A 259,130-nucleotide genomic window follows, 5' to 3' on the forward strand; every position below is an offset into this window, starting at 1 on the left:
CTTAAACACACAAGCATCCATTTTGGGGTTCCTAACGTTGGAACATGTCAGTAACTCATAATTATATGACAAATATCCTCGTTCATTAATGCCCCGGAAATCAATACGAAGTATGTCATCCACTCTAAAAAGAATATCCAAAGGGACATAACTCCTAACATATTAATGTGAATGCCACAGATACGGTTACGACAGCTTGTAAATGTAATACTAGGTTACGGCTCCAAAACGGCGGGGTGAGGCGATAAGTCCGTATTGAAAACGTTTTTTTTTTTTATTATTATTTTTTTTTATTCCCCCCTACCTTCTGCAAAAGAATATTGGCATTAATCATTATCATTTTGATGCGCGGTCGGTTTGGGATCGATATTAATCAGTGGACTCATTGAGCTATTTCTCATTCCAGCCACGTGCACCATGACTGGTATATCAAAGGCCGTGGTATGTGCTATCCTGTCTGAGGGATGGTGCATAAAAAAGATCGTTTGCTACTAATGAAAACAATGTAGCAGGTTGTCGCTCTAAGACTATATATATATATATATATATATATATCAAATCAAATCATTTATTTATATATGAATCATATAAACATGGCATGGTATACATTGGACAGCATACATAATTAGAATATAAAATACATAATTAGAATATATATATATGACAAAATTAGCAAGGCAAATTAATAAATCAATGTGCTCCAGTGGTTTCATTGAAGAAAACTAACTTTTATTCAGTTTGACGTCATATTCATGCATTGTCCCAACGAAATGAGATGACTGATGTTGATGCCGGCCCGTAGGAACAATATTTGGAGGGGGGGGGGGGTCACAATATATAACTGGGAGGTTACAGCCTCTGGTGGGGGAGGGAGCACAAGTCATATTTTTTACCTTTATGTATGTAGAGTAGGACAAAAAATAACGTACGTTTGTTCTCAAGTGGAGCCCCCTCCCCCCCCCCCCACCCCACCCCGATTCCTACGGGCCTGTGATGAGCATGAGGATGAAAGTCCGCCGTCGTGTAGGAGTGGCGGAGAGAACGCAAACCGATTAGCAGCTAGACGTCCAGACGCGTGTGTAGGGAGAGGCTTTTGGGAGTCGACCCACCATGTTCAAGCATTTTTTTTTTTCAATACATTTTTCAGAAGAGCATGTCCTGATCCCCCTATAAACTTAGCAGGCCAGAATCTAGACACCTCGCCTCCCCCTACTTCTAAAATTCCCGCATACGCGCCTGACATCCCAAGGCTCTCCAACTTCCGTGAAGATTGGTAGTCATATCAGGCCACAGAGCACAATTAATTTCGCTATATGTTTCTATATAGCCTTAGTGGCTATAACATTTTTGTATGTACCTTTGCCTGCCTGGGGGAAACATACCCTGAAAAGGATAACCTCTGTTGTCCAGCTCTTTCTCCCAGCATATTGGTTTAAACAAACACACATAAAAGTACATAAAAGGCAAACCTAGGCCGTCATTCATCCCGAGGACCGGCCAGACCCCAATACCAGGTTAATTAACAGAAAAGAAAATGAAACTTATAAAAGAACATCCTTAATTAAAAGAGCATTTACTTAACATATTGTTAATAAAATGTAAACAAACATTTATTACGTAAGTAACTAAAACTCATATACTAAAAATAAAGAAAATTATGTACAACACATAATACAATAGAATTGAAAGAACATATTAGAATAGAAACATATATTAAAAATAGACATCATTAGGTGCAGACAGAGCATGAAGTAGGGTCTAGAATATCGACACTGACGTTAAGTCTGCTACCAAAGGCCGTGGTATGTGCTCTCCTGTCTGTGTATATAATTTAAAAGATCCCATGCTACTAAGGGAAAATGTAGCGGGTTTTCTTTCTAAGACTACATGTCAAAATTACCAAACGTTTGACACCAATAGCCGATGATTAATAAATCAATGTTGGCGTCTTGACAGGCCAATAATTTCATAATATATTTTGCCACGTAACTCGTCATTGAGCCTAAGATGGCTTTTCAAATTTCAGTCGGTACTTCATGGTTAAGATAAAAAGCAAGTCTGTTCTTGGCTAAATTAGGCTGGACAACGATCAGTTAAAGGAAGGGGCAATTAAGGGATTTGGCCTGGTATGCATATGCACATTATTGCTTAATATCAACAAGTATAATCGTATAGTTAATTAACAAAACGGTTAAATGTGACGGCTAGTATATATAACTGGCGCAGCCATTTCGTACCATCCCACTGAATACGCCCTCTGGCGAGCCGGTGGTTACGTAATACTTAACGTGTCACGTCAGGAATTAGTCTTAGAACTGAAGAAACAAAACATACCTGATTTTTGCGGATGCATCGTAATGTTCTGTAATAATATCCATCCCAGTAAGCCAGCAATAAGTATATATTATTTTTCAATACAAAATAAACCATCATTGTCAAAGTGTCGAAATAACTGTATTATGTTTTGTACCTACATTAACCCACTTACTGAAATGATAATCGGAGTGTGTTCTTAGTTAATTGGTCTTTTCTCTCCGTGGCCTGTACCTGTGGTTCCTGATTGGCAGGTGTATATTTTGGACGGTCATTAAGTCAAGGTGTCTAGACACACACAAAAATACGTGCACGTTTTATAAAGATCACAGAGTATTGTGGGGTAGCCGCGCGGCCACCCCTAAAATGATAACGGACATTATTAGCCGTCCTTTATTACTGTAAATAATTCAGTGAAGCCCTTGATTAAGTAGACTTTCCCATCGAAAATCACAAAACTGACCAATTACGTAGTCCCAAAGAAAAGAAAAGTATCACTTGGGTATCGTGAGTGGTCGTTTTTCCCCCAATGCACCCTACCAATGGTTTTTTTAAGAGAGAAAAATACTATAACCCCATTTCGTTCTATTAATGCAAATTGAAGTATATTTAGTTAAATAGTTTATTATATTATAAAGTAATTTATGTTGTTTTACAAGTCAGGTTGATAAAAGCGAAGCGTCTTGTCGTAAATGACTGCCTTTGTTTACACTGTGCATACTGGAATTGATCGAAGCTGACGTCACTTCGCCCCAAACTAGAATTCCTGACGCACCGGAAACAAAAGAAAATGGCCGCCCCCAGTTAGCAGGAATAATCACGGTTTTTTTTATTAACTCTAAAATTACGCGTTTTTCATTTCTTAAAGTGTCAGTATGTGTTAGTCGTCCGGGTATGCATCTTTTCAACACATCAGGCTCATATTTGAGTTGACCCTCCCTTTAAATTAGACGACAGCTGTAGTAGTTAAGCAACCGGACTTAAGACGATTAGGTACTGGGCTCGCATCCTATTACCTGTACCCACACAGAGTGAGTTTAATGACTCAATGGGTAGGTATAAGACCACTACACCGATGTCTCTCTCACCAACCACTAACAACTAACCCACTGTCCGGGACAAGCAGCCCAGATAGCTGAGGTGTGTGCCCAGGACAGCGTGTTTGAACCTCAATTGGATATAAACACAAACATGAGTATAAACAAACAAACAAACAAACGTTGTCCATCCATCTGAGCCAGTTTCTGTGACACACTTGCATATTGAGTGTCTTAATCGTGAAGAATCGACTGAACTGCCATATACTACGACACGACTGGCCTGTAAGCAACGTATACAGTCTTTAACATAACAGAGTGTTGCATTTTTAAGGCTGTGACAGTTTTGCAATTAACCGCTAGTTGTGGTTTCCGTAGATAATGGGTGGAGGTGTGTGTGTGTGTGTGTGTGTAGGGGGAGTGGGGGGGGGGGGGCACAACGATCGATGAAGTAACCATGCAATGAAATGCCGTCTAAATAAGTTAGAAGGCATTAAGACGTACGTTTTAATGACCGCCTTCTAACCAATAGACGACAAAATGTAGGCTTATTTGACGCAGTGGGCGCAGTGAACCCAAAGTGGAGTATAGGGCTTCATATATACCAAACAGAAATTGGTCGTCTACTATTTCAAAAGCAAACTATATTTTTACGTTTTGATATATTTAACCCGCAAATCAGTGTTGGATGGACAACACAAAATAAAGTGAAATTCATCTTCAGTCAGGTTACTGTTACAAAGACTACAGATTCTCTGGCCACGTTGTATTTGTTGGTGAAATCCATCTTCAGTCAGTTACAAAGACCACAGATTCTCTGGCCACGTTGTATTTGTTGGTGAAATTCATCTTCAGTCAGTTACAAAGACTACAGATTCTCTGGCCACGTTGTATTTGTTGATGAAATTCATCTTCAGTCAGGTTACTGTTACAAAAACTACAGATTCTCTGGCCACGTTGTAGTTGTTGGTGAAATCCATCTTCAGTCAGGTTACTGTTACAAAGACTACAGATTCTCTGGCCACGTTGTATTTGTTGGTAACGACCAGTTTCTATAAAAAGTAAATGTGCTGAACATCTACATTTACAAATGAAACTTCTAATTCTGTAAAATAAATTTTGTGACAAATAATACTGTAGACAATGATTATCAATTAAAAACTTATAAATGAAACATTTAGAGGAAGCTGAAAATGTTGCATGCATATCTTGCAAATATATATCTTTAAGGCTTGCAGATACATCGGCAATAAATAGACTTTCACTGGTAAAATTCTGACACAACCAAACATACGACTACCAACACTGTCCAACACTTGTGTAGCCCAATTAATACGAGATTCACAATCTTTAAACATTTCTTTGTTATATTCTTTTAATATACAGTTATCATTTTGTGTATGTTTTAACCAGTATTTTAATATTGCTCTATATCTAGATATCTGAAATGGATAACGACCTAATTCATTGTACACCATATGAGTTGTGGTTTTACGATTCACACCAAGTATTTGTTTACAGAATGGAAGATGAACCTTTTCAATATCTGGAGACTTAGTCCACGCAGCCGCAGCGAAAATGGCTAATATTGTAATTACTGTGGTGAAGAACGTTTACGTTGCACGTATGACACCTGGCGTCAGGCCTGCCAAGCTGTAAATATAAAACATTTTGCGGCAATCAGATATCCTTTTAACAGCCATTAGCAAACACCATTTGCATATCATACGTTTAGACAAGAAAACACGGAAACTAAATACACTAATCTATTCTACATGTTTTTCTGCGTTATCTTTTAATTTTTTAAAAATGTATTTGTTTTTAGCATTTTGTATTTAACTCTCTTTTTTTAACACAGATTTGAACTTCAAAGCAATTATAGTCAACTTAGCGTCTCTTACTAAATTCTGCAATTCTGTTGTTTTGTGGCGTTAATGTATCATTCCTGTTTAACAATTTTTTCCGTGTCTGGAATTTTTAATTTATTTTTTATTTTAATTTGTTTCCTTCTAATTCTGTAGTGAGTCAGAAACTCATGACTCACGTGACTGGAAATGCCAGGATGTGTCAATATGACCGCTAGGAACGTAAACACACACTTTATTTAGTTTTTACTGTTTCAAGAGTATAGGAGGAACATGATTATCTGTAAGGGCAGGCCCGTTACTGATAAGGGGAGGGCATGAAGGGTGTCGCCACTCCTAAAAACAATTGCCCCCGTAGAATCTGCTGAAAACTATCATCGTTTGCGTGCCTTAATTGAGTATCCCCCCACCTCCGAAAAGAGAATGGGCCACCCTAAGTGACACCAGCTATACAAAGATGGGGAATGGGGCGCCACCTGAGACCAGAGCCTTACCTAGAAACAAGGCATGGATTATCTAATTATTGTATTTCACATAATTTTTTTTTTTTAAATTTGTGTGTTTAACTACACCACTAGAGCACATTGATTTATTAATCATCGGCTATTGGATGTCAAACATTAGAGAGGAAACCCGCTACCTTTATTCATTAGTAGCAAGGGATCTTTTATATGTACCATCCCACACAGGATAGCACATACCACGGCCTTTGATATACAAGTCGTAGTACACTGTCTGGAACGAGAAATAGCCCAATAGGCCCTCTGACGGGAATCGATCCCAAACCGATCGCGCATGAGACGATCGCGTTACCACTGAGCTACGTCCCGCCCCTTCGCATAATAAAATGATATAAAATAATGTTGTATTAAACAGATGCAGACACGACTCCCGTAAGAAAGCAAAAAACACCACCACCACCACCACCACCAACAACAACAAAACCTTCCCCATACCCACATAAAACCCCAACACAAACAACAACACATACACAAAAAACAAACACTCCCATCAACACCACAACATCCACCCCAGCCCCGCCTAACATGAAGAAATTAACTCATCTGGTAACCGTTGGTGCAATAATTATTATTATTTTTTAAATTTTGATTATCAAAATAAATATATATCAGAAATATATGTATCCTATGCGTCACGGAAAGTACTGTCTGTGATCCCCCCATGATCCCCCGCCTTCCACGGGGATTGAACACGGTTAAACATTACAGTGATCAAACTAACGATTCGCTCATGATTCTACATTGCTTTTCAAAGTACATGTATTCCCGTGACCATATTACATACGTATGCAAATTCGCGTAACACATTTGTCCAAGCTTGCATTTAACAAATCAAACCATATCTGTATTTCAGTACAAGACAGAGCCTACCTCTGTCCTATCATGTGTAGGCTACAGAGCTGTGGACGTATTCCGCTTCATCAGTGGTGTAACCCCGGTATAGCAGTGATCATTCACATGTTACTGTTCACTTACCTGTATTGATAGTAGATTGATACCGTCCTGCCTCAGCCTGTTGGCAGACTTGTGTAGGCAGTTATAGGCGTACGGGCTTCCATTTTTTTTAGGGGGAGTGGGGGGGGGGGGGGGGGGGGGGGGGGGCAGGCTAGTTTTGCCCGAATTAAACGAAAATGGCCGAATCTGGACAAAATCATAAGGCCCACAACACACCGGGTCTGGGTCTGTGTGTGGGTCTGGCAAGTGAAGCACAGACACTATGTCTGGTGTATTTTGACGTCTGGGTCTGTACCTGAAGCGTGCTATCAACATATATTAATGCGTTCATATCTTTAGATAAATTTATTTCTATATGAAAATAAACAATAAGTATGAGAAATCCACATTGATTAATATGTACCTTTCCTATTAGTTATTAAGAACAATTAATGAGTAAGGTTCAAACATGGTGCATCTGCCCGTCTGGCAGTGTGAAAATATAGCGCATGTTCTATGACGTCTGTAGCCATATCTGTAGTTCACGTCAGCACAGACGCGGTGTGTTTTGTCACATTCGATTTAATGCGTTTTATTTTAGTCTGGCACCGTATGAATCAAACGAATCACTACTCATTTGCGAAGGTAGAATGACAGAAATACATAGTAAAAAGGTCTCAGCTAAGCACATTTTGACCGAATATCTGTTTAATGTTTGCCAGAATTTGAAGTTTTGCTTCAGCACTGGCGGGGGGGGGGGGGGGGGGGGGGGGGTTGCCCCCCTCACCACCCCGTCTCTTACGGTTATGTAGACAGTGTTTTAATGGTCGAATGGGAGGTCATCTGCAAACGGAATACCGTTAGTTTTTCTGAGACAACGTGGCGTGCACCGGACGATCTTATTTCAATCAAACTGGGTATACCTATAATACAAGTTATGTTTTCCTTCAATTCCTACCGGCCTCGGTGGCGTCGTGGCAGGCCATCGGTCTACAGGCTGGTAGGTACTGGGTTCGGATCCCAGTCGAGGCATGGGATTTTTAATCCAGATACCGACTCCAAACCCTGAGTGAGTGCTCCGCAAGGCTCAATGGGTGTAAACCACTTGCACCGACCAGTGATCCATAACTGGTTCAACAAAGGCCATGGTTTGTGCTATCCTGCCTGTGGGAAGCGCAAATAAAAGATCCCTTGCTGCTAATCGGAAGAGTAGCCCATGTAGTGGCGATAGCGGGTTTCCTCTCAAAATCTGTGTGGTCCTTAACCATATGTCTGACGCCATATAACCGTAAATAAAATGTGTTGAGTGCGTCGTTAAATAAAACACTTCGTTTCTTTCCTTCAATTCCTAATCTCACTCCTCCTTCTTCTTTCTACTCCTTATTTTCCCGTACCTCCTCCTTTCTCTTTCTTGTTATCTTCCTGTACCTCCTTTTTTCTCCTTCTTTTTCTTCTTTTTTCCTCATGCTCCTCTTCTTTTTCGTCTACCTCCTACCTCTTTCTTCTCCCTCCTCATCTTCTTCTGTCTCCTTCTTTCTACTCTTTATCTTCTTCTATCACCTCCTTGTTCTTTCTACTCAAGCTCCTCCTCCTCCTCTAGTTCTTGTTTCTCCATATTTGGGATATTGACCGAAAGGATTTGGAAACAATTAACATACAAAAGACTCCTCTGATGTAGTCGGGATTTTATATTTGTGGGTAAGTGCTAAAGTAATAGTGGAGGGTTTAACATATGATAATTAGTATAGTCGTCACTCACTGGATGGGAGCCTTTAGCCTCCGGTTTTCGGTATTGGCGCCATTTTCTAACCTACAAAAAGACAGACAGACAGTCAGACAGTCAAACAGTCAGTCAGTCAGTTAGACAGACAGACAGACAGACAGATAGATAGATAAACAAATAAATAAATAAGTTATTTACATGTTCCTTGTGTACAAATAAAAATTAGTGTGTTATGTGACAACAATGTAACCGAATTTCAAGCCGGTTTAAAACTGCGTGTGAGGTGAGTCATCAACATTTATGACCAGGCACTGCTGACGGACAGAATTACCCAATAAACCAAATGGATTCTTTCGCCACCCCTCGTTAAACCGTCAGCAATAGATCCATTCATGTGGACCATTCATTATTTTTGTAGACAAATAATACTGCATAATGTATATGTCCACAAGTGTACTTTGTAAAGCCAAAACATCATGAACAAATGAAAAGCAAGAAAGAACTATTTGTGTTTAACGACACCTTCAACACATATTTCAAATTAACGGCTTAAAATAGATATTCGTCATGCGGAAATGGCGATGCTAGGTTTAGAATAGAAGAAAATATCTTCTACCACCACATATGTTATTTTCTAAATGAACAGCAAGTTGTTTTATATGTGCGACAGATATGACAGCAAACAGCATGGTCTCTAGTATGCCATAAAGCAACGATACTATGGGTTCATCGCGGGTTTCGATCCTACGACTCCTATAGCATTAGTAGCGTGTTCTCTACAACCGCGCCACATCTCGATCCGCCTCCCCTACCATCCCCTCTACGCAGTTCACAAGAGGTGGTATAACATTAACCCCCTACCATCCCCTCCACGCAGTTCACAAGAGGTGGTATAACATTAACCCTCTACCACCCCTCCACAAGAGGTGGTATAACATTAACCCCCTACCATCCCCTCCACGCAGTTCACAAGAGGTGGTATAACATTAACCCTCTACCACCCCTCCACAAGAGGTGGTATAACATTAACCCCCTACCATCCCCTCCACGCAGTTCACAAGAGGTGGTATAACATTAACCCTCTACCACCCCCTCCACAAGAGGTGGTATAACATTAACCCCCTACCATCCCCTCCACGCAATTCACAAGAGATGGTATAACATTAACCCCCTACCATCCCCTGCACGCAGTTCACAAGAGGTGGTATAACATTAACCCCCTACCATCCCCTCCACGCAGTTCACAAGAGGTGGTATAACATTAACCCTCTACCACCCCTCCACAAGAGGTGGTATAACATTAACCCCCTACCATCCCCTCCACGCAATTCACAAGAGATGGTATAACATTAACCCCCTACCATCCCCTGCACGCAGTTCACAAGAGGTGGTATAACATTAACCCCCTACCATCCCCTCCACGCAGTTCACAACAGGTGGTATAACATTAACTCATTTGCTGTATTTGGTCTTATATCTCTCTTCCCCCTTCCCCCCATCTCAGTTGAAGGAATGCAATTCACACGAGTGGGCTGTTGCCAGGTGCGGATCAAGGGTTTGTGAAGGAAGGGGACGCCGGACATGGTAAGAAGTATTTGAACAGACTTTTTATTATTTTAAAAAACTTTTTGACGTCAGCCAAAAAAGGGTAGCATGCGCCCTTCGCCGCCTCTGAATCCGCGCCTGGTTGTGTGCGGCATAATTGTGTTTTATGTAACGAGTTCATCATACATGTCGTTGTAGCCAGTGCACCACAACTGATATATCAAAGGCCATTGTATGTGCTATCCTGTCTGTGGTATGGTGCATATATAAAAAAAACACCCACAACTTGCTATTAATTGTAAAATATAGCGGGTTTCCTCTCTAAGACTAAATTATATGCCAAAATTACCAAATGGTTGACATCCAATAGGCGATGATTAATAAAGCAATATGCTCTATTGGTATCGTTAAACAATACAAACTAACTTTTTCATTATGCACGAACACGGCACCGCTCATTGGTGTTCTACTGTACGCTGTTTATTTGCTCGAACCTTTATAACTGGTATAGACACGTCAGTTACTGCAGCATGAACTACATGTATATAAAAAATATATTGTTTACTAACTTTATTATATAAAAATAATACAAAGCTTTGAAGAGGGCATATTTTGCAACATATGTGCATAGGTAAATATGGATGTTTATACCTAGTCATAGACACGTGTGAATAAACACGTGCTTTTTGTGTGGGTTTTTTTTTTTTTTTTTTTTTTTTGATTTGTTTGTTGTTGTGTGTGTTTTTGTTTGTTTTGTTTTTTTTGTGGGTTTTTTTTTTTGGGGGGGGGTACTACAGACATAAGGTTATACACATTTTAATAATGGCTAATGCTAGAATACTCAATGAAGATTTAAATGTTTATGTAGTGTCCATTTTACTGAACTGAGACCCTTTAATTGTTTTATAAAGCATTTTGTAAATGCCTTAGCCATAACCAGTTAATTTTTAGACGAAGAATAGCGCTGATATATCATATTTTCCACAACCCGTAATGCACTGACGTAGCCAGGATTTTTTATTGGGTGGGTAACATTGTTTTAGTCTACGAGTAATGTTATGGGAGAAAATATAGGCCTATAACGTGGTGTGTTTTGGGGTGGGACATTGCCATCATGGGCCTCATGGCTTTCCCCCTGGCTACGCCAGTGCTGCTATGTAATTTTAAAAGACGATAATTTATTTATTTTTTTAAATATTAATTTATAATTTTATTTATTAATTCATTTAATACGTTTTTATGTATGCCCTATAGAGTTTATATATATATAATTCAGTGGCGTAGGAAGGTGCCAAAAAGTGGTGGTGGGGGGGGGGGGAGCACACTTTTATATTTACACACTTTTACATTGTTATAAAGCAAAATATCTGAAAAGTGTGGTGGGGGGGGGGGGGGGCATATGCCCCCTTGCCCCCCCCCCCACACTTCCTACGCCAGTGTTTAATTATATATTTCATTATAGTCTTTCACAGCTTATAAAATTTGTTTGTATATTTTAATGACCCACATTTGATGATGCGTGCGTACATGAATTTACGATATAGTAGCTCAATATGTGACTGTAAGATAGCACTAGTGAGACTCCAGCAGGTCTGTGGTAATAATAATAACGGCCGGTGTATAGCAGTACGTGTCTTACAGCACGACGCCGCGTCGATCAATACCTAGAGAGAAAACACGGTGTGCGGCTCTTGTCAGGGACAGTGGACACGGACTAGACCGCGATCGAGTGGTGTTTTTATATACACTACATTCAGATCAACAAGTCGTTCATACAGTCGTGATTTCTTTCATGTGTATTGACAATGTTATCTATAGCATAGCTCAAACATAGGGCACTATTATTACCTTTTCTCTGTTTTTTTAATGTTTTAACCACTGATAATTATTATGCGGAAAAAGCAACAAGACTATAGATTATGTATTATCATAGAGCTGTCGATAGCTTTATGCTAATGTATCAGGTCACGAATATATATATATTTTTAAAACTTAGTTTGAGGAAGAGTAATTCAAAAAGTCGAAATGCGCAGATATACAAAATTAGGTCTACGACAACTTTCTTAAACATTTATATAATGAATGCAATGTTGTATCGTTCCAGCCAGTGCACCACGACTGGTATATCAAAGGCCGTGGTATATGCTACCCTGTCTGTGGGATGGTGCATATTAATTTTAGTGCAATATCTTCCTTTGGAAAAACAAAAGAGTTTATGATACAATTGACTAGTTCATTAAAACCCCCACAAACCCTTTCAAACATTCCTGGTGATACCCAAATGTTAAGTTATTAGGTGCATACCATTCGCAATGTAGAATGTTTATATGTAATAACGTCTATCTACATTCTTGCTTGGCTATTTTAGCATGTTTTGTTAAAAATTATGAACTATTATACATCAAACTGCAAAGAAATGTGTTGGTAACATTTATATAAATGACACCTCTCGTACTTAATACAAGCATTTTGAGAGTACTGCTAAAGCAATACTTGTCCTTTACCGGGGACAAACAAATTCCGTATCTCCTAAGTTCAAGGGCCATACTGAGTGTGTGGGGGTGGGTGGGTACATCGTCCATGTAAGTCAACCTTGATCTATAGCAGTACATGTCATGATAAAGCTAAACGCAAAATTTCAGCTCAATATATTGAGGCATTACGAAAACAAAAGTCCGGATTGGGGGGGGGGGGGGGGGGGGCAATCTCCTAAGTTCAAGGGCCATATCTCTGTAGAAAACATGGGTAAATAAACATGAAAGTCAAACTTGGTCTGTAACAATACATGATAAAGCTATATACAAAGATGTCTTGGGGTATTGCAAACAAAAAGAAAGTCCGTAAAACTATATGTGGGACATACGAACGAACAGACGGATAGAAGGGGAGTAACGAACAGCTGTGAGTGCTCTTCAACAGATACACATCGCACTGGTAGGTACGAGGATCGCAGACCGGTAGGGAATTTTAACCGTTCAGGCCCCATACCAGGCCTCTAGGCGGGGCAATCTGTAGAAGGGGGAGGGGGCGCACAAGCTAGATGTTTATCTGTATATACAGGAAAAAACTAAAACCCTGTACATTTCCCTGGACACCTATGTGGATAGCCTAATAGTTTTTAGCATCAGTGTGTGTGTGTGTGTGTGTGGGTGATGGTGGTGGGGAGGGGGTGTTCATTCGAAACCCCAACCTACCTACACCCTTGTAGAGTAGGACAACAAAAAAAAAACATACACTAAACTATTGTACGGTCATGTAAGAAAAATCTATTAACACAGTCTTGGACAAACAGCCCAGACATGGCAGACAAATGAGGTGTCCAGGAGAGCAAGCTTGAACCTTAGTTTGATATACACACAAAAATAAGTTAAAAGTCAATTTATATGTATGATTGAAAAAAATGAACCCACATAGACGCCATTTACATTGTAATAAGAATATATTTTTTTTTAATTTAACACATTTTAAAGTTTGTTTTGTTTAACGATACCACTAGAGCACATTGATTTATTAATCATTTGGTAATTTTGAAATAATCTAAGAATGGAAACCTGCTACATTTCCATTAGTAGTATGGGATATTTTATATGCATCATCCCATAGACAGGATAGCACATACCACAACCTTTGATATACCGCTTGTGGCGCACAACACATTTTAATTATGGTTATACATGTATTGCTTCCGACCTATGATTAATATGTCTGACGCCATATAACCATAAATAAAATATGTTGAGTGTGTTGTTAAATAAAACCTTTCTTTCTTTCCTTCTTTCTGACCTATGGTTAAGGATCACAGAGATGAGAGGAAACCTGCTCCTTTCATGCAATGGACTGCATGTGCGTTTTTAAAAACATGAGAAATGTATTTTGTAATAATAAAACCACCATAATGACCAGAAACACTTCAAATGTATGAAAATGGATAATCTAAACAATAAAATGTAAGTAAATTTTGATTACAGTGAACAAAAACGGCTCCAATATTGGAAAATATGCTTATAGTGTTTAAAAACTAGGGCATGTCCCTTTAAGTTTTAATTATAATCCATCATCAGAATACCACTAGCACACACAGGAAATAATAAAGAGATGTTTAATTAAAGAAACGAGGTTTATTTGGTATACAGTACATACACCGACTTGGCTCACAAGCAACAATGCACATCATTCAGCCAGTGGGAAGGTAAGGTAGTCATGTTTTAAAACTAACGGTATAAAACTACAGAGAAAAGATAATTAATCAGCAGTAAACAAAAATAGCAACATACGACAATTGTAGTATCCAACACCGTGTACGCCAATCTGATTAAAAATAGCTCCACTATTACATGTCACTATTACATGTGGATCTAAAGACAGCCAGTTGGAGCTCATGTCCACCAATCAAAACCTTACTTGCAGAATCCTGCCAGTGATTTAAAAATAATTTGAAAACATTCCAAATTATCCTGAGGGTATACAACATGTTTCGTGTGAATTACGAATGCCTTAAAACATGTTTTATTTTATAAAATAAATAATTTGTAATGTAAAACTGAAGACTGATTTAGGTTTTTTTAATTTTATAAATAAATAATTTTTTTATGTAAAATTGAAGACTGATAACCCACCCCGTACGTATTGGTATGGTTCGCTGTACTGCAGCCACTAAAATAGACTCGCCCGATATTTTTAAAATTTGTATTATCCCAAATAACGTTGTAAAAGGCGAAGTGTGATTGGTCAATATTTAAATTATTATTTACAGACGAAATGTTACCTGGACATTGGGGACTACGCAGTGTTGTTAGTTATAAATCACTGGCAGGATTCTGCAAGTAAGGTTTTGATTGGTGGACATGAGCTCCAACTGGCTGTCTTTAGATCCACATGTAATAGTGGAGCTAATTTTAATTAGATTGCTTGTACGCCCACCACAGTAAATACCAACCTAATAATTGTACTGCTCCATAAAGCATCATCCAGTAACATTGCCTGCTACTAGTATGTTAATATGCTATTACTAGTTCATCAAACAAAAAACATGGAGTCGGTCAACTAACAAAAACATAGGTTTTACTATTTTTTTTATAGACATAACCAATATACATTTTCATAAATTGTTAGATAGCCTCCCTTTATCCCCACATATTACCCAGAAATAAAGAATGGTGTAACGAAACCAATACTAATTGCTATGGGTCATCTTTTGCCATCAACAGGGGTCGACCTATTCCAAGTATTGGAACCAATTTATGTGAAGACATTTAAAAAAAAACTAATTTCAACAGTAGTTTTCAAATTTGGGAATGGGTGGGTGCTAAAGTCACTGCAACCTTTGTTTTAAATTTAATATCATGTTGACCGACTGACGGACAACACACATACAACTAAAATGGCAATAATCAATCATGTATAATTAACAAATGTAACTTAAATCGCATATATAATGATATACATCTCAGAATTAAGATAATCATATAAACTGCAAACAACCATATATTTTTGGTTATGATAAAAAAAAAGCATGATTAAATAATTATTTAAAATGTGGTGGATAATTATATCAGCACGTGGTTAAATTAGTTTTATTGTTATAATTACATAATTAACAGGTATTCTGCTGCTTTCACGTTCATTTTCATTCCACTAGTCTGTACATATTCCAAAAGCAACACACTAAAAGTTTTTATTCATTGCTTTACGATTACAATTTTAATTCGGCAATTTTTTTTTTTTTTTTGCAATTTGGCGAGTTAGATCACAAATCTGTATCCAAATTAAAATGTAAAAAATGAGTCAAACAAAATATAGCAAAATTAAAGCTTGTTAAAGAATGGTATTAACTTGATTCTTGAAGCAGCTTCCTGCTGCAGGCAGCTAATGCTGCTCCAAATGCACAATATGCTTTCTGATAATTCACTTTACAAGCAAATATTTGCTTCCCATCATATTTTTAACAGTATTTCAGATATATATCAAGAATTCTTGATTTTCAAAAGCCACAATACAAATCTTATGCTTTTATCATCATTTGTCGTCTTCGACATTGCTGTTAAAAATGTTACGCTGCAAGTTTAATTTTGATAGTAATTTCTTGAACTGTTTCACAAATTCTACGATTTGCTTCAATCTACAAATCTGTGAAGCAAAGATTGCTTCCGGGTTCCCATTCCACAAAATGAATTGTAAACCTTGTAAACAAATTTGCCAAATTCAGCTTTACTTTGCAACCAATATTTGGTGAATAACAGCTAAACCATGTCGCTATAAAATGTGAAATACAACCAAAATACACCTATTTAAACATATTTAAAAACAATAGCAACACAAAACATCCCAAACCAAACATATCCATTCCAGGTACTCATCTTTTTGTAATAAGTTCTTATAGAAAACATACACAGAAGTCATATAATAAACCCAATATATGTATAGTGACATATTTGAAACAACTTTTCCAAAACAATAGTTACATCAATATTTTTAAATGAAAAATGTCCACAAGCTGAACTACGAAGGGAGCTAAAAATGTCCACTACAATGTAAATCTTTTAGTCTTACTGCTACAGTTCTGTACCACCAAACAGTTCTGTACCATCGAACAACAGTTTTGTACTTTCAGACCACTCACTACACACTTTACATTCGTGTACGCACACGAGGTAACTACAACAAACCGAATGTGCAAGTAGCTGCCTTTAAAAGCCGTTGTATCGGTGCGACGTGGTGAGCACGTCACATGGACTCTATATCATGCGCACACACGTGGCACCGATGTTCATACAAAATATGGTCCGCAAGCTGTCCAAGACGAGACACGAGATGAGATGAAGATAGCACGTTTAAATGATGAACATGGTGAGTTGCATTGTCTTCAGGACTAGGAGAGGCAGGCTAGAGTCAGTAACATATAGGTTTTACGATGAACGTTTCCCCCAGAGAGCGGATGAAGTGGTAGTCGTTGGCATTGCAGTACGGACATATAATCATCTGGCTGTACTGGCTGAAGAAGTTGAGGCCGGATGTGACGTCCACAACGGCGCGGCGACAGTACTTGCACGTCAGTCGCTTCTGGCAACACGGCATGGCCGCAAAGATGTCGTAAGTGTACATCGTTCCGAGCACGAACGAACTGCCATCCCACTTCTGCTTACAGGCACAACACTTTATGTCCGTTCGACCTTCTAGACAGCCCACACAAATGGAGTTTAGAAACTGGATTCTGCCTTCCCAGATGACTTGGACAACACATTCGTCGTATGCGCGTGGTGAGAGGAAGAATGTTCCATCAATCAAAGGGTAGTGGTCGAACACCGGCAGGTGGCACTTGCATATTATGCATTTTAGTGACGTCATCTTGTATGAACTGAGCGTTGACAACACAAAAGACCTAGTGTCGTCGTTGCCATGTGGACCCTCATCCTCCATTTTAATGTTGTACGGATTCTGTTTGAAGCGAGGTAGAATGTCAAATGCAGAATAATCGAGTCGACGTTTGAAAATGTTGCCCGCGGCTGAAGTGGAATCTGCCAGGTATTCCAGCTTCTTCACCTGCTTGAAGAAACAGTTGCCATTCACTGGGGAGGTGGAGAGCGGCGAACCTGACGTGGCTGAGTTTGGTGGACTGCTTCCTGTGCTGCTGTGACTGCTGGCGCTGCCCGTTCTCTGCCGCTGAGGGTTGCCGTTCTGGGTGGTCAGCAACATGGACACACTGCTGTCAGTGCTGTTGCCATTGTCGTCACGGACTGTGTGGTTTCCGTTGTCATCTCTGGTGGTGGTGTTTATCGACAATGTGCTGCCACTTTTACTACCGTCAGGGCTAGTCTTCGTGGTTGTGTTAACATTGGCGTTGTAAACGTTGTTGTTGATGTAGTTGTAGTTAACGGTGCCAGTGGTGTGCGCCGTGGTTAACATGTGGGCTGTTGAGTTGGGCGTCTTCTGTGACGTGCTCATCACAGGCATGGGTTTGTCGTTCTTCTTCTTGTGCTTCTTCTGCTTCTTCACATCCTCCACTCGCGCTGCCAGTTTCGGGATGTAATCCAGATCCTTTCGCAAATGTCCTTTGCCACACTTGCAGTCGCATGCTTTGAAGGCCAAATCGTACCCCTTTTTCGTCCACAGGTTCTGAAGCCTCTGTTTTTCGCTCCAACTTCTGGCCCGACCGCACGAACGCAAGTACGCAAGAACCGACAGTTCCCACTCCTCGAAACAATCCTTGTGCATCCACTTCCCCACGCTGCAGTTCTCGTTATTACAGAAAACTTTAACCGCATCGTACGGGTCGTTGCTGTCAATGGCCTCCTCCGAAGTCTTGCACCCCGTTGGAATACAACATTCGTAGAAGTGTTGGCCACCGTTAGCCTCGGCGGCTTCACGAGGTGGCGCATGGCCGTTTTCAGCGACGTTACAGTTCCGATTGTTTATCACAATATTATCCACGTCCCTGCCTCGGGATTTGTGGTGTTTGTGGTTAGGCATCTTCCACACTATACTGCTAACACAAAACTCACGTCTTTTTCGACTGTCAGTGAAATACACGCCTCAAAAACGTATGCAGAAAGTGCACATAACCGGCCGGTTCTTTAACTCAACGCTGCAGTATGTTATGATTTTTGGAAGGCGTGTATTTGGAATAAAGCATTGAGTCTATTGGCGCTTCTGATTGGTTAACAATTACGTAGGTATTTCTCACAACTGTTTTCATTGGTTACATGGAGAACATATTTAGCCTTGACCCTCGACAAACCGATATGTTAATGCATGTGGCTGTTTACATCGGAGAAAAATAGGTCGAGGTCACGATATCACGACGAGTATTTTTGTATTGACAATTTTAGTGTTGTTTTTGCCTTCGCGATTTCCATTTAGCCGAGTAGATCGAAATACTCGTTCATTACAGTTATTTATTCTTCATACGGAAAACTGGGCTTTACATAAACGCAGACCGAGCGATCTTTTGGTCAGTTATTTGCGGCTCAGCATTTATTGTCTAACACAGTAACAGATAAAAAGAAGAAACAACGCGGTCTTATTTATATTCCTAGCTCAATATAGCGTCGACGTCCTTTGGGAAAAACAGTGGGAAAGAAAATTAAATCAGGCGGATTGAATTACGTGCATACGCTCACATATAACGTGTATACTAGTTGGCGCCTACTAAGAAATATGGGCTACATGTTATACTTCACGACAAGACAGACAAAACACGCATTTATAGATTAAAAACTTTAAAGGGACTACTCCGAGTTTTAAGCCTTAGCATGGGCGTACATAGGATTTTGAAAAGGGGGGTTCCAAAATAGATTGCAGAGATATTGGGATTATATTTCTATGCTGAGTTTTGAAAAGGGGGGGGGGGGGGGGGGTGTTCCAAAATAGATTGCAGAGATATTGGGCATATATTTCTATGTTGAGTAAATATAATAATGTCAGATATATTAAATTATAAAAAAAGCGATTTTGGGGGGTGGGTGTGGGGGGGGGGGGTTCGGTCGAACTGTAAAATAAACACATACTGATTTTTCAATTTAAAATATAATAATAAATAATAATAAATAAAAAACCGCGATTTTCCCGTAACTATATCATTTAGTAGGCCTACGAACAAATATTTTAAATTAAAAAAAATTCATTAAGTACGGACAAATTTACTCATTTGGAATGATCTTTGGCCAAATTATTTCAATTTTCATTTGGCTGTTGGAAGAACTTGATAATAAATTCGTAGGTTATGTTCGAAATTATTTAAAACAAACATCGATATTGATATACTACCAAACATCGATATTGATATACTACAAAACATTATGATGTCCAATAGATATATTCATATTCTAAGCTAGATAATGTAAGTAAATGTTTAATTAGATACAAATATTTTATTAGCTGAAAACGTTTTAAACTAGCTACAAACTCGGGAGGTCCCTTTAGTGTGGTGTGTAAAAACGTCACCCTAGTCATTAAAATGTCATGCAGTTATGTACAAATTATTATTAGGCCTACTATAAAAGGATAAAATAACGGAGTATAAAATGTTCACATAAATATACATAATTTTTAATATGTTTAATTATTTCCTTACTATGCTGTTGGACTTCCCATAATGTTTTAAATGATCAGTTTCAGTATCCATACCTATAGTTCAAATATGCGTAGGCTACTAAGTGGCGCTATTTTGGCCATAATGTAGCCTACATTTGCAAGCCTTTAGGTTATATGAAATCACCTTTCTCTCGAGGGTAATTTTCACTTTGAGTAGGTTACTTTTTTTAAAGAGTGATAAATGTACTCCATACACCTTAAAACAACAACAAATAACAAGAAACACAACTCCTAACATGAGGGGTGGGGAACAAAACAAAAAGAAGAAACAAAGAATATAAATTGAAAATCAACAAACTTCATTAATAATTAAAGTTCCTGGTGCAGTTACAACAATGTGCAGATCATACATTATCTAAATTATAAGATTTAAAAGTAATCAAATTTTATTTATTTTTTTAATGAAAAACAAAAATAAAATGATAAATGACAGATATTTTTTTATTATTAAAAATAGTTTGTGTACATTGACTGTATCCAGTGTGTTTATGATTGTTCTAATGTTTCTAATAGCTGAAACTTCTTTTTATTTCCTAATATATAATATATTTATTCGTACATACGAAATTATTGGGATATAAAATATTGGATTACTATAAACATAACAACGACCAAAAACACAATAGATATTACAAGACACCAATATTTTAAAGACGACAATACATCGCATTTAGATAAAAAGGTCCTACTAGTCGAAAACATGTTATAATTGCAGCAAAAATTCTTCAAACAATAAACAAACCTTTCTTTTTCTTGGATAATAATATCGCGGGCACGGAGCTGGGCGACGCGATAAAATGTAATCAATTCTATTTTCAAATGTCTTCTCCAGTCTGCAATAGAATAGAATAGATGTTTAACGACCTCCAGTCTGCAATAGAATAGAATAGATGTTTAACGACCTCCAATCTGCAAATAACAGAGATAACAAGTACAATCATTAGGTTTTTGTTCAAAGCGAATTGTCTTTACCCCCCCCCCCCCTCCCCCCAAAAAACAACAACAACAAAAAAACAAAACAAAAACAATCCGAGGGAGCATGGCACGATACCCACTGGTAACTAGGTCTCATCCGTCTGGACAACAGCGGTGTAACAATACTGCGATCAAATATCGCGATAGTCCAAGATACGATACACCGATTGATGGCTGCTGTATAGCTATACGTACTATTCCCAAAATACGTATTTTCTGTTTAGCATAAAATGTGTGGTTTTTTTTTGCCACTACAAATATCAGAACATCCACAAACACATTGGACTTGCTAAAATTGAAATGTTATTTAATGGTAACAAAGCTGTAAATTCCAAAAATAATTTACACTGTCTACAAATTAGGGTCAGTGTCTTCATAAGCGTTTTAAACAGTGGGGGGGGGGGGGGGGGTGAGCTGGCCTGAACACTTTTCACCAAGTATTTCCATCATTCTACCCACAATATTAGGTCTAATCCATGTAAAAAATGTGTGGCGATACGTTTGCAACCATATATAGCTAGCTGTCTGGCAGTAATGCTAATATGAATAAACGTTGTAATCTAGATTCAGGCACTTTTGATTAATTCGGACCAAAAAATCAGCCTGCCCCACTACAAACATGGGAGCCCGTACGCCTATGAGTGCCTTTGAGCTTCGCGATACTTTCCTGCACATCAGGTCCATTAGGAACCGGGGAGGGGATGGGGGATGAATAGGCACATGTCTCCCCCTAGTCAAGGACGAAAATGTACGTCTCTATTTATATAGAATAAGACAAAACAAATTTACATTTTCGTCCACAGATTGGGGGGTCACCCCCCGTCACCATCAACACTGGTTCCTACACAGGCGCGGATGCAGGATTTTTGAAAGGGGGTCCAAATCTGAATGGGGGGGGGGGGGTCAAATGTGATATTATTTTATTATTTAAGCATTTAGAACAGTTAATATAATCACGTTTCTCCTTAAAGGTTATAGGCGGTTTTCATAAAAAGGGGGGGGGGGTCCGGACGTCTGGATCCCCCTGGATCAGCTACTGCTACGGTCCTGAAACCAGCAGTTGTAGTCCTTTTTACTAGTACCTTTCAATACCGTGGTCTTTACTTCTTATTGATACGATAAGTAAACCCACTGCGTTGTGTAACGAACTGGTGATAACAGACGTATGTTCGCAGATAGCGGTGTCGTGCAGTCGCGGTGGAACAAACGCGACCTTGACCCCCAACAGAACAGTCGACTCTTTGTTGTCTGTACTTTCTAACCTTCAAGAAATATTAAAGAATGCTTTTATGGATAGATGAATGAATAAATTGATGGATAGATGGATAGGTGAATGGATGAATGAATGAATAAATGATTGAATGAATGATTGAATTAATGAATGAATGAGGGTATACCATATGTGTATATGTAGACGTGTGGGTGAGAGGTGGTCGGACTTACAGTACCTTAGGCGCACTAACCTCCCACCAAAAACCCAAAACAAAACAAAACAATCAAAACAACTAACCTCACCCCCACCCATCCACAAAAAGACACCCTCACACCCCCACCAAACAAACCAAGTATAAACCTATGTTATGCAGCCACCATTGAGGGCATCAAACAGCGGCTGCTTAATACAGGTTAATTTGCAGTATGCTAGGTAATCTAAGAGAATTAAAAAGAAATGACATCTTAAGACAGGTGACCTCTTAAGCCAGGTGGTTGCTGATTACAGGTGGCCGCTTGAGCAAGGTGCACGGTATGTACGCACTGCCGGTTCTTTGTAGCGGTACTGGTGATTTTGTTCCGGGCATGTCGAACCTGCAGTATCTGCTGAAAACGAAAGCCATGTGATAGCGAACGAGGAATGTTGTTTACACGATCCGTGTTACAATGGTAACGTACAGCTTGTAACACTGAACACACGTGTACACAGGAACTGAAAGCATACAAAGTATAGCGGACCACGTGGGGGTTTGGTAACGTACAGCTTGTAACACTGAACACACGTGTACACAGGAACTGAATGCATACAAAGTATAGCGGACCACGTGGGGGTTTGGTAACGTACAGCTTGTAACACTGAACACACGTGTACACAGGAACTGAATGCATACAAAGTATAGCGGACCACGTGGGGGTTTGGTAACGTACAGCTTGTAACACTGAACACACGTGTACACAGGAACTGAATGCATACAAAGTATAGCGGACCACGTGGGGGTTTGGTAACGTACAGCTTGTAACACTGAACACACGTGTACACAGGAACTGAATGCATACAAAGTATAGCAGACCACGTGGGGGTTTGGTAACGTACAGCTTGTAACACTGAACACACGTGTACACAGGAACTGAATGCATACAAAGTATAGCGGACCACGTGGGGGTTTGGTAACGTACAGCTTGTAACACTGAACACACGTGTACACAGGAACTGAATGCATACAAAGTATAGCGGACCACGTGTACACAGGAAGTGAATGCATACAAAGTATAGCACCCAATAGCCGATATGTATTTTTGTGCTGGGGTGTCGTTAAACAAACAAAGTATAGCGGACCACGTGTACACAGGAAGTGAATGCATACAAAGTATAGCGGACCACGTGTACACAGGAAGTGAATGCATACAAAGTATAGCGGACCACGTGTACACAGGAAGTGAATGCATACAAAGTATAGCGGACCACGTGTACACAGGAACTGAATGCATACAAAGTATAGCGGACCACGTGTACACAGGAACTGAATGCATACAAAGTATAGCGGACCACGTGTACACAGGACGTGAATGCATACAAAGTATAGCGGACCACGTGGGGGTTTGGAAGGCAATTACTTTTACTTTACCGCCACTCACAAAATAAATACTTCATTTAAACCAAAGACACCGAGAAAAAAACAAATAAAACGGTTGTATAATAATTACGGTGCCCATCCCCCACTCTGATCAAAGAAAGAAAAAAGGTTTTATTTAACGACGCACTCAACACATTTTATTTACGGTTATATGGCGTCAGACATATGGTTAAGGATCACACAGATATTGAAAGACGAAACCCGCTGTCGCCACTTCATGGGCTACTCTTTTCGATTAACAGCACGAGATCTTTTATATGCACCACCCCACAGACAGGGTAGTACATACCACGGCCTTTGATATACCAGTCGTGGTGTACTGGCTGGAAGGAGAACTTGCCCAATGGGCCCACCGACGGGGATCGATCCCACACCGACCGTGCATCGAGTGAGCGCTGTACCACTGGGCTACGTCCCGCCCCACACTGATCAATTCTGACTGCTAATTTACCGTTAAATATTGGCGTAGCCAGCATTTTGTGTGGGGGAGAGAGGTGTACCCACACTATGGGTCACAAGCAAATATGAAAGGTGGTGAAAAGAAAAGAGACAAGGTACCATAGCTCCTATGGCTTGGGATGAGAGAGGTAAATTAACACCTTTTTTAATAGATCCCTAAGGTTTTCTCATTCCGACCAGTGATCCACCGCTGGTATATCACAAGCCAATCAGTGGGAACTAGTGATCCGCCGCTGGTATATCACAAGCCACTCAGTGGGAACTAGTGATCCGCCGCTGGTATATCACAAGTCACTTAGTGGGAACCAGTGATCCGCCGCTGGTATATCACAAGTCACTCAGTGGGAACCAGTGATCCGCCGCTGGTATATCACAAGCCACTCAGTGGGAACCAGTGATCAGCCGCTGGTATATCACAAGTCACTCAGTGGGAACCAGTGATCCGCCGCTTGTATATCACAAGCCACTCAGTGGGAACTAGTGATCCGCCGCTGGTATATCACGTCATTGAGTGGGAACCAGTGATCCGCCGCTGGTATATCACGTCATTGAGTGGGAACCAGTGATCCGCCGCTGGTATATCACGTCATTGAGTGATCCGCCGCTGGTATATCACGTCATTGAGTGGGAACCAGTGATCCGCCGCTGGTATATCACAAGTCACTCAGTGGGAACCAGTGATCCGCCGCTGGTATATCACAAGCCACTCAGTGGGAACCAGTGATCAGCCGCTGGTATATCACAAGTCACTCAGTGGGAACCAGTGATCCGCCGCTGGTATATCACAAGCCACTCAGTGGGAACTAGTGATCCGCCGCTGGTATATCACGTCATTGAGTGGGAACCAGTGATCCGCCGCTGGTATATCACGTCATTGAGTGGGAACCAGTGATCCGCCGCTGGTATATCACGTCATTGAGTGATCCGCCGCTGGTATATCACGTCATTGAGTGGGAACCAGTGATCCGCCGCTGGTATATCACGTCATTGAGTGATCCGCCGCTGGTGTATCACGTCATTGAGTGGGAACCAGTGATCCGCCACTGGTATATCACAAGCCATTCAGTGGGAACCAGTGATCCGCCGCTGGTATATCACGTCATTAAGTGGGAACCAGTGATCCACCGCTGGTATATCACAAGCCACTCAGTGAAAACCAGTGATCCGCCGCTGGTATATCACGTCATTAAGGGAACCAGTAATCCACCGCTGGTATACCACGTCACTGAGCGGGAACCAGTGATCCGCCACTGGTATATCACGTCACTGAGTGGGAACTAGTGATCCGCCGCTAGTATATCACGTCACTGAGTAGGAACCAGTGATCCGCCACTGGTATATCACGTAATTGAGTGGGAACCAGTGATCCACCGCTGGTATATCACGTCACTGAGTGGGAACCAGTGATCCACCGCTAGTATATCACGTCACTGAGTGGGAACCAGTGATCCACCGCTAGTATATCACGTCACTGAGTAGGAACCAGTGATCCGCCACTGCTAGTATATCACGTCACTGAGTGGGAACCAGTGATCCGCCGCTGGTATATCACGTCACTGAGTGGGAACCAGTGATCCGCCGCTGGTATATCACGTCACTGAGTGGGAACCAGTGATCCGCCGCTGGTATATCACGTCACTGAGTGGGAACCAGTGATCCGCCGCTGGTATATCACGTCACTGAGTGGGAACCAGTGATCCGCCGCTGGTATATCACGTCAATGAGTGGGAACCAGTGATCCGCCGCTGGTATATCACGTCACTGAGTGGGAACCAGTGATCCGCCGCTGGTATATCACGCCATTGAGTGGAAACCAGTGATCCACCGCTGGTATATCACGCAATTGAGTGGGAACCAGAGATCCACCACTGGAATATCACAAGCCACTCAGTGAGAACCAGAGACCCACCGCTGGTATATCACAAGCCACTCAGTGAGAACCAGAGATCCACCGCTGAAATATCACAAGCCATTGAGTGGGCGGTTCTACATGTAAGAATAAAATGCGCATAGAAGAAAGTTCTAGTAGCCTATATGATTGTAGCTCAAGTGCATTGACTTGTTGCTTGTCCAGCAGTCTTGAAAACCGTGATATATATCATATATAACTAAATCCAATTCATAGTAAACTAAATCCAATTTATTACAGTAATTGTTTGTCTACTGTTCACTTTGACCGAATACTCCTGTCTCTAAAACTACATTGCATATCCTGTTTTTATTATTTCATTATTTGTACATGTATTTTTTGTCTGTTGGCTTTTACAGAAAGACAACCCCCTCCATCTAGCGGTGGTATGTGCATCCCTGTATATGTGAAATCGCATATAAAATATCCCTTGTTACTAAAAGAAAAATGTAGCGGGTTTTCTCTAAAACTACACGTGTAAACAATGACCAACTGTTTGACATCCAGTAGCCGATGTTTAGTTAAATTGTTCTCTAGTGGTGTCGTTAAACAAGACTAATTTTACGAAAAGATAAAACAATGCAAATACGTATAAGGACATACATAATGACTGCAGTGGTTGTCACCTCACCTGTTACAGCATGATGATTTTTGTTCCATATTCATTTTCACTTGCAAAGAAAACTATCTACGATTACCGTTCGTCTTGTTCGCAGGTACTGTTAAAATCAGATAAACCAAACAGAAGTCCCGATTAATCTTTTTGAAGAAATTACCCCCCCCCCCCCCCCCCCGAAAATGTTATGACTTTTTTCTCTGCATCCCACAGAGCGTCTCGTAAAATTTACTGAACGGCCTCCATAGGCGTACGGCTCCCATTTTTGTAGGGGGGCAGGCCGATTATTGCCCGAATTAATCAAAAGTGCCCGAATGTGGATCACAACGTTTATTCGTATTATTCAAATTGGGGCATTGTTAAATAAACAGACCCTAGTTTTTAAACACTATAAGCATACTTTTCACTATTAGAGCCGTTTTTGTTCACTGTAATCAAAATTTACTTATATTTTATTGTTTAGATTATCCATTTCCGTACAACCGAAGTTTTTGTGGCCATCTTGGTGTTTCTAATACCACAAAATGCATTTTTTAATATTTAAAAAAACGCACATCCTTCTGAGAAGTAACAGTTATGGAGTCGAGTTTTAGTCTATTTTTAACGGTATTTCACCGTTTCCACTTCACACTCTTGTTTCACTCTCTTGTAACGTTATCGAAATGTATTACAGTTTTGTAAAATAACCAAACTTAGTGTCAATTTTTACGGGTTGAATCTATACTAGGGTCTGCGCCTTTACAAATTTTGTTGGACAAACTGCTTATAGATAGCCGGAGTGTGTGCCCAGGTCCGCGTGCTTGAATCTTAATTAGTTATAAATCAACTGGGACTGGAAATATGTCAAAATGAGGACAAAAAGCAACCCGAAAATTAATGACAACTAGAAAATAATTATTTAATAGGCTACGGTTTCGACACTCCCAGTTGTAGCAGCAATGTAGCCTACGTAAGAGTTCGGTTTTAGCAAACACTATTTATAGAGTTAATAAACGACGGTAACGATTAAAATAACGACGTGCCGCTCGAATCGTTTGACATTTGCTTTAGGCCTATTTTACTACAAGGTCAGCGTAAAATCGACAGCTTCTTCTTGTTGTTGAGATTCATTCAGATCGGGTTTAGTCACGTGACCTCTAGTCGGCACGCGTTGGGTGACAGTACGGTCAAGACTTCTGTTGGACAACAAAGGAACTTTCTGGAATTGTAGGAACTGTAACTCTGGAACACTGGAATGCACCAACAAGATAATTATGACTGGCCTCGGTGGCGCAGTGGTTAAGCCATCGGACTACAGGCTGGTGGGTACTGGTTCGCAGCCCGGTACCGGTTCCAACCCAGAGCGAGTTCTTAAGGGCTCAATGGATAGGCGTACGGCCACTACACCCTATTCTCTCTCACTAATCACTAACCACTAACCAACTACAGGGGCGGCACAGTGTAAAAAAAAATAGTGGTACGGCTCGTGGTTGCCAGACTCGCCTTTTAAATTAATTACTTGTAAGAATTTTTTTACAGATACAACAAATATAACCCACACGCACACACAAAAGCGGTAAAAGTGGTACCGTACCGTTTGCACCGCTCCTGAACTAACAACTAACCCACTGTCCTGGACAGAAAGCCCAGATAGCTGAGGTGTGTGCCCAGGACAGCGTGCTTGAACCTTAATTGGATATAAGCACGAAAACAAGTTGAAATGAAATGATAATTATGTCAGGATATAGCTCAGTGCATGAGGTGTGATGGGTCATAGGATCAATCGCGCTTTATGGACTGTCCCATCCCCTTTTAGGCTGCCCACGATAGATAGGCTACATCAAAGGCCGTGGAATGTACTGACTTTTTTAATAGGCGAATGGGGGCAAAAAGCAAAACAAAACCAAAACTTATGTTCTGTAAATTATTTAAATAGCCTACAATCATACCAAGAAATAAAATAAAAATTAAAAAAGAATCTAACATATTTTAATAAATATTATAATTTTTTTCTTTTGTTCCTCGCTTTCAAAGCGCGTATGCAGGAATTTTAGCGAGGTGGGTGAGTTAGACTGTGGGGAACTTTATTACGGGGGAGGGGGAGGGTCGAGACATGCTCCCCAGGAAAATGTATTGAAAAAAGAGAAACTATGCTTGAGTAGGGAGGGGTTTCGACTACCATACCAAACACACGTGCCTGCTTTTTGTATTAATAATTTAACATATTCACAAACCAAACACAAGCGCCTGTTTTTTGTTTTAATAATTTAACATATTCACAAACCAAACACACGCGCCTGCTTTTTGTATTAATAATTTAACATATTCACAAACCAAACACACGCGCCTGCTTTTTGTATTAATAATTTAACATATTCACAAACCAAACACACGCGCCTGCTTTTTGTATTAATAATTTAACATATTCACAAACAGACTTCTGCGTTTACTTCACATGCTACTTAAAAAAAAGAGAAAAAAAAGAGAAAAAAGTAAAGAATAAAATAAATTAATAAAAATAATAAAGATAGTGAGTCTGAAGTGAAATACATGTGCCATATTTATCTATATGATTAAATTTAGTATGCATATTTGTTAACTTACTAAACACACTGGCGTAGGAAACGGGGGGGGGGGGGCAAGGGGACATGTGCCCCCACTTTTCAGATATTTTGCTTTATATTTGCTTTATAATAGTGTAAAAATGTGTAAATATAAAAGTGTGCTTCCCCCCCCACACACACACTTTTTGGAACCTTCCTACGCCACTGTTCAAAATCTTTCCAAATGTAGAATTACATATACCTAATGTTTGACATCCAATAGCCGATTATTAATAAATCAATGTGCTTTAATGGTGTCGGTAAACAAAACAAACCTTTCCAAATGCCTTTTAAATATTGCAGGTTTTTTTTTTAAAAACCGCATCACGCCAACAGTGCCACCAGAATAGTGCAGGTTTGCCAAATTGGGATAGGCCTATATATTATATATATTAATTATATACATGTATTTACCCCACCCTGCTTTCCCCGTCTGTCTTCGCTGCTAGTTCAAAACTGTGTTCGACTGGTTTGCGCCTCAGTTTTTTTAAACGATTTTCTTTCGTTTATAGACAGCGACTAGGTTTACCGTGCGAGTGAAAGGCCGAGTTCATAGAGAAATAACAAACACTTCAATGTGAAGGTCGCCATTGTTTGTCGAGTTCCTGTTAGTATTCATAATTTGACATCACGCGAATACATGTAAAACTCATGCACGATACCCTGTGGTTTAAAAATAATAATATATATAAATAAATAAATAAACATTACCTACATAGTAGTTTTACACTCTCTCTCTCTCTCTCTCTCTCTCTCTCTCTCTCTCTCTCTCTCTCTCTCTCTCTCTCTGACACCAAACAGCCATAATATAAAACGTCCTAATTTAATACGACGTTTTGCGGCCGTTTTTCGTCCGATATGAAAGACTACTTAAGTAATTTGTTTTAAAAGTTAAAACTAAGAAAGAAATATAATTATAATATACATACATGTACATATAATTGTGTTTTGTTTTGTTTAGTTTAAGAAAGTCACCAAGTACAGCTGAGAGCGCTAAGTACAGAAGTTGGTGTAATCCATGTAAGTTATACTCCACACAGCTCTGTATAATATGCGCAAGTCACGACATATGCCAAATACTTTTGTTTGGCGAGTTGAACAAATATTGATTTAATCCTACCTCCTCCCTTCACCATCACCCTCATGCTATGAATGGTTACTGCAACACGCCACTCACTACAAAATTCATAAACTTGAATTAAGATAGGGGCGAGAAAAATGTAGTAGACGCGGCAGTACATACAAAGTTATTGTAAGATTATTTTAATACCGGCTTCGGTGGTGTCGAGGTTAAGCCATCGGACACAGGCTGGTAGGTACAGGGTTCATAGCCCGGTACCGGCTCCAACCCAGAGCGAGTTTTAACGACTCATTGGGTAGGTGTAAAGCCACTACACCCTATTGTCTCTCGCTAACCACTAACCCACTGTCCTGGATAGACAGCCCATACGTGTGTGCCCCTTGGTAAACTAAAATATGTTTACAGTGGGAGGCAGCGTGTCCTGATTCTGTATACAAACTGTCTACAATACAGAATAACATTATACCACGTTGTGGCAAGAACAGAGGTTGTGTTTTCTTAACTTTCCATCCGTGTCATTTATACAGCCGGACTCACAATGAGTGACGGTTTCTCTGACTTACTTTCGACGACAGGCATGTGTGCAGGAGAATACACAGGGGGTGGTGGTGGTGTGTGTGTGTGGGGGGGGGGGGGGCAGACTGGCAGCCTAGCAAGCGAAGTTTTTTTTTGGGTGGGGGTCAAATGATGCTTCGCAACACATATAAAAAAACCCCCAAAAAACAACAACAAACAAACAAGAAGAAGTAAGAACAAGAAAATTTACTTTGAGCAGAGGGGGAGAAGGATTTGACCCCCGATTCCCATCCCTGCGTACACAACCAGACAGTGTTGAAATAACCATAATAATTATAACGTTAGACACCAAATAGCCGTAATTTAGAACGTGCTGAGGTGTCGTTAAACAATTTTTTCTTTCATTTCTTTGAATGTTCAGTTACACCAAGTTGCAGAGCTCTCAAACATTTTACCACGTTCGTGACCAGCCCATCCCCTCGCCCACCCATTGTACCATTTTAATTTAAAAGCTCGATTTATGTTTAGCCGGTGAAGACCTAGATATCACGTATAATAGGCCTACTATTATTGCATTGAAAAACAACATGATTCCGTGTATACGTATTAAACACACGGCATTAAAACATTTCCAAATTATACGTCTCCCTGCCTGACCACCCGCCGCGTACGTACGCTCGCCTCAATCTAAACCCCGATTCTACTCTGTGGTTTATTTTCGTAGGCTACGTGCAGCTTGGTTTATAGTGCATTTTTATTCATGTTTATAAAATATTATCTACTTAATATTCAAGCACGATTTCCTGGCCACTCATCTCAACTGACAACTGCTGTCTGGGCTGTCGGTTCAGAACGGGAGTTATCAAGCATGGCGAAGCATCAGGGTGGGGGGGGGGGGGGGTGAGGTGGGGGTGGGCTCGGGCTCTAGGCCCCCAAAATAATTCTGAATAAAAAATATTATTTGTAGTAGAGATAAATTTTACTTGTAGAATGCAAGAAATTGCATTTCAGGATAATAATAATAACTTTATTTAATGAGGGTGACAGGTTTAGCACAAGCTAATTTTCCACTTGGCCCTCAACAATACATTGAAATACTGGAAAAGAAAATACATATATACTAAGTACTATACTATTATAATAATGCATACATACATATTGACTAGAGAAATCTTACATTTAACAGACATCTATTAGTAGTGTAATATTGACACTAAAGTCTCTGGAGCATACCCCGGAACACCCATGAAACTTTGCGCCCTCGATCGTAGTCAGCTCCCCTCCCAATGTCTACTTGCTTCCGCCGTGCCTGTTAATGGCTGTTTGTTGATGGCTAGGGTGGTGGTGGGGGAGAGTCAGTGTAGTGATCCTACATCTATACCCACTAAGCCATTAAAAGCCCTTCGGTGGGAACCGGTATTGGGATGCGAACGCAGTACCCATCGATGGCTTAATCATCATGTAACAGGAGGCCAATTATTTGTTTTGCTTGTTGTGTTAATGTGGACGGCGAATCGCCGGATCCGGCGTATGCGTGAGTCACACATGATTCATACGCTAATCAATAATAATATAGCATGTTGCAGCGACAGTTGGCAGGCATACTCATCACCTGTGCAAAGTTTATATTTAACATAGTATATTCTGCTGTTTATGTTAGTACTATTACTAGTAGTACTAGGCCCCTACTACTTATTTAACATAGTATACCTTGCTGTTTATGTTAGTACTACTAGGCCCTTACCACTTATCTAACATAGTATATCCTGCTGTTTATGTTAGTACTACTAGGTCCTACTACTTACCAAAATAGTATATCCTGCTGTTTATGTTAATACTACTAGGTCCCTACTACTTATTTAACATAGTATATTCTGCTGTTTATGTTAGTACTATTACTAGTAGTACTAGGCCCCTACTACTTATTTAACATAGTATACCTTGCTGTTTATGTTAGTACTACTAGGCCCTTACCACTTATCTAACATAGTATATCCTGCTGTTTATGTTAGTACTACTAGGTCCTACTACTTACCAAAATAGTATATCCTGCTGTTTATGTTAATACTACTAGGTCCCTACTACTTATTTAACATAGTATATCCTGCTGTTTATGTTAGTACTACTAGGCCCCTAAAACTTATCTAACATAGTATATCCTGCTGTTTATGTTAGTACTACTAGGCCCCTACTACTAATCTAACAGTATATCCTGCTGTTTATGTTAGTACTACTACTAGTAGTACTAGGCCCCTACTACTTATCTAACATAGTATATCCTGCTGTTTATGTTAGTACTACTAGGCCCGACTACTTATCTAACATAGTATATCCTGCTGTTTATGTTAATACTACTAGGTCCCTACTACTTATCTAACATAGTATATCCTGCTGTTTATATTAATACTACTAGGCCCCTACTACTTATCTAACAGTATATCCTGCTGTTTATGTTAGTACTACTAGGCCCTACTACTTATCTAACATAGTATATCCTGCTGTTTAAGTTAGTACTACTAGGCCCCTGCTACTTATCTAACATAGTATATCCTGCTGTTTATGTTAGTACTACTAGGCCTCTGCTACTTATCTAATATAGTATATCCTGCTGTTTATGTTAGTACTACTAGGCCCCTAAAACTTATCTAACATAGTATATCCTGCTGTTTATGTTAGTACTACTAGGCCCCTACTACTAATCTAACAGTATATCCTGCTGTTTATGTTAGTACTACTACTAGTAGTACTAGGCCCCTACTACTTATCTAACATAGTATATCCTGCTGTTTATGTTAGTATTACTAGGCCCCTACTACTTATCTAACATAGTATATCCTGCTGTTTATGTTAGTACTACTAGGCCCCTACTACTTATCTAACATAGTATATCCTGCTGTTTATGTTAGTACTACAGCCAAACAGCCATAAGTTGCGAACTTTAAATCCAGCCTGAAACAATATCTCATGGATGTTTATTTGGCTGATTAATTTTTATTCTATATAATAATTATGTTTTGAGACTTTAGTGTCAATATTACACAACTAACAGATGTCTGTTAAATGTAAGATTTCTCTAGTCAATATGTATGTATGCATTATTATAATAGTATAGTACTTGGTGTATATGTATTTTCTTTTCCGGTATTTCAATGTATTGTTGAGGGCCAAGTGGAAGATTAGCTTGTGCTAAACCTGTCACCCTCATTAAATAAAGTTATTATTATTATTAATAATAATATAAAACGTTTTATTTTGTTTGTAAAACTAGAATAACGAAGTAAATAAAAACTGGCAAGTTCTTCTGCACCAACTGGAGAAACTATTCCACGTAAGATGGCGAATTGTTTTACAGAAAAGCCCGGTTAATCGTCGGTTCTCTCATTATGGCACACGGCTCCGACACAAAGGCCGGTCTCATTATTTTTGTGAGAATGACCCACGCTGAAGTGTCGGGCCAGGGTCGTAGTGGTCCGAACAGGTCCAAGCCGCCTGGCTGGTGCTCAGTAAACAAGTTGTTTTGCCGACCTATTCCAGCCCTTACTAATCCGGCCACTGCGCCAGCACGCTATAAATCTGTACCGATCATTGTATGTATGTTTGGCAAGCAACCGTTATTTTTAAATGTAATCTATTAAAGGTAAACACAGTGTACGTTGCTAAAAATATATATAAGCATGTGCGGTCTCACAAACATGTAATGGAACCATATAATATATTTCCGAGCTTCTGTACACACGTTCACTTTCGTTATTTAGAACACCCAGACAATTGTAATTTAACGGGTGCAAAACACCTTTCAGGAAGGATATCTGGAGTTGGGAGTGGGGCAGTTGTGAGGAGGGGGACAGTTCGGAAGGGGGGGGGGGGATATCTAGTGCCTCTTATGGGGTTGGGGTACAAGCCACATTTTTATCTTTATGTATTAGAGTATAGAAAAAACAACCCCGCATAGGTCCCCGCTTCCACGCCCCCAGTTTGCCTTTTGGAAAACAAAAACAAAACGTTCATGCGACTCATTTACTCACTTTCCCCAACTTAGCCATTTTAATTTATCATTGTAATGATCCCTCCTGTAGTGCGAGTACCTCCTGAAGTGCGAGTACCTCCTGTAGTGCGAGTACCTCCTGTAGTGAAATTACGTCATGTATTGCGAGTATCTTCTTTAGTTCGATTACCTCTTGAAGTCCGAGTACCTCCCCCCCCCCACCCCCAAAAAAAAGAAGAAGTAAAAAAAAAGACCCTACATTATTGTACTCTGATTTCTTTTGTTTTTATTGCCACCACCCCAGTTTAGTTCATTTTACAAATTGGATCCTAACATATACAGTGAAACCCCTCTAAATCGGACATCCACGGGATCAAATAACAAGTCCGCTTATTCGGTTTACCGAGGTTTTGTTCTGTACTGTTATTTAAAAAGGGACCGTGAAAAACGTTTTTTTTTTTTTTGGGGGGGGGGGGGGGGGGGGTCCGCTTTACACCTAGACGCCAATAGCAACCGCAGTGACACTTTTACATATTGTAGCCATGATATGCAAGCATCCGCTAAAACAGGTTTCTTACACACCCGTTGATGAGAACATCGTTATTTTTGATAACTGTGAGGGAGACAGCCGTCTGCACATTAAGTTTTGACCGGGGTCGGAAACAACTGGAGTAGCATTTTAATAGTCAAAAGCCATTGTATGGAATAATTAACCCAAGAAGGTTCCCCATATTAGTTAGATGGTATCGGTATTGTGGGTAGTTTAAGAGAATTATTGTGGCCATTATTTTGCCGCTCGTCCATAAATAACAGAACTTCCAAAGATAAGGGACCCAGTTAGAGCTGGGCGGTATTGGAATTTGAGGTTCTGTATCGATATCGGTATTTTTGGGGTGATTTACCTCGGTATCGGTACAGTATTCGGTATTGACACGATACCGATATCGAGCGCTATTTTCGGTATAATCGGCTTTAAATGCATGCCTCTTTTATGGCTCGCCCGCTAATTTCATCTAAATAGGCCTACAATTAAATTTCATACACAAGGCTCTCGTCTGATTTATACCAACCCATTTTGCGTTCGTCAGATATATTATTAGTGCTTTCATGGAAATATTTTTCAATAATGAAATTTCGTTTTTTTAAAATTTGCTCGGTACGGTAAATCGGTATTGACATAATACCGATACCGAACGGTATATACGGTATACCGCCCAGCTCTAGACCCAGCTGCAAAACCAAAATGAGGGGATAAAAGCTGGGAGTTCTTTCTGTATAGTGATTTGGGTGGCAACCACGTACAGGGTGGAGGGAGAAACGCTGTCAGCTGGGCGAACTATATTAGTCCAGCTGACATGGGTAACTGTTTTACTGCTCTGTGGTAACTGCAAGGTATTTTGTTGTGGCATTCAAGTATTATAATTATGTGTATTCTTGTTATGCTTAGTGTGGGAAGGACAGCTGATAATCTAAGTATCGATAACTGGTAATCCTAGTCCCATGACTTGGTAGTGTAGGTTATTTGAATATAAAAGGTGTTGGAAAGACAGCTGGTAATCTAAAGTCAGAACGACTAAAGTAAACTGTAGGCGTCTCTTACCCACAAGTTACAAATAATTATAACATCTGTAACTGTTAATTCTAGTATCATGACCTGGTAAATTGTAGGTCCTCTGAATATTAGATGTAGGGAAGACTAAGAATATTAATTAATTATTCTAAGGTTGGTTACTGTTTTAACTGTGAGGGGTAACTGTATTCCTAATTGCCAAGTGATGAAGTTTACGTGTGGTGTTCAGCCTAGAAGTGGGGTGACACCGGTTGTAACAGGCCATGTAAGTGCTGTAACCCTTACCTGGTATTCTATAGGCCTAATACATATTTGAAGCTAAACTTGTGTTGTTGTCTTTCTAGTGAATTTAATGTTGGTTAATAGTAAATATATATACGATCTTATTCCCTGAATACCCTAGAGCCAAGCCACCCGGGGAGAAAACTACCCGATACAGGGATATCTTTAGGGCCTATGTAGAGGTTGGGATATTTGGAGAAATATGATTAAACTCGTTGCAGGTTTCCGATTCTTTTGCCGGTGAGCGGAGTGGTGGAGCAGTTGCCGGTAACGGCGTTGGAAGCTCCGTGACAATAACATATACTAATAACACGCATACGTGTGATAACAGGTTAAAGGCATAGGACTGCTGCTCTTAGGTCATGACATACCATCCAATGGGGGGGGGGGGGGGGGTTGAAATAGATTACTCTGTGACGTATAAGTTGACCTAAAATGATTTGTCTGTAAGGCGTTAAATTTATTTTAAAACTTTTTTTTAAGGATTTGTAAAAACTAGAATACTACATTCGTGTCTGTTAAATATCATTTATCTTACAACTCGTTGTTTAAAACGTATTCAACTCACTTTCACTCGTTAAATACGTTTTAAAATTACGTGTTGTAAGATAAAATTTAATGGTATCTAACAGCCACTCATGTTCTATTCTATATTTATGCATTATTTTACGCAGAAGAATTAACATGCAAAATACATGTACTAAATATAATAATAATGTAGTTGTTGATGATGATGATAATGACGATGATGATGAAAGTTAAGTTTGTTTTGTTTAACAATATCGCATGAGTACATTAATTAATCAAACATGTCGTAATTCTGACACGTGGTTGGAAACTCTTCATTATTACTGTTATTTAGGAATTTGTTTTAAATCTAATGAGATTTTTTCTAATGCAAAGCACTTTTTTGCCATATATATAAAAAATACGGAATAGCATACCACTTCATATACAATTAAAACTTTTGATTCAATGGTTGAACCGATTTTATTATATGGATCAGAAATTTGGGGTTATGAAAATTTACAAACAGAAAAATTCATCTCCAGTTTTGTAAACGGATTTTGAAGGTAAAAAAAATGTAGGCCCCTACTCCAAATTTCATGGTATATGGACAATTAGGAAGGTTCCCTTTAGAAATACAAGTAAAGTTACGAACGGTGCCATTCTGGAGTAAACTGGTTAAAGATGAAAATAAAGTTAGTAGTATTTTATATAAATTAATGTTTACTTTTAAACAGTAGTAAAAGAAACCATTTAAATGGTTGAAATTCATAAAAAGTATTTTCGATAACACGGGAATGGCGTACATCTATAACAATCAAAATAATGATTTCAAATTCTATAAACAAGAATTAAAACAAAACCTCTTCGATCAGTTTATACAACAGTGGTTCTCGGACATTACGAACTCTTCTAGAGGTCAATTTAATACATTATTTAAAACAGAATTTTACTTCAAAACCTATTTGTCGACATTATTGTACCAAAATAGATGCTGGATAACTAAATTGCGTACGTCAAATGTAAGATTACCAATCGAAACTAGAGAACGTTCCTAGAGAAAATAGAATATGCAAACTTTGTAGTACTGATATTGGAGATGAATATCATTATTTATTCAATTGTAAAAATGAGAACATTAGAAGACAATATATAAAACAATATTATAGAATTAAACCTAGCATTTTAAAAATGAAAGGTATGTTGTCATTATGTAATGCACCATTATTAAAAAACACTATCTGTATTTATTAAAAGATCATCTAGTCTTGTGAATTGACGTTTTTCCGCATATTTTAGCTATTTTAATTGCGTATCGTGTGTTCTGTGTTAACTATAGATACTTCTATGTTGACGCCTGTTCTTTTAATGTATTTTAATTATGTATCGTGTTACACATTTTAATGTGTCCGAGTGTTTTAACTTGTTTAATAAATCTTTAAAATATAGTCATCAGAGGAAACCTGCTACATTTTCCCTAGTGCATCAAGGGATCTTTTATATGCACTTTCCCACAGACCAGTTGTGGTTTGAACAAGAAAAAACCCAATCTGTTGAATGGATCCACCGAGGTGGTTCGATCCTGTGACGTAAGCACCTCAGGCAAGCACTCAACCGACTGAACTAAATCCCGCCCCTGATACTGGTGGTGATGATATGAAAATATGCAAGTTTTAAACCAAATTTTCAACGGCAATATAGGACCTACCATGACAGTTAGATAAACAACGACGACGACAAAAACATCATCTTGTGAGCGTTGTGTCCTTAGCGATTATTGTGACCAAATCCGATTCTCATTTAGTGGCACATAAAACCGGTCTTTTCGTTAACAATGCTTCGTCATTAACCCAGTTCCCTGGTTGGCGTTTCCTTTGTTAAATCATCCAGTGAAAGGGGATCAAAGAAAAGAAGCCTTTCGATAATGACACCGGTAAAGTGATACACGCAATCTTGGCGTCACAGACAGGTGCTTATGTTGTCAATAAACAAACCCGTGCCAACCTTACCACCAGGAAATCGCTTTGGAGGCCAACTATATCACCTTTCAGCACACAACGGATCCCACAGGGACAACACGACACGATTTTATCCATTACAAGTCCCCCGTACCAACCAATGCCCCGCAATTGGTATATCAAAGGCCGTGGTATGTACGGTCTAGTGTGGGAAAGTTCATATAGAAAAAGCCCTTCATATGACAAAAAGTAAAAAAAAAAAAAGCATCTACCTTCCTCCGAAGAGTGTGTCAGTATTATCAAATGTTTGACACCCAATCGCCAAGTCATTTTTAACCCATTGAATAGACTTGGCCTTATTTACATTTATCAAGCGTTAGATAGCGTTTATCTTACAGTTGTTTAAAAATGTATCCAACGAGCGAAATTTTATTCTATTTGTTACAAGTTTTAACATAAATTTAAATGCCTTTTCCATCTGAAACCCATGTACAGCCCTAGCACTTAAACTCGTGCGTCACAGACAAGTCAATTTCAGGTTAATATGAACGTCAGAGTGATCGATTCGACAGTGCTTTTTTTTTCGTCATTGGATGGTATGTCGTTGGTGACCTGGTCATCACCTAGGAGCAGCCAGTTTAAGTCTTTTAAATGTTATCGCACGTATGTGTGTTAACACTATATGTGTTAATGAATGATGTTCTCACCAACGGGTGTGCAAGAAAAAGCGGTATTTCAGGCTGAAAAGGAATAAGGCCCTACGTAATATAACTTTTTTTTATTTGGTCGGCGGGGTGAGGTGAGGTAGATGTAATTTCTTTTAACTAAAGTATCAAAAGGTTCCCTTTTTATCTTAAAAATGCTATTTTCGCATAGCCGAAAGCCTTTCTGTCTAGGTGCTTGTTTTGAATAAATTTGGTGGTAGCCCCTACGTAGACCAGTACATACCACTCTTCTTTCCGTTATATATTTCCTATAAAAAAAGCCCGATATTTATTTAACGTTTAAATTAACCCAGTTAATTTCTTTTTCTTTTTTAACATTTCACTGTAAAAAAAAAATCAACCCTAGCGGGGTGGTTGGCCCTAACCCACCGAGCCTAACCAGTTGACAAGAAATAAAACCATCAATTCTGAGGGCCTACTTCTTTTCTCAACTCGTTAAATATAGGCTAGGCTAAAATGACCTTGGATATTAAAAGATTCAGTAATTCTTAATACGGATGTCACCGTGATCTAAATGTTTTGTGATGTCGGCAGTAAAAAGCTCCAGTTATTAATACAACAGAATGATGTATTTTCACCAGAAAAGGCTCGAAGGACGGGCAGATCTATAATCGTAGCTAAAGACCGATTAGCAATTTGTCAATAAATAGAGCGCCGTCACAGTAAACCGTGAACCAGTGCATTTACCGTGCATCCTCTATTCTGTAGGCTAACTTTGCTGAGACGGATTCAGGAAATATTTTGCGGGAGGGGTGGGGATGGTGTGTGTGTTATTGACGAAGAGAAAAAAGGCACATCGACAAGCTTTTATATTTACACACTTTGACACTATTATAAAGCAAATATAAAGCAAAATATCTGAAAGGGGGGGGGGCGGCGGGCGGCGCTCGTGCCCCCCCCCCCCCCCTCGCTTCCTACGCCAATGTCTAGGGACAGGCCGATTGTTTTCAAAATTAAATAAACATGTCAGAATCTGGATAACAATGTTTATTTATATTTGCATTACTATCAAAAAGCTATATAGGGTTGCAAACGAACCACTACACATTTTTACATTACATGGATTACAACTAATATTGTGAGTAGAATGATGGACATACATGAAAAGGTTTCAAATCTGATCTAGCAATGCCCCCCCCCACCCATCTCATACACTTATACCACAACCATTGGACAAGTAATATGTTTATCTCACCTTTTCCTTTATTTTAAAGCGAGAATAAGCTGAAATGACCTCTAAACAGCTGAAACCTCCACAACAAACTTTAATAGGGTTTTTTCCTTCTGCATTTCAGATCAAATCCTATGTACTTTTGAAAATTATCTGATGCAAAAATGCAGAAATTGGACAAAGAGCTGGAAAATCTTATCGCCCTGTGTTCGAGAGGTCGATGGATTTTTTGCACTCTTATCTATTTAAATACTCTGACAGATCAATAGTCACCAGATTGAATACACATTTTGCACACAATATTGAGTGGTGTATTAAATCTTGTACCTCCTAATAATTATGAATGATTAATTAAGTTCACTACTTGTTATAACAAAAGTGGCTGAAGTTGTTTTCTCAAACATGGAACGCATCTTGGAAAAATACTGGAAAAGTGTAATTTTGTCTAAAGCTAAAACAAAAATAAAAAATAACATATGTTCCACATAATTTTATTATTGCCATCTCTATATACATATATATTTATAGACATCATTTACCTGTCTCAACAGACAGGGAAACAAACAAATAATAAACACCAAAAACCTACAATCAATCAATCTATCATTCAGTCAGTCATCTATCTATCTATCTATCTATCTCTCTCTCTCTCTCTCTCTCTCTCTCTCTTTCTTCTTGGTCTGTGGTATTGTCCAATACTTAGTTACAGCTAGAGTCCCAATTGGTTTCTTGGACTGTGGTATTGTCCAATACTTAGTGACAGCTAGTCCGAACAATTAGTTTCTTGGACTGTGGTATTGTCCAATACTTGGTGACAGCCAGAGTCCCAACAATTGGTTTCTTGGACTGTGCTATTGTCCAACACTTAGCTGTACTGATTCACGCATCAGGCCCCGGAAGGTGGGATAAACACTTCAAAATCTCATATCAGTCCACACAAATACACATTAGGAGTAATTAACACCTTCCATATAATACTGTATACTTTCAGTTTGGGCTCTGGATCCAGGGCCGTAACCCGGATTTTGAGTGTGTGTGTGGTGATGGGGGGCAGAAGAATTGGAACCAACGAGTCTGGAAGGCACAAGAAACTAGGGGTCTGGAGGCATGCCCCCCAGAGAATTTTGAAATCTAAAGGCTCTGAAATACCATTTTGCTGCCATTTCAGGGAGGTTACATACTAAAAATGTCATTATCAATAACCAGTTGCCCCCACCCCACCCCGCTAGCTACGGCCCTGGGTATTGTGTAGGCACTAGACTAATATGGAACACTCTAAGACTTCTATAAACACTTCTACTTTTACTTCTCATTACTAGGAATAACGAGTTGAAATAATTAGGTCATTTTACATTCTTCCATGGGATTTCAATTAATGACATTTTTGCAAGTAACAATTGCATCACAATTTCTATTTTCAAAAAGTTATAAACATGAACACCATTTTAAAACAAAACATATAAATGAATAACATTTGAAAAACAAAACATTTTACAATGTTTACCAACTATGGTATGTACAGATTCACCATTAAATAACATCTATTCACATATGTACAAATAAACTATTCAAGTGCAAGTACAGCTATTGTATGCAGTATCAACAAGCAAGCTAAACAACACAACGCAACCTTGGATGTATGAAGTGGGGGAATATCTGTAGTTTTACTGGAGTGCCAGAACTATGTAAAGCAGAAGTCCACACTGTCCACAAACAGTTCAATAATGATGAATACTGAGTACTCCATTTAGTATGTAACAGCAGCAACATAACCTTAAAGTGTTCAAGAAAATCTCTGATGATAATTCATGTACTGTTAAATGCATAAATTTAAACTTAGCTTTGGTTAACCAGACTGTTTTTATTTCGACAAAGCTGATGGGGAAATGGGCAGTGTGGCATGAGAGACGAGCACCTGTTGCAGTTGGAGAGACAAGCACTGAGATGTGGAGGTGGACAGTGAAAGAAGTTGAAAGACAGGAGGAGTTGCCAGATCGGAAAGAAATTAGAGGGAATTCAAAGGAGAGAAAGGAAGGGGGGCAGCAGGATAAAACAAAAAATGTAATAAAATGAGTAAAGATTGACAAAGATTTCACCAATGTACCCTGCAGTCATACATCCAAGGTTTGATTCATATAAACATGGACAGGAGTAGTTGTGAGTGAGAAGACTGGAAGGTGTGATATATAAACACATCACACATTTGACAACTGCTACAATGACATCACGGCTGGGATAAAAAAAAATCACGTTAAAGGATATTTCAATGACATTTCTACAAACCATTCCTTATCTCAATCATTAATAGAGTTTGTACACGTTTTTCAGAAACATAAACAAAATTTCACCCATGATAATAACAAAATGGCCATAAAAAGATGGTTATGTATAAATAAATACTTTAAAGAGCCCTCTCTAAGGCCGACGACAGTCACTCTTCGCACCCTGGTTTTGGCTTCATACACAATAAATACAGCATATCTCACCATAATTTCACTTGAAATCCATATTTTATAAAAGGTACAATTTATTTTTATCATAAAATTTTCTTCAAACATATTCATGTACATTAGTAATGTTCCAAAAAAAAAAATTCTTGAATTTTTCCAGCATTCATTAAAATGGAATCGTCATGCATCCAGTTTATGGTTATTTAAGGCGAAGCAAATCTTTGGAATACTGACATCATTCAAATTCAAAATCAGCTATATTATTAAAATGCTTTGCTACATTAAAATAAAAACTAATCTTGACCCCTGTTTAAATTCTATAACAAGCAGACAACGCTGTTTACAGGTCGGTATATTTTTATTTTTCATAATTCTGGACAAAATATTAATTTTAAGTTGAAAGAAGATGAAAGAAATAAAAAGTACCTTCTGTCAAATATATCATATCAAATAATTACTGTTGGATATGATTTATTTATTGTGTACGAAGCAAAAACAAGGGTGCGAAAAGTGACTGTCAGGGACCTTAGCATAATAATCAGGTCCGAAATTGCATTTCAATTTAGTTTAATGCTTATCTTCCAATACCCAATTTGTGTGAGGTCATTCTGTTGTTGTGTTTATTATTCTAACCTGTGATGCAAGCGTTTTCTTGTCACGGAGTCAGTTGGTCACAACACCTGCACAAACAGCGGAAATCATTAACACTAGGCTGGGATTCGAACCCACTGCACTTTGGACAACAGGACTGCTTCTCTTTCCACGAGACTGGGCAATCACATTTAATTCAGCATGATTTTAAACCTTTTATAGCCGATTCAGAAGAACTTCTTACCAAATATAAAGCACATTGTAGGCTACTTAATTCAGAAATTTATGAATGCTTACAATATTATACAATTTTCAATTCTTGGACATGGAAATGAATAAATCAGTAAAAACAGAACATTTTGGTGGACTAGATGGAATTATTGTATAAAGAGGAACATGTGCCGTAACAGTGTATTTTAAAGGTATCCTACTTACATGTACACACCTATCTCTTCATCACCATGGGAGCATTGATCCCATCCTTATCATATATTATCCAGTTAATTATTTTTGAATTTTATTTTAAAAGTAGTATTTTCATCAGTTTAAATATTTTAAAAAATCCTATTTTATTTCAGCTACCTCCTGACTACATGTACTTTACCCCCTCCCCCATGTCAGGTACAATGCTTCAACACTAATCAGACCATCCTAATATTACACTTAATCCAGCTAGTAATTATTATGTCCGTTTCACAACAAATTATACCCGAAAGCATGTATATTTCCATTCATTCTCACCATATTAGTATTACTATGAAACAAAGCTTTAACAGAAACAAAACGTGAAAACCAAAACTTGTAAGCACTAACATTAATTAAAATCTTTAAAATAGTAACAGAAAACTCAATAACACTGGTCAACAAATAATGATTTTCTCTCACAGAGTCTCACCGTGGATCCTCATTTTCAACTTCCTGTCTATTCCAAACCATTGTAATTAGTTTTCAGTGCTATAATTGTAAGTGGAGCAGGGGGCCGCATATGCTTCTAATTAGGTTATTACCTGTACCTGATAGTATATTACAGCTGGTTTTGTTAAAGACAATGCCAGTTCTATACTATATAAATCACTGCCGCTGGTGAAAGTTAACCCTTTGATAGATACATTCCTCATGTTGTGCTTTTCTCCACATTATATCTATGGCCATTAAATGGTTGTTTGCAAATCAGAACTCGTGCCCAGGATGGACGTGTCTGAACCTTCAGTGGGTATGGGCACGTTAATCGAATTTTCCTCCTTCCTTCTATTGGGGTGGTTGGGGGTAAGGCTTGAGAAATGTATTTTTAACAACCAGCACATGTGTAACACTGGAGAAACTGGGGTCGACATATTTTTGTGGTGATACAGAAGGTCTGTGTGATAAATGATATGTCATCTCTGGTTAGTCCTCAGCCATTAGGTGCTGTGTATGTTAGCTGTGACATGTTTCGTACAACAGGGAAGCAATATGTGTGTGGTTTTTTAATAAATCACACCAGTCTCAAAACATCATGTACTTGAGCAGAAAACCCAGAGTTTCTTCGAGTTAACAGTAAAAATAGCAGCATACAGGACTAAATGTTCAATACATAAAATGACAAAGTGCATCAACATGGCAGGGAAAACTACACAGGTTTTTAAAAAAAAACGTTTTCTTCATACAAAATGCCAAGTTGATAATACATAATAAATGCCTGGGCCAGAGTAACAGATTAATAATCAGCTCTTTGACCATTTCTACTAATTCTAAACAAAGTGTCCTTAGATAGCTTATATATTAATGTTAAAACAATTCATGCAGGCAAGAAATACCAATAATTCTTTTCCTCATTAATATTTATATCTCGGTTGTTTACACAACATCTAGCAAACACCAGATGAAAAATCTGACAATGACAAATGCCTGACATCTTGCAAACTGACTAATACTTTGTTTCAAGGTTCACACAATAAGAGTATATAAGACTGACTAATATTAGATATACAATAAGAGTAATTCACAGACCGGCCTCAGTGGCCTGGTAATTCATTCATGGACCATAAGACTGGTATATACCGGGTTCACGTCCTGGAAGCGGCTTCCTCCCAGAGTGAGTTTTAAGGGCTCTATGTGGAGGTGTAAGTCCTCGACACCCTCCCAGAGTGAGTTTTAAGGGCTCTATGTGGAGGTGTAAGTCCTCGACACCCTCCCAGAGTGAGTTTTAAGGGCTCTATGTGGAGGTGTAAGTCCTCGACACCCTCCCAGAGTGAGTTTTAAGGGCTCTATGTGGAGGTGTAAGTCCTCGACACCCTCCCAGAGTGAGTTTTAAGGGCTCTATGTGGAGGTGTAAGTCCTCGACACACACTCCCAGAGTGAGTTTTAAGGGCTCTATGTGGAGGTGTAAGTCCTCGACACACTCCCAGAGTGAGTTTTAAGGGCTCTATGTGGAGGTGTAAGTCCTCGACACCCTCCCAGAGTGAGTTTTAAGGGCTCTATGTGGAGGTGTAAGTCCTCGACACACTCCCAGAGTGAGTTTTAAGGGCTCTATGTGGAGGTGTAAGTCCTCGACACTGACTTCACCAGGTCTCTGGATTTCACGCAGTGTCTCAGAAACATGTAGAGAGCATGTGGGCAAAATCACAGAACTGAAAGTTTGTTACCCATTATTATGTAACATAATCTACCATTATCATGATTACCAAAGAACAGTTTGTGATGGGTTCTGAAGAGTACAGAGCATGTAACTGACAGTACATGTATTTCCAATAAACGCTGAGGCCTGTTCTCTCTAACTACAAACAACTCACCCTTACCCTCCATCCTGGAGAGACAGCCCAGACTGCTGAGATGTGGGTCCAGGACAGAGAATGCTTGAAAGGTAACTGCACATAAGCATGAAACTGAAGTTAAAATGAAATACAAATGTCACATACAGGATGATTTCATCATCAAGATGTTGGTAATCAGTAACACTGGATAATGGATGACACATCTATTACTCACATAACTGCGTTCAGTATCACTCTGGACAAACAACACATTTCTTTTGCAATATCTTGGTTTGTGTGCTTCATTCAAAATACCATGTAAATCTGTACTTGTTTTTTTTAGAGTGTATGTAGTATGTGTCAAGATGAACACCACCCACTAACATCATCCTGGAACACACCCACACACACACACACACTGATCAGCCAATGCACTTAGAATGCACACACTACCTCTACCAGTAGACCCGTGTTAAACAGCCACATGTTAGCATCAGTGTAGCTTCTTAAAGACAGGTACTGCATAATGCAGGCAGCCTGTACCATTGTTATCTATAGGGTTTGGGAAGTGCATTTTCATTTCATTTCAACTTATTTCCGTGCTTAGATCCAATGCACACTGTCTTGGGAAAACACCTCAGCTATTTGGGCTATCTATCCAGGACAGTGGGTTAGTTGTTAGTTGATTAGTGGTTAGTGAGAGAGAAGAGGGTGTAGTGGCCTTACACCTACCCACTGAGCCCTTAAGAACTCGCTCTGGATTGGAGCCAGTACTGGGCTATGAACCCTGCACCTACCAGCCTGGAAGTGTATTAAGACAGATGGTGCCTAATACAGGCCTGTTTGTACCATTGTTATCTGTAGGGTTTGAGAAGTGTATTAAGACAGATGGTGCCTAATACAGGCCTGTTTGTACCATTGTTATCTGTAGGGTTTGAGAAGTGTATTAAGACAGATGGTGCCTGATACAGGCCTGTTTGTACCATTGTTATCTGTAGGGTTTGAGAAGTGTATTAAGACAGATGGTGCCTCATACAGGCCTGTTTGTACCATTGTTATCTGTAGGGTTTGAGAAGTGTATTAAGACAGATGGTGCCTAATACAGGCCAGCTCGTACCATTGTTATCTGTAGGGTTTGAGAAGTATTAAGACAGATGGTGCCTAATACAGGTCAGCTCGTACCATTATTATCTGTAGGGTTTGTATGCTCATGAATAATGTTGATAACCGCATATGACCCCGTAATAGACATAGCTACCTAATCGCTCTTTACAAGACATGATAGCATTTTGCAGATGGCTGTTAGAGCAAATATCAATTGATACATAGAAAACACTAGCAATGCAACAACACATCTTTCTCCAACTCCCTCACTTGAACAGATACATCTTAAAAACATAACAAGTATTAACAAAATCTATCTTTATAGCATGGTCCGATAATGAAACACAATAAACCTCTTTCTAACCAGTTAAACTCAATTAGCTAACACAGGTAACCGTACAACCATAAGGACCCAAGCATGACCACTGTACATTTCAATGTCATCAATATGTTGTATCCATGAACATCAGATTTATAAAGACTTGTATGTGGTTATCCACGAAACATCAAACTCATAAATACAATATATTATGGTTAAGGTCATATGTATAAACCAGTAGAAAGGTTCACCCACACGTACTGAAGATAGATAGGAGAGACGGACACAAGCGCAAAATGTAAAACCCACAGATGTTGCTATGACAACGATGCCTCGTCCTCTATCTGCTGCAGGATCTCTCGCTCCAGGTCATCGTCATTGACGTCCACGCCCTCGCAGACCATCTCGTATTCCTGCAGCTCCTGCTGGAGGTCCTTCTCCCACTGAGCAACATCATCAAGGGCAACATCGCCTGAAAACACAAACACAAAGCTAATCTCTACATACACTTAACATTATTTCACACCCAACAGCTGATTTATTTTGTATACTGGGGTGTCATTAAAATTCATTCATTCTTTGGTTAACTGACCTCAAGACATGAACATATTTAAAATATAAATAAAACACCATCTAACACTATGGCATAACTACATACACAACACCTAATATCATAGCACCAAATGTGGCCAACTGGTCACACATACCAGACTAAATGTGCAAGCGATGTATATACAAAGACATAAATACATTTAGCTCAACCATAATTGGTAGCTTTATTCCACACATCACATTTTAACAATGAAATTTCAAATCCAATCCCGTCTAGAGCTGTCCAAGTACATGTACCAGGGTTGCCACTCACATGAGATTTCAAATCCAATCCAGTCTAGAGCTGTCCAAGTACATGTACCAGGGTTGCCACTCACATGCGATTTCAAATCAAATCCAGTCTAGAGCTGTCCAAGTACATGTACCAGGGTTGCCACTCACATGAGATTTCAAATCAAATCCAGTCTAAAGCTGTCCAAGTACATGTACCAGGGTTGCCACTCACATGAGATTTCAAAATCAAATCCAGTCTAGAGCTGTCCAAGTACATGTACCAGGGTTGCCACTCACATGAGATTTCAAAATCAAATCCAGTCTAGAGCTGTCCAAGTACATGTACCAGGGTTGCCACTCACATGAGATTTCAAAATCCCCTGACTTTTCCCTGACTCATCTTCAGTTTTCCCTGACCGAATAATTGTGCTAAAATTAAAACAATTTTATAAAATGTATCTAGATTAAGTTTATATATTGTTATTTAAAGTAAAACAATTGACTTTTTATGTGTTCATAGTAACATTGGGTGTTATAACATGTACAACAGTTTTTACAGATGAACTTCATCATGAAGGTGTCATCATATAAAATTCTTAAATTTGCTCACTCAGGTAGCCCGATACTCAACGTCTATGGTAAAACGATAATGTACACTAGATATGGTTACAATGCATTGTATCAAGCAAGAGTTTGTACAATATTTCAATGTCTTGTACTGTTAATAAATTATAAAATACACTTACATACTTGACTGTTTAGAGCTTAAGGTCTTAGTAGTGCAAATAACCTGTGAAGCCATCGAAGGTGTATACAATAAGTAGTTCCTAACACGGTAAGCTGGATTTGTAGGGATACAGAAACAGTTTGCTTGCAGATGGTTATCTATTTGTATTTCATGTCACCTAAGACACATGTTGGGTGTATACTACCAAATCAAATCCCATAGACGACAATAGTAACACATGTGGCTAAAACTCCTACCTGCAGCGTATCAATTGACATAAACGCCACGGATATAAATACTACCACCCCTCACACTTAAAGTGAATAAAAAAAAATTGGGGGTCAAGCTGCTCGTTTCTGAGATAACGAGTAGCGTCTATGACTACCCTAGTTCTGCACAAAATTCGAGTACTTTTTTTTACAGGTACCCCATACATGTTTCAAGCACAAGGCTACTTGACACATTAGTACTAGATGAAATAAAATTGCATATTTTTTTTACCCAGATGAAACTATTATTGTTTACAACCAACACACTCACATTTATAACCAATCACAGGACTTGTGGTGTTCACTTCTCTATCAAAAGTTGGGTGCACCTCGAACTTTGACCCAGCCGGAAGTTATTTGGTTTAGTACTACCTATACTGATAACATACATTTTCAAAAAGTGTCCAGCTATGTCTTTATGACAAACAGGATCTGGTGTATTCTGACATAAACTGACAACCTCACTGAAACTGTTGTTTCTACAGTGCAGCCTAATATAATGTACACCTCAAAAGGCATATATATTGCTTATAGTTTTGTACAAGTGCAATATGTCATATTAAACAACAAAATGTTTTAAAATAAAACTCCTGAAGATATTTACTTTCAGTTGGGTGTGTGTACTCGGGTATATATGTAGAGACAACAAAGATAGTCAGAGTACCTCTACCCCTTTAAAGAATTCCATTAAAACACATGCACTTGATTGACCCCTAGATTATGAAGACCTTAACAGGCACATCAAAGAAATATCAGTATTAAAACAATACACTGTCTGAGGAAGGAAACACAAACATGACTGTACCTGTATGAAGTAATGACTTAATGTCCTGAACATTAGTGTTGGGAAGAAATCCTGTATGCTGGGTGTGGGTGTCTTCAAGTTACCAGGTGTGGGAATTTCAAATCCATCGGCCATGCTGATTTTCATAATGAACCATCAAAACCATTGGCAGCCACCAATATTCCTGACTATATTTTATTTATAGCCTACTGTAGTAGGAGATTTTAATAGTTGTCATATCTGGAATTATCATGCATTTTTCACACATATATTTTTGATTAATTACTGAAAAAAGCTATTTTTAAATGACAAAATCACCTGAACATCTATTTTCTTGCATTATTTTCTAATCCGGATGAATACAGTATGTATATTGGATGTATTCCTACAATCTGTAGTCCAGCATTTTATTTAGCTAGTAACATTAGGTAATACAGCTTTAACAATAAAATAAATTATCAACTTAATCCAAGGCAGATAATCAAATCTGAAAAAATTGGTTCTGAATCTAGTATAAACTCAAAATGCTCTTCATGAGAGCTAACTAAGTGATTATTAAGAAACAAAAATGCTCTGGAGATCTAAGTATATGTTTAACAACCTTATTGTTATGTATAAATAAGAACAGAAGGCACAATAGTGACAACAAATTTAATTATTTTTTTGGTAAAGTTTTCTTCAAATTTACTTTAAATTTTGCATAAAACTACAAATTTGTCTAAAATATAACTTAGCACCCTATACATATGTCAAAATGACAATAAAAATCAAGTTCTTTACAAATTTGAGTTTTCAGAATTTCATACATGAAAAATTAACAATGTTAATGGGAACTAAAGACATTAACCCACTATTGGCACATGCTATTTTTAATATAAAAATAAATTGCTATTAAAATCTTAGTTCAGGTTGCCTATATATAATACCATATTTAAGAGCAGTTGTATATGGCAAGTCAAATACCATGTAAAAAGAAATTATTGAAATCTTTACAGTATGAATTATAGGCCAAAACCAACTTTTCTTCAGTGCTAACTTTGATTCAAACTCCATTCAGAGCCATGTACAGAGATTTTGTCAAGGTCAAGGTCATTGTGAACTTGCATGGTCGAGTGATGGCTAATTAATCAACCAGTATAGTTTAATTAAATAAAATGACAAAATCATAACATTTTTTATTATGCACTGAATATGTGCTCTAGGGTGTATACTACCAAATCAAATCCCATAGACGACAATAGTAACACATGTGGCTAAAACTCCTACCTGCAGCGTATCAATCGACATAAACACCACGGATATAAATACTACCACCCCTCACACTTAAAGTGAATCAGAAAAAATTGGGGGTCAAGCTGCTCGTTTCTGAGATAACGGGTAGCGTCTATGACTACCCTAGTTCCGCACAAAATTCGAGTACTTTTTTTACAGGTACCCCATACATGTTTCAAGCACAAGGCTACTTGACACATTGGTACTAGATGAAATAAAATTGCATATTTTTTTTACCCAGATGAAACTATTATTGTTTACAACCAACACACTCACATTTATAACCAATCACAGGACTTGTGGTGTTCACTTCTCTATCAAAAGTTGGGTGCACCTCGAACTTTGACCCAGCCGGAAGTTATTTGGTTTAGTACTACCTGTTGAGGTTAGTTTGACACCATTTCCTACCAGATTTTAGTTATTGGACAAATAAAAAAATAAAAATCCCTAATTTTTCTTAGGAGTAAGTGAACCTATGATTATTTTGTTGAAATTCCACTGCAGACATTGTTGCAGATTATGGGTAAGTAGGTGGTGCAGGATCCTAATATTTATTGAATGTGGCAGAGACTGTCAATATTTGGTATTTTTGGTTAAATTATATAGCAAAACGATTTAGTGTTGTAACACCTTAAGCATGTGCTTACAGAATACCCCTCAAAATGAATTTTGACAGACTAGCAGCAGGTCTGTGGCCTTGATGACAGAAATATCGGGGTGGAATGGTTTAAAGTCAGCCAAATGTATCACAAAAATATGAACTTCAAGAACATTCAATGCAGCTAATCATAGGGATAAAGGTGTATACACAATTTACCACAAAGGCTGGAATGGTGTCCATATTTATGGATACATGGACAGACAATCTGACTGCAGTTAACTTCTTGTCATGGTATAACAACTGACATGAATAACTCCCTGGGTACTTACTACTATGCATAATGTGTAAGAGAAATGGAATGAAATGTTAATATACTACTCAAAAGAATTTAAGGGTCAAAAATTTATAACCAAATAAGTTTCAGAGTGTATTAGATTGATGATGTAAACTACACCAAAAATTTAATTTATTGTTCCATATTTACAAAAAAACCCAAATAAACGTCACTGTGTACAAGAAAGTCACATGACATGCTGTCAAAGTTGAAGGTTGTCAAACATGGATTTTACACATTAGAACATTCGTTTAATAGTGTGTGAATCCACCCCTGGCGTGAATACACTCGACACATCGTTGCCTCATGCTGTTGATCAGACGTCTGAAGAACTCTTGGGGAATGGCCTGCCACTCTGCCATAAGAAGTTGACCCAGATCATGAAGGTTGGCCGGAGGGGCATGGTTATCCCGAACTCTCCTGCCTAATTCGTCCCAGGCGTGCTCTATTGGGGCCAAGTCAGGCGAATATGCTGGCCAATCCATCCTGGCGATACCTTGTTGTCTGAGAAAGTCCATTACCACCCTGGCGCGGTGAGGTCTGGCATTGTCATCCTGCAGAACTGCCCCGCCGCCAATCTGTTGAAGACCTGGGAGAACCAACGGCTCTCAGACGATTGCGTATGGTTTGATCAGACACTCGAGTTCCAGTCGCAGTCCGCAGATTGTCACGTAATCGGCGTGCAGTGGTTGTGCGTTGACGTAGAGCCATATTGGTGATGTAGCGGTCCTCTCTATTTGTAGTGCTTCGGGGTCTTCTCGAACGTGGACGATTTCGAACAGAATTTGTTGCTTGGTACCGTTGCCACAGTCGGCCAACGACACTCTGACTGACACCAAGTCTCAGAGCAACATTTCTTTGCGTATTGCCATCCTGAAGCCAAGCAATAGCCCTTCCTCGATCTTCGATAGTCAGTTGACGTCGTACCATTGTCGAATTTGGAGTGTGCACCGTACACGAACGCAAGCTCCAATTATACGGAAATTCAGCATTGGGAACATGGAATACACATGCAAAGCGTGCAAATGAAGCGCTTTGTGAAAAAGCTAGTTATGGGCACTTAGCAGACCTTTCGCTTTCGCCCTAATTTACGTGCAAATGTAAGCATGTTTTCGCCATTAGAACTAGTCGACAGTGTCAATGACAGTGGATTTTAATTCATTTATGGGTTGCTTAGACCCACTTTCGTCAAAATGGAACAATACCATGCGTGACATTATGGTCTAGCTAATATAATTGACATTCAGAAAATAATGTCGAAAATATCGTCTGACCCTTAAATTCTTTTGAGTAGTATAGAATGTGCAGTGAAAAATTACTAGACATTCTCCATTACCACTGAATATCAGGCTTCATCATCGTGGGCTACCATTTACAAGATTTATTTTATTAGAAAGAACATGAACACGGGCACTACATTGGTTGACAATCATTCTTTGTTGGTTTATCTGTTACAATGATAGTCACAACTAGATTTATCAGTAAGCAAGTGCTTATGGAATACCCCCGCAATGGCCGTGACCCAGAATGAACTACGCATATGTGAAATATCATGACATACCTTCAAAGGAAAGTTATTCGAAATTTACGAGACTTTTTATTAATCAACCCTAAATGTTGGAACATTCTATGTCTGTGACCTTGATCTCGCTGTAAACAAGGGTCGTAGATTAATTACAGAATAATGGATGATTGCCATACAAATGCACGTGTGGAATTCCGTCAAAGAAAATACAAGTTATCCAAAATTTACGAAACTAAGTTTTGTGATGGAAGACAAATGGACAACCTCATTCCAGTATACATGTACCCGCAACTCATTGTGGGGGTATAAAATACAATATCGTAAAATTTCCCAGCCAACAGCACATATTAACAGGCCTTTTCACAGCCATTTATAGCACTGTGGTATCCCAGCGCTTTAATTTAAAAAACATGGTACCATAGCGCTTTAAATTTCAAACTGAATGTTTTAAATTATCATTTTGAATAGTTTTATCCCCTTTTGTCTATTGGTTAGCAGATCGGCTAATATTATTAAATAAGGCACAATTTCAAAGATAAGCTGTTGCATAATAATAATACAGAAGATTGCCATAGCCATCTAACACAGTGGGACAGTAGCATATATGATTGGACCAAGTGACAATTGTCAGTCTATCATATTTTCACATCATTTCACTCATAAAACATTGTTAAAAAATTCCAAATTTCATTGACCAAGGTTGGATTTCCCTGACTTTTAAAAAATTTCCAAATTTCCCTGTCCAGCTGTAAAATTCCCTGATTTTCACAGAAATTTCCAAATTTCCCTGTCCAGCTGTAAAATTCCCTGACTTTCCCTGACCTTGAATTTCCCTGACTTTTCCCTGACCTGTGGCAACCCTGTGTACAAGTGACTTCTCACTTTCCAGGGGAAGGGAGAGAAGTTTGATAAAAATGGGCAAAGGGAACATTTATTGGTATATTTTGAGATGATTCCATGTTCATTCGGAATAGTCCTGAATTATACACTGTCTGAATCATAATATTTAGTTATCGTATAAAATTTAAGCAAAACAATTGAATATTTTCATTAAAAACACAACAGGGGCGGGACGTAGCCCAGTGATAAGGCGTTTGCTCGATGCACGGTCAGTGTGGGATCGATCCCTGTCGATGGGCCCATTGGGCTATTTCTCGTTCCAGCCAGTGCACCACGACTGGTATATCAAAGGTCGTGGTATGTACTACCCTGTCTGTGGGATGGTGCATATAAAAGATCCCTTGCTGCTAATCGAAAATAGTAGTCCATGAAGTGGTGACAGCGGATTTCCTCTCTCAATATATTTGTGGTCCTTAACCATATGTCTGATGCCATATAATCGTAAATAAAATGTGTTGAGTGCCTCATTAAATAAAACATTTCTTTCTTTAAAAACACAACAGCACATATATTAAGTAACTTACTGCTGTGAAATAAATCTGGGCGGGAACAAGGTTTAACCAAGTTTCAAAAATATCCTGACAAAACACTATTTCAAGATAAACTTTTAAATTTTGAATGTTAAATTTTTATTGAAATCTTTTAAATTTGAAAATCTACAAGATAGACTTTGTGAACATAAGACTGCCACTGAATCATTGTATTGAGATTTGGCATAATCCTATCAAAACTCTATAAGGTAGACTTTCAAAAGTTCAATGTTAAATTGGAAGTTACCGGTAACATTTTAACTTTAAATTTTCAATTTAAATAATACATTTTTAAATTCAAAATTTCCTAAATATCTCTCTATTAATTTGTGGAGTGTCTCAGAAGATCATTGTAACAAGTTTTAGAACAATCCAATCAAAACTGTAGAAGATGGACTTCAAAAGAAATGTTGGACAGTCACTGGATAAATCGGTATGAGAGAAACTGTGTTGATGAACAACATAGTAGAGCTAAAAGGTTAGGCAAGAGAACGTGCAATTCAATCCACACCCACCAAGAACATTTCTGGCAGGGTTTTATTTAAAATTATATTCTAAGATGAAAAGGGAATTGTAAGTTAATGTATGTCAGCTGGATGTTCTACAAGTAGGTCTCCATGTGGAGCTAAACAATCATGACATTAATTGATTAATTCTGGCTTTATGCAGCCATTGGAATGCAAACAGAAATACGATGCCTTGCTGTCAATGTGAACATATGCATAGGATAACTAGGTTTTGAATATCATCATTGTAATTAAGTGAATAAAAGCTTTGGCTCTAAACAGTGATGACGTGAGTGTGAGAGGTACGAGTTACTGTACTGCATGATAGTACAGCTGCATCTAGCAGGCATTCTACCGCTATCACGGAACACAGTGCAAGCCTCGATTATCATGGATGGTGATGGTTTCAGCTTCACTGTGAATTAATCCCATGATATGCTCATAAGCTGTAAATATTTGCTGCTGTCAAAATTAATTGTTATCAAGCCATAAATTCATGAGTTATTTAGAAGCAAAAGTGGTTTTCTTCCCAAAGGACTTAAGTTAACAACAAAATCATGAACAGAATTTTAAATTGAGTTGTACATTTTCTGTAATACTTGGCAATGCCTGTGAAATGAAAAAAAACCCCAACTAATATAATGAGAATGACTTTATTTATACCATACTCAATAAAAGTTGCAAAAATATCAGTTGCAAATATGGGGAAAAGAATGAAATATGTCTTGCATTATTACATTGTTGTCTCACATGCTAAAAGGAAGCAAACAGAAAACTAAAGGTCACCGTCATGGAATCCTCTCGATGATCATTTCAGTGCTTATACAATTAACTGAGATATATGTCTTGCATTATTACATTGTCGTCTCACATGCTAAAAGGAAGCAAAGAGAAAACTAAAGGTCACCGTCATGGAATCTTCTCGATGATCATTTCAGTGCTTATACAATTAACTGAGATATATGTCTTGCATTATTACATTCTTGTCTCACATGCTAAAAGGAAGCAAAGAGAAAACTAAAGGTCACCGTCATGGAATCCTCTCGATGATCATTTCAGTGCTTATACAATTAACTGAGATATATGTCTTGCATTATTACATTGTTGTCTCACATGCTAAAAGGAAGCAAAGAGAAAACTAAAGGTCACCGTCATGGAATCCTCTCGATGATCATTTCAGTGCTTATACAATTAACTGAGAAATATGTCTTGCATTATTACATTGTTGTCTCACATGCTAAAAGGAAGCAAACAGAAAACTAAAGGTCACCGTCATGGAATCCTCTCGATGATCATTTCAGTGCTTATACAATTAACTGAGATATATGTCTTGCATTATTACATTCTTGTCTGACATGCTAAAAGGAAGCAAAGAGAAAACTAAAGGTCACCGTCATGGAATCCTCTCGATGATCATTTCAGTTCTTATACAATTAACTGAGATATATCTCTTGCATTATTACACTGTTGTCTCACATGCTAAAAGGAAGCAAAGAGAAAACTAAAGGTCACCATCATGGAATCCTCTCGATGATCATTTCAGTGCTTATACAATTAACTGAGATATATATCTTGCATTATTACATTCTTGTCTGACATGCTAAAAGGAAGCAAAGAGAAAACTAAAGGTCACCGTCATGGAATCCTCTCGATGATCATTTCAGTGCTTATACAATTAACTGAGATGAAAGCAGGTTGAAAAAACAAAGAATCATAAATTTTAATATTGGTGGTGAGTACTGAGACTGGCCCTATGGTTACAGTTGCACCATGGTCCAAAATGCCCCCCTCCCCCAGTGAGAATGTATGCAAAGCACCAGCCGAAACCATATCACAAGTTTTGGACGATGAATATAAATAAATTTTTACAAAATAGGAGGGAAACCCAGAAACACTGTACAAACAATTAAAAAATCTGGAAACTGTTCATCTCTGAATGAATAGCTGCTGTCTGGTCTGCAAATGGAATGTAAGTCTAAAAATGCCAAACACTTTGACAATTTTCACACCTATACAACCTTCTAGCATTCCAACAACTTTGGAAAGAAATGTTTATTAAATATCACCCGCCATTCTGTCCAGTGTTTAAACATTTAAAGTCTTCACTGTACAAACCAATTGTCCACCTTTCTCAAAAATTTATTTTCCAGAGTAATGATATAAAATATCTCATGGATATACAGACATACTGAGGGAAGAGGAAATATGAAAACAGATCTAAGAACCAGTTGAAATAAATCCTCTTAACAAACAGAATGCATCATAATGTGTTTTGTATGAAAAAGTACAGATGGAGATCAACATGGATTCATTTACATTCATACATCACTGGTACCTCAGTTCTGAAAATAGACAATGACAGAGAAAAAACCGTTTGACAAAACCTAGGTGTGCACTTCAAGCATGAAGACATTATTTAAATTTTCAACAAGATATTATCATAATAAATTTGAATGTTTGATTTTTGTAGACTACTGCATGTCATACAGGCACAAATATTGTTAGGGAAGTGATGATGGTGGCAATGGTTGTCATGGTTGTCATGGTGGTGGTGAAAGAGGTGGGGGTCACAATATACCACACAAAAATTACACAAGAAAATGTTTGGGATACTAAAAAAGAAAGCAAGCAAAATTTATAAAAATATGAAAAATAAAAAATTGTATTGGACCCCTCCACCCCCCCCCCCTGCAAAAAAAGGAAGTATTCTTTGCAATAGTAAATATAACACATCCATGTAAACACTGAAATAACTAAATACATTTAATTTTATTATTCCTACAGTATTTTCTTTACTTGCACAAGTTTGCAAACAATTACATTTGTTGATACTTAAATACACCATAAAAAGTGGTAACAATAGTTTGTTTCACATTACCTTTATTCAAGAAAGCCCTGAAAACCAAAAACTAACATTTCAAAGCACTCAAATATTATGTTTATCAGCATTTGTAAAACATAAAAATATTACCAAAAAAGCCAGCTATGTCCCACATGCACTGACGACTGAACTAAGATCCTACTAGGAGCACTAAACCAGGTTTGCCTTCCCACAATTCTACTCACATCACCTAATTCTCCATTTCTACTAGCTCATCCATCAACGCTTTCTCCCACTCCTCACTTCCAGAGTCTGCATGGTCAAATCAAACAACAAAACCATCATCATGGACAAAATGTGTATCATGGCAAGTAAATGTTTACCAGTCTTGCAGTAAAGATTATGTGACAAGATATTTGAAATATGTACAAATCCTGCACTATTTTATGCATGAACATTGACTAAGCTACATTCAGGGGTTTCTGACTCTATCCGTGTATTCGAGACTGCATTCATGCACAGATGGAAACACATTCTTGTCACAACACCATGCGAGATAGTGTGGAACTTGACAATGGAAACCCATTCTTGTCACAATACCATGCGAGATAGTGTGGGACTTGACAATGGAAACCCATTCTTGTCACAACACCATGCGAGATAGTGTGGGACTTGACAATGGAAACACATTTAGGAATACATTCCCTGCACTAGAACAGTTTTGATTACACAGTATAAGTCAGGGATCAGGTGATATATAAAATTCACTTTCAAGTTTCACATCTTCATTGTAATCACAATGCTATTTAACTATGATACCTGTATATGTCAGTCATTTAGATTTATATTATAAAGCGCTATTGAAAGAGAAGATTTTGTTTATCAAAGTATGTCTTTGAATTGTAGTGGTAAAATGTGTCATTTGCAGGATAAGCATTGCAGCGGGCTGTTTGTTCAAACTGCACAGGTAAGCTGAATGAACGGTGTCCCTAGAAATGAAGGGAGAACACATGACTGTCAATGGTAGTGGGTGCAGATTGAACTTAGAGATTAAAAACACCAGTTGCTAGCATGTTCTGCCAAACCTGGATTTGTAATGTTAAAAATCAACTGCTCTATCACCCCCTCCCCCACAATTAACAACACTGCAAAACAAGAGAAAAGAAAAGTACTTTCTGCCCTCACTGTCACGGAATAGCTCTTGTCTTATTCCAGACATTTACCTTCATTACTGGACTGTTTTTGTCTTATTCCAGACATTTACCTTCATTACTGGACAGTTTTTGTCTTATTCCAGACATTTATCTTCATTACTGGACAGTTTTTGTCTTATTCCAGACATTTATCTTCATTACTGGACTGTTTTTGTCTTATTCCAGACATTTACCTTCATTACTGGACAGTTTTTGTCTTATTCCAGACATTTACCTTCATTACTGGACAGTTTTTGTCTTATTCCAGACATTTACCTTCATTATTGGACTGTTTTTGTCTTATTCCAGACATTTACCTTCATTACTGGACAGTTTTTTGTCTTAATCCAGACATTTATCTTTATTACTGGACTGTTTTTGTCTTATTCCAGACATTTACCTTCATTACTGGACAGTTTTTGTCTTATTCCAGACATTTACCTTTATTACTGGACTGTTTTTGTCTTATTCCAGACATTTACCTTCATTACTGGACAGTTTTTGTCTTATTCCAGACATTTACCTTCATTACTGGACTGTTTTTGTCTTATTCCAGACATTTACCTTCATTACTGGACAGTTTTTGTCTTATTCCAGACATTTACCTTCATTACTGGACTATTCTAATCTGATTCCAGACATTTACCTTCATTACCGAATAGTTCTTATCTGATTGCAGACATTTACCTTCATTACTGGACAGTTCTTATCTTATTCCTGGCATTTAACTTCATTATTGGACAGTTCTCGTCTCTGATGCCAGACATGAAGAAAGATGTCCGATTCCAGACATGAAGAAAGATGTCCGATTCTAGATATGAACAAAGATGTCCAATTCCTGACATGAACAAAGATGTCCGATGCCAAACATGAACAAAGATGTCTGATGCCAGACACTTAACTTGGTTATTGGCCAGTTCTTGTCTGATTCCAGACTGTTACCTTCGTTATTGGCCAGTTCTTGTCTGATGCCAGACATTTAACTTAGTTATTGGCCAGTTCTTGTTTGATTCCAGACTGTTACCTTTGTTATTGGCCAGTTTTTGTCTGATTCCAGACTGTTACCTTAGTTATTGGCCAGTTCTTGTCTGATTCCAGACTGTTACCTTCGTTATTGGCCAGTTCTTGTCTGATTCCAGACTGTTACCTTCGTTAGAGTCTTTGTTGTCCCCCGTGACCCGCAGCTGCTCTATTTCCTTGCGGATGTCGTCCTCACTGATAGCGCTTCCTGCGAATGTGTCACTGATGAACTCGTTGTCCTGGGGTGGACTCCCCACAGCAAGTTCATCCTCCTTGCTGGATTTCTCGATCTTCTGGGCATTTGTGGTGTCTGCTGCAAAACAACAAGTAAACCAAGACATGGAACAAGACTCACAACACAAAACACAGTTATCAGCCTAACATCAAACTCCAATAATAATGCCCATTCCATGTCATATTTTTAACTTTTAGCATTGAAAATTACAATATTCAAACACACTATGTAACTATTGTTATTCACTATTGTATTACAACACAGAATCGCTTTGTCTGTTCATCAAATATACTGTATGGTCCTAATCCAAAATGTCTAACACTTTAGGGCCCATATTGTCAAAGCTATCTTAGCACTATGAAATTGCAAGACCATCATAAGCTATGTCACTATGGTGTGTGCTATAGTGATGTGATAGCCTAAAATGGTTTTATGATTTTGTAGCTCTAAGATTGCTTTGAAAATACAGGCCCAGGCCTGTAGGTCTTTTTAGTCCTACTCTATATAAATAAAGATAAACCTTTGCACACCACCCCACTAAAGATTGTGCCCCACTTCAGCTGTTGGGACTTCATGACTGTACTATTCTCATGTCCTGTACAGATGATAATAAATGAGTTACCAGTTATTATCAAATTTATGTTTCGAGTGAAACAATTTTCCCATGTCATGAGTTTTGCAAGTGACAAATGAAAATTATTTCACGAAGGACATAAACTTTATAATATCTGGTACTGAATTTGTTATTCTATTTATGACCTCAGCTATTTTTTTCTAATTGCCTTGTAGCTTCGATATCCATACATGCACATAGAATTAGAAATGATATAAACCACTGTACACACTGTTCTGAGTACACGTAGGCCTATATATAGAATTAGAAATGATATAAACCACTGTACACACTGTTCTGAGTACATGTAGGCCTATATAGAATTAGAAATGATATAAACCATTCTACACACTGTTCTGAGTACATGTAGGCCTATATAGAATTAGAAATGATATAAACCACTGTACACACTGTTCTGAGTACATGTAGGCCTATATAGAATTAGAAATGATATAAACCACTCTACACACTGTTCTGAGTACATGTAGGCCTATATAGAATTAGAAATGATATAAACCATTCTACACACTGTTCTGAGTACATGTAGGCCTATATAGAATTAGAAATGATATAAACCATTCTACACAATGTTTTGAGTACAAGTTGGCCTATATAGAATTAGAAATGATATAAACCATTCTACACAATGTTCTGAGTACATGTAGGCCTATATAGAATTAGAAATGATATAAACCACTCTACACACTGTTCTGAGTACATGTAGGCCTATATAGAATTAGAAATGATATAAACCACTGTACACACTGTTCTGAGTACATGCATAATATTGCTATAACACTGCATTTTATTCATTGTTTAGAGATAATTTTCAGAAACCAACCTTCTGTTTAATCTGTTAAAAAAGGTTTTGTAGAGTTTATAATATACTGATACCCCCACAGTGCGGGTATACTAGGCGGCTGTAAACGAGGCCATCCAAGGTAATAAACAATTTTTTTGTTTTTGATGAAATCTTCATATTGAGAGATAACCTTGTGAAAGCACTTATAAAAGTTCAAAGTTGTGGGTGGGAATTTGTGCACCACTTTGTAAACAAAGCTCATCACTTCAGTGTATAAATATGTTGTATAAGTAGGTGTATACAGTCCAGGACACACGTACAGTACATGTATCTTATGTAAAGCTGTGTGACATAATCTTTATTTTCAAAAGGGATTAACTCTAACACTGCCAAATTTCCAGTGCCAACAAAGTTTATAAATACACTGTTGACTATAATATCTCTGTATGCATACACCTGCAGTGTGTTTTGTAGATGCATAATAAGGCCTTTCTTTAAGATAGTAATATTATCTTACAAGTGTCTGTCTGATCACTGTGTGGAGGTATTGGGGACAATGAGGTGTTAGCGATCTCGGCAGAATGACCTGCAGTTAGACACCAGACCGACCTGCACCTAGACAACTACAGACATGCACACAAGATGTTTATGAATAGCTGCAGCCCGCAGCCTGGCCTTGGCACAATTCAAACTGGGACCTCAAGCCACGAGTGCACCCATTTTCAATTTAATTTCTAAATATAAATCACAATCAAGAACATGGCGGGCTTAGTTTGCTGGTGCCAAATTCAATTCTCTCACAAAGCTAGATCCCAGTGTACTGACTGGCCACAAGGAAACAAACCATCATTTAGCGATGCAGTGGTCGCCCTAACAACATTAGGCAGGATGTAGCCCAACAGTAGAGTGCTCACTTGAGGTGGGGCACTGTGGAGAATTCAAGTAATTAAATCAGTATCTGACTACACATAAAACAACACAAACTATCGACACCACAGATCAAACGATATAAAAGAACAACACTTATACAGAGTGAAACCTCTTAAAAAAGGACCTTCTCAAAACTGGATGTTTTATAGAGTATCTTTTTAAAAATTAGAGATCATATTAACCTCTCTAAATGAGATTCCTCTTATAACTGGACAATTTTCTTGGCCCCAAGGGTGTCCGTTTTAGAGGGGTTTCATTGTAGCAGGCATCTTTTTAATAATGTTGGTCCATTCCTCTTAGCAAAAACGTTTTCCGTCATCTGCTGTCGTGATTTATTTAAACTGCAATCGTAATAACAGATTGCTAAACGACGGCTGAAATCCACGAGAATGATATTTCCGACTAATAACGGACATTTACAGAAATTACAGACAGCAATACGTATTATTTGCCTTTCAAATCATAATATATTGTTTACAGATAATACAGTGCATCTCTACTATATTGAATAGAAAATATCACAAATCAAGGTTTATAGAACTTTAAAAAAACTTCCAAGAGCTACTGGTGACTGTGTGCCACCCACGTACCACGGTGAGGAACAGAACTGAGTGGCTGCACAACAAATACACGTAAAACCAGTACCAGTTTAACAAAAATAAGGATGAGGTAAAATAAAATCACTTATACATACATTTAGTGTCATCTATACACACTTTCTGAACTAAAACGTACCTCCCCCCCACCCCCCCGCAAAGTTTAAGTATAATGAATTTCTTTCTTTTTATGTAGGGTGTGTATGGGGATATAGAGAATAACCACTTACTGCCTTGAGGACTTTCAACCTAAGCAGATTAAAGCCGTTATTTTAAGGCAGCAACTGGTTATTTTATTTATCCTGCAATCCAAAAAGTGTAGTCAGAAAATCATATTTATTCAATTTTTCCCATGAAAACTGTATACCATCAGTGTATCAAGTCATTTGCAAGCTACATTTTTCACATCAAAATTAAAAAAAAAATAATTCATAAAAAAAAAAAAAAAAAAAAAAAATTCATCTTTATCAGGTCTAAAACCTTTATTTATATATAATGTAACAATATAAAAGAGTATGTAATAAAACATTTACGAGTCCATTAAAGACTTATGTCACTTGACCTATATGTTGTGTTAAGTACTATACAGATGTTATCTAATTATCGTATCTTGTCAATGCATTTCTGGGGAAGACTGCCTGGATATAAATGATACGTGTTAATATACTTTGAATTGTTGGTACTGCAGGTGCCTATTTTACAGCTGCACTGCCTCCCTAAAAAAATCCCAAGTCCGTTCCCGCTGTCTTTGAAGAATATCAGAAATACTAAATCACTTAGTCTAACATCAATAATGAACAAGGGTGAGTCTGTACTGTTTCAATGTGTGAAACTCTAAATTTCTCAGCTATGGTGTGACAAGTAGTTTAATTCCATCATGGGCCCTCAGACAGCCGGGAGCTGGTCACAGTGACTGGGAGTGGAGGGAAATAAAAATACACATGATTGTTATTGATTGAAAATCTCTGTCTGGCAACTCGCCAGATACAGCTCTTGCAGTGAGGGGAAAGGAAGGTTTGTTTAATCAGCACCTACTGGTTTTAGTATTACAAGTAGGACTAAAAAACATGTTGCCATCACAAAGGCTCTGCTGTCCATTTATTTTCATTTGTAATTTATATTTGTGCTGATATCCATATTAAAGGTTCCAACATGCTGTCCTGGAACACACCTCAGCTATCTGGGCTGTCTGTTAGAAAGGTCAGGGTTAGTGGTCAATGTGTGGCCTCTCTCACCCCCAGACTCCAGACAGTTTTAGGACACAAAGTGAGCACATACCAGCCTTAAAGCCAATTAGTAAACTGACCTGCCTTCTTTCTTTTCTTTTTTGCTTTTATAGCTATTTTTGTGCTTATATCCAATTAAAGTTCAGGCACAGGTTCCACAGTGGGTTAGTTGTTAGTTGTTAGTGAGAGAGAAGTCAGTGTAGTAGCACTACACCTACCATTCAGTTTCATGACTGACTGTGAACTGCCCTAGTGATGCTAACAAACAACCTTGACCAAGGGAGAAACATCACTTTGGAGGAGGGTATAAAAAGACTACCATTTTACAAACACATACATATTTGAAAAATAACAGATACACTATTTTAAAAGTAGAACCCCCCCCCCCCCCGATTTAGACACTTTAACGTAACTTCAACCATAAATGGCCTTGAACTGAATTTGAACCGTACATTAATATATTCAATGGAATGAAATCTACAAATTCATCTAAAGCTGCAAAAGATTGTATCTTGAAAAACAACAGTCAAAAAACAAGCAGGACTTCAACAATCATAATTGAACTTTTAACTCAACAATAGCCAGATAGAAAAACCAGATCGACAGTTGATGGAAGCACACAATTGATTCACAGCTATTATTATGCATTGCATGCCAGCCAAACCACAGATCAACGATGGCACAAACGGATGAATAAGGTTATAGTGTCATTGAAAACGGAATATGAATCCATGAGCGGGAAAACAGCTAAGTTCATCTTGAGTACATGCACATTAATTCAGGCTATGTCTTGATAAACAGGCTGTGCATGCCTGAAGGGATAAAACCTGAGTGGAAACACAACATATTATATCACTTTGCAATAATAACAGGTCATAAATATTCAGATATTTATCTCTGTGGTGGGTAAATGATTATATCAACATAAACAACAGTACAAAATGGTGGTCGATTTTTATCGAGCATGGATAAAAAGTTTGATCAAGCGGAAACTACACACTACTTTTGTTTGAGGATAACCTTATGAATAACCCAGATTGCTGTATGTTCTGTAATAATACACCAGTACTTTAATTATAGCCTCAGCAGTAATATGGGTCATACACTATTGTTTATTGTCTCAAAGTTTACACTATATTCTTGTTACATGAACATGACATCAGATCAAACCTACATTGGGAGTGTCAAAATGACATGAAATATGAAGGGTGCTTATTGTGTCATAATATACTGAATTCCATTTAAAATGCACCAGCCAGATTTGTAGTTGTAAAAAGGATACGAGAAGAAATAGTAATTTATTTTACTGACTTTGTTTAACTAGATGTGTTCTGGTAGGCAATAAACAATACAAAATTGTATACAAAAGTTAGAGCTATTGTGCGTTTTATAGCACCCTAACACATGCTATAGCAATAACATTAACAGATGAAAATTGGGTTGTGTGTTTTCAATGGAGTTAAGTATACTATGAAATGCTATATCATAATAGTCATTAATATTTAAACAAACATCCAACACTATAAATAAACAAGTGATTGAGCAATAGATGATGGTAAAAGTACATGGAGATATATAAACTGACAACACTTTGTGAAAAGAACAAAATAACCAAAAACAAACAAATCCACCAACCACCACCATCACCAACCAAAATGCCAAAAGATGGTGAAAGATAAATAAAACTTTAAACTGTGGATGAAGTGGGCATGGAAGATGGATCTCCAGGACTTTTTAACTTAATTTTCAACAGAACATCATTTTACTTTCATTTCAATCATCACTAAATACAGACATTCTGGTTTTAAATCTCCTTCAGATGACCAAGATTTGAAATATAGTGATACCCTGGATAGGTCTAAAATATGAACATTACTCATTGTGCCAGCCAAGATTAGTTCAATATATAGCATTACTGATACCTTTGTCTTTTGATGGGTCTGAGATACTGACATCACTGGTAGTACCCAGAATAATCACAGATTGTCAACATCATTGGTACTCAGGATGGGTCATATTCAGGTCTACAATATGAACATTACTAACATCACTGGTACTCAGGATGGGTCATATTCAGGTCTACAATATGAACATTACTAACATCATTGGTACTCAGGATGGGTCATATTCATGTCTACAATTTGAACATTACTAGCATCACTGGTACTCAGGATGGGTCATATTCAGGTTTACAATATGAACATTACTAACATTACTGGTACTCAGGATGGGTCATATTCAGGTCTACAATATGAACATTACTAACATCACTGGTACTCAGGATAGGTCATATTCATTGGTACCCAGGAATGGTCTGAGATATAAAAGTAACTTGATTTTGTTATATTGATCTAGGGAAATACATTTAACCCCCCCCCCAAACAAAACCAAAACAACATCACTGGTACTCAAGATGGGTTATAATCAGGTCTAATATATGGCTATACACACAATAAATATAAAATCTCCAATGGCAATTTGTTTGATATATTTGATGAATGGATACTTTTTGTTTCTTTCATCTTTTAAAATTAAAACTTAATATTTTGTCTATAATTATGAGAAAAAACCCATACTGACATGTAAACAGTTCAAAATAGAACTGGGAACTATTTTGACAGGGGTCAAAGAAAAGTAGACCAGTTTTTATTTTAATGTTGCTAAGTATTGCAATAATGTAGCTAATTTTAATTTGAATGATGTCAGTATTCCATTGATATCACTTTGCATCTCCTTACAATAACAATAAACCGGGAACAACATGTTTGCGTTTTCAGAATGCTGGAAATATTCCAATGCAAGATTGCTATTGAAATGTTTTTGGTATGAAAATTAATGACGTACCTGACTGTGTTTGAAAAAAAACTCTTGCAATAAAAGAAGTGTACTATTTATAAAATATGGATTTGAAGTAAATTTATAGCAAGATATCTTATATGTATTGTGTATGAAGTCAAAACATTGGTGCGAAAAGTGAGCATCATTGACTTTAGTCCTCAGGATGGGTCAACAATCAGGTGGTCTACAATATGAACATTACTAACATCACTGGTACTCAGGATGGGTCACAATCAGGTGGTCTACAATATGAACATTACTAACATCACTGGTACTCAGGATGGGTCATAATCAGGTCTACAATTTGAACTTTACTATCATCATTGTTACTCATGATGGGTCATATTCAGGAGATCTATAATATGAACATTACTAACATCACTGGTACTCAGGGTGGGTCACGATCAGGTCTAAATTATGAACATTACTAACATCACATGATCACTGGTACTCAGGATGGGTCATAATCAAGTCTATAATTTGAACGTTACTATCATCGTTACTCAGGATGGGTCATATTCAGGTCTACAATATGAACATTACTAACATCACTGGTACTCAGGATGGGTCATAATCAGGTCTATAATTTGAACGTTACTATCATCGTTACTCAGGATGGGTCATATTCAGGTCGTCTACAATATGAACATTACTAACATCACTGGTACTCAGGATGGGTCACAATCAGGTCTACAATTTGAACATTACTAACATCACTGGTACTCAGGATGGGTCATATTCAGGAGATCTACAATTTGAACATTGCTAATATCACTGGATGGGTCGTATTCAGGAGGTCTACAATTTGAACATTACTAGCATCACTGGTACTCAGGATGGGCTAATCATATGTACATTATTAACATGTACTAAGGATGGGTTATAATCAGAAAGTCTACAATAACAACATTAGTGACATCAGTGGTACTAGGGAATGGTCTGAGATATAAAAGTTACTGGTAACGTGGATTGATCTTAGATATGAACATTAAAAGGAGCCAGATGACTGTCAGTTTGAAGTACTCATGTGAACTGTCTATAATTTGCTCAATTGATTTTTGTCACCATAAATAAAAAGATGTGTTTTAAAAAAAAAAGCATTTGCATGTTTATGCAAAACATTTTCTGTCTGTTTAATTGACATTGCATGGGCATAGGAAGGTGCTTCTGTTTTTACCCTTAATTGTAAGGCTTAATAGTAAACAACTGTCTTTACCGTTATGTCTTTACCATTAATTTATTAATAGCACAGAAAATTAATAATGGTAAATACTTTTATAAATGTACATAGATATCTATAAGTGTTACTATTACAGGCATATATGTAAGATATAATGCTAGATTGAATGATTGTGAAAAAGGGTCAAATTGGTCTTTTCCATTATTCAACAGATAACAATAAAGATAAAAATTATAATGGTAAAGACACATGACATGGTATTTGTGCCATCTTCAATGTACTTCAGCACTGCAATTATGCAAATGGATTTTAAAAACAGATTTACTGAATGAAAAAATATAAATGATGGGTTTCTCATGCTTCTACAATACTAACGGTAAAGACAGACAATAAGTGTGGCATTGAAAAAAGTGTTCATATACTTAACATGTTTATCTAAGCTTGACCTAGATGTGACAGTGCCATCTAGTGGACAACTTTCAAAGTAATAAAATGGTTGGTCCTTTTTGTAGATAATATAACGGTAAAGACAATACAATGAAAAATAAAAGATGCAACTTAAAGTTGTATGCAGTGTAGTTTTATTTTACTATTTTAAATTGAAATTAAAGAAACTTATGTATTTATGAGTGGTTTATTTAAATTTTGCAGTTTAAAGGCAAACAGGTAATACTTTAGGGAGTTTTGCTATTCCGTAATTATAACGTGTTTTTCTACACGATAATGGAGTGGACATATTGGGTATATAATTTTAAAGGGACATTCCTGAGTTTGCTGCATTTTTAAAGATGTTATCGACTAACAGAGTCTTTTTAACGATTGTAATCACATATCAAAACATATTTTTCTGCATAAAATATTAGTGGCTATATATTAAACATGTTTCTGATGGTTTTAATACTTGTACTAGGTTAAATTTCATTTTATTTCCTAAAATATATTTGTTTGTACGTACGAAATTAATTGAAGACAAAATCCAGTTTGGGCTTCTTACAAATATTAAGACGACCAGAAACACATTGAATATACAAACACTGATATTCTAAACCAAAAAATATATTTAATATAAAAGTTCAATCGTAGAAATATTTTATGAGTTGGAAATATCTTACAATGCAGCAAACTCAGGAACGTCCCTTTAACCACAAGCTTGTCTAATGCATCTAAATGACCAAATGTCATATCCAGTGTATCAAGTAATGATGCTTTTTATGTGCATCCCTGTTTATTAACATTATATGTTGTTTTGTGAAAAATATTGGAGCTGCAATGTCTTTACCATTATTTGCCCCTTTTTGTGAAAATAGCCCAACTAAATGTGCCCCCACTTCTTACGCCAGTGCATGGCAATGCATTCAAACACTGACAAAACGTACTGGTTGGCATTTACTAACAAACAATTCCAGTCTGCTTAGATCACTACAGACCTCTGAAAACTGTGTGATGTTAATGCATGTGAAGGTTTGCATAACCAAATTATTTTTCATGTATTGAAATGTAATCTAAAATACAATTTATACGGTCTTAATAGGTACCTGCGGTTACACAAATGTTTAACTCTCAGTGGCGTGAACTGGATACTGTGATGTGACATCGTGTTTTAGCATCACGTACCACATCGGAACTTGTATTATAATTTGTGACATAATATATTCTCTACTGAATAAAATGTTGACTAAAATGTAGATACGTTGTTGTGAAAATAAAATAAATGAAGCTAGAACAATGCAGGTATTAGTAACTAATTAAATTTAGTGCAGGCAATGTCATGAAGAATACCACCAGACCTAAAATAATTTTTAAAAACCACACACAACCTCCAACAAAACAACAACACTGGTAAACACCATGCAGCTAATAAACTGGCAGATGTGTAAAAATATCAATCTGTCACAATAAATGTGTATTTTTCACCCCCAGCTATTTCTTGTATGAAGCTGCATATAATTATTATAAATTTTAATAGCACTGTATATTTTGTAAGTTAAAAAAGTTTGTTATTATTAATGACACCACTAGAGCTCACTGACTGATTAATTATTGGCTATTGGATATGAAACATTTGGTACTTCCGACAGTCTTAGAGAGAAAACCTGCTATATTTTCTATTAGTAAAGGTAGCAAGGGATCTTTTATATGAGCACTTCAGCCATGCCTGATTAAACCCTCCTTGCCCACAGGCAGTAGAGAACATCCCTCAGCCTTTAATAATCCAGTTGTGGTGCAGTGGCTGGAACAAGAATAGCCCAATGTGCCCACTGACGGGGATCAATCCTAAACTGACTGTGCATCAGGTGAGTGCTTTACCTCTGGGCTACGTCCCAGTACTCAGATTTTTTGCTGTTGTTCAAACCAGCAGATGCCCCAGGACTGGTATGTCAAAAGCCATGGTATGTGCTGCACTAGTAAAAGTGTTTAAAAGTGCATATAAAAGATCTATTGCTGATAATGGAGGTACAAGATACACCCATCAGGACTTTGAATGAATTATATGAATTGATAAGAAAGATACGACCCTGTCAAAGATTTCCTTTAATGTGCAGTAATGCTTAAAAAGTAGATCACATTGACCTAATTATAGTATGTGATACACCACCATCCCAAACTGTACATGCATATAAGGTTTAATGATCCTATATGAAATGATAAAAAAGATATTTCCTGGATACTGAAAGTTTATGAACAGACATATGTATGTATGACGAAACAGACAATGCCATACCATAATACAACATGTCAAAGACAGGTATATAAAATGTAATGGGTTTCATCAAAGTCCAATAAGACCAACAGTTGATGATTAGTAAATCAATGTGCTCCAGTGGTGTCGTCATACAAAATATATTTAACCTTTTTTTCCTCTTTTTTTTCAAAAAGATTTTCAAGGCTTTTTCTGCAGTCATCAACATACAAAGCTTTGATGTCAATTGGTACTGATCTTGCATTCTTTTAAATGGGGAAAAATAGTTTGCAACCAGTTTTCATTTTTCAGACACAGAAAATGACATTACAAATTGAAGAATATTCCAGATTTTCCATCACCGACACGAACAGTGTGTTAATAAGCTCAATATAAAGATGAAGATTAGTGAGAAGCCAAATGCACGTCTGTTTCAACATGCTTTGTCCAGCGCAGAGCTAAAATATTACAATACCTTTTTTGTTGTCATTTTCACTGTCGTTACTTTCTCCTGCAATGAATACCATAGTGTTCTAATTCTGCACTAATTTCAAATCATAATACAATCAGACCTCATTGATCAGCAGCCACCAATGGTAGTAGTCGAAAGTGGCCGCTTAAGACTAATGGTTGGCAAAATCCTAATTCCAGCCAATCGATTACAAACGAACATACACATACCGTATGCTATGAAGTGACCCGAATGGCATCTATAAAAACGGTAACAACAAATTATTTGCAGATTGATCTGTGAAATGTAATGTTTATACAGCGTTAACATTTTGCATAGTTAAATCAATTTTGTGTTAATTTATCTTAAATTTATCTGACGAATGATAAAGTCAAGTTGGATAATTTAGCATTCTAGTTTCAACTTGCGAGATCCATGTGTTTCACCAATAATCTTTGTTTTATAACAACCGGTTGTTCTAGACGCTTTATGGTGTCAATAAGCAAACAAACTTACATATTTTTAATCTTGAGTACAAACAGGTTTAAAATGTTGACAACCGATTATAATCGATGATTGGTTGGTTCAACTAACCAATCATCAAACATGAAAATCCAAACAATTCCCACCACTACTTAAGACAGGTGGCCACTGAATAGAGGCTGCTACTTTTCGTCTTTTAAACAAAATTACTGTTTGTACTATTAATTAATTAATTAATTAATTAATGTGTGCTCTATCGTTTAATATAAATCAACTTTTGACATGTTTCAGTGTTAAAAAATAATAAAATGTAAGTGGAAGTATTAATCTGACTGTTTGAAATTCCTTCTTTCACCAGTTAATTTCCTCTGTTCACGTTACTATATCATATGAGGGGCATGTATTGGCGTGACAGATGAAGCTGTACATGTTGGTGCATATGTAGCTTTCTCTGAGGCAATTAGATCCATTCCAAAGTCACAAATCCTTAACTGATACACAATAGATATGTCAGACAGAATGGGTACTAGTATTCATGAAAATATGATGACTGCTTATTTCCAGTACTTTGTTGCTGTTGACAGTGTTATATAAATGATGTAACAACTTACTGTGGCACTTAACACAGGTATTTTAATAATTTGGGATCCATTTAGGTGGCCAGTAGCTCCAATAGACAAGTAGTTGGTTAATACAGGCCATTTAACAGTGAACATCATTTGGGAGGAAATTAAGTGGACATGTAGCTGCAGAATATAGATGGCCACTTGATCAAGTTTGACTGTGTACCCATTTATTTTCTATAGCAATTTCACACAAAATGTAATGCCAATATCATTTCCAATTACACAAATTTCAAATAATGTAAACAACATATCAGTTAGCAAGATAAATGCACAATTTGTTTTGCAGACTAAAAACAAACATCCAAAATAAAACAAAAGCATAGCGTTGGTTCTAGTTTCAGTGTTTATGTAGACGAGTACTACCAGTACCATCCAAAAACATTGCTTTGTAAGTCTGGAGTACCTTACAAGGAAATCAATTGGTTAAGCAATGAAAAGTTACACAACAAAATTATTCTTACATGCAATCGAGACCCCCCAAAATACCAATTTATTAAAAAACAATTCATGTTTGTATCTAATTAAAAGTCCAAGCACACTGTCCTGGGTATCCCAATAACACACAAAGTCAAATGTGACAAAACACACTGCATCTGTGCTGGAGCAAACTACAGATCTGGCAAACAGACAACATAGAACATTCGCTTAGTTTTCACAGTGCCAGACTGGCAGCTGCACAATATTCAAATTTTCAACTTTTTTAACAAACAACCAGAAAGGCAATTATTAATCAGTGTTGATTTCTCATACTTATTGTTGATGTTTATATAAATAAATTTATGTAAAGATAACTCATTAATACATATTGGTAACACGTATCAGTTACAGACCCAGACGTCAAAATATACCAGACCTTTGCCATACTCGCCAGACCCAGACCCAGCGTTGGTGTGTTTTTAGGCCTTAGAAGGAGTTCCTTGTTAATAACTATACAGTATGCAGAATTCAGAGTAGTTTATTAATAACAAAAACACTTGTTCTTGCAAATGCTGTAAAATAAAATAAACCAATATTTCTTTGTCAGTATTTCATCCCATAATTTTCGAGAACTGTGTTGATGAATAACAAGGAAATAGCCTAACGAGAAAGCTAATCTTCCATGTGGAGTGAGAAGTGATGTATGGACTTCAGGTGTAAACTAACAAGTAGTACTCATATATAAACCTGTAGAAGATGTCTGCTTAAAACATGGCTTCCAGTTTCTAAACCTAATTCCATCTATTACATTGTAACATATAACACTTGAAGATCACATTCTATCTATTGTTTATGCTTGAAACATCGATTTCATCTCTGCTTTCTCGTCATCACATTTTGTGAAAAACCATACATGTCCTTTTTTGCTCTAAGCATTGCAACTGTCGGCATTCCCAGAGAACACTAATTGGTTTGTTTTATTATCATGGACATTCTTGTTGACGGCATACTTTTTAAAACCCATTGCATTACATGTGGATTAACTTGTATTGCCATAATTATCCACACTATGTGTCAATTATTATAAAAGGTTCCATGCCCGTAGCTAACCAAATTTCAACACTTTTATTAAAATATTCTACGCTATGAATTTTTTAAAATTATTATTATTAATATTATTAATATTAATAATATTAAAGAAGTCCTGTTAATACTCTGGTGAAATTGATGTTCGATAATCAACTATCCAGCTAAGAATTGTTTCTAAAGTGATCAGATACATCCGACAGTGAACCATTTTACAAAAACAACAACAATATAGCATAGAAGATTTTAGACCATTACAAATTCATGTTCATCAGGAAAGATTATTATACATCTGTGTGATACACTTAATGTGGCTACATGATACCAAACTGCTAACAACTGGTCCAACTTATTAGCCTTGCCAGCTTACAACATACAAAGATATAAAGTAAAAACTGTATTGTTAGAATTTGACAAATCGATTCACTCTTGGCGAACATACAGATATATAAATTAAAAACTGTGTATTTACAATTTGATATATTGATTCACTTTTGATATTACTGTAGGTAGGTGTTTCTAACAGCCCAATCTGATTAGTACATTTCTCCAACTCAGCCTGAATAAACTATTTATTTAGAGGTTCTAAAAACTACCAATCAAGGGGACATAATTTGTTTTCTTAACTATTTTGGAAGTCGCAGACACTTTTTTTTACATGTATCTCATCTAGATATGAAAGGTATAAAAATGTATTAACTAGGAATCTACATTTTCATACAAAAAGCATTACACTATTAAAATCAAATATTAAACCAAAATGAGACACACGGAAACCATTTGACTTTCAAATGTGTATGTCTGTTTATTTCTAGGTATTTATAGTTGTTATCACATGCTATGTTTTTGTTTATGACATTTTTTGAAAATTCACGAATTAAACCGGAACCTAAATATAATGAACTGTGATATGCTGAACTAACCTTTGTTTTCACTTCCTGTTGATGACCGACGAGAGCTGCCACTAGACCGGTTCTCCCCTGTAGAACCTGGAATTTACAGTCACAAATAGTGAATATAACACAAATATATTCAACCAAATTTACAATGCCTGTTTTTCTCAAACACAGGTGTTTAAGCACTATAAATATATGTAGTAACATATGAGTAAGACAACAATAGTCTTTGTAAATTTGGCCCATTATAAGTATATCAGTTAACTAGAACTGTGCAAACAGTGTACTAACAATGAGCAACTATGTTGGTTAAATAGTGACATATGTTTCAGGTTAGCAGTGTGCAATTTCTGTTTTTACAGTTTTCAAAACAAAGTCCATGATCTTGACTTCACTTAGTATTGTCAAAACTCAAACATATCAAACGTGATGATTTCATTTACACCTCTGTCTAAAATATGTGAATCAATTTAGTATTATATTATTTCAAGTTAATCTAATCTAATTAAAGCTTAACATTTCAGTGGATTTGAAGTGAAATGCTTTAAGGTCAGCAAGTTTGTAATTAATTTGGGCATGATTAACCTTAACATTTGCACAATCAAAAGCTATGCTTAATGTATGCAAATATACCTGTAGTTTGTGCTAGAGATGTTAGCTGTGTGGACTGTTTAATGAGGGAAACTCGATAAAAGTAGTTTTTCCAAAACACATCTTCTTTGACCCTGCAACAAGTAAATAAAAAATACATTTAGTAATGACGAAGAACATGATTTATTATATTCACTAAACATCACTTACTATGTGTATAGGAAGGTGCTCTTGTAAAAAATGTAGTTAGTCTAATGAAGAACAAGAAAAGAACAATAATACTGATATATTATACAAAAATTAACAATTTAGCAGTTTGGGTAAAGGTTAATTATAGTTTATTTGGTGATAGTAACAACTGATGTACAAGCAAAATCTAAATTACTAAGAGATCAAGATGTTCTTATGTATATATTACTACAAGAAAACAACAAGGAACAAATGTCTGATATACAAATATCTTACTGTTTTGGTACTAATTCGAATCTCATTTTCTGCAAATTTGGATCTTCTTGTAATGTTGCCATAGCAACAGGTTCAAGAGCATTGAAATCAAACTGGAACTGAACACCAGAAGGAGGATTTCTCACAAAGTTTCGTTTGTCCTGCAACAAAGTAAGTTCACATCGTTTTACCAACACTAAAATTTACATAACACATGATATTCCACATTGCATAATTATCATGAATTTGTGTCATGAACCACTGATATCAAGATTAACAAAGTGTGACTGTAATTATTAATGAAGTCAAATCAAGCATGATCTTCTTGGTCATGTACACGTGTATTTTATCAAGATGTTTGATGTGCTAACCTGAGACAGTGCGAGTATCTGTGACTTCATCACCTCCTCCTCATTGTAGCCCACCCATGGTGGGACGGCCGCTTCCTGGTGTTTGGTCTTCTCCTGGTGTTCTGCCACAAACTTGTCCTGCTCCTTCGCAAAATGACCCAACAATGTCTACAAAATAAACGTTCTTCAGATAAACATTCTTCTAAATATTACTTTGACAAACTATAATGGGGGTGAGATGGAGCCCAGTGGTAAAGCGTTAGTTAGGCCTGGTTCTTATAAAACTTTTAGAGTCTAGACTCGAGACTCTATTAGAGTCTGAGACAGTAACGTCATAGTAACGTCATGGCAACGCCATACAAATTGTATGTGTGTGACGTCATTAGAGATTGAGTCTGGACTGTAGAAGTTTCATAAACACGGGCCCTAATGTGCTGTCGGCCTAGGATTGATCCCCGTCGATGGGCCCAATGGGCTATTTCTCATTCCAACCAGTGCACCATGACTAGTATATCAAAGGCTGTGGTATGTGCTGTCCTGTCTGTGGAATTGATGCATATAAAATATCCCTTGCTAGTAATGGAAAAATGTAGCGGGTTTCCTTTTTAAGGTTATATGTCAGAATTACCAAATGTTTGACATGCAATAGCCGATGATTAATAAATCAATGTGTTTTAATCAATATGTTTTAATTCAGATATTTCACAACTGAAAACAAGAATACAACCATACATTGTATTGAGAGATTAAATTAATTCTCATTCATCAGAGCTCACCCTCCCTGCTAATTGCCAAATTAGCCCATTGCTAATTTTTATACAAATGGCTACAATTTTTAGTCTTTGGCCAATAAATTTTTCTTTAAATTAACCAATTTCAACAATTTGCAAGGAAATACTCTACATATCTCAAAATTGGCTCAAACTAAAAAATTTCCAGTGTGTGTCCTGTATCACCCATCACCAGGTTTATTAATGACAACTTAGCTACAAGATGACCAAGAACACCATATACTGTACATAATAATACAAAATGATGCAGATCTACAATAACACACAAACCTTTTCTTCAACAGATGTCTTCAGTTGTTTTGCTGTGTCTGCAACTGTCTTCCCGGCAGCTTTTCCAAAACTGTACAAAAAACCTGAAAAAAAGTGAGAAAAAACCCCAGCAATGAAAAGGAACCGATTACTTTTTGCATATTGGAAAAGGCATACCAGGTATTTTAAACCCTGATAAAATTGCAAAAATATTTATACCACCCTTTGTCATTAATAAACTATCTTGGCTTTATAGACAAGGTTTTCCGATTATCGCCCAGTAGTTTATGACATTGCCGATAAATGGTGTAACCGTACAGCCGCCATTAAGGGAGTGAAATTTACGCAACAATAACATGTGACGGCTTTGCATCTGGGCGCAATTTCATTATTTATGACTTTGTTGGAATGTTTTATAAAAGCAAAACCAGTCTATCGGATAATTCAACCTCATTTAAAGATTGTATATTCATATCAATGTCGGTAGAAATCTGTGAATGATTAAAAACATAAATAATAATGCACCTATACATGCCAATACAAAAGCATAGCAAATAAATTAAACATGCGCAAGTAAATAAGTTTGATGGTTATTTGGTGAAACTTTACTGAATACATCCTAAAATACAGAAAAATATTTCAGTTATGTACGTTTACCATTCTAAAAAAGAAAGACTGACAGATCTAGACGTCAATATTTAGCTGTTGCTACTATTAGCTCTGGGATATTCTAGATGTGATCACATGGTGTTGAAGTAGGACGCAGTTCACAGTTCCAAATATTAACTCTCTTATTTTTAATTTATTATTATTATTTTTTTTAATATGAGTTATTATGGTGTTAAATGTGTGCAAAATAAACAAACAATTTACTGACGTAATACGCATGCACTCCACACCAAACATCGCACCCCTACCCACTTCGTCAAATTTTATTTTTTTAATTATTATTTATATTTATATTTTTATTATTAATTTATTAATTAATTAATTCATTTGTTATTTTATTGTTATAAATATTTTTTAAATAATAATTTTTTTGTTTCTAGGAAAACAAATTAAATTAAATTAATCATCCACAATATTCAACACTAAATTACCCTGAAAACGCGCTTCTGATTAGTCATTAAATGTTCTATATACTAGATAATTACAAAACAAAGCCCTTTGACACTTACTGGTGAAGCCCAAGACAAGTATAAATAAAACAGAAGCATAGGCATGGGTGTGTGTGTGTGTGTCATCTGATGCCACCGTCCGCTGAGGCTAAAATACTGTTTTAAAGTTCAATATATTAGGCTATACAGGTGTCCAGGGAAATTATATGTGCTTGCATAAGTTTAAATTATTCGTTATGCTTTTGTATTCACATGTATATACATGCTTTATTATTTACGTTTTTAATTATTAACACACTTCCACTAGCTTTGATATGAACACACAATCTTTAAATGAGGTTGAATTATCCGACATACTGGTTTTGCTTTAAGAAAATGTACTGAGAAGGTAATAAATACAGAAAATGCAACCAGATGCAATGCCATCACAGGTTATTATTGTGTAAGTTTTACTCCCTTAATGGCGGACCAATCACGTGATTCTAAACATGTCCGCGCACAGTACTTTGACGTCACTGGCCAATAAACCCGTCTATAAATCTGTAATTAAACACCAGTGATTTGAAAACGGGTTTCTACATGTAGCTTATAATATGTATGAAAGAGTTCATTTATTTTTAAAAAGCAATTTCACTATATGACAGATCAATGTTCAATCTAGGGCAATCTGACTTTCACTTTGAGATTATTTAGGTAATTTGATGAACCTGTCTTTACTTCTAAAAGCCAGTTTGTGTTTAGAATGTGACATTGTTTACGAGTTTATGTACTGAAAGCCAGTTTATATTGAAAATGTATCAGTCTTTGTTTTAAACTTTATCTACTGCAAACCAGTTTGTGTTGAGAATGTGAAATTGTTTATAACTTTGTCTACAGAAAGCCATTTGTGTTGACAATGTAACATTGTTTACAACTTTACTTAATGAATGCCAGTTTGTGTTGAGAATGCGACATTGTTTACAACTTTATGTACATACTGAAAACCAGCATGTGTTGAGAATGTGACATTGTTTACAACTTTACATACTGTTTACAACTTTACGTACAGAAAACTAGTTTGTGCTGAGAATAAAACATAAATATGATTCTGACGTCAAACTCAGTTGACGGTAGACCTTTCGAACTAGCTCAGAGGTAATCAGAGTACTGTGACGGTGAGAGTTAGATGGACATTTGGACAGTTATAATGCTTTCCAACTGTCAGAGACCAATCTACATAAATTCTATGCAACTGCTGCCTACCAAACAGTAGTAAAAGATTCCTGCTTTAATACAACAACAATCCTATATTTAATGTTACATCAGGGTTTGAATTTCACTACGGCCAGGTGCCGTCCTTACTTGCTGTTATGTCCATAAAATCTTATGGTGTCAACAACAAAAATGCTGCGCTGCCGCACCTGGTTTGACACCATGCCCTTCGGATTTTTTTTTTTTTTTAAACCCAGCATTTTACTATTTAGACATAACACAAAATGTAACATGAAAAATCACATCTAGCGAATTTGGGTTGCTTGTTGACTGTTGAGACACGAAGTGACAGGTCAGTTATACCAGGATGTAAAACAAAACGTGCTAAAATGCCCATAACAATAACATTATTTACAGCAGTTTAAGTTGATGACATTTATAAATATATTCTTTGTGACTTACACATTAGTAATTTTAAATATCATATTAACCAATATATATCTTTTCGACTTGGCAAGATGATTGGGACGTTGCGGTCATGAACAAGCTTCATTCTGTCAAGTCAGTTCTGAGTGGCAGTCTTCCTACTGACGGTGCAGGATGGATGAAGTAGTCTTGTGCCCGCATATATGACACATTCATTTATTTTAACCCTCTATAGTGCCCAAGTACTCAAAATAAATTTAAAAAATTATCATATTTATTCAACTTACGGGTGTTAGCATACATTGAACACTTCCATGTTGATTGTTGAGTTTTCATCAATTTGAATATACTTTTAATATCTGCTATATTGGGCATATAGGAAAAATGTCGCTTTTGTGCTAAATATTATTAACCTGGTAAAATACATTATTATGGCATATATATGTATCAAAGAGTCCAAGATCATAAGGTGAAATATTTTTTATCTCAGAAACTTGATAAGTCTGCCTTAATTTCGTGACCCTCCAATTTGCGTTGGTTCCCTAATTTTTGTTATTAAACCAAAGGCAACACTTGCCGTGCCCCCCAGATTGAAATTTGACCCCTTTTATATACGTTTACATCAATAATTTGTTTAGTTCCTTGATATAAAATCACATATGAATCACTAATACACACACTACAGGAAGAAACCCGTCAGCAACTACGTATTTAACCTGGACATTATTGAAAGAGAGTGCTGTCTGGTTTCTCCCTGTGGTGTGTGTATTAGTGATTAATATGTGAAGTGTTTTTTTATGAAGGAACTAAAAAATTATTGATGTAAAGGTATTTAATGTCACATAGGATTGTTGTTGTCTGCGGAAATCTTTGACTACCGTTTGGTAGGCAGAGATTGTTCAGAAATTATATAGATTGGTCTCTGACGGTTCGAGTATGATAAAGTCTGTCTGTCTAGCTCTTACAGTCAGAGTACATGGGCTAGTTAGGAGTGTGAATTTTCTTCTTGTAGTGTTGTACTAGTCAATGACAAATAAGTTTATAATGTCATGAGCAGTGTTCAAGATTAACGGTATTCCAATATCCCGAGGATATCAGAATTTAATTTTGGATACCAGATTTCAAGAACCCAGTATCCCACCTGGATATGAATATTTTTTATTTTTTTATTTTTTTAATTCTGCGTTTTTATTTTTCGCTAAACAATGAAAGTCGTCATTTACTGGTGAAGTTAAGTGACAGTATTTTAGAACTCATACCCAGTCTAATGCCATTAGCGCCCTTCCGAGCAGTTTTGCTCGGAACGGAATTTAGAGGCACTGATTTTCCGCAATTGCTATCTGAAACGGAATTCCCGTTTTTTTTCCAAAACATTATTTAACTTTAAATAGCGCATTTGATTAATTAACATTTATTTTTCGAACTAGAAACTATGGACACCGACATCTGCCTGTGCTACGCTACGACACTAGTACCTTTGTATGTTACGCCAAATGTTTAATGTAGAGTATCTAGACGTTTTACCAGACTTGTTTTCTTCGCTTATTCCTGGCGATTTAAAGGGAAAAACCGAACATTGTGAGCTAAAATTGTCCAATATTTACTCAAGTGAAAGATATATTATGTTATGTTTACTTACTAGTATTCATTTTTAACATTTGCGGCATTGCCATATTTCCGATCTCACAAAGGAATGCAGTAATTGCATATTGTATGCCAGGCTTTGTTCAAAATAAATTATACAAGGGAAGTGGTTTATAGTATGATCGTTTGTAATTATTTTCCCGATCATATCGTAAAGAAAACCGAAAATGTCCGAAGTCTGTCTCGTGGCGTATTCGTGTTTAAATTTAAACCAAAAATAAATACAAACTACTGACATGGTTTGCCTCATTGCATATTTATTTATTTTATACCAGCAATTAATTGCGGTGTGTGTGTGTGTGTGAAACAAAAACAGAATTTGTTTAATACTGAAACGGTAAAAAACCTGAATTTGTAACATTATGAAACGGAAAAGGAAAAAATCTGAAACAGAAAATCAGTGCCTCTAGGAATTCAATCTGAATTGCAGTCAAACTAAAAGAAAAACGACTGTCATCACGTTTTTCCACCCAAATCGTGTACTGTGATCTATTTCGAGCATATGGACACTAAGAAATACTTACTTTGAAACAATCTTCACTTTGAATTAAAGGAAAAACGACTGACTGTATGACTTGTGTTTAAAACGCGAGGTGAATTATGCAAGGAAAATGAAACTCGGAGCAATCTTGTATGTGAAAAAGGATTGGGGGGGGGGTGTGTGTGTGTGTGTGGCAATGAAACATTATCTCTCGTTTGCCAGTACGTAAAATTTTTACTGTTGCCCCTTGCTCGCCACGACGAGGAAGCCAGAGAGTTGAACAAGATAAACCAAATTTGATGTGTGCCTTGTTCAGGATTTTACGTAAGTCAAACAAAAATGATTCCTCATTAAAAGGTTCGAGCTGCGCTGTCCTAACAGGATGGCAACATTCCTTCAGCTTATTGTTGGTGCACATAATAAAATCGCGTGTAGTATCGGTCACATGTTTGGAGATTTGGTACCCACTTCCAGGTAATCAAACGTCACAGTTCACTCTGGTTCTGCACTCAATATGGTATACACATTTGTTAATAACATGCCGATTCCAGTGAATGGCACAGAGTTGCGAGGCAATCCTCAACAACTAATTGCCTGGTTATATCTAAAAGTCGCAGTTTCGTGGAGTTCGCAGTACTGTGTGTGTGTGTGTGTAAATCATAATTTTTATTTCATTTCTATTAATTAATTAATGTTATTTTATTTTTTGTATTAACTTTAATTTCATTTCTTTTCTTTTATTTCATTTTATTTGATTTACTTTAATTTATTTTTACTTTTAAGTTATTTTATTAACTTTAATTAATTTTTAGTTTTATGGTTTTTGTTTTATTCATTATAGAACGAGAAATGACTTCACCGATCCTTTTCCACATACAAGATTGCTCCGAGTTTCATTTTCCTCCCATAATTCACCTCGCGTTTTAAACACGTCACACAGTCAGTTGTTTTTCCTTTAATTCAAAGTGAAGATTGTTTCAATGTAAGTATTTCTTAGTGTCCATATGCTCGTAATAGATCACAGTACACGATTTGGGTGGAAAAACGTGATGACAGTCGTTTTTCTTTTAGTTTGACCGCAATTCGGATTGAATTCCGTTCCGAGCAAAACTGCTTGGAAGGGCACTAATGGTGTTGTTCGTCCCCAGGATTAACTTTGGTATTGCTTGCACTTGTAGACAAAGTTAATCTTGATGAACTACACTGTCATTCTGCACCTTCAGCTAAATACGTGCAGGACTACACAAACAATGTTTGGACTGGTCCAATGAACATGAAATAACACTATCTTTAGTTAGATCCAATGACAAAGACCCACACAATAAAGCTGGAGTGGCCAGTAAGAATGGATTTTAATAAAACTAAAACTGCAATGTTCAGTGTTCTTACTTCCCCATTCTTTAGCAGTACTCAGTGCTTTAGCCGACACATCTTCCAATGCTTGCTTGGCTGAAATATCATTTTCGTTTTCTGCTGTCACTTTTTCATCTGTGTCAGTGACAGTGTGAGTGTCCGTGTCACTCTTGATCTCACTGTTGTCCGTTTCAGGATTCGGAACTTCTTTTCCTTCGTTTTTCTCAACTTGCTTGTTTTCTTTAGCATCGTCTGGTGGCATGTCTAGGTCACCCTTTTCCCCAACACCAAGCCAGCTTGTCACCGTACTAAACATTGCGTAAATAATAACACAAAAATCTGGAAATTTAAAAATGCAGGAGTCTGGATTATTTATGGATTACTAATTGCTGACAACATACACCTGGCGAAAAATATAAACACTTATCACGTGATAAATTAACTAAAACATTGTGCTTAAATTAATTTATTTTTTAAACTAACAATGATTAATCCTGTTACAAATTAACTGAATATATGTTTAATTATTATTATTATTATTTAAAATAATAAAACGCATCCTTACGAGACTGAGTATACGAGACTAAAACAAACATGGCGACCTTCTTTGGTGAGATTTTGCCAGTCACATCACGAGCTTTTGAAGACGACGATGATGAGGAGGAGGACGACACATTTGTTGGAAGGTCAATATTCTAAACACACTTATGTGACCAGCATTAATAAAACTGTCACAATTGCTTTTATGTCTTATTACACCTAAGTTGAATGTGTTAGCAATGTATTTCCGATGGTGTCCTATAATCATGTGGTCGGACACAAACCATTAACGGGATGCTAAAGCAAGGCTTTTGGACTGGTATGCATATTCAACGATATATAATGCACATTATTGCAATGTTCTGTAATAATATCCATCCTCTTAAGCCAGCAATAAGTATATATTTTTCAGTGCAAAATAAACCACCACTGTCAAAATGTTGAAATAACTGTATTATAATTATGTTTCATCCATACATTAACCCAGTACTGACATGATAATCAGAGTGTTTTCTTAGTTAATTGGTCCTTTTTTTTTTTCGTGGCCTGCACATGTGATTCCTGATTGGCGGGTGTATGTTACATGGTATCCAGTCAAGATAAGTAATTACCACTGTCTAGATACACATACAAAAATACTTGCCCGTTTTTTTAAAGGAGGGGACAATTAAGGCATTTGGCCAGGTATGCATATTCAATGATATATAATGCACATTATTGCTTAATATCAACAAGTATAATCGTATAGTTAATTAATAAAACGGTTAAATGTGACGGCTATTATATATAACGGGCGCAGCCATTTTGTACCATCCCAGTGAATACGCCTTCTGGCGAGCTGGTGGTTACGTAACACCTAACGTGTCACGTCAGGAATTAGTCTTTGAAATGAAGAAACAAAACATACCTGATTTTTGCAGATGCATCGCAGTGTTCTGTAATTATATCCATCTTAGTAAGCCAGCACCAGTTATATACTATTTTTCAATACAAAATAAACCACCATTGTCAAAGTGTTGAAATAACTGTATTATTTTTTTTCGTACATAAATTAACCCACGTACTGAAACAAAATCAGAGTGTTTTCTTGGTTAATTGGTCTTTTCTTTCCATGGCCTTTCTGTGGTTCCTGATTGGCAGGTGTATATTCAGAAGGTCCCCAGACACTGTGTTTAGACACACTAAAAAGACGTGCCTCTTTTATGAAGATCACAGGGTATTGTGTGATAACAGCATGGATACACCTCAAATCGTAATGGACATTACCGACTGCCCTGCTTTATTACTGTAAGTAATTCTGTAAAACCCTTGATTAAGTAGACTTTCCCATCTAAAATCACAAAACTGACCAATTACGTCGTCCCAAAGAAAAGAAAAGTATCACTTTGGTATCGTGAGTGGTAGTTTTTGCTCGAACGCGCCCTACCAATAAGCCTAATAGTATGCATTTTTTTCTATGGATTTAAAAAAAAAGGAAAATACTATAACTATAACCTGAAATATATTTAGTTAAATAGTTTATTATACTATCAAGTCATTTATGTTGGTTTACAAGTCAGTTTGATGAAAGCGAAGCGCCTTGTCGTAAATTAGAGCATTTGTTTACACTGTGCATAGAGAAGATGGACAGAGCTGATGTCACTTCGCCCCAAGCTATACCACCGGACGTCACAAAAACAAAACAAAATGGCTGCCCCCAGTTAGCAGGAATAATCATGTTTTTTTATTAACTCTAAATTTTTCATTTGTTAAAGTGTCAGTATGTGTTGGTGGTCCGGGTATGCATCTTTCCAACACATACGGCTCTTGTTTGAGTTGACCCTACCTTTAAGATCACAGGGTATTGTGGGATAACCTACTGCCCCAACAATATTAATGGACATTATCAGCCGTCGTGCTTTATTACTGTAAACAGGGCTAGCTCTGGGTGAGCAAAACATTTCGCCTAATTGTCTAATAAACTTCAAAAATTGCAGAAATCAACTTGTATTTTATAAAAAATGTCCATTATTACATGAAATGTTTTCGGCAAATTAAAATAAAATTCACCAACCGCTTTCAAAATTTGCAGTTGGCGAATTTGGCGAGTGCGAGAGCTAGCCTTGGTAAATAATTCTGTAAAACCCTTGATTAAGTAGACTCCCATCTAAAATTACAAAACTGACAATTACATAGTCCCAAAGAAAAGAAAATTATCACTTGGGTATCGTGAGTGGTCGTTTTTGCTCCAACGTACTCTACCAATAGGCCTAATAATATGCATTTTTTCTATATAAACAGATATCCGAAAAGATATTTATGTTAAAACATATGAGGACCATATATTTTTGGCAAACCCTGGCACTGTCTAATGGTCTGGGGACAATAATTAAAAAAAAGAAGAAGAAAAAAAATAAAAAAGTCTGCAAAGGGAATGATGTATTATGGTATTTGGCAAGTATTTGTAAAGAGAGTTTTAGCAGCAGATACCATGACAATCATGTAACTTCAATAACCAGATACCAGTACAGCTGAGAACAGACAGAAATAGCTTTTAAAATTAAGTTTTCTTTCAAATTACAGTCTTTGATTTCATAGAAAAAAGGTATTAAGAAATGTGCCGTGTTTATGAGAGGGTAAATTTTAATCTTGCTTTCATTTCTTTAATATGACCGACATTTGTTTACTTTCCCCATGCAAAAGTCAAATTTGTTAAAAATATTCAAATGTATGTTCTGTTGTGCACAAACAATGCAATCACTGAAACAGGAACCTCACCGAAACAGGGAAATGGACGATACAATAACATTAAACTGGCTACATGGCATTTCCCTTTCCAGAATGATGAAAAATTGCTGTTGAAAAATTGTTGTTTAAGAGTTACTAATGCATCTTCTGTGTTTGAAGAGAACCTTGTGATAAAAAAATTGGTACTATTTATGAAAAATGGATTTCATGTGAAATTATGGCGAGATATGTTATATTTATTGTGTACGAAGCCAAAACAAGGATGTGAAAAGTGATTTGTCGACCTTAGTATCAAGCTTATAAAAGCTCTGATGTTCAGGCAAACTAACTATGCAGAATGAGTTCCTATTTGATGCGGTTGAAAAATGTAATTTTGTGTAGCAAAAAAGAATTTATGTGTAAATGATGCCAAACCAGCTCTGATGTTCAGGCAAACTAACTATGCAGAATGAGTTCCTATTTGATGCGGTTGAAAAATGTTGTAATTTTGTGTAGCAAAAAAGAATTTATGTGTAAATGACGCCAAACCAGTATTTTAACTTTAGTTTTGAGTATTGACTAAGAACCCAGTCTCCTGCTGGGGTACAATGTTTTTTGTTCCTTAATCCTGAGTTTGAACTTTTTGTTAAAAGAGTCAAAATTTACCAGTGAAGATAATTAGCAGTATTTCCAAACTCAATCCCCATGGGTGGGCCCACTGGGCTATTTCTCGTTCCATTCAGTGCTCCACAACTGGTGTAACAAAGACCATGGTATGTACTATCCAATCTGTGGGATGCTGCATAAAACACATAACATCCCTTAATTTGAAAGAGTAGTCCATTGCATGGCAGGGTTATGCATTATTTTATTTTCTATTTCAGTTCCTCCATTGTTTTCTGGTCAAAAGCAGTTCAAGCTGAAAAGGCCAAAGATCCCAAAGGCAGGCTATCTAAATTACACACACTGATCATAGCGCAGGGTCCAGCAGCCAGTGGTGAGTGCTGTCACATCCTCTGTTAATACTGTAACAGTGTTGTATAGTTTGAGTAATAAGTTCTGTATAGTGTGAGTTGTGAGTTAATCTTCTAGTCGACAGATCTATTTGAGTGTTTTTCATTGTAATCAGTGCTCAATAACTGGTATATATATCAAAGAACATGTATGTGCTGTCACCGGCCTCGGTGGTGGCGTCGTTAAGCCATCAGACATAAGGATGGTAGGTACTGGGTTAACAGCCCGGTACCAGCTCCAAACCAGAGCGAGTTTTAACGACTCATTGGGTAGGTGTAAGACCACTAAACCCTCTTCTTTCTCACTAACCACTAACAACTAACCCACTGTCCTGGACAGACAGACCAGATAGCTGAGGTGTGTGCCCAGGACAGTGTGCTTGAACCTTAATTGGATATAAGCATGAAAATAAGTTGAAATAAAATGAATGAATGTGTGCTGTCCTGTCTGTAGAAAATTGCGTGTATATAAAATCCCATGGCACTAATTGTTAAAAAGTAGCGACCTTCGTATCCATTGCATTTTTTTCCATTCCATCCTATGCTTATACAGGCCTTAGTATGTACTGTCCTGGTTTTGAGGAATTGCAAATACAATATATTTTTCTATTTAGCAATAAGTAGTTTTATGTAATATCCTCTCACAAACTAATGGTACAATACTTGTCTGATCGATTTCCAGTTGATGTTCATTTTCTGTACTATTATATTGTGTTCTAGTTGATAAACAAAACAATCTTTAATTTAACTTCATCTCAATAAGTTTGTTCTAGAGAATTTCATACCATAGTTTATTTGTTACAGTTTATGGTCATTTCATACCATTGTTTTTTGCTCCTTTTGTCATTTGATGCCTGTGTTTTACTATTCCATACCAAATTACCATATTATTAGTCCAACCAGAGGAGTAATTCTGTCTGTCTGTCCCATATACAGTTTTAAGGACTTTCTTTTTTGCAATGCCTTAAGCTACTGAGCTTAACAAATTGTGTATAGCTTTATCATATACAGTTACAGATTGAGTTTGACTTTCATAGTGATTTACTGATATATTTTTTTTTACAGAGTTATGGCCCTTGGACTTAGGAGATACAAAAATGTGTTGGGCCTGGTAGGGGGACATACACTGCTTAAGCAGTACTCTCAGAATGCCTGTTAATATTAATTTTCTCTATAGTAAAATACGATAATAACTATACACCTGCTAAACCGCTCAAGCAGCCATGTTGTAACTAGGATTGTATGCATGAATCGTCATGATGACCTTGTAGATTTTCCTGTACATTAAATGACTGCACTATTAGCAAATGTGACAGCATTTTAGTGTGCAAAAGCAATTCTTGCCGTTTTTGTTTATTGTAGGTTTCATACAGACATATGTTATGGAAGACAAAACGTTTGAAAGAGTGGCTGGTGTTTTCAGTGGAATTTCAGACGAGGCAGTCCAGACACTTGAACAGCTTGGAAAATCAGACGAAACATGTTACCTGCATCGGAGCACGAGTACAACAGGTCTGATGGTGTGTCAGTGTAAAACAGAGGTGAAACCCGACCAGAGCTTCTCGTGGGTCACTCAGGTGAGGCCAATTAATCATGCATGTTTATTTTAGTAAAAGTAATTTAGTGATTACTATGAAACACGGTATTTTTGTCTCACCTTTCTTTACAAAGTAAAAAGCTCAGATAAAGGCAGTGGCAGTGGTTTCAATGTTTACATTAAAATTTAATGTTAGTTTCGTATTTAACTTAGTTTTTCACAAACTATAAGTAATAGGTCAATAAAATGTGTGGTTTATAGTTGCACCTATGGCAGTATAGGGTGAGTGGAGGGTTTGAGACAGTGTATGGAAAATTGGACTCGGGGATGTATTTTAGAGCATTATAAAATTAAAATATAACAGAATAACGAGCTCAGCCTCCACTAAATTCAAGATGAGATGATCGTACATACCGTACTGTCATACAATTTTGATTGACATATGTTTGTTTGTTTGTAACTGCATGTATCGTGAGATTATGCAAGATATTACATCACTATCAGCCTGAACATAAACAAGGAAGTATGTTTTTTCTCTCAATATTAAAAATGCTTCAAGTCAAGCTGCCAACTTTGTTTTAATTATAATACCATAAATAGTGTGCATGTTATCAGTTTTTTGTAATGCAAAATTTTGGTACTAATGAAATGCCTCACATAGTGAAATCCAGGTATCACAAATCCCTGCAAAGTTATCGTCTGCAACGCCGACATCTGACCTTCCAAAGTTAGACGATATACCACATGTTCATTACACTGAATAATAAAATTTATGGAAGGCTGGTTGGTTCTTTTCGGTAATTCTGGTGGGGGCACGTTTACATGAGCATTTACATTTTCTACAAATAAAGGTGGTTTGGTGGAATTAGATTTTTTGAAAATATATAGTTCTGTATCACTGTCAGAGTACTTACGGTGACAATATCAATTTTGGTGCCATTGATACGTATAACAAGATGATTAGACATTAACCTATGACGAAAACCTAATGTAAATATGTTTTCAGTGAACACTTGTCTATTGGTCTGAAAATTATTCAATATTTTTTATGAGTTACAAACATTTTATGATTTTATTTTCAAAAGAAGATTTTGATGTAAATTATTGCATGGAGTATAGACCCTACACTACATTAATAAGGACAAAAATAGACAACCAATGAAACTATCAAAAACATATGATGTTTGTGAAAATATAGCGGAAACACCTGTACGACGTAGCAGCTAGTTTTTTTGGAGGTAAACTTGGCGTTCATGGGAAATTATCATTGTTTTTCCACAATAAACTAATGTGACTTGAGAAAGGTAAAGTATTATTGTATGTACGAAGTATTGTTTTTATTATATTTAAATTTTTTGCATATCGTATCGAAAACATATGACGCCAGGATACATTTCTCTTGAAAGATGACCTGCAATTTTTAAAATGTTTTAGCAGGTTAGTTTTTTTTCACCTGCTAGGTCTAAAAAAAAAGACTGCTTTTTGCAGGCCGCTATTTCTAGCCCAAATATGTGTTTACTCTGCAAATATTCTTTTTTTAGATATCACAACTAAAATATTTTTTATATGCACAGGTTTGCTATATGTGATAATATATTTTTTTAAAATCTTAACCTTGTTGCTCTGTATATAACTGAAATTCTGAATGCATTAAAAAAAATTGGGATGTGAATGTTTCTTACAAATCTAAAAGATTAATGTGAAAATAACTATGAATCTTTAACAATTTTGTCTTCTTTGCATATACCGCAAATTAGACGATAGCTGAATTTAAAAAAAAAAGAATTAAATATTGGAAAATATACAGACTTGTTGCATATCTTTGATACTATTAACAAATAATCATTACTTAAGTTTTTAAATAGTTTTTTATTTAATGAATATATTTATTTGATTGACCACTGAATTTTGTGTGTGTGTGAAGTTATTTTCAGGTTTAGACCTATCCGAGTGTTATGTGTGTGTTCTGGCGTCGACACCTAGCAGTGATTACAAGAGTGACGTCCCCATCTCAGAGCTGCAGACTCCCTTTCTACGAGCTCTCAAGACTGCCAGGTTCGGAGGCACCCCAGTCTGTCCGATTCTCGAACAGCCAAACATGGTGACAGGGTTACAGGCTCAGAGTATGTATAGATGTTTTCCTCGTCCCATCATTCTAAAAAGTTTTAAAGACATGGTAAAGTTTTATGCTTATATAAGTAGGACAAGATGTAGGTCAGTTGTAGAGCTTGTACTTGAGGTGAAGTGGGTTATATAGTCAGTTGTTCTTGGTGGGTGGACGGATGTTTTCTCTCACCCATCCTGTGTCCCATTATTAGCAAGTGAAACCCCTCAAGACCGGACCCTCTCTAAACCGGACATTTTCCATGGTCCCATGATTTACACAACTTTTAACACTAAAGTTTACCTCTTTAAACTGGAAACCTCACTAAACTGTACCTCTGAAAATCAGACAATCACACTTATTGTTGTGTTTATTGTCACTTTGTTGTCTTTGGCTGGATTACCCGACTGCGAACATAGCTAGTGTAATATACACATGCTCAGGTTAGCCATTAGATGTGTAATCACTGTTAAGCTAAGATTCCATTAACGCGGTAAGCGGATGCGGCAAAAATTTAACTGCGGATGCGATTTGTCACACGCCTGCGAATGCGGAAAACTAAATTGCTCCATGTAGCGATTCGTGCGGCAACTGAACGCATCACGCATGCCGCATCCGCTTAACATGTTAATGGAATCTTAGCTTTACATTTGACTGGGTACAATTGGCAAATAACAATTAAGCAATTAATGATCAAGTGGCAGCTTTGATATTCTTCACAAACATGTTTATAGTTTGCTTCAAGGATGAACAAAACAATAATGAATGTAATCCACTGTCTTCTTTTGATTTAAACCCCCCTCCACGAAAAAACCCACGTTTATTTGGCAAACTGTGGTGTCAAAAACATGTCAGTAGCATCTCATTACCTTATTGATGTTCAACATGGAACGTCCGGCTAAATGTTGCCGTATTGAACTATGCCTCGATGATAAATTTACAATCATTAAATGTACATAAGCAAACATTAAAATATCTAAGTGAAAGCTTCTTTATTGGATTATTATATGTTGCATACATTTTCAATACATTATGGCCGAATATGAATAGGACACCAGCAGAAACAAACAACAGAGTACAACAGAAGCTTTTGTATCAATACAAACCCCTGAAAACCAGACACCTCTGAACACCGAACAAAAAACTTGGTCCCGTGGAGGGTTTCACTGTATATCAAAGGTCATCGTATATATTGTCCTGTCTATGGCAAAGTGGGTATGTGCATATAAACAGATCTGTTTCTTTACTTGGTAGGAGTAGCCTATGTGGTGATAATGTTTCCTTTGTTAAAATGATCCATTTGTTAAATACCAAACAGCCATAATTTCATATATGTTAAAGTATTGTTAACTTTGTTTTTACAATTTATTAACAAGTGACTTGATATACCAAAAATAATGAATAAGACAGCCCAGAAAAATACTTGACTGTTGAGTGTATAATTATAGACTGAAATTATGACCCTTTTGTTTTTCATTAATGCGAGAAACCTTATGACTGTTGCTTCTCTTTGTTTTCAGTTCTAACCTACTGTCAAGTACACAGCATTCGAGCAGTGTTGTACCTCTGTTACACAGAGTCCATGTTTATAGACATCCACACCATAACGGCCTTCAAACCACTGTTGAAAGCAACCCCAATCAAAGACTTTCCCATTCAGGTAAATCCATAACTGGTCATAACATCACTATTCAAATGGGTCATTTACATCTTTTATTGACATATTTCTTTGACAGTTGTTTATATATTCATAACTAAGTTCCACCCAAAAAAGGTAAGTTAAAAATGTAGACAATATGCATTACAGGCAATTCAGTTCTTTTATCATTTATTCTAACCAGTATAACATGTTTTTAATTTCTTTTCTTTCCCCCCCCAGAATAACCCTAAAGCTGAGAAGATGCTTTTGCAGATTGTTAAGCATCACCAGAATCAAAATCTGTTGTATATATAGCAGAGGCTTGGACACCATTCATCAGTTACCCAAACGACATGTCTACATACTACGAGATCTGTTTACGAGTGGATCAACACAACTTTGACAACATCAAAGTATGTTATCTATAGAGCACTGACTTGTGCAACAGCTTAACATTTAGCATGAATCAACTGACATGTCCGCATGTGAGAAATCCATTCATACCAGGCTGGATAGCTAAAACATGCTAGTGGTTCTGTAAAACAACAGACAGTATTGGGGTTACAGAGTTAACAAGCTGAATACCTGCTTTCATTCAGTTTACATGGAAAAACTGTAAGAGGTGCTTAGACTAGATACGTTGGTATCTACACAATAAACCAATCTAAAAGCTAAATATTGTGGTCTTTGTTCTGTGAAGGGAAACACACGAATGTTTAAAGTGACAGACCCTAGTTTTTAAACACTTCAACATATAGGGCCTAATTTACGAAGCCTGTTTATGACTTGCATGCATATACCTATGTACATTTACAATGCTTATACACCTGTGTTTTAGAAAAACAGGCTTTGTAAATTCAGCCCAGTGAGTCATCGTCACAGACCCTCATTTCACGCTGTCGTAATTTTATCCAGATGTGTTACAGGTTTGCAGATTAACCAAACTGTGTCCATAGTCATGGGCTGAAACTAGGATCTATGACTTTAATGAAATCTTAAAACATTGATCGATCAGTAGTTACTAATGTCTACATCAGAACATTGTGGCACTATCGATTGATAATTAGGTATGTATCCGACAGTGTTTAAAAATTACCACTATGTAGGACCGACACCGAATATTAGTACCGATATAACAATAAATCTTGTTAGCACAAGTAGAGAAAATAATTAATAATTAAAGTTTTGTCTTGTATTGATGACTTACTGTTTGGGTCATTTATAATTATTCATAGTTCATACAAGTTCATATAACTTTTAACATTGTAGAACAAATTACGCATAACACATTTCTTTCATTAAAAATTTAAAATGCGACTGTACAGCGAACTGCTACACCAGTTATTTTTACAATTTCAAACGTTTAAATTTATTACTCAGAATTAACTGTTAGCATATTTGTTAGCTAAAAATCTTAAACATAATATAATTCCTTTATTATTCAGTTATAACTACGTTATACATAAAACAGTCTTATTCCCATAGTTCAGTCGAGGTGCCAAGTTATGTAGCAAGATTATAGCTGTTACAGTATCAATATCTAGCGTCAGTCCTACAGTGATTACAGCTGTTTTAATAATCTATATGCTGAAACTAGTAAAATCAGGAACAAATGGAAAATAGCACATTTTGTTTAGTAGAGATTTATTTGTGTAAACATTTAAATGTCAAAAATATGGTGAATACAAAAAACAAATGCTTAGATGAGAATAATTAATATAATCCTCTAATCCAAATGAGACCCACGAGAAATGAACACAAAGAAAGAAGTGATCCATTAGTAACCTGAACCAGTATTAAAAGTAGCATCACGACTACATAATCTATACAGAACATGTTGATGTTATGTACAGATGTTAAGTGATGTGTAGTACGAAGTTATTTGAGAAAGACAATTTTATGAATATCCACACGACAGATATTTCAACCTCTATTTAGGAGATTCGAACTGTGGTTCCAGTGTTTCAACTGATCTACTGGGGAAATTCCCACTAGCTAGGCTACCACCAGCCAAATCGTGATAAGTTATAATTAATGATATTCCAATCATGTTTGTCAGTCCTTGCTTGATTGAACTATTGACCAAACGGATTACAAATCTTATAACCGTATAATTATACTGAGGTAGTTCTTTTCTATTTCCTCGCTTCTTGATGCAGTAATCAATGTTTACTGTTGCATTCATTTTACATTTACTCTAACCAAAGGTTAGCAAAGATTATATTTACATGTATAATGGATAATAATTCAAAATATTACCATAAATGAGTATTTACATAAGAAATAAAACACTCTTAGTAAAGTTGTAATTTTGTTCAAAAAAGCTAAAAAAAAACTAAATTGTTTTTATCTTTATTATTTAATAGTTTAATATACAAAAACCCCACTCATCCATCCAACATACGTGACATAAAAGTAGAATTAAAAACAAAATTTCTCATAGTACTACCAAAATGTCTATATGGTGATACAGGAGACTATATTGTGATTGATATATAGAGGAAACAAATTCTAAGCAGATTCTCAATTATTAGAATTTATAAAGTTCTATAATTTCATGTGCAACTTAATAAAATGATACACTAGTCAATCAAAAATGTAATTGTTTTATGTTGTGTAAAGAACAAATATAGAGTGAAATAACTTGGCACAAATCTTGTGTTGTACCAAATGAGTAAATTACCAAATAGTTAAAAACCATATTCAGTAAGCATTATCAATTATCATTGGGAAGTATTATTAAATCTCCAAATAGTTATACATTAGTCTGTATATGGTGTATAATAAAATTCATACAACACGTATAATATCAAAATAAGACTCATCTTCATAAATCAAGGCTAATATTCGTTCCTCGTATTCAGCCTTGATACATGTAGTCAAGATTACTGATATCCACTACTAGCGCCCTCTATTGGAAGAAAATTTGTAACACCGATTATGTCCCTTACACGATGACATCGTTGACCAATCGCAGCATCGGTAACATGTGACAATCTTGAAAGCAATATCAAAAATTAACCGCCGGACGCTGATGCTGCCATCTTTGTTTACAATAACAAGGGAACCTATAAGGAGCGTTGCGAGACTGAGTAAAGTACATTCTTTACCACTTAGTAGATGTTTTTTTTGGACCATTTCGGTGATCTTGTTACGGATACGGTACATAAGTGTGAGGTTTGTTAAACTGGTAGTTTTGTTTGAAAATATTATAATATGAGACTAGTACATATACAAAATATATAAATATAAAAATATTGCAATACATACTGTTCAAAATTTATATTTTGTTAAACCATTAATACTGTGCATCATTAATTTGCAAAAACATGATGTATATTTTAATCCTTTATTATTTGATCACTGATCATCTTGTTGAAACTGATGACTGCTCATAACGTTTGGTCAGATTCCTAATGCTAGTTACAACTGTTTTCTTGTGCCAAAATACACGTAGTCCATAATTTGGATCCAAATGCAACAGATAAATCAATGTACACTAGCTACACTGAAGGGATTTGAACCACATACACGCCAGTGATCTACCAACTGGGCTGGTTGGAACATTTCCACAGGCTGTTTCCACTATATACCAACACTATTACCGTATTTTCCCATGTATTATGCACACCGGTGTATAATGTGCACCCCCCACTTTGAACGTTTATTCCAAGAAAAATTTATAATAGATTTCTAAATTTATAATAGTGTGGTATATTTCCGGTTTGCCGGAAATGGACGAATTAAATCTCATGGAAATTAAAAATATTTACGGTCCAGTTTTGTAATTTTTGTGCACTTTTTGGCGAGGTATGGATACTTTTGTAGATTTATTTTGCATTTATTACAACCATCACAAGTGAAAAGCGATTTTTAAGGGTGTTTTGGCGTTTTGTTGTGATGAACACTGTCAATAACCTGTAAACTACTGATCAACGAGTTTTCATGGGTGATCGCTGGACATTTTTAAAAGATATTTTTTCTATTGCTATGTATAGTGCGCTCCCCCATTTTTAACCTGTATTTTCTGGGGAAAAAGTGTGCATAATACACGGGGAAAATACGGTACATAAATATGAAACAAGATACCCTTGAAATACCTTTCTAAAACATACAGTGGGCAATCTTTAAAATGTTTGATTATTAGCAGTAATAGAGTGTACAGAGTTGCAGAACGTGAAATATTGTTTTGCCTATTCGGTTTTCTCTAAAGCTTTCAGCCTTTCTAAGAGAGGTGGATGTGAGTAATGCCATGTTGAAAAAAGCCAGTCGGAGAGCGGGAATCCCAGATTGTCTTTGTTTAGTTTGATCAGTGACGACTTGAGGGCCTCTGCACGGTGCATAGACTTGGCAAACGTGTCCGCTTGAAACTCAAACATTCGGCTCAGTCTCGTCATGAAAAATGACAAAATCTGAAAGAAACAGAATTATTGTAAAATAATGTGTCACAAGAAGTATTTATTGACCTAAAACCATCTCCAGGGAACATTTTGTTCATTACTAAGGTGTGATTCCCTATGTAAGCTTCTTAAACATTAAATGGTAGTTGCTAATTTATTTTAAAACTGAACAACTAGTAGAGGCATTTTAACACAGATCTGTGACCAATTTATGGGGACAAAGGTTTGAAGGTGTATATAAACTGTGTGTGTAATGTGAGACTAACCTCGTTATAGGGTGAGAAGATGAACTGTATGTGACCTGTGTGTAATGTGAGACTAACCTCGTTATAGGGTGAGAAGATGAACTGTATGTGACCTGTGTGTAATGTGAGACTAACCTCGTTATAGGGTGAGAAGATGAACTGTATGTGACCTGTGTGTAATGTGAGACTAACCTCATTATAGGGTGAGAAGATGAACTGTATGTGACCTGTGTGTAATGTGAGACTAACCTCATTATAGGGTGAGAAGATGAACTGTATGTAACCTGTGTGTAATGTTAGGACTAACCTCGTTATAGGGTGAGAAGATGAACTGTATGTGACCTGTGTGTAATGTGAGACTAACCTCATTATAGGGTGAGAAGATGAACTGTATGTGACCTGTGTGTAATGTCAGACTAACCTCATTATAGGATGAGAAGATGAACTGTATGTAACCTGTGTGTAATGTGAGACTAACCTCGTTATAGGGTGAGAAGATGAACTGTATGTGACCTGTGTGTAATGTGAGACTAACCTCGTTATAGGGTGAGAAGATGAACTGTATGTAACCTGTGTGTAATGTGAGACTAACCTCATTATAGGGTGAGAAGATGAACTGTATGTGACCTGTGTGTAATGTTAGGACTAACCTCGTTATAGGGTGAGAAGATGAACTGTATGTGACCTGTGTGTAATGTCAGACTAACCTCATTATAGGATGAGAAGATGAACTGTATGTAACCTGTGTAATGTGAGACTAACCTCGTTATAGGGTGAGAAGATGAACTGTATGTAACCTGTGTAATGTGAGACTAACCTCGTTATAGGGTGAGAAGATGAACTGTATGTAACCTGTGTGTAATGTTAGACTAACCTCGTTATAGGGTGAGAAGATGAACTGTATGTAATCTGTGTGCGGAATGTTAGACTAACCTCGTTATAGGGTGAGAAGATGAACTGTATGTAATCTCTGTGTCATGTTAGACTAACCTCGTTATAGGGTGAGAAGATGAACTGTATGTAACCTGTGTGTAATGTGAGACTAACCTCGTTATAGGGTGAGAAGATGAACTGTATGTGACCTGTGTGTAATGTGAGACTAACCTCATTATAGGGTGAGAAAATGAACTGTATGTAACCTGTGTGTAATGTCAGACTAACCTCGTTATAGGGTGAGAAGATGAACTGTATGTAACCTGTGTGTAATGTGAGACTAACCTCGTTATAGGGTGAGAAGATGAACTGTATGTAACCTGTGTGTAATGTGAGACTAACCTCGTTATAGGGTGAGAATATGAACTGTATGTAACCTGTGTGTAATGTGAGACTAACCTCGTTATAGGGTGAGAATATGAACTGTATGTAACCTGTGTGTAATGTGAGACTAACCTCTGTGTAATGTGAGACTAACCTCATTATAGGGTGAGAAGATGAACTGTATGTGACCTGTGTGTAATGTTAGGACTAACCTCGTTATAGGGTGAGAAGATGAACTGTACGTCACCTGTGTGTGGAATGTTAGACTAACCTCGTTATAGGGTGAGAAGATGAACTGTATGTAACCTGTGTGTAATGTGAGACTAACCTCGTTATAGGGTGAGAAGATGAACTGTATGTAATCTGTGTGCGGAATGTTAGACTAACCTCGTTATAGGGTGAGAAGATGAACTGTATGTAACCTCTGTGTAATGTTAGACTAACCTCGGTATAGGGTGAGAAGATGAACTGTATGTAACCTCTGTGTAATGTCAGACTAACCTCATTATAGGGTGAGAAGATGAACTGTATGTAACCTTTGTGTAATGTGAGACTAACCTCATTATAGGGTGAGAAGATGAACTGTATGTGACCTTTGTGTAATGTCAGACTAACCTCATTATAGGGTGAGAAGATGAACTGTATGTAACCTTTGTGTAATGTGAGACTAACCTCGTTATAGGGTGAGAAGATGAACTGTATGTAATCTGTGTGCGGAATGTTAGACTAACCTCGTTATAGGGTGAGAAGATGAACTGTGTAATGTGAGACTAACCTCGTTATAGGGTGAAAAGATGAACTGTATGTAACCTGTGTAATATTAGACTAACCTCATTATAGGGTGAGAAGATGAACTGTATGTGACCTGTGTGTAATGTCAGACTAACCTCATTATAGGGTGAGAAGATGAACTGTATGTAACCTGTGTGTAATGTCAGACTAACCTCATTATAGGGCGAGAAGATGAACTGTATGTGACCTGTGTGTAATGTGAGACTAACCTCGTTATAGGGTGAGAAGATGAACTGTATGTGACCTGTGTGTAATGTGAGACTAACCTCATTATAGGGTGAGAAGATGAACTGTATGTAACCTGTGTGTAATGTGAGACTAACCTCGTTATAGGGTGAGAAGATGAACTGTATGTAATCTCTGTGTCATGTTAGACTAACCTCGTTATAGGGTGAGAAGATGAACTGTATGTAACCTGTGTGTAATGTAAGACTAACCTCGTTATAGGGTGAGAAGATGAACTGTATGTGACCTGTGTGTAATGTGAGACTAACCTCATTATAGGGTGAGAAGATGAACTGTATGTAACCTGTGTGTAATGTCAGACTAACCTCGTTATAGGGTGAGAAGATGAACTGTATGTAACCTGTGTGTAATGTGAGACTAACCTCGTTATAGGGTGAGAATATGAACTGTATGTAACCTGTGTGTAATGTGAGACTAACCTCTGTGTAATGTGAGACTAACCTCATAGGGTGAGAAGATGTGTATGTGACCTGTGTGTAATGTTAGGACTAACCTCGTTATAGGGTGAGAAGATGAACTGTATGTAACCTGTGTGTGGAATGTTAGACTAACCTCGTTATAGGGTGAGAAGATGAACTGTATGTAACCTGTGTGTAATGTGAGACTAACCTCGTTATAGGGTGAGAAGATGAACTGTATGTAATCTCTGTGTCATGTTAGACTAACCTCGTTATAGGGTGAGAAGATGAACTGTATGTAACCTGTGTGTAATGTGAGACTAACCTCGTTATAGGGTGAGAAGATGAACTGTATGTAACCTGTGTGTAATGTGAGACTAACCTCGTTATAGGGTGAGAAGATGAACTGTATGTAACCTGTGTGTAATGTGAGACTAACCTCGTTATAGGGTGAGAATATGAACTGTATGTAACCTGTGTGTAATGTGAGACTAACCTCTGTGTAATGTGAGACTAACCTCATTATAGGGTGAGAAGATGAACTGTATGTGACCTGTGTGTAATGTTAGGACTAACCTCGTTATAGGGTGAGAAGATGAACTGTACGTCACCTGTGTGTGGAATGTTAGACTAACCTCGTTATAGGGTGAGAAGATGAACTGTATGTAACCTGTGTGTAATGTGAGACTAACCTCGTTATAGGGTGAGAAGATGAACTGTATGTAATCTGTGTGCGGAATGTTAGACTAACCTCGTTATAGGGTGAGAAGATGAACTGTATGTAATCTGTGTGTAATGTTAGACTAACCTCGTTATAGGGTGAGAAGATGAACTGTGTGTAATGTGAGACTAACCTCGTTATAGGGTGAAAAGATGAACTGTATGTAACCTGTGTGAAAGATGATGTAGACTAACCTCATTATAGGGTGAGAAGATGAACTGTATGTAACCTGTGTGTGTAATGTTAGACTAACCTAGTTATAGGGTGAGAAGATGAACTGTATGTAACCTGTGTGTAATGTTAGACTAACCTCGTTATAGGGTGAGAAGATGAACTGTATGTAACCTGTGTGTAATGTTAGACTAACCTCGTTATAGGGTGAGAAGATGAACTGTATGTAACCTGTGTGTAATGTTAGACTAACCTCGTATAGGGTGAGAAGATGAACTGTATGTAACCTGTGTAATGTTAGACTAACCTCGTTATAGGGTGAGAAGATGAACTGTATGTAACCTGTGTGTAATGTGAGACTAACCTCGTTATAGGGTGAGAAGATGAACTGTATGTAACCTGTGTGTAATGTGAGACTAACCTCGTTATAGGGTGAGAAGATGAACTGTATGTAACCTGTGTGTAATGTGAGACTAACCTCATTATAGGGTGAGAAGATGAACTGTATGTAACCTGTGTGTAATGTGAGACTAACCTCGTTATAGGGTGAGAAGATGAACTGTATGTAACCTGTGTGTAATGTGAGACTAACCTCGTTATAGGGTGAGAAGATGAACTGTATGTAACCTGTGTGTAATGTGAGACTAACCTCGTTATAGGGTGAGAAGATGAACTGTATGTGACCTGTGTGTAATGTCAGACTAACCTCATTATAGGGTGAGAAGATGAACTGTATGTAACCTGTGTGTAATGTCAGACTAACCTCATTATAGGGTGAGAAGATGAACTGTATGTAACCTGTGTGTAATGTGAGACTAACCTCGTTATAGGGTGAGAAGATGAACTGTATGTAACCTGTGTGTAATGTGAGACTAACCTCGTTATAGGGTGAGAAGATGAACTGTATGTAACCTGTGTGTAATGTGAGACTAACCTCGTTATAGGGTGAGAAGATGAACTGTATGTAACCTGTGTGTAATGTGAGACTAACCTCGTTATAGGGTGAGAAGATGAACTGTATGTAACCTGTGTGTAATGTGAGACTAACCTCGTTATAGGGTGAGAAGATGAACTGTATGTGACCTGTGTGTAATGTGAGACTAACCTCGTTATAGGGTGAGAAGATGAACTGTATGTGACCTGTGTGTAATGTGAGACTAACCTCATTATAGGGTGAGAAGATGAACTGTATGTGACCTGTGTGTAATGTGAGACTAACCTCATTATAGGGTGAGAAGATGAACTGTATGTAACCTGTGTGTAATGTTAGGACTAACCTCGTTATAGGGTGAGAAGATGAACTGTATGTGACCTGTGTGTAATGTGAGACTAACCTCATTATAGGGTGAGAAGATGAACTGTATGTGACCTGTGTGTAATGTCAGACTAACCTCATTATAGGATGAGAAGATGAACTGTATGTAACCTGTGTGTAATGTGAGACTAACCTCGTTATAGGGTGAGAAGATGAACTGTATGTGACCTGTGTGTAATGTGAGACTAACCTCGTTATAGGGTGAGAAGATGAACTGTATGTAACCTGTGTGTAATGTGAGACTAACCTCATTATAGGGTGAGAAGATGAACTGTATGTAACCTGTGTGTAATGTTAGACTAACCTCGTTATAGGGTGAGAAGATGAACTGTATGTGACCTGTGTGTAATGTCAGACTAACCTCATTATAGGGTGAGAAGATGAACTGTATGTAACCTGTGTAATGTGAGACTAACCTCGTTATAGGGTGAGAAGATGAACTGTATGTAACCTGTGTAATGTGAGACTAACCTCGTTATAGGGTGAGAAGATGAACTGTATGTAACCTGTGTGTAATGTTAGACTAACCTCGTTATAGGGTGAGAAGATGAACTGTATGTAATCTGTGTGCGGAATGTTAGACTAACCTCGTTATAGGGTGAGAAGATGAACTGTATGTAATCTCTGTGTCATGTTAGACTAACCTCGTTATAGGGTGAGAAGATGAACTGTATGTAACCTGTGTGTAATGTGAGACTAACCTCGTTATAGGGTGAGAAGATGAACTGTATGTGACCTGTGTGTAATGTGAGACTAACCTCATTATAGGGTGAGAAAATGAACTGTATGTAACCTGTGTGTAATGTCAGACTAACCTCGTTATAGGGTGAGAAGATGAACTGTATGTAACCTGTGTGTAATGTGAGACTAACCTCGTTATAGGGTGAGAAGATGAACTGTATGTAACCTGTGTGTAATGTGAGACTAACCTCGTTATAGGGTGAGAATATGAACTGTATGTAACCTGTGTGTAATGTGAGACTAACCTCGTTATAGGGTGAGAATATGAACTGTATGTAACCTGTGTGTAATGTGAGACTAACCTCTGTGTAATGTGAGACTAACCTCATTATAGGGTGAGAAGATGAACTGTATGTGACCTGTGTGTAATGTTAGGACTAACCTCGTTATAGGGTGAGAAGATGAACTGTACGTCACCTGTGTGTGGAATGTTAGACTAACCTCGTTATAGGGTGAGAAGATGAACTGTATGTAACCTGTGTGTAATGTGAGACTAACCTCGTTATAGGGTGAGAAGATGAACTGTATGTAATCTGTGTGCGGAATGTTAGACTAACCTCGTTATAGGGTGAGAAGATGAACTGTATGTAACCTCTGTGTAATGTTAGACTAACCTCGGTATAGGGTGAGAAGATGAACTGTATGTAACCTCTGTGTAATGTCAGACTAACCTCATTATAGGGTGAGAAGATGAACTGTATGTAACCTTTGTGTAATGTGAGACTAACCTCATTATAGGGTGAGAAGATGAACTGTATGTGACCTTTGTGTAATGTCAGACTAACCTCATTATAGGGTGAGAAGATGAACTGTATGTAACCTTTGTGTAATGTGAGACTAACCTCGTTATAGGGTGAGAAGATGAACTGTATGTAATCTGTGTGCGGAATGTTAGACTAACCTCGTTATAGGGTGAGAAGATGAACTGTGTAATGTGAGACTAACCTCGTTATAGGGTGAAAAGATGAACTGTATGTAACCTGTGTAATATTAGACTAACCTCATTATAGGGTGAGAAGATGAACTGTATGTGACCTGTGTGTAATGTCAGACTAACCTCATTATAGGGTGAGAAGATGAACTGTATGTAACCTGTGTGTAATGTCAGACTAACCTCATTATAGGGCGAGAAGATGAACTGTATGTGACCTGTGTGTAATGTGAGACTAACCTCGTTATAGGGTGAGAAGATGAACTGTATGTGACCTGTGTGTAATGTGAGACTAACCTCATTATAGGGTGAGAAGATGAACTGTATGTAACCTGTGTGTAATGTGAGACTAACCTCGTTATAGGGTGAGAAGATGAACTGTATGTAATCTCTGTGTCATGTTAGACTAACCTCGTTATAGGGTGAGAAGATGAACTGTATGTAACCTGTGTGTAATGTAAGACTAACCTCGTTATAGGGTGAGAAGATGAACTGTATGTGACCTGTGTGTAATGTGAGACTAACCTCATTATAGGGTGAGAAGATGAACTGTATGTAACCTGTGTGTAATGTCAGACTAACCTTGTTATAGGGTGAGAAGATGAACTGTATGTAACCTGTGTGTAATGTGAGACTAACCTCGTTATAGGGTGAGAATATGAACTGTATGTAACCTGTGTGTAATGTGAGACTAACCTCTGTGTAATGTGAGACTAACCTCATAGGGTGAGAAGATGAACTGTATGTGACCTGTGTGTAATGTTAGGACTAACCTCGTTATAGGGTGAGAAGATGAACTGTACGTCACCTGTGTGTGGAATGTTAGACTAACCTCGTTATAGGGTGAGAAGATGAACTGTATGTAACCTGTGTGTAATGTGAGACTAACCTCGTTATAGGGTGAGAAGATGAACTGTATGTAATCTCTGTGTCATGTTAGACTAACCTCGTTATAGGGTGAGAAGATGAACTGTATGTAACCTGTGTGTAATGTGAGACTAACCTCGTTATAGGGTGAGAAGATGAACTGTATGTGACCTGTGTGTAATGTGAGACTAACCTCATTATAGGGTGAGAAGATGAACTGTATGTAACCTGTGTGTAATGTGAGACTAACCTCGTTATAGGGTGAGAATATGAACTGTATGTAACCTGTGTGTAATGTGAGACTAACCTCTGTGTAATGTGAGACTAACCTCATTATAGGGTGAGAAGATGAACTGTATGTGACCTGTGTGTAATGTTAGGACTAACCTCGTTATAGGGTGAGAAGATGAACTGTACGTCACCTGTGTGTGGAATGTTAGACTAACCTCGTTATAGGGTGAGAAGATGAACTGTATGTAACCTGTGTGTAATGTGAGACTAACCTCGTTATAGGGTGAGAAGATGAACTGTATGTAATCTGTGTGCGGAATGTTAGACTAACCTCGTTATAGGGTGAGAAGATGAACTGTATGTAATCTGTGTGTAATGTTAGACTAACCTCGTTATAAGGTGAGAAGATGAACTGTGTGTAATGTGAGACTAACCTCGTTATAGGGTGAAAAGATGAACTGTATGTAACCTGTGTAATATTAGACTAACCTCATTATAGGGTGAGAAGATGAACTGTATGTAACCTGTGTGTGTAATGTTAGACTAACCTAGTTATAGGGTGAGAAGATGAACTGTATGTAACCTCTGTGTAATGTTAGACTAACCTAGTTATAGGGTGAGAAGATGAACTGTATGTAACCTGTGTGTAATGTTAGACCAACCTCGTTATAGGGTGAGAATATGAACTGTATGTAACCTCTGTGTAATGTTAGACTAACCTCGGTATAGGGTGAGAAGATGAACTGTATGTAACCTCTGTGTAATGTTAGACTAACCTCGGTATAGGGTGAGAAGATGAACTGTATGTAACCTGTGTGTAATGTGAGACTAACCTCGTTGTAGGGTGAGAATATGAACTGTATGTAACCTGTGTGTAATGTGAGACTAACCTCGTTATAGGGTGAGAAGATGAACTGTATGTAACCTGTGTGTAATGTGAGACTAACCTCATTATAGGGTGAGAATATGAACTGTATGTAACCTGTGTGTAATGTGAGACTAACCTCGGTATAGGGTGAGAATATGAACTGTATGTAACCTGTGTGTAATGTGAGACTAACCTCGTTATAGGGTGAGAAGATGAACTGTATGTAACCTGTGTGTAATGTGAGACTAACCTCGTTATAGGGTGAGAAGATGAACTGTATGTGACCTGTGTGTAATGTGAGACTAACCTCATTATAGGGTGAGAAGATGAACTGTATGTAACCTGTGTGTAATGTGAGACTAACCTCATTATAGGGTGAGAAGATGAACTGTATGTACCTGTGTGTAATGTGAGACTAACCTCGTTATAGGGTGAGAAGATGAACTGTATGTGACCTGTGTGTAATGTGAGACTAACCTCATTATAGGGTGAGAAGATGAACTGTATGTAACCTGTGTGTAATGTGAGACTAACCTCGTTATAGGGTGAGAAGATGAACTGTATGTAACCTGTGTGTAATGTGAGACTAACCTCGTTATAGGGTGAGAAGATGAACTGTATGTAACCTGTGTGTAATGTGAGACTAACCTCGTTATAGGGTGAGAAGATGAACTGTATGTGACCTGTGTGTAATGTGAGACTAACCTCGTTATAGGGTGAGAAGATGAACTGGAAGATGATGAGCAGACCAATGAGAACTGGCTGGGTGGTGAAACCGAACGCCGTGAAGAGTTCTCTCCGGTTGATCAGGAATGCAAACACCATGAAACACAGGAACGTGTTCACCTGGAACAAACAACGTGTATTAGAAACACACTATACACAAACAACGTGTATTAGAAACTCACAATATACACAAACAACGTGTATTAGAAACTCACACCATACACAAACAACGTATATTAGAAACTCACACTATACACAAACAACGTGTATTAGAAACTCACACCATACACAAACAATGTGTATTAGAAACTCACACCATATACAAACATGTATTAGAAACTGACACCACATACAAACATGTATTAGAAACTGACACCACATACAAACATGTATTAGAAACTGACACCACATACAAACATGTATTAGAAACACACATCACATACAAACATGTATTAGAAACACACCATATACAAACATGTATTAGAAACACACATCACATACAAACATGTATTAGAAACACACATCACATACAAACATGTATTAGAAACACACCATATACAAAAATGTATTTGAAACTCACATCACATGCAAACATGTATTAGAAACATACCATATACAAACATGTATTAGAAACACACATCACATACAAACATGTATTAGAAACACACCATATACAAACATGTATTAGAAACTAACACCAGATACAAACAACATGTATTAGAAACTCACATCACATACAAACATGTATTAGAAACTGACACCACATACAAACATGTATTAGAAACTGACACCACATACAAACATGTATTAGAAACACACCACATACAAACATGTATTAGAAACTGACACCACATACAAACATGTATTAGAAACACACCACATACAAACATGTATTAGAAACTCACATCACATACAAACATGTATTAGAAACTCACATCACATACAAACATGTATTAGAAACTCACATCACATACAAACATGTATTAGAAAGACCATATACAAACATGTATTAGAAACTCACATCACATACAAACATGTATTAGAAACTCACATCACATACAAACATGTATTAGAAAGACACCATATACAAACATGTATTAGAAACTCACATCACATACAAACATGTATTAGAAACTCCCATCACATACAAACATATATTAGAAACACACCATATACAAACATGTATTAGAAACTTGACACCACATACAAACATGTATTAGAAACTGACACCACATACAAACATGTATTAGAAACTGACACCACATACAAACATGTATTAGAAACTGACACCACATACAAACATGTATTAGAAATACACCATATACAAACATGTATTAGAAACACACATCACATACAAACATGTATTAGAAACACACATCACATACAAACATGTATTAGAAACACACCATATACAAAAATGTATTAGAAACTCACATCACATACAAACATGTATTAGAAACATACCATATACAAACATGTATTAGAAACACACATCACATACAAACATGTATTAGAAACACACCATATACAAACATGTATTAGAAACTGACACCAGATACAAACAACATGTATTAGAAACTCACATCACATACAAACATGTATTAGAAACTGACACCACATACAAACATGTATTAGAAACTGACACCACATACAAACATGTATTAGAAACTGACACCACATACAAACATGTATTAGAAACACATCACATACAAACATGTATTAGAAACTGACACCACATACAAACATGTATTAGAAACTGACACCACATACAAACATGTATTAGAAACTGACACCACATACAAACATGTATTAGAAACACACCACATACAAACATGTATTAGAAACTGACACCACATACAAACATGTATTTGAAACTGACACCACATACAAACATGTATTAGAAACTGACACCACATACAAACATGTATTAGAAACACACCACATACAAACATGTATTAGAAACTGACACCACATACAAACATGTATTAGAAACTCACATCACATACAAACATGTATTAGAAACTCACATCACATACAAACATGTATTAGAAACTCACATCACATACAAACATGTATTAGAAAGACCATATACAAACATGTATTAGAAACTCACATCACATACAAACATGTATTAGAAACACACCATATACAAACATGTATTAGAAACACACCATATACAAACATGTATTAGAAACTGACACCACATACAAACATGTATTAGAAACTGACACCACATACAAACAACATGTATTAGAAACTCACATCACATACAAACATGTTTATCTGCCACACTCTGACAAAGTTACTAACCAAACTTAGCTGTATATATTAAATACATAATCTTATTGCCCCTGAACCTTACAAAGATCATTATTGCTACATGTTAAAGAAAGTCAAAAGCACAATTATTAATAAATACAAGTTGTATCTGATTTATCATATGTCTGTTATTTCGCGTATTTGGTTCATTTTTGGTATTTACCTTCAGACCACATGTACATGGGGGTTAAGATGGGAATAAATAAAAATCCTTTTGGGATATGTTTTATGGTATGATGTACCATCTTTTTGAAGGGGGTTTTAAATTTTGTTAGATTATCCCCCTCCCCTATTAAGACAGAGCCCTAAGTAATGATGGCTCATGATGTAGAACATTCACCAGAGGTACTGTGAGTCATTGGACTGATTCCCCCTTGGCAGACTCATCAAGGTTTTTCCTATTCCAACCCGAGCACCGTGAATGGTATATTTAAGGCTGTGGCATTTGCTGTCAGGCCTATAAAAGATCCCATATGTAGCAGATGAGGGTTTTGTTTCCAACTGTCTAGACCAGGCCCTGTGCTTATAAACCTTAAAGTCTAGACTTTAATAAAGTCCAGACTTTAATGTCATGGCAATGCCATTGAAACAGCATTACGTTTAAGTCTGGACTTTATTAAAGTCTAGACTTTTAAGTTTTATAAGCACAGGCCCAGGTGATACAGTTACTATACATTAGACGTTAAATAGCCACAGTTCTTTACCTCTCCAAAATAACAAATTATCTTCTGCCAAGAAACAATATATAAAGAAATCCCTAGAGGAGGATAACATATTAACGTGCCTATATCAAATTAAGGTTCAGAAACGTCTTTCCCAGGCACAATCTCTGACTTCGCCAGTGACTGAGTCCTGGGGGTGGGGTGGGGTGGGGGGGTGGGGTGGGAGAGAGAGAGAGAGAGAGAGAGAGAGAGAGAGAGAGAGAGAGAGAGAGAAAGAGCGGGGGAGGGGGCAGAGGCCTGAGTTAGAAATGGGCAGAATTTGGAATAGCAATTAGTGAAAAAGTTAATAGAATTTACCTGGGCAATAAACATATTCTTGAGGTTGTGACTGAGAAACCAGTGTCCCAGCTCGTGACACAAGACGGCCAGCACCTCCTGGTCATTACATCCCGTCTTTCTCTTCTCTTCTTTCTTCTCTTTACTGTCTCCAGACACTTCACTGTCACCAGATATTTTATTACTGTCACCAGTTGCCTGTAATGGAAAAGAGGAGATACATGTAAAAAAAAAACCTGGTATATTAACCTTCATGTCTTGAGTTTATACATCGTAAAATGTTTGTCCAAGACAGATTATGACAGCTGAAAATGTGATGGCTCAGGTTCAGTGTGGCAACAGTGGAGCCAGGAAACTGAGCAGTATAAATGTGATACCTCAGGTTCCACATTGTAACCAACATTTGATACCTCAGATTCAGCACAACAAAACAGTGGTAAAGCACTGGTTTGATGCACGGTCAGTCTAGGGTTGAACCCTATCGGTGGGTCCACTGAGCTATTTCTTGTTCTAGCCAGTGCACCACAACTGGTATATCAAAGGCCAAAGTATGTGCTATCCTGTCTGTGGGATGGTGCATAAAAAAAGATCCCTTGCTACTAATGGAAAAATGCAGAAGGTTTCCTCTCTAAGACTAAACCAAATGTTTGACATCCAATAGTCAATGAATAATAAATCAATGTGTTCTAGTGATGTCGTTAAACTAAACAAACAAAATGTTGCTACAGAAGTGACAGACTGGGCTCTGTAAATGTAATACCTCTGATTCAGTTTTCTTAGATTCAGTTTGTTCTTTGTTCTGTTCAGTTTCTTTCTTCTCTTCTTCTTCCAGAGCTGTCTTCTTCTTTTCTTCTTCTTCCAGGGCTGTCTTCTTCTTTTCTTCTTCTTCCAGGGCTGTCTTCTTCTTTTTTTCTTCTTCCAGAGCTGCCTTCTTCTCCTCCTCAGACATGTACCCTTCCAGCAGTGTGTCGAACAACACAATCCGCTTGTTCTTGAAGAACCCATAGAAGTAGGCATTACTGTGAGATGATCGTTTAGAACCTGCAATAAACAAGTCATTTCAAGTTCACCTTATTTTCGTGCTTATATTCAATTAAGATTCATACATGCTGTCCTGGGCACACAAATCAGCTATCTGGGTTGTCTGTCAAGAACAGTGGATTAGTTGTTAGTGAGAGAAAAAAGGTTGTGGTGGTTTTACATTTACCCACTGAGTCATTGAAAATTGCTCTGGTTGGGAACCAGTACAGGGCTGCGAACCCAGTACAAACAAGTGAAAATAACCTCAATCTATTTCTCGTCCAGAAAATAACATGAACCAATTTCTAAAACAACGAACTACTCTATGAAACAATACAAGTTCTAAAGTTGTCTTCAGGGTTATCACAGTGTGTAAATAAAGTCCTGAGGCCAGATGTTCAACTGTTAGTTAACTTAACCAGTGGCTGACAGAAGTCTTCAAATCCAAGGACTGAATCAATACAAATAATGATTGAAAATATAATGTTTATCTTGTATCTATCCAAAATGATTAAAAAGAAAATATTAAGACTAACCTAGGGTTAATTTAAGCATGCTTTGAACAACTAGGCCCAGGTTTCATGTACTTCCCTTACAGTTGCAAAGTCCTTGCTGAATTAATCAACACGTTAACTGTTCAATCTAATTTACATTTACCTCAAAGATGGCAAAACTATATTATGTATTTTGTATATAACTAATACATGTTACTTAATTAGTACAAATGTATTTGATGCAAAAATTACCCCCATTTAGAAATATAAAAACTTATTTTCTTACGGTATCAGTTATCTTTAATGATTATTTAATAGTGTTAACACAGAAAAATGACACCTCAAAAGTACATAGTAAGAAGCAGCTAGAGAACAGATGTATGTTCCCGAAAGCATAATGAATATTTAATTGATTATTAATAGAGTATATATGTCAGTTGGTGCAAGTGGTGATCAATCATAAAATAGGAGCAGACTGTTTTAAATTAACATGAGAGAATGACCTAGATTTGCTCACCTTAACAATCTGTAAAAACTTACTTTATTATCTGCAGCAAGAGGGAGTCTATATATTCTTTACCTGTGACATGACAGCACACACCACACTGTGTTATTTCAATCAAGAAACACTGGTATTGTTCATAACACTCAGAAGATCAGCCATTACAGTATCAACCAAGCCAAACATTGCTTAACTTAGTATTAATGAGAACAGGTGTGTCAATGTACTATCATTTTTTTCATGAGGTGTACTGGTATCTATCACTTGTAGTTATAAACTAAACTTTCAGGAGAATCAATATGTTAAGTCTAACATGCATCTATTGAAATTAAGAGACAAATACTGAACTATTCTAAAATAATCTAATTTATCATTCATTAAAGGCTTTTGTAGGAGATATCTCGGACACTATAAGTTGCAATATCTCCTGCGATATTCTCCTAGGAGATATCGCTTTTTTTATTTATGTCACAGTGTATGCTTCAGTGCTAAACCTATCATTAGTGACATCACGTCACTGTCGTTCTGCTAGTTAATGAGCCTACTGCTGCCAAATATAGTGACATTCAACCAACATTACAATTATCGCAAATGAAAAGAATACGCCCTTGTGTCTTGTGATATCATAATTTATCACCACTCATTGATAAAAGTATAAAAATCCTCGGCGAGCCTCGGATTTCATACTTTTATCAACTTGTGCTGATAAATTATAATATCACAAGCAACTCTATGTATGAACTGTGCAACCATCTTATGATAATATGACAGAAACATGTGAAAAACATTACTGTCAAAGAAACCCTTGTACCTTCAACAACGTACAACTTCTTAAGTGGAAAATTGATGCTTGCCGAGAGTTTCTCAATCTCTTGTCGCAGATCTCCATCGGGCAGAGGTGTAAACTTGTCAAATAATGGGGCAATGTAGTCAGCATAAATAGTGATAAGAAGCTGAAAGCACAAAACAAATAACAATCATTGTGAGAGTATTGCTGAAGCAATACATGTCCTCTACTGGGCCCCAACACATTTTCACATCTCCTTAGTTAAAGGCCATAAGGCAAATCTCGGTGAAAGTAAAACTTGATCTGTAACTCTACGTGATAAAGTTATACATAAAATTTCACCTGAATATCCAGAAAAATTATGTGGGACAGACAGACGGATAAACATACACAGACAAAATCTATAATTCTCTCCAGTTGACTTTTATTATTCACTTGGATACTTAAAGTGCAATTCACAATTAAATGACATCAAGTGGAGATTATAAGGTACACACTTATAGATTGCATTTAATCAGTATACTAGCTCTGCACGGACAGGGCCCTACTCCCGGAGGCAGCGCTGATGGGATCTTACTTTAGACACACCCTCAGGACAGATAAGGAACTAATAACAATGTGTATGTGGAACATGATAATCGTTATTTAAAAAATCATGAAATAATATTTCTTTTACAGTCATCGGGGTATGAACAAAAACACACAAACATCTTCAAAGTATGTGAATTGGCGAAGCCATTCACACACAAATTTGCAGATGATTAAATTTAAAAAATAATTACATTTGAAACATATTGATAATAACACCAACAGTTGTTCTTTGTTCTAAACAATATGGCCCAATAAGACAAAATACCAATGTAAAGTGACGTGATCAGATATGACGTTCCCTGGCAGTGTTATTTTTAACTTCATTGAAAAATGAACAAACTCATGTTCCTACAGCTAGATGAATGGGATAATGTAATCATTGTAATGAATGTAAGGGAAATGTATTTATTTATCAGTGAACAAACTGAGCCGAGGTGTGATTAAACAATCATTCCTTTCAGCAACATACTGCCCAACTCACCAGTGACATGATCAGGGTGAAGAGCCACGCATAGACAAAGAAGTAGTCTCCACCCACTTGGATGATGTAGATAAGCGAGGCTATTATAGGAAGGGCAATCAGCTGCATCACAAAAAACTTCTTTACCTGATCTTTGAAAAAAAAACTTAACGTCTGAAAATAAAGAGAATAAATTAATTATTACAAACAATTGTGCAATAAGTCTTGTTTGTTACATGACCATGAACTCTGATAATACACTTTACAATTATATACAATCTGTTACTCAAATACAATTTATTCGAATCGGGCAAAACGTTTATATTGGGATTGGTAAATAACAGTATGCGTAAATCTTACACCAGCAATAAAGACATTAAACATTATTACAGAATAAATTAAATATGCACCACAAACCTGCTTGTTAAATCCATGTTTTTCTTCTATAACAAATGTACTGTATAAGGTCCAAGGTAGAGATAATGCTGTTGAAATTAACATGGCTACCACAGTGAAAACCAGCGACTGTAAAATCTTAAAATAAAAAAAGAAAGAATGTTGAAAAATAAATGGTAGATATTCGATAAGCAAGCAGCCACATACTTATGGGTATGTTCTTCAACTAATACTATTACTACAAAAAATTACTATCTACTACATTTCCAAATAACTTTGTCAAATATCTAATTCTTGAAGCAAATGTCCAATAAGCTAATTAATATATTTAAAACTTAATTTATAATAAAACTCTTGCTTTTTAAAAGAATATAAAAAAAGTATAAGATAACAGTAAAAATGCAGGGCTTGGTGTTAATGTTAGCCCCGGGTGTTTTGACTACCAAAATGTAGTTCAGGCTATCAGATTCCCAGAGCCAGGCTATACTTTTGGACATGTCAACTAGCTCTACAGTCAAAACGGATGCTAAACTGGAGGGCTAGCTACCATTAAAAAACAATATGGTCAAGGCATGAAGTGTAAACAAAAACACACAAAAAGTAGATTCTTTGTCACGGTAACATACTGTTACTCAGCATGCTTATGGTTTCATTAGGAAGTTGTATCATCCAGGATATAATTCAAGTCAATCAATCACCAGCCACCAATATTTTTTTAGTATTGTGAAAATTATTATATGTTGATACTCACTTCATATTCAAAACCATATCCAAATCTCAGCAGTATGCGCCCAGCCAATGTCCAAAGAAAGGGGAGACCACCACACACTAAAATTAACTAAAAAACAAACATATTGTCTTAATGGAGAATAAAGTCACAATTTAAATGTAAATATGATTACAGACAACGATAAAGTAGTAGAGAGGAATGAACAGAGATATAAGGAAACTGTAATGATTTGTCTAATATAATACTGGGTTATCAACTATATTCTGGAGCTTGTTCGAACTAAAGCATGGGGGACCAATAACTTTTTTTTTTTTTTTTTTTTTTTACATCAAACACAAAAAGCACAAACCGTGGACTCCACTTGAGAATACAAATCAGACCAAAATCCAAAGTTGCTTTTATCCAGCTGATAAAGGCGAGCTTTCTCAAAGGTTTCTTTATCCAAAACATCTTGGAGTACATCAGGCACTTTGGTTGATGTCTTGTAGACATTTCTCTTTAAAATAAACAAAGTTTTAATTACATTACAAAGTAAAATGTTACATATATAGACAGGGCATTTCAGTAGTCCAAAGAATACTCAAATAACAGAAACAGTATCAATACTTCAATAGAACTACCAATACAGCGTTCAAAATAAAGACTTGTCCGTTTGTCCTGACAAGTAAAAATTTACTTGGACAAGCAAAATGCACCTCGGTGATTGTACAGTGGACAAGTAAATATGTTCCATGTAGTTTCATTTTGAGCAATCAAAAACAACTGTTCTTCTATTTGAATAAATAAACCATTTATTTGGACGTTAAAATACTGGCGGCCTAGCAGATTTCTAGATGAGTTTGTCTGGTCGACTAGTGAAAAATGTTGCTAATTTCTATCACTACAATAATGATACTAAATGAGTGAGTGAGTCTCTCTCTGTGTGTGTGTACGTGCATGCGTGTGTGTGTACGTGCATGCGTGTGTGTGTACGTGCATGCGTGTGTGTGTACGTGAATGTGTGTGTGTACGTGCATGTGTGTGTACGTGCATGCGTGTGTGTGTACGTGCATGCGTGTGTGTGTACGTGCATGCGTGTGTGTGTGTACGCGTGCGTGTACGTGCATGCGCGTGTGTGTATGTGCATGTGTGTGTGTACGTGCATGCGTGTGTGTGTGTATATGCATGCGTGTGTGTACGTGCATGCGTGTGTACGTGCATGTGTGTGTGTACGTGTGTGTACGTGCATGCGTGTGTGTGTGCATGCGTGTACGTGCATGCGTGTGTGTGTGTATGTGCATGCGTGTGTGTTACCTTTCGATTATCGTACTAGCCAGTGCACCATGACTGATATATCAGTGTGATCTAGTGGTGTACTAGCCAGTGAACCATGACTGATATATCAGTGCGATCTAGGTGTACTAGCCAGTGCACCATGACTGATATATCAGTGTGATCTAGGTGTACTAGCCAGTGCACCATGACTGATATATCAGTGTGATATAGTGGTGTACTAGCCAGTGCACCATGACTGATATATCAGTGTGATCTAGGTGTACTAGCCAGTGCACCATGACTGATATATCAGTGTGATATAGTGGTGTACTAGCCAGTGCACCATGACTGATATATCAGTGTGATCTAGTGGTGTACTAGCCAGTGCACCATGACTGATATATCAGTGTGATCTAGCCTAGCCAGTGCACCATGACTGATATATCAGTGTGATCTAGTGGTGTACTAGCCAGTGCACCATGACTGATATATCAGTGTGATCTAGGTGTACTAGCCAGTGCACCATGACTGATATATCAGTGTGATCTAGTGGTGTACTAGCCAGTGCACCATGACTGATATATCAGTGTGATCTAGGTGTACTAGCCAGTGCACCATGACTGATATATCAGTGTGAGCTAGGTGTACTAGCCAGTGCACCATGACTGATATATCAGTGTGAGCTAGTGGTGTACTAGCCAGTGCACCATGACTGATATATCAGTGTGATCTAGTGGTGTACTAGCCAGTGCTCCATGACTGATATATCAGTGTGATCTAGTGGTGTACTAGCCAGTGCACCATGACTGATATATCAGTGTGATCTAGCTGTACTAGCCAGTGCACCATGACTGATATATCAGTGTGATCTAGGTGTACTAGCCAGTGCACCATGACTGATATATCAGTGTGATCTAGTGGTGTACTAGCCAGTGCACCATGACTGATATATCAGTGTGATCTAGGTGTACTAGCCAGTGCACCATGACTGATATATCAGTGTGATATAGTGGTGTACTAGCCAGTGCACCATGACTGATATATCAGTGTGATCTAGTGGTGTACTAGCCAGTGAACCATGACTGATATATCAGTGTGATATAGTGGTGTACTAGCCAGTGCACCATGACTGATATATCAGTGTGATCTAGTGGTGTACTAGCCAGTGCACCATGACTGATATATCAGTGTGATCTAGGTGTACTAGCCAGTGCACCATGACTGATATATCAGTGTGATCTAGGTGTACTAGCCAGTGCACCATGACTGATATATCAGTGTGATCTAGTGGTGTACTAGCCAGTGCACCATGACTGATATATCAGTGTGATCTAGGTGTACTAGCCAGTGAACCATGACTGATATATCAGTGTGATCTAGGTGTACTAGCCAGTGCACCATGACTGATATATCAGTGTGATCTAGGTGTACTAGCCAGTGCACCATGACTGATATATCAGTGTGATCTAGTGGTGTACTAGCCAGTGCACCATGACTGATATATCAGTGTGATCTAGGTGTACTAGCCAGTGCACCATGACTGATATATCAGTGTGATCTAGGTGTACTAGCCAGTGCACCATGACTGATATATCAGTGTGATCTAGTGGTGTACTAGCCAGTGAACCATGACTGATATATCAGTGTGATCTAGGTGTACTAGCCAGTGAACCATGACTGATATATCAGTATGATCTAGGTGTACTAGCCAGTGCACCATGACTGATATATCAGTGTGATCTAGTGGCGTACTAGCCAGTGCACCATGACTGATATATCAGTGTGATCTAGTGGTGTACTAGCCAGTGCACCATGACTGATATATCAGTGTGATCTAGGTGTTAAAGAAAACAAACTTTAACTTTCACCTGCAGTCTGGAACTAGTGGTTTTGGCGGTTACATATACACCCATGGGACAAATTGGGCCCAAAGTAAAACATCTGGTTTTCAGGAGTATTCACTATTCACAGGGTTCATACACTTAAAACATTGTAATTTTCCAGGACTTTTAAGCACCATTTTGGTTCATTTTCCAGGACTTTGTTTTAAAATTTTCCAGGAGTCTGAATACATTACCTGGAAAGGATTTTTTTAACGACACCCCAGTAAACTTTTTATTCATTGGTTATGTCTCAAACATAAGCTACACCTAATCTAGATATATCACATGGATGCTAAAGTTGTACAAATACATACATAAAAAAATATTGTAGTGTGCAGATTTTTTTTTACTGTGTGTTTGCGGGTATGCATGCATCTGTGTCAATATATAAAAATAAATAAATAAATAAATAAAATTTTATGTTTAATTTATATTACCCAAAACTATATGTATATGAAGAAAAAAAAAGAAGAGAGTAATGTTTAAATACCAGTATCATCCAGATCTATTATTTAAAAAAAAAAAGATTAATAAAAAATGTATAAGTCTAAACATTAATTAATACATTTATGGTATTACGTTTATAGGTCAGTGCTTATAGATAACATGTACATGTACTTTAAATCATTATTTATTTGTGGTTTTTAAAAAGTACCTAATGACAAAATTACATAAATCATATAAACATGTTTTATTTTCATTAATAATTATTTTAAACTCATTAGTGACATCGTGTTTCAAATAAAAAAATTACCGGAATTATACCCATTTTCGTGAGTAACTAAATGTCAATGTGAATTTCAGAGTACAGGTAAAAATCTTTGTTGTATTCTATTCAATACTAAATAAGGAAACAGTAATAAAACTGTCAAATAACAACTACAATCAAATGTGTATAAACAATTGGTGGGGGTGATATGGACAAAAAATTACTTGAAATATGCTTCAACACAGACATACTTCATTTTGTAATATTAAAGTTACACTCTCTGGTTACCATATTATAACATCATGTACAAATGTGAAATACAAGCTCAAATGCACTTTTAAAAAAGTTGTGTGTGTTCGCTATGAACGGATATCGTCAAACGTATACACTCGATTTGTCGCCTTTACCGCCATAGCTCGGCAAAGCACAAACGACAGCCTGTTGTCAGTTTCAGTTAACACGTGCGTTTGCCAATTTCAAATTGTAGGGTTCGTCTCAAAAATTAAAAGAGAAATCTTGTGCTGTACGAAGAACGTTCGGTTGAAGATATGGTACTAGAGTCTTTAGTTAAAACCGGTTTGATCTTGACAACATATTATCGACAGTCGTACCTTCCTATTTCAGAAGTGATATTTTATAAAGTGTTAGTAGAACTTTCAAAGTTTAGTTTGTATACTAGTAACACATTAATCATGTATATATTTTTAAAATAAAATATACTAAAGTAGACAATGAACGTTTTCACTTCTTAATTTTATGTTAAAATTTACAAATTCAAATAAATATTATTTCGTTTGGAAAGGGTAAAGTTGTGGGGGGTTGTTTAACGACATCAAAGATAAAGCATATTGATTTAATAATCATCCGACCCCATACAACCGTAAAAAAATGTGTTGAGTGCGTCGTTAAATAAAACATATCCTATCCTTCCTTCCATCTGCTGTTGGATGTCTAACATTTGGTAATTTTGACATATAATCTTAGAGAGGAATTGGGTGCATGTGCAGGGGGTTGAAACCCTTACTTGCCCAACCTTAAAAAAAATTGAAATGTATTTTTTGGGGGAGCATGGCCCCATATACACTTTGCTCAACACAGTCTATAACCCTAACCCCGCTGAAATCCCTGCACACGCGCCTTGGAAACCCGCTACATTTTTTTTAGCAAGGGATTGTTTATATGTACCATCCCACAGACAGGATATCACATACCATGGTCTTTTTGTATACCCGTCGATGGGGATCGATCCTAGACTGACCGCGCATTTCCAAAAAACACCTTTTTAGGTCTAAGTAATGAATAAAAATAACATATAGTCTTGAAAAATGTTACGTAAATCGAACTCAGTACCCTCTTCCTCTACTCCTAGAGTGTTACGTAATTAGTAACACCCCCTTACATGTAACGCGTATGCCAACAGCTGGCCACTGTCAAAATTTCAAGGCAAATCCCCCACTCACCGACCCCTGGAAAGGCGTTGTACCATACCTCTATGGATATAAATATGTTTTGGAGATATGAGACGACCCCTCAATGAAGACAGTTAAATTTGTTCAAAAATTGCGAAATCTCACGTGCTCTCTTGTTGGGGAATTCTATACTTGTGATAAGCCAATGAAAACCGAGATCGGTACGAGCCCGTCAAAAGTGTTCCACTTTCAAAATCATGGCTTTGTTTTTGACCTGGATAAGCCAGTGTATTGAAACCAATGGGAGTTCTGCGTCATATATGCACCAAAAATGTAATTGGATTTTCTGTTCTATATGCTTAAATAATAAAAAATATTCCAGGGAATGTAGTTTTAAGTTTGTGGCTGTCAAAGCTTGACAGATGACAATGTGTACCTGTCCAACAACATCCGTGACCAGACAGGCCCATAAGAACGATATGTGGAGGGAAGGGAGGTAGGAGGAGGTCCCAGCCCCTACAGCAGGGGGGGATAACCCATATTATATTTTTAAATAACCTTTATTTATATATTATATACCAAGAAACCCGAACCCTGCACATTTTTGTCCCCACCGCCTGGTTCCTACAGGTCTAGTATTTCCAGACTTGTTCCAGATGATAAGAAATCACTTGATCAGCATTATCCTGTCTTTTCACTAGGTGTAAGTTCAGCTAGTTGTTTGTGTCTAACGTTCACTAGACTGGTTTTTACGCTACAATTTAAAACAAATAACTGTTGTCAAATAGTTTCCAAATGTTTGCAAAAAATATCATGTCTGTGTTTTGTTGGATCGATCGTAGTTCACACCAAATTATTTTTAAGTAAAGTATTTGATAAAATTCACTACAAAGAAATATATAAATATAATTCATACTTAAATAATAAAGTAATAAATGTTAAATCTTAAGACAGGTTTTCGTTTTCTCCCATTGCCGATGATGTAATCAGTATTTCCCCAAAATCAAAGAAAATACGAATGGTGTTGATCAAATAAATAATGTTGGCCGAGGCGTTCCAAGAAAGACATTCGGAACACCTCAATATTCCAAATATTCATGAGCTACGGTAATTATGGTATCAAGACTATGTTTATTTAACTTGCAATCCATGCTGATTTTTATTTTTATTGAAGTTATTGCTAAAAATTAGGCCCTATAATATTGCTCTATATTATAATTTTTTTTTTTTTTTTTTACTTGTTCACCGGATAACCACCGCTGTACATTATGCTTGTCCAAGTAAATTTTCACTTGTCAGGACAAACAGACAACTTACAAGTGCTTATTTCAAATGCTTTTGAGCTCTATTGTGTGATGACTGATTATGAAATGACATTTATAATCGACTGTTGCGGAAAATATTAACTATAACTGTTTCTCCAGGTTTGGGGTTTGGGTTTGTCCGACATGTAAGTAAAGAAAACAAATATTGAATAGGTATTACAGATAAAAATAGCAATACATAAAATATATATCCAGGCAAGCGTAACCTCAAATCCATATTCTAGCGGTATTGGTTTTGAAGTGTGTAAGCAACGATCTTGCACTGTGCAGTTCTAAATAACGATGAGTGTCTAGTTATTATTTGCAGAGACATAGTAATAGTATTACCGTTAGTCCGGAGTCTTGACTTAACGTGCTCCGTGCACCATATCACCTAGTTCACCAAGGTAAACATCTACGGTCCGGTTTTTTTTACATTTTTAAATTTATTGGACCTCCACACCTTACGGCACAGCAATAAATTGAATAATAAATATCGTGCCGGAGACGTTTATCTTGATGAACTATAGTATATATCACCATTACATAGCCTCTTTTTAAAATCATATAATTCTAACCGATTGTATATTCAAAAGTTGATGGGTTAATGGAACCCGATTATAACCAATGATGACATTCCAACTCATCCCTACAGGTTGCACTATACCAATTAATTTCCGGCTGGGTCGAAGTTCGAGGTGTACCGAACTTTTGATAGAGAAGTTAACACCACAAGTCCTGTGATTGGTTATAAATGTGAGTGTGTTGGTTGTAAAAAAAATTAGTTTCATCTGGGCTAAAAATGTATGCAATTTTATTTGATGTAGTACCACCGTGTCAAGTAGCCTTGTGCTTGGAACATGTATGGGGTACCTGTAAAAAAAAGTACTAAAATTTTGTGCGAAACTAGGGGTGTTGCAGAAACATCTGGTTATGCCGAAAATGAGCCATGAAAGGTACCATTTTCTGCAGTTAATACTTTGAGGTAGGGGTTGTAGTACTGATATTTATGGGTCAGTTTGGTTGATATATTGCATATAGTGTTTTTAAACACAAACGTTAACATGGTCGCCTATGGGATTTGAATTGGTATAGTCCAACCTACACTATGCTGACTGAGTCGTAACAGAATAAGGCAAGAGCTCCACCCGTTCCCCCCATCATTTATAATAGTTTAGGGTTAGGGTTAGGGTTAGGGATAGAGTTAGGGTTAGGGTTAGGGATAGAGTTAGGGTTAGGGCCCCATGCCCCACTTTTCTATATATACCCCATCAAAAAATCCCTCTTTAGATCGATAACTAATGGGGGGAACGGGCGGTACACTTTCCCAGAATAAATAAAAATAAAAAAACAACAAGAAAAAACGACTCAAGGGACGGCTGGTATTCGGAACACAGCATGTGAACTAAAAATAACAACTCAAATACATCACAAAATATACCTGACGCCAAGATAGGTACGTTTCCCACAGGTACATCACCCACATAAACCCCACCACAGCCCGAAAAATATAAACATCTTCGATTTCCATTTTTTAAAGGCTGTAATAAAACATGCAGTCCTCTAAGATTAAGAAAGAGAGTAATTTCCCTTGAATAAAAACAGGAAGTTGTTGTCTGCTAAGCAATCCGATCAGGTACGGAGCCGGAGTAAGATTGGGGGTGGAAGTAGCTTGCGGCCTTTTATTTTGATAGTATTTATATTATTCTACAGGAACTTAATGTGAGAATACATTTATTATAAAAAATATGCATAGTACACATAGCAAAGAAAAACAAAGAACATTAAGCGAGCACATTGACTGATTTAATCAGTGGTAACTTTTGACATACAGTGCTGTATCGTCTCAGAAAGGAAACCCGCTACAGTTTTCCATTAGTACATGTAGCAAGGGATCTTTTATATGCGTCATCACACAAACAGGATAGCACATACCACGGCATGGTGCACTGGCTAAAGCGAGAAATAGCCCATTGGGTCCACCGACGGGGATCAACCGCGCATCAGGTGAGCGTATTACCTCTTGATTACGTCTTGCCCACAAAAAAAATTAATTTGTCGGAAAACCTGTTAATAATAATTCCCACCAGAGTGATTTCGGAGTTTACGCAAGGACGCCCACTTTTTAACAGATGGGTGTTATCTCGCAAAGCATATATTATATATGGTGTTATCTCGCAAAGCATATATTATATATAATATAGTATATACGTATTTTGTATGCTTACCACTGGCAAATTAAAGGTCGTGGCATGTATTATTATGTCTGTTGGATGATGCATATAAAAGATCCGTAGCAGATTTCCTTTCTAAGACAATATGTAAAAATTATCAAATGTTTGACACCCAGTATAGTAGCCGCTGATTAATAAGTCAATGTGCTGTTGTCCTCTTGTGGTGTCAAACAAAACAAACGTTTTCTTTTTCTTTTGTGTATTTTGACAATTGGTTCACAAAACATAACCAGCTCTGTATTTAGAATAGGGCTGTCGGGCATCTTGTAGCGTGTACAGGCCTATTTGTCACCTTGTAGTGTTTACAGGGCCTATTTGTCACCAACATGTAGGCCTGCACGTGAAAATTATCAAACTGAAGGTTTGTGGCATTAGCTTCAGAATATATGCAGTATTTAGAAAAAGTTTTGTTGTTGAAATATACCATTTTTCAACTCTAGCCCTTGTATAGGTCCTATACTACCCTAATAATTATTATAAACAAGATAGGGCTACAGGCTACTAGAGCTAGTTACCATGGTAATCGACAAAACGTATGTGAGAACCCACAAATTGCTGAAAATTCTAATTTCTTAATGGCTATTGTATAAACTGATGATATGATTTATTTAAAATAACATAATAATTAAGATATATGATTTATTTTCAAAGCTGTTACCCCCCCCCCCCCCCCGCCCCCCACCCATCCTAATAGGCCTACTTCCGCTGATCCAAAACTGTAGAAATTTAAGTTGTTATGTGTGACGAGTTAATCTGGATGAAGTGGTATAAATGAGTTTAACATTAATTAAATAGATCTTCCATCTGTCTGTCCATAGTTGAGCAATGAGAACTGGATGCAGCTTCGTGGTAATTTTCTGGAGTTGTGATGAGTCGTAGACTTACTGACTGACCTCCCCCAGTAGTCATTGGTTTTCAGGGAGAGGGCACAACCCCCCACCCCGCTTTACTGTGCTAGTATACGTGATGTGTGCTGACTTGCATGTACCAAAACGCTTCAAAGATCCAAACTGAGGTACTTGGGTCGTTGGATCGAATCCCTTTGGTGGACCCATTCTCTGTATTTTTCCTGTCCCAATCAGTGACCCACGACTGGTATATCAAAGACTGTGGCATGTGCTGTCCTATCTGTGACAAACTGCATATAAAAGATCCCTTGCTGCTAATCGAACCGTTTACCAGTTTTCCTCTAAGACGATATATATATATATTAGAATTGTCAAATGTTTGACATCCAATTGCCGATTATTAATAAACCAACGAGCTCTAGTGGTCATTAAACAAAACAACCTTTACATTTACAAAATATTCATTGCTTGTATTTCCTCTCATACTTTAGACCAAGTGTCAAAATAGCCGTCTGCTAGATACGAAATGGCAAGGTTTAAACTATGCTGAGATGTCCTTATGCAATAATTCCTCTTTCTACCAGACAGTTTTATCATGCCCCTTCGTTTTTGTTGGACGATTGCCTGAACTTCCTGTATAATCATGTCCAAGCATGTTCTAATTAAATAATAAATACGCAGCGTTAACAGTAGCTTGTCCGTGTGTTGTTTGTTCAAAATGTATGGAGTAATTTAATAATTTATGGGATCAGTCAGTATAGCAGACAATGTGAGTGTTTGGACATGATACGTCTGTTATAACAGCTTCAGGTAATGCATTACGAAACATACGTTCGTCCGTTTAATATACCAGTAGGACATATATAGGCAGAGGTCAGTCGGCCAATTTTAAATGTAAGGGCTATGTAGTGTGAACGCATATGTGTATGGGTGCATACGCCTGTGTGTGTGTGTGTGTGTGTGTGTGTGAGAGAGAGAGAGAGAGAGAGAGAGAGAGAGAGGTGTGCGACTGTGTGTGTGTGTTTGTGTGTGTGTGTGTGTGTGTGTGTGGGGGGGGGGGGGGTGGTGGTGGTGTAAATGCCAAATTTCGCTAACTTTATGTATTTTGGATATTTTTATGTCAATGCTTCACAGTCTTATGACTCGGAAATTATTAAAGGTGACAAAATGTTTCCTCCAAGAGCCTCTTTTTATTTTCGGAATCTATATTTTATGTCCGTTGTGAATGAATGACTGAATGAATGAATGAACGAATGTTGTTCAAACGACTACCCAACATTGTTCGTAGTGATAACACGCGCCATGTGTTACCTTTCGTCCCTATCTCTGGGTTTTTATTTTAAAGTTGTTTTCCACTGAAAGCTGTTGACCACAATAGGCACACTCTGGACATCTTTGTAACATCATATGCTGTCTTATTGTAACTAACGAAATTCACCTTTAGTTGTTTTCCGCATACGGGGTTGATGCTATTTTTGTTTTTGTTGCCTTTGCTTTACTTCACCCGTGTCAAATACATGGTGTTCATTGTTTGTACTGGAAACGCAAACGAGTTGAAACTGGATCCCTTCCACTTTGATAATGATGATACCAGGCCCGTACGCAGAAAGTTATATTGGGGGCGGGGGTGGGTGGGAGGGTGGGTGTGCGTAATCGACGGCCCAAAGGGCCGGAGTTGCTAAGGGGTCCGGGGACTTTTTTTTTTCTTTTTTTTTACACATCCACAGATGGACCTCGGCAGACTATGCACCCCCCCCCCCCACCCCCGCGTACGGGCCTGGATACTCCCAATAACGGACTAAGTTCAATGAAGAGAAAATATTATTAATACTATTGACATTACGTGCGCGCGCTCACTCGTGTGTGTGTTTAATTTATTTTCAACTTACAAATGTTTGTAAGAACAATTAAATGATACTAATTATTTCTAATGTTTAGCAGTCATATTTTAATTTCCAATTGTATATGCACAATAAATAATAACGTATTCTGTGAACCATACTACAAGAGAAGCGCCAACGTTGGATAATGCACTGTAACGGCTCGAAACAACTAACTGCCATTAAAATGATTTTTATACCATTATTAATTAAGTACCAATCTAAAGTGAATGTTTGTTTTGGTCTTGTTTGTTATGTTTGAAGACAAGTTTATTACTTGAACAACTTCCGTTAATTATGTATAATACATTGGAACAGGCGAAGTTGACGATTCAAGGGTCTACAGTTAGATTGTAGCCAGGTATTTTTTTTCAAGAAATGCCAAATATACAGTTAGTTCTGTAGAAAAACGATTCAGTTTACAATGGACATAGCCATATGGAGTTTTTAGATTTGCGGGTGTTATTGTCTATTTGATGCCCGCATATGTTTCGTTTTTTGTGGGATCAAATAAACAATAACACCCGCAAATCTAAAAACTTCATATGGTTATCTCCTAAATTGGTGATATACATAGGAATATTTTGTTTTATTTTTCAGAATTATAAAGTGTCTGTCATAGTGTAATGGAAAAGTGTCCACAGTTAATCTCAGATGTTCTGTCTTCCATTGAGCGACACGATGACAGTTCGGACCTACACGCCTGTCTGGAGAGATGCAAGACGGAAGAGATCACGTCCTGGTATGATGACAATGGTTTGGACATCATGCACCACGCCGTCCTCTCACACAATGCCATATCAGTTGGGTGTCTGTTGTCGCGAGGTCTGTTCAAACCACCACACGAACCGGCTAGTTTCCCATATATTCACCTAGCCTGTAAGACTGGGCAGAAATCCGTTGTGGTGCTTCTGCTCCAAGAGAGACCGTTTGACAACAGACCAGCATTGTTCAGCTACGGCGAGCAAGAATCCAGTACCAAGTTGAATGGTCAAAGCCACCAGACACAGGAAAAACTCCAAACGCCGATAGATGTCGCTGCAGATGCAGGTCATATAGAGTGCGTTAAAACCATTTTAGACTTTCAGCAGGTAAAAGCGTTATTTCAAACGACTTTACTGGGATACCGAGACAAGCAGTGTAAAGTTTCTCGCCACGAATCATATATAGACATGGCCTGTAGGTGTAATTCACCAAAGGCTCTCAGACTGCTGTTAACAGAAAATCCTTCAAAGGCTGACGTGGAAAGAGCTGTCGACTTTGTAGTTAAAAACGGAAGACCCGAGTGCCTCGATATACTATTGAGATGCAACATTGACCCGAAGTCAGTGTTTGGAGGGATGAATTTCTTTCACGTCCTGTTCACATATGGCATCTTGTTCGACCCCAGCCGGTACGAATCTCTCACTCTGATGACGACAGTGTTATTACGCCATGGCCACAAACCTCTTGCTTTTCGCCCATCCCGGACATACCCGCTATACAGCCTCCTGAGTCACGCGTATTCTAACGAAGATTACTTGAAAGAATCTGCGCCGTACCTCATATCGTGTATCCTCCTGCTTCTCCAGGCTGGCGCAGACCCAAACTTTGACGAAATAAAGGTCGAGGAGTTGGCTTGCGATGAGGAATGTGAAACGGCTTTTGGCAGAGAAGCATTTTCCTCTGCGCTGCATTGCCTCTATAACATTGTCGCAATCGGGGCATTTCAAGAATCCAAGGAAGTCTTAGATCTTGTTTCAAAGTATGTTTTAAAATGCTCAGAAATATTACTGCACCACAGCGCCGATCCTGACTACATTGGCAGACTGAGTAATTCAAGCTATGGAAATAGTCTTCATGCGTTTGGACTCGCAAGCCGGTATCTAAGTTCTGTCAAACCCACAATAAAATTATTGTTACGCTTCGGGGCTAACCCGGATGCCGAAGTTTGCAATTCGTTTCCACTAAACACATTCTGTGAATCGATAATTACAAATGTCACAGACATGTTGCCACCAACGCAAGATTTAGTCGTTGATAACGCAAAGGTATTAAATCTGAGCTGTCTGATGACGTCTATGTCTCGTAAATCACTCGTTGCTTCTGGAGAACGTTTGAAACATTCTCTCAAAAGTGTCACTGAAACAAGGAGAAAACATATATTGGTGAAAGTTCTTTCTAAGATCGAAGCTACAACCAGATGTGTGTGGAGTCTGAAAAAGACCTGCCAGCGACGCGTATGGATACTGTGTGGACGAGATTACAGATCAGTCCACACACTGCCACTACCAGTATCAGTCAAAACGGAAATTACTAACATGGTTTAGAGTCGGTCCACACACTGCCACTACCAGTATCAGTCAAAACGGAAATTACTAACATGGTTTAGTCATTAAATTTTGTCATCCAATCTATTATTGTACTCTATTTTCATTGCTCTTGATTTTATGTCCCTATTACAGTATAATGTGACATAAATAGGATTGAATATTATTATGTCGAACATTGCTGGCAATTATTGCGTTTAGTAATTAGGCCTAATAGTCATGTATTTTGTGTGTGACAGACGGGCGGTACAGTACAGGAGGCTACTGGGAGCGACTCCAGCAGCACAACGTAAGGACAACTTGCAGTTGACTGTTTTAGTGAACAGTTTCAAGACATCTATGTGTAGTGCTCCACAATATAATCATAACGCTTTTATCCTTTAGGTATTTGCGTAGTACAGCTAAACGTTATTATGAAACATATTTGACACAGAATACACGAGCGTCGTAAGATGCTGGCAAGCAACCGATATATGTATTCCTTTTGCTAGAACAAATGTGTTAAAAATGCCATTTATGTATTCAACAATTGATCTTTGGAATAGTCTGAAATAAAATAAAAAAGCAGTAGCACAGGATGTTTACAAAGTACCTTCATTCCATTTATTTCGAAAAGAAAATGTTTTACACACCCGATTAAAACATGCCTGTAGTACATTAAATGCAGATCTATATCGTTGTGTTCTTACTATGGATCACTCATGTTATAATTATTGTGGACATCACTCTGAAAGCACTCTCGATGCGGGACGTAGACCAGTGGTAAAGCGCTCGCTTGATGCGCGGTCGGTTTGAGATCGATCCCCATCGGTTGGCCCATTTGATTATTTCTCGTTCCAGCCAGTGGATCACAACTGGTATAAAGACCGTGGTATGTGCTATCCTGTCTGTGGGATAATACATATTAATTAAAGATCCCTTGCTACTAATGAAAAAAAAAATGTAGCGGGTTTCCTCTAAGACGACATGTCAAAATTACCAAATGTTTGATATTCAATAGCTGATGATTAATAAATCAATGTGCTCTAGTGGTGTCGTTAAACAAAACAAACTGAAAGCACTCATCATTATTTCTTTGAATGTCCATTTTATAACCAGCAAAGACAAATTCTTTTAACATCTGTAAACAGTTTTGAACCAATTAATCTCAAAATGATATTAAACGGTCGAGACCAGTTTAATGATGATAACAATAAACAAATATTTGAGCATGCTCACAAATACATTAAATAGACATGACGCTTTGACTAAGAAAACGTTATCTCGTGGTGTGGAAGCATTCACTTATATATTTATTTGTTGTTACTTTTTACTGTTATATTGTTATTACTTACAGTTGGGCTGTCTGAGAAGATCAAATGTTAATAATGAATACTGTTAAATCATTGATTACTTCTATTTCTTTTCTTTTCCTTATCTGTCCTTTCAGTTTATTCAGTCGTTTTACACAAACTTTTACTTTAATTAATGAGGGAATTAATTAATTTATTTATTGAAAACTGCAGTCGCCATTATTGTACAATTTAATGTTTGTCATTTGGAGAAGGCCTCGTAAGTTGGATATATAACTTGTACCCAATCCTTTTGTATATACATTTATATATAGTATATGCAATAAATATGTTTAAAAAGTAAAAACCGGAGGGGCCAGTAATATAAATATTAATTCAATTTCCAACTGGGTGTGAGGGGAGGGGGAGAGGAGAGGAATTTTCTTCAGCGTTGAGGGTGGCAGACACTACAAAACTGACACCTAATTCGGTATGTTTACCAAACAAATTTATTATTTAAATTTCTTTACAGAGGTACTTGAAGTATGTTCAGACCCCGTCAAGGTTATTAACACTACATGCTATGAATCATTACCCATGTGAAGTAAAGTAACACAATCACGGGGTCGATTTAATTCCATGCGTTTAGTTTGTCTTACACCTAATAGCCGATGTGTTTTGTGTGTTTGGTGTCATTAAACATTCATTCCTTTATTTCTTGTTAATCAGTAGGAATTCAACGAACAGATCCTTTATGGAATACTCATGTTATACGACTGTGACAGTGCTGTTAAAATATCCACATTAGGAATACACTTGTCGCCGAGATTGTACTCTTACAGATGCAAACGACATCATTTTCATTGATGGTTCTCAGATTATAAATATGTTTTCTTGATGATTTGTAAACAAGTCGCCTTTGCCACGTATTGTCCAAAAACAATTAGCACTCTTCGTGGAAACTAGTAACACATATTATTTTCATTGAGCAATCGTTCTATCTATGAGGGAATTGCATTTTGTGTCCAAATTCATCGTTGCCATTTGAATACTATTCGTGATGTGATTGGTCGAATGACGATGCACAGTAACATTAGCTTTGGTCAGATCTATTAACAAAGACTTCAAATGCAGATGACAGTTCAGTTTGCTTTCATCTAGATTGAATGTTGGTAGAGGGACTTTTTTATTATAAATTTTGTGACATCTTGCATTATTTTGTTGTTTGATAGGATCAACCTTATTGTTTTTATTTATTATTATTCCACCAAAGTAATGTGAGTATCGTTAAAACCTTTCATATACATCTTATTTTCAGTAATCGATATGTAAAGGCTTAGTAATTTTTAAAAATAATCTTACGATTTAAATTTATAATTTGTTTGCTTAATTTTAGCCAAAATCGAGTTCTATTACTGACTTACACGCGCATACGAGCTGGAAGTCGCGAGTTTTTATTTGAAAGTAATAATCATCAGCCCGGTCATCACCAGTGACACAACTGAAAAAAAGACCACGAAACATATCTTATCCATAGCCCTGCTAACTCTGTTCCACGTCACGCGACTGTCACCTCTATCCTGGTCGATGTCGTCATCGAGAATGCTTGACGGCATCGGCGACACTTGTTTGTGTGTGTTGCGTCGAGGACCAGTCTGGCCTTTCATGTGCAGGAGTTTCTCAGCAAAAATAACACACTTCGCCAGGCGTTCCGAGACAGGAAAAACTTCATCGATTCGTGTAGACAGATTGACGCTGGTGATGCTCAGAATTGTGTAGACCGAGGACAGGACCACACAGAGAGTCAAGAAGATGGTGAAAGCTGACAATCCGCTGTTGATAGGTGTTATGGAAATTAAGAAGCCCATGTACACACCATACGACAGGCAAATGGTTATAGCATACGACAGTTTTTCTCCAGAGGTGGCTGGTATCAAAAACACGAATGTACCCAGAATAGCTAGGTTTACCACCGGTAAGATGAACGTAAAGGTAAAGAAATATGCAATACGGAACACAGAAAATGAAATCTGGATTGCCGAGTGATTGTCTTCAAATAAACTGACTGTAATGGCAGTCATTTCTACGTTGGAGATACTTTAACAAGATGTGTGACGGAAATAAAAGAACTTCGTTCTCATTGTATGTCAACAGCGCAAGATATGACGCACACAGCAGTCCTTCATACGGGTACTTCAGCATGTCGGTCTCGCAGAACATTTGAAGAACCATAGATGAAGTCCACTTGATTTCTCCGGAATAATTCAACCTCAAGGAGACGAATTCGTCGCTTAGTGGTTGGGGTCCGATTAGCATGTCTGCTACGACTAGTGGAGGTCTCCAAACCTTGTTGGGCGGCGGTGTTACCACAGTAACACCATAAGAGCCCGGATTCCACGCCAATGCTGGGTCCGTCCACACAACAGAAAACAACCCATTGCATCCAATGACTTGAATCGATTTATCAAAGCTAACCAGAGCTCGGACGTCAAATGTCGGTCTCATTGAACACGGGTCTCCTGTGAGGATTGTTGTTCCAGATTTTATCAGCAAACAGCTTGTCAACTTCGGTTCCATTTAAAGCAAAACTCAAAGGACACCCCGAAAGCGTTGTCCATATAAGCGTTAGCTTCGTTGGCAACATGGCGTCGTTCAGAAATCTGCTCTGTGACTACGTGTGGACTTGTAGGCAGCGAAACTGGTAGCTAGATATATATAGATAACAATAAAAGAAAGTAAACAACAACACCATTGGGATGTTTTAGTGGCCAAACAGCCTTCTATTACAGTTTTGAAAGACATTATTGACCACACAACAAAAATTCAATGGTTGTGCCAAACTAATTATTCTAAATTATTAAGTATATGGAGCATGGACACACACACGTTCAGGCCCATATCAATATTTAGCATCCCGCGGGAACCTTTCTCGTCACAAAATTAATGAAACGCTCGCGCTGTTTTTGTACATAATTATTTACTACAAGCATGTACATACTGAGCTGATTGAACTCGCCGTCACAAATGATAATAAAACATCTATAATGTAGGTACTTCGATAAACATGATCTCCTAACACTGGCAAATGAGCTGTCCTGGTTTTGCAAAGACTTCTTCTGTTTTGGTCATGGAGCATGCATACAGCTAAAGATTGTTACATCCGAATACCTCTGTAATCCACTTTTGCTTCATTTTAATGTTAATAGAGATTTCACATTTAACATCCATTAACACGAACACTCGTTAACAGTAATAGCACCTTCATTAATAATAACACTCGTTAAATGTAATAACACATTCATTAACATATACGACTTATTCACAGTCGTTAAGAATAATAACACCTGCCTTGACATTAACTGGTAACACCTTCATTCACACAGCATTCTGTAACTATAGTAACACCATGAATATAACACTTGTTCACAATGGTCACACATTAACAGAAATAAATACTTATTAACAATAACACATTCAGTATAGGTAACACTAGTTAACAATAACACATTCAGGAACGGTAACACTAGTTAACAATAACACATTCAAGAACGGTAACACTGGTTAACAATAACACGATCAGTAACGGCAACACTAGTTAACAGTAACATCTTCATCAACAATTGACACCTTCATTAATGATGGCACTAACCTTCAATATCGATACAACTCGTTCACGTAAGAGGCCGTTTACGTTAGGCTACATGTACAACTTGTATGTTTTAGTCACAATCGCTCGCTGTCGCTCGTGACGTACTACTGTAAACGCACTCGTGATATAATACATAATTATGATCATAATTAGCGAAAGTTCTAAAGCAATCCAATAAATTCGTAACACGTTTAACAACTATTATGATGTCCATGTTATTATAATTCTTATGTCGGTACCAGGCGTGGATTCACGACTTAATGGGGGTGGGGGGGGGGGGGGGCGACATAATATTCCTGTAACTAGTAGTTCTGAGGTGTTGATAACCAAGACGGGTCCCCTCACCTTACACAAAGTAAAATTTAATTCATCACCAAACTAGAGGGTGGGGTGGGGGTGTTCCGGATCCCTTGCGCCTGGTTATTGTTGTTGTTTATATTGTGTATGTTTCATGATTGAGACCTTTTAACAAAACGGATTTTGTATGGCAGTGGGGTTCTAGTAACTCCAAGGACTCCCTCCATCTTTGGCAGTTCGCCAGTTTCAGGTGGCAGAATCAAGTAACGTTTGATCATAGAGGCAAAAAATATAAACAGTTCCATTTTCGCTACATTCTTCCCCAAACACTCTCTGGGACCTGGAATAATAATAATAATAATAATAATAATAATAATAATAAAAGCAACAATACTAAAACTACAACAACTACTACTACTACTACTACTACTACTAAATAAATATAAATAAATAAATAACTAAACATTTAAAAACGAAATAAATGAAATATATGAAGAAAGGACATGTTTTATTCAACGACGCACTCAACATATTGTATTTACGGTTATATGGCGTCGGATGAAATATATGAAGAAAGGACATGTTTTATTCAACGACGCACTCAACATATTGTATTTACGGTTATATGGCGTCGGATGAAATATATGAAAGAAACAGTAAAGGGAATGGAAATGTAAGTAAGCAGTATTTATTTAATCTTTTATGCTCGGACAGTTCAACACTGCGATTGTATATTAGTACATGTATTGTCAGTTCGTGCTGTTTACCGTTTAATAGTAACTGAAAATTAACTGCTTCGGAATTGTTTAAGGAGGTTAAAAGAACCTGTTAGAACCTGTGTGACGTCAAATATGTGCCAGTTGTTACATATGGCGTCAGCGAACAAGCCCCGGTCAGTAAAATCCATTATTTTAGATATTAAAGCAGCAATGGATACTGTTATATTATGACGCAAATGGTCCAAAATAACACACTAGCCCTACTCCCACCCCCGGCTCCCACAGCCTTGTATTCGTTATCACCTGGCAACAATACAGGTTTCTTTGAAATGGCATAAGGTGTGCAGGGTTGACGGAGTTCAGTAATAATGCCGAAAGCTGTTGACAAAAACGATCATGTTTCATCTTTAAACAAAAGGAAATGAAAAGCATGTGGGGAACGTGTGTGTGGAGATCTTTACGCACATGCTGTAATTATTGTAAAAGCACCAAACACAGTACGAACATTACTAAAGCCAAAGGCGCGGGGCATGGCTCAGTGGTCAAGCGCTCGCCTGATGGACTATTTCTCGTTCCAGCCAAAAAATACCCCAAACTTGTACTACTTCCAAAGTGTTTCACTGCAGCTTAACAACAATACAGACACAAACTATCTTGTTTTGTTAGGGACACTCTAGAGCACATTTATTTATTAATCATCATTTGGTAATTTTGACATATAGTCTTAGAGGAAATCCATTAGTAGCAAGGGATCTTTAAACTTTTATATGCACTATGCCACAGACAGGATAGGCCATACCACGGCCTTTGATATACAAGTCGTGGTGCAATGGCTGGAACTAGAAATAGTTCAATGACAACCCAGACAGACACACGAACACATGAACACAAACAAGCGACAAAAAAGAAGTTTGTTTAGTTTAACGACACCACTAGAGCACATTGATGTATTAATCATCGGCTGTTGGGAGTTGGACGGACATTTGGACAGTTATGTCAGCGAGTACAACTGTCCAATAATTGTCCGTCCAGCTCTCATAAGGCAGAGTACTTAGAGTAGCATATATGTAATACGTAACACTACACGAAACATACACGCATGCACACATGGAGGTTTTTAAAAAGTATTTTTTAAATATTCACTTACCCAGTGAGAATGGAATAAATTCACGAGGCACGTTCACCTTCCCTTGTTCGTTTATAAATCTGTCCGGCTGGAACTTGTTTGGGTTCTTGAAGATCTGCGGGTCGAAGTGCACGGAGTGGATGTTGGGTATAACGAGGGCGTCCTGGGGGATGAAGAACTGCCCAATCTGCCCGTCCCGGGATAAGCCGTGCGCCACGGACAGCGGCGCGATGTCCGCGAATCGCTGAATTTCGAAAATAGTGGCCCACGTGAACGGCATGCTGTTCTTATCTTCCATCATAACGATGTCGGCGTCGTCGTTTACGTCGACGTCTGGGCCGGCGTTCGCATCGATCTCGTCACGCACCTTCTGCTGCACGTCCTGGTGCCGCACGAGGAAGATAAGCCCCCACCTGAGCGTCGTCGACGTGGTCTCCGTGCCGCCCACAAAGAGGTCGCCCACCAACTTCAACAACTGGTCGTCTGCAAACATAACACTCGCATCCGTTACAACCAATCACCACACTTATCAGGTAAACTATTTTCGACTACAACGTGTTTTTTGTTTTTTTGTTTTTTGTGTGTTTATTTGTACTTGTTTTGTTTTTGTTATTTTGTTTTGGCGGGGGTGAGGGAGGGTGCCAATAACCTATACCTACTTGCATTTTTTAGTTAAATTTTTTAATTTTGTAAATCCATTGTTTCTAGTTGTTTTGATGGTTATAGTATATACATTGTTTCTAGTCGTTTTGATGTTTACAGTATATATATATATATACTGACACACAATGAAAACGCAAAACAGATATTTTTCAATATTTTGTTGTGATTAATGAAAAAAATATTTATTGGACTTAAAATAACAATTTATGAGAGGAAGCCATTGATTGGTACTTTTGTCTGGGTTTTAATCATGGTTTTGTTCTCGTTACACATACAATAGAAGAAACACACACAATGGTGTGAAATGCGTTCACTACATGCTCAATCATGCTGCATGCAATGCACGTGAAATGCCAGTATGTGGACACATAATAGTCACGTAACGGTGTCATATTCCTCGTCACATTAAGAATGCCACGACTCCGAGAAGAACAAAGGGAGCGAGCGTTGGGCATGGTTCAAGGGGGGACTTCGCAAAGCCAAGTTGCTAGGACCTTCAGAGTCCATCCATCAACTATTGGACGACTTGCTGAACGTCATCAACAGACCGGGAGTATTCGTGATCAAGCTCGCCCTGGTCAACGTCCCGTTACGACCCCACGCCAAGATCGGCAGATTCGACGACACCACCTCCGTGACCGGTTCAGAACTGCGACGATGACAGCAAGCAACACGATATGACGTCATGGAAGGCCTATCCATCCGATGACGGTCATCCGTCGACTCAGAACGGCTGGACTCAGATGCAGACGCCCGTACAACGGTAACATCATGACACCGCGACATCATGCTGTGAGACTACAGTTTGCTCTCCGGAATGGTAATCATCCACCAGCCTTTTACCGGAGCATTGTTTTCTCAGATGAGTCCCATTTCTCTGTCTCCTTTGCCGATGGAAGAGCACGTGTGTACAGGAGACTCCATGAACGGTACGCTGACGGATGTGTGAGGGAACATGATCGGTTTGGTGGCGGTTGTCTGATGGTATGGGGGGCAATCAACTGTGATTTCAGGAGTGATCTCATCATTGTCCACGATGCCCTTACAGCCCAGCGTTATGTTGACGTTATTCTAAGACCAGTTCTCCAGCCACCTTTGCGCCGTCACCGAAGACCAGGAGGTCCCCTTCTGTTTCAACAAGACAACGCCCGTCCACATACTGCAGGAATTACCCAGGCATTCCTGCAAAACGCCGGTATCACCGTTATGAACTGGCCCGCCGTTTCACCGGATTTGAACCCAATTGAACACATGTGGGATGAGTTAGGACGTCGTGTACGTCACCGCCAGCCACCACTGCGTAACGTCGCTGAGCTTGCACGGGCGTTGCAGGAGGAGTGGAGGAACATTCATGTGGCTTATTTGAGATGTTTGTGCCAATCCTTTCCCCGTCGTCTTCACGCATGCTCACGGGCCAATGGCGGAGACACCAGATACTAACCTTGATGGGAGGGGGGGGGGGGGGAACTTTTCGATTACGAATGCAACTCGATTACTGATGATAACTGGCCATGTTTCCATGTGAATGTATCTCATGAATACCAGTCATTAATGTCTTATTACATTATCCATTAATTCATTAATAGTTTGTCATTATTAGCAATGAAAAGTTGTTTTTGCGTTTTCATTGTATGTCAGTATATATATATATATATATATATATATATATATATATATATATATATAGTCCTTGAAGCCGAGAAAATCAAATGGAATTGTTGATTTTTGCATCTAAGCCACCACCACCCAACACCCGTTAGAAAATAGGCTATCACCTATTGTTGCTGCCACAATTGAACTCTAGAACAGGGCTACGGATGTTCCAGAGGCACCCCTGGAGAAACAAGCCAGTTGTGTAGTGGGTGTTGTGCTCAACAGTTTCTACACCTCTTTTCAGACTTGGCTCTCGGACTAATAACTCAAAACCAGCATCCTATCAGTCCCTGATATAATACAACTTTTGAACCACATGTCCCTATCATGGATGCATCCTGTCTCTTATGTTGTCAATTTTGAATTACACACTTCTACCATGGGTAGGTCCTATGCCCAGTATTGCGAATTTTGAACTAAACATTCCTTCCATAGGTAAATCCTATCTCTGTTCTTGTGAATACTATACACTTAATGAGTAGATTCTCACTCTAGTATTTTAAATTATGAACTACACACACCTACTCTGGGTAAATCCCATCTCTATTATTGTGAATTTTAAACTATACACTTTCACCATCATGGGTAGAGTCTGTCTAATGTGCATTTTGAACAACACATTCCTACAATGGGCTGGTCCAATCCCTAGTGTTGTGCATTTTGAACTAAACACTCCTAACGTGGAGAAATCCAATGCTTTATTGTGAACTTTTGAACTACACACTTCCACCTTCAGGGGTAGATCCCATCTCTACTGATATGGATTTTCAACTACACACTTCCACATTCAGGGCTAGATCCCATCTCTACTGATATGGATTTTCAACTACACACTTCCACCTTCAGGGGTAGATCCCATCTCTACTGATATGGATTTTCAACTACACACTTCCACCTTCAGGGCTAGATCCCATCTCTACTGATATGGATTTTCAACTACACACTCTTACCATGACCAGATCCTATTTCTATTACTGTGAATTTTGAACCATACGGTGGGTAGATCCTACTAGTATTTATAGTATCAGTATTATGCATTTTAACTACACCGTGATCTTATTTCAATATTCGCAGTGATCTATAGTCACGCCAGTCGCTAACAGACAAAAACTACTAACCTGCCATAGTTGTTGTTTTATTGGTAGCTTTCTTCTCTGCCATTCCTTTCAAGTAGGCATCCACGAAATGTCTTTCATTATAGCGGTCATAAGTCGCTGTTTCGTGGCTTATGATGTTTGAAAGAAACGACTGGACACATGCAATGTTTTTAAGAATCCGTTTCATCTTGAACATGTCTCCTGGGAGCGCATCGATAAATGGGAAGAAGTTCAGAAGAGACATCCCACCAACGAGCCGCATGTTTTCCTCGAATATCTCCAGGAGATGTTTAAATTTGGGGTCGTTATACTGGAATCGTTCACCAAATGCGATGGAACAAATGATATTGGCAATGGCTGTTTGGATGTGATCGCTGGGATCCATGTCTTGACCTTCAAATCTATCAAGGACATCAAAATACGACTGTACTTCTTCTCGGATCTTTATTTCTAAAGAATCGTTGCCGAAACAAAACTGCCGCAGACATTTAAAGGTGAATTTGCGATGTTCCTGCCACACCTCGCCCGAACCGTTAACGACACCTGAAATAATCATTATAACCACGTTAAATATAGCGTTACTGTTGTGTAGCTAAAAGTTAAAGTTTGCTTTGTTTTACGATACTACGATATAATAGCACATTGATTTCTGAATCATCTGCTATTGGATATGAAACATTTGATACATCTAACGTATAGACTGAGAGTAAACCCGCTATATGCTTCTATTAGCACCAAGGGATATTTTATATGCACCTTCCCACAGACAGGACAGCATATACCACACGACCTTTGATATACCAGCCGTCGGGTACTGGCTGACACGGTGGTCGGTGGGGCAGTGTTAGGAAATGGGTCCACTGATCAGGCTCGATACTAAATTCAAAACACGTAGGGCGAACGCGCTGCGGAATGAGTCGGATTTCGCCCCTCAATTACGTGGTTAGTTGTATTTGTTATTTTTACAAAAACTTTCGATTTTTTTCCAAGGAGTAGGATACGGATCAGACGTAGGGCGTTGTTCTCAGATGCGATAAGTCAGGTGTACGCCGTTACAATAAGTGATCCGTGACTGGACTATGAAAGGTATGTGATGTCTTGTTTGTAAGAAAGTGCATATAGAATTCACTTTCCGTTAATACGAAGCAAACTGTGTGGCTGAAGCGACTTTCTTGTAATTTTCTAGAACTAATTGTCACAATTATTGTTTATGTTACCCTAACCGCAGCGCTGATTAAATTACATACTTGGAAAGTTGCAATTTGTTTTGTTTAACGATACCACTTTTGATAATTTTGACATACAGTCTTAGAGAGGAAACCCGCTACATTTTTCTATTTGTAGCAAGGGATCTTTTAAATACACCATCCCACAGACACGATAGCACATGCCACGCCCATTGATATACCAGTGAGGTGGCTGAAATGAGAAATAGCCCAATGGGCCCACCGACGGGGATCGATCCTAGATCGACCGCGTATCAGGCGAACGCGTCGCGCCCAAAATTAAGTGCTTCGATGTCTGAAAGAGACATTCCACAACGTTATGGTAAGGTATAGGGTTGGACAGTCATTTTGTTCATTATGGGGTGATGGGAAATGAAACCCTATACTAACTCGTTTCACTTTGTTCTCAAAATATGGGAAAGTTTAAGAAATTCTAAATAATAAACAACACAAACAAGGTCGCCAGCTCAGTGTAAATCCTATTACACACCTGGCAGTTTAGATTTACTAACCATGCAATAAAATAAACCGTTATTTACTTTCCTGACATTTCATGATGTATTGATATTTCCCAACTGAAAACAGTGGCAATTATTGCGCTAAAGTGTGTTAAATTCCACTTAAAGGGACATTCCTGAGTTTGCTGCAATCTTTAAGATATTATAGACTAACAGAGACTTTTTAACGATTGTAATTACGTATGAAATATATTTTTCTGCATACAATATTAGTGGCTGTATATTAAACGTGTTTCTGATCGTACTAATATTTTTTATTGCTTAAAATATTGTTTTTTCGTACGTACGAAATTATTTGAAGACAAAATCTAGTTTGGGCTTCTTACAATATTAAAACAAGAAAATATATTTAATACTAGTATGTAAATTTAATCGTCAAAATATTTTATTAGTCGGAAACATCTTACAATGCAGCAAAGTCAGGAAGTCAGGATCATAATTAGGATATCTACGGCTTAGGCTTATTTATTTATTTTTATTCTTTTTGATAAGGTTTACTTAACTGGCCATTGTTGGATCAGCACTTTATTATGTTCAATGTTATAAACACAAATTACTCGTTGTATTCGTATCTTGTTATTGGCTTGGAGCGCGTTCAAGACCGCCTCAGACTGCTTAGAGATTATAAAAATATAGTTTATTGAAACTAGTAGCGTTCTCAAACATGTATGGTGTAAAACCACGAACAACAACACTGGCCTAGCTGGTGTGTGTGTGTGTGTGTGTGTGTGTGTGTGTGTGTGTGTTGTGGGGGTGGGGTAGCATGGAGCCGTGCCTCAATTCCAACAGGCACACCTCTTTTTTTCAGTACCTTTTATATTTGTCTGTCACCCCCATAATATGACTCCTATTCAGTGTGGGTGCACATTCCCTAATTTGGGAGGTTCACATCTTTAAAATCCTGACTACGCCAGTAACCACCACCGAGAAAGATACCCCCCACCCAACAAACACCCTATCCTCAAAACCAAGGCCACCCCAATTTGTTTTTAAATACCAGTGAAAAACACCCAACAATAACACACACACACACACACACACACACACACACAAAATAAAATAAAATGAGTCTTTGTATCCATGTTTGTATGTTTACCTTTTCCCTGCCCCACAATGTCCACCGAAAAGACGTGCGGCCGGTTTGAAAAGACGTTGCCGTTGGTGACAAAAGTCTCCTTGAGCTTGCTGTAGCCGTTGACGACGACGACCAGTCGACTGCCCATGTAGAAGCTGAAAACGTCGCCGTACCTGGCTCGGAACTCTTCAAACAGCTTTATCTTGTCTTTGCCCGCCACCTGCAGTAGGCTGCCCAGCACGGGGACAGGGACGGGCCCAGGGGGGAGGTTCGACTGGCGCCCCATCCAGGAGCGCACGGTGAGAAAGACGACACCGAACACGGCACACGAGGAGAGCCAGTGTCCAACACCGTTCAACGACAACAGCGTCTCCACAATCATAGCCTACAAGAAAACACGCCAAGTATCAGTCATAGACTATACTTTCTCTAGAATGACAAAACATAACTTACCGTGGTCGATATGGGTTATAACACATCATTAATCAACACATCATATTAATCGTTAACTAGCTACTGTCCTGTAACTATATCTATCTATCTATCTATCCATCCGTCCGTCGTCCGTCCGTCCGTCCATCTATTTATTTATCTATATTTCTATCTATCTATCTATATACAATCTATATTTGCTATGCGGTGGATTTGGCTAATGTTACTGTGTACAGTCCATACCATTTGGAAGACGGTTCAAACTTGGAACATACAAGGAAATATACCTACCAACAAAACACCAAAACGGGATTAATCTGCAGTATTTAAAATGTACAATAAATATCTAGTTTGAAGTACACATATTTCATTTTCATCTCTCTTTACAATGCTCCATCTTCCGTAATGATGTAACTATCTGCATGAAATAGATGCCAAACACATGTAAATGTATGACCGGTGTAACTGTCTAGCTATTCGCAGACGTAAACTTACGATGTTCTGTGAAAAATGTTAAATTGTTCATTTCATGACTGAACTCACACATGTATGTCCTGCACCTACTCCCAAAAGGTTCCCATAAGGCGTAAAACTATGTAGAATAAAAGTATGGCCTAAAAGTGAAAACCCCCACCATCATAAGATGTGCTAACCTGAATACTAGTACTTACGGTAAAGCCGGTGACTGCCGAACTTGTTCAGTGTAATTCACGGTAGGTCTACAACCATTTTCATGGATTAAACATTCTGTAAACGAGTAACATGGCCACGGTTAACATCGAAACATGTTCAGTAGTTTTGAAAACAGTTTAAACAGAGATCAAAGCAGAACCCGAAAAGCAGGTCCTGGGGTGAGTTTTTGGATGATTAGTTTATTTAAACAGTGTTAAACGGGACGAGTTGAAATCGGTGCCCTGTCTGTAGCAGCACAATAACGCATCTCGTTCAGGTCATCCCATCTAATGCTATCAGTAAATATAAACTAATCATCCGGAAACTTACCCAAGAACCGAAAGCCCGTGCTTTCAACTGAGAGCATTCAAACAAATTCAAAGTTATAGGATGAAATCCGGAATCGCGGGGCTGGATTAAGGCAGTCCAAATAAGACTTAGCCCAAGTCCTTTACATCTACACCTAACAAATTATAGGTTTCAAAATATGATTACAAAATTATTATTACTCTGTAAGAAAACATAAATGAACTTCAGTGTGAGCTGCCTTTTTTTTATTTAGATGGTCAGAGAAATCTCCAGCAGTGATGAGAAATCCACTAGACTGCACCAAAAAAGGGTTAGGTTTTCAGTTTTATAGGCGGGGGTGGGGTGGGATGTGTCGCTCTCCATCACCTCCCATCCACTCCGTGGAACACACCCATGGTTCTCTGCCATGTCGGCCTACGCCTGCCTCAATTTAGTTCCACGCTCAATCTCAATGTGGGTTGTTTATTGTTTTGCATTAAAAAAACAAACAAAATAATAATAATAAAACGTACATAGTTTATTTATAATAGATAATTGTTTTGTGTTAAAGAGCTTATGTAATTTAAAAGTGTTTGGTCTGTTGAAGTAATATTTATTTAGGTAGGTTGATCTTTCGTTAGTAAAGTGTGGACATTGAAATAGATAATGAAATTCATCACCAACTGTAATTTTGCAAAGAGGGCAAATTCAATTTTTTCGTTCAATATTTTGCCATCTGCCAGTTTCAATTGGAAGATAGTGATTGCTGGTTCTGAATCCACTGTAAATAATGCGTATTTTTTTCAGGTAAGTAAAGAAGGTAATTTTCACAAGCATGTGCCGATTTAAATATTCTATAAGTAACACATTTGGGATAAGTGTTCATATTTTCCTTCTAGGTTTGTCTGAATTGATCTTTTAAACGTTCAGTAACCAACTTAATAAACGAGTTCTTATTTGAGACTGTCTGGTTTAACCAATAATTTCCCAGTCCTAATTTATTTAATATATCGTTTATATTACTTAACCATTTAAATTTTGACCCATTTTTAGTGCTTTCACTATTCATTGTTTTGTACAGTATATATGATATTTATGAGGCCTTTCCTGTGACCACTGAGTCCCAAAAACTGAGCATTCTAATTTGTATCTTAATATCTCATGGGAATACGCCTAATTCCCCATGAATCATGGGCAGTGGGGTACTTCTTCTTAGCCTTAATAAGTCTCTTAGAAAATTTTGCTGTATTCTTTCTATATTTTGATTATTACCAAAACCCCAAATTGACGAGGAATATAACAGGACAGGGACAATGGTACTATCAAACAAGCGTAGTTGGCAGTCTATTGGTAAATTAAGATTTCTAATTCTCATATTGAGTAAGGTCATACCTTTATTAGCCTGAGCTATTAAAGATTTTTTTGCTTGGATAAACGATCCTGTTCTAGTAAATATAATGCCTAAGTATTTATAGCTATCAACAATGTCTAATTTAATGTCCTTAATGTAGAATGATTTATTTTTGGGTGGTTTTGCACCAAATACTAATATTTTAGACTTATCTATATTTACTTTTAGTTTCCAAATTTCACAATATTCCGAGAAAACGTTTAAAGACTTTTGTAGGTCTTCTGGTGATTCTGCCAAAATCACAGTGTCATCAGCATAAAGTAGCAGGGTAATTATAAACAGTAGGTCAGTATTGTTGTTTTCATACTCTATTCTTATACCATTACATTGTTTCTCTTTTAATGCATTTTCTAGATCATTTAAGTATATAGCGAATAATATGGGAGACAGATTTTCGCTCTGACGTACTCCATTTTGACATAGGAAATAGGCCGAATATTCATCATTGTGGCTTATACATGATTTGATACCTTGGTACATATTATAAACAATTCTAAGAAATTTACCATTTACATCTAGACATCATATTTTTTGCCATAAACCTGTTCGCCAAACAGTATCAAATGCTTTCGAGAAATCTATAAAGGCACAGTAAAATTTCTTTTTTCTTTGTTTGATAATTTCACATAGAACATGCAAAGAAAAAATATGATCATTAGTACTATAACCTTTGCGAAAGCCCGCTTGACTTTCATTTAGTTGTTCTGTGGATTCGAGGAAATCATTTATTCTCTTATTTAAAATTGATGTAAATAGCTTTCCAAAACAACTTACTATTGTAATAGGTCTGTAAGATTCGGGATCTTTTGGGCTACCTTTCTTTTTATAAATTGGCTTAATAATTCCATTTAGCCAATCATCTGGTAGTATGCCTGTTGAAAATGATATTAACTAGTTTTACTAATGTAAAACAAAGTAAAGTTTGTTTTATTTAACGACGGCTCTAGAGCACATTGATTTTTATCTTAGCATCGGCTATTGGAAGTCAAACATATGGTCATTCTGACATATTTTTTCAGAGGAAACCCGCTGCCACCACATAGGCTACTCTTTCCGATAAGCAGCAAGGGGTCTTTTATATACATTTTCCCACAGAGGACAGCACATACCACTGTCTTTGATGAACCAGTTGTGGACCACTGGTTGGAACAGAAAATAGCCCAAACTGCAAATGGGTCTACTGAGAAGGATCGATCCGATGACCGACCGCTTCACAGGCGGACACGCTACCGCTTGAGCCACATACCGCTCCCGTGAATGTAAAATAGACAAGAGACCTACCTTGTGATAGCCAGGATTTGCCCCGCAGAAGGCCGAGTTGATGCGCGGTCACATATCCATATGATATCTGTTGAAAGTCAAATAAAAATACACAATTTCACGAATCGCTTTTTCTTCCAAAGTTTGTTTTCCAGAGTGAGCACTGTGAAGTGTATTATCCTCATTGTACCGTGGTTCCGAGACGATCCCGTCTATTGTTCACCTGCCAACATTCCGAACATGCGTCATCCCAAGAGTTTTACATAACGAACTATTATGTACTTTCCCACATTACATTTAACATAAATCCAATTTTGTGCCTCTAGTTCGCAATATAAATACATAAACCGATATGACTGTCAACGCCTTCGTTTTACAGCTCTCAAGTATATCTGATGGTGCACAATAGTCACGGCAAACCCTTCCTTCTGGACAGAAATCTCTGGCGAAAACTTCTATCCAGGAAGATCATGCTTGAACCTTTTCTGGGAGGTTCCAAGTAAGAATTACACTATTAGATCAAGCCAAGCGTGGCTAGTAAAACACATCTGACACATCTTTCGCGAATAACACAAAGTAATAACTTACAGCGTCCACAAGTTTTGAGGAATGGAGTTTTGTTACCAGATTTAAAGCGGTAATCTCGCCTTCACATCTCAAAACATTAATACATGTACATTGTTAAAACGGAACAGCGGAGAATGTGTCTCGCGTTTCAAACGCTAATGACCAGTTAGAACATGTAGGCCTACGTTTGGGTGATAAGAATTAGCGATATCATCGAAATGATATATCAACAAATTAAAGGGCGGGCTACGGACGAAAAAAAAGTAATTGGATAATCTATTTATCTGTCTTTATGTCTGTCTGTATCTCTCTCTCTCTCTCTCTCTCTCTCTCTCTCTCTCTCTCTCTCTCTCTCTCTCTCTCTCTCTCTCTGTGTGTGTGTCTGTCTGTCTGTCTGTCAGTCTCATCTCTTTCTCTGTCTGTCTGTCTTTCTGTCTGTCTGTATCTCTCTATCTCTGTCAGTATGTCTGTCTGTCTCTCTCTCTCTCTCTCTCTCTCTCTCTCTCTCTCTCTCTCTCTCTCTCTCTCTCTCTCTCTCTCTCTCTGTCTGTCCGTCTCTATCTCTTTGTCTGTCTGTCTCTGTCTCTCTCTCTCTCGTTTATCTGTTTTTGCGTGTGTCTCTCTGTGTCTCTGTGTGTATTCTCTCCATACATGATCATCATTTAGCCGGGATTCGAGGTTTAATATTGATGTGTACGTGTGTGGGACACTCCCAGCGCACGCTTCAGCCATATTAATAGCAAATGTCCCAAAGCGGTCGTGTGAGATGGCTATGAACGTGACGAACATAAACGTCACTTCCTGTTTGATCACTCACTTTAGCAGATTACCTATATTATAGCATACAACAGACATGACAAAACAGAAATATGTAGATCAGCCGAGGTACGATGAGTCTTTGGATCGACGCTGTTCAGTGGACTCACTGAAGCCGCAACCTAATTACAAGGCACTCTAAAATGTTTTCGGCTGTTACAGTGTTTATTTGTTTGTTTGTTGTTGGTTTTTTTAAATCGTTGGCTTAACATAGTTTAAATTGTCAGTGTGGGCAAATCGCAGTGCTTTGAAACTAAGTTATGTGAAACGTGAAAGGTACGTACACCGGAAACTAGGGTCGGCGTCTTTTAATAACGTTCTGCTCCAACCAGTGCTCCACAACTGGTATATCAGACACCCCGATTTTAGTGTTATAATGTACAGGAAAGTTTATATACCGGATCGCTTACATTATTTAAATACATAATTTGGCTACACGCCAGTAGATGCGTTGGTTGAGAGAGCACCATTTAAAACAAAAAGGGAGCTTCGACTCTGAAAACCATAGTTTGGGGTTTAATAATAGTATCGCTAGTACCGCCATTAAAACCTTAGGTGTGTGCCCAAGATAGCGTGCTTGTACCGTAACAAATCTTTCAAAAGCGACTGTAAGGGCCCGTGCAATAGGCCTATGGTTGTATTAGGTTGTAAATTAAAGTTAGTTTTGTTTAACGACACCACTAGAGCACATTGATTTATTAATCATCGGCTATTGGATGTCATACATTTGGTAATTCAGACTGTCTTAGAGAGGAAACCCGCTACATTTTTTTCATTAGTAGCAAGGGATCTTTTATATGCACCATCCCACAAACAGGATAGCTCATACCACGGCCTTTGATATACCAGTCGTGGTGTACTGACTCGAACGAGAAATAGCCCAATGGGCCCACCGACGGGCATCGATCTCAGACCGACCGCGCATCAGATTGTTGTACTACTTTTTACAAAGAAAACTATTTTCGTTCTTTCGTTCACTTTTTTTCTTCTTTTGTGTGTGTGTGTGTGTGTGTGTGTGTGTAAGACAAGATCATTAACCATATTATTATTTCCTGACGTCTGCTTTGTTACGAGCAGGTACGCAGTAAAGCTAACAAGAATGCGCCGACTGTCGAGCGAACACAAACCACCAGCGAAGAACGCGTAAATTACTGCTACCATCAGTTAACCTATATATTTGTCATGCAATCCACTTTGCCACAGGGATATGCCAGTGAACTCTTACAAAGACAGTCCTGGTGCTGCTACTAGTGTTGGGAATCGGTTGCAATTTCATCATCAATCATCGGTTGTAATCGGTTAGCAATAATTGATCGACTTTCAATTATACGATCGGTTAGAATGTATAGGAACGTGGAGGGGATCGGACAAATTCGGAACTAAGCACCTATTTTTAAAATATATACATGTATATATTGTATCATCATGATCATCTAAAATGTCTGAAGTAGTATTTTTTACTTTTAAATGTTCTTACGTTTCCCAAACAGATATCTTTTACATAAGATGTGAATTTAGTTGCAGGTTTGTACAATATTTTGAGGAACAATATAGCAAAGACATAAATGTAGAGTTCAAATAGCATAATGGATTCATTTCTTCAATATAGGTCCATATCCATAAGCAACTGAAAAGCTACATTTAAGCATTCTATAGTGATACTTTGTTTAAGTAGTTTGTTATACAACTGAAACAAAATGCAAGGAAAACAGGAAATTGCTTAAAGTAAAAATAACTGTACTTCAGACATAAAATATGCTGGGATTTGGGTTTGTTTTCACGTGTAGGTAAATCTCCGTTTAAAAGCTATGATATTTGCACATATGGTTGAGGTTGGGTACTCACGATATATATAAGGTAGTTCGTAACTTATTTTAATTTATTTTTATATTCAATGTGTTTGTGATCGCCCAAACGGGATTTTTCCTTCCAGTAATTTTATACGTACCAAAAAAAAAAAAAAAAGCAAAAAAAAAGCAATTAAAAATGAAGTTTAAGCGACTACAAACAACAGTCAGATTAGATGTGACATAGTCTAGGATTCCTAAGGAAGCAACTGTTTACGCTGAAATCCAGAACATGACAATGTTAATATTATCTATATACAGGGAACGTCTTTTCTCATGCTATGGAATTGACAAGAGTTATTTATTTCTGAGCCGAATGTTTTCTAAATTTGACACAAAAATAGTATTGTTTTGTTATTTCCAAAACACTTTTACTCTTCTTCTTATGTCGAACAAAACTGAAATCATTCACACAAAAAAACATTTTTGTAGGAGGATGGAACGGACTATGCGTGGGATAGAATAATTTGTATATCTAGCTTTTAATCACAAATAAAATTATATAAGAATAATGAAACATGATAGTATGAAGAATGAAAATGGGATTTTTGATGTTATTTAAATTTCAATGTTCTTATAATAAAAATAAAAATACATGTAAGTATATCACTTCCCATCGGACACAGTCAGTTAACATAAGTACTTGTCTCGCAGATAACATCATTACTTGCAATTTTTGTCTGACATAATAATTGCGCTTGGCACGGACGTCTGCCAACGGGAATTTGCAACCAATGAGTGCACGTTTCCGCAATCAACAGTTAACACAAACTATTAACGTCATTCAAAATGGTCCTTGCCAATTACATAGAAATATAATATGATTATCTACACCAGCTTACACACATCTACACCAGATTTACATGCTAACCGTGACTAACTGATTTAAATTCTCTGGCTGACCATAAGTAGTTTGTCAAAAAAAGAGAAGAATATCAAATTGACAAATCGCCCCTAATTGGACCATAAAGCTATGTACCCGTCAAACTAATCCGTTAAACGGATTCGTTGAGCATCATGCATAAGCGTACGAAATTTGGGGGAAGGGGCTAAACCCGACAAAACTGGAGCAAAACCTCAAATTTGGGCAAAACTGATATAGATATTCCGATAAAATGTGCTAACCTGAGACCTTTTTACCATGTATTTCCATCGTTATACACTCAAAATTAGTTGTAATCCATTTAAAAATGCAATAGTGATTCCTTTGCAACCCTATATAGCTGTTTGGTAGTAATGCTAATATGAATAAATGTTGTTATCCAGATTTGGGCATTTTCGTTTAATTCGGGCAAAAATGTACGACCATTTGGAGTAATGTTTTGACTTAAGTATGCATTTGACGTTGCCTGTTACAATATGTGGCAATAAAAATATAAGTAAAGATATTAAGGTGATTTAAAAAGGATTTGGTGAAGACCTAATTTTTTTTACCATTTTCGATGTTGACCAATACGGCGGCCACCTTGAATTCTAAAAATTATTTGATCTGATTTAAATAGACATACATATTTAAAAAATCGACCAGAATTACACATATATAAGTTTTTATGATAACCCTCCAGAAAATAATTGAGAGGCCGGGGTCTAGTTTGGCACATTTTATCAAAACTCAGTTGGCACCATCGGAAAAATAACGTTTTTTAGGGTACCCTCCAACATTGGTGACAAATGAATAGTGCAGGGGACCCTATGTAGCCCATTAGTCCACGGGCCAGAGTGACAATCGGTACCATCTGAGGTGGCAAATTTCAAGCCACATCACCTTGTTCGTATAGTTGTGGAGATATTATTTTGAGGTGATAACATTTCCAAATGAGTAGCTTAATCAAGGTAGATGTAAATCCAAGATGGCCGCCACAAAACCAATAAATATTATAATATCCCACATCTTTTTCACACATGCTAGTGTTATTCGAATGAGATTGGGGAAGGATTTAACTCAATTGGTTGAATGCTCGCCTAGGGGCTTGGGTCACAGGATCGATCCTCATCGGTGGATTTTCGAATACTGGATTTTCCCCAACCTACCCAGTACTCGTGACTGGTATGGCGTATTATATGGTCCTTAACAAAATGTCCAACAGTAATATAACTGTAATTTTTTGGTGTCCGTTGGAGACAACGTTTCATATAATTTGTGCCTTCCAAATGTATCTAACTCTCTTTTGCTTCTTAGATATGTTTTAAAACCACTTGTTATAAGATAATATTAATCCACGTCTTTACCACATTGGTTTGGGATAATATAGACAGACTTGGAGAAACATTAAGTGGGGGTGGCACTTCACACTGCATAAATGGTATTGCCATCCAGCCAGAGTTTATTGGTCCACAGTTACCAGTCTGCAGACCTCAAATTTCTAAGACCAGGAAAAGACCTATCAATGTTCAGGAAGTGCACCATGCATGGTAGGTCCTCCACAGATATCAACATTAAATGTAGACACCAGAATTGCAGCAGACGTTGCTAGTAAAAACAAATCGCATTTGGATGGTTTGTCGTCTGCATGACAGGACTGTTCCCAGTTGGACTGGTTTTAACATTCGTACTCAAGATAACATTACCATCAGACCAGATACTGTAGCATATTTACCCAGCATCAATGCCCCAGCCACTGAGATGTCAACTGTTTTTCAAGTACTCGGTGAGTCTGTAAAGATAATGCAACAGTTGCAGTTACCATGTATCGTCTGTGTGTTAGATCAAGCTTTGTATACAAAAGCAGCTGAGATCATGTGGAAACACACATCTACATTGCAAGGTAATGTTCTTAGAATGGGAGATTTCTACACAGTAATGAATTTTCTATCCATTGTCGGCAAACACTTCCAGGCCGCTGGTCTGAGAGAACTGGCTGTAGAATCTGGTGCCATTACCGAAGGATCTGTTCAAGCTGTTATGGAAGGACGACAGTATAATCGTGCAGTTAGACTGCACAAGTTAGTGTATGAGTCACTTTTTCGGTTGACGTAGAAGTTCATTCCATGGTTTAAAGTTACCCACCCAGAATACTTTGCGTGTTTGGAAGAAGCAATCCAATGCATCAATACTGCATGTGAAAACTTCAGCAAAGCAAAGCTTTACTTCAGTATTGGAGAACCAAGTCGACAATTAGGTTCTAATACATTTTTAGATATTCCTCAATAATCTACGAGCTGGTAGCAACGGTGATTTGGCTGTGTTCTGGATATCGTATGTGGACATGGTTGATATCATGTTAGGACTTCTGTGAGCTTCCAGGGAAGGAGACTGGATGTTGCACCTTAATTTGATTCATGCCATTGCCATGCTTTCTTGGGTCTTTGCACATGGCAAGATCAATTATGCCCGCTATCTCCCTGTCTACTATGCACAGATGTCACAAATAGCCACCAACCAACCAACTGCTCATGCCCATTTTCTAGACAGTGGCTTTTCAGTACAACGCATGTCCCAAAATCCATTTGGTAAGATTCCGGCTGATCAAGCAATATAGGAAACTATAAATAAGGACACACAAACATCTGGTGGTACGAACGGGTTCAGTCTAAAGCCTGCAGCTATCATGCGGTACTAACTCACTGCTGAACATCGAAGTATGTGTCTGCGGCAGTTGAGAGACGTAGTGCACCAAACCAGTAGTAAATTAACTCATACTGATCTCCAGCAGAATTGAAAGGGAACATAGAGATATTGAGTCGTTAATTGGCATTCTTGAGTATGGGTTGATAAATCCAACGAGTGGAGATCAACCTGATCTTGTAAGCATCTCCACTGGGAGACTATCCCCACTCAGTGTTGCAAAAGATATCTAAATGGCACATGATGTAGGACAGAAAGCATACCAGGAGGTCATGAAAAATCGTCTGGACAGCAGTCCACCCGTAGTCAAATTCTTTGACAAGATTGCCAGGCTTGGCCTAAAAACATTTTCAGCAATGACAAAGAAGAAACAATTGGGGAAAGCATCTGGTACTGAGATAATTCTACAAGCAGATAGAAACCTATTTGATCATATGATACTGGCTGCTGAAAGCCGAAAACTGGACCTCAAGGATGTGATAGCACACCCACTTGGTCCTATTCCTTCCGCTTTCGCAACACCAGATGGATCTCTGCGAAAAAACAACAAAGCCAAGTTTGGAAAAGCAGTCATTCAAAAAGTACGTGCAGCAGAATTTGTCTCTACACCCTCTGCCTGTATCATCGATACAGCAAATGAGAGGGGACAACCAGACATTTGCTGAACTTGCTAGATATGCACTGTCGTTCGCTTTTCATGAAGGTGCAGACAGTCAAAGAATCGATATTGTTTTTGACGTATATTGAGAATTATCTATCAAGACTGCAGAGCGGTATAATCGAGGAGCATCACAGGGCCTGAAATTCAAGAATATAGTCACAGGTCACAAAATCCACCAATGGAGGAAGTTTCTATGCAGTCCATTCAACAAAACCACTCTCATCAAATTTCTAGAAAAAGAATGGAAGAAGCTAGAATATAGAGACATGCTGGGTGAAAAGATTATATTCACGACATGTGAAGATAGTGCTACCTGATCACCAAAGACAACTGGGAACAAATTGCTGAGCTCAGGGCAACACAAAAGGAAGCTGACACACGTGTATTGTTGCATGTGGCTCATGCGACAAAAAAACAAGTTACAAAGCTGTTATCATCATGGCTGAAGATGCAGACATCACTGTGCTTGCTCTTGCATTTAACCATATTATTCCGTGTTCATTGTATCAGAAGGCTGGTACACGGAATCGACAGACGTACATTGATATCCAATCTAATTAAAATTAGCTCCACTATTACATGTGGATCTAACAGCAGCCCGTTGGAGCTCATGTCCAGTTGACTTTTCATTCGACCAATCGAAACCTTACTTGCAAAATCATGCCAGTGATTTAAAAAGAATTTGAAAACATTCGGGATTATGCCGAGGGTATACGAAGTGATTCGGGTGAATAACGCTATAAAAGGCGAAGTGAAATTGGTCGATATTTAAATTGTTATTTATAGATGAAATTTCACCTGGACATAGGAGTCCACGCAATGCTGTTAGATCTACTGGCTAGACCCAGTAGAGCTAATTTTAATGAGATTGATTGATATCAATAAAGTAGCAAGCAAAATTGGAAAACATGTGTTCATCGTTCTAATTGGTCTCCATGCATTTACAAGATGTGGCACGGTCAGTGCTTTTGCTGGAAAAGGGAAGATAGGAGCCCTAAACATTACGATGAAGGACAATGCACACAGTGTTTCAGTAATCTTGGCCAAACATGGAATCTTTCTCTAAATCTTCTTTAGAAGCTCCAGTCTTTCACCTGTGCTATGTATGTACCCAGGGGTACAGTGGATGATATCAATGTATGTCACTATGAGATCTTCTGTGCCAACAGGGGTGAAGTTAACTCGTCACAAATTGCCTCCGTGTTTGGATTGCTTGACTCAACATGCTTTGCGTACTAACTATCAAGCTGCGATATGACGAATCTGATATACCAAGCCCCACTGACCATGACTGGATTGTTGATGAAGAAGGAAATCTGTGAATCCAGTGGATGACTGGATCACCAGCTCCCACAGCTGTGTTGGAACTTATGAAATGCAATTGCTCACGTTCATGTGATATGAAAAGTTGTCCATGCATCGTCAGTGGTCTGAAATGTACTCGGATGTGTCGGCTTCAAAGTTGCCTTAATCAGATGACTGAAACGGAAACTGATGATATGCAACCTGAGTTCGATACTGACGATGATAAAGATGACAATCAACTAAATGAGTTGGATGATACGGTGTTTCATACTGATGGTATTGACCGAATTTAAATTTAATTAATCACAATGGGATATTAATTTGCCAGTTAGCCAAAACATTGGTAGCACTTTTGAAGGATTTTTAAATTTTAATTTTAATTTATATTAGAAATATCTATCAGTCAATCGAGTTACAAATATGTGTAAATCAGAAATGTATTTATGACTGCTGATTATGATTAATTGAGATTTTAAAATGAAGCCCAGTTAGTTTATGATTTATGATTTTTTTAGGCAATACTCTTTATGAGATGTTATAACTGTGTACTGAATGACATTTTGCGTTTTTAGTGTTCTCTCAGGAAGTGTGTTAAAACTACCCTTAAGCTACCCATCTGGAAATGTTATCACATCTACATACATGTACCTCTTCAAAAAACATAACTAGAATTTGCCACTCCAGATGGTACCGGTTGGTCAAATTTTGGGTCCGGGCCCATGGACTACATGGCCTAAATACGACTTTCCCCACGGCTTCAACAATGTCTTCAATAAATTCGCACGTGTATAAGATTGTACGAGGCTTTATGGGTGCCCTTTTAGTACGAGGTTGATTCAGAGACGAGGAAAGGCGCCCATGATGTCTCGTACAACCTTATACACGGGCGAACTTATTGAAGACATCAGATAGTTTAAGATTTGTTTATTCGAAACGTCCGTGGCACGTGTCAGAGGCGCGTAGTGTACATTGTTGAAGCCGTGAGGAAACGCTTATTCCTTCTTATATATATTTGGGCGGGAAGTAGCCCAGTGGTAAAGCGCTCGCTTGATGCGCTGTCGGTCTAGGATCGATCCCCGTCGGTGGGCCCATTGGGATATTTCTTGTTCCAGCCAGTGCACCACGACTGATATATAAAAGGCGGTGGTATGTGCTATCCTGTCTGTGGGATGGTGCATATACAAGATCCCTTGCTACTAATGGATAATGGTAGCTGGTTTTCTCTCTAAGACTATATGTAAAAATGTTTTCCAGAATATCTATCTTTTTTCCCCGATTTTGAGGATTTGCTCCAGGAATAGAGCACAGGTACCCCCAAACAGAAACCACTAGTACAAATGCTATAGTTACATAATATACTCTTTATTATATAACGTTACTATAACATGTTTGACGTTATTGTTTGGTGATACCTGTGCCCCCGCCCCCTGTCTCGAACGCTTATGATTGTTAAAGCTCAATTACATTTAAAACACTACTTTGTTCGTTATAAAACAAGAAATTCATAGTAGACCATAGTGACCAAAAACAATTGTAGTCAACTGACAGTAGACTATAGCCTTTTCTTTCCACATTTAATACTATAATATCTTACCTTATAGGCCCTATTGTTAAACCGGTGGTGACGTCACGAATCAAGATCATCATCATAATAATTATTATAGCCTAGGTTCATGTTTATGCATATGTTTTGCATCCAGTTCCATATGTGGAATTTTTTTATGCAATAAAGTTTTTATCTTTTTATCTTTTTTTAATGAAAGTCCATGCGTGTGGTGTTGTGTTTTCTTTTTCTGCCGCCTGCTGACAGGTAAATGTTCAAAACAGTCCGTACAAATATACCAGTTATTATTGCATGACTATTTACCATGTGGAAAAAAAATCATTTACGAAATGTTACAAAATGTTTTTACACACAAAAACTGAACTTTCCAGGGCCCGTGCTTATAAAACGTTTAAGAGTCCTGACTCTAATGACGTCACACACATACAATTTGTATGGCGTTGCCATGACGTTCACGTCTCAGACTCGAGTCTAGACTCTAAACATTTTATAAAACCAAGCTAGATCCTTTACCTCGGTATAAGCAGCATAGTTTTATTAATTAGGATTAAACCATCTAAATTATATACAAGATTATGTGCCATTATGCACATAAAATCCATGCATGACTGTATATAATATATATTATGTTCTTATTTAAATATTCTTACTTATGTTTTAAAATGTGTCATGTTCTTTATATTATTCATATATAAAGAAATAAAGACTGATTGATTGATTGTAAAAAGAAAAAAAGAAGATAATTATCAGTGTTAACGAAATACGTCATTAAATAGCATGGGCTAAATGGTAGGCCACATGGAACATGCAGATGTTCAATTCATTAATTTATATGATTAAAATATTAGTTAAGATAGACAGTTCCCTGGCATAGGACGCTTGGGGGTGGTGATGGGTTTGTGTGTGTGTGTGTGTGTGTGCGTGCGTGTGTGTGTGTGCGCATAAACTGTATTTTATTTATTTATTTAATTATTTATTTATTTATTTTATTTTATTTATTTACACAGTCTAGATTTTTTAATTAACAGACCAAATGTAGGTACACAGCACTAATAATTAAGTAATAGTAATTTTAATTTACACCTATGTATTATATAGTGTGCTGTAGTGTACTGTGATGCTCTCTCTCTCTCTCTCTCTCTCTCTCTCTCTCTCTCTCTCTCTCTCTGTGTGTGTGTGTGTGTGTGTGTGTGTGTGTGTGTGTGTGTGATTCTTCAAGATCGTACCTAGCCAAAATAACGGGGAGTGGCTGGATTAAAAACGAAATGAATGGCACAGTAATATATAGATGACGATTTCTTACATTGCACGATGGTGTGGCTATCGCGATCAGCTAGAAGCCAGTCGTATGTCTTCAAATTATTGTCTCACGTTTATGTGGTAGTGTGTGTTACCATAAATAACTAATTATGTTCTCACCAACGGGGGTTACGGGAGTATACGAAATTGCAGTAGAATGCAATTTCTCACACTCCCATAATCCCGTTGGTTTAGATAAACCACATACGTTAACATTGTCGCCTATTGGATTTTATTTGGAATGTACCACTATTACTACTACTACTACTACTATACTGCTATAACGACTACTACTAGCTGCTGCTACTACTACACTGGAGTAGGAAACCGGGGGGGGGGGGGGGGGGGGGGGGGGGGGGTGCAGCAGCGATGTTTTTATATATATTTCTGTGTGTGTGTGTGTGTGTGTGTGTGTGGTGTAAACTCGGAAGCCCACGTTTAGTGTCACATTAAAACCAAATTGCGTTTTCAAAGTGTGTCAGTGTGTATCTATATATATATATATATATATATATATATATATATATATATATATATATATATATATATAACAACAACAACAACAATAACAACAACAACTACTACTACTACTACTAGGCTACTACTATTACTACTACTACCACTACCACTACCACTACCACTACCACCACTACTACTACTACTATTACTACTGCTGATGCTGTTGTTGCTGCTACTCCTACTACGTACTGTTATTTCTATTGCCACTGCAAAACTGAGTTTCATGCAGTATGAATGTTTGTTTTTTTAAGTCATAATAAAAACATTGTTAGAGATTGAAAGTATAATTGTGTGAAAAGGAAACCAGTAGAGGGGTCCACGCCAGACGCTGTAAAAGCTAGCTGTAAAAACTCGTTTTAGCAAAAGCTAAAGTTCAGTCGCCAGTGCATCAAACGTAACGGCTTGTCTATTAACTGCATACTGCGGCAACCGGCCTCAGTGACGCAGTGGTTAAGCCATCGGACTACAGGCTAGTAGGCACAGGGTTCGCAGCCCCGTACAGAGCGAGTTCTTAAGGGCTCATTTGGTAGGTGTAAGGCCACTGCACCCTCTTCTCTCTCATTAACCACTAAACAACTAACCCACTGTCATGGACAGACAGCCCAGATAGCTGAAGTGTGTGCCCAGGACAGCGTGCTTGAACATTAATTGGATATAAGTACGAAAATAAGTTGAAATTAAATACTGCGGCATGTTAGGATTCATGTTTTTAGAGCTGCGTACGCCGTGCGCCTTTCTACCTGTTTGGTTTCTTGTAGTTTTACTTATAAGCAAACTCCATTATGCATCATTCTGTATTGCACTCATGTACATCATGGTGCATTTTTTTTTCAAAAGACATAGTATTAAAGTTGTAGATATTTGACGGAATTTTAAAAACTGTTTACATGAATATACTTTTGAAATTATTTGGATTACAAGACAATTAATATTAATATATTTGTATACACATAACGTATTTACTTTTAATAATATGATTCTGTGTGTGATAGGCTCCTGGTTGTCACAGATTTCTGCATACGAGTATTCATATCCTTTACACTTTTATTCTCTGCATACATTTCTTGCTATCTTCCACTGTCATATTTGTCTTTATAAGCTCTATCGCTTCACTCTTCTATTGGTTAAAAAAGCTCCAACAGCGGCAACCAACAAAACAGGCATAAAAACAAAGCTAAATAATGATAATACCCTAGCCAAGATAAACAAGAAAGCAGAAATAGGGTCCAAAGTAGCTGTTGCAGCCCCCAAAAGAGCCAACAACTTACCTATTAGGGCAGCAGCCATTAAAAGGCTAGGAAAACAAAGTACCAAAAGCCCCCTAAAAAGTAGATACCAAACCGCCGCAAACTTTCTAAGAACAAAAACAACCAAAAATGTTCTACCAACAAAAAAGATAAGGAAGACTAAACCAACAGAACCAACACCTGGTGCCCAATCACCCGCAAGTAAGTCAACTCACAAGCTCGTGCACTACCCCCTCTTCTACACCCACCACCACCACTCCTACCCAAACCCTACCTAAAAACCCCAATCCAACTGAAAATCCAGGCAACAACCACAGCAAATGGCTAGTTAGACTAAACCCACTCCCACCCCAGAAAACAACTAGAATAGCACTTCAAGCGGGAAATCCCCAGCTAAACATCAAAGACGTCACAGTATGGACAAATGGATACTTACTAGTTACAACCTCCGTCTCGACCAGCCGCTATATCTACATTCTAGGTCGCCGACATACGCTCCTGACGTACGAACTTAAACCCACTAAATGTCACCAATGCCAACAATGGGGCCATGGAGCCAACAAATGCCGCAGCCATCGAAAACAACAAACATGCTACAGATGCGGCCAGAAACATGCAAGGATCTCCCGCAACTCCCCCTGCACCCGCCCAATTCAATGCCCTAACTGCTTGAGTCGGCACATGGCCCACGACGACAAATGCCACTACTACCAGAAGGCACTACGGCAACTAAACAATAAAAAAACTACTCATAAGCCAACCAAAAGAAAACTTCATAAAACCAGCCCCTGTAACAGCCAATATCTCCTACGCGGACAAAGTAAAAAAACCAAACGAAATAACCCAAGTCAGTGAATTAAAATCAATGATTGAAACGCTATTTATTGAAATAAACAACATTAAGAACAAACTTACAAGCCAATAAAACGCTTATCGAAACTAAAACTAGATAAAATAAACCTAAACCTAAATTAACTACGGGATCGAATATGGGAGACAAGTCTCCATCGCCCATACTCATAAACATAACTCAAATAATAAGGGCCTTAGCGTTCTCCAGTGGGACGCTAAAGGCCTCCATTCAATGGGACATGGTGCTGAACTCATTCAACTAATTAGCACCAGTAACAACAAGCCAAACATCATTTGCCTACAGGAAACCTGGCTAGGAACATCCAAAAATAAAACTAAGAAAAATAACAATAAAAATAATCTAACCAAACCATTCAAAATACCAGGATATACAAGCTACTTTAAAAACAGAGAAAACAATACTAGAGGTGGACTAGCCACACTAATAAAAAATAATATACCTCATTTAGAAATAAAATTCCAACCTAACAATAATAATCTAGAAATCCTCGGCCTAACCATACAGCATGATACTAAGAGCAGCAACGTCATCAACGTATACAGCCCGCCAGGTCCGGAGCACAATAAATTAAAATTAAATGACTATAACAAACTTATCAGCTCGAATAATAATAATAATGTAATCATAGTAGGAGATTTTAACTGCCATAGTAGCTTATGGGGAAACCCCACCACAGACTTTCAAGTCGACATGTTAGAAACCTTCATCAACAATAACAACTTAGTCTGCCTAAACGACGGTAACATCACCTTTATCTCTGATATCAATGGAAGCACTTCAGCCGTCGACCTAACAATTACCTCAAACAATATAGGAGCTAACTCAAGTTGGGAAGTCTTGGAAACTCTTAATAGTGACCACTTGCCCATATTAACTAAATATAATTGTAATGAAACTTTCATAGAAGAAGAAATATTTACACCTAAATTTAACTTCTCAAAAGCTAACTGGGCAGGATTCTCCAAAGAATGCCTAAACCTTAAAGTTAATATCGAACTAAATGTTAATGAAGCTACTAACGAACTCACTAATAATATTCTTAAAATAGCAAATAAACATATACCAATAACTAACCCTTTAGGAAAAATCAACCAGTCAGCTGGTGGACTGAAAAGATCAAAAATAAATGTAATCTCAGAAATCGTATGAGGAAATTAAAAAAAAAAATTGACAAACCAGAATACCACAACAAATACAAAATAGCTAAAAACGAAGTCAGCAAACTAATAATTACAGCTAAACAAAACAGCTGGCAAAAATTATGTAGTGAAATAAATAATAGAACAACAGTTAGGGATATGTGGAAAAAAGTTAAAGCCATCCAAGGGCATCGCGCCATACCCACAGTCCTTCAAAAACATAAACCAGCTCTTTCTAACAAACAAAAAGCTAACCTACTCAGCAAAACCTTCAGCAAAAATAGCAGTAACAAAAACTTTCCTAAAGAATTTCTTGATCAATTAAAAAAAAACAAAAACACTACCCACTAATCAACCAACTGAAACTAAACAACCCAATAATGATAACCTTGAATTTAACCAACCAATAACCTTAATTGAACTTAAAACAGCACTCAAAGCTAAAAAAAAAGTACTGCAACCGGACCTGATAAAATTAGTTATACTCTCTTAAAACATATGCTGGACTCAGCACTAGAGGTAGTGTTGTCGCTATTTAACAAAATCTGGAGAGAGGGATCCATGCCCGAAGCGTGGAAACATGCTGAATGTTTTAGTCTTCCTAAAGCAGGCAAGGATCACTCTCTGCCAGGTAGTTACAGACCGATAACGCTCACTTCACATCTATGTAAAACCTTAGAAACTATTATAAATAAACGTCTCAATAACTATTTACTAGAAAACAACCTTATAGCAAATACTCAAAGTGGATTTAGATCTAAACACTCCACCATTGATCAAATAGTTAGGCTACAAAATACTATTAATGACGCTCACAGGAAATCCAACAAAGTTATCGCCATATTTATAGATATTGAAAAAGCCTTCGACATGGTCTGGAGACAAGGACTACTAACTAAACTTAATGATAAAGGGATAAAAGGCAATATGTTCAACTTCATCAATACTTTTATACATAACAGATCTATAGCAGTTAGAGTTAACGGTCAATACTCAGAAAAAACTGATATACTAAACGGAATACCACAAGGTTCGGTCCTCTCACCAACCTTATTCAACAGATTTATAAATGATCTAACCACGGCACTTAATGTCAAAGAAAAACCAAACCAAGCCTCACCACTAAATACAGCACTATTTGCCGATGACTGCGCCATCTGGCGAACAGGCAGAGTAACCTCAACTGTCTGTAAAAAAAATGCTACTCGATATGAACAGACTTAATCAATGGGCACTAACTTGGGGCATTAAACTATCTGAAACTAAAACCGTATTTATGATCTTTAGCAAAATAAATATACCAGAAGAAGTTCAGTTAACTTCCAATGGCAAACCAATACCTAGAGTCAAAGAATTTAAATTTCTAGGAGTCATCTTTGACTCAAAATTAACATTTAGACCTCATATTCTAAACCTAATTAATATATATAAAAAACCCACTAAATCTACTCAGGGCTATATCAGGCACGAGTTGGGGATCGCAAACTTAGGCAATGCTCATGGTATACAAAGCCTGCATACTCTCCATACTGGATTATGGAGCACAAGCCTACAGCAGCGCCACCCCATACTTACTCCATAAACTAGACATAATTCAAAATCAAGCTCTTAGAATAATCGCTAGGGTACCAGCTAATACTAATGGACAAAGTTTATGCCACTGGACTACCGCAGAAAACTTCAGCACCTTAAGTACTATCTTAAAGTTCACTCATTTGACCATGAACACCCAGTGCAGGAACTTACTCCAGTGGCTAAACAGGTGTAATCTTAAAATCTAACTTAAATTTAGGCAACTCCTTTGTTACTACAGCATATAATATAGAAACCGAAGTAGGAATAGATGATATACCAGTGGCAATGCACACCCTAAACCAACCAGTGTACTGCCACACACCTTACCTAATTAAAACAGCTACGGATAAAAAACCCTTCCCTCCTTTCAAAAAAATCCTGTATGAAGCTTGTGCCAACGAAAACTACCCGGAGCACACCCACATCTTTACAGATGGCTCCAAAAATCCAGATAATGGCAGGGTTGGTTATGCACTGGTAGAAGAGAAAATTACCTGGCACCCTAAATTAATCAAAATTGCTAGGCTGTCAGATAATCTCTCAGTTTATACAGCAGAACTGACAGCCATTTTAGAAGCACTAAAATGGATCAAAAACACAAAATACTCAAAAAGTGTAATCTTCTCCGATAGTCTCAGCTCTATACAATCCATTCAATCTAACAGAACCACTAGACCAGATATAACCTCAGCCATCTACAAAGAACTAAACGAGCTAAACCAACTAAACTTAGATGTAACAATAGAATGGGTCCCAGCTCATGTAGGTATTATGGGTAACGAAATTGCAGATTATGGGGCAAAAAAGCCACTGACCATCAATGTTAAACATAAACAAACTATCCCACTAGGCATTACTGAACTAATTTCAATAGCTAAAAAACAGCTATTTTGTTCTATGGCAGGAAAGCTGGGACCAAACAAAAAAACTTCTGGCATTACAACATTAAACCTATGGTTAACTCAGTTAGGCCTAAACATAAAAACTCTCTAATCGATAAAACAATAATTAAACTTAGGATAGGAAACTCAATGGCACTTAACAACTGTCTGTCTATTATAAATAAAAGCTCACCTAATTGTCAATGTGGCACGCCAGAAGATATGAAACACTATCTCCTGGACTGCCCATTGCATAATAATCATAGTGGGCAACTACTAAAAATACTTAACATTAGCAACCCTGCCACCATAATACCTAATATCCTACTACAACCAGATAAACAAACTAAAAACGAAATCTTTCACGCACTCTACCAGTTCGTACAATCTACCAAACCTAAGTTATAACAACTGTCACCCCTTCAGCCACTGGGAACAGAATTGCCACCATGCCGCACTCGACCACGATTAGCATGCCAAACCAGTGGTTGAACACCAGACAGCAAGATATATAAATAAAAATAGGGAAAATAAATAAGGAAATATTAACCACTCAGCTAAATAAAATTAACATTATGCCACCATCCACCCTCTGAAGAGATGTTGCCACCCTGTTGCACTCGACCCGATTAGCGCTTCAAATCGGAGGGTGGCTCTGGTGGCAGATTAACCAGTTATAGCACTAAATCTATAATAGTAAAATAAGATCACACATTTCAATGGGAGATTGTCGTGTTATATTTAATTAAAGATATATGCTATAAATTAATAAATAAAAATACCTCACTAAGTGGTCAACCAGAGGACGAACCAGGGTCACTAAAAACTCTTAACCAAAATAGAACCAAATAATTTATGCCATCTCTTTTCCAGAACCATCAGTTGACCGACTAAAACCAACCAACGACCAGAACTGTACATACAATGTAAATAAAATGTTAAAATGTTATTATGCACTTATATGTATGTATGGTAGTAGATACAACTTCCTCCACAGCAGACCAAGGTGAGTAATAGTCACTACAACAGATTAGACGACTGCCATTAAGAAAACAAGATACAAGTAAGATTAGCTAACCAATTATCTAAGTAAGTAGATACTCATAATCTCCTAGGGGGGCCTGGGCGGGACTGGGAGGCATACCTATCGATACTCGTGTGAATGAATTGTACCTACTACCAAAAATTATCATATGCAAAGCACTAGGCTTTTTTAAACTATTCATACTATAAGGGAAATCCCCTTCAAATTAGATAGCTAGAATAACTAATAACCCCCCATCTCCTTGCATTCACTATGCAATTCAAGGAGAGGGGGGGGGGTGGCTTTGATCAGCCGTTGGAAACATAGAATAAGGACTCAATACAGTAGGAACAACCATAACATAAAATATAGGCAAACACAAACATAGCATGCACTCTCAACATACCATAGGGTGCATTGACTAATGATAACAATGCACCCGTCCATACATAAAACCAAAATAATGGCCCAGCACGTACTCCAATAAGGAGTCGGACAAAAGAAACCGGCTCCGAGTACACCACTGCACTGCACCCAGAAGGGACTGGACAAAAGAATACCAGCCCCTTCCCCTAAACCCAAAATAAAACTTTCCTTGGTGCTGGCAGGACCTTGGGCAAAACGGACGAACTCACTTCACCTCCATGGCAACAGCATCCACCATCAAGCTCACCATCACCGGCTCTACCTCGTCCGACATACACAATTGCTCGAGTCTCCCCTGGGTTGTCATGCCACGAACAGAAGAGATCAGGCCCTTTCTAAGGGCCCTATGGGCAACCTAGGGAGACACCCTACAGCACCAAGACGGTCATAATAAAGAGCCACTTTCGGAATACTAAAAGCAAAACCTATTGGCTCTCCTCACTATTTCAATTAGAACGACCATCAAAATTGCGCCAAATTTCCTTCATGTAAACGCGCACCTCTTCCTCTTTGACATAATCCTACGGGACTTTCAAAACTCCATAGCACCAATTACACCTCGCCTGTCACCAACATTGGACTGCTGGTGCTCCCTTGCACTTGTCAGTGCAGGCGTCCCTTCTCTAACCCTCCCCCAACTCTTTCCTGTCCTGGACAGAGGGAACCGGCCAAGGCCGGTCCATGTCACCAGGATAGGCGTGTGCTACAACAGCTTGCTCTGAATGTGCACATAAATCTCTTTGTCATTGTCATTGTCATTGTCACTCTTCTATTCTTTGCCAAGTCGCATTTCAATATTTCTTTCTTAGCCGGTGAATTGTTACTTACAAACTGATTCTATTTATATTCGGGAAAAGCAAAGTAGTGGACAACAGTCAATGTATACGGTGCCTGTATTTTGTACATACATGTATATTATTAAGTATGTATTACACATTTCGAAATGACTTCGGTACAAATTATGACACTAAACTATCAAGGACTGGGGGATCCAGCAAAAAGAAAAGATGTATTAAATTATCTGAAACAAAAGAAATATAATATTTATTGCCTGCAAGATACACATTTCATTAACGAATTGGAACCATACATAAAAGCACAGTGGGGCTACACGTGCATTTATTATTCCTACTCTAGTAACCACCATGTTAAATAACAATTTTGAGTGTAAAATTAATAAAACTAAAACGGATATATTATTCTGGGATATAGATAATACAACAATAATGCTACTAATTATTTATGGACCAAATGAAGATAACCCTACTTTTGTTTTTGATGTTCTGAAAAATAATGACCACTTTATAAATGAACAGTACATAATTTGTGGCGACTTTAACTTAGTGTTAAATCAGGATTTGGATATAAGTAATTATCTACATGTAAATCATCCTAACTGAAAGAAAATATTGTTATATAATTTACAAGTATATGATTTGGTTGATCCGTTAAAAGAAGTGTACCCAACATTAAGAATGTATACACGGAGAAAGAAAAATCCTATTAAGCAAGCGAGATTAGATTTTTATCTGATCTCTAACAATTTTATGACAAATGTAGAACACGCAACAGCTATAGATCTGACCATGCAGGAGTGATTTTAAAATTTAAACTAAATACTATTAAAAAAGGTACAGGTTTGTGGAAATTTAATACTTCTTTATTAAAGGACAAAAAGCATGCTAAGATAGTAAAATAAATAATAAATAATATAAAAATGCAATATACTGTCCCGGCATATAATATAGATGAAATAAACACAATTCCAAATGACACATTTCAATTTACCATTAATGATCAACTTTTCTTGGAAACCCTATTAATGGAAATCAGAGGGAAAACGATATCATATTCTTCTGCCAAAAAAAAAGGGAAAAACAAGAACTAGAAACTAAACTGTGAGAAGATATTAAAGCGTCAGAATTAAATGCAGCCATAAATTTTAAACAAATAGGACAAAAACAAAAATTGTTAGAAATTAGAAAAAGAGAAATTAAAAGGGCATTTTATTAGATCTAGAGCTAAATGGGTAGAAGAAGGAGAGTAATCTTAAAAATATTTTTATAACATGGAATCAAAAAACTTCATAGCAAATTAATTTCCAAAATAGAATTAGAAAACGGAAATTTAATCACAGACCAAGCTGAAATATTGAAAGAAACAAAACGTTTTTATGAAAAACTGTATTCAAAACAGGAATCAGAATGTGAAAATATGACAAAATTAATAGAAAACTGTAATTTTAATATTCTCTCTTATAGGCCTAAAGAAACAGCAGAGTTGGAGGGAGAATTAACGTACGCTGAAGCTTTATTATTTCTTAAAACTATAAAGAATGAAAAAAGTCCTGGTTCTGATGGATTTCCAGCAGTTTTTAAAATTCTTTTGGCTTGATTTTGGGGCACTTTGTAGTTAGAGCCATCAATTATAGTTACAGTATTCAAGAAATGTCACATGTACAAAAATTAGGCATCATAACCTGCATACCAAAAGCAAACTAAGCAATTAAAAAAAAATTGGAGGCCACTCACCCTTTTAAATTATACTTATAAAATAGCATCTGGTTGCATTGCAAATAAGATAAAAACCGTATTGGACAAAATTATTGAAAAATATCAAACAGGATTTATAAAGGGAAGATATATAGGAGAAAATATAAGGTTGATATATGACATTATGCAATACACAGAAACATATAAAATACCAAGTCAGCTATTATTAGTCGATTTTGAAAAGGTGTTTGACTCCTTATCCTGGAAATGTATTCAAAAAGTTCTAGACATTTTTAATTTTAAGTTCACGAAAAACCTGGATACAAACACTGTATAAAAATTCACAGTTTCAGCTGTAATCCAAAATGGACATCTATCAGAACATTTTAAGTTATACAGATGCTGCAGGCAAGGCGATCCGTTATCGCCCTACATGTTTATAATATGTGCAGAAATACTTGCCATTTTAATACGCAATAACAAGAATATTAAGGGGATTTATGTTGATGGAGAAGAATATCTTATTTCGCAGTATGCAGATGATACTACTTTTATTTTGGATGGATCTGCCGACTCACTGTACGGCACACCTACTACTCTAGACTGTTTTGCAAAAATGTCAGGTTTGAAACTAAATTATTCTAAATCAAAGACAATATGGATTGGCAGAAAAAAAGTTATCAAATGAAGTCTTTCATCATACTAGATGGAAATTAAAATGGGGTTCAACTAAGTTTACTTTATTGGGAATTCGCTTCTCTTTAAATTTAAAAGATATAAAGATAACTTTGAACCAAAAGTATAGAAATGGAAAGTACAATGAAAATCTGGAGTGCACGAACATTGACATTATTAGGCAGACTCACCGTCTTAAAAACATTAATAGTACCTAACATAATAAATTTACTAATCCCATTACCAACTCCATCTGAACAACTAGTCCAAAAGTTAAATAAAAGATTTTATAGTTTTATATGGGAAAAATAAAATATCAGGAAAAAGGTTTTAACTATTCATTAAGAGAATGGAAAATATATTATAACATATCCTTTAAATGTACCAGAGATACAACTTTGCGGTGGTTTCAGTATAGAATATTGCATCGAATACTAGCAACTAACTAAAAAAAATTATATACTATTCACTATATAGATACCAATAAATGTACTTTCTGTAATCTACTACCGGAGACAATGGAACACTTATTTTATGATTGTCATTTTGTTAAAAAAAACTATGGAAATCTGTTGCAAATTGGATAACAAATACTTTGGATGAACATATCGTTATCTCAGGTTTGCATAATGAAGCAAATAGCAGTGTAGTAAATAGGATGATTATTAATATAAAATATTATATTTATTCTATGAAAATGCAAAAACAAAAGTTACGATCACTACAACGAACAATTAAAAATAAATGAGAAATTCAAAGGTGTATTCTACTTAAAAGCTGTGAATACGAATATTTTGAAAAATATTGGAAGAAATGGTATAATTTATTTATTGACAATTTTTCATGAACTTTTTCAACTGTAGTTTAACATACTGGCTCAGAGACGAACATTAAAAGAGAAAAATTGCTGCACCGTTATTCTTTTCTGTCTCGTCTGATAATCTTTTTTCCCCTTTCTTCTTTCTGTTCTTTCTTGCTCCCAGAAATAATTAACGCAAATTACTGACATGTATAAAAACTATGTACATGAATATTTGTGTGTATGTGTGTGTGTGTGTGTGTGTGTGTGTGTGTGTGTGAGAGAGAGAGAGTAGGTGAGTGGATGAGAGAGTTTTTGAATGCAGTATATGTTTTAAACATGTAAATATTCTGTATAGTTATGAAATATATTTAAAATATTTGTAAGTCAGTGAGTTCAGGGCTCCTCAACCCTGACACTGCCTAGTATTTCTGGGGACAATAAAATTTACTTAAACAAAAAAAAAAGAAACAAAAATTATTTTTTTTACGAACCCCCCCCCCCCAAAGTTCCCTTTGCATTCCGCCTCATGTCATTGGGCCCCTCCCCTCAATGGATTTTCTAGATCCGCCACTGACTACTGGTAGTGCTAAACCAATTAAAGAACATCCGGCTGGGTCAAAGTTCGAGGACTTTTGATAGAGCAGTTACTACCACAAGTCCTGCCATTGGTGATAAATGTGACAGTGTTTGTTGTTATAGGTTTCATCTGGACAATAAATGTATGTAATTTTATTTCATCTAGTAACTGTGTCAAATAGCCTTGTTCTTGAAACATGTATAGGGTACCTGTAAAACCAAGTACTACAATTCTGTACAAGACAAGGGGTATTGCAAGGTTCCATTTTCTTCAGTTAATACGTTGAGGGAGGGGTTGTAGTACTGATACTTAACAGTCATAGTTTGGTTGATATATTGCATTATAGTATGTTTAACTACACACGTTAACATGTCGCCTTAGGGAGTTTATTTGCTATAGCACAACGACTGGTAATGGATCGTAGTCATAACGGCCCCAGTACTAAAAGGCCTTAACAATAATTGGTCAAAACGGCCCTAAAAAGGTCAAAACGGCCAAAGTGAAAAAGTCAAAACGGCCCTTAACAAAAGTCAAAACGGCCAAATTAAAAAAAAGTCGTTATGACTTTTTTAATTTGGCCGTTTTGACTTTGAAAAAAGTCAAGACGGCCTTAGATATAATACTTTAAAAATGTATTTCATCTACACTAAGATAATGGTATAAATCAGTTTAAGTTATAGTTACATCATCCTTTTACGAGAGATTCGTCTAGTTAGACCACGGTTATTGCGGCCGTTGAGTAACGCAATAACCATGGTCTAACTAGACGAATCTCGAGTGATGAATAAATGTTTAACCCGTCCTCGAAAATTTGAAGTGCCCCGGAAAAAAAAAAAATGTTTAGCAGGTGAATACAATGCATTTATTGGTTTTTAGTGGGGAACGTAATTTCTTGCTCAAAATCAAAGGGACCGACACTAAAGCGTGGTACAATAATTATTAAATTAATTGGGGATAGGCACGTTGTGGCCACTAAGAACTTATTCAGGCGATATGCACTCACTCGGAGGGTCTATACGGTCCACTACCCCCTTTTTTCTTTTGATTATTAAAATAACTTGTGGGGCGGGAACGTTACCCCCCCCCCCCCCCCCCCCCCCCACTTGGAACTCGCCCGGCGATATATGCACTCGTCCGGGAGGCACGGGCGAGTCGGTCTTTTTAAATACAAGGTCAATTGGTGGTCTTAATTATATTAGTAAATTGTGGCCCCCTGGTGAGCAGCGCCACTAGGAACTCGTTCAGACGATACGCACTCACCCAGAAACCCTTGACGGTCCACTACCCCCCCCCCACCCCCCACCCCCTTCTGTGATTGAATTATTAAAATAATAAATTACAGGGGTGGCACGCACACACCCCGACGAGTAGCGCCACTTGGGACTCGTCCGGGTCGGGGTATCAGTGTTGTTAAATAAAATGTTAATTGGTGGTCTTAATTGCAATAGTATATATATTGTGTAGGCTAATAAATTGTTACCAGTGATTCCGTTGTTTTGGTTGTTTTTATATATATATTTTTGAACTGCCTGTGATATAGGCTTAGGCTATATTGATTACTACGTATTACTAATGGGAATTAATTTAACGTGATAGTACCTATTGGCCGTTCTGAACATTTCTTTTGGCCGTTTTGACCATTTTCTTTGGCCGTTTTAACTTTTTTCTTTGGCCGTTTTGACTTTTTTCTTTACATAATAAAGGGACATAATTTTTTCACATGAAAACATTCTTGCCTATTTTGTTATCTCCCTTTAATGACAAGAAATATCACCAGACCAAAATTATATTACTTTATCAAGTCATTCTGTTTATAAATAAAAGTAGAAAGATTAAAAATTAGTGCATTTAATTTTTTAATTGTTTTTGGTGTATTTTACCTAAAATAATGCGTCTGCGCAATGATTTTTTATGCTTCGCGCGCATTTCCGGCATTGGTGCACATGGTCGACTCCGTAAAGTGAGGAAAGAAAAAAGGTTTCGCTTGAACAGAGATGGATCAAATACCTGCCGCCATGGATAGACACTTGGACGTGGTTCAGTGTCACAGGGGTAAGTGTTAATTTTGTAGGCTTTAGTATGCAACTGGTATCTATGGTAGGTAGTTAAAAGACGGTAAGACCCCAGAGAAAAGGGCACCGCCGTTAATTTGATGTTTACGGTCTTGTTACGCAAGTTTACACAAACAAAACAATAGCACGTGCCAAATTAAACGAAAGGGTTATATTTAAGCTTATCATAGTTAACGTTGACGGTGTTGTGTATATGCGTATTTTAATTATTATTCTCTCCTCTACGTGTTTAGGTTGCAAATTAACCAGATCTGATTTATAAGTTTGGTTCATACCATATCATAAGTGATACTACATAATAGTACATACGTAACATAGATGATAGAAATAATTTGTGAATTAATGATCATGAAGGGTTCAAAGGGATTGGAATGACCCACTAGCCTCCAATTGTTACATGAGCAGAATTAAATTTAAAAAGTATCATTTACTGATTTAGCAAATTGTCACTGTATTCACTATTGTGTAAATGGATAGGAAAGTAATAATTATTTAAGCTTAAACACAGTGGTGGGAACTAAGGAAGGTGCCAAATATGTGTGTGTGGTGGTGGTGTGCATGGGCGTCAATCGGTGGGGGACGGGGGACACGTCCCCCTCACTTTTCAGCTTGGGGGGACAGCATAGGAAATGTCCCCCCCCCCCCCTTTTTTCAGACAAAACAAATATTTTCTAGTATATATAGCGTAACTGATCACCATTTGGCATTTCGCCTTGGAGTGCCGGCTCTTATGTTCCTACACTAGACCAGAGTATGACAAATATTTTGAAAATTCACTAGCCACAGGGCTAGTGGGTTTGTGAAAACCACTAGCCCACCAAGATAAAGCACTAGCCCAAATTCTTGACCAATTATAACTGGATTTTTATTTAATTTTTGTAAGATTACTCATTTACGATTATAACAGTAAAATGAAACAAACACTTAAATTATGTTGTAACTTTCAGTTGTGTTGTACATGTACGTTTGGTCTTTTGTCAAGTGTGATCCATTGTTATTGTCCCATTTTCGCTTTTGCCCTCTCCTGGGGAAAAATAATTGATTAAACTCATGGTTGGTCTCTAAAACCACTATCAAAACAATTAAATTTAAATGAGGGTACGACAGTGTGACACACGATAATAGATGGTTCAGTGTATTTGGTAGTGGGTTATGTTTTTAGGGCCTACTGTTCATGTCGCCAGGAACGGTACTGCCAATTGCTCAAATACAGGGCATTATCCCATGTCAGACCGATATCAAAAGACTGTAACGGCGACATCTAATCCGTTGTTAATTGATGAACAAAAAAGGTATTATCTTGTATCGGCAGCTGTGAGACATTATCCAAACGTAATAGCCCAAGCCGAGTCATTGCATGTGCGGTTACCATTAAAGTAAATTGTTTTCCTGGTTGCCGATAACCATATGTAAGCGAAGTGTTAAATTAGAAAACAATAGGTAAATAAAACAAACACTGAAATTCAAAGCATGACTGGGGTTTACTTGATTGAGATTAACCTGTCGTCGCGATTGGTGATTTCCAAGTTAGCCTAAAACATAATTATGTGCGAGATTAACTACCACGTGACGTGTCCAACCAATCAAAACATGCATGTCATTAGCCTTATTTCCTGTGCCAGAACCTTGAAAGGGAAAAGTAAACAATGCATGCTGTAACCGTGACGATGTAGAGATAGCATGTTACTGCAGTTTGCAGACCTAGTTCAAGTGGATTATTATTATATACAGATGATGTTGTTGATATTATTCTATGACAAACGTCACAATCAAATTTATTAAACGAAATTTCAGCCGAGAGAAAAAGAAGAAAAAACAAAAACACGATCGAGCGATAAGGAGAGGGGGTTTCTCACTAGCCCAAACTTAAAAACCACTAGCCACGGGCGTCTGGCTAGCGGATTTGTCGAACTCTGCACTAGACTGGTAGTAAATATACTAATTATTTTACAATCTATTTGTAGTAGTTTTTATTTAAACCTTGAAAATAGTTGAAGATATCCCCAAATAAATCACAAATATTCATTGTGCCCACTATATAATAAAATTATTAAAATAACTATTTACCGAAATACTTTATTTCCTGCCATGCACAGAGCACCGCAGACCACAGGAAACTACAAGAGAATAGACTGAGCCAGCTTACTGTATACGAGTATGAATGAACATGTCGAGCTCAGATTAAACATCAAACACCACACTGTCTGACTTAGAACACTTCTCACACCAATCGTAATTGGCTTTAAATAAACGTCTTGTCATCAGTTGTCTTGCCAATAGGATACCGCCTTATCCACTTGCAATTGAGTGTTCTGTTGTTTCACGTTATGCTCCGGCGATTTTAAGCAACTCGAAGCCGATGTTAAACTTTTAATTAACAACAATAACAAAATTTTCGCAAACCAGATTTGCTAAAACATGAAAATAAAAACACGCCCATTTCAAATTTACGAAACCTCGAAAATGTAAAACCTCGAAATGTTTCCGGTTATACGGTATCTAAATATGCGTTATTGGTTAAGTAAAAATAACTCTTAAAACTTAATGGTTCTTTCTTTTATACTGAAATTGACTAATTGGTTTCGAACTTCATATAAATAACAGGTATTGCTGATTTACTCTTAGCATTATGTCACTAAGTGTATATGCTATTTTGAATAATAATGTATATGCTCTCTCTCTCTCTCTCTCTCTCTCTCTCTCTCTCTCTCTCTCTCTCTCTCTCTCTCTCTCTCTCTCTCTCTCTCTCTCTCTCTCTCCTTTCATCATCAATAGAAATATCAATCTATAAACTTAGGTAGTGATGTGTAATTTGAAATAATTATACCCAAGTGTTGGGGCAGAAAGTCTATAAAAATGTAACACCAGAAATGTTCAGTACTGGCGTCTACTTTTTTATAATTTGAAAAACCCAATGAAAAACATTTGAAATTAATAATAAAATAAAACACGTAAAGGAAAGACGGAACGAAAGTTATATAAATAATGGTTACTAGCGATATTTGTTAATTTGTCAAGTAAATAATATTGTTTAATTATTATTATTTTTTATTTATTCTGAAAAAATTTCGTTTATTTTATTTTGAAACAAGGACATCGGATCAAACTACCAATAGCGCATGCACGCTAGGTAGATGATGGTCACTAGTTTAGTTGTTATAGACCGGCCGTGGTTATATCGTCGGAAAAACAACTACTCCAGTCTCCAGGAATCTAATAACGAATATTTTGCATACAATGTATTCGTCAATTATCATTGTACCCATAGGCTTATATCCGGTTATTTTGACATGCTATTTGATACAACAATTCGAATTTGATGAATTACACGCAGGTTATTTGGCAAACTGCATCGTCCAGGACGAAACGCTAACGGAGATGGTATACCGTAGAAAAACTACCATGGACATTAAAAAGTTCTTCACTGCCATACCACGCCATGCCCAGACTCTATTGCGAGTAGGGACGACACCGGATTCAAATGTCGAAGTTGTTGGTGAAGATGTTAAAGAAAAAACAGAGAAAAGAGTCACTTCTCAGACACAGTTGCCCATCTTACCGCCAGTGCCGTACCAGCCACGGGACGTCAACTGCATGCCGGTGCAACGGCTCGCTAAACGAACACTATGTTTTCAGCGCGTGTGGTTTGATAGCTTTCCATGGCTCCACTTTGACGCTAACGTTAGCGGAGTACTCTGCTTTACTTGTGCTAAAGCAGCACGCATGGACTTGGCCGGCATGGCGCGGTGTTCAGAGGACACATTTGTTTCCAAGGGATTTTGCAACTGGAAGAAGGCAATTGAGAAATTCAAAATCCACGAAAAGACATCTGCAAATATGATTTCTCATAGCAACCTGAAATTCCGGTCTTCCAACAACGACATTGACGCACAGTTAAGTACGCACCATCTTGAAGAACAAACGAAGGCACGCAACGCTCTGCTGAAGGTTGTGACGACTGTCCAGTATCTAGCACAGCAGGGACTTGCAATACGCGGCAAAGAGTCAAGCGACGGTAACTTCATGAAGTTGTTAGAGCTGCGGAGCAACGATGACGTCGTGTTACAGATGTGGTTGACACGCGCAACTTCATACACAGGCGATGCCGTGCAAAACGAACTGTTAAAAATCATGGCACACATGGTGCTGCGAAATATTTGCAAGAACGTGGGCCTTTTTGCAGTCATTGTCGACGGAACCCAATACATCCAAGGCGTTGAACAGGAGGCAATATGCGTGCGATATATAGACGCTTATGACGTTCACGAGGACTTTATCGGTCTGTACAGCGTATCTGAGACGACTGGTGCCAGCCTCAGCAATATGCTGCAAGACACGTTGCTCAGACTCAACCTCCCAATCACGCATCTGAGAGCGCAAACGTATGACGGAGCCAGCAATATGTCGGGCAAATACCAAGGCTGCGAAGCACTGATCAAGAAAGTACAACCACTGGCAAACTACACGCATTGCGGTGCACACATCATGCACCTCATCTGTGCGAAGGCCATCGAGAGTGCACTGTTCCTTCGCGATGCTCTTAACGTGGTGCAGGAACTGGGTGGCTTCTACAACTCATCAGGCAAATTAAAAAATGTGTACCTCGATCTGCAAGTTATGGATGATAGCCCTTCCCCTTCACGCCTGAAGCCGCTTTGTCCAACACGCTGGCTGTCACGTGGGATTGCTGTTAGAGCCGTCCTTAGCAACTACGCACACGTGCTGGAGGCACTGAATGAGGCATCATCTACATTTGGCAGCAGCACAGCAGCGAGGGCTAACAGCATTCACAGCCTCCTGTCTACCGCGAAATGTGTACTTGGTCTGGTTGCATCTCTCCCAGTGATCGAATGCCTCGAAAAATTCAACACAGTGCATCTGTTGTTAGCAAGAACCTTCTGTTATATCGGCGCGACATAAACATGGAGTTCCACGCGATTTTTGAGATGGCAACTGACAAAATTCGAGAACTGAACACTGAGCCAATCTCCTTGCCGCGCACTCGGAAAATTCCACGATGATACAATGACGGCGAAAAATCCCACACGCACACCAGCTCAGAGGAGTTCTTCCGTGTGCGGTATGTGGCGGCAGTTGACAGTGCTGTTGCTAACATTGATGCCTTCTTCACCTCTACGGACTTGACCTCATACAAGCAGTTGTCCGACATGCTCACCACCGGTATCGTAGACGAAGACGTCATTTCTCGCTACCCCGAACCGTCTGAATCACTGCAGCAGGAGCTGACATTCTTCTGCCGACAGTACGAGCACTCCAGCGTGGACAATGTGCGCATCACATTTCGCAGTATGGTACCAGAAGTTAGAAAGTTGTTTCCGCAAGTGTCAACCCTACTACGTCTCTTTCTGGTATCGCCTGCAAGTTCGTGCTCTGCCGAGCGTTCATTCAGTGCACTTCGCAGGGTGAAAACGTGGCTCCGGAGCACTATGACCCAGCAGCGTCTCAACCATGTGATGGTCTGTCATGTGCACAGAAATCGTCTTGCCGAGTGCACTGTACGAGATATCGCAATTGAATTTGTCGATGGTTCGAGCGATACACGGCGTAGTGTTTTGGGGAAATTTTAGACCATTAAAGACTTGTTGGAATACCATCAGTGGCACCATTGTTTTTATTCATGTTCATTATTTGTACTTGAATTAAGAAATTTGACCAATAAAGTTATATTGTATCTATATACCATTTGTTCAGTTTAGTCACAATAATTAAGGCGAAAAATATTTTGTCAGAAAGCAGCTCGGCTAGCCAGCAGAAAACACAGCCCTAGAAGGGATAAAATTTTCGGGGGGAGGGCCCCCAGACCCCCCGCCACGGGCTTCGCGCCTGCGGCGCTTGCAGTGTCTGGCTTTGCCAGACACCTCGACCCCCCCCCCCCTGCAAAAATAAATAAATATATGTATATGTATCAGTCTCCCCCCCCCCCACACTTTTAAAACCGGATCGACGCCTATGGTGGTGTGTTGGGGGGGGGGGGGGGGGGGCAGCCCTCTGTTAACTTTTCTGTCCATGAGTCAGATGGTGCCTACTTCTTAATTTTTTAGGTACCAAATAGGAAAGTTAAGAGCCATGTTTATATCCGATAGGTATATGTAATGTGTTTGTGTGTCAATGCAAGTGTATGTAAACCATTGGTGTAAATATTAAAGAACTTTGAAAAGCATGAATTGCATCAGAAAACAACTGAAAATTCATATATGTACTTGCCAAACTTCGTGACTTTAATATCTGTAATTGTCTTTTGAGTACTACTACATCAGAAAGTAAATTCTATGTCTACCATAACATATTGGAATAATCGGATTAAAAAAACTTCACTAAAAAACAATACTGAAGAGTGACAGTCCTATATACAAAACACAAAATATTATTTAAATTAATGTATGCTGTTATATGTGTTAAGCAGACATTATAATACAAGTTTGAAATTATTATTTTTCCCTGCTTTTTAATTCATGAATTAATGACACATTTTATTTGTAACAAATAAGGATTTAAAAAAACTATTTTCCATGGGAAATGGGGAAAAATACACCTTAGTCGTAACATTGCAATTAATACATAAAGGAATTTTTGTATATATTCAGGATTCACCGAAAGATAACTGTTTTTTCATGCTAACGATGTGTTTGTGTGTTGCATAAAACAAGGTAGACACAGGTCCCAGTCTGTTAATCACATGATCAACTTTTCATTTTTTGTTTGATAAGTTATTGATACAATTGTAATGTTTTGTTACAAACTTTAACTTTCCTTTTAAATAAAGTGTTTCATAAGGTGTACCAAGAAACGTTTCAAAACTATTTAGATATTTTTAACTCTGATCATATACATACTTGTTAAAGTTTGGCAAAAACATGGTTGCGATCTCGGACCTTGTCTCTTAAGGTGAGCAAGTACAAGTGTGGAAAGTATTGATTGCCACTATTTACCTTAAGTAGCTGATAGAAAGATCCATTTAATAATACCAGAAAAAAAAGAAGTGATGTGGACCTTTTAATATACATGGGTGTGCACAGGAAATTTTGCAGCGGGGTTGGAGGTGTCTGGCGAAGCCCGACACTGCGAGCGCTTCAGGCATGAAGCCCGTGCTGGGGGTCCACATTTTTTTGGAAAGAAATTACATTAAAAATTGGGATATGAAATTTCTTTTCACCGGGGGGTGGGGGTGGTGGTTCGACCTCCCCCTCTCCCCCCCCCCCCCCCCCCCTCGTGCACACACCTGATATATGAATGGTACTTGCCGTTGCTATACAAATCAGAAAAATGGTTTAATAGACATCTTCGAAGACTTACCAATCCAAAACTCTTTTGCCTATTTAATTTCTTATTAATTTAGTCATAGCTGTTGATGCATGTTGTTGTGGTCTATTAGAGTGCGGCCCAATACCTCTGACTTAGCACTCAAAGTTTCTGTTAGGGTTACCTCACCCTTAGTCCATATCGGTCTAGCCTCTACCCATTGACCAGTCCAGGTGTCCCTAACAGAAGCCAAAGCTCCTGATGGCATAGAGCTCTCTGGGTCACTGAGACATACAAGCCCCTTCACCACATCAAGGAATGGACTATGAAGGGGATTTAGTATTAATTAGAAACAGTCCACTTTTGTAAGGTAATAGATCACAACATCTGATATGGCTAACTCATTTATACTGTTCATATAGTTATGGGAAAAAAAAGGAATTGGATCAATTAGTAGTACACAAATGAACTTGTTTGGGAAATAAATGAAGTTGGTAAAATTGTCTCGATTGGTTCATAGCTGTTGGCCTACAAAGCTTATGTGGTCCTGAAAATGGCAAGCGTGTAAAAAAAAAAGAAATGAAATTTAGACAAAAGACAATTCCAAAGTAGACAGAATAATAAAAAGCAGGAAAAGAAATGATAATAGGTATGCAGGAATAGGCCTAGATCTTGTTTACCAAAAAGTCTTCTTTTTTTTTTAGGTCTTTATAAAAAAAATCTAATAAACTTTATTTAAATATTTTTATTTCAGCTAGAGGTTAATGAATGTATATCTGTTATTTATACATGGTGTGCACTTTACGATCGCCCATGTCGAGTCAGAATAGCGTCAGGCAAGTCAGAACCTTATCATGTGCCGCCCGCTTGGCGACCGAAAAATTCTGCATATTGTATGCAAAATGCAAATAACCTATGTTTGTAAGAGATCGGAAAGTTATTTTTTTATTTATTGTTTTCAACTGGTTTCTTATTAGTATCTGTGCAACCAAACCCATGTAGGATATAATAGCGACCATTTTCCCAGTCTATCGAACAGTCTAAAACCATTCGGAATGGCTCGGCCAGTTTTGATTATGTATTTGGAAAACCTCGGCCACCTAAATGTATTGTAGGTTCAATCGTAACAACTCGCCACATTCTGCTATGCTGTGTTTCGCAGAGAGATTTTGTTTACGAGCCTGAAGTTTTCTGAAGTTACATTGTGTTGGAACGTTTTCGTTTCTTACAGAATATTCTGAGTTTACTTTTCGAAACACTCAATCGTCACTGCGAACGATGCCAACGACAATCATTCAAGACCAAACCTTGGTAAAATATTCCACATGTTTGATTGTGTGGGTCCTGTGACAACAATAATTATAATTTAATTACAACAGTTTGTAATATAACTAAAACAAGTTCTCTTTCCTTATTTTGCGTTATTATTGTTTGTATGCTATGATAACATGTTTTTAAAGTACAATTTAAGTAAGTTATTTTTTTTTAATGAAATTCGGTCACATGGCCATTCAAAAGTTGTACGGGCAAGTCAAAGTGTTGCTGTGACCAAGATCTCGTTTAATAAAACTTTATTTAAATATTTTTATTTCAGCTAGAGGTTAATGAATGTATATGTGTTATTTATACAGGGTGTGCACTTTACGATCGCCCATGGCGAGTCAAAATAGTGTCCAGCGAGTCAAAACCGTATCACGTGTCGCCTGCTTGGTGACCGAAAAAAGGACATGACAAAAAATGAACACACTTACAATCCAAAGTCTTTATATGATAAAAGTTTTGAAACTGTACAATTAATATATTTTTGGTTATCAAAATAGTCAATTTTTACTTGCGTTACAATTTGTCCGCTATTTGGTTTAGACCAAAAAACTTGATTTTAAAGAAATGTAACAGTTTTTAAATGTCAACTTTTATTGAAAGAAACATCAGAAAGCCACATAAATCAACTGAGTAAATATTATCAAAAAATTAAACTACAACAAGTTAAACAATGAATAAATTAAAAAAATTCGGGAATTAACGTCAATTTTTAGGAAATTGAAATTTGAATTAAAACAACACTCTAAAAAGAAGTAGAAAATTTGAAATATCCATGACTGTTGGCAATATCAGGTTTGTCTAGAGCCTTAATCATTTTATTCCTCATGTAATAAATGCTGTCTCTCTTGTTTGGCCTGCTGGTTCCATCACTGATACCTGCAAGCCGATGTCAATCACTTCTCCTGGGAACAATGTCCCGTCTTATTCAACAACATACCAGTCACCAACCATGATTTCAGAATCTTGCAAAAGTGCACCACATGAAAACAAGTTCAACCACTTCCAAATCAGTGCTATTCACTCTTTCAAAGGACAGTACAGAGTGAAATGATATTGCCAACAGTCGTGGACATTTAAAATTTTATACTTCTTTTTAGAGTTGTTTTAATTCAAATTTAATTTTTGTAAAAATTTACGTTAATTCCCGAAAATGGTGAATTTATTCATTGTTTAACTTATTGTAAGTTTAATTTGTTGGTAATATTTACCCAGGTGATTTGTGTGGCTTTCTGATGTTTCTTTCAATAAAAGTTTGACATTTAAAAACTGTTGTTTTTCTTTATAATCTATTTTTTTTAGCCATTATTAAATAGCAGACTATTTTGACAACCAAAAATGTATTAATTGTACAATTTCAAAACTTATTATACAAAAATAACTAAACACCATAGCTATGCACCAATATATCCACTTTTATCATAGCTGTTACAGTATGAGGAGACTGGATTTTAAGTGTGTTAATTTTTTGTCATGTCCTTTTTTCGTAACTTGAGTAACTGATGTTTACACATTCACAGTATGAAAACTAATCATCATATTTCCTTTTTCTATTTCTTATAATATACATTGATTATTTAACTAATAAAACGTAATAAAAAAATAAGTGTTGAATGTATAATTATTAATCCTGAGCAAATCAAAAGAATGAGTATAGTAAAAATGTAACGCGAGTAACCCTGGAATTGCACCTATATATTTAGGCTTATTAGACAGAAACTGACAGCAAAAACTGACTTGGTGTTAGTAAGAAGTATGTTGGCATAATTATTCATACACTGGTATTGTTCTGTTAAAATAAAATTTTGGTAACTTGCGTTACATATTTTTCGGTTACTCGCGTTAAAATTTTTGATGTATCCATGTCATGTTTCATGTCACTATTGTGAACATTTTGTGGTTTCACTACCTGTAGTATGTATTAGTGTAGGAAAATATCATGTGTCGTTTGTTAGAAACAAGAAATAAATAATAGAGAGAAAAAAATAGCTATTTCGGTTACTCGCGTTACATTGTGCTAGGTGGTCTATTTGACCAAGAATTACAAACATAACATATCATATTATGTAACTGCAGTGGGTGTAACATGTAGGTATTAGATATGCTATTACATATATGCAACCTGTATTTGATTGTATAAAGCATAATTTATGTATTATGACCTTAAAAAATATGCTTTTATTGTATTTATTTGTCAAAATAATAGGCATCTATTCAGCATGGAATATCGTTTTGGCAACAACATCAATGACAATTTTTTTTTTTTTTATCCAAGAACTTCAGCATATTGTTGATCACAAAACACATTCATTCATTAAAATAATTGATATTTACATTTTGAGTCTCTGTCCGCTTCGTTGTGGAATTGCCCATTTAGTTGCAATCAGAACAACTCGCCACATTCCGCTATGCTGTTTCGCAGAAATATTTTGTTTACGAGCCTGAGGTTTTCTGAAGTTACATTGTGTTGGAATGTTTTTATTTCTTACAGAATATTATGGAATACACCCAATCATCACTGTGAACGATGTCAACAACAAAATATAATATTATTTATTGTTTAAACTTTTAATCTGCCCTCTGAACAGTCAGTAATTAGTTCCGTCTTTGATACTGGCTCACATTATTGTATGATATTGACACAATATTCTACTACGTTATTATAGTGATTTACTTTGTATGGTTTAGAAATATTGTTATCATTATTATCCATTTCATAATTAAGTAGTGATTATGTCTTTAACTTGTGTTATGTGTTTATTTCTCTAGTGGATGTGATTATTGTTTGTATAGACTGCTGTCACCTTAGTATTTTTTAATTCATCCTCATAAGGCCATAAAAGCACATAAAATTCATTCCGAGACCGAGCCTTGGTAAAACATTCCAGATATTTGATTGTGTTGATCCCGTGACAACATAATTATAATTTAATTACAACAGTTTGTAATAAAACTAAAACAAGTTCTGTTTCCTTCTTTTGTGTTGTTAATATTGTTTGTATGATATGATAATATGTTTTTAAAGTGCATTTTAAGTCAGTGTTGTTGTGAGTGACCCGATTGGTCAGTTATAATAAATCTCAAGTGAAAAGGTATCTATAATTGTGTGCATCAAATTATCTGAATAGTACTTATTGAATAACTCCATTCCTGTAAGGGAAAAGTTAGACTACACTAATGAAACAAACAACATAAAATTGGAAGAAAACATTGGTTTAATGGTTCATTTTTGCAACATATGTGTCTATATTTACATACATGTACAAATTACTTGATAAATTAATAATGCTTGGTTTTCCACCCGCCCTAGCATTTTGATAAGTGCAATTTTTCACTGGCCATGGTTTTTCAAAAGCCAAGGACTGCGGTCTGTTTTCATGGTGATCATATTATTGATGATGCAGTGATTTTTATCTCTGCGAAGTTGAAGTGTATTTCACCTATGTGCTTAACAAGGTGAAGTTTATTGGTATACGGTGACTATTTTGCCACAATTGTCAGCTAGCATGACTATCGCTGATGTGTTATATATCAACTTTGGTTTGGTTGCCGGGAAGGGGCCATATAAAATGTTTTAGTCGCCAAGTGGAAAAAATAGTCGCATATACGACCAAATCGGTCACAATGTGTAGATGCCTGGGGGCACACAGACATATCAGTGTTTCTGCCAGAAAGACATTTTGGGTATGTCAATATGGAATTGAATGCAGCCACAGTCAACAGGGCGTATCATTACTGTATGATTTGCTTAATCCTAACCCTAAACATAACCCATTTTCTTTCTGGGGGAAGCCCCCCATACCCCCTGTTGACTGGTTGCATTCAGTTCCATAGCATTATACCTGAAATTTCTTTCTAGCAGAAACACCCAAAGTGCATTGATGCCATTGAATATGTTTACTTCCAAATTTGGTTACAAACGCTTTGAAGCACTTTGAACCCATTTCAATTCAGGTTACTAGTATTGTACTTTAAAGGTAAAGGAAACCTGTATGACGTAATATGGAAGCAAAAACACAGGTAAATTACCTGACCTTATGTCAAATGATGTCATATTGAAGCAGCAGAACCATCCTCTTACACGTGAACCGTATTTGGTGTACAGGACGTTCCAAAGTGCTTGGATGCGCTTTCCAGGCCAGTGTGTCAATAGTTCAGGCCAGTGTGTCAACTTCCAGTTCAAAGCGCATCGGTATGCATTTAGGAAACTGTATTTTGTGTAGCACCAACATAATTTTAACCTAATTTAAAAAAAAAACATTCCAAGAAATTGACACAAAACAATAATTTTGGTACTGTGCTGCAGTTTTATCATTTATGTATGACATTACCCGAGGACTTACGATATTGTCCCATTTGAAACAACTTAGCCATTTGATTCATACTCACACTTTGGCCAAGGTATTGTTTTCATTAAAATATAAATAACACAAGTATTGAATAGGAATTAAAAGTAACATTTGCAAAAAACTTAAAGGGACAGACCCTAGTTTCAACCCGTGAAAATTAACACTAAGTTTAGTTAATCTACAAACCTGCAACACATTTGGATAAAGTTACAATCGAGTGAAACATGAATCTGTGACTTTAAAATGGTGAAATACCCTCTAAAAATAGACCAAAACTCGACTCCATAACTGTTACTTCTCAGGCGCACGTGCGTTTTTAAATATATGAGAAATGCATTATGTGATATTAAGTACATCGGGATGACCAACACCACTTCGAATGTACGGAAATTGATAATCAAAACAATAAAATATAAGTAAAGTATGATTTAAGTTATCAAAAACGGTTATAATAGTAAAAAATATGCGTTAGTGTTTAAAAACTAGGGTATGTCCCTTTAAGGTCTAAACAATTGAACAGGACTATAATTTATACTATAATACCAACCCAGCTGACTAGTAATTTTTTTTTTTTTTTAATAGACCCACAAGCCTGAAGCATGGTGGTTCTATAAACTGTTCTTTTTTAACTTTGCTAAGTTTTTAAAATGTCAGTAAAAACCGAAATTGAAACCGAAACTGAAGCTGTACTCTTTTGTCAAAACGGCACATTACTAATCTGTAATAGGAAACCAACTTCTTTTGTTTGGCCTAGATGAAACATTTTAGTTAGTATCACTTGCTGGTATGCTATGCAGGTTTTTGAAATCATTATATACAAAAATTTAAAATATCTTCCCTGCATAGCCTACTTCCAAAATTCAATTTTGAATATTATATCTATGGGCATCAAGTCAAATTTGACAAATAAAACCCTGTATAGTACCACATACCACAGCCTGTTGTGTGACACTGGTGTTTGATTCATTCATGTTCGTATTTGTTGATTTTTACTGGGCACACACTGGAAATAATTTTGTTTTGTTGTAAGGGTGCAAGTTATCTTGCTTATTTTCCTAATGGAAACTTTGAATTTTCCCTATAATCCCCTGCACAATTATTTTTTCCATTGAAGTCATGGGAGACTCTAGTCCTTTCATGTAGGAATTTTGAGACTTCGCTGTGAAACTGTCTGGTCAGTTTGAACACCTAAGTTGCCAAGTTTTTAATGACGTCTTGATTCAGTAATAGTGATGATTTTTGTACAGTCTGTACTAACCCACTTTATAAGTGATGAGTGTCATTACATCACATTGGCTGAGGTAATCAATAAGATGCTGGCAACCATCAGGTCATGAACATTAGAAAACAAACATGTTTCAGCCATCAGTTTTGGGTATTGATGATATTTGTACACACAGACAGAATGGGTTCTAGATAGCCCTGTCAGAGCACACCATTTAAGATGCAATGCTGCTTATGTAGAAAAAACTACTTTCTTGTCCAGGTGTGTTTCATTCCTTGCAATATGTAATTCCTTTAAATTGGAGAATACTAGCCATTTCTAGTGCTTGATTACCTGACTATCTATATTGTGAACGTCAGTGCTCTACAAAGCAAGTTCAAAGTTACTCTTTCTTGGCCAGTAAAGTATAATATTTTAGTCGCCAGCCACTTATATTTAATAGCCAGCTAATATATACTTGTAATTAAATTGATTCATCTGCCATTTTACGGCACAGTACTAATGTCTTAATTGTTATTAGGAATGAATGAATGAATGTTTAATGACACCCCAGCACAAAAATACACATCAGCTATTGAATGTCACAATGTTATTAGGAATGCATTCGAATGAACTGGTGAAGAGGTGATTCCTAGTTGTTAAATAGTAATTACAAGTTACTGTTTGTGTCCGGTTCCACTAAAACAGTGAATGACTATTAACTATCCTTATCAAATTCCGTACCCAATAATTGTATTAAACGAATTTAAGCGAATTACTATTTTAATGACACTGCTAAGATATGCATTTAAATTGCAGTACTCATTAAAAGTTAAATAAAAGCATTGTTGTAATATCTACCTGACTTCAATGTGTTACTAGTAGTTACCAATCAGCTTCCTTACTTTTGATTTAAATAATATTTATTTTTGTCACATACATGTACTGTTGTAAATCCATAAATACTGTTTTGTAAATAGTTGTGTCTTTAAAGCTGTCTGAAGTCGAGTCATGAAATTAGAAACAAGTTTTCATCATCCACATTCTTCCGACGTGATTAAAACGACATTCACTACTGGAGAAGTCGTTATTGTAGAGGGACCCGTTGTCACGATAAGCACGAGATGATTGGAGTACAGCATAACACATATACAAGCTGACACTTAAAATAATTAACGTTTGAATTTCAAACAGACAAGTAAAGACATACAGTGGCTCAACAATGTCATTTTAATACATAACTAAAACCTGGCTCGAAATGGGACAGGACCGACTTGGTCCCAAACTGAACTGGGGACGAATTATTTCCAAACGCTTGATATTCAAGTTAAGAGAGATAACATCATAACGAAGTATTACCTCCCCCTTAACGTCACTGTGTTTACTCTTGAATACTGGAAAATCATTATTCATAGTCTGATTAACATGTCTCAAACAAACTACCGGAAAAAAAAACAAACACGTTTTATGGTAGATAAATTGCTACTGGTCCACCGTGTTTTCCGATGTCCAGTTTTGTTTACAAAGTAAGATTATTGAACAGTCGCCAAATGGCGAATGTGATTTTTGACTGTTTCCAGGACATATACGGCTATTCTCGTCACTTTCTTAAAATTATGCAGTTTTAATCTTTGTTTCAAAAGACATGGGTTTTCCCTTATTTCTGTCACATTGCCCAAGTATACTTATTTATCCCCTACTATCAAAATGTTTTTGACAATGTAATTTGTGGTTTCAAATTCATGCATTGTTCTTTCTATTGCAAATGGCAACAAAGTCAATATTTTAAGACGTTCTTCTTGAGAATCTGAATTCCCAAATTTGTCTTTCAGTTCGTGCATCATTGAGTGAAACAATATGAAAGTATCCAGTATCACCTCATGCACATTCAAGCTGCAGTTTTAATGATTTTGTAGCTGATTTCAGCTTTTGTTTCCCATTTACGTTCCTGGTTGAAGGTACTAATTTTTCCAGTTTAATTGGGTTATATAGATTACAATGCAGCATTAACATTTACAAAAGAAGTATGTTCTTCAGGAGAACTGAAGCAAATTTTATCTGTACCTTCAGTCTCACAGGATCCTTCCTCATAGGTCTGAATTTTAATTTTCTTCAGTTGTATGAGATGGACACAGTATAACTTCACACCAGGTACCACTCGGGGGTTTCTGCCAGAAAGACATTTTAAGGTATGGACTTTGGAAATGAATATTTACGATGTGTGTGCTAAATACAACCACAGCAGACAGGGGGTATGGGGGACCTCCCCAGAAAGAAAATGAGTTAGCTTTAGGGTTAGGGTTAGGGTTAAAAAAATCATACAGAAATCATAAAGAGTCATTAAGTTTGTCAACAGGTTAACTTAAAAAAATTAAATCTGCAAAAAGAGTTAGGTATGGCACCATAGACGTTTTACCCTCTGGCAGAAACCCTGCCGCTGTTTCCGGAAGATTGTACAATTTGTCATAACTATCTAAACTTTTGCTAAAAAGAAATTTTGTTCTTGCTTTTTTCTAGATGAATTATTAAAGGATCACAACATTTCTTTTGAAGTATTCAAAATTTCTTCAACAATTCTTGTTCACGATGACAACAAATAGTGTTGATGCTGGCTCTTTCCAGCCTACTCTGTAACTTTAATAACTTCATGTTTAGAAGTGCTGTTTTTCTTGTGATTATAATGGAGTTGATGATGACATAGACATAGTATGTAAAATGACTATTACATGCTTTAAAGACCATGCATGCATTTTCAAAGTGAACATGTTGAGTGATGTGAAAAACCTCTAAAATTTACAATATTTTTGTTATAAAAATTGGAGGTATACTAAGAAACTGATTTTTTAATCAGATTTCACAACCCTGCATTATGTAAAAATATCTCAGAAAATATGGTCAATAGATTAAGTTAATATAGATTTAGTTTGTTAAATTTTTTGTTAAAAATTCTGGTTCTGGCATCACCAAGAAAGTGTTTGTTGATAAAACTCCAATAACTTCTAAAAAAAACCCTAATGTTTTGTGGATTTTGGTCCCAATTTATTTTATCCCTGTGGAAGAAACCTGTGACTTCAATTATGTGGATAGTAACATGGGCTCTTTACCACACCATAGTTTTTAAAATACAAGTGGATTTGTTAGGATCCTGTCGGGGAGGGGAGAAGAGGAATCTTAGTACTTACTCTTATCCTTTCAGGCAAATACTCTATAACTGAAATATACCTCCACCCCAGATCTCGCAGTGCGAAACTGTTGAGATGAGTGGTTAAGTGCTCCCCTAATTTAAATTGTATAAATAGGGATCCATTTAAAACATTACCATACTGAACATATTTAATCCTTTTGCAGTATCATTAGGGAAAAAAATCTGTGTGCTAAGGCCAGCTATAAATGACTCTTTGAACTAGTCTTGGGGAAGTGATGGGGAGCCAGACTAGCAGACGGTCAGTTGATAGTAGGTGTCAGCCTTTGAAGTTAGAAGACTTCCCTTATCATACGGTCAGTTGATAGTAGGTGTCAGCCTCTGAATTTAGAAGACTTCCCTTATCATACGGTCAGTTGATAGTAGGTGTCAGCCACTGAATTTAGAAGACTTCCCATATCATACGGTCAGTTGATAGTAGGTGTCAGCCACTGAATTTAGAAGACTTCCCTTATACGGTCAGTTGATAGTAGGTGTCAGCCACTGAATTTAGAAGACTTCCCATATCATACGGTCAGTTGATAGTAGGTGTCAGCCTCTGAATTTAGAAGACTTCCCTTATCATACGGTCAGTTGATAGTAGGTGTCAGCCACTGAATTTAGAAGACTTCCCTTATCATACGGTCAGTTGATAGTAGGTGTCAGCCACTGAATTTAGAAGACTTCCCTTATCATACGGTCAGTTGATAGTAGGTGTCAGCCACTGAATTTAGAAGACTTCCCATATCATACAATTCATAGCTGACAATAGCTAGTGCTGTGGTGTGGTGAATTGTTCTCAATTATTTTCCCCATTCAAACTGATGGAGTGTTCACAAAGACCAGACAAGAGTTCTTCACCAACTTGTGTTGTCCTTTAGTATTAATATCAACACAATATGTTCCATGAAGCATGGTCGTGTAAACAGTGCTGGGAAGAGTATTTCATTGTGTGGTGTGCAGTACGCTTGTTTATCATGGTCGTCGTTATGAAAAGCTGAAAGATCCCACTTAGTAAGCATTCTTGTTTGACATTCCTGATCTGTACATGCGAGAAGCTGATAGATCGTGTTTTCACATGATTGTGTTACATACACAGAGAAATTATTTGGGAAATCACTAAAATGGTTTCCTCAGATAAATCATTTGTCATGCTTGTCAGATCTCAAGTCAAATGCTTAGATCAATGTACACACCACATCCTGGGCTTTTCATTTCCTAACAGACTTTCTTGCAGAAAATAATTGAGGGTACACGTAATAAAAACAAAACAGATCATAAGTGCCTCTTGAACGCTTTTGAAAATGGACACTGCATTTCATGTACTTAGACACATTTTAAACAGCAGTTCATTCTAAAAAAAATATATATCCACTAATTTCCAAGATTTCAGGGTACATAATTTTACGTTTCGTATCATCTGGCTATTAATATTTTTTTAATACAAAGTCAGCCCTTGAAATTCAGATAATCTTGCGATGACAGTTTTATACAAGTTACAAGTACTAACAGAGTAAATACCCGATAATGATGAAAGTGCAGAGACAGATTCATTTTACAAAGAGCTTTGTAATCGCAAATTTTGAGGCTTGCAAAGTGGCTATAAGATTTATCATTAAATTTTGGTTACTAAATACTTTGTTTAAATGCTACATTTTAATAATTTTCAAACAAAACGTCTTTATTATATTTGAAAATTGGCCAAAACAAAATTATTTCCAGTTTGACTCATACAGTACATATGTAGATTGACAGGAAGCATGTAGTATGAGATAACTGGAGAGAAGGTTGAACAATCTGTCAAGTACTGGAGCTGTCATGTATCAAGAGATCAGTGACCCTTGGTTGACTGTATGCTTTTATCCCATCTTAATAAGTGGTCCATGGGTATATATAGAAGTGTGTGCTGTCCTGCACGTGAGATGGTGCATATCAAAGATTCCTGGTTGCTCTTTGGTAGGTGTAGCCTCTGTATCAGCAATGGCTTTTCCTCACAATATGTGAGCCCTACCTTTTTATCGTCCGTCTGTGATGGGTCGTATTATGGTATGGCGTTGTCCGTACATCCGTCTGCTAACTTGTTCTTGTTCTGACCATATCTTGCATACAGATGCATACAGGATCATCAAACCAAACATGTAGGAACAACATGGGATGGCGGTATGTCGCATATTATTACTGGGTCACTGTGACCTACTTTTCACGGTCTACTGCACATAACAATAAATCATTGTTTGGACCATATCTTGCATATACCCTCCATCCCGAGTCAGGCCACCGATCTTATCGGAGGTCGGACTCGGGATGGGCGTGTTCGAAACCCTAGTGGTATATGGGAATGTTAAACTAGTTATCATCATCATCATCATCATCATGCATACAGATGCATACAGGACCATCAAACCTCACATGTAGGAACAACTTGGGATGACAGTGTGTCACATACTGTTACTAGGTCACTGTGACCTACTTTTCAGTCTACTGCACATAACAGTAAATCCTTGTCTGGACCATATCTTGCATACAGATGCATACAGGACTATGAATCTTCACATGTCGGGGGTTGAATTTTCCGCTATTCCACAAATAGTAAATTTCGGAACGGAATAGTAAAACAATTCTTCCAATATTCCGTCATGAAAGTGAAAATAAAGCACGGAATGCCGAAAATCACCTGTGACTATTCCGCTTGTCTTCAGCTACATTTTTCTGCAGAACGAATCCTTGCGCTACTAAGACCTTTCTCGTTCACTTAACGGTACAAAATAAACGTCTTTTTGATCGAGACTAATATTTGGAGTCAGTTTGTTCGTAATTCCAGCTAGTACGCAGTCATAATAATTTTTATGCAGATATTTATGTATCCACAAAATGAATGTTAAAATGAATAAAAACATTTTGAGTTTTCCATTGAAAATATTCTATATTCACTTAAAATATAATACCATGTGTCTGAATTGTTTATATATATATATTTTTTGTAATATACATACAAGTATGTGTACTGTCAGCTCCTTTGAAAATGTAGGTTAACAGCTCTTGTTTAATTTTGAGACAGTTTTTGACATCTGCATTTGTTTACTGCCAGGTCTTATGTTTCCCATGTTGGATTCCAGCTACTTGTGCACTGTAAATTTCAAGTGGTGGTCTTTCAGCCAGAAAAACATTCCATGCATTTTGCCGATATGTTTTGTAGATTAATTTTCTTAACAGATTTGAATTTGTTTACTTATGTGTATATAGTGAGACCACGTTTGGCCCTGGGTTCCTTTGTCATTTATTGAATTTGCTGTTGTAACCTTTTTCAGAGTTATCTTCCTTACTGTAATGATGTAACAAAATATTGCTTAATAGTTGTTATAATATTGTAATATGATTATCAAAAACACTTTCGATACATTTACCGGTACATGTAATAAAACATACTTTAAAAAAATGTATTAGTCCCTTACCAGTCCAACCGGAGGGGACTATAGGTTTCATGTCCGTCCTTCTGTCTGTCCGTCTGTCCCACATATAGTTTTCCTGGTGTTTTTTTTTAGAATGCCCTTGAACTAAGGAGATGTGAAAATTTGTTTCCAGACTTTTTTTCAGAAGGGCTTGAGATAATGACCTGAAATTTTATGTATAACATAATAATACTATTACAGATCAAGTTTGACTTTCATGGCAATTTGCCAATTTGTTTTACGGAGTTATGGCCCTTAAAATTTCATTTTGCAATGTCTGAAGAATGGAATTTTTTTGTTTTGTTTATCATGTGCTGTTACTGATCAAGTTTATTTTTCATGGTGATTTACCCACTTTCACAAAGGTATGTCCCTTAAATATATAGGAGATACGAAACATGGTTGTGTTCGGTAGGGGTCATGTATTGCTTTAGCAGTACTCTAATAATGCTTGTTATATGCCCATCACGGAACATTGTATTTTAAACATTAACTGGTTAGCGACAGTTGGTGATCAGTTAACAATTTAACAGCAACTGTTATTTAACCTTTTAGAATTGTGTAGTGATCTGTAAAATTAGCATAGCGAATCACAGAGCAATACTGTACGTGGAACATTTTGTTTTGAAAATCTTGATTAGCAATATTTCTAGTCTAATGAAAATTGATTAGCAATTACCAGTGTTCTCGCTGCTCCATTTAAGCGGGGCGCCCCGCCATGCTATTCCATTTTGCCGGTTTCCTTTCACGTTCCCCGCCCTCCTTTATTTTTTAGCGCCTATCTCCGCTATTTCCAAATGCACTTTTTTCCACACAAAAAACAACGATCAGTCTGCACACTGGACATCAAAGGAATCAAGCCGCGTTGTGTACGAAAAAGCAATTAACTAAACATTTACGACAGTTACCGTAACGTAGTTTAACAGTATTTTTAACAACCTCTATTTTGTCCCATACCTGTATCCATTTGTATGTTTGATAGACACAATAAAAGTTATATTTTATGTAAGCAATGAAAACATTTAATTTTTTACGGATTTGGCAATCTCCGATTGAAAAAACCCCTTTTATTTGGCGCCAAATTTGTCATGTGATCAGAACGGTCATTCTGTCTTTTGTTTCCACTAACTATCGTTTGATATTTTGTCCTCAGTTGCAGATATAATTGGTTGAAACTGATGATTTTTACTTTCTGTTGTTCTGTTTATTTAGCAGTTCTTTATAAAATATTGTAAACTTTTAATTTAGAGGGGATATGAACACTTATAAAAACAACGGAAGTGGTAGTGTTTATCATTAAAATCATTTATCTTGAGTGCCAAATAATATATACACCGCTTTTACAAAAATGAAACTGGCAATAATATTTTATCAAGCGATCGATTCATTCGATGAAGATGGAAATAACAAAAATGTATCTGACATTAGGAGATCACTTTACAAACATCTTTATTGTTTTTCGTATATCTTGAAATCTTTATTAAAAATAATAATATTAAAACTTTGATCGGTCCAGCAAAACTGGAACTGCCCGTGAATGTTAGACCGATATCATCTTCGGTTCAATTAAAAGATGAGTTTTTTTATAAACTCCTTTGCACTTTTTTGTAGGCAAAATAAGGAGTATGTCTTTTCTCAAAGTCTACCAACACACAACCATATGATAACCAAACTACTCTCTCCCCTCCTTCCCTTTACAGAGCACCATTAAAATAGAATCTTGACAATTATTTTATGTTAATCCTTAAAATTACTAAAGGCTTCAAAAGCATTTACCTTGCTGCAGATTTAGCAGACACTGTTGACAAGATCAAGGATGCCAAATGGCTGCAAAGAAATGTTTTATTTGACAACGCACTCAACACATTTTATTTACGGTTATATAGCGTCCGACATATGGTTAAGAACCACACATATATTGAGAGAGGAAACCCGCTGTTGCCACTTCATGACCTACTCTTTTCGATTAGCAGCAAGAGATCTTTTATATGCACCATCCTGCAGACAGGATAGTAATACCACAGCCTTTGTTATACCAGTTATGGAGCACTGGCTGGAACAAGAAATAGCACATTGGGCCCACCGACAGGAATCGATCCTAGATGGATCGTGCATCACTGTACCACTGAGCTACGTCCTGTTCCCAGAATGGCTGCAAGTACATATATGTACTGCTAAGAAACCACAGACTTTACAAATACTCTCTTATAAGTCTTAAACACCATATGTCAGAATGGCTGCAAGTACATATATGTACTGCTAAGAAACCACAGACTTCACAAATACTCTCTTATAAGTCTTAAACACCATATGTCAGAATGGCTGCAAGTACATATATGTACTGCTAAGAAACCACAGACTTTACAAATACTCTCTTATAAGTCTTAAACACCATATGTCAAAATTACCAAATGTTTGACATTCAATAACTGATGATTAATAAATCAATGTGCTCTAGTGGTGTCATTAAACAAAACATTTTTGTTTTTCTTTCTTTTTAAATACTAAGAATGGAATTGATGCTGTTATGCTGTACTCCTTTTTATTAAATCTGTAGGTGTTAATAATAATAATAATAATAATAATAATAATAACTACTATGCTTGGTTTGATTTTCATGTGACACAAGTTTGTAATAACCACACACTTTGTAAACCCCACCTTTATCCAAGCCAAACTTCCTTATTGTGCAACGTCATTTAGGGGCTTGTTATGACATACTTACTTGTGACCAGTATGTAAGGTTATTGCACATTCAATGTTTTGGTTGGCAGCAGATCAGCTGTTTGTTAAAACATCAAAAGTGCAATAACTTTATATACCACAAGTGAGTTTATGTGGTAAATTTAATAATGAGAATACTACATGAGTGCCCATTAGATACCATTTATCTTATGAGTTGTGTTAAGACGTATCTAGCGAGCAATGGTGAGTTGGATATGTTTTTAAACAAGTTTTAAAATAAATGGTATCTTAATGGACACGAATGTAGTATTCTATTTCTTACATATCTTCAAAATACAGGTTTAAGATAAATTCAGACATCTTTTCCAGCTAAAACTTATTTTCGGTCCCTATAGCTGTACTTTTAGTCAACTTATGCATGACAGATAATAAGTAAGTTTTAGGTTAACGTAACACTGTATACATCACAGTAATCAATTTCGATTGTGCTTTGTTTTCATTGGATAATATAGTGCTCAGTGGCAACTTGGTCATAACCTAAAAGAAGCCAGTTGTATGTCTTTAAATTGTTTTTAAATTGTTATCAGTCGTGTATATGTGTTATAAAAAATAACGAATGATGTTCTCACTAACGGTTGTATAACAAAATAATTTAATAATGTACCAGTTACTTGCTTTAATACAAGTTATAAATTTATGTTCATGTGAATCTAGAGAGCTCTTGAAATCCCAGTACCATTCTTTGAAGTTGTTTTTATATAGCTTTTCTCACCACTTCAATGGTGACTCATTTGGCAAGCATTTAATTTTGTTGCATGTTTTGTTGTAATGTTCTACTGAAAAAAAGGACAAGAAATAATTTGGCCAAAGACAGGAAACTGGTGATTTGTTTTTCTCTGTTAAATTGCAGTGAATCTTTTTTTTTTACTTAGAAACTTGACGCCATGGGTCTATAAATTTAGTCCTGATAAGTTTATGGATTCAACTGTAGCACTATGTGAATTTATTTTCAATTTTCCAACATATGCCTGAATTAATTGGGCAATTTGATAGTTAACTGGCTGAAAATGTCAGCAGTTCTCCACATCGTAGATTTGTTCCCCATGCACCTACAGTATGTGGTTTTCAGTGATTCTCTTTTTACTACACACAGGGTTTGTTAGTGTCATTTGTGAAATTGTGGCCTGTCCTGTTCCAGTGTTTTTTTTTTTTTTACAGTATTTATTACCTCAAGCAGGGATAGAAATAGAAAATAAATTCAAATGTATGGCAGGGGGGTTGGGGGGGGGGGACGTAACCCAGTGGTAAAGTGCTCGATGCGCAGTCATCGGTGGACCCATTGGGCTATTTCTCCTTCCAGCCAGTGCACCACGACTGGTATATCAAAGGCCGTGGTATGTACTACACTGGGATGGTGAATATAAAAGATCCCTTGCTGCTAATTGAAAAGAGTAGCCCATGAAGTGGCGACAGCGGGTTTCCTCTCTCAATATCTGTGTGGTCCTTAACCATATGTCTGACACCATATAACTGTAAATAAAATGTGTTGAGTGCTACATTAAATAAAACATTTCTTTCTTTCTTTCAAATAATGTATGGCCTGCTGCATGAACATTGACCAAAACAAAAATCTGGCCTGTTAAGAATAAATATACTGACAGGAGGGTTTGATATATAGTGTGAAGAATTAGAACTTATGATATGTATTTTGGAGCATTATGGAATTAAAATATAACAGAACTATAAGTAGCAGATGTGATTTTTTTGTGGTTTTAGCTGATAGATTTCTATTTCACTAGCTAGGTGATGAATACTATGACTGCTTGAGCATACGGCTATTTCAAGTCCTGCATATGAGTTTAGTTATTCTTGAAAGTGTAGTTTCAAACCCAATATACGTTGCATAATTAACCATTGTTATAGAATATTATGCTAATATTTTTTGTATGTTATTTTCAATTCCCCTTGTAAGTTGACCCCCTAAGTTATAATATATATTTTTGATGAAAAAGACGACTTATAGGCGAAGATATAGTCGTTACAACTTGATAATGTTTTTGTTTAAAAAAAATTAGATTCCTTAAAATTGTCAAGAGATGGCTTGAAACATGATTTTCTGGCATCTGAATCACATTTTCAGGAAGTGATTTTTTTATTCAGAAAGCTGTTATAACCCTAAAGTTAATATTTTGATATGTTGAAATGCCAGTTTCTTTCATATGAATCATGACAGGTTTCTAGCAACAATTGGGCTAGTCGGGTCTGGGAGCTTGTGTTCAAGAAGCTGCATTCATGACAGCTAAATGGATGTACCGTGACAAATATCCTTCCAAAATGGTTACGACCAATGACAGTATGACGTGAACTCAAATTACAAATTTATTTTCTGTTTCAATACTTCTGCATACATTGCCAGACTACAGTCATTGTTCTGTGGGGGTTTTTCTACAAACAACTTCACGTTTTCTTAATGTTGTTATATTATCTAGGCAAGTGATGCCAGTCATCAATGTATGTCATACCTTTTTTCTGTTTGGCATTGTGTTCATTCAACATGAAAAGGTCCTTTAATGATAAACTGTATACATGCAATTTGAGGTTACAGTATTAGTATGCTGCAGGATGTTTTTGAACATAGGGATTTATCCAGGCATTCTGCAGTACCGAACAGAGGCCCCTTCCCAAAAGCAAGAGATATTGAATCTTTCCAATTTCTCGTGCAGTGATTTCTGTAATTATGACAGTTCTAATAAGTTAGTTTAACAATGGTGAACTGCATTATTCAGTGGCCTAAAACCCCACCATCCTATCTATAATTAAATCATGCTAATTTTCCAAGTCCCATTAGACATGGGACGTTGTTGAAAACCCCTGGATAAATCCCTGGAATAGGGAGCCAGGTAGCATGTACGGATGGCTATAGGAGCCAGATAGCAAGTATGGATGGCTATAGGAGCCAGGTAGCATGTACGGATGGCTATAGGAGCCAGATAGCAAGTATGGATGGCTATAGGAGCCAGGTAGCATGTACGGATGGCTATAGGAGCCAAATAGCAAGTATGGATGGCTATAGGAGCCAGGTAGCATGTACGGATGGCTATAGGAGCCAGATAGCAAGTATGGATGGCTATAGGAGCCAGATAGCAAGTATGGATGGCTATAGGAGCCAGGTAGCATGCACGGATGGCTATAGGAGCCAGATAGCAAGTATGGATGGCTATAGGAGCCAGGTAGCATGTACGGATGGCTATAGGAGCCAAATAGCAAGTATGGATGGCTATAGGAGCCAGGTAGCATGTACGGATGGCTATAGGAGCCAGATAGCAAGTATGGATGGCTATAGGAGCCAGGTAGCATGTACGGATGGCTATAGGAGCCAAATAGCAAGTATGGATGGCTATAGGAGCCAGGTAGCATGTACGGATGGCTATAGGAGCCAGGTAGCATGTACGGATGGCTATAGGAGCCAGATAGCAAGTACGGATGGCTATAGGAGCCAGGTAGCATGCACGGATGGCTATAGGAGCCAGATAGCAAGTATGGATGGCTATAGGAGCCAGGTAGCATGCACGGATGGCTATAGGAGCCAGGTAGCATGTATGGATGGCTATAGGAGCCAGGTAGCATGTACGGATGGCTATAGGAGCCAGATAGCAAGTATGGATGGCTATAGGAGCCAGGTAGCATGTACGGATGGCTATAGGAGCCAGATAGCAAGTATGGATGGCTATAGGAGCCAGGTAGCATGTACGGATAGCTATAGGAGCCAGGTAGCATGTATGGATGGCTATAGGAGCCAGACACACACAGAACTGAACTAATTGCTGGGAATTATCGCCAAAGCTGGTGGTCTTGAGCTGTAACTTGTAAACTTTTAAACATTTCATTAAAACCTACTTTCTTGATTTCAATATTTGTATAGAGACTACATCTGGGTTCTGGTTTATCCTAATGTTAAATAATCTAATTTTTTTATGTTATCTGCTATTAAATGTGATGTAACCTGCTATAATTTAAGTGATACGGATATGTTCTCATTGACCAGTTCAGAAGTCCATTGATCATGAACCGTTAAGCATTCAGCAAGAGATACTGTGCAGTGTTGTAAGAGTTCCAAGAACCTTTTACGTACTGTGTTGGATTGCAGCAAACACAACTTTTACAGGGATGTGGACATGCTTTTTAGCATTTTTGTATACACGTAAATAAAATGTTTTTCACAATGTTGATTTGAACTGTTAAAAAATTAATTTAGATTTTTAAAATCGATGGTACAGACTTTTTAACTTAAAAAAAAAAAATCATTTCTATTTTTGAATGGTTGCCTGCTAATGGGTTGTAGTAGTGTCTGTGCTGGGTTTTACATTTAAATTGGTATTTAATGTGCATTATACAGTGAGTCACAAAGTGAATGGTACCGTGTTGCAGTGTGCTTACTCTACACAAATATAGTTTACAGTTTTGTCAGCTGCTTTTAGCATGATATGTTCAATGTACAATGGGAATTGAGGCTTTGTGCCAGAAAAGAATTTGAGTGTACATGTACCTACTAAAAACAAACCAGACCATGAGTGCCTCTACTAGCTGGTTATGGGTTTAAAATGTTTTGAAACTGGACATTACATTTTGTGAACTTTGCCAAATATTAAAGAGCTGTTCTCCTGCTATAATCTTTCTAAACATTATCCATTAAGTTTCATGATTTTAGGAGGGAAATGCAGTGTTCTACGCTCATTTTTATACCTTACTCTTCTTTGGCTAGAGGACAAAAAATTTTTTACTAGCCAAGCTTAAAATGTTACTAGCCACACTACTCTTTTTGTATCATTTATGCATGTGTTGTAACCATCATAACATTATACATGACTTATGATGCTGGATTAAATAAATAATTTGAAACAATGAAATTGTTTAGTTTTTACTCAATCATGAATTTGAAATGAGGACCATTTCAGAATTGATCGCATGAGGGACGTGGGATGGATTGTAATTATTATTTTATATCTCATATGACTGCTATTTGTTTTCCTACGTATCCTACCGTTTAAATAAAATACTATTTTGTGGGTGGTGGGTATACCAAAAAACTGCCTCCCCTCATTTGATCTATTCTGAAACAGCCCTAAACAAGAATTCAAGTTAATAAATATAAACAAATTACATGCAGTAAGTCCACCAGATTTTCTGTCACTACAATGGTTAAAGCTGCAGTCTCTCTTTCCCATATTCTAATATATTTTACTAATGCAAAAGACAAACATATCTACAGTTTTAATAAACTTGTTTTTTTTTTTACTATAAACATATCAGTTGCCTATAGATATAACTCACAAGTTCAGTGAAAATTTTAGCAAACGGCTTTGTAATGTACAAGTATGTAAATTGTAACAGACTTTAAATACATTAATAAATTTGGCAACTTTAAATACATTAATAAATTTGGCAGTAAAATATTTATTCTAAAATTTTAAATGTTAACTACTGGAGACTGCAGATTTAATTAGTCCTTCAGTTTGAACTGTCTTCAACTGTGGTGATGTGCTGCAAGTCCCATTGTTTAAACGTAGGTCTCCTGTTGCCAGACACTAGCCACTTCTTGACTGCTGCTGATGGATCAAAAGATGCTAGATCTGGCCCCTCTGAACTGATCAACTCTGATACCCTGTCCACGGTCAAGCGATTTCTCATATCACTTTTGATGCGCTTTTGTGCAGAGAATGATCTCTCACATTCAGCTGAACTGATTGGCAGCACCAACATTATTTTCACAAGATGAAGAATGTTGACAAAGAAAATGTATGGCTCCATTGTGAGCATAATCTGCCACAGATTCAGATAGTTTTTATCTGGAAACACGTTACTGACCAGCAATTTCAAATGGCACCATTCTGCATCCAAAGCATCAATGCTGCATCCTGCATCCTGCAACTTGGAGTGAAACCATTTGATCAGACAGTGCAATTCCTTATTACCATATGTCATCAGTTCTGTGTTTGACAATATCAGCATTCTTGTTATTGCTTAACAGAGTTCCAAATCGCTTGTTCAATTCAGCAATGACTACATTGAGAGCTTGATTGCAGTTGGTTTTCATTTTGTTCAAGTGTGTCCTTGTTCCCTTTGAGTTGCATACTTTGAAACACAACAGAACCTGTCTGGTTATCCACACAGGTGGTATAGAAATTTACAAGACATCCAGCACTAAGTGATTTCTGTTTCATTATTTCAAGTGTGTCCAAACAAACATGCACTGCTGTGATGGCAGAGGGAAGAATCAAATCTTGTTTTTGAAATTTGAGATTCAGTGTGGCAGTTTCTCGAAACAAATCAGCCATAAAATGACAGAAAGCCGCAAATTCCAAACTACACATGTAAGTAGTTATAATCTTGGCTCTACCTTGAACATCTGCATTCTTTGATGTCATAGCAAGATTTTCCATATGAGCATTGATGACACAGTACTGTCCAGAATCGGTGTGCAGACTGCTGTTCTTTTTGCCATCTATGAACACACGAATAGCTCTGTCAATGTATGAAACCCACCGTGAACCCTTGACAGGTGCTGGGTTATACACTGGTGTTGAGCTCTTCGCCAATGACCTTCAATTCTCCTCTTCTCTTTGGACTATAATAATAATAATAATAATAATAATAATAATAAATTCTTTATTTAGTGGGGGTTACACAGTTAGCAAAAGCTAATCTTCCCTGAGGCCCTCAGGTACAAACAACAATACAGAATTACAATACATACATTTATGAACAAATAGAAAATACATATATGGCAATAAACATATGTACAAATGATATTATTTCAGAAAATATTTTTTAAGTCTATATTTAAAAACAGCAGTATTTGGCGATGATCCGATAGCTTTAGGTAATTGATTCCAAAGTACTGGTCCAGAGTAACTGAAAGCATGTTTAAATAAAGACATTTTAGGTTTTGGAATTAATAGATTTCTATCCTCTACATTTCGAAGGTTGTAGGGATTGTTTTCTCCAACATATATTAATAAGTTTGAAAGATAGTTTGGGGCTTCATTGTATAGACATTTATAAATTTGTAAACATTTGTGATAGTGGATTCGTGTTTCCATTGTCATCCATTTTAACTGTTTAAATAGTGGGTCAGATGGAGTAATAGGATCTACATCTAATATCATCCTTGCAGCTCTCTTTTTGCAGTTTTAGTAAACGTTCTAATCCATCCTGATTACAGTTTCCCCAAATTACACAGCAGTAATTGATGAGTGGTAAAATATACCCATTGTAGAAAAGGTTTCTTGCATCTAAATTTAAATACCTAATGATTTTTGATAACAGATAGACATTTAGAGATCAAGGAACACACATGTTTAACCTGATTTGTCCATTTAAAATTATTATCAACTTTAATTCCTAAAAGTTTTTCACAATCTGTGTGTTGCAGACGTTCTGAATTTATTATAAGAGAAATATCATTTTGGATTTTAACTTTTTGTCTTGTTCCTATAGTCATATATTTGGTCTTTTTTGTGTTTATTAACATTTTATTATAGGAACACCATTTTTCTACACTATTCAGATCTTGCTGTAGTTTATCTTTAATTTAAGTAACAGTTTTCCCTGACATGAACATTGTTGAATCATCTGCATACATACTTGTGGTACAATGTTCAATGTATAGTGGAAGATCATTTATATACAGTATAAAGAGAAGAGGTCCTAGTATGGAACCCTGTGGAACACCGTGAATAATGGATTTAGGTTCTGATGTTGCCATTCCTATAGTGACTTGCTGTGTCCTGTTAGTTAACTAAGATTGGAACAAGTTAAGAGAATTCCTTTGCAGCCATAAATGTTTAACTTTTGAATCAGAATTGAATGGTCTACAACATCAAAAGCTTTTTTGAAATCAAGAAATATGACTCCATTTAGATTTCCTTCATTCATTTCATGTAACCATTTATCAGTTATATCAATACGTGCTGTTTGGCATGAATGTTTTGGTCTAAAACCTGATTGAGATGAGTGTAAAAGGTTAAATCTTGTTAACCTTCTGACTACTGCAGGCGAGATATCTCGCCCGACGTCACGTCAGTCGATATACTGTACATTGTATTCAGTGCATTCCCCAATTCATATTTCCCGCCGTTTTGCACACGACACTCACCGGAAACGGAAATATAATTAAAGAAAAAAGATTTTTTTTCAAAATGGTGGTTTTTGTTTTGATTTTTTCAATTGAAAATACCTTGAAATTTTGAGTTCAAAAAGTGGTTTTCGGCAAGTATTTTCGCTTGACAACAATGGCGGCACGTCGCGGTAATTTTCAGGGATCGATAGCTGATTGTAACAGCTAATTTGATAATAAATTTGATCGTTTTACCAACAACGAAAATTACCAAATATTGCAATATGAATCGTAGTTCGGGTTTAAAAAAAAATTCTGGTCAGAAAACCACTGTTATCGGGAATAATGGACATAAATACTGGACAGCTGGCCACAAATGCCCGTAAGTAAATCAACTTTTTAGATTTTTTGCCTAATTTTAATCACCATTAGCGGATCTAAAATAATAAAAATTACAAAAAAAGACACGAAAATAATACTTACCGATTCATATATGAACTTTATTTCATGTATTTATGAAACATTTAAGTAAATATATGTGAGTAAAAATTATAAACTTGTACCCACTCAACGTGGTTTTTGTTAAAAATTAATCCAGTAGTCTAAAGGTTAAGTAATCATAAAATTGCTTGGAGATATGTTTTTCTATTAATTTGGACAGCGTTGGCAATACAGATATTGGCCTATAATTTGTAGCTTCAGTTTCATCACCAGACTTGAAAACTGGAGTAACTTTAACATTTTTAAAACATTGTGGATAAATACCACTGTCTATTATTTTGTTAAAAATAAATGTTAACGAAGAAGCAATTGCCAAGGCACCTAACTTAAGTATTCGTGAACCTAAGTTGTCATCTCTGGATGATTTATTGACATTTAAGTTCTTAAACTCATTATAAAGATAATTTATTTGTACAGGAGATATCTTAAACTTTTCCTTATTAGGGAGTCTCTGCTTTACAAAACTTTCCACATTCTCGAGATTTGGCATATCATATCCAGAATTAGTTCTCAAATTTTCAATACAAGAAGTAAAAATTCATTAAATTTGTTTGCTATGTCGGTCTTATCCGGTCGGTGTTGTTCCATTGTCAGATTTCAGCTCTGCTGGACTTGATACATGTGAAGGATTTAGCTCATGGATACATTTCCATAATGATTTTGGATCCCTAGAGTCATTCACCACAGCAGAATAGTTTTGTTTGGCTTTGTCTGTGATTTGTTTAGTTTTGTTCAGGCACTCCACACCTTATATTCATCCCACATACCTAGCTTGTGATATCTGTCTCGTAACTGTCTGGCTTCTGTTATTTCACAGGAATACCAACCTGGCTGCTCTTTCCTCTTGACTCTTTTTGTAACATGCTTGTCTAATACATTGTTGAAAATTTTGTACCATAATTTTAAGCAAGTATCTAGATCATCCTCAAATTCCACAGAAAAGTGGTAGGTTTTCCATATCCAGTGCATTGCATCATTAACTTTCTGTACCATGGGACATTGGTTTGGAAGTTTTAACAGTGCCATTTCTAACCTATGTGCCATACAGTGCACATCAATCAGTGTTGGTACATCATCCCTCAGTTTTGCCACAACACCATTTCGTTCACCAAAATTTACAGATGCTCCATCAGCACAAAACCCTACCAATTTGTCCTTGTAAGTATGAACCCCTAGCTTGTGAAATGCCTTGTTCATGGCATCTAGTACACCTTTTGCGTGTGCATGTTCAATGGCTTGCATACCAACAATTTTTTTTACAGGCAGACCATTTTCCAGAAGTCTGACATATTACTTCACATTCGGTTACAGAAGTGACAGTGTTCCCATCTATCATCATAAAAATATAGTTTGTTCTACGAACTGCCTCACCAGTCTTATCCTTTATACAGTCAGCTATCACAGACACCATTTCTGCACAGCGTACATCGTTGTACATCGTTGTTGTATGTGGGATTGATATCCAGGCCATTTTTCTTTTGCAGTAATAATAGGTGTTGCATTTTTGTGAATGAGAGTTCTTCTTTTGCTATAACATAGGCAGTGTTAAATTTTATTTTAAGTTCTTTTTCTAACTTATCATTATTTTGTGTGGACAGGTTCTGCAAACTTTGATATATGGGTGTCTCTGCTACATTGACAGGTTTGCTGATAGTCCCCAAAACGACATCTGGACACTGTTGATGTTTTTTGCTTCGGCTGTGAGCAACTAAGGTCTCTCGTTTGAAGTTTCGAGTACCATCAACAAAATTTGTTGTTCCAGCAACATGCTTGCCAATTGTTCTACAATATGTACAGTGCATTGTATTAGTATCATCGAAGCCATGGAAACTGCGAGAGCCAAGTTTCATAAAATTTTCGACGTTTTTTGCCTGGCTCTGTTTCGGTATCAGCTGCAGAATTATCAGATTGGCCTTCATTTGATTTTTCAGTACTAGCCTCACCTGTCTCGTGTTCTTGATTTGCGTTTGAAGTTTTAGATTTTCGTTTACCTAAAGAATTATAATATTTCAACATTTTGCCGCTTTTAAAGTTTTTGACATGCTACTCCATGCTGGGCGGAAACAGCATATGCATCTGTGCAGCAAGAAAAAAACCCACTGCTAAATGGGCTTGCATTCGATTTGAACGAGTGTAGCAACATGTGTAATGTGTTAGCTGATCAAACGCAACACTTGCAAATGTCTGTTCAATTGCGGAAACTTTGGCTTTTTTTTTTACCTCCTGCTCATCACGTCCCTTGTAAAATTATGTAAAACCGTTGTCATCCCCTCCACTTTTCACTGCCACAGTTACGCAATTTAACCAACATTATTCGGTTTGCATTTGTGTAAGTTTTTTTTTTCTTTTTAATTTATTATTTTAAATAAATAACTGATTAAAAGATCATATAATAGAAAATTTAGCCATGTATGGCTGCCAGTATTTAGTATATGCTTTAAAAAAAATCTCATTGTTTTAAAGGTAAGCAAATTTTCACAAACAACCCCTCCCCCATAATGTTTGTAACGCATCCCATGGTCCACCATATAGTGTTACGTAATTGTTGAAATACCCATTTTGTAACCAGTCTCCATTTTGCACGTTTGATTACAATGTAAATAGTATGAACGGTGAGCAACCGTTACTTGATTTTGTACTCGTGTTCTTCAATCGAATGCAACCACTAGTAATGTCCCATAGTCAATCGGTTATGTATAATACAATACAGTATTCGGAACTTCTTTAGTCAGATGATTGCATACATGATCTAGCAATCAATAGCGCAGTGGGCCCACTGACGGGGATCGATCCCAAACTGACCGCACATCACATGGTTTTAGGATGCATAATGTTACCCTCTGGCAAAAACCATGACGAAGTAAATGGTTCCATGGTGCGGTATACTTACTTACTGTACACAAATATATATTTTACAGTTTTGTTAGCTGCTTTTAGCATGATATATTCAAATGTACAATGGGAAGCAAGCACAACTATACACTTTATATTTTGTTGTGAAGGAGTTAGTGGAGGTGAAGTGTTAATGGTCCCACCAGTTTATCAGGTCTATACAGAGGACTGGTGAATTGTAAGGAATGTCAGGTATGATTAGGTCACCTGTGTTTACCTCAGCGGAGTGCATACTTTCACCTGACATCCAGATGAGTACCAGTGTGTTTACTACTGTGGGCTCCACCGGGGCGGTAATCCTCTTGTTTCCTCGTCTCATTAACCTGGCAATTGTCAACACCAATTTAGAGAACCAGAGTTGTGCTACTCCTGTTGATAAAGCAGCAAGGGTTCTTTTATAAGTACTTTCTCAGAGATAGGAAGTACATACCAGAGACATGGCAGTACATACCAGAGACAAGGCAGTACATACCAGAGACAAGGCTTTTGGATCATAACAGAGGAAACCCACTGTTGCCACATAGGATACTCCTATTGTTAAAGCAGCAAGGGTCCTGTTATATGCACTTTCCTATAGTTAGGATATACCAGGGACAAGGCTTTTGGGTGTAGAACAGGTCAGTTCTCGTGAAACAGTTGGTTGGCAGTGAAATTTTCAGCAAAAACACCAGGGTGGGATATGCAGATGGGACATGTTAAAACGGAGTGGCAGTTTTCCTATCATGTAATGAGCACTGCTATATACATGTATAGCTTGAAACACGAATAACTGTATATGCAATATGTACTTCATGCAGATGCAAATAGAGAATCATCAGTTGATAAAGTATGAGCTGTTTCTTATCTTCACGTGATGGCAACCTTTTCACAGACCATGGCAGGCCATACGATTTCAAATTTCATGGGAAATACTTTTCCAGTTCCATGCCTTATGATCATAATAAACCATAGGCAACTGTTTTTTAAAAATAATTATATATATATTTTTTTTTGTGTGTGGAATAGTCGTACTTGATATAATAATTATGGCAAATGAAATGTCAGTATCAGAAATGATCGTTTCCGTGAAATCTGAGGGCCTGCATAATGTCAAGAGCTTGCACATGTGTGTATATGCTTGACTACAGATACATGACATAACACTGCTACAGTAAACTCCATTGGTTGGAATGATTTAACACTGCTACAGTAAACTCCAGTGGTTGAAATGATTTAACACTGCTACAGTAAACTCCATTGGTTGGAATGACATAACACTGCTACAGTAAACTCCATTGGTTGGAATGATTTAACACTGCTACAGTAAACTCCATTGGTTGGAATGACATAACACTGCTACAGTAAACTCCATTGGTTGGAATGATTTAACACTGCTACAGTAAACTCCAGTGGTTGGAATGATTTAACACTGCTACAGAAAACTACAGTGGTTGGAATGATTTAACACTGCTACAGTAAACTCCATTGGTTGGAATGACATAACACTGCTACAGTAAACCCCATTGGTTGGAATGACATAACACTGCTACAGTAAACTCCATTGGTTGGAATGACATAACACTGCTACAGTAAACCCCATTGGTTGGAATGACATAACACTGCTACAGTAAACTCCATTGGTTGGAATGATTTAACACTGCTACAGTAAACTCCATTGGTTGGAATGATTTAACACTGCTACAGTAAACCCCATTGGTTGGAATGACATAACACTGCTACAGTAAACTCCATTGGTTGGAATGACTTAACACTGCTACAGTAAACTCCAGTGGTTGGAATGATTTAACACTGCTACAGAAAACTACAGTGGTTGGAATGATTTAACACTGCTACAGTAAACTCCAGTGGTTGGAATGATTTAACACTGCTACAGTAAACTCCATTGGTTGGAATGATTTAACACTGCTACAGTAAACTCCATTGGTTGGAATGATTTAACACTGCTACAGTAAACCCCATTGGTTGGAATGACTTAACACTGCTACAGTAAACCCCATTGGTTGGAATGACATAACTGCTGCAGTAAACTCAATTGGTTGGAATGACATAACACTGCTACAGTAAACTCCATTGGTTGGAATGACTTAACACTGCTACAGTAAACTCCATTGGTTGGAATGACATAACATTGCTACAGTTAACCCATTGGTTGGAATGACATAACACTGCTGCAGTAAACTCCATTGGTTGGAATGACATAACACTGCTGCAGTAAACTCAATTGGTTGGAATGACATAACACTGCTACAGTAAACCCCATTGGTTGGAATGATATAACACTGCTACAGTTAACCCATTGGTTAGAATGACATAACACTGCTACAGTTAACCCATTGGTTGGAATGATAAACACTGCTACAGTAAACCCATTGGTTAGAATGACATAACACTGCTACAGTTAACCCATTGGTTGGAATGATTTAACACTGCTACAGTTAACCCATTGGTTAGAATGACATAACACTGCTACAGTTAACCCATTGGTTGGAATGACATAACACTGCTACAGTTAACCCATTGGTTGGAATGACATAACACTGCTACAGTTAACCCATTGGTTGGAATGATAAACACTGCTACAGTAAACCCATTGGTTGGAATGATATAACACTGCTACAGTAAACCCCATTGGTTGGAATGATATAACACTACTACAGTAAACCCATTGGTTAGAATGACATAACACTGCTACAGTTAACCCATTGGTTGGAATGACCTCACTGCTAAACCCCATTGGTTGGAATGGCATAACCCTGCTAGTAAACTCCAGTGGGTGGTTGGAATGGCATAACCCTGCTAGTAGACTCCAGTGGGTGGTTGGAATAACATAACCCTGCTAATAAACTCCAGTGGGTGGTTGGAATGGCATAACCCTGCTAGTAGACTCCAGATGGTGGTTGGAATAACATAACCCTGCTAGTAGACTCCAGTGGGTGGTTGGAATAACATAACCCTGCTAATAAACTCCAGTGGGTGGTTGGAATGGCATAACCCTGCTAGTAGACTCCAGATGGTGGTTGGAATAACATAACCCTGCTAGTAGACTCCAGATGGTGGTTGGAATAACATAACCCTGCTAATAAACTCCAGATGGTGGTTGGAATGGCATAAACCTGCTAGTAAACTCCAGATGGTGGTTGGATATAAGGTAATTTCTTTTGAGGATTTTTTTATTTATAGATATCTTTAAAAAAACCAGAATATCTTTTTTACTTCTTAACCTTGTCCTAACAATTTTGCACAGTATGCTTTGTCCTGCCCTTGACAACCTTGTGCTTTCAACACTGATATGCAAGATCCATTCACATCGTTACTAGTACATTAGCACATATATGTGTACTGTATTTAGGTATGTACATTGTAACTTCTTTTTTTTGTATTTATGCTACAAAGTTATTAAACACCTATGCATTTGATACTTAACGACCGGCCTCGGTGGCGTCGTGGCAGGCCATCAGTCTACAGGCTGGTAGGTACTGGGTTCGGATCCCAGTCGAGGCATGGGATTTTTAATCCAGATACCGACTCCAAACCCTGAGTGAGTGCTCCGCAAGGCTCAATGGGTAGGTGTAAACCACTTGCACCGACCAGTGATCCATAACTGGTTCAACAAAGGCCTTGCTTTGTGCTATCCTGCCTGTGGGAAGTGCAAATAAAAGATCCCTTGCTGCCAATCGGAAGAGTAGCCCATGTAATGGCGACAGCGGGTTTCCTCTCAAAATCTGTGTGGTCCTTAACCATATGTCTGACGCCATATAACCGTAAATAAAATGTGTTGAGTGCGTCGTTAAATAAAACATTTCTTTCTTTTTTGACACTTAACAGCCTAAATAAATGGTACAAAAATGTTGCCAACCAGAATAAAACAAGCAGCCATGTTAGTTTTAGAATATCGGTGCATATTGTACATGTACTTCCTCTTTGTATGCTGACCAGTGTTAATTATCACCCATTTAGGCCCATAACAAAATATATGAAAATTGAGGGGGGCACAAGACAGATTTTTATCTTTAAAATATTTATATAGAGTAGGACAAAACCATACATTTTTGTCTTCAAATGAAAGGTAGGGGGCTGTGCCCTGCCCTGCCCTGCCCTGGCCCCCCCCCCCCCCCCCCATTCTTATGGACATGGATTGTGGCCCGGAGAAAGCCTTTTATTTCAATCCAAGTTAAAAAATGTGTTTCCCTCTTATCATGCTACTAATTGAAATAACTTGAATCCAGCTGAACTATTTAAGCTGGCATATGGAAAGGTACATGTAGGTTTCTCTTGGCCACGGCAAGTAAAGAGTTAAGTGGTTAGCTAATGTTACTCGTTAGGATGTCGTCAAGTCTTGTCACAATGGCGTTTGAGTGTAATAATCTAGCTGATGGTGCTCCCGTCACAACCATCAGTGTACCTGACGAGGTAGACGGTCTGTGAGTGGGTCGGTTGGTCACTCGCACAGCTATCACACGCTGTCTGACATTCTCTGTCATACCTTGGTGATCAAGTACAGTAGCCTGTTTGATGGTCATCACTCGTGCGTGGTCGGCCCCATCTAGTACAATGTGTGCATGTGTGTTCACAAAACAGCCACCCAGTTTGACGCAGACAGTACCATCGGGACAAATAAATCAACCATACCATGCTTGTTTAAATGTTAAAACAGTTTGTGTTAACCTTTACAAAATGAAAAGTGTTCGCACACATTTGATAAATTGGATTTCAGAGATCGTTATGAAAAGCCAATGAATGTGTGCTTAAATTAGAGAGCATTTTGTGAAAAGTGCTTGAATTGCATCTTTCCGCCCGATACATATTTAAATTTACGTTGTTTAAATATGTATTACATTTAATAATTCAGAAATAGATAACTAAATTGTTAAAACTATACTAAACAATTCCATTTTAACACAAACATTGAACATGGTCCGATACGCTCTACAAATATTGCTGAAATAATGAGGCTGAGTGTTACCAATCACTGTAACAAAAGTCAAGACGGGTGCACATTCATGCATTATATTCAGTGTAGCATGAATAGAAAAATACTGGGTGGTGATGTTTGTGTGTCCCTAATCTGAGATTCCTTTTGATAATCTTTTGTGCACTACAGGTCTGTGTATGTCTGTGGTTAGAGTGATCCCATATAAGTGTATTGGAGAAATTTGGTTGCTTTTAATAATGAAATCTGCATAAATCCTTTGGAATTACACTTGCCAACTATACTGACCATCACAAGAATCGATTGAAAATAGTCTCCTTCGATTCCACAGTCAAACATCGCAATAGTAGAATCACTCCCACTTGTTGACAGTTGATCGGATCACACCACACTGCAGACATAAACAAACCCAGCCGCAGCTCGACAAATGTCATGTTTTTATTTTTAAGTAGTATACATGCAGTTTTAATACTAACTGAAGTTACTGGTATTAGTAACTTGATCATGACTCATTAATATTCATCTCTGTGTAGTGTTTATGGAATTAGAAGTATGTATGAATGTGTGTCCGGGTAAAGGGATTTAAACAGACAAGATAAAAGGTCATGTACATTTGTCATGTCATATTTGACAACTGCTTTGTTCTAGTGAGAAGAAATGTGAATTTTATTTTTTAAGTTTTAATTGGCATCTGGTTCAGATTGGACATTAAAGTAACTTAATTGTTTTATATAAACCTGGACCTTTTTTGCCCAACTTAAACAATGTCTTACAGGCTACACATATGTTGGTAATAGTTTTAATTATGGTAAAGGCTACACATATGTTGGTAATAGTTTTAATTATCATAAATGTTGGTGAGCATAATTTGTGAATGGCTTCAAGTGTTCCATGTGGGGATAATGTGATCAGTAGAACTGGATTCAAGAGCCAGCTGGACACTGATGTTTGTATACATCTTGTAAAAATATGTGTTTAAATTGATTTAATATACATACATGTATACAAGTACTTGTACATGTGTGTGTTTGTATATTTAAGTATAATACTTTGGTTGGATATTTTTACATTCATGTCAGAATTTTAGCTTCAAAGCTTAAAATAAATTACAACATAGGTTTTGGGGAATGGTGTCAAATAACAGTCTACCAATATACCGGACAACAAACGGTTTAATGAATGGCATGTACGTGAGTATTGCTAATAGCACTGTGTACAAGTGATGTTCATTTGAAGTTGATTCACTGTAAACCAGCAGAACAAGTGACGTTGTGGAGATCTGACAGAGTAACAAACTAGAAAGAGAAAGGTTGGACTGCCGTACTGGAATGTACATGTAAATAAAACCTGCAAGGACGGGTCATTTGCACCCATCCATCAGTGGAATTGCCCCAGGCACTGCTTACAAATTAGATACAATTTGAGATAAAAACACTTCCGGGATGAGCTGCACCCACAAAACTCTCAGTACACTTCCACTGTTGATGTATCGGTCATAAAACTAATTGTGCATGTAATGCGTATAAGCATAGCTTGATGTAATGTACTGGAAAGTGGGTAGTGTCCACCGAACTGAGGAATCATAAAATATACACTGTACATTAATTAATGTAACTAACACTGAAAAAAGGTAAAATTAAACACCAAAAGGTGGTAGTACATGTTAGAAAGCTTCGTATGAATGAGGAACTCATTACAAGAAAGCAAAGCAATAGTTGTGAGATAAGACAGTCATTTATGATTATCTGGTTTGGTTTTTCTAAAATGGCCATGTACACATAAACATACATGTTTTCCAGTTTCTGTTGTATATAATAATAATAATAATAATAATAATCAGTGTTCTCGCTGCTCCATTTAAGCGGGGCGCCCCGCCCCGCTATTCCATTTTGCCGCCCTCCTTTCACTTTCCCCGCCCTCCTTTATTTTTGAGCGCCCCTCTTTATTTTCCAGCACCTATCTATGCACACTTTTTCCCACACAAAAAACAACGATCAGTCTGCACACTGGACATCAAAGGAAACAAGCCGCATGCCGCGTTGTGTACGAAAAAGCAATTGACGAAACATTTACGACAGTTACCGTAACGTAATTTAACAGTATTTTTAACAGCCTCTATTTTGTTCAATATCTATATCCATTTGTATGTTTGATAGACACAATAAAAGTTATATTTTATGTAAGCAATGAAAACATTTAATTTTTTACAGATTCGGCAATCTCCGATTGAAAAAACCCCTCTTATTTGGCGCCAAATTTGTCACGTGATCAGAACGGTCATTCAATCTTTTGTTTCCACTATTGTTTGATATTTTGTCCTCAGTTGCAGATATAATTAGTTGAAACTGATGATTTTTACTTTCTGTTATTCTGTTTATTCAGCAGTTCTTTATAAAATGTTGTAAACTTTTCATTTTGAGGGGATATGAACGCTTATAAAAACAACGGAAGTGGTAGTGTTTATCATTAAAATCATTTATCTTGAGTGCCAAATAATATATACACCGCCTTTACAAAAACTAAACTACTTTTTATCAGCTTTTGTTTTTTGTTTTTGTTTTGTTTTTTTGAAGGATGTGGTGCCAACCAGCCGCCCTCCTTTAATTTTCACCCAGCGAGAACACTGAATAATAATAGTAAATATTACTATTGTTAGCATCTCTGATCTTGCTATGCTGTACTAGTGCATCTTGAAAACATTTCTTCTAGGTATGAGTTGATTTTTGTGTGGATTTTTTTTACAATAAACTTTTCAATATTTGGTCCATGGTCTTATTTACTGGGTGTTTATGATTCTTTCCATTTGTAGTATGCAAACCATCACAGATCAAGTTTAATAATTTATTTTAAGAGGAACAAAATTTATTTTTAATGTCACTTGTTAATAGGTGTAATTAAATGTATCATAAAATGAAAAACTAAAGGCCAAACTATGTCATAACTAGAAAACAAAAATACAATTTTAACACATGAGTGTGTGTTGGGTCTGGGATAGCCCATGCAAACATGTCACATGCAGGAGAATCAAGTCCTGTGATTGGCTGAAATGCCTTTCTGCATCACTGGGATCCTCAGCAGAGTACAAGTTACAGAAATGCTGATGTACCATTTAAAACCCCCCAACAATAACCAGTAATTGAAAAACAATGTAACGAACCATGGCCAAACAACTGAATATCGTGAAACACGATTGTCATGCCCCTAGTTCCTTCCATTTATATGTGGGCTTCAGCTAACTTCTCAATAACCCACCTCCGCTATATCTTCTTTATTGCATGTATAGACTCTCTACCCACATAACCACCGTTCTCAATAACCCACCTCCGCTCTATCTTCTTCATTGCATGTATAGACTCTCTACCCACATAACCACCGTTCTCAATAACCCACCTCCGCTGTATCTTCTTTATTGCATGTATAGACTCTCTACCCACATAACCACCGTTCTCAATAACCCACCTCCGCTCTATCTTCTTAATTGCATGTATAGACTCTCTACCCACATAACCACCGTTCTCAATAACCCACCTCCGCTCTATCTTCTTCATTGCATGTATAGACTCTCTACCCACATAACCACCGTTCTCAATAACCCACCTCCGCTCTATCTTCTTCATTGCATGTATAGACTCTCTACCCACATAACCACCGTTCTCAATAACCCACCTCCGCTGTATCTTCTTTATTGCATGTATAGACTCTATACCCACATAACCACCGTTCTCAATAACCCACCTCCGCTGTATCTTCTTTATTGCATGTATAGACTCTCTACCCACATAACCACCGTTCTCAATAACCCACCTCCGCTCTATCTTCTTCATTGCATGTATAGACTCTCTACCCACATAACCACCGTTCTCAATAACCCACCTCCGCTCTTATCTTCTTCTTTGCATGTATAGACTCTCTACCCACATAACCACCGTTCTCAATAACCCACCTCCGCTCTATCTTCTTCATTGCATGTATAGACTCTCTACCCACATAACCACCGTTCTCAATAACCCACCTCCGCTGTATCTTCTTTATTGCATGTATAGACTCTCTACCCACATAACCACCGTTCTCAATAACCCACCTCCGCTCTATCTTCTTCATTGCATGTATAGACTCTCTACCCACATAACCACCGTTCTCAATAACCCACCTCCGCTGTATCTTCTTTATTGCATGTATAGACTCTCTACCCACATAACCACTGTTCTCAATAACCCACCTCCGCTGTATCTTCTTTATTGCATACATGTATAAACTTCCTTCCTACATTACCGGTTGTGATTTACACCTGCTAACTCTGGGGAAAGAGGTGTTTATCACACACAGATGACATCTACTGGGAGGTATATTACTGTTAATATAGATCTACAGGTGTGAACAGTGAGATAATGTCAGTTGTTACCTAGTACAGAAATACATGTGTGAAAACTGTGTGGGCATATGCACCAAGAGAGCAGGTGTTGCTTGCAGCCATGGAATCCGATTGTCCCAGCCAGTCTATGATTATACAGTACACCAAATACCAAAATGAACCTTTCATCTCTTAAAATAGAGGGTGCACTCAAGTATATGATTTGTCACATGTATGTAAGTCTAGGTGTACATTTCTAGAAGCATGTTCATGAGATATAGCCCTGTGGTAAACTGTTCACTGATGATTCGGTGGACCCATGGGCTATTTCTTCTTGCAGTCAGTCAGTCCACAACTGGTGTAACAAAGCCCATGGGCTATTTCTCCTTGCAGTCAGTCCTCCACAACTGGTGTAACAAAGCCCATGATATGTACTATCCTGTCTGTGGGATGGTGCATCAAATATTACTGATTATCGAAAAGAATAGGCCATTATCTGTCTGCTCCTTAACCATACATGTATATATCCATTGCCATATAATCATAATTGACACTAATAAAAAGGTGTTAAGTGCATCATTTAATAAAACATTTCTACCTTCATAGGCTCAGTGCCCCTCGATACTGTGTTCTGTAGAATATCAAAGGCTGTAAAATGCTTACAATATATTAAAACGTATAATAAAAGTTTAACTTTTTAAAATACTATTTGACACTAGTGTCTGCAGATTAAATAATTTGCTGGCTGAATTGTTAAAATTTCAAAACTTGCTTGTTTTATTTATAAAAAGATCAATTGTTATTGATCTCTGTTGAGGATGTTGGGTAGTTACATGTACAGTGTATATAATGTACACAGCTTAATGAGCATAATAACCAAACATAAAAAGTAGTTGCAGCTGTAGCGTCACCATAGCTTGAAATATGAAGTAAAATACAGAGATGTCATTAAAAATAAAAATAGGTGAAAATCAAATTATAGGCAGCTATTAATCAACAAAAAGTCGACAAGCATTGTTTATTGGAAGTTCGATACCCAGCGACAATTGATTCGATAGCAGGCGAAACATCAGGCTATTAATGACATCCCTGAAATATGGCCTATTGGTATTTTTTCAAATATCAGACTAATAAAAATATGTCCTGCTAAGATAAAAAATATGGGCTTCTGGAAATGAGACAGAATTGGGTGAGGGTAGAAATTTGGGATAGAGTGTGAAAAATGAGGTCCTCTGAGATTATTTAGAGCATTATGGAATTAAAATATAACCAATTAACGAGCTAAATAGCTGATGAGATAATGGTGCATACATTTATCTCTTGTAAAATGGCCTGCTATTTAAAAAACAAAAGTGTTAACAGGCAAATTTCTATTTCACATGCTAGATCTAAAAATGGTCATGGTTCTCATTTTCCAGGCCGTTATTTCAAGCCCTGCATCTTCTAATGAAGATTTAGTTTTGTCTAATTGTTTGTGTTGACAGTGACATTGAGATGTGTTGTTTTTCTAGATGGCGGTCTGTTACTGGGAGCATCCAGTCTGACTGGGCGGTACTGGCTGGGGTCTCTGTGGTTCTACCAGAACCCAGCGCTAGCCCCTGATGTGGAAAGGTGCACCGCTGGGGTCCAGCTGGAGGCGGGGCTTAGAGACGCCAAGTGGGCAGCTGCAGATAAAGTTCTCGTAGGACTAGACACAGGTAGATATTGAACAAACATATTCTGACATCAAAAAGAAACTTTACAAGGTTTTAAATTGTATTACAGAAAACCAATAAGCGGTATGGTGGGATATGAAAGTATCTTGAAGTTCAACATCTAAATGTCACAAATGCTGACTCAAACAGGGGAGGAACTGCATTCTTGTATAAACCAAATTATGTAGATGCTGTAACAATAATAGATAAACATGATGGAGACATCATCTGGGTTAAACTTTCAGGAGAGGTTCTTGGACTGCTGAAGGATTTATATATTGGAATCGTATATATTGATCCTGAAAATTCTAAAATATGGTTAGAAAAACAGTATGATCCTTTTGACACCCTAGCAAATGATATGATATCTTAACAGATAGAGGGGGATGTAATATTGTGTGGCAACTTTAATTCTAGATCTGGTCATTTGACAGATATAATCCAACCAGAAAACCAGTTCAAACCCCCACCAGCCCTTTCTAAGAACATTTGTCAAATTCCCAGTGGCAGGAATAACCGTGACAATTCTGTAAATGTATTTGGAAATAAACTCGTCCAGTTGTGTCAAAAAACAAAAACATGCATATTAAATGGACGGTGCATTGGTGATATCTTTGGTAACCTAACTTGGTACACCTATAATAGTGCTAGAACAGTTGACTACTTTTTAGTTAATACAGATATGTATAGCAAGGTGCAGTCTTTAAGGGTAAAGCCATTGTCTTATCTTTCCAATCACTGCCTAATTGACTTAATCATAAATATTGCTAATAAAGCTGCACAAGACAGTTCTAAAAATAAGCAATATCTTAACCCTAAAATCCCACAGTTGGGAGATGCCTTACAGTCAGTTAGGTACAGCAAAATTTAGATCTGATACAAATATCACTTCATTGAAAACAGAGCCCAACATTTAGATCTGATACAAATATCACTTCACTGAAAACAGAGCCCAACATTTAGATCTGATACAAATATCACTTCACTGAAAACAGAGCCCAACATTTAGATCTGATACAAATATCACTTCACTGAAAACAGAGCCCAACATTTAGATCTGATACAAATATCACTTCACTGAAAACAGAGCCCAACATTTAGATCTGATACAAATATCACTTCACTGAAAACAGAGCCCAACATTTAGATCTGATACAAATATCACTTCATTGAAAACAGAGCCCAACATTTAGATCTGATACAAATATCACTTCATTGAAAACAGAGCCCAACATTTAGATCTGATACAAATATCACTTCATTGAAAACAGAGCCCAACATTTAGATCTGATACAAATATCACTTCACTGAAAACAGAGCCCAACAATTCGATCTGATACAAATATCACTTCACTGAAAACAGAGCCCAACATTTAGATCTGATACAAATATCACTTCATTGAAAACAGAGCCCAAAATTTTCAGTAAGTAAAAGCAAGTTTAATTTCCCCACAAAAAGTATCAATATTGCCAGTTGGAACATTCAACATATACTGCCAAAACTAGATGAAATCTCATTGACAATGGGTGAAAACCCTTCTTTACATATATTAGGATTATGTGAAACCTTTCTAAGCCAGGAAATCCCGGATACTATAATTAATATTGATCAATGCAACTTGGAACGAAAAGACAGAAGGGACAAACAGGGTGGAGGACTGGCTGTATATATTAGAAACTCCTTATCCTATAAAAGACGAAATGATATCGAAGACTTGACTACAGAAACTATATGGCTACAAATTAATTTACAACATGCTAAAAACATCTTGTTATGTTTTGTCTACAGACCACCTAACTCACATGTGTCCTGGATAGATATGATTGACACTCAGCTGGAAAAGGCTTTAAATGAAAACCTTGATATAATTGTTATGGGAGTTTTTAATATCGATTTCATAGATCACATTATTGTACAAACACTAGTATGATTACTCAAGTACATATACCATGTTTTGCTATTAGCGATCATTATCCTGTCACAGTTAGTCTTAATCAATATACAAACAATTCTGATAAAAATATGATAAATAACACTCATAAAACTGTATCATATAGGTGTTTTAAAACATTTTGTTCTGAAGACTTTCTTTTAGACATTAACAATTCCAATATAAACAAAAAAATTTCATGTAATATGGCCTTATTACTTTGGCACAACACACTAATTAATATTCTGAATAAACATGCACCTTTGAAAATAAAACGTTAGACGATTTGAACAACCAAAATGGTACAGTGATAAGATAAAATACTCAAGAATACAACGTGATCATTTTTATAAAATAAAAGACTGGACCAGCTACAAGCTGTGGCGCAGTAAAACATTAAATTTCATAGCTGAGGCTAAGAAGGATTTATTTCAAGATGCTGTTCAGAATAACAAACCTTCAAGTTTCTTATGGAATCATTTCAAAACGATCAGGCTTACCTGTGCCTTCAGAGTTAGAAATAAATGACAGTTTAGTTACTAATGCAAGTGACATTCTACAAACTTTAAATGAACATTTCATTAACATCTCACAGACTATTGACACAAAACCTTTTACTCCCGAAAATCACACTATACTTCAGGATTATCTTAGAAACAAAATAGTAAATAACATGCCATTTAGAATACCATATATCTGTCTACACGATGTGGTAAATTATATATAACAAAATTAGACTCATCAAAGGCAACTGGTTTAGACGGCATTGGGCTTGGAATATTAAAGCTTAGTAATCACACACTAGCTCCACTCATAGTACACATAATCAACTTAAGTATTGCTGATGGAACCTTCCCATGTGCATTAAAAATTGCTAGAGTCACTCCAATATATAAAGGGGGTGATAAAGACAAAGCAGAGAATTACAGACCTATCTCGATTTTACCAACTATAACAAAAATATTTGAGAGGCATATCTCAAATCATCTATATAAATACTTGACTAAATATAACCTTCTACATGATGCTCAGTCTGGTTTCCGTGAAAAACACTCATGCCAGACTGCATTGGTACACCTAATTGATCAGTGGATCTTGTCTATCGATAATGATAACATGGTAGGAACCATTTTCCTAGATTTAAAGAAAACCTTCGATCTTGTAGATCATTCTATACTTCTTTATAAACTGAAGCTTCTAAATTTTTCTGATCAGTCTCAAATGGTTTACTTCCTATCTACAAAATCGTCAGCAGATTGTCAAAGTTGGGAACTTACAATCCTCATCACAGCAAGTACTGACCGGTGTCCCCCAAGGCTCAATTCTCGGTCCACTACTATTTATTATCTACATAAACGATATGCCCTTGTATGCCAAACACTGCTCTATTGACATGTATGCCGATGATGCAACCATGCACACATATGGTAGTAACCTAACAGAACTAGAGTTAAATTTGCAGGTGGATTTATTGGGCATTCAGAAGTGGTGCACAAATAACAATATGGCTCTTAATCTTCAGAAAACAACTTGTATGTTAGTAAGTACAACATAAAAAATAGCCAGGCAGCACTCATACAAATTACACTAAACAATGAAAAACTTAATGCAGTAAAATCGCAAAAGGTACTTGGTGTTTATATAGATGAGTCACTGACCTGGACAGTACACATTAGAAAAGTGATTTCAAAATTGGCCTCGACTATCTCACTTCGCAGAAGACTTAATATATACTTAAATCAAGCTGCCAAAACAGTTTTCTATAATGCATACGTTGTTCCAATTCTTGACTTTGCTGCTACTGTTTGGGGACACTGTGCTAAGGAACAAATGGTTCAAATTCTAAAAATGCAAAAACGTGCAATGAGAATAATTTTAAACAAACCATTAATAACTCTATCTAAAGACATGTTCAGGGAACTAAATATTTTACCTTTTCCTGACAGAATAAAATACCACATCGGCATAATGGTATATAAAGCACTAAATGGCTTCTCCCCAGAATACATTACATCTCTCCTTACCCCAATATCTGAAACCTGTAATTATAACCTAAGATCCTCTAACAACAACAAACTTCAGCTACCAAGGCCTCATACTGAACTATATAAAAAATCCTTCAGTTACTCAGGTGTTCAGATATGGAATACAATACCCCTTGATATTAGACACCAGAAGTCAGTTGCGAACTTTAAATCCAGCCTGAAACAATATTTCATGGATGTTTATTTGGCTGATTAATTTTTATTCTATATAATAATTTTTGTTTTGAGACTTTAGTGTCAATATTACACAACTAACAGATGTCTGTTAAATGTAAGATTTCTCTAGTCAATATGTATGTATGCATTATTATAATAGTATAGTACTTAATATATATGTATTTTCTTTTCCAGTATTTCAATGTATTGTTGAGGGCCAAGTTGTTGTTGTTTAAAGCTTTAACGTGCATATATACCACGAAGGTTTCACGCACGCCTGTCCTGGGCCCAATCTCTGGCCTTTGCCAGTGACTGAGTCCAGGACAGGGGGGGGGGGGGGGGGGGATGAGTTTGAGGTGGGCGGAATTTTGAATAAGTATTTAGTAGTGTCCAGCGACTGCGCGGACCGACTAGTAGACACCGAAAATGGGCCGTGTTCTGACTGGCGTAATTTCGATTCCTTCGGGTCTAACTAGAAAAACCTAAGTCTACGGAGAATACCTGCACCTAACCTCATGTCCGGACTATGAATTTAAACCCAAAAATAAGTTTGACTGCTCGGCCGAAATGGTTTTAAGGTGATTTGAGCAATTGAACGGGCGCCAAAGTAAAGTGCGTTGGACTATTTATAAAAAAATAAACATAAAAATTTTGAACTCGATCGCAAATGTTTAAAGTCCAACTAAGCCCAAAAAGGAGGTTACCTGTCCTAGTTAAGGTTGGTTATCACGGGGATCCTGGAGTTTCTCGGAGTGACGGCAGCTGGTGTTGTCGCTGGCGTAGAGCCTGTACCACTGTGGAGTAACCGGGGCCGCAGACTGCTCTGAGCATCTTATGAAGAGACCTGTTGTCCATCTTCATAACCATGACGCACTGTCTATAAATCTGGTCCCTTCGGTGGGTTACGATTACTCCCGGCGTAGTGCCAAAGGTCTTGCGGTGGATTTCATAGCTGCTGCCGTCCTCCATTGGCTTCCAGTCGATGTTGGCAAAGCCTCCCCGGAGTTTGGTCGGTTGGAGAGTGTCCCCCTGTAAGTACGGGTGGAGCTGATGGCGAAGACCACCCAGGGCCAGTCTCCATTCGTTCTCGTCCTCGTCCTCGTCCTCGTTCTCTTCCTCTTCCAGGGGGACGGCTTCCGGCGGTGGCTTAGTCTTGGCTAGTTGGATGGTCGGTGATGAAGCCTTCCTTTTCGGTGCCGCCACAGCAACAAATCCTGGTGACGACTCAACGGGAGCGGTCGTTAGAGTTGACCGCTGCACCGAAGTCGTCGTTTTAGGAGTGGAGGTCCATTTCGGTGGTGACCTACTGGCCGGCTGGCACATCGCTGTGTCCATGACCGAGTAGGGCGAGTCCGGGGGTGCGGGTGCCGAAGGCTGTCGCGTCCTCTCCGGAGAACTCGGTGGGGGCGGCGACGCAGAGGGGACTGCCACTGGCGGTTGAGCCGCCAGCTTTGCTCCCTCCTGAGCCGTCCCCAGCACGGGTTTCTTCCTTCTCCTTCCTCTTCCCGTTCCGCCTGTCCTCTTCTTTGGAGTGGGGTCTCCATATACCAGGGACACGGTCGCCCGTGACCCGGTATAGTTGACCCTAAACTCCAACAAGGAGCCAAAGCTGGCTATCAGTCCCCCCAGGTGGGGGGGGGCAAGTCGAGAGCGCACGAACACACGTCTAGTCGCATCGCGCCTGTATTTATGTCTCGAGGGCCAAGTGGAAGATTAGCTTGTGCTAATCCTGTCACCTTCATTAAATAAAGTTATTATTATTATTATTATTATTATTATTATTATTATTATTATACTCTTTGTGATACAAGCAAAGTTTTTGTAAGGTGGTTTATAAATTGGTTCTTTTTGATTAGTAACAATATATATCAAATTATTCAAATTTTATGAATGTAAAGTTTCTTTGGACGTCAATATACTTAGCACATAACTTTACTCTGGTTTCATTACATTTTGTAAATTATGCATCCACAATTCTTGCAGAGAATTTGTTTTTATAATAATACATTTAATGACTGATAAAAAAAATTGACAAAGTGATTAAGAAACAACAGTGTCGAAAGGATATTAGTTTGCCCTCCTTGGCTCTTGTTTAGCAGGTTGCATCACATTTAAAGTATGTATCTAATGTTTGAAGCAAACTTGGATATGAATACATGTACATGTGAACAATATATTTATCTTAATTTGCTGTGGACCAAATCGATGGAAGCCGGAAACATCACTTGAAGCTATGAAACTCACTTTGGGTTGGTACGTATTGGGATGTGAACCAGGTCGTCGTCCAGGTGTACAGCTGATGGCGTCACCACTATGCCACCAGTCCCAAGTCTCATCAAGTGTTGGTGGGTGTTTTTTTTTAAAACTACTTATTTTTTTGTGCTTATATCCAATTAAGGCTCAAGCATGCTGTTCTGGGCATGCACCTCAGCTATCTTGGCTGTCTGTCCAGACAGTGGGTTAGTGAGAGAGAAGTCAGTGTAGTGAACTTACTCCTACCCACCTGAGTCATTAACCTGTCTGGGTGGGAGCCGGTACCAGGAGTCGAACCCAGTACCTACCAGCCTCAAGTCCAGTGGCTTAATCACTACAAAACCAAGGCCGGTTATCAAGTGGTTACATAGCACCTCTACCATACATTTGATAGCATCCCACCCATTTGGTATAAGTACTACATGTGCACTGTATCCCTGACTTGTGAGATAAACCTTGTGATGGTGCTAATCTTCCCTCTGTGTGTGTGTGTAAGAGAGCCACTAAAGATTCTTGTTGGGCTGTGTGTGTACACTATAGCCAGTATAGACACCAGTGTCTGGGAAGGGTTCACAGCAGACAGTCACTCCCATAGGTTGAGAATGCCCAAATATTTATATCAGCCTTCATACAGGGCATCAAGCACTTGGTGAATATAAGCTGTAGCAAGTAAAGGGGGGTGGGGTGGGGGAATGCACATGTCTAAAAAAATGTTTTTGTCATACTCTATATAAAGAAACATAAAAATCTGGCTTGTCTCTGCCCCCCTCGCCTGATATCATTCTTATGGGGCCTGGAATATGTATGACCCTCCGGATAAAAATCACACTGTAGAAAGGGGAACTTTCAACTTGTAGAAACCGTTCACAGTAGTGACAGCACCTAGACTGTATTCCACTCTTTTTTCTTTACTTTTTCTTTACTTTACTTATATAATACATTTTCTTCACTGACAGTTATCAAATACATATAAAAGTCAAACCTAGCTGTGTTAAGCACCTTCCTACGCTGCAGTTTTGGCATAGAATGATGTAAAAAGGAAAAGAAAAGAAACCATGGTTGATACGTTATGTCTTGTGTTTAAATGTTAAGTGTATATTACATGAAAGTGTATGCAGCTAGAAGGAAACCCTTGACATAGGCCTATGAAAGTCTGTTGTGTGAAGTAGCATTGAGACATGCTGGGAGTTCACACAATGTCATCCACCACATGTTCTTGATGTAACACACAGCACACAGATGATTTCCCCCAGTCCTCTCACAACTCTGTTAATAGAGCAATAAACTGTACATGCACCCAGTTATTCATAATATTACACTGAGCTTGTCTAAACTAATCATAATATACTGGTGCAAACAAATAAGGGAACACATAAAATAGTAAAAGCAAACATTGACTACAACCAAACCGTCATCCATAGTCTCAGGATATTTACCCTGTTACTGGCAGTCTGTTCCATATTACACAGAGGCTATTTCATGGGGGTTTTGAAATACGATTTTTATGTCAACTAGTGATGTGTGAAAACCATATTTTCACAAATAGTGAAGCAATGAGTGAAAATATGGTTTTCACATATCACAAGTTATTATAAAAATCGTATTAAAAAAAACATCTTTCCTAATTTTTGACAATATCTTTCGCTTTCCGTTAATATCTTTTGTTTATTTTATCATGATATATTTCTTCCGATGGAATTTTTTCAGAAAAGTTACTTGACACAAGATTTTTTTAAAAGAAATTTGAATAAAAATTAGTTGTATTTAATTATTAAATTAACATTTATTTAATAATACTGCTGTGCAAATATACCTGACAAAACAATCCTTCAAAAAACCTCACAAAATCAAAACAAATTTGAACTTACACTCAATGACAGTTATTGTGATATCATTATTTAGCTTCATATTCAATTTGTTTTACATATTTTATCGTAACTGTACTTCATATCCCTTTTTTACAGGTACAGTTGTTTAAATTACATTTGTGTATTTTTCAAATATACTATAGATGGCTTGTTAATCATCAAACTTAAATACGAAGAAACAAGACAAAGGGAGATAATTTAATCATGCACTCTTACAAAAAAGTAAATACGATTTCTATATTTTCACTGTAGCTAAAATACAGTGAAAATAATACTTTTCACCGGATATCATTTTTATGGTTTCATAGATCTGTGTATTACATTGCTATGTATGTAATAAATTTCTCTATTTTATACAGCCATAAGTATTCTAGTAATGAATTAAATGTGGTTTTAAATACCATGTGTCCCCTTATTCCGTTCCTTCAGTATACATTGAGCCTTGTAAAGAATGTGGATGATCACAATCACCGGTCAGACTGATCCAGCAGCTACCTCTGTTATAAAAACACATGGTGCTAAATCTCTTCTTGAGTGCATAATCAGTTACAAAGCATCCAACATTCTCCAATCAAAAATATTCAAATCTTATTTGGATCCAAGTATAATGTTTATATTCGTGACTACTAGTAGTTGATGGCTAATGTAGGATGTGTAACTAAAGAGTGGTTACACCCTTCTACTCCTCTGTGACATCAAAATTCCTGAACATGCTAATCATCAACATAAAAAATCATGTATACTGTCTGAGCTTCTACATGTGTAAACATTAAGAGTGTTGTAAGAAAACTGAATATTCTAATTTCTAAAAAAAGAAAAGAAAAAGAAAGAGTGAAGAAGAAAGCGTGAAGAAGAAAGAAGATGGACCATGCAGTCTTGTAGGAGGAGCATGAAGCTTTAAGACACCACACAGAATGAAGTTAAATAATCTTAGTTACTTGGCCAGTGAAAACCTTTCTGAAAACATTTACAAAAAACCACTCCAAAATTTAATATAGATTCCAGTAAAAATTTTCCAAATGTGCAATCTCCTATATACTTGTGATGATTTTTGGAAGATGTCTATCAGATGTGTGAATTATTTCTGTCTGATACTTGGCTGGCCACTTGATACAAGGCTTGGCGGTAGTTCCTCTTGATACACACATTTGGCAGTCCTCTCACATGCCTACTCACTTGTCTACCGTTTTATATCTCAAACAGGTGTTATGTACTTTTAAAGAACAACAGAGCATTTCAGGTCAACCTGTTAATACATTTTTTTTTTTTTTTATATAACCCAACCTACCAGGTACTAATAATAAACTTTAGGCCGACTTTGAGTAAACGGTATTGAAAACTAAACACAATGTCTGTTAACTGACACAACGGTAAAATGGCAAACCAAATGCATGTACATACTACTAGAACGAAATAAGGGCTCACACCAACACTAACAGGAAGGAGTGACTGCAACCAAACCACTCATCCATAGTGTGAGGGAAATAAAGGTTTTACTGACACTCGGTCTCACATTAGATCTTTGTGCTGAATACAGACATTACTCACACTTGGTCTCACATTAGGTCTTTGTGCTGAATACAGACATTACTCACACTCACATTAGGTCTTTGTGCTGAATACAGACATTACTCACACTCACACTCACATTAGGTCTTTGTGCTGAATACAGACATTACTCACACTCAATCTCACATTAGGTCTTTGTGCTGGATACAGACATTACTCACTCAGTCTCATATTAGATCAGTCTCACATTAGATCTGTGTGCTGGATACAGACATTACTCACACTCAATCTCACATTAGGTCTTTTTGCTGGATACAGACATTACTGACTCAGTCTCACATTAGATCTGTGTGCTGGATACAGACATTACTGACACTCAGTCTCACATTAGGTCTGTGTGCTGGATACAGACATTACTTACTCAGTCTCACATTAGATCTGTGTGCTGGATTCAGACATTATGATGCTAACAGTCACTAAATTGGGTCTCCAATACCAGGCGTTCCATTTCTTTCTTGAAGTATAGGTTCAAGGTTGGTCGGAATAAGTGTCATTTCAGTAGATACACACTATAAATGAGTTGTCTAAATCTTGACAGAGCTAACATAAAAAGAGTAATTAATTCATAAAGAATGGTTGTTCCAATCAGTGCTCCACGACTGGTATATCAAAGGCATGACTGGCATATTAAAGGCTGTGGTATGTACTACCCTGTCTGCAGGATGGTGCATATAAAAGATCCCTTGCTGCTAATCGAAAAGAGTAGCCCATGAAGTGGCGACAGTGGGTTTTCTCTCTCAATATCTGTGTGGTCCTTAATCATATATCTGATGCCATATAACCATAAATAAAATGTGTTGAGTGTGTTGTTAAATAAAACATTTCTTTTTTTCTTTTATAAAGAATGGTGTTACTACATGGGTTACATTTTATTTTTGTCTCAACTTTATGAAATAAAAATGAAAGATGTAGGTATTACTCTTCTGATGATGACAGTCCACCTGTTTGTTTAGCTCAACTATACCTCAGTCAATATGTCTGTCATGTCACTCAAAACATCTGTGCTACAAAACACGGTTTGTTTAGCTCAACTATACCTCAGTCAATATGTCTGTCATGTCACTCAAAACATCTGTGCTACAAAACACGGTTTGTTTAGCTCAACTATACCTCCGTCAATATGTCTGTCATGTCACTCAAAACATCTGTGCTACAAAACACGGTTTGTTTAGCTCAACTATACCTCCGTCAATATGTCTGTCATGTCACTCAAAACATCTGTGCTACAAAACACGGTTTGTTTAGCTCAACTATACCTCCGTCAATATGTCTGTCATGTCACTCAAAACATCTGCTACAAAACACGGTTTGTTTAGCTCAACTATACCTCAGTCAATATGTCTGTCATGTCACTCAAAACATCTGTGCTACAAAACACGGTTTGTTTAGCTCAACTATACCTCAGTCAATATGTCTGTCATGTCACTCAAAACATCTGTGCTACAAAACACTGTTTGTTTAGCTCAACTATACCTCAGTCAATATGTCTGTCATGTCACTCAAAACATCTGTGCTACAAAACACGGTTTGTTTAGCTCAACTATACCTCAGTCAATATGTCTGTCATGTCACTCAAAACATCTGTGCTACAAAACACGGTTTGTTTAGCTCAACTATACCTCAGTCAATATGTCTGTCATGTCACTCAAAACATCTGTGCTACAAAACACGGTTTGTTTAGCTCAACTATACCTCAGTCAATATGTCTGTCATGTCACTCAAAACATCTGTGCTACAAAACACTGTTTGTTTAGCTCAACTATACCTCAGTCAATATGTCTGTCATGTCACTCAAAACATCTGTGCTACAAAACACTGTTTGTTTAGCTCAACTATACCTCAGTCAATATGTCTGTCATGTCACTCAAAACATCTGTGCTACAAAACACGGTTTGTTTAGCTCAACTATACCTCAATCAATATGTCTGTCATGTCACTCAAAACATCTGTGCTACAAAACACGGTTTGTTTAGCTCAACTATACCTCAATCAATATGTCTGTCATGTCACTCAAAACATCTGTGCTACAAAACACTGTTATGTTTTCTGCATTATGGATCATCACCATAATTCAATTATTTTCACAAAATATCATTAATAAATGGAATATGTTGGTTATGTAGAAGGTCTGTGACAATATGGCTTTAAATGTTGTATTACTTGAAGCTGATCAATGTACAAAGACTTTCAGGCAGCTCTATTCCCAAACAACAAATCTGTATTTAAACATTGAACAGCTGCCAAATAGAGTCTGCTACAATAGCCAAAATATGTTGTATTCAAATATCTTCTTTTCTTCTTTTGTTTGTTTGTTAGTTTTAATTAGATAGTTCTTAAACTTTGTTTGTTAATGTTTTAATTAGATAGTTCTTAAACTTGACACACTTGATATTCTGATGGGTTTTTTTTTGTTTTTTTGTTTTACAGATTATTGAAATATCGTCTACATACATGTACTAGTGACAAAAGTAGAAAATAAATAAGGGCGCACTTAGAATGGTAGATTTTTTTTAATAAAGTTAAATCAATTTAAAAAAAATTTAAACATGCATTGAGATGAACATCTATGGATGCAACTGTCAGTGACGCGAAATAAATTTATGGTCAATGAGTCGTTTGATTCTTAAGAATTTTAGTTTAAATAATTCCTCGGCACATTGCTTTGTAAGCAGGTAATAGATGAATGTGTAACATATGGTAATTTTGACACATTGCTTTGTAAGCAGGTAATAGATGAATGTGTAACACATGGTAATTTTGACACCTTGTCTCTTTTGTATGCACTTTCTGCAGACTGAATGGCATACAGCGCACCCTTACTTGACAGGCAATCAAAAAGTCAGTCATTTGACCTACTTTCACTTCAGTCTGTTGATTGTTTTCATCCACATATTTAAATATATGATAGCCTTGCACTTAAAGCCATTTAATCCAGTGCTGTTCTAATTTCCCTACCCAATTGTGATACTCATAGAATGTATCATCTGGGGACCTCAAAACATATTAACAGTAACTATGGAGGCATCATTAAAACCAGATCGCCTTCTATGTAACTCGGTTTCCAGGTTTGGAATCAAATAAAAGTCTAGGGTGCAAACTTAGGTGAATAAGGAAGGTGAAGAAGTCCCATCCAGTTGCTATGGAAACAGAATCTTGAGCTCTGTTAGTTGGCACATTGTCATGCAGGAGCACAACACCTCAGCAGCTTTCTTTAACATTAAAAATAATAATAATAATGTACTAGTGTTGTAAGATGTTGAATGTTCAGCTTGTTGCATAGTAAACACCATTTTATATATAATGCGTTGTGATACTGGAGATTACTAACCGTCAGAATTTCTTCTGAATACATAATCGTGAACCTTTCCCACAGAATCAAGGTCTTGGAATGTACTTAAAGGGGTTGAGCCAAGGTGCTTCTATAAATGCTTTCTTTTGGGGTTTCTGGATCAAAATGGTGAACCCATCTTTTTTCTGTAATGACCTAGTTTATAAATTGGCCTGACCGTAATTAATTTAAATCAAAAGTGTAAACTTGCCTCTTTTTGATGAACAGTCAAAATTATAGGACGTTAGGAACCCATCATGCAGGTTGACATTTTTGTCCAAAATGGTGATAAATAATTAAATGCACCATACCTACACTTGCTTGTGTTTAGCAGTAATAAGCCTGTCAGACATTAACATCTCCACTTCGCTCTTCTTCAGCGATAGAGGGCGGGACGTAGCCCAGTAGTAGAGCGCTCAACCTGATGCGCGGTCGGTCTACGATCAATCCCTGTCGGTGGGCCCATTAGGCTATTGCTCGTTCCAGCCAGTGCACCATGACTGGTATATCAAAGGCCATGGTATGTGCTATCCTGTCTGTGGGATGGTGCATATAAAAGATCCCTTGCTACTAATGGAAAAAAATGTAGTGAGTTTCCTCTCTATATGACTGTCAAAATTACCATATGTTTGACATCCAGTAGCCGATGATTAGTAAATCAATGTGCTCTAGTGATGTCGTTAAACAAAACAAACGTCTTCAGTGATAGTTCTAACTCATTATACTCTGTATATTTTCACTACGTTTATGTGTTTTGCTAAACAGTGGTGGATTTGCTTGGGCATTGTATGTTTCCGGTATATATACATTCATTACCACTCTCAACTTCACAATATCCATATGGAATGCTGGTTAGAATGTAAAACATCCTAGGGGGATGGCGGGTGTTGGTTTGTCAGTTCTGCAATGCATTACACCTCAAGGGTATACATGAATTGTTAAATTGGTTGTCTAATTAATTAGTTTAATTGTACTGCCCTCAAATTTGTGACATTTTTCAGGTGGAGGGGCAGGACGTAGTCCAGTGGTAAAGCACTCGTTTTATGCAATGTCAGCCTAGGATCGATCCCTGTCGGTGGGCCCATTGGGCTATTTCTTGTCCCAGCCAGTGCACCACGACTGGTATATCAAAGGACGTTGTATATGCTATCCTGTTTGTGGGATGGTGCATATAACAGATCCCTTGCTACTAATGAAAAAATATAGTAGATTTTCTTTCTCAGACTATTTGTCAAACTTACCAAATGTTTGACATCCAATAGCTGATGTTTAATAAATCAGTGTGCTCTAATGGTGGTGTTAAACAAAACAAACGTTTAACTTTATCTTTTCTCAGGTGGTGTAGCAATATGGCAGCTAACAGACGACTTCCGCACGTTTGTATTGTCGTGTTCGGCAATCGAACATGATGACATTGTGAGCTGTGTCACAGTGACTGCTGATGGCACGAAGGCTATATCCAGCGGATATGATGGAATGTGAGTGAACATAAATATATAGTAATGCAAAAACAAAACATGAATATGTAGTTACGCAACAACAACTGTAATCTCATTCATCACAAGCATATTATATTATTTAGTTTTTTGGTCTTTATCATTCAAAATCTGAAACTTGTACAAAAAAACCTTCTAATATTACACAAACATTGCTCATTGTTGAATGATTGGAGAAAGGCGGTCGTTTTCTCTGCGTGTTATCTCATGTATTTTACATTGCAGGATCAAGCTCTGGGATTTGAGTAAACTGTCCTCCCTCAATTCGTGTAGAGGTTAGTGTCGAACGGCTTTCTTTACAAATCTTTATAATTTCTTCTAGAATTTTGATTACGTAATGTACAAGAATAATCTTATAGAACTTTGGTTATGAATCAATATTCATTCATTTTAACTTATTTTCATACTTATATCCAATTAAGGTTCAAGCACACTGTCCTGGGCACACCACAGCTATCTGGGCTGTCTGTCGAGGACAATGGATTAGTGGTTTCTGAGAGAGAAATTGTAGTGGCCTTACACCACCTCTTTTAAGTCGTTAAAACCTGCTCTGGGTGGGAGCCGGTACCGGGATGAAGACCCAGTATGTTCAAGCCTAAGTCTAATGGTTTGACCACTTCACCACTGAGGCCGGTTATGAAACAGTAGTAGTTAGTTAGTTAATAATGTACATGTCATCAGCAGGATAGTCTCTGTCAGACTGAATCAAACATTACCTCACACTGAGCTTGTAATCTATTTGTTAATAAAAACAAGCTTCATTATTAGTTCAACAACTTGTATACTGTGTGTATTTTCAGTTCACTATGACATTATTTGGTCAGTAGAATGTCACCCCACAGAAACACTTGTTTTTAACTTACTGACTTGTAAAATGTGTGTATTTTCAGTTCACTATGACATTATCTGGTCAGTAGAATGTCACCCCACAGAAACAGACTTGTTTTTGTCTTGTTCACAGGTAAGATCTCCATTTAGTTTTGGGGAGGTGTTTTAAAATATGTGGCTGGATATTAAAGTATAATCTCTCAATTAAATTGTGTATGATGGTGCTACATGTTCCAGTAATTTATAATGATGGGCCTCTTGTTAAAATGATGTTTTGTTGTACCAGGGAAGATATTTTGGGTTGTGAATTAATCATTTTCTTTTACAGAGTATCCAAAGTCCCCAGTTTAAATATTGTAAGTTAAATTGTAGAAAGTTAATAGCCCTGAATAAAAATGTGATATACATTGTAGGATAGCCCTAGACAAGAATTAAAATGTCAGTTGTATTGTAGGATATTTCTATTCTAGATTTAGAATGTCAGTTGTATTGTAGGATATTTCTATTCTAGATTTAGAATGTCAGTTGTATTGTAGGATATTTCTATTCTAGAATTAAAATGTCAGTTGTATTGTAGGATATTTCTATTCTAGATTTAGAATGTCAGTTGTATTGTAGGATATTTCTATTCTAGATTTAGAATGTCAGTTGTATTGTAGGATATTTCTATTCTAGATTTAGAATGTCAGTTGTATTGCAGGATATTTCTGTCCTAGATTTAAAATGTCAGTTGTATTGCAGGATGGTCAAGTACTATTGTGGGACTGCAGAAATCCCAGACCAGCCAGTATTGTAGGTAAGATTCATGCGGCAAGGAGCCTCAGTCTGTCCAGGCTTTTTCATTTTGTTTCTTTTTATTAATATTGGTTTTCAGTGTTTTCATGCTAGTCTCTTTATATATTCACATATATTTGTAAGTCTTTACTCAATGGAATACATGTATATCTGTCAAGATGTCTTATATGGTGACAATTTTCTACATGATGCTGGGTCAGCAAACTGTTCCTATCGCATGCCTTTGTCACATCAAATTGAAATGAAAATATAGTTTTGTCTTAATAATAATGTGCTTGTGTATTATGGTCTTGGCAATATACTAGTTTTATTTTTATTTCACAGTAAAATTCTCAGAAATATCTTGATCAGATTTCTGAAGTACATTTCTGGCCGTGTAAAATGTCATGTTCTGTTTGAATTAGAAATCCTCTGTATTTATTGCCGTTAGTCTGTATACCTGTACTGGTGTCATATTTTCAGAAATCCCCCAGCTCGAGGGGTCTCCGACGTGTGTGTCGTGGCAGCCCGGCACCCAGCACGTCGCGGCTGTCAGCAGCGACCTCGGACAGGTGATCGTCAACGACATCCGGATGAACAAAGAAACGGCCACCGTCTTCTCACCCCATTCGAGATTTGTATATAAAACAGAGTTCTGTCCAGGGAAGTAAGTATCAGCACTTTCAGAAAACAATTGTTGATTTTTCGTGATCAAGATGCTGCAAAGGAAAGCAAATGTGTAATTTAGCTTGGAAAGCAGGATTTTTAAATAGTTAAACTGTCACTCAAATGTTTATTGTGGTTTTGCCAGGTCATTTACTTGTTTGATTTGTACTTTGATTGTAATCTTTATTATCATGGCAGTATTGGTGGAACTTAAAAAATTCAAGATTATGTTCTATACTGCATTTTATAAGACCTGTATGGAGGCAGCATATTTCTTCTCTATGTCATAACTAACATACTGTGTGAGACACCAAGTAGCCTTTCTTTAAAACTGTAACTAGGTGTTGATGAACAAATGTTCCTTTTCTTGTTATCATGGCCATTTTCCTCCTGTACACATTGATATTACCAGAAACGTCTTCGTTTATTTGTAAATCCCCTTTGGGTGGGCACACTAGTCTATTTCTTGTTCCAGCCATTGCTCCACAACTGGTGTAACAAATGTATGTTTGTATACATGCTGTTTATAAAAGATCCGTTGATACAAATCGAAAAGAATAGCCCGTATAGTGGTGATAGCAGGTTTCTTCACTCATTATCAGTGTGGTCCACAACCAGATGTTGAATGCTATATAACTGTAAATAATGTGTTGAGAGTCTGGTTAAATAAAACATTTCTTTCTTCGTTTCCTGTTTGTAATCGTTTAACCCAGTACTACTGTGTTTGTTTCAGACCTAATTTACTAGCATCAGTTGGTGAAGACTGCAGGACGGTGGTGACTGATCTCCAGAATGACTCGGTCTGTCAAGTGTAAGTGTTCAGGATGTAGATCTCAAAACAAGAGTTCTCTCCCATTTGCACACACACACACAGATATATATTTTTCATATGTATAAATATATTAAAAGACATCGCTGCTGCCCTCCCACCCCACTTTCTACACCAGTGCTGCAGATCCCATGTATAATGAGCTGGTTTTTATTGCCAGGTCAACCTTCATCTTTATTTTATATTTCTCAAGAATTTCACTTCATTTAAAATGGTTTGATAAATATTTATTATGCTTAGGCCAGCTATTATTCCAGATGAATTGAACCATACAGGTAATTTAAGTTTTATCTGCCTGATAAACATTTTACAAAAAGGCTGTAGCCTACTCATTCGAATGCTGGTCAACTGGCCCCAGTCTGTATAGTCACTTCATCCCAGTACTTGGTCCTTTCACCCAAATATTGGTCAGTTCCTATCATTCTGATTCAGTTTTGTTTGTAAACTATACATTGTTGATACTAAATTATTTGATGTCTCAATAATACACCTATTTATGAAAGTGAAAGCATATTATTATGCAATCTCATTTGAATCAGCAGCTGCTGATACATGTAAACCTAATTGTTGTTGATATTTTTACATCATTTAACATAGTTGTTGGTCAACTTGTCTCTTTAGGGGCATAGTCAGATTGCCACAATCTAAATTATTTAACGAGATCTTTGGTTTAAAAAAAAAAAAAAAAATGGAATAAATAAGTTTTCTAGTCGAGTTCATTTAATGTATGGAATTTTTTATAATAAAAAGATAGAAGTTGATCGTTACCATTTCTTTATTATATTCATCTACCAAAGGACCATATAAATCTTCAAACCGGTTACTGTTGGTGATAATATCTATTTACTATACAAATCTTCCAACTCGTTGGTATACTACTTGTTTTCCGTCAGTGACGACACTTTAAAATATTTGTATTTTGCTGGTATCCTTCAAGTGAATGCTTGTTTTTTTTTCAGCTACAGTGAAGTGTGTCACTCTGATTTTGTTCACGGTTTGACGTGGTTTGGTAGCGACAGTCTGTACACATGTGGCTGGGACTCTCAGATCAAACTACACAGCCTGAACGGCGTCCCGGCCTCGGACCGAGTCAAACAGGAGCCGGTCGTGATGGCGGTCAATGGGGATTTAACCAAGGAGCAGTGTGACATGGTGACTGACTCGAAACCCAACTACAGCCAGGTGGTTCAGGGCTGTCAGGAAGTGACGTCGCAGAGATAATTGTCGACCTGTGGCGAGCAGTGTGATTGATTTGTTGGTAACAACAGGTGTCCAATTTGGTTCCTGTAGGAATCTCCTCACTTTGATGTTCCCAGATAGCTTGGCACGGTGGAAGCAGACTTCGGCTTCTACTTCCCTTGTCTGCAAAGTGGAGTTGCAGTACAGTCCAGGAACAAATTGATGAGGCTTTATAATGCACATGAGTGGTTCATAATGAACTACTCGTAAAGTACTGTGGAAAATGGAAGTGTTCCACCATCATACAGTAACCATCATGACAGTGTGTTTATTGAAGGAGGTTGCCACATATTTAAAACTAGGATTCATTTTCAATACGTACAGTGAAACCTTCAAAACCGAACACATAGTAAACTGGATTTTTTTTAACCCATCTAAAATTTACCTTTCTTAATTGGAAATCCCTTTAAATTGAACACGGGATGAGTGATCAAGTCCCAATGTGTTTAATTAATGTAAATTGTACCCCAGGGGCCTAATTCACAAAACTGGCTAAGGTGACGTAACATTCTCTTTGCAAGTCTCTTTGCATGCCACTGAGAAATCACAAAGTTGAGATGTTGAATTAAGACCCTGATACTCCGACCAGTATCAATCATAGAAGCTCTAATTGTAGAAATCACTGTGGTTGATTACGTCATTATGTGTATGCTCAAGTTCAATGTTGGTTAGTTCGTACCCTACTGACAAATAATTAAGCAATTAAAAGTTTTATTAGCAGCTTTGATGTTTAAATGACTATAGTGAGCATGTGCACTGTGTGTATTCAGTACTTGTATTATCCGAGTTAAGAATCATTGCAGTCCCTTCACACACAGGATTTACCGTTATGACCGACAAGCAACCATGAATTTAATTCAATGTGCTTCTATTGTTTGAATTGACTTTTCTTTCTGCAAGTGTATTTTACAAAACAAAGATTAAGCAACAGTACAATTATTTGACTACTGGGTAGACAATACCTTACTTTCCATTTTATTTTGAAATATAATGAGTGAATGTTAATGACACTGCAGCACAAAAAATTGAAATATAATAATTGCACCATTTTATCCAGCTTCGAGTGACAGCTTAGTCACCGTTTTAGTACAATACAGAACAAAATCGTTTAGCAAAAAATAAAAACGTTCTGTAAACCGGATAAGTCAAAATTTTCTCTTGATCCTATGGGTGTCCGGTTTCGAGGTTTTCACTGTATAATTGAGTCTTTGTAAGTTTCTGTGAGAGAATTCTGTTTTGAACAGTGTCCACAAATGTAATAATGTTAAATTTGATAAAAAAAATGTATACAGAAGCTGCATAATCCATAAAAAATTATTGTACATTTCCTCCTGTGATTTAATAAAATGAAGTCCATTGGAATGAACAGTTTTGCAACCTTGGGCATTATTGAACAGAAGATGATGTCTCAAAAAGCTGATCATGTCTCGTATGCCGGGCATTAGTACAGGCCAGTTGAAATAATCACATATCAGTATATTATCCTGTTGGAAAACAATGGTTCTGATATTTAAATATATTATTTAAGCAGCGTTCTCATGATGCAATTAGTCGCACCGACTTGTCGCATGCGATTTGTTGTAGCGACTCAAATCGTGTGTGTGGGAAGACGTCCAAGCTCGTCGGTTTAAAAATATTTTGCGGGAAATGTAAGTGCCTACAAATTTCCACTGAAATAAAGCAAACATGAATGTAGACAATTTACTGATGGCATTATGTAACAAAACAATTATTGACCACATCTTGACAGCAATAGGTTTTATGGACTTATGAAATCTGGACATTTTGACATGTTTATAAGCAAGTGAAAAACATGAAGTGACAAAACTAAACAGTTGTACTTTAATGTGATTTGATTGGCTGAGAACTTGCGATTTGTTGTGAGAAATAGAACATATTCAAATCGCTACGATTCAGACACGGTTTTTCGTATAAGACTAAAGTCGTTCTGATTTGGGTGTTTTCACGGTACGATTCCATCACATGCGACAAGTCGGTATGACTAATCGCATCATGAGAACGCCCCTTTATGAACACAAGAATGCTTCTTCCAGAAGTAATGCCCACCAGGAAATGTTAATTGTAACTCATGTTACTAGTATTCTTAAATTATTCTATTCACACAGTCATTTTGTAAATTTAACAGAAAATTTACCCAAATCAACATCATCAATGGCTATTATATTTAAATATCTATTGAAAATATTGACAACAGTTTGACTAAATTTAGGAAAAAGCAAACTAATTATTTGAGTGGCTGTCAGAGTAAATGTTGGACACAAATCACCAAAATGTGTGTGGACCAACACACTAACAATGACAATCGATTAGTAGATGAAAGCTCCTTTTTATTATTATACGAAACGACCACATGTGCTGCCTTGTTTCATGGTCTGCCTGCACAGACTATCCATTTGTTCACTGTACATTTCATAGATCATATACTGAAATAAAGACCATCATTACCTCAGATTAAATTAACAAACTAGTGAAGCAAGGTTGTCTCTGTGTACAGGACTATGTACGTTGGACAGCATTCCTCTAAAGCTGAATGTTTTGTAGTGTTAATATACATTTCTAATGAAAAGTTGCACTTTACAGTGAACCATTGTCTTAAATATATAGTTCATATTCATGTTAACACTTTAATTTATGTTTTGTCTATAGGCCTTATCAAAATTACTAATTTATTCACAACTAAATTTCCATCCGATTTTTAATTTTGATAAAGTTCGGCACTTGAAATGATATCTAAAGTGTTAACATGATATTGATTTTATAATCCCAGTGGATATTGTTTTCAGCATGCTGTGTAGTTTTCAAGCCACAAGCGGACTTGCCAGTCCTGTTTATTATTCATATGGTTGAAACTAAAGTGCTATAAATATTGTGATGAACAATGCAGTAAACACTTCCCGCACAGCTGTCGCATGAATCATACATACACGTACCCTTGAAATAATGTAATCACTTTTTGTATGTTATGCGGGATAAAGGCAATGTTTATTATTAGCACATCAATGTTTTGAAACGTGTAACCATTGTTCATGGAGCATTTTGGGTTCCATTCATTCATAAGTACACCATCGCACATGACCATTTAAACTGCTACAAACTTAGAGGGCCAATCCTATTAATGCGGTAGAGTTCAAATAATGCATGTTTTAATGGAAATTAAAATTTGAACGGCATGCTCTCACTCCAGCCCTTGTAGCTCTAAGCAAATTGTTAGGTCAGTTATGATAAAATAACAAGATTTGAAGGATAATGGTGTACATTTTTGTGGCATTAAATATTGAAATTTAAATGATAATTTTTGTAAAAATAAATAAATGGACATTCTACAACAAAGTGCATTTGTTTGTCATGTTTATTTGTATACAAAGACGTGTTAAGCTGAATGTTGAATGTGGTGGTTAAAATATAAACAAACACAGCCACTTACGCTCATATACAGAAAGAAACAAGTTGAGCACCCTCTGTATTTTTCACAATGACTTGTCCGAGAGGTTTGTCGTTGAAAGCCTGATAACATCGGAAAAACAGATTGACGACAGCTTCCACCCTTCGTCTCATCCCTCCAGTAAGTAGTCTGATCTGCTGCCATTCTCGATGAAGAGCTGCCTCTAATTGTGCTGGAGTCTGTACAGGTGGGGTCAGTGCTTGTACTTGGGGGAAACATGCTCAAGCGGTTTAGGTCAGGACTCTGGCCGGCCAGGGCAGGGTCATCACAGCTTCAGTTTGGAGTAAAGCTGTTACTACTCGGGAACGATGTGGCCTAGCATTGTCATCCATGTACAGAGGTCTGGTGGCGAGTGGATGGTTGTCAAAATGCGGCAATACAATTGGTTGCAGGACGTTACGAATGTACCGATCACCATTGAGGTTGCCTTGGATGGCGACAAGATCCAGCTTAAAATCATGTGACGGGCAACCCCAAACCATTATTGAACCTCCACCATACGGGGTGTGTAGGCAGCATTTTTATGCCTCCAAACTCAATCGACCATCTGTGACATGGAGCAGGAACCGGCTTTTGTCGGACCAATGGACTCTTCGCCAGGACCTCAGATTCCAACCTCTCTGGGCCAAACATCACGCTAAACGGCGTCTCATGATGATCAGCAAGAAAGAGACGCTTGATGACCCTTCTGGCCTTCAATCCCACAAATTTCAGATGATTCCTCACTGTTCTGGCTGACATCCGTCTATTGGCTCTTCAGAACAGGAGACTTGGCAAAGGGTTGACGACGTACGAGCCGAAGCAGGGCCCCGCTGTGACATCGTGCGTGGTCTCCCTGACCGTGGGAGATCCTTTACAGCATTGGTAATGATACCCCAGTTGACAACCTATACTTTTGAAGGTCATGCCGGTCGCATGCATACCAATAATACGCCATCTTTGGACCTCTGATAACCATCGTGCCATATTCAACAATGCAAGACAGCGACGTTAAATGTCAACAGTTGCAGTGTATTGATACTGCATTTTGAGCAAAGCATGGGTGGCATGATGCACGTGTATGTCGTTCTGTTGTGGGACATCAGTTGTCATTGTACTGTATTATTTCGATGGAACACCATTCTTGACATTCGTCACGTAATTTGCAGTTATTACGAATGGGGCCATTCGAGTACTAATTATATCTTGGGGTGCTTAACTTTTTTTTGTGTGTATATTTGTAATGGTGTAGCTCATTTAAAAAATATTTTTTAAATCTCCATTTTCAAAGCTGTTTTAAATAAAACTCTCATGCAAGCCGTGATTTATAAACTGGAAGACACTTGTGTGGTGCAGTGTATGTGGCATGGATGGAAATGGATTCAGTTCCGATTTCTTAGCAAGAAGAATAGATGGTAATATTGTAGATGAAACTATTGATGAATTCTTCACATTTGGTTTGACGGGATCATAGCCCTTGAACTTAGATGTGAAAATTTGTTTTCCGGAATAATTTTTCACAAAACCAATTTTGTACAGAAGCTTTATCATGTAGTTACAGATAAAGTTCGACTGTAATGGTAATTTACTCATTTCCGATGGAATTATGGCCCTTGAACTTAGGAGACGCGTTTTGCAATGCCTGAAGATATTGGTATGAAATTTTTAATATACCTTTATCATGTACTGAAGTTTAACTTTTATAATGATTTACCCACAAGTATGGCCCTTGAATTTAGGAGATAAGAAAAACAGTTAACTTTGGTAGGGGACATTCATTGCTTTAGCAATACTCTCATAATGCTTGTTAAACAGTTAAACGTCTCCCTTTTTTATTCAGTTTTACTCTTAACACATTGACATACAAGTGGAATAGGACTAGCAGGTTGAACAAATTACTTTTTAAGACCATTAAATGTATAATTTCCAGGCAATATCTTGTAGGTCAATCAGCATGCCACCTTGTCTCTCAAGTCTTATCCAAGATCACTGGTATGTTTCTTAAAAACATAACACAAACAGCAAATAGGTTTGGCATAAGTTTATTTTGATTTCTGGTTGGACACATCCATTCGGCAGCTCTGTATAGTCTCAAGTGTTTTGGTTTCTCATCGATACTGCTGTTCATGATTATTGTTCAATTTGTTTTCTTATCCACAAATGTCATAATGTAGCTACATTGGGCAAAGCTGATGTTGAAATGTATGTGGCTTAGGTCCATTTCTGTTTAATGTAAAAGAATACACAGTAGCGTGCCTCCCTACTTTACACAAAGTGCCTCACAACCATTCTAGACTGATTGAGGGCACCGCAGATTTTAAACTGGACAGTATTTTTGAAGCATTAATGATATGTGGTGGGATGTAAAGTATGTACTAGTGTATACCACATAAAAAGTTCCAGTGCAAGGAAAAATCAAAATTGTTGAGATTTACAAAATTATGGTAAGGTCCATGTGAATCTCAAACTTCAACCACTAACAAACTTTCCAAATGATTTGACACCATTTTGTTTGATGTACAGGAACCTTTTTCAGCAAGTATAAAATGGGAATTGCTTTCAAATGTTAAATTGCCATGTACTTGCATATTAAATTTACATGGGCTTTATAGAAAATGAAAATGATAAAACAATGGTTTGTGAGATTTAGGAGGAATAATAACTGTTTTGGATCAATATGAAATAATAGGCGACATTTGATCAATTTTAAACTAACACAGCATGTATAATAAAATGGGTAAAATGAAAGTATTTTAAAGTCCTTTAAAAATAGGTAGAATGGTAAAATGTGTGGTGATGTGAGAACCTTGCTTTCAGTTGTATTTCCAGGAGAAATGAGCAGTGTGCCCAATGGATGTGTCCAGCATTACTTCATTGCATCCCAAAACCACTAACAGTCAGGAAAATTTACTGGAAAATCACACTGAATAAAATTAATAGCATTCATGTGAATAACTACAGAACAAATAATATCAAACAAATCAGTTGGCATGAATGAAGTTAATAGTACTGGTGTGAACAACTCGAGAACAAATAAAAAATAAAAATCATTTGGTTTGTTACCAATGGATATTATGAAATAGACCAATTTGAAATATTATTGGCCTGCAACAATATAGAGTTCCGTTTGTCTACAAAATTATTATGTAAAACGTGTCAATTCTCTTAATAAATTTTATCCTAAAACATCAGTTTCATTTTTTATTTGAAACCACAATGTTTTTGGTTATGTCATAATTGAAGGCAATTCTCTCAAACTTTGTCTTACTTTTCCATTTTACACTTGCATCAAGCTATGTACATGATTTGTAATTTCATGCATAAATCTTCATGAATTTAACATAAAAAAAGAGTAAATTTTCCTGACTGTACTGGAAATAAATCAATATATATAATATATTTGTAGATAAATTATCCTAACTTTGACTTGTGTTTCTGCGGAAATGGCACGTAGCCATGTAACATGTTAATTGGATATATACTATCTTTCACTTGTGTTCATATGGTACAGCACTGTGACAAACATGCAAACTCATCGCTGATAACCAAACTCCTTAGCATCATCTTCAGTGAAGTCACCATAACACCAAATATTTCGCTGAAACAAACAAATTAATGATAAATTAAAACAAAATTAGAGTTTCATTACCACTAAAATGTAATGTTGACACAAAACTTGTTAAGTCTACAAGATGTCAAGTTGAAAAAGAAACCAATGTATTGTTTCACATTTTAAGGAATTTAAACCATTTTAGGATAATCACAATTTATGAGATTTCCATTTTCCCCAATTTTTGACTTTACGACTTCTGTAAAAAAATTTGTTTTTGTATGTTTAACAACAAAGAAGTAAGTAGCATAACCTACAACTTGGCATCACATCGACAACTGAGTGAACACAGTTCAAAGTCTGATGCCATCTACTTTGATGTTCAAGTAATAATGTCACTGTTGCGGTATGTTTACAGGATATAATTAAGATAGAGCGATAATATCTGAGATTTAGTTTTTCGAGGTTATTACCTGTTATTTGTAACAACAAAACATACATACATACATTTTTTTTTTGTAAAGGTGCAACTTTTCCCATATGACTGCTCATATGTAAGGGTAAATTTGTTGGTCAATATCCATGTTAAAATTTCAGAGATGCACATTTCTAAATGAAGACCAAACTGATCCAGACTGACTCTCTTAGTAGAAGATACGACACTTATATAAAGGTGAATTTGTTGGTCAATCTCCATATGTTAAAATCTCCGAGATGCCTATTTGTAAATGATGACCACACTGTGACCCATACAGACTAGTGTAAGACAGTCCACTCACCCTCTCCGACTTGGCCTTGTCCTGCGCCTTGCTGTAGTCGGACACGAGCTTGGCGAGCCTCTTCTCCTTGCGCTGCTCGACGAGCACCAGCCCCTCGGCGGTCAACGCCTGGCCCACGTCGTCCTTGCTGTCGGGGTCGGCCAGCGTCACATGGTCCGGCGAACCCTTGTACTCCACGTTCAGAAGCAGCTGCTTGTTGAGGATGTCGTTATACAGCGCCTCCAGAGCATCCTGGCGGGCATCTTCCTACAGTCATAGCACAGCACTTTAGCAATTTAATACTCACTGTCACACATGGAGATTGATCCTAGGCACTGGGCATGTGTTTAGGAATATGATACTCCGTGTCGGACATGGAGATTGATCCTAGGCATTGGGCATGTGTTTAGGAATATAATACTCACTGTCACACATGGAGATTGATCCTAGGCACTGGGCATGTGTTTAGGAATATAATACTCCGTGTCGGACATGGAGATTGATCCTAGGCACTGGGCTTGTGTTTAGGAATATAATACTCCGTGTTGGACAAATTTTAAGGTGGGATGTAGCCCAGTGGTAAAGTGCTCACTTGATGTATGGTTGGGTCTAGGATTGATCCCGGTCTGTGGACCCATTGGACCATTTCTCGCTCTAGCCAGTCAACCACTACCCGTATATCAAAGTGAAACAATATTTGACAAACTATTTTAATGTGCCATTTTTAATATCTTCTTTAAAAAAAAACCCCAGTTGACTAAGGTATTAGAACAGATCAAGATATCGACTGTCAATCTAGGGGTTTTCTTGACGGGATGCAACCCATCTCGTCTCTTTAAGCTGTGCACCCAAATGGCCTTAACGAGGCCACTCGCGTGGACATATCGATCGGACTTTAAACTTTTAGATCTGCGTTCAAAATTTTATGTCGAAATTACTTTTAAAAAATAAAAGATTATTAAATAGTCCAATCCTCTCTTCTTTCTCTTAGTTAATTTTGGACTGTCCTTCTAAACTGCTCCAAATTATATAAATATTCGGCCGAGCAGTCAATTCTTTTTATTTTTGGCTTGTAACCTTTTTATTTTTTTTATTTATTCTATTCACTTTTTTACTAATTGCTATTTTCAAAATTCTGCCCATTTTCAACTCACAGCCCAGTTGACTAAGGTATTAGAAGAGATCAAGACAAGGGACGGGACACAGCCCAGTTGACTAAGGTATTAGACGAGATCAAGATAAGGGACGGGACACAGCCCAGTTGACTAAGGTACACAGCCCAGTTGACTAAGGTATTAGAAGAGATCAAGATAAGGGACGGGACACAGCCCAGTTGACTAAGGTATTAGAAGAGATCAAGATAAGGGACGGGACACAGCCCAGTTGACTAAGGTATTAGAACAGATCAAGATAAGGGACGGGACACAACCCAGTTGACTAAGGTATTAGAACAGATCAAGATAAGGGACGGGACACAGCCCAGTTGACTAAGGTACACAGCCCAGTTGACTAAGGTATTAGAAGAGATCAAGATACGGGACGGGACACAACCCAGTTGACTAAGGTATTAGAACAGATCAAGATAAGGGACGGGACACAGCCCAGTTGACTAAGGTACACAGCCCAGTTGACTAAGGTATTAGAAGAGATCAAGATAAGGGACGGGACACAGCCCAGTTGACTAAGGTATTAGAAGAGATCAAGATAAGGGACGGGACACAGCCCAGTTGACTACAGTATTAGAAGAGATCAAGATAAGGGATGGGACACAGCCCAGTTGACTAAGGTATTAGAAGAGATCAAGATAAGGGACGGGACACAACCCAGTTGACTAAGGTACACAGCCCAGTTGACTAAGGTACACAGCCCAGTTGACTAAGGTATTAGAAGAGATCAAGATAAGGGACGGGACACAGCCCAGTTGACTAAGGTATTAGAAGAGATCAAGATAAGGGACGGGACACAGCCCAGTTGACTAAGGTATTAGAAGAGATCAAGATAAGGGACGGGACACAGCCCAGTTGACTAAGGTACACAGCCCAGTTGACTAAGGTATTAGAAGAGATCAAGATAAAGGACGGGACACAGCCCAGTTGACTAAGGTACACAGCCCAGTTGACTAAGGTATTAGAAGAGATCAAGATAAGGGACGGGACACAGCCCAGTTGACTAAGGTACACAGCCCAGTTGACTAAGGTATTAGAAGAGATCAACTTAAGGGACGGGACACAGCCCAGTTGACTAAGGTATTAGAAGAGATCAACATAAGGGATGGGACACAGCCCAGTTGACTAAGGTATTAGAAGAGATCAAGATAAGGGACGGGACACAGCCCAGTTGACTAAGGTACACAGCCCAGTTGACTAAGGTATTAGAAGAGATCAAGATACGGGACGGGACACAACCCAGTTGACTAAGGTATTAGAACAGATCAAGATAAGGGACGGGACACAGCCCAGTTGACTAAGGTACACAGCCCAGTTGACTAAGGTATTAGAAGAGATCAAGATAAGGGACGGGACACAGCCCAGTTGACTAAGGTATTAGAAGAGATCAAGATAAGGGACGGGACACAGCCCAGTTGACTACAGTATTAGAAGAGATCAAGATAAGGGACGGGACACAGCCCAGTTGACTAAGGTATTAGAAGAGATCAAGATAAGGGACGGGACACAACCCAGTTGACTAAGGTACACAGCCCAGTTGACTAAGGTACACAGCCCAGTTGACTAAGGTATTAGAAGAGATCAAGATAAGGGACGGGACACAGCCCAGTTGACTAAGGTATTAGAAGAGATCAAGATAAGGGACGGGACACAGCCCAGTTGACTAAGGTATTAGAAGAGATCAAGATAAGGGACGGGACACAGCCCAGTTGACTAAGGTACACAGCCCAGTTGACTAAGGTATTAGAAGAGATCAACTTAAGGGACGGGACACAGCCCAGTTGACTAAGGTATTAGAAGAGATCAACATAAGGGATGGGACACAGCCCAGTTGACTAAGGTATTAGAAGAGATCAAGATAAGGGACGGGACACAGCCCAGTTGACTAAGGTATTAGAAGAGATCAAGATAAGGGACGGGATACAGCCCAGTTGACTAAGGTATTAGAAGAGATCAAGATAAGGGACGGGACACAACCCAGTTGACTAAGGTATTAGAAGAGATCAAGATAACGGACAGGACACAGCCCAGTTGTAAAGAACCCACCTGATGTATGGCTGGGTCTAGGATTGATCCCTATCTGTGGACCCAGTGGGCTATTTCTCACTTGAGCCAGTCAACCTCTACCGGTATATCAAAGGCTGCAGTAACAGTCTTTAACAGTGTTTATGTTTAAAGAGTAGTGTAGTATTTGCAATTTAAAAACTAGTATTTTAGAATAAATCAATAAGGATGTCATTTAACGTGATTTTCAAAAGAACCAGTTAAGGATGTGTGAACAAGAATATTTTAAAACGTGATGAAATATTCACTTGAAGTTTTTGAAAGTGTCCCACTTACGTCATTTGGAAGCAAGATACAAGCCAGGGTGTAAGGCGTTGCCTGGGGCGCCAGAGAGCGGAAGCATAACGGTAATGCAGCCAGATCTTTTGACGTCATGGTTTCTTTCTGAAAACACACACAAGTTAAAATTCACAACAAACAAAACACAAAGGCTGCACTTTTTAGAAACAAACTGTTTTTAAGATCAGTTACCTCTGCACTTTGTCGAGATTCATTTTTAAATAAAGTAATTCAGTTTCAAAACCAATTAGATAATTAACTTCACTGATAGCTCAAATGTATAATATGCAAAAAGCAGATGAGTAAAATAACGAACCTCGAAATACATTTTTATGCCTTCCAAGTAACTGGGATTCTTGAAATGAGCTTTACACATAACAGTATTGACAATCTTATACATGTTTTGTAGGCCCACTTTATTTCTCATTCCAGCCAGTGCTCCACATTTGGTGTAACAAAGGCTATGGTATGTACTATCCTGTCTGTGGGATGATGCATATATAAGATCCCTTCCTGCTAATAAAAAAAAGTAGCTCATGAAGTGGCGACAGTGGGTTTCCTCTCACAAGATCTGTGTCCATATGTCCAACACCATATAACCATATATAAAATGTGTTGAGTGCATCGTTAAAAAAACATTTCCTTCCTTCCTTTTATGCCAACTTATAATTGGTTAATAATAAAACAAAGTTTTATCATTAAATTGTGATACATTAATCAGTGTGTTATACTGAAATGGTCAAATTTAACAGACCCACCCAGACGTTTAGACATTTGAAAATATGGCAGCTCAAAATTGATGTTAAATTTTCTATTGAATTTAAAAATTCAAAAAAAATTTCAGTACAATTTCCTAAATTCTGATTACTTTCTCACCTAATAAAAACATCCTGACATCTCTAGGATCCCGTCCACCTCCAATTCATAAATAAATCAACAAATAAGTTACATCCTATCTTACACATATTTACAATTTAATTAAAAACAACTTACATTTCCATAGTCAATAAACATGACTGTAACTTTTGATCCCTCTATTTTCTCAATTTTACCTCGGTACCTAAAAGTAAAATTCCATCCTGTTAATGACTTCATCATGTAACCAAGAGACAGATTCAGGGCTACAAATAATACGTACAAGCATGTTGAATTTGTTTAGCTTTTTGTTAACCATCCAGGCTATAATAACAAGAAGTTTTAACATGATTCAGAGAACTGGAGAGCACAATGGGTTTGTAATAACATGTATATCAATCTTACCACTGCTTGTCTTGAGAGAACCGGACAGCACAATGGGTGTGTAATAACATGTATATCAATCTTACCACTGCTTGTCTTGAGAGAACCGGACAGCACAATGGGTGTGTAATAACATGTATATCAATCTTACCACTGCTTGTCTTGAGAGAACCGGACAGCACAATGGGTGTGTAATAACATGTATATCAATCTTACCACTGCTTGTCTTGAGAGAACCGGACAGCACAATGGGTGTGTAATAACATGTATATCAATCTTACCACTGCTTGTCTTGAGAGAACCGGACAGCACAATGGGTGTGTAATAACATGTATATCAATCTTACCACTGCTTGTCTTGAGAGAACCGGACAGCACAATGGGTGTGTAATAACATGTATATCAATCTTACCACTGCTTGTCTTTAGAGAACCGGACAGCACAATGGGTGTGTAATAACATGTATATCAATCTTACCACTGCTTGTCTTGAGAGAACCGGACAGCACAATGGGTGTGTAATAACATGTATATCAATCTTACCACTGCTTGTCTTGAGAGAACCGGACAGCACAATGGGTGTGTAATAACATGTATATCAATCTTACCACTGCTTGTCTTGAGAGAACCGGGCAGCACAGAGCTCTCCTTTGGTTGGGGTGTATGCTCCAGGCAGTGGGGGGTTACACTCCATCTCTTTATGTAACTGTTCCATCAGCTGATCTAACTGTGGGCCTGAATATAAATATTAAAAAAAAAACCTAACCTTAATGAATTACTGGGAGGTCTTAATGTATATAATGAATAGAGAACATCTCATTGAATTTAAATATTGATTTATCAGGTAGAAGTTTTTGTCATGTCATTAATTATCTTTGATTTTATCTTGTCATATGCTAACAGAGGTTACTTACTACTTGATAAATCATAAGGCATTCTGCATAATTAAAATGTCATTTACAATTGCTTGATGCAGTTGCATGTATGAAAACTTACCACCTAAAAAATTGGTTTGATAAAAAGGTACAAACTTCATACAAGTATACAAAGAATTTTTTAAATGACAAAAAGCATTGATGAATAACAAGTAAAAGTGTTATTAGGTGCTAATAACAGATTTAAAATGTACCATTCTCAACAAACTGCACATAAAACTTGAGATCATCAGATACAACTTCTGTGACAATAACACTGCGATGGTTCACTTTCCTCTCCATTGGTTCTTCTACGATCTCTACTGGCTTCGGCTCCACATACGTAGACCAGATCTAAACATCATACAACAAACACTTTTAAAATACAACACTGCAAGACAACGGAAAGAAGGAATGTTTAATAACACTGCAGCACAAATGGAAATCTGCTATTAGGCATCAGACAAAGGTATTTGAACTGAAGTCTGAATAGTTTATGAGGCAGTGGCGAATATTACTCATTAATGATTGTTTAAAATCTATATGGGTTTTATTTTAAATTTTATTTATTTTTAATTATAGTGCATAAATGGAAGTTACATAAATGAAAATTTTGACGATAAAGAATATAAAGGAGAATGTTTTTTTAACATTTATGGTTAAATCTTAGAAATAGTGTAGAGAGGTGTCATAGTTGAACAAGAAAACCCATGATCTGACAACACTAACAGAGTGGGAAAAAAACGTATGTATAAATATTGCAGATCAGGTGATTGTGTGCCACCCCTGCACCACAGTGAGGAACAGTAACACACAGATAAAATAATAGAGAAAAATGACAGTGCTAATGATCTTGTAATATATAAACTGTATATTAACGATATGTAAAATAAAATAATAAAATTCCCTGGGATAGTGCATTGTCTTCCATCTGTTAGATGAAAATCATGATAAAAACAACACCTGTTTCATATTTTACACATGACATCTCACATTTATCAAACATATGCCGTATATGCAATTTAATTCAACAAAACATGTTTCACAATTGTTATGTATCCTTGAGTAACCGTGAACCGGCCTACTAACTGGAAATAGCATCCGCGCACGCGCATTGTAATGTACGCTCTATTTGATGAAATAATATTTTACCTTATTCAATTTACTGTCAAAATCAACCAACAAATGTTCATAACAATGTCAATTTCTATTGTGAAGAGATTAAATTTCTCCCATCCCTAGCCATGCAACACAGGCGTATTCCATGATGTCAGCCTATGTGAAATAAATCGGTCTTGCATGACCACGTGACCTCTGTTGTTTGAGCTGATATTAACATTGGTTGTAAACGGCAAAATAACGCAAGAAATGCTTTTTATATTTATAAAAACAAGAAAACCTGCTGTCATAATGAAATTATATTATCATTTTCGTTTTAGTATAAATCATTTGTGGGAATGATCTTTTCAATGGTTATGATTATTTTATTGTAAGATAAAAAAAGTAAAAAAAAGTAGGTTTTTCACATTTTCCATGCTTGTTTTTCATCTAATGGATGGGAGAAAAATAATCCTCCATTATGTATCCATGTGGGACAGGGCTATTCCACCCGAGGGTACATAATATGATAAATTATGTACCCTCGGGTAGAATAGCCCTGTCCTACATGGACACAGATGAAGGATTCTTTTAGTATGCTATGGTCTGTTGACATTTTTCAATTCCTCACATAAACCGGGCTATTGTTTTTCAAGAATGACATGTGTCACCAAAACTCTTATGCTATGAATCTGTGAAGCAGACAAGACTTCGATAATGACAGTGGTGTAAAACTGCTGCTTATGTAGGTTTGTTTAATACTGCACATCATCTAATATAGCTCTACGATGCATAATGGCCGCCATATATACATTTTTCTATGCATAAAAATATTTGTACTCCTACTTGTCTTTTTGTTATTTGTGGAGTTTATTATATCAGAGGTTTTTGTTAATGCAATAAAAATATTTCGATGTCAGGTTTCAAAAACAAGTGATATGTAACTAGACTGGTTTACGGGGTAGCCTGGTTCACAGGGTAGCCTGGTTCACTGGTTTACGGGGTAGCCTGGTTCACAGTTGTCACAATAGTACCTATGAGGCAATTCACAGTTAATATAACGGAGTTTTTTTCTTGTAAAATAATTTGTTACCATATCCCACACTTCACAGAAACATGATGTTGAGGATAATTGTTTTTAAATATTACCAAATACCCAGGGACTCATTTTACCTGGAGTTTTTGCTCTTTTGCCTTCTCCTGGGCAGCCAGTAAAGTCTTGTAATGTGAACTTCGTTCTGCTGTGAAATGAACTTTAGCTAAACCAGCTTCCACTAACGAGTGAGACAGATTCGTGTTGTCCACAAACAGCCAGCCAATGAAGTTACCTCCCTTGTCGATCGCTTCTACCTCTACCGCCACCTGAAACAACACACACAGACTCGTGTATTAATCCATCAAGAGTTCCTTTCAGTAGTTTTCAAAATTCTATAATTTAATTTTCCTTTTATACCCATAAATATTTTTGAACTCCTATTTGATTCTGCACTTCTCAAGAAACATTTATACCTAACGTGTCCAGATTGTACACTGTGTGTGAAGGACAGATTTGTGAAAACATGCTGGATACATGTAGAATGTGAGACACCAAATACAAAACAAACTTCAGTCTACTGATCAATCTAATTTACCAACTATATAATCAATGTATTAACCACTTTATCAATTTGTCTTTTAAATCATTTATATTTTACTTTTGGCTTTACTATTTTTCTATTAATGCAATAAAAGTAAAATGAGTCCTATCCTGCAAGATAAGACATTAAAAATGTTTAGACTTAGTCAATAATTTGTAGTAACCAGTGCCACACCTCCCGAGTGTATGACCTCACATGGCAGATGAATCCCCGGCATACACTGCAGGTTCCACGTACCCCGGGCTCAGATGATACTGAGATAGCTCAACTGACAGCAAGTGTGGAGCATGGACCTGTCAAGTAGTCCCATACCAAAATGGAACTACTGCTGCTTGAAAATTCATCTCATTATTATCCATGTTTGTAATGTCCAAAAATTAAAATATCTTTGTTTCTTGTGTTAAATGTTTGTGGTGTTTAAAAATACCCACAAAAAAGAAGAAAAAATGGCCAAACCTCTCTCTGAAGACAGAGTTCCTTTGTAAGTAAGTGGGCTTCTTCACCGTAAGGTTCTGCAGGGATTGTGGTGCCACCCGGGCCTGGTCGTGATGCTCGCGGGCACTCGATACCTGAATAAACAACACATAAAACTTTATTTCAGTATTCTGATGGTTTCTACTGGAGTAGTTTAGACACAGAAACACAGTAGCTGTAGCCTGCTTTGGACCTGTGTAAAAATAATTTCACAAAAAAAACAAAGAAGAAAAAAAGAGAGAGAGAGAAAAAAAGAGAGGATGAAACAGGCACATTTTAATGGAAAGTATTTATTATAGAACTCAGACGATACATGCATTGAAGTGGGTTAAGTTCAAAGCGTAAGAAATCAATTCAAGCTAGCAGATGTATAATACTCTTTTATACATAATCTGGTAACACTGAGTTACAAAGTAATTAAGTAGGTGTTAATCACTTTGTAAATACCACAAACTTATGACAAATAAAACCAATTTAAATCACAATAAGTGTCAGACAATGTTGTGCTAGTGTTAATATTTACCAGTAATAAAGCTATAACACTATCACACAGAGGTGAAATGAAGCACCTAGTTTTAATATTTACCAGTAATAAAGCTATAACACTATCACACAGAGGTGAAATGAAGCAACTAGTTTTAATATTTACCAGTAATAAAGCTATAACACTATCACACACAGGTGAAATGAAGCACCTAGTTTTAATATTTACCAGTAATAAAGCTATAACACTATCACACACAGGTGAAATGAAGCACCCAGTTTTAATATTTACCAGTAATAAAGCTACAACACTATCACACACAGGTGAAATGAAGCACCCAGTGTTAATATTTACCAGTAATAAAGCTATAACACTATCACACACAGGTGAAATGAAGCACCTAGTGTTAATATTTACCAGTAATAAAGCTATAACACTATCACACACAGGTGAAATGAAGCACCTAGTTTTAATATTTACCAGTAATAAAGCTATAACACTATCACACACAGGTGAAATGAAGCACCCAGTTTTAATATTTACCAGTAATAAAGCTATAACACTATCACACACAGGTGAAATGAAGCACCCAGTGTTAATATTTACCAGTAATAAAGCTATAACACTATCACAAACAGGTGAAATGAAGCACCTAGTGTTAATATTTACCAGTAATAAAGCTATAACACTATCACACACAGGTGAAATGAAGCACCTAGTTTTAATATTTACCAGTAATAAAGCTATAACACTATCACACACAGGTGAAATGAAGCACCCAGTTTTAATATTTACCAGTAATAAAGCTATAACACTATCACACACAGGTGAAATGAAGCACCCAGTGTTAATATTTACCAGTAATAAAGCTATAACACTATCACACACAGGTGAAATGAAGCACCTAGTGTTAATATTTACCAGTAATAAAGCTATAACACTATCACACACAGGTGAAATGAAGCACCCAGTTTTAATATTTACCGGTAATAAAGCTATAACACTATCACACACAGTTGAAATGAAGCACCTAGTGTTAATATTTACCAGTAATAAAGCTATAACAGTGATCACACACAGGTGAAATGAAGCACCTAGTGTTAATATTTACCAGTAATAAAGCTATAACACTATCACACACAGGTGAAATGAAGCACCTAGTGTTAATATTTACCAGTAATAAAGCTATAACACTATCACACACAGGTGAAATGAAGCACCCAGTGTTAATATTTACCAGTAATAAAGCTATAACACTATCACACACAGGTGAAATGAAGCACCTAGTGTTAATATTTACCAGTAATAAAGCTATAACACTATCACACACAGGTGAAATGAAGCACCTAGTGTTAATATTTACCAGTAATAAAGCTATAACACTATCACACACAGGTGAAATGAAGCACCCAGTGTTAATATTTACCAGTAATAAAGCTATAACACTATCACACACAGGTGAAATGAAGCACCTAGTGTTAATATTTACCAGTAATAAAGCTATAACACTATCACACACAGGTGAAATGAAGCACCTAGTGTTAATATTTACCAGTAATAAAGCTATAACACTATCACACACAGGTGAAATGAAGCACCTAGTTTTAATATTTACCAGTAATAAAGCTATAACACTATCACACACAGGTGAAATGAAGCACCTAGTGTTAATATTTACCAGTAATAAAGCTATAACACTATCACACACAGGTGAAATGAAGCACCTAGTGTTAATATTTACCAGTAATAAAGCTATAACACTATCACACACAGGTGAAATGAAGCACCTAGTTTTAATATTTACCAGTAATAAAGCTATAACACTATCACACACAGGTGAAATGAAGCACCCAGTGTTAATATTTACCAGTAATAAAGCTATAACACTATCACACACAGGTGAAATGAAGCACCTAGTGTTAATATTTACCAGTAATAAAGCTATAACACTATCACACACAGGTGAAATGAAGCACCTAGTGTTAATATTTACCAGTAATAAAGCTATAACACTATCACACACAGGTGAAATGAAGCACCTAGTGTTAATATTTACCAGTAATAAAGCTATAACACTATCACACACAGGTGAAATGAAGCACCTAGTGTTAATATTTACCAGTAATAAAGCTATAACACTATCACACACAGGTGAAATGAAGCACCTAGTGTTAATATTTACCGGTAATAAAGCTATAACACTATCACACACAGGTGAAATGAAGCACCTAGTGTTAATATTTACCGGTAATAAAGCTATAACACTATCACACACAGGTGAAATGAAGCACCTAGTGTTAATATTTACCGGTAATAAAGCTATAACACTATCACACACAGGTGAAATGAAGCACCTAGTGTTAATATTTACCAGTAATAAAGCTATAACACTATCACACACAGGTGAAATGAAGCACCTAGTGTTAATATTTACCAGTAATAAAGCTATAACACTATCACACACAGGTGAAATGAAGCACCTAGTGTTAATATTTACCAGTAATAAAGCTATAACACTATCACACACAGGTGAAATGAAGCACCTAGTGTTAATATTTACCAGTAATAAAGCTATAACACTATCACACACAGGTGAAATGAAGCACCTAGTGTTAATATTTACCAGTAATAAAGCTATAACACTATCACACACAGGTGAAATGAAGCACCTAGTGTTAATATTTACCAGTAATAAAGCTATAACACTATCACACACAGGTGAAATGAAGCACCTAGTGTTAATATTTACCAGTAATAAAGCTATAACACTATCACACACAGGTGAAATGAAGCACCTAGTGTTAATATTTACCAGTAATAAAGCTATAACACTATCACACACAGGT

General features: G+C 37.2%; 9 protein-coding genes across 16 annotated transcripts in view; 3 read left to right on the forward strand and 6 right to left on the reverse strand.

Annotated features, from left to right (window-relative positions):
- Positions 1 to 32,272, reverse strand: part of LOC121371794 (proton-transporting V-type ATPase complex assembly regulator TMEM9-like) — a 47,431-nt gene extending 15,159 nt beyond the window's left edge. For 2 of the 4 annotated variants that reach the window (XM_041497943.1, XM_041497942.1), the window contains exons 1-3: positions 32,244 to 32,272; positions 20,769 to 20,859; positions 8,429 to 8,479 (exon numbers count right to left, since the gene is read on the reverse strand). In XM_041497943.1, the coding sequence (XP_041353877.1) occupies positions 8,429 to 8,479; positions 20,769 to 20,859; positions 32,244 to 32,257 (156 nt within the window). In that variant the 5' untranslated portion in view covers positions 32,258 to 32,272. Of the gene's footprint in view, positions 130 to 8,428; positions 8,480 to 20,768; positions 20,860 to 32,243 lie in introns of those variants that run through there. The other 2 variants (XM_041497944.1, XM_041497946.1) reach the window with 2 other exon arrangements.
- LOC121371792 (headcase protein-like) lies at positions 14,980 to 18,541 on the reverse strand. The gene has a single exon (XM_041497940.1). It carries the CDS (start codon positions 18,401 to 18,403, stop codon positions 16,826 to 16,828), a length of 1,578 nt encoding a protein of 525 aa, XP_041353874.1. The 5' UTR covers positions 18,404 to 18,541; the 3' UTR covers positions 14,980 to 16,825.
- A 14,306-nt stretch (positions 32,273 to 46,578) lies between the features above and the next one.
- LOC121371795 (synapse-associated protein 1-like) lies at positions 46,579 to 85,842 on the reverse strand. Of its 3 annotated transcripts, XM_041497949.1 has the most exons (10): positions 85,445 to 85,842; positions 79,217 to 79,299; positions 78,177 to 78,323; positions 77,827 to 77,966; positions 77,404 to 77,495; positions 76,798 to 76,863; positions 73,287 to 73,322; positions 61,839 to 62,024; positions 59,744 to 59,810; positions 48,738 to 48,876 (listed from the first exon to the last, which is right to left on the reverse strand). In XM_041497949.1, exons 1-9 carry the CDS (start codon positions 85,722 to 85,724, stop codon positions 59,749 to 59,751), a joined length of 1,092 nt encoding a protein of 363 aa, XP_041353883.1. In that variant the 5' UTR covers positions 85,725 to 85,842; the 3' UTR covers positions 48,738 to 48,876; positions 59,744 to 59,748. The 3 variants fall into 3 exon arrangements, with proteins under 3 accessions (XP_041353881.1, XP_041353882.1, XP_041353883.1); XM_041497947.1 differs by lacking the exon at positions 59,744 to 59,810 and having other exon boundaries at positions 46,579 to 48,876; XM_041497948.1 differs by lacking the exons at positions 59,744 to 59,810; positions 73,287 to 73,322 and having other exon boundaries at positions 46,579 to 48,876.
- A 125-nt stretch (positions 85,843 to 85,967) lies between these two features.
- Positions 85,968 to 95,623, forward strand: LOC121371796 (proteasome assembly chaperone 1-like). The gene is made up of 6 exons (XM_041497950.1): positions 85,968 to 86,094; positions 89,539 to 89,651; positions 91,030 to 91,244; positions 93,129 to 93,327; positions 94,829 to 94,968; positions 95,188 to 95,623. The coding sequence occupies exons 1-6, from the start codon at positions 86,003 to 86,005 to the stop codon at positions 95,260 to 95,262; spliced, it is 834 nt and encodes a 277-aa protein (XP_041353884.1). The 5' UTR covers positions 85,968 to 86,002; the 3' UTR covers positions 95,263 to 95,623.
- Positions 95,624 to 97,908: 2,285 nt separating this feature from the next.
- On the reverse strand, positions 97,909 to 125,287 carry LOC121371797 (CAAX prenyl protease 1 homolog). Its single transcript, XM_041497951.1, has 10 exons — positions 125,154 to 125,287; positions 117,503 to 117,649; positions 117,175 to 117,261; positions 116,445 to 116,561; positions 116,049 to 116,201; positions 115,001 to 115,142; positions 112,934 to 113,214; positions 112,195 to 112,371; positions 108,836 to 108,976; positions 97,909 to 99,359 (listed from the first exon to the last, which is right to left on the reverse strand). Exons 1-10 carry the CDS (start codon positions 125,241 to 125,243, stop codon positions 99,141 to 99,143), a joined length of 1,554 nt encoding a protein of 517 aa, XP_041353885.1. The 5' UTR covers positions 125,244 to 125,287; the 3' UTR covers positions 97,909 to 99,140.
- A 58-nt stretch (positions 125,288 to 125,345) lies between these two features.
- Positions 125,346 to 131,561, forward strand: LOC121372512. Of its 2 annotated transcripts, none has more exons than XM_041498865.1 (2): positions 125,346 to 125,434; positions 129,275 to 131,561. In XM_041498865.1, exon 2 carries the CDS (start codon positions 129,301 to 129,303, stop codon positions 130,981 to 130,983), a length of 1,683 nt encoding a protein of 560 aa, XP_041354799.1. In that variant the 5' UTR covers positions 125,346 to 125,434; positions 129,275 to 129,300; the 3' UTR covers positions 130,984 to 131,561. The 2 variants fall into 2 exon arrangements, with proteins under 2 accessions (XP_041354799.1, XP_041354800.1); XM_041498866.1 differs by lacking the exon at positions 125,346 to 125,434 and adding an exon at positions 127,472 to 127,604.
- A 3,448-nt stretch (positions 131,562 to 135,009) lies between these two features.
- On the reverse strand, positions 135,010 to 159,058 carry LOC121371798 (cytochrome P450 2B4-like). The gene is made up of 7 exons (XM_041497952.1): positions 158,696 to 159,058; positions 148,362 to 148,428; positions 145,381 to 145,456; positions 144,299 to 144,662; positions 141,480 to 142,001; positions 138,067 to 138,528; positions 135,010 to 136,540 (listed from the first exon to the last, which is right to left on the reverse strand). The coding sequence occupies exons 4-7, from the start codon at positions 144,657 to 144,659 to the stop codon at positions 136,353 to 136,355; spliced, it is 1,533 nt and encodes a 510-aa protein (XP_041353886.1). The 5' UTR covers positions 144,660 to 144,662; positions 145,381 to 145,456; positions 148,362 to 148,428; positions 158,696 to 159,058; the 3' UTR covers positions 135,010 to 136,352.
- A 15,065-nt stretch (positions 159,059 to 174,123) lies between these two features.
- On the forward strand, positions 174,124 to 242,532 carry LOC121371799 (methylosome protein 50-like). Of its 2 annotated transcripts, none has more exons than XM_041497954.1 (9): positions 174,124 to 174,247; positions 220,017 to 220,202; positions 234,686 to 234,827; positions 235,071 to 235,120; positions 235,736 to 235,806; positions 236,415 to 236,469; positions 236,931 to 237,114; positions 237,847 to 237,924; positions 238,902 to 242,532. In XM_041497954.1, the coding sequence occupies exons 1-9, from the start codon at positions 174,190 to 174,192 to the stop codon at positions 239,161 to 239,163; spliced, it is 1,086 nt and encodes a 361-aa protein (XP_041353888.1). In that variant the 5' UTR covers positions 174,124 to 174,189; the 3' UTR covers positions 239,164 to 242,532. The 2 variants fall into 2 exon arrangements, with proteins under 2 accessions (XP_041353888.1, XP_041353889.1); XM_041497955.1 differs by lacking the exon at positions 174,124 to 174,247 and adding an exon at positions 226,544 to 226,676 and having other exon boundaries at positions 220,115 to 220,202.
- Positions 242,533 to 244,649: 2,117 nt separating this feature from the next.
- LOC121370180 (staphylococcal nuclease domain-containing protein 1-like) overlaps positions 244,650 to 259,130 on the reverse strand; it is a 40,829-nt gene continuing 26,348 nt past the window's right edge. The window contains exons 14-21 of the mRNA XM_041495294.1: positions 255,783 to 255,920; positions 254,863 to 255,051; positions 252,807 to 252,945; positions 252,286 to 252,412; positions 251,434 to 251,500; positions 250,438 to 250,545; positions 246,953 to 247,198; positions 244,650 to 246,221 (exon numbers count right to left, since the gene is read on the reverse strand). Coding sequence (XP_041351228.1) covers positions 246,156 to 246,221; positions 246,953 to 247,198; positions 250,438 to 250,545; positions 251,434 to 251,500; positions 252,286 to 252,412; positions 252,807 to 252,945; positions 254,863 to 255,051; positions 255,783 to 255,920 — 1,080 coding nt within the window. The 3' untranslated portion in view covers positions 244,650 to 246,155. The remainder of the gene's footprint in view (positions 246,222 to 246,952; positions 247,199 to 250,437; positions 250,546 to 251,433; positions 251,501 to 252,285; positions 252,413 to 252,806; positions 252,946 to 254,862; positions 255,052 to 255,782; positions 255,921 to 259,130) is intronic.

This window comes from Gigantopelta aegis, chromosome 4, assembly GCF_016097555.1.
Source record: "Gigantopelta aegis isolate Gae_Host chromosome 4, Gae_host_genome, whole genome shotgun sequence".
Classification (NCBI taxonomy): Eukaryota; Metazoa; Mollusca; class Gastropoda; order Neomphalida; family Peltospiridae; genus Gigantopelta; species Gigantopelta aegis.

Bases quoted from the DNA above. Each gene is read 5' to 3' on its own strand.
- LOC121371792 (XM_041497940.1), bottom strand. From the start codon at position 18,403: ATGCCTAACCACAAACACCACAAATCCCGAGGCAGGGACGTGGATAAT.
- LOC121371795 (XM_041497947.1), bottom strand. From the start codon at position 85,724: ATGTTTAGTACGGTGACAAGCTGGCTTGGTGTTGGGGAAAAGGGTGAC. The intron at 77,496-77,826 runs GTAAGATATTTG...TACTTGTTGCAG, and splicing joins TTCGAATTAGTACCAAAACA to GGTCAAAGAAGATGTGTTTT. The intron at 73,323-76,797 runs GTTAGTTCAGCA...TATTCATTGCAG, and splicing joins AACAGGAAGTGAAAACAAAG to GAGAAAGTAACGACAGTGAA.
- LOC121371796 (XM_041497950.1), top strand. From the start codon at position 86,003: ATGGCGACCTTCTTTGGTGAGATTTTGCCAGTCACATCACGAGCTTTT. The intron at 86,095-89,538 runs GTCAATATTCTA...TTTCTATTTCAG, and splicing joins GACGACACATTTGTTGGAAG to TTCCTCCATTGTTTTCTGGT. The intron at 89,652-91,029 runs GTGAGTGCTGTC...TGTTTATTGTAG, and splicing joins GCAGGGTCCAGCAGCCAGTG to GTTTCATACAGACATATGTT.
- LOC121371797 (XM_041497951.1), bottom strand. From the start codon at position 125,243: ATGGAAATCGAAGATGTTTATATTTTTCGGGCTGTGGTGGGGTTTATG. The intron at 116,202-116,444 runs GTTTGTGGTGCA...CTTTATTTTCAG, and splicing joins AACATGGATTTAACAAGCAG to ACGTTAAGTTTTTTTTTCAA. The intron at 112,372-112,933 runs GTATTACATTTA...TTTCCATTACAG, and splicing joins CTAAGAAAACTGAATCAGAG to GCAACTGGTGACAGTAATAA.
- LOC121372512 (XM_041498865.1), top strand. From the start codon at position 129,301: ATGGAAAAGTGTCCACAGTTAATCTCAGATGTTCTGTCTTCCATTGAG.
- LOC121371798 (XM_041497952.1), bottom strand. From the start codon at position 144,659: ATGATTGTGGAGACGCTGTTGTCGTTGAACGGTGTTGGACACTGGCTC. The intron at 142,002-144,298 runs GTAAACATACAA...TGATTATTTCAG, and splicing joins CATTGTGGGGCAGGGAAAAG to GTGTCGTTAACGGTTCGGGC. The intron at 138,529-141,479 runs GTTAGTAGTTTT...TTATGTTTGCAG, and splicing joins TAAAACAACAACTATGGCAG to ACGACCAGTTGTTGAAGTTG.
- LOC121371799 (XM_041497954.1), top strand. From the start codon at position 174,190: ATGGATCAAATACCTGCCGCCATGGATAGACACTTGGACGTGGTTCAG. The intron at 235,121-235,735 runs GTTAGTGTCGAA...GTGTATTTTCAG, and splicing joins CTCCCTCAATTCGTGTAGAG to TTCACTATGACATTATCTGG. The intron at 236,470-236,930 runs GTAAGATTCATG...TCATATTTTCAG, and splicing joins CAGACCAGCCAGTATTGTAG to AAATCCCCCAGCTCGAGGGG.